At 40.9% G+C, this 288,358-nt stretch overlaps 3 protein-coding genes, 1 long non-coding RNA gene and 2 pseudogenes across 5 annotated transcripts; 1 reads left to right on the top strand and 5 right to left on the bottom strand.

Moving 5' to 3' along the window:
• The first annotated feature begins 127,092 nt into the window (after window positions 1–127,092).
• LOC145656201 (ubiquitin carboxyl-terminal hydrolase 29-like) lies at window positions 127,093–132,416 on the top strand. Its single transcript, XM_081709566.1, has 10 exons — window positions 127,093–127,327; window positions 127,509–127,791; window positions 127,883–127,922; window positions 128,144–128,314; window positions 128,562–128,693; window positions 128,816–128,942; window positions 129,101–129,237; window positions 129,664–129,757; window positions 129,886–129,965; window positions 130,084–132,416. Exons 4-10 carry the CDS (start codon window positions 128,160–128,162, stop codon window positions 130,211–130,213), a joined length of 855 nt encoding a protein of 284 aa, XP_081565692.1. The 5' UTR covers window positions 127,093–127,327; window positions 127,509–127,791; window positions 127,883–127,922; window positions 128,144–128,159; the 3' UTR covers window positions 130,214–132,416.
• Window positions 132,417–133,768: 1,352 nt separating this feature from the next.
• LOC145656200 (homeodomain-interacting protein kinase 1-like) lies at window positions 133,769–139,373 on the bottom strand (annotated as a pseudogene).
• A 735-nt stretch (window positions 139,374–140,108) lies between these two features.
• On the bottom strand, window positions 140,109–145,266 carry LOC145656202 (uncharacterized). Of its 2 annotated transcripts, XR_014121880.1 has the most exons (4): window positions 145,209–145,266; window positions 141,640–141,778; window positions 141,150–141,427; window positions 140,109–140,468 (listed from the first exon to the last, which is right to left on the bottom strand). It is a non-coding gene; the product is annotated as an uncharacterized LOC145656202 (long non-coding RNA). The 2 variants fall into 2 exon arrangements; XR_014121879.1 differs by having other exon boundaries at window positions 140,109–141,427.
• A 26,296-nt stretch (window positions 145,267–171,562) lies between these two features.
• LOC145656199 (homeodomain-interacting protein kinase 1-like) lies at window positions 171,563–280,046 on the bottom strand. The gene is made up of 9 exons (XM_081709565.1): window positions 280,006–280,046; window positions 177,347–177,698; window positions 176,413–176,780; window positions 175,736–175,859; window positions 175,334–175,438; window positions 175,131–175,217; window positions 174,648–174,829; window positions 174,349–174,428; window positions 171,563–171,768 (listed from the first exon to the last, which is right to left on the bottom strand). The coding sequence occupies exons 1-9, from the start codon at window positions 280,044–280,046 to the stop codon at window positions 171,563–171,565; spliced, it is 1,545 nt and encodes a 514-aa protein (XP_081565691.1).
• A 60-nt stretch (window positions 280,047–280,106) lies between these two features.
• On the bottom strand, window positions 280,107–281,777 carry LOC145656198 (polymeric immunoglobulin receptor-like). Its single transcript, XM_081709564.1, has 3 exons — window positions 281,471–281,777; window positions 281,053–281,361; window positions 280,107–280,519 (listed from the first exon to the last, which is right to left on the bottom strand). The coding sequence occupies exons 1-3, from the start codon at window positions 281,775–281,777 to the stop codon at window positions 280,107–280,109; spliced, it is 1,029 nt and encodes a 342-aa protein (XP_081565690.1).
• Window positions 281,778–287,574: 5,797 nt separating this feature from the next.
• LOC145656197 (protein NDRG1-like) overlaps window positions 287,575–288,358 on the bottom strand; it is a 4,843-nt pseudogene continuing 4,059 nt past the window's right edge.

Below are 288,358 nucleotides of genomic sequence, written 5' to 3'. Positions count from 1 at the left end.
TTCATTACTAATTTAAAAATCAATCACTTTATACTTCTAAAGCTTTCACAGACACATTTAGACTTTTCAGCACTCTCAATGTCCAATGCTAAATGCTACAAACCACTCATACCCCAACAGAAGAAATAGCCCAAATATAGCCACACATATTCCTCCAACCTCTACATACTTCTAAGCTATATATAACGTTTAAAGCCATTAAAAGCAAAGTTATGAACATTTAAAATACACCTTGATAACACAGTTTATAGCTCTTCAAGAATGTTTAGTTGTCATGGCAACTATTCCTTTCTCGACTCTGTTTTGTTTTGGGTTTTTTTTTGGCATACCTTTCTTTTTCAGTCATGAATTCCCTTTTTTGTTAAAATCTCCTCACCTTTTCTACAGCGCTTTCTCTCTCTCTAATTTCACAGGTAATTGTCTCTTTCCTCCAAGGGTCTGCATCTCACCTGGACCTTTTCCTCTTTGCTACTTCAGCTCCTGTCGTAGCTGAACATCAATAGTTTAATAGTTATTAGGAAATATTACTTAAAACAAAACAACAAGAAAACAGCAAAGAAGGTATATGCAAGTATATGTTCACTGTATTGTGCAACTGTCATGTCAGCAGGTGGACAATTTTAGCTAAAGTTAGCATTTCAAACATATATTTTGATATTCTAAAATAATGTTTATTAACTCAATATTTCATCACAATGGGGTGGACATTTTTAGCTTTAACTCATCTGAGTATGGAGACAAAGTGAGAAATTCAAATGAACTGACATACTATAGGAGCATGCAGTTTATGCCTTTAGTCGAATGAAGATAGACCTTTTTTAAAGTTGTGAGGTCACTGATGTCAAAGGTCGCATTTTTACCAAGATGGTTATCCAAAGATGAGAGAGTGGACAGCAATTCTTGGACATGTTTAAATAACTTGATTTTTAATTTTATTTATTTATTTATTTTTAATCAAAATTGCAAAATGAATAATCAAAATACCTAAAATATTAATGAACGTATTTACAACCTTACGGTAATATTTAAAAGTTTAAAAGGTTAAAACATGTTTAAAAGGTTAAAACATCCAAAATACCCATTTCCTCATCAAAGACAATGTAATAAGGTTAACATTCCTATATATTCGTAAAATGTGTTCATTCAGAGTAAAACTTTAATCAGTTAATTAAAAACATTAATTGTTTCACAATCTTTGTATCAGCACATTTAAACGAGTATGCTGTATTGACCCTTAGGTAACAGAACGAAGTGTGAAGTCCACTTATAAAATAAATTACGCATTCGTCATTAGATCAGAGTAGGTGAGGGACAGAGAGCCATGTGTGAAAACGAACAATCATCTCACAAAACACTACTTATGACTAACAAGTAAACACTTGCAAAATAAAAGTAGCCGTTTATGTTAAATATAAGATTTCACAAAACTATTAATTAAAAAAATATTAATTAAAAAATATTAATTACAAAAATATGAATTAAAAAACGTAAATCGATATTTTTGCGATTGATCTCCCTCCCAAGTTACACCGTTTACTTGTCTTAGAACTGAAACACGAGTATCACTGTTACGTTTTAATGAAACCGTTATTTTGAAAATTACAAAACTGCATGTCAATGTTAACCGTGTGGGGTCATACGTGAGTGTATGTTACAGCTGAATTATTAGGTTACCTAACTAAGCTACAGATATTTTTATATTTATTGGCTGCTTGTACAGATTTGTTAGCTCGCTGATAATATACTTTTGTATATAAAATTGTTCTGCGCAAACCACAGCACCATTGCTAAGTTAGCACTTAGCCTTAGCTAACGTTACTTTTAAAGTTAAATTGAGTTTCTTGTCTTGTTCATGGCTTTGTAGCCGAATCTCCCGTTTAGACATGATGTCTGCCCGCAGGCTTAGACTTCTAGTGTTTTCTGTTCAAAAGTGTTTATCTCGACTCGCCGACAAATGCAGAGGTTATTGCTCAGTGTCTCTATCTAGCACTCCTACTAATGAGACTGATGAGACGAGAGTGAGCACATTTAAGACCAAGCTGTCGTCATTAAGAGTTCTTCAGGCAAAAGTTCAACTGAGACGCAACAGGAACATGAGGAATCGTATCTTCCTGAAGAAAGTGGTCTGGCGCAGCTACGGAAAGGTATGTAACTGCATTTGTTGCCATGATAGTTCAGGCTTTAGGATTTTAATTCCCATGTGGCAGTATGCCGGTAGTCGTTGCCAATTTTATTTTGGTGTTTACATCTTGCAGTGTATTTCGAAACATACGGCTGTCAGATGAACGTCAACGACACTGAAATTGCGTGGTCCATTCTTCAGAAGGGTGGATATGTTCGGACCCACGAACTATCAGAGGTAAGTGTCAATGCCTTGATCTTTGACCCTTGATAAACACAGCGCTTCCTTTATTTGAAAGCTTTCATTCTCATCTTTACTAATTTTTTTTTTTTATACAGGCAGATATGGTGCTTCTTGTCACATGCTCCATAAGGTAGGAAAAGCCTATTTCTGTTTGTATTTTACACAGTGAATCTATACGTTGCCAATCTTGTGCAACTTGACAGCAGTCCTTGACTTCAGTGACATTTTTTGCTTGGATGTAATGCTATTTTCTGTTGGAAAAAATAAAAATCATTGTGACAGGGAAAAGGCAGAGCAGACCATCTGCAACAGACTCAAACATCCAGCAGTTCTGAAAAAGAAGCATCTAAAGAGCAGCACTCCATTAAAGATAGGAGTCCTGGGTAACTTCTCACTTCACCATAGTTCTTCATTCACGTTCAAATGTATCTCTCAGTCTGAAATGTTCGTGTGTGCACATGTATGTTTGTGTGTGGGTTCACGCGCCCGTATACGCATATGTGTGCTTGCTCTCTTGTAGGTTGCATGGCAGAGAGACTGAAGACTGAGTTGCTGGAGAAGGAGAGGGTGGTGGATGTTGTAGCAGGGCCAGATGCCTACAGAGATCTTCTCCGACTCCTTGCACTGGCCCATGGGGGTCAGAGGACCAGCAATGTCCTGCTCTCCCTGGAAGAGGCATATGCTGATGTCATGCCCATTCACCATTCAGGACACAGTGCCTTTGTGTGAGTGCCATAATAATATCTGGCTGATTTATAAGGGAGGAGTTCCTACTAAACACTAACTTTTAAATTAACTTTGCACTGTGTGATTTTGTAAAGATGGTACAGTTCAATTTTTAAGTTAACATGTATAGACAGTTTTTGGTGTTTTCATATTCAACTCTAATACACTGAATTTAATCTGAACAGCAACTGTTAGATTAAAATACAGAAATGTCAGCTATAATTTAAGGGCATTTGCTACCATATTGCATGAAACATGGGACTTGCATCCACAATAAAGCCAAAAACAGCAAATGCTCATAGTTCAGTTGTTTATTATTATCATTTTACTGAACACTTGTCAATCTGCATTTTTTGGTTAAATATTTATACATGACTGACCCTCCTACACTTATGAAGGGATATAAAACTTCAAACACCGTGGTGGCTCATCTTCAGCTCCTTCATGCTTTTAGATGTAGCACTTCAAACAATGGTTTGATATCAGGGGTGTCGATACTTTTAAAGTCCTTTCACGCTGTTGACAGTACAGACCTTGTGTACTGCAAGCCTTGTTGGTGGCACCTTGTCTTACAGTGGGATTATCCAGTATATTTTGTCCCTCTTTGACTGCTGTAGGTCTATCACGCGGGGCTGTGACAACATGTTCAGCTACTGCATTGTGCCGTTTACCTGGGGGAGGGAAAGGAGCAGACCTGTGTCCTCCATACTTGAAGAAGTGCGCATGCTGTCTGACAAGGTCTCTTCCCTTCAGCGACTATGTGTGCAGTCTGGCTTTACTAGTTTCTGTGTGTGAAACTTGGCCAGATGTGAACACTAAGTATATGAAATGATCATGGCCATAGGGGGTGAAGGAAGTGACCCTGCTGGGTCAAAACGTGAACAGCTACAGAGACGTGTCTGGGGACGGGGCCAGCAACTCGGAGCTTGGTTCGCACCTCAGCCGTGGTTTCAGCACCGTGTTCCCGTGATGAGCAAGGAGGCCTACGATTCGCTGACCTGCTACACCACGTCTCCCTCATAAACCCTGACAAGGATTCGCTTCACCTGGCCACATCCTAAAGACTTTCCTGATGAGGTAGAAACCCCAGAGTCATGGATGTGAGCATGTGGTTTTTGGTTGGGATACCCATGACTAGTGTGGGGAAGGTACTTTTAAAATGTATTTCATTGCAGGTGACAAAATACAGAACACAGAATACATGCTGTTAAATGTAATTTAAATGTAATTAAAGTGAGTTATATCTGAAATAGTCTTGGACAATGTTGACGTATTCCAAAGTTTTTAAAGTATGTTCCTCGTTTGAGTAATGTAATGGAATATGTTACCAATTACATTTAGGGGCATGTACATGTACACTGCCTACAGTGCCAGATTAAACCCTGTGGAGGCCCCTAGGCAGTCATAATCTTGGGGCCTCCCTTGCAAATGATCTCCTAATATGTTTGTTTTTTTTTAATTCCTTGTTGCATGGCCCCTAAAAGGTGTGGGGCCTACAGGTCACTGCCTGCTCTGGTAATCTATTGGTAATCCGGCCCTGACTGTTTATGGCTTGTGTGGTGTAGTGGATGTTCAAAGAGTTTAAGTATTTAGTTGAACAGTTTCTTATAGTCTGAATTCATGTGCAGATATTGCTCATAGGCCATTTTAAGCAGCAGATTGGATAATAATTTAGGATTCGCAAATTTGGATGTGAGCAGTAGAATAGATCATTAATAGATTATCAGATTGAAAAAGCCTTATGCTTATCAGATATGTGAAATAAGGTTTGACTGCCATAGTCAATTTGTGCTGTTTTCGTTTGACCTGTGCTGGGGTGGGTGAGTATGTTTCCTGAAGGTGTTATAGCTAATCCAAGAGCGGAGGAACATCTGTAAGCAGATCCACTTGCCAGCTCAGAGCGGCAGCAGCAGAGTCTTACAGACCATGAGGCGTGGGTGAGAAACGCTCCTAGAACGACAGCACTCACCACAAGCACAGTAGAGATTAGCCTGCTTATCTCAAATCTCTTGATGTCTCATGTGTTAAAACTTAGTTCTCACTTTAAGTCATCATGCTCTGGGATGTTTTCATAGGTATACTAGGGAAGCCTACCTTGAGTTTGTGGAAAACATTCGAAAGATAATACCAGGTGTCCTATCATTACCAAACATTCAATATGTAATTATAAAATTATTGTAGCTATAATAGGTCTTGTGTGAATATATATCTATGTATAATTTCTTTTTACAGGGGTCAGTCTGAGCAGTGACTTCATCACAGGCTTCTGTGGGGAAACCGAGGAGGACCACCAGCAGTCGGTCTCTTTGATCAGGGAAGTGGGCTATAATGTAGCCTTCCTGTTTGCCTACAGCATGAGGAAGGTGAGATCCTATTTTGTCATTGTGTTTAACACTATCAAAAAACAGACATTCTCCCTGGTTCATGTGATGGTTCTATCAAGAAATTCACCATTGTCTATTATCATTTGGAGAATTGAAAGGGTCTTGTGGCTGCCAGTTGGGCTTGACCTTCTGACATGAACATGTGTGTACCACACCCACAGAAAACTCAGGCATATCACCGTCTCAGGGACGATATCCCAGCTGAGGTGAAGAAGCTGTCGCCTGGAGGAGCTTATCTTTACATTCCGAGAAGATGCGGCTAAGGTCAACACCAGTTTCATCGACAGCAAACAGCTTGTCCTAGTGGAGGGAGTGAGTACTGCAGTGGGTTGAAGCCATGCTGTGTTACAACTGTGTTTGGAGCACTTCTGCTGTTAATAATTTGGGATTGCTGCATCTGTGTGTCTTGGTCATCATGTTTTGCATATCGATTTAACTAGATTTCTGCAAGAAAATAAATAGTTGCAGTAAATTCTCCTCCCTTATCTTATTTAGACCTGCTGGATCAACATCATGAGGTCTGTCTGACAACGATGATGAACAATGGCATTGTCTATCAGCTCAGCCCTAGCACCTTTTGGCATTTCATTTTGGTTTTGGCTTTGTTCTTTTCTGGAGGGCAAATAGAGTTTATGTGTTTATGTATTTAGGGCATTGTTTGGTCTATTTTAGTCTATTTGAGTTGTATGGTCACTTTCCCGTTTGTGGCGTTAGTTTGCGATTGCCGCATGGGTTTCTGTGGCCCTTTCATTTGAAACCCTTCCCTGGTTAGGCATAGCATTGTGTCTGTTTTGGATGCTTTGAGCTTTTTGTTATTTTTGAAGTGTTGAGAGCAGTTCACATCTTTGGTACCGGGAAATCCCAATGACTGGTTTCCCTGTGCTTGTGGTCTTTAGTGTATTACCTGCCATCAATAACTGTTTGAAGATTGGGGTCTTAGTTAATTTTGATTCTTGTTAGTGTCCTTCTTTTGAGGACATGCCTGGCGAATGCACAGAAAACTACCACAAGGTGTTTGCCACTTGTGTGTTAATATGCGCTACCAGTCATGCTGAGATTGGATCTACCGATATACACACTGATAACAGAATTTTATGACCATCTACATAACAGTGGGAATAACCACCCTTGGTTTGGATAACACTAGTGAGACGTCTGCTACAGTGCTTAGTCAAGCCTTTTATATTGTACAAATGTTATCTGCTGTTTTTGCTTGACTGAGTCTGTTTTCTGCAGGAAAGTAAGAAGTCATCTCAAGATCTTTGTGGTCGGAATGATGGGAATGTGAAGGTTATTTTTCCAAGAAAGGATTTGCTTTCTTATCCCACGGATACCAACCCTGTCACTGTTAAAGCTGGAGACTATGTACTGGTGAAGGTGAGCTCTTACTTCAGTTTGCTACTCCTACATGTATATCTGTCTGTGTTGAGACTAAAACAGGAGCATGTTTTTACACACACACACACACACACAGAGATATATATGAGCTGTATGTGTGGAATATTTATTCTGGTAAGCCTGGTCTGTGATATGTAATATACATGGCTGTGAAATATACTGTACAGTTATGGCTACATTTCCATGATTATTGGTGACTACTCTCTCCTTTAGAGATTACCTCAGCCAGCTCTCAGAGTCTGCAAGGCCACGCCTTCAGCCACGCCTCCCTGAGTGATGGACACCCCAGACGCCTATTGATGCACAGGCAGCTGCATATTAGCCTGTAGGTTCCACCTTCTTAGTATCAGGACTGGGTGGGAGTGTGTGTCACAGACCTATAGGTCTTCCCAGCTCCAGCTCTTGGAAGCCAGTATGCTCAGTGAGGAGTGTTCACTGCCTCAGTCACCCTGTCTCCTCATTATCAAGCTCCTTATGAGGTGATTCAGGCATGGTGAGGCAGAAAACCCCTGAAAATATGCAGGGAAGTTTCCTCAGAACTTGAGCTCAGTGTTCCTGAAGTGCAGTTTGAAATGAAATAAGGCTTTTCATTTTTTCATTCATTCATTTATTCAGAATCATGTCTGACTCATGTATGACTCAGTGTTAAAGGAAAGTTTTAACACAGATTTTGTCTGGGTACACACTTTGCAAACTTCAAACTGCATGATTAGCAGACAGTATTGTAGCTATTCAAGTTTATGATCAATAATGTAAGGTAAGTGTGTGTTAACTCTGGGTGGGTCAGGGTGTATTCTCCCCTAAACATACTTCTGACATAATGATTTGTTTAAACACTACAATTCTCTATATCCTAATAATTACTGCCACATTTTAATAACCTGCAATACACTGTAAATACAGCATTTGTAAGCTTTAAATTTACAAACATGAACAATCATACTATATCAAATACATGATACTCATACCTGTGACATAGTGTTTTGAACAGACATTTGCTGCCACACCTGCTATTTTAGCAGGCTAAATAATCTGCCTTCTGAAATGCTAATATGCTTAATTTCATGCAAGTGCTAGTGTTCCTATTTGCTTGCTGATGTGCATGGAAGCGCCATATTATTATTATTATTATTATTATTACTATTATTATTATTATTATTATTGAGTCACACTGCTATCAAGTTAGCTGGTTGCTCTTAGCTAGTAGTGTGAACAGGACAGGGGACTTGGGGAAGACCCAAAGGGTGAGGTTTGTGTGTGTACATTCACAAGTACTGGTGCACAGCCACTGACATACATAAACACTGCTATCTGGATCTGGAATTTTTAACATTAATGTACAGACTATTCTTTCTCCTTAAAAAATTCATTATGGTAATAATTATGGCAGTGTATGTTCCCCTGCAAACAAATGCTAGGCTGCAGGCTGCACGATGCTGCAATCAACCAGCTGATGGCAAATCCAGACAGTGTTGTTATTGTGGCAAGAGACTTATTGTAAATGCATTGCCATTAATTGAGAGTCATTTTAAAAGATATTTACTCTCCCACTGCGCATACTCCCGTTTTCATAAATTGGCAAATATACATGTTGCTGCTTGTCACACAAACTTTTGTTGTACACAAGTAATAATGAGAAAAGGACTCATCATATGTTTTATGATATAGCTAAAGCTATGCATTTATCGAGAGGATTTAACACATTACAGAACACATCTAATTAATCCTTTCCATGATTGACCCAAGGGCAGATAGCAATTATTTAAGTAATACTATGTTTTAATTTAATAATAAAAATGACCATATGAACCTTTTTGCTTTATATTTGTTTATATTCAGCTGCCTTTATAATGACAATTATTTATGACAATGACAATTTACAATACATTATCAGTGAGTGGTATAATTAAAGTAAAATCATTGTTAAATAAGTCTCATTCTTGTCTCAGATTCAAACACTACAAAATCTTGGTCTTTGCTTGAATGATTTTTTAATGGTCCTGACTACAACACTATCCTTTGATAAGCTTGGAAGTTGTACACTACTGTGAGAGGAAGTTACATTCAGCTAGGAAAGAACCAACAATCAAATAATATACACAGATTAAGATGGTCATTAAAGATCCCAAACTAAGATTAATGCACTAATTAATAAACTACAACTTGTTTGCAGGAGTTCATCAGTGTTTTATCATTGGCATAGGTAAAGGGGTTTTCAGGCACAAGTTAAAAAAGGCACAAGTTGTCAAAGCATAAGAATAATGACCATAATGATCATAAGAAAGCCTTTCTGAGCCAAAGATCTGAATTAACAGGGAATAACAGGAGCACTTGCAAAACTGTGCCTAAGTGTATCCAGAAAGCACTGTTGGGCTTTTGTAGGAAAAAAAGGTTACACAAAGGTTACACTGATAAAACAGTTTAATCTGAACGAAGAATCAAGACCCAGGAGCTGTAAAAGAATAAGTTAATCTCTGCATTGCTCTCTATATAGGGGGAGTTTTACAACATTGGAGTGCACAAGAAACCCGCTTTTGCCCCGACACCATTTTCACTGCCACCTGATGAAAGCAACATGCTGTATATGGGCATCTCTGCCTTCACTGCCAACTCAGCAGGCTTTGTGTACAAAAATGCAGGAGCACTCACACTCAGAATCACAGATGACATGGTGAGTTTAAACCACTCCTTGCCATCACTGAGGGAAAGGTGTGCATGTGGTTACCTTACAAGACCAGGCTATTTAGTTAGAAGACTGATAACTTTATACTGTTCTCCCAGTGCACATTAATAATCCCTTAATAGTGTAATAAATGAATGGACAAATAAATGATCAACAGTCCCTGAAAATGAAACAAACGTTTATCCTTCCAGATTCCCAGAGCCTCTCCATATCGTCTGAACACCAAGACATTTGAAGCCTTAATTCCGCAGGTATAAGAGATCACTTTCTGTATTCATCACACAAGCATGCAGAAACTGCTGATTTTATATTCTCACATAGGTTTCCTAACACAGTAGACTTTGAATCTTAAAGGAATAATAAGGTTTAAAGAGTAACAAATAATATGATCTCATTAGCAACACAACCATATTTAGATGAAGAATTTCCGAAAAGAACAACATTTCACATGATGATGCTTGGATGAAATGTGTTGAAAACACTGAGTTCTTTTGCTTTTGGTGCTAAAGGCACTTGCAAGTACACCTTACACAGATTGATGGTGGTAGTATAGTTGGCATTCAGTTAAATCAATTAAACTTTGGACAGGGGTAGATTTGTCCTTCATACTGTTATTCAGCACAGGTAATAGCCATTTTGGGACTTTGTATCACTTTTGGGAGGCTGCCGTTTTCTCCTTAAAGTACCCAGGTTGAAGAGTGCTGGGCCCAGGAGTATTATCACCTGCTCCTGCATTTCTGCCGATGAAATAGTGAGACGGATCCACATCCTGCCTGCTTATTGGGGACGTACTGTTCTAGCAGCTCTTCCTCATCTGTCCATGCTCATACCATGGGTTGCTGTACTGTTTCCATGCTTATGTGGTACTCTTTCCGCAGGATGCTATGGAACTTTTGGTGCTCCCTGCTCCTCTCTGGCATTTGTAGCTTGACCTTCCTGGTGATTTTTTTGCAGTCCACGTCACTTTGCCAGGAGCTTCCTTTTGCTGATTAGCAGAAGCAGGAATACCTCCTGTCCTGCCAGGCTTTTGCAGTCATATTAGGCACATTGACTGCTCCGCTCTTACCTGCTTTCTATATCTTATGTTTGGGCTACTTGTGGAAGTGACATGAAAGCAGTGTTATGTTTATGTTAGTGTGGAGTTTGATATCTTGTGGAATTTCCACCACGCTGTTAGTATCATGGCCACCCACAAATTGTTGATCATGAATGTTCTTTAATTGATTTGACTGATAAATGGTAAGTCTGACTTTTAGATCATATAGAACACCACAGACAACTGTTTGGCACATCACTGTTAAACCTCCTGATTGCAACCCGGGGCATCGTGAACTGTACAACATGACCCTCAGACAATGATCTCTGAGTGAATGTGATAAACATAATCATCTTCATATCATCACTTTCTCTACAAGTTCAGTGGAAGAGACGTCAGTGAAAGGGAGTTTTAATACCCTATCCATTTTTAACTTTAATAAAAACACAGACGGAAAAATTCCAGAAAGTGAGACAGAGAAAGGAAACTAGACTTTAAAATGGTGCTGCCCTCTTGACTTACAACTGTAGATTATTGAAATTATTACAAATGTCTGACTTCCAAAAGGGATTGTGTCAGTGTTTCACTACTCAGTATTGCATTTGTTAGACAGTATAAACAAGCAGACTATGGTTAAAAAAAACAGAAATAAAGCAAACACCAATATAATCTTGAACCACCTAGTGCCAGGAAACATTAGATTGCTGGAACAAAATCAGACAACTAGCAGAACAACTTTTTAACCAATGATGCAGATGCACTTTTAGTGGATTTATTTATCTGTATTTCAATCCACTAAAGTTTTTCATTTGATCTAACATTACATTTAAGACCGACGTCCTGTTACGTCTCACAGAAGATTCCACTGATCAAGCTGCTACTTACCCATCCTGGTCCTGGAGTACCTTTGCTCTGTACACTTTAGTGATGTCTTTGCTACCAACAAGCCTATTTTAATCCATCAGATAGTAACCAAACGCTCCTTTGCTGCAGAGCACAGAAATCATTCAAATTTGCAGTCAACAGATACATCTGGGCCAGATTTTGGATCAGTGGACTAGGCTGGAACTGCACATATACTGTATATGCAAAATTCAAAATACGGGGAGTGGTTGGTCTCTTTTGCAATCAAATCTGAATACTATGGAATTCGTTTCACATTTGTTTAATTTGACAGATTTTAAATGGATAATGGACATCACTAGACAAAAAGGAATAAACAACTATATGAAAAGGAACAAAACCAAAAACAAAGGAAGACTTTAACACACTTGCCCAAACAAGCACTAAATCTGACAAAAATAGATCAACCAATGACATAGCTGTGAAGGAACATATTAGCCATTGTTTTCTTGTCATCAACAGTAATTTTAACTGATTGTTAACATACTGTTCAAGTCTTCAACTGATTTGCTCCCAACATACAAATGGGTACAAATATGGTTCATTACCCAGCTGCACAAATTGCTTCTGACATACTGGGCAGCTACAGGGTTCTTCTCGCGTGTGGATTCTGACATACTGGGCAGCTATGGGCTTCTTCAGTTGTGTGGATTGTCTTCTGCTCCTCCATGTGGCCTGTTTCACCAAAGCCCTTCCTGCAGTATTTGCAGCACTATGGCAAGCGGACACCCTTGTGTGAGCGTTTAGGTGCTTCTCAAGAGTCTGGGCAAGTTTGAAACACCTGCCCCAAACATCACTGACATTATTTCTTGTAGGTGATTAGCCACGTGTCTCTCTAGCCACAAGTACTTTTTGATTTATTTGTTTTTTTTAAATAGGTAATTTTATATATAATGGCAACAAATGACATTTTGAGTTTTATGACAAAACGTGCAAACAAGCTGGCCTGAGAGGTGTGTAGCGGGATATGACTCAGTGCGTCTCTGGTGCTGCTTTTGATGAGTACAGTGTCATGAGTGTGTCTGTCCAGCGGTGCAAAGAGGGGATACAGCAAGGCATGGCATGGTGTTTATTCATTCGTTTGCATAGAAAATGACGCCTTTTCACATTGTGGAACTACAAATATGGCGGTCTTTTTTGTGCGGCGTAGTAATGACATATGTTGTGGAATTTTGAACAAACAGCAAGTCAGACGTGATTAAGAGAGTAATTTAATAAGAAAAAGAATAAAATAAATGTTTGGCTCTCCTCAGGTAGGGAGCCCCGAGTATACAAAACCGTGGCTAGTTATACTACTCCTGTGCTGTCTTTAACCAATCATCTTTTCTTAAGCAGCTCTTCTTTCCTTTGTTGCTGTGGCTATAAGCCAATCAGCTCTCAGCTTGGTTTTTTCCACAAACCAACCCAAACTGTCTCCAAACAGTGTGGGTTGTGTGTCAAGTTGACCTTGATGTTAACAGTTCCTGATACATGTTCAACTTAATCAGCAACAGGCGGATACAAATGTGCAAACAGCATTATTAATTTAAGAACAAAAGGATCAGTGTGATTTTATATGAATCACATAATACATAGTTTCGTATCATTTTCCATCACACGTAAAAACAGAGTCTCACCGTATTGTCGGGCAGGAGGATCTGGACTCATTTATTACTTAATATCTTCCCCCATCTAGCGGTCATTAGAGGTTAGTCTTGAATTGATTTCTGTCGTGCAATATTTTAGATATAAATGTTTACATTTTCTATTACAGAACACGGCAAAGTATAGTCAACCAGTTCTAACCTTTTGAGAAAAACTTTAACTTCAAAGTAGGTGAATCTATTTACTTAGATTGAACCAATCGGATCACAGTTTATTTACATAACATCAATGCTTTGAGTGCTTTAGATATAAGGACATCATGGCGATCTTTCTACTCACACCTCAGTCAGTCTATAATTCTGTACTATGTGTTTCTATAGCTTCCAACTTTCACGAGTTTCTTGAATCTGTGGAGAAAAGTGCAGACTCAGGTACTTTCTTATTTGTGAACTTTTATACATTTTATGTAATTTATTTATCATCTATAATGTTTTATTACTTTTCATTTATAGATATAAGGACACAAAAACAGTTCATATACTCAATGAATTGTTACAAGATAATCTTTTCTAGAGAATGTTTACCATTTGTTAAAAGACTGATTTATTTCTAAAAGTTTATGCAGTGTGTTAATTTGTCACATGGAGGCAGAAGGGGTGAATCTGATATACCCCTCTTCCATCATCAACTATTCATCGAGTCCTCCAGTAGAGCTTGTACAACCAAAGAAACGCATACAGCGGTCACCGGCGGTTCTAAGTTACATCTAAAGAGGTCTAGGCCTATACACACTGTTCCACCTGAGGTAATAAAATGTTTTGGGGTAAAGGTATTTTCATGAGGCGATCTGTGATCTAATTATAATAGGCTTTGAAGCTCTCTGCAACAGGTGCAGAGTGGTGCAAGACTGTGTTTGAAAGCATAAAGAGGAATAATGTTTCTGGGGTATCTTAAGGCCTTTTTGGGTCTGTAAGTGCAGAGCAGAGGCTCTGATGCAGGTGGTTTCAAGGCCTCTGTGGAAGTCTACGGCAGATGACTCTGGACTGTTCCCGTGAGAAATAGCTTCCTGAGTATTGAGAAAGATCCCGGCTTTTAAAAGACGTGAAAGCCTCTTCGAGAGTTCTGTGGCTAAGCAAGGTTCATTATCTTACCATAAGAGCAGGGTGATACTGACCTGCAACATCATCTTGCAGGTGTTTGATGGTATGAGTTGAGATCATCTTTGTTAAAAACAAAAAAAACAACAACAAAAAAAAAAAACAGGAAAATCTTCCAATAGGATATACTGGGGTCAAGCTTCAATTTGTACAATGATAGATCTCAATTTGCATATATTGAATAATGTATGGTTGAACACAGTGGTGGAGATTTCAAACACCAGTATGTAGAGAAGGTGTGGCAATCACATAATCAGTTGTGAAAACTGGATAAAAATGTGTGTTCCTTGTGTGATTATTAGACATATTCTGGACTATGCCTCGTTTGTATGTAACGCTGAGCTCAAAATAAATAATGGACCTACTACTCTCTTCAATTAATTCTGCATCTTTATTTTCTGTTTAAAGAGGACTTAATAAAATTACTGGAAAGTGGGGAATATTACTGGAAGGTGGGGAATTCTACTGACTATAATTAATGTAAACCTTGTCGATTCTGGTGTTTGCTGTATAGAGGTAGCGAAAACTTTGCTAAAACAATGAAAAATTTGCATCCTGTGAAGTTTATTGAACAATATAACATTGTTCCTTACCCAGAGCCATAACACATCATTGATGGATATCACACTGATGTGAGGGCAGTATGAGCCAACTCAACTGTATTTCCTGATTGTTTTATTCTGCAGGATGTGATCCAAATATTAAAAAAATCACAGGTTTGTTTAAGAGGACATAGTCGAACGATTTGGGCTTACTGTTATTTTAATACTAGTGGTAACTATTAGTAAATACAACAATCTGACCATCCTCATGCTGCATTGAGGGGTGATGGGGAGATGGTACCAGATGATGTTTAGGTATGTGGTTATGTTCATTTATTTTTGTTCCTTTATATTCACGTATTTTGCAAGTGCGTATGTTATTGAGTTTAAAACCATCCATATATTATGCAATTATAGAAAATACAGAAACTGCATGAGACTTCTCTTGACTTGCTAGAAGTTCAGACTGTAGCAAGCTTAGCATTAGTAAATGGAATAGGTGTCATTTTAAGGATTCATTTAAAGTATTCATGAGGTATTTCTCCTAACATCGATGTATCGACAGTGGCAATACAATAGATAGCATAACAAGAATTATAGGTGTATAATAGTGTAGTTACCCACAATGGTTAAAGTGTTTGAAAAGAGTTGTATAAAAAAATAGTTGGTTGGTTCGTGGCATAAAGTCATGAAACGGTGAAATGAGGTCATAAAAAGAGTGTTTACAGGGGAAAGTGCTTTAACACTGAATTAGACAAACTAATAACATAAAACAAGTGAGTTTAGAGATTCTGTGTCCTTTCATAATGATTTCTGCATATGGCAGGCTGCTGCAAAGGATCCTGGGTAGGCTTCAGCAGACCTCAGTGTAAGATATATTAATAATATTAATCATAATAATACTAGTCAGAGGTTACTTGACTTGTAATCAGAATGTTGCTAGTTCAAGCCCTACCACTGCCAAGTTACCACTGCTGGGTCCCTGAACAGCAATGAATCCTCAATTGTATTATTAATACAATCCAATACACATGCCTAATGCTCAGCTGTCAACTGCAAAAACATTCTGACATTCTGAGCATTCGAACAGTAAGAGGAACAAAAAGAAAGGAGTGACGGACTGTACACGTCTCAATCATTTAGCCTTTTTACATGTTGTTTTAGTTTACTGCAATCAAGGCCTGAAACTGGAGTCTACAGACCAGGCAAAAATATTTAAAATATTTAATGCGTTTTTATTTTTTCAGTTTCAGTGTTTCAATGAGACTCAGGAGACTCCAGCATATGCAGAAGCTCCGAGTTGTCGATCTCCAGGCGCAAACCCGTCCCTGCAAGTTTGGGGTGCATGTTCTGGATCACGGGAAACAGACCATCCATCACCCAACATCTGCTTCTGCTGCTGCGGAGGTTCCAGATCCAGCACGGAGGCAGTGAGAGGTTCCTGGCCCAGAGATTGGTCTGCAGCCGGCCTGATGGTACTCGGCATGTATTGGAAATGCTGTGGTTGTATGCTGTGCGTAGCCCAGGGGGTGCTGGGGTGGAGCTGTGCCAGTTGCCTGCTCGGGTAGCAGGCAGGCCAGTTCTGAGCTTGTGGAATGGCTTCCATGTTGTAGCCGGAGGGCGGGGCAGGCTGGTAGGGGTTGAGCACGAGGTTGGGCAAGGCACTCACGCTGGCCGTGCGCTTCATGTACTTGTTGGAGAGATGGGCCTGCCGCTCCTCCTTGCGCTGCGCCAGAGCCACGTACAGCGGCTTGGTGCCTACAACGCGCCCATTCATCTCCGTCATGGCCGTGGCGGCCTCCTCCGGCGAGGAGAAACACACGAAGCCGAACCCTTTGGAGCGGCCGCCCTCCGTCATCACCTTGGCACTTGTCATGGTCCCGAACGGAGAGAACTCCTTACGTAGACGCGCGTCGTCCAGACCGTCGTCTAGGTTCTTGACGTACAGGTTGTCTCCCTGGTAGTGAGTCATACCGTCCTGCTTCATCTGCTCAAACTTTCGTTTCAGCCCTGTCTGCCTCTCGCCTTTCTTCTGGGCATAACCCACATACACCTTCTTCCCATTCAGCTCCTTCCCATTTATCTCATCCACAGCCCTCTGGGCATCCTCGTGCCTCTCGAAGTTCACAAAGCCAAAGCCCTTGGACTTGCCGCTCTCGTCGGTCATGACGCGAGTGCTCAGCGTTTGGCCGAACTTGCTGAAATCATCATGTCTCCACCCCAAGGGAATGTTAGGTCTCTTCTAGAATATCCTTCATCATCTCTGGAAGGTCAGGCAAGACCTCACAGATGGCGGTGTGTAACCATGTTTGCCCCAAGTCAGTCATTTCTGGAATCATGGATGATTGCTTACTGTACAAATAAAAGGAAAAACTGTCATTACACTGATATCAAGTATGTGTATATATAAAAAAAACCTTTTCATTTTGTGATACGTTTCTTACATAGTATGTGTGAATTTTTAGTATGGTTTCCATCACAGATCATGTTTACCTCGACAATACACTGTGTTTCAGTGGAAGGACTTGGTGCCCATTAACAATGTACAATGGTAAAAATCTACCAAGTTGTTAATGTTAAGACATTCCAGCCTTGAACTGTGTTTTGTCACAAAGTACAGATGGTATTCAAAATGAACGTCAGCGTTATGTATATCCATTACAAAATACACAGATGTATCATTTTGAATTAAAATAATGAGAAGTTCTCCAAACTCCATGTGCTCATCATTTTTTGACACAAGAAAATGTCCTTTTTTATATGATGCACCCTTACACTGCACCTCTGTGGAAACACTAGTACTGTGTTCTGAAAAGCCAAACTCTCTAACTGCATGTTTAATTGCATCACTGTAAAGGTTGGGGTAGAAGGTACAACTGTCTTTGACTTGCAGAAGCTGACAACGTCCAGGTCCAGCTGAAAGACATGACTGAAACATCTTCTGTCTTTTGGATAAATTTAGGCAGATATTTTTTAAAGTTTTTCAAATGCCTGGCACACCTTTTGAAGTAGCTGCGTTTACTTTCAAAACGCATTGTCCACAACCTAATCAAGGGGCCAAATTTAAAAATTAGTGCTGGATAGTGTCGCAAGAAATTATGTTTTGGTCTTAGTGGACTCTCACTGTCACGGAACGCTCGCCTCCCCCGAGTCACGTGGTTTGGCCCGCCACGTGCAGTGGGAGGGTGGTTTTGTTTGTAACCACACCTGCACACACCTGCACCTTGTTCGTCCTGCCTCTCGTCCTGCGGCACCCGGGCCACCGCACGCTACACTCAGGAAATAAACGCAGATTCCAGATATTCTTGGATTATAATGTCAAGATAGGCCACCTGTGACAAAGAAATCGTCTGTGTGCAAATCATATCAACAATATCTTTAAGCTGGAGAGTTATTTTACACACATCATCATCTGGATTTTGCACTTTATCACCAATTAATAAAGGCAGCAACATTAGGAAATTCCAATTCTGGATAGCTTGACCTGAAAGCTTGGACACCCCAGAGTTAACAGAACATAGCTTTGTAAAAGCATCAGATCCTTTGCACTTGAACTGCTTGATGTGCCAGTTCAATAATGAATATGTAAGGCATTTTTTTTTCTTAATGAAATGCTTCAAGTACAGTGCAACGTCATAGAACAACACACACTCAAATATGTCAAGGCCTAAACAAGGTGGGAGACCAGGCTGACAAACATGAAAAGATATCAGAGTATTGAAAACAGTTTACCTTTATGCCTTTGATATCTCGACTGTCCACAGCTTCAATGTCTAGATCACCAACAGCATAATTAGAACTTTCAGGGGTGCCCTGGGGACCACGTACATTTGGATCATCACTCTGAAACTCACTTCGTATGATTTCACAGTACCTGCAAAATTAAAGTAAGTTTTCAGTAAACCCGCCAATGCTGTGTAAACCCAAATTATAACCAGCAATACAACAAAGAGCCCCGTGGATCGTTTCACCACCTACAATAATTCCATTTACATCCAAATCTTTTAAATCCACTAACATCTCTGAGAAAACCTTAGCACTTCCAATTTTCCAATTAAGTCATTTAATTTTCCAATTAAGTCATTTTCTCCACACAGTAAGACAAGGGACGTGATCGATATCGGACCGTACACGAACAGGTAAATTTGCCAAAAAAAGACAGACTGCGACAACGTTGTCTTTTTTCTTAGCAGAGCTGAAGGGATTTACAATTTCAAAAGCATTCTGGTACAGAATTAGCATCAGGCATCATGGATTTTCAATGAAGAACTGGTTGGACTTCACAAGACTGAAGACACAAGACACTGAATTCGTCCATAATTCTGATTCTAATAAACTACTTCATGTTTGTAACACAGGTATGTATTTGAACATCTTTTTGAATACTTGAGCTCTTGAATATGTTGTCCTTAGTGGTCCCGGATGACAGACAGAACAGATCTGAATCCTTAACACAATCACAGATTTTAGCAATAGCATTATCTGTTAGACACATGTCAAAACATGTTTTTTAAAAGTGAATGTAGTTTACCCAAAGTATATTCCTGTCTCTACTTATGCACATTTTACATCTCTTCAACAACAGTCTGTATTGTTGAAGCTGGAAGAAGGTGATGCCCTTCTAACTGTAGGTAGAATAGACATACATTCCCAAGAAAGGTCTCCTTCAAATTCGGTGGCAACTGAATGCTTTCATTTGTTGTTGCATCATTTGAGCTCTGGGAAGCATCCTCAAGTACAAATGAGAGAAATTGTTTTCTTGTACATGTCACATAGGTTATGCTAGCAGTCGAACATTCTTGATGTTTCCTAGACATATGAGCAGTAAATGATGATTTCACGGTGAACGTATTTTTACAACCAGTTACTGGACATGCCACAGGTCGTCCCTCCACTATATGTTCTTTTAAGTCACAAGTTCTTCGCTGTGTGAATTTGACGCTCACAGCGAAATTGCACATTTCAAATCTGTAACAACGGCTCTAGCAGTAACAGAGGGTGCAGGCACACTGTGAACACAATAGAAATGAGCTTTAAAAGCTGCATAAGTACAAAACGTCTGCTTGCAGTCAATGCTAACACATTTGAAAAAACAAGTGGCTTCGTTTCAGTGCAGCACACAACCCTTCAAAGCATCAAGTTCTTTGCTACAAAAACGGCAGGTAATCATTGTTTGGCAAACAAACTAACAAAACAACCCGTTAGGGTTTTAGCCTCCTCGACTGATACTACAAAACTACCGCAGCACAACAGTATGAAAAAAAAACGAACTGAAAAGCTTTAACACGAAACCCACCTTTCGGCGTTATAACTATGACTGAAAAATATACCCTCGATCGAAAGGAGAAGCTAGTATATTTCTGACAACAAACGTTAGCATTATCGTATTTCCAGTCTGAAGAAATTAAATTGCTAGCGTACAAGTGCTGCATGCGGTGAGTCTACCGTATCTTCAAGCGCGAGCAGCTCGGCCGCGCACTCACCGACTTCGCCTAAACGGTCGCTCTCGCGACAATGAACCAGTCCAATAAAAGAACGGAAACAAACTCTACTGCTCCGTAATTTGACCATTCGGAGCTCATATGTTTAAACATTGAAAATACAGACCTTTATTTTTGCAGGAATGCAAATTTACGCTGAAAATCCATTACTGTTAAATTTGAAATGGCCTTAAGGCACTATAAATATGACCAAATGACATTATTTCGTAATGAAAACGCAGAAACTTTTTTTATCATTAGCAAATTATTAACAATTAATATGATGCAAAAATAAAGAACATGCTGTCATCTATCTAAATATTGACAACATATTCCTTGTTCACTGCAGTCACATGCACTTATTTTATTTTATACAGCGAACATAAATAGGAAAGTGTTAACATTTCAGCTTAACCCTCAAATGTTTTTTCAGAGGCTGTAAAAATAGTGCATATAATACATTTTTAGAAACCTATTACTACAGTATTACTACTATCCTACTGATATGCTGTTAAATATAGGTCCGGTTGCAGAGGTCTTTTTTTAGCAGCCGTACTAATACGTGTAGTAAGACAGGTAAGCGTGGTCGGGTCGGTCCGGGGTCGTACACGGGGTGGCGTTCAGGAGGTGACGGAGGGTCAGGCAGGAGACGAGGTCTAGAAAGCAGGCAGGAGTCAATAACCGGGAAACCACACAGGATGAGGAAACGCTCGTACGCCGTATAGGAAAGCAATACTTCGCGACTAGTATGCGATGAGGAGAAGCTTATTAAAGGGGTTGGTAATGAGGGGAATAGGACTCAGGTGTGGGCAATATTTGAGACAGGGATAGGTGCGGTGATCAGGATAGGTATGTGATCAGGACTACATAAAGAATTACTAAACAGTCCAGGGAAGTTATCATCAGGAGCTCCAGCCAGTCTTCCTTTAAGGAATTACTAAACAGTCCAGGGAAGTTATCATCAGGAGCTCCAGCCAGTCTTCCTATCTTCGGCTGGGTTGGACCGGCTGGGCGGGATCTTCCCTCGATGACTTGGGTGGAGGCGGCTGCTCACGATTTGTCGCCCGCAGGTCCGGAAGCGCACCAGCTGATTTGTCCGTTTCAGGGGTGGGCACTGGTGACGTTGCCTCCTTGTCTTTACGAGGCTTAGGCGTAGGCGCTTTAAGTTCTGGGGCTGCGAGACTTCACGGAGGGAGTGTCCTCATAGGACAACGACGCTTCTCTGAAAGCCCCCCCAAGGGAGAATCCCCATGGAGGACCAGCTCCACCTGCCTCTCAAAGGCATTCAGGTCCAGGACACTGCAGTCGCTTACTCACCTAACTGACACACACACATACAAGCAAGGAGACGTTTGGAAGCAGGGGCCGTATCGTGACAGTATGTAAGTAGGATTGCTGAGCTTGTGAAACAATTACATTTACATTTACGGCATTTAGCAGACGCTCTTATCCAGAGCGACTTACAAAAGTGCTTTGTCATTTACTCATAGAATATGTCCAAGTACAGTATAGTAGGTTAGAATTAAACATACCAATGAACAAGAATACTGTAGAATACAGGGATAAATGCTAATACTTAGAAGTGCAAAATACATAAGGTCTGTCTTAAACAATGATAAATGCTATAAACAATAAGTGCTAGAGTTTGTTAAAAAGCATAAATGCCCTACAATAAGTATTAAATTGGTCAGTCAATAAGGGAGCAGTGTCAGTTGTCCTTTAAATATTCTGCAAATAAATGGGTCTTCAGTCTGGGTTTGAAGACTGCAAAGGACTCTGCTGTCCGGACAGCAAGCGGGAGTTCATTCCACAATCTTGGAGCCAGGACAGAAAATAGTCTCGATGCTTGTCGTCCATGAGACCCGAAGCAAGGTATTTCAAGCCGAGCCGTACTTGAGGTTCGAAGTACTCGAGGTACAGATCGGGCTTTGACCATTGACCTCATGTATGAAGGGGCTGGTCCATGAAACCAATTTTAAACATCTTATGTGTAGTATAATGTACTCCATGCATTATTTTGTAGTGAATGCATTGTAGATTAGTGTTGCTGGTCATTTGGGTGCTTACTATATCATACTTTTGGGATACTTGTGGAAGTGACATGAAAGTAGTGTTATGAGGAATATGTTTGCCTTTTTCTATCCAAGGTGTAAAGTTTAATAATTTTTGTTGTTGTTGAAGGTAAAGTCTTGATTGTTCCAAATACGAGAATGAATAGTTCTTTGTTATCTTGTGGAATTTCCACCAGGCTGTTAGAGTTATGGCCTCTGTCAAACAGTTGAAACATGGATGTTTTGAATTGATTTGCTTGATGGTAAGTCTGACTTTTATATCTCTGCATAATGTTTGTTCTATGTCTATCCATATTCTGTCTGATATACTGGGTTTAATCCATTGTATTACATATTGTAGTTTATTTGCAATAATCAACTACAGTTCTGTATCATTGTGAGTTTGATTCTTTGTGATTTATTTTTCCAGTTATGATGGTGTCCAAAGGTTTAAACCAGGTTGCTGGAGCTGGATAGCAATAATTGAAAACAAATCGTTTATCTTAGGCATTATCACTTTAATTGTTGCAATTCTTCCAAAGAGTATAAGGGGCAAATTTGTCCATCAATGAAGTTTGTCACTTATTGTTTTAAAAACTGGAATGATATTAAATTTGAATAACTGACAACTGCAGAGAGAATCTAATACCCAGATATGTAATGTGATTGGCATTCAGAGGGATGGGGAATGTTTTTTAATTGCATCATAAAGTTATGCTGCTGCAATAGTATAATATACAAATATACTAATTGAGATACAATTTTACCAGTTATGTGTGATGCTCTGTGATGGTCATAGAGAACACCACAGACAACTGTGTGGCACATCACTGTTAAACATGCTGATTGCAACCCTGGGCATCATGAACTGTACAATATTAACCTCAGACAACGTTCTCGGAGTGAAATCTATAAACATATTCATCTAACTATCATTACTTTCTCTAACAGCTCATTGGATGAGAGGCCATTAAGTGAAAGGGAGTTTTAATATCCTTTCTATTTTTAAGTTTAAAAAAACACAGACATAAAAATTTCAGAAAGTGAGACAGAGAAAGGAAACCAGACTTTAAAATGATGCTTCGCTCTTGAGTTGCAACAGTAGCGTAACGAGGGGTGGCCCGAGTGCCGCAGGGTGAGGGGCAGGACGCACAGACTCCAACGTCTGGGACGTACATTTATTAACATTTAACACAGAACACTAACGGCACTCACAAGAATCACACGCGATTAATACAAACAAGAAACGGTTAACTGCAAATGCACTGTATATGCAAAATGAAAGATGCAGGGAGTGGTTGGTCTCTTTTTCAATCAAATCTGAACAGAGTGAAATCTTCACATTTGATTAATTTGACAGACTTTAAAGGGATAATAGACAACATATAAAATGGAACAGAACACGATATAAAAAGGAACTAAATGAAAAACAAACGAAAAAATACTTTTTATCACACTTGCCCAGACAAGCACCAAATCAGACCAAAATAGATCAAGCAAAGGCATAACTGGGAAGAAGCATATTAGCCATTTATTACTCTATTGTTAACAACCTAACAACAGTAATCTGATTGTTAACTGATTGTTAACATACTTTTCAAGTCTTTAACCGTTTTGCTCCCAACATCCTATATGAATGGGTACGAATGCGGCTCATTACCCGCCTGCACAAACTGCTTCTGAAATACTGGGCAGCTAAAGGGTTCTTCACCTGTGTGGATTCTCATATGCTGCTTTCTGTGGCCTGTTTCGCCAAAGCCCTTCCTTACAGTACTATGACAAGCAGACACCCCTGTGTGAGGGTTTAGGTGCTCCTCAAGAGCCTGTGCATGTTAGAAACACATGTTGCAAATATCAGTGACGTTATTTCTCATTTTTGTGATTAGCCATGTTTTTCTGTAGCTACAAATACTTTGATTTTGAAAAAAAGTTTTTGGTAATTTAATAAAACAGACATCTTAAGTTTTACGACAAAATGTGCAAATAAGCTGGCCTGAGAGGTGCGTTCGGGAATATGACTCAGTGCGTCTCTGGTGCTGCTTTTGATGAGTGCAGTGTCATGAGAGTGCGGCCATCTAGCAGTACAAAGAGGGGTTACAGCTTCTCCCGGACGTTTCCAATAAATGTCTAGATTTGTGAGTTATAGAAAGACAGCTGGAAGAGAAGTCCTCCCAGCCCAGCACACAGGGCCAAGTGTCAAAGCGCTGGGAGGTGAACTGAACTTTCATCTTAGTCAGGTACTCCTGAACCCTCTTACAGTCATCAGACAGCAGCAGCCACGCATGTTTGGTCATGGGGTCCAATGTGACCTCATCCACAGCACTGCAGATCCAGTTCCACAATGAATTTGGAATGGATTTTGAAGTTCTCCAGGATCGCTGTTTACTGAGGACCCAAAGCTGTGAAACTACATCCTGGTTATGTTTGAGTAGAGACCATGCGATGAAGTCCAGGACAGGCAGCATGGGTTCCAGCTTCTTCTTAAGCTCCAGCTGCCTGAAATTCTGTGCCAACTCTGCCCTCATCATGCCGCACCGCTCTGAGACTGTCTGGAGTTCTTTAGCCCATTCAGTGTTTCTCTGCTTGGTCTCCTTCACTGCCTAGGTCCTCTCTTCACTTCCTCTCTCCTGCTGCCCTTCACGTGGACTGAACAATGTATCAACAGCTTTGAGATGGCTGGCCCACTGAAAAATGTGCTGGCAACAGTGTGGGGGTGTACGGTTCCACCGCAGTCATTACTGCTACTGGATGCAGCTGCAGCGCCCTCGTCAGGCTTACAGACACGCTCCACCTCTTGTTTCCACTGAGCGATAAACTTCACGCACTCCTTGAGACCGTGCAAATTCCTCAGGTCTGGTGCTTGAGGTAATAAAAAGAGAACAGAGGTTTAACATTGAATTAGACATATTAATAACATAATCACAGAATGGTATGTGTCCTTTCAGAATGATTTGTGTACAGGGCAGAGGCCTCTGTAAAGGCCTCTGCAGGCTTCTGCAAAGGATGGTGGATAGGCTCCAGCACACTTACAAGTATGAGATATTATTTCCATCAGGCTCAGGACCATCTCTTTAGGATAAGGTCAAGAGAAATCTCTTGGAATGTGGTGTTAAGAGGTTCCAACTGGTGTGGGTGTTTTATATTACTTTGCATATATTGACAAATGTATGGTTTGGATGCAATGGACGTGAAGACAAACGCAAATATGTAAAGGAATGTGGGGTGAATACATAACCACTACTGAAAAATGTATGAAAATGTGGGTTCTCTGATTTTTAGACATTCTCCAGAGGGTGCCTCAATAATGCGTGTTAATGTTAACCTACAATAAAGTACGTGCACAGTTATGCTCTTTAACCAATTCTGAAGTCTGCATTTTTATTTAATATTTGAATTGAACTTTAAAACTAGCCGACTGGGCACCTAGGAACCACATACTGTTGCTATGTGCAGAGATGTGGGCTTGCAGCCCATTGTTGGGCAGAGTCCATCGCACTGCTCCAATAGACCTGCTCTGACTGCTACTTTCCCACGTCGGCAGTCGAAGTCGTTTCTCCTTCACAATGCTTTTCACCTGGTTGGCCAGTTTCACCGTCTCAGTAGACAAGCTAAAAGAAACTGTTGGCAGCCTCTCGTTGCTCCTGTAATATGACCGTCGCCAGACCAGAGAGTGGAACTGGATGGCAGTGTGGCACTTGCAGCTGCAGTTTGTTTGCTTCAAGATTTAATACGTGTAAGTGACCTTTGCTTCTCGTCCTGTCTTTACTGGTTTGTTAATAAGGTCATTTGAAATTGTGTTGTACATAAAGGAATATTACAGAATTATTCTCTATTTTAAGCTACACTGTGGGGTTTTGTTTTTTTGATCTTTACATTTATATTAATGCAACCCAATACACTTATCTAATGATCAGCTATGACCTGTAAGAACTGACAATCTGAACATTCAAACTTTAAGAGGAATAAAAACAAAAAAATGATCAGCTGTTCATGTCAAAATCTGTAATATGTAATAGAAATAACTGTAATATGTTCAATATAACTGTAATATGTTCAATTACCACCATGTAACATATAACTGTAAATATGTCAATTGCAAGATGGGACTGTACATTCTGTACATACATATATAAATATCCATATATACATTGTACATATAAACATTATATATATATATATATATATTATACATGCACTATTAATATATTTTTGTATATATATAGAATATATTTCTCTATGCACCCCTGTTTTTCTTTTTCCTCAGATTGGACAGAGCACTCAACCATTTCACTGTGAGTTATACTGTGTATGACTATGTATGCGACAAATAAACCAAACTTGAAATGATTTTACCTTTTTCTGTCGTTTTCATTTTAAGCTTAGAATAACCAAGGCCTGGACTTTGTAAGGTGGTTTTGAATCCAGGTCAGCTAGGTGAGGACACCAATAGCTTACTGGGTAAGCAGCCACACTCTAACAATGGTGGGCTCGTGTGCAGAACAGTTAGAGCTTGGATCAAGCAAAACAAGAGGAAAAAAGGAAACACCTCGGTGAGCGTGGAAAAGGGGAGAACAAAGAACGCCACGGAAAGAAATGGCAACCCCGATGCACTGGGGAAAACTCGAACTAAAAGCTCCCAAACAAAACCAGAAAACGGGGAGAAACTTGAATGGCTAAGGGAAGCCTCAGGAGAGAGACAGACTCGAGAGGGGAAAACTGGAGAAGGGAGGGGACGTGTAAAAACACTGACACCCTCGCAGAACAGAAAAGAGGCATAGCACAAGGGCTCACAGACCTCAATACCCAGAGTTACCGGCTAGGAGCTTGGCTCAAAACTTTATCAAAAACCCAGCACTGAATGATTGGGTCACTGGGCTTATATAAGGTCTAGCCCAGCTGTTGGGTGTTGATCCTGATCAGTGGCGTGGTTGACTCGACGCCTCCCTCTGGTCGAGGGGGCCTCGGCCTGGTGCCAACCCTTACAGGCTTGATGTCTACAGACATGGCAAAAATATTTCAATGTTCAATGCATTTCAGTTTCAATGTTTATTTTTTTCAGTTAAAATGTTATTTTTTTTTACTGCTTATTCTTCCATTAGACAGCCAGAAGCGCAGCACTGGTTAAAGTTTTTGAGCGGCTTCCTGCGCGCACTGGTCCTGGAGCACAGCGACTGCCTCATCCACCTTAGGGTGCAGAGACTCAGGAGACTCCAGCATATGCAGTAGCTCCGAGTTGTCCAGTTCCAGGAACAGACCCGTGATCTTCCCTGCAAGGGTGGGCTGCATGTTCTGGATCAGGGGAAACAGACGCTCACCCAGTATCTGCTTCTGCTCCTGTGGAGGTGCAGCAGCCAGCATGGAGGCACTGAGAGGTTCCTGACCCTGCACATGGACCGCAGCCAGCTGCACGGGCACCTGGAGCTCTGCCCCCAGGTGCTGCTGTGGGTTGAGAAACATAAATGTTTTATAATTGATTTGACTGATAAATGGTAAGTTCGACATTTATATCTAAGGGCTGTGTGCCCAGGTGTTGCTGTGGGCTGTGAACGCCTGAGGTGGTTTTGTACTGTGGTACTGCTCTCACCAGCGACGCCTTGTTGGCAGCTTCCGCGCTGGCCATCCCTGTCCCCGGAGCCTCAGATGCCATGGTCTGATAGGCCATCGTGCGTGGGACCTGGCAGGCGGTGGTTGGTCGGATGGCGCTGAAGGCCTGCGGGCAGGATGCGGCTGGACCGATGGCACTCGGCATATCCTGGACTTGCTGTGGGTGGACGCACTGCATGGCCCAGCAAGGGCTGGGGAGGAGTTGTGCCAGCTGGCTGCTTGCGCAGTAGGCAGGCCAGTTCTGAGCTTGTGGAATGGCTTCCATGTTGTAGCCGGAGGGCGGGGCAGGCTGGTAGGGGTTGAGCACGAGGTTGGGCAAGGCACTCACGCTGGCCGTGCGCTTCATGTACTTGTTGGAGAGGTGGGCCTGCCGCTCCTCCTTGCGCTGCGCCAGAGCCACGTACAGCGGCTTGGTGCCTACAACGCGCCCATTCATCTCCGTCATGGCCGTGGCGGCCTCCTCCGGCGAGGAGAAACACACGAAGCCGAACCCTTTGGAGCGGCCGCCCTCCATCATCACCTTGGCACTTGTGATGGTCCCGAACGGAGAGAACTCCTTACGTAGACGCGCGTCGTCCAGACCGTCGTCTAGGTTCTTGACGTACAGGTTGTCTCCCTGGTAGCGAGTCATACCGTCCTGCTTCATCTGCTCAAACTTTCGTTTCAGCCCTGTCTGCCTCTCGCCTTTCTTCTGGGCATAACCCACATACACCTTCTTCCCATTCAGCTCCTTCCCATTTATCTCATCCACAGCCCTCTGGGCATCCTCGTGCCTCTCGTAGTTCACAAAGCCAAAGCCCTTGGACTTGCCGCTCTCGTCGGTCATGACGCGAGTGCTCAGCGTTTGGCCAAACTTGCTGAAGATCTCCTTCAGCTTGTCGTCGTCCATGTCCTCTCCAAAGTTCTTGACGTACACATTGGTGAACTTTTTGGCCCTGGCCCCCATCTCAGCCTCTCGCTCCTTGCGAGACTTGAAGTGGCCAATGAACACTTTGCGGTCATTGAGCAACATGCCATTAAGTCTCTCAATTGCTCTCTCCGCAGCCTCACGGGTCTCAAAGTGCACAAAGCCGTAGCCCTTAGAGCCATTCTCGTCACACACCACCTTGCTGGAAAGGATGTTCCCAAAGGCAGAGAATGTGTCGTAAAGAGCTTCGCTGTCAATAGACTTGTCAAGGTTCTTGATGAAGATGTTGCCAACTCCACTCTTCCTCAGAGAGGGGTCTCTCTGGGACCACATAATTCGCACAGGTCTGCCTTTGATGATGTTAAAGTTCATAGTGTCCAAAGCACGCTCAGCATCTGCCTGCTGCTGAAAGTTCACGTATGCGTATCCAAGTGAGCGGAGGGTCATCGCGTCCCTGCAAATCCGTACGGAGACTATTGCGCCAGCAGGACTGAATTTCTCGTATAGCATGGCCTCGGTAACGTCTGGATGAAGGTCACCCACGTACAACGAAGTCATCGGCGAACTTGGAGCACTTGGATTCATTTTCGTGAGGATCGTCGGTCAACCTTTCTGGAAATCGTAGTCGAAAGTAGTAAATGAATAAAATAAAATCGTAAATGATTTAACCAAATGATCTAACTGCACGAATTATAAAACAGTTTGAAACAGCAATTCAACAGAGCCAGGCAAGTGTCGACCGACCAAAGCGATCAAAGCAACACTTTAGCTTTAGATTCAAATACATGACAACTTGGTTGTTACGTAAGAGTGCTTTTACGTAAATGTTTATTTTTAAATATTATACAAACGCTATTTATTTATTTATGAATTATTCAATTATTTTAACTTATAACGTTAATAGCGTGAATGAGAGGCTTTAACAACGCCTTATATTTCAAAATATTACCTAGTCACAGCATTTTCCAAAAATCGTCCATATGCTGCTCACACTGAATCATTTACCGCATGGCTCAGAATAAATACTTTTAGTTTGATAAACGCAGCAACATTCATTTTCTTTAGCCTAATGCTCGGCAAAAAACATCGCATTAAAGTTAATTAATGGGATGAAATCAGTTTGCCTTGGAGCAGGCCTATGTTCTTTGAGGTTAAAAATCATCGCCTGGATTGTAAACCTTAGTAGAGTTCCACAACGAGGTGCGATTTGTAAAAGGACGTCTTTTTCTCTCCGAGTTAGAAATCTGGAGAAATAAATATATCAATTGATTTCCGCCCATCGGAGGACCTTTAGAACTTTATTATTTATTCATTATTTATTTCTAACTTCTCACTGTGTCCAACTATATCGGGTGTATAAAACGTATGAACAGACATAAATAACGTGGGGGAAACGGGAATAGGGGAGAGAGGAAAAATAAGACGAACAGAGACGAAACAGACAAACGGGAAATGCAGATAGAGTATTTTAAGTATTAGCCACCTGCACCATTACGGGAATGTGTGTGTGTGTGTGTGTGTGTGTGTGTGTGTGTGTGTGTGTGTGTGTGTGTGTGTGTGTGTTCGTGTGTGACTGCTTGTGTGCGTCTGCCTGTGTGTGTGTGTGAGAGAGAGAGAGAGAGGCTATGTGCGAGTGCACTGTATATGTACACGTACTAGATTGGGATATTTATCATTTATGGATTAGCTCTGTAAACTTTTTATCAAAGGAGTCCAGTCTAGGTTATTGGTTCTTATTGATTCATTCTGAGATTTTTTTCCATTGATATGTAGTCTATCAATAGATTTTTCCATTCGGTGACACTAATATTATTTTTTGTTTTCCAATTCATGAGTATGTTTGTATTTGCAATTAATAATGTTATATATATATTATCCTGTTTTTTTTCTATTGTCACATTGGTTGATGACATGTCTCCTAGGAGACATAAAGATGGTGTTGGATGGATAGGGTTATTTAAATCATGGGACATGTGTGTGATTACTTATTGCCAAAATTGCTTGATAGGTGTGCTCTGCCACACGATGTGAATGTAATCGTCAGCTGTCTTTGGAGTAAAGTATGTACAGATTGCTGAGCTTGTGAAACCAATTTTAAACATCCAATGTGTAGTATAATGTAATCTATGTATTATTTTGTACTGAATGCATTGTAGGTTAGTGTTGCTGTCATGTGGTAATTATTATTACACATTTTAATCCAAACTGTGGCGTCGGGAGCTAGTAATAAATCTTCCTCCCATTGTCTCGATGGGAGAGTAATTATGCGATTTGATTTCATTATTAGTTTGTATATCTTATGTGATAGTTTTTTTGGATTAGGAATGTTTATAATACTGATATGGATGCAGGTGAGTTTAATGTCTCTGAACTGATAGTTGCTCTTACCTGCTTTCTATATCTTATGTTTGGGCTACTTGTGGAAGTGACATGAAAGCAGTGTTATGTTTATGTGAGTCTGGAGTTTGATATCTTGTGAAATTTCCACCAGGCTGTTAGTATCATGGCCACCCACAAATTGTTGATCATGAATGTTCTTTAATTGATTTGACTGATAAATGGTAAGTCTGACTTTTAGATCTTTGCATAATGTTTGCTATATGTCTATCCATATTCTGTCTGATATACTAAGTTTTATCCATTTTATACCATATTATAGTTGATTTGCAATAATCAACTACAGTTCTGTAATGTTGTGAGTTTGATTCTATGTGATTTATTTTTCCAGTAGAATCAAGTTATGATGTTGTCCAAAGATTTTAGACAGGTTGGTGGCGCTGGAATAATTGAAAACAAATAATTTCGTTTAGGTAATATTCTCATTTTAATTATTGCAGTTTGTCCAAAGAGCATAAGGGGCAAATTTGTCCATCAATGAAGTTCGTCGCTTATAGTTTTAATAATTGGATGACTATTTATTTTTGAATAACAGACAACTGGGAAGAGAATTTAATACCCAGATATGTAATATGATTGGTATTCAGGGGGATGGGGTTTTTAATTGCATCATAAAGTTATGCTGCTAATATATAGTATAATACACAAATATCCTACTGGAGATACAATTTGACCAGTTATGTGTGATGTTCTGTGATGATCATATAGAACACCACAGACAACTGTTTGGCACATCACTGTTAAACCTCCTGATTGCAACCCGGGGCATCGTGAACTGTACAACATGACCCTCAGACAATGATCTCTGAGTGAAAGCGATAAACATAATCATCTTCATATCATCACTTTCTCTACAAGTTCAGTGGAAGAGATGTCAGTTAAAGGGAGTTTTAATACCCTTTCCATCTTTAAATTTAATAAAAACACAGATGGAAAAATTCCAGAAAGTGAGAGAGAGAAAGGAAACTAGACTTTAAAATGGTGCTGCCCTCTTGATTTACAACTGTAGATTATTGAAATTATTACAAATGTCCGATGCCAAAAGGGATTGTGTCAGTGTTTCACTACTCAGTATTGCATTTGGTAGACAGTATAAACAATTAGACTATGGTTAAAAAAATCACAGAAATAAAGCAAACACCAATATAATCTTGAACCACCTAGTCCCAGGAAACATTAGATTACTGGAACAAAATCAGACAACTAGCAGAACAACTTTTTAACCAATGATGCAGATGCACTTTTAGTGGATTTATTTATCTGTATTTCAATCCACTAAAGTTTTTCACTTGATCTAACATTACATTTAAGACCGAAATCCTGTTACGTCTCACAGAAGATTCCACTGATCAAGCTGCTACTTACCCATCCTGGTCCTGGAGTACCTTTGCTCTGTACACTTTAGTGATGTCTTTGCTACCAACAAGCCTATTTTAATCCATCAGATAGTAACCAAACGCTCCTTTGCTGCAGAGCACAGAAATCATTCAAATTTGCAGTCAACAGATACATCTGGGCCAGATTTTGGATCAATGGACTAGGCTGGAACTGCACATATACTGTATATGCAAAATTCAAAATACGGGGAGTGGTTGGTCTCTTTTGCAATCAAATCTGAATACTATGGAATTTGTTTCACATTTGTTTAATTTGACAGATTTTAAATGGATAATGGACATCACTAGACAAAAAGGAATAAACAACTATATGAAAAGGAACAAAACCAAAAACAAAGGAAGACTTTAACACACTTGCCCAAACAAGCACTAAATCTGACAAAAATAGATCAACCAATGACATAGCTGTGAAGGAACATATTAGCCATTGTTTTCTTGTCATCAACAGTAATTTTAACTGATTGTTAACATACTGTTCAAGTCTTCAACTGATTTGCTCCCAACATACGAATGGGTACAAATATGGTTCATTACCCACCTGCACAATTTGCTTCTGACATACTGGGCAGCTACAGGGTTCTTCTCCCATGTGGATTCTGACATACTGGGCAGCTACGGGCTTCTTCAGTTGTGTGGATTGTCTTCTGCTCCTCCATGTGGCCTGTTTCACCAAAGCCCTTCCTGCAGTATTTGCAGCACTATGGGAAGCGGACACCCTTGTGTGTGCGTTTAGGTGCTTCTCAAGAGTCTGGGCACGTTTGAAACACCTGCCCCAAACATCACTGACATTATTTCTTGTAGGTGATTAGCCACGTGTTTCTCTAGTCACAAGTACTTTTTGATTTATTTGTTTTTTTAAATAGGTAATTTTATATATAATGGCAACAAATGACATTTTAAGTTTTATGACAAAACGTGCAAACAAGCTGGCCTGAGAGGTGTGTAGCGGGATATGACTCAGTGCGTCTCTGGTGCTGCTTTTGATGAGTACAGTGTCATGAGTGTGTCTGTCCAGCGGTGCAAAGAGGGGATACAGCAAGGCATGGCATGGTGTTTATTCATTCGTTTGCATAGAAAATGACGCCTTTTCACATTGTGGAAGTACAAATATGGCGGTCTTTTTTGTGCGGCGTAGTAATGACATATGTTGTGGAATTTTGAACAAACAGCAAGTCAGACGTGATTAAGAGAGTAATTTAATAAGAAAAAGAATAAAATAAATATTTGGCTCTCCTCAGGTAGGGAGCCCCGAGTATACAAAACCGTGGCTAGTTATACTACTCCTGTGCTGTCTTTAACCAATCATCTTTTCTTAAGCAGCTCTTCTTTCCTTTGTTGCTGTGGCTATAAGCCAATCAGCTCTCAGCTTCGTTTTTTCCACAAACCAACCCAAACTGACTCCAAACAGTGTGGGTTGTGTGTCAAGTTGACCTTGATGTTAACAGTTCCTGATACATGTTCAACTTAATCAGCAACAGGCGGATATAAATGTGCAAACGGCATTATTAATTTAAGAACAAAAGGATCAGTGTGATTTTATATGAATCACATAATACATAGTTTCGTATCATTTTCCATCACACGTAAAAACAGTCTCACCGTATTGTCGGGCAGGAGGATCTGGACTCATTTATTACTTGATATCTTCCCCCATCTAGCGGTCATTAGAGGTTAGTCTTGAATTGATTTCTGTCGTGCAATATTTTAGATATAAATGTTTACATTTTCTATTACAGAACACGGCAAAGTATAGTCAACCAGTTCTAACCTTTTGAGAAAAACTTTAACTTCAAAGTAGGTGAATCTATTTACTTAGATTGAACCAATCGGATCACAGTTTATTTACATAGCATCAATGCTTTGAGTGCTTTAGATATAAGGACATCATGGCGATCTTTCTGCTCACACCTCAGTCAGTCTATAATTCTGTACTATGTGTTTCTATAGCTTCCAACTTTCACGAGTTTCTTGAATCTGTGGAGAAAAGTGCAGACTCAGGTACTTTCTTATTTGTGAACTTTTATACATTTTATGTAATTTATTTATCATCTATAATGTTTTATTACTTTTCATTTATAGATATAAGGACACAAAAACAGTTCATATACTCAATGAATTGTTACAAGATAATCTTTTCTAGAGAATGTTTACCATTTGTTAAAAGACTGATTTATTTCTAAAAGTTTATGCAGTGTGTTAATTTGTCACATGGAGGCAGAAGGGGTGAATCTGATATACCCCTCTTCCATCATCAACTATTCATGGAGTCCTTCAGTGGAGCTTGTACAACCAAAGAAACGCATACAGCGGTCACCGGCGGTTCTAAGTTACATCTAAAGAGGTCTAGGCCTATACACACTGTTCCACCTGAGGTAATAAAATGTTTTGGGGTAAAGGTATTTTCATGAGGCGATCTGTGATCTAATTATAATAGGCTTTGAAGCTCTCTGCAACAGGTGCAGAGTGGTGCAAGACTGTGTTTGAAAGCATAAAGAGGAATAATGTTTCTGGGGTATCTTAAGGCCTTTGTGGGTCTGTAAGTGCAGAGCAGAGGCTCTGATGCAGGTGGTTTCAAGGCCTCTGTGGAAGTCTACGGCAGATGACTCTGGACTGTTCCCGTGAGAAATAGCTTCCTAAGTATTGGTAAAGATCCCGGCTTTTAAAAGACGTGAAAGCCTCTTCGAGAGTTCTGTGGCTAAGCAAGGTTCATTATCTTACCATAAGAGCAGGGTGATACTGACCTGCAACATCATCTTGCAGGTGTTTGATGGTATGAGTTGAGATTATCTTTGTTAAAAACAAAAACAACAACAACAAAAAAAAAAAAACCCAGGAAAATCTTCCAATAGGATATACTGGGGTCAAGCTTCAATTTGTACAATGATAGATCTCAATTTGCATATATTGAATAATGTATGGTTGAACACAGTGGTTGAGATTTCAAACACCAGTATGTAGAGAAGGTGTGGCAATCACATAATCAGTTGTGAAAACTGGATAAAAATGTGTGTTCCTTGTGTGATTATTAGACATATTCTGGACTATGCCTCGTTTGTATGTAACGCTGAGCTCAAAATAAATAATGGACCTACTACTCTCTTCAATTAATTCTGCATCTTTATTTTCTGTTTAAAGAGGACTTAATAAAATTACTGGAATGTGGGCAATATCTAGTAACACATTGCCGAGTCTGCTAAACGTAGATCCCAGCCTTTTATATGGCCTCTTCCCTTTAATTCTACTGACTATAATTAATGTAAACCTTGTCGATTCTGGTGTTTGCTGTATAGAGGTAGCGAAAACTTTGCTAAAACAATGAAAAATATGCATCCTGTGAAAAGTTTATTGAACAATATAACATTGTTCCTTACCCAGAGCCATAACACGTCATTGATGGAAATCACACTGATGTGAGGGCGGTATGGGCCAACTCAACTGTATTTCCTGATTGTTTTATTCTGCAGGAGGATGTGGTCCAAATATTTAAAAAATCACAGGTTTGTTTAAGAGGACATAGTCGAACAGTTTGGGCTTACTGTTATTTTAATACTAGTGGTAACTATTAGTAAATACAACAATCTGACCATCCTCATACTGCATTGAGGGGTGATGGGGTGATGGTACCAGATGATGTTTAGGTATGTGGTTATGTTCATTTATTTTTGTTCCTTTATATTCACATATTTTGCAAGTGCGTATGTTATTGAGTTTAAAACCATCCATATATTATGCAATTATAGAAAATACAGAAACTGCATGAGACTTCTCTTGACTTGCTAGAAGTTCAGACTGTAGCAAGCTTAGCATTAGTAAATGGAATAGGTGTCATTTTAAGGATTCATTTAAAGTATTCATGAGGTGTTTCTCCTAACATCGATGTATCGACAGTACCAATAAAATAAATAGCATAACAAGAATTACAGGTGTATAATAGTGTAATTACCCACAATGGTTGAAGTGTTTGAAAAGAGTTGTATAAAAGAATAGTTGGTTGGTTCGTGGCATAAAGTCATGAAACGGTGAAATGAGGTCATAAAAAGAGTGTTTACAGGGGAAAGTGCTTTAACATTGAATTAGACAAACTAATAACATAAAACAAGGGAGTTTAGAGATTCTGTGTCCTTTCGTAATGATTTGTGCATATGGCAGGCTGCTGCAAAGGATCCTGGGTAAGCTTCAGCAGACCTCAGTGTAAGATATATTAATAATATTAATCATAATAATACTATTCAGAGGTTACTTGACTAGTAATCAGAATGTTGCTAGTTCAAGCCCTACCACTGCCAAGTTACCACTGCTGGGTCCCTGAACAGCAATGAATCCTCAATTGTATTATTAATACAATCCAATACACATGCCTAATGCTCAGCTGTCAACTGCAAAAACTGACATTCTGAGCATTCGAACAGTAAGAGGAACAAAAAGAAAGGAGTCACCGACTGTACACGTGTCAATCATTTAGCCTTTTTACATGTTGTTTTAGTTTACTGTAATCAAGGCCTGAAACTGGAGTCTATGGACCAGGCAAAAATATTTCAATATTTAATGCGTTTTTATTTTTTCAGCCAGCATAAGCGGAAGCTCCAAGTTGTCGATCTCCAGGAGCAAACCCGTCCCTGCAAGGTTGGGGTGCATGTTCTGGATCACGGGAAACAGACCATCGATCACCCAACATCTGCTTCTGCTCCTGCGGAGGTTCCAGATCCAGCACGGAGGCAGTGAGAGGTTCCTGGCCCAGAGATTGGTCTGCAGCGGGCCTGATGGTACTCGGCATGTATTGGAAATGCTGTGGCTGAATGCTGTGCGTAGCCCAGCGGGTGCTGGGGTGGAGCTGTGCCAGTTGCCTGCTCGGGTAGCAGGTAGCCCAGTTCTGAGCCTGTGGAATGGCCATCATGAAGTAGCCGGAGGGCGGGGCGGGCTGGTAGGGGTTGAGCACTGGGTTGCGCACGGCACTCACGCTGGCCATGCGCTGCATGTACTGGTGGGTGAGGTGGGCCTGCCGCTCCTCCTTGCGCTGCGCCAGGGCCACGTACAGCGGCTTGGTGCCTACGATGCACCCGTTCATCTCCTTCATTGCCTCGGTGGCCTCCTCCGGCGAGGAGAAACACACAAAGCCGAACCCTTTGGAGCGGCCGCCCTCCGTCATCACCTTGGCACTCGTGATTGTCCCGAATAGAGAGAACTCTTTACGCAGACGCTCGTCGTCCAGACTGTCGTCTAGGTTTTTAACGTACAGGTTCACTCCCTGGTAGCGAGTCGTGCCGTCCTGCTTCATCTGCTCAAACTTGCGTTTGAGCTCTGTCTGCCTCTCGCCTTTCTTCTGGGCACGAGCCACATACAGCTGCTTCCCATTCAACTTCTTCCCGTTCATCTCATCCACAGCCCTTTTGGCATCCTCGTGCCTCTCGAAGCTCACAAAGCCAAAGCCCTTGGACTTGCCGCTCTCGTCTGTCATGACGCGACGGCTCAGCGTTGGGCCGAACTTGCTGAAGATCTCATTTAGCTTGTTGTCGTCCATGTCCTCCCAAGTATGAGATATTATTTCCATCAGGCTCAGGACCATCTCTTTAGGATAAGGTCAAGAGAAATCTCTTGGAATGTGGTGTTAACAGGTTCCAACTGGTGTGGGTGTTTTATATTACTTTGCATATATTGACAAATGTATGGTTTGGATGCAATGGACGTGAAGACAAACGCAAATATGTAAAGGAATGTGGGGTGAATACATAACCACTACTGAAAAATGTATGAAAATGTGGGTTCTCTGATTTTTAGACATTCTCCAGAGGGTGCCTCAATAATGCGTGTTAATGTTAACCTACAATAAAGTACGTGCACAGTTATGCTATTTAACCAATTCTGAAGTCTGCATTTTTATTTAATATTTGAATTGAACTTTAAAACTAGCCGACTGGGCACCTAGGAACCACATACTGTTGCTATGTGCAGAGATGTGGGCTTGCAGCCCATTGTTGGGCAGAGTCCATCGCACTGCTCCAATAGACCTGCTCTGACTGCTACTTTCCCACGTCGGCAGTCGAAGTCGTTTCTCCTTCACAATGCTTTTCACCTGGTTGGCCAGTTTCACCGTCTCAGTAGACAAGCTAAAAGAAACTGTTGGCAGCCTCTCGTTGCTCCTGTAATATGACCGTCGCCAGACCAGAGAGTGGAACTGGATGGCAGTGTGGCACTTGCAGCTGCAGTTTGTTTGCTTCAAGATTTAATATGTGTAAGTGACCTTTGCTTCTCGTCCTGTCTTTACTGGTTTGTTAATAAGGTCATTTGAAATTGTGTTGTACATAAAGGAATATTACAGAATTATTCTCTATTTTAAGCTACACTGTGGGGTTTTGTTTTTTTGATCTTTACATTTATATTAATGCAACCCAATACACTTATCTAATGATCAGCTATGACCTGTAAGAACTGACAATCTGAACATTCAAACTTTAAGAGGAATAAAAACAAAAAAATGATCAGCTGTTCATGTCAAAATCTGTAATATGTAATAGAAATAACTGTAATATGTTCAATATAACTGTAATATGTAACATATAACTGTAAATATGTCAATTGCAAGATGGGACTGTACATTCTGTACATACATATATAAATATCCATATATACATTGTACATATAAACATAATATATATATATATATATATATATATATTGTACATGCACTATTAATATATTTTTGTATATATATAGAATATATTTCTCTATGCACCCCTGTTTTTCTTTTTCCTCAGATTGGACAGAGCACTCAACCATTTCACTGTGAGTTATACTGTGTATGACTATGTATGCGACAAATAAACCAAACTTGAAATGATTTTACCTTTTTCTGTCGTTTTCATTTTAAGCTTAGAATAACCAAGGCCTGGACTTTGTAAGGTGGTTTTGAATCCAGGTCAGCTAGGTGAGGACACCAATAGCTTACTGGGTAAGCAGCCACACTCTAACAATGGTGGGCTCGTGTGCAGAACAGTTAGAGCTTGGATCAAGCAAAACAAGAGGAAAAAACGAAACACCTCGGTGAGCGTGGAAAAGGGGAGAACAAAGAACGCCACGGAAAGAAATGGCAACCCCGATGCACTGGGGAAAACTCGAACTAAAAGCTCCCAAACAAAACCAGAAAACGGGGAGAAACTTGAATGGCTAAGGGAAGCCTCAGGAGAGAGACAGACTCGAGAGGGGAAAACTGGAGAAGGGAGGGGACGTGTAAAAACACTGACACCCTCGCAGAACAGAAAAGAGGCATAGCACAAGGGCTCACAGACCTCAATACCCAGAGTTACCGGCTAGGAGCTTGGCTCAAAACTTTATCAAAAACCCAGCACTGAATGATTGGGTCACTGGGCTTATATAAGGTCTAGCCCAGCTGTTGGGTGTTGATCCTGATCAGTGGCGTGGTTGACTCGACGCCTCCCTCTGGTCGAGGGGGCCTCGGCCTGGTGCCAACCCTTACAGGCTTGATGTCTACAGACATGGCAAAAATATTTCAATGTTCAATGCATTTCAGTTTCAATGTTTATTTTTTTCAGTTAAAATGTTAATTTTTTTTACTGCTTATTCTTCCATTAGACAGCCAGAAGCGCAGCACTGGTTAAAGTTTTTGAGCGGCTTCCTGCGCGCACTGGTCCTGGAGCACAGCGACTGCCTCATCCACCTTAGGGTGCAGAGACTCAGGAGACTCCAGCATATGCAGTAGCTCCGAGTTGTCCAGTTCCAGGAACAGACCCGTGATCTTCCCTGCAAGGGTGGGCTGCATGTTCTGGATCAGGGGAAACAGACGCTCACCCAGTATCTGCTTCTGCTCCTGTGGAGGTGCAGCAGCCAGCATGGAGGCACTGAGAGGTTCCTGACCCTGCACATGGACCGCAGCCAGCTGCACGGGCACCTGGAGCTCTGCCCCCAGGTGCTGCTGTGGGTTGAGAAACATAAATGTTTTATAATTGATTTGACTGATAAATGGTAAGTTCGACATTTATATCTAAGGGCTGTGTGCCCAGGTGTTGCTGTGGGCTGTGAACGCCTGAGGTGGTTTTGTACTGTGGTACTGCTCTCACCAGCGACGCCTTGTTGGCAGCTTCCGCGCTGGCCATCCCTGTCCCCGGAGCCTCAGATGCCATGGTCTGATAGGCCATCGTGCGTGGGACCTGGCAGGCGGTGGTTGGTCGGATGGCGCTGAAGGCCTGCGGGCAGGATGCGGCTGGACCGATGGCACTCGGCATATCCTGGACTTGCTGTGGGTGGACGCACTGCATGGCCCAGCAAGGGCTGGGGAGGAGTTGTGCCAGCTGGCTGCTTGCGCAGTAGGCAGGCCAGTTCTGAGCTTGTGGAATGGCTTCCATGTTGTAGCCGGAGGGCGGGGCAGGCTGGTAGGGGTTGAGCACGAGGTTGGGCAAGGCACTCACGCTGGCCGTGCGCTTCATGTACTTGTTGGAGAGGTGGGCCTGCCGCTCCTCCTTGCGCTGCGCCAGAGCCACGTACAGCGGCTTGGTGCCTACAACGCGCCCATTCATCTCCGTCATGGCCGTGGCGGCCTCCTCCGGCGAGGAGAAACACACGAAGCCGAACCCTTTGGAGCGGCCGCCCTCCATCATCACCTTGGCACTTGTGATGGTCCCGAACGGAGAGAACTCCTTACGTAGACGCGCGTCGTCCAGACCGTCGTCTAGGTTCTTGACGTACAGGTTGTCTCCCTGGTAGCGAGTCATACCGTCCTGCTTCATCTGCTCAAACTTTCGTTTCAGCCCTGTCTGCCTCTCGCCTTTCTTCTGGGCATAACCCACATACACCTTCTTCCCATTCAGCTCCTTCCCATTTATCTCATCCACAGCCCTCTGGGCATCCTCGTGCCTCTCGTAGTTCACAAAGCCAAAGCCCTTGGACTTGCCGCTCTCGTCGGTCATGACGCGAGTGCTCAGCGTTTGGCCAAACTTGCTGAAGATCTCCTTCAGCTTGTCGTCGTCCATGTCCTCTCCAAAGTTCTTGACGTACACATTGGTGAACTTTTTGGCCCTGGCCCCCATCTCAGCCTCTCGCTCCTTGCGAGACTTGAAGTGGCCAATGAACACTTTGCGGTCATTGAGCAACATGCCATTAAGTCTCTCAATTGCTCTCTCCGCAGCCTCACGGGTCTCAAAGTGCACAAAGCCGTAGCCCTTAGAGCCATTCTCGTCACACACCACCTTGCTGGAAAGGATGTTCCCAAAGGCAGAGAATGTGTCGTAAAGAGCTTCGCTGTCAATAGACTTGTCAAGGTTCTTGATGAAGATGTTGCCAACTCCACTCTTCCTCAGAGAGGGGTCTCTCTGGGACCACATAATTCGCACAGGTCTGCCTTTGATGATGTTAAAGTTCATAGTGTCCAAAGCACGCTCAGCATCTGCCTGCTGCTGAAAGTTCACGTATGCGTATCCAAGTGAGCGGAGGGTCATCGCGTCCCTGCAAATCCGTACGGAGACTATTGCGCCAGCAGGACTGAATTTCTCGTATAGCATGGCCTCGGTAACGTCTGGATGAAGGTCACCCACGTACAACGAAGTCATCGGCGAACTTGGAGCACTTGGATTCATTTTCGTGAGGATCGTCGGTCAACCTTTCTGGAAATCGTAGTCGAAAGTAGTAAATGAATAAAATAAAATCGTAAATGATTTAACCAAATGATCTAACTGCACGAATTATAAAACAGTTTGAAACAGCAATTCAACAGAGCCAGGCAAGTGTCGACCGACCAAAGCGATCATAGCAACACTTTAGCTTTAGATTCAAATACATGACAACTTGGTTGTTACGTAAGAGTGCTTTTACGTAAATGTTTATTTTTAAATATTATACAAACGCTATTTATTTATTTATGAATTATTCAATTATTTTAACTTATAACGTTAATAGCGTGAATGAGAGGCTTTAACAACGCCTTATATTTCAAAATATTACCTAGTCACAGCATTTTCCAAAAATCGTCCATATGCTGCTCACACTGAATCATTTACCGCATGGCTCAGAATAAATACTTTTAGTTTGATAAACGCAGCAACATTCATTTTCTTTAGCCTAATGCTCGGCAAAAAACATCGCATTAAAGTTAATTAATGGGATGAAATCAGTTTGCCTTGGAGCAGGCCTATGTTCTTTGAGGTTAAAAATCATCGCCTGGATTGTAAACCTTAGTAGAGTTCCACAACGAGGTGCGATTTGTAAAAGGACGTCTTTTTCTCTCCGAGTTAGAAATCTGGAGAAATAAATATATCAATTGATTTCCGCCCATCGGAGGACCTTTAGAACTTTATTATTTATTCATTATTTATTTCTAACTTCTCACTGTGTCCAACTATATCGGGTGTATAAAACGTATGAACAGACATAAATAACGTGGGGGAAACGGGAATAGGGGAGAGAGGAAAAATAAGACGAACAGAGACGAAACAGACAAACGGGAAATGCAGATAGAGTATTTTAAGTATTTGCCACCTGCACCATTACGGGAATGTGTGTGTGTGTGTGTGTGTGTGTGTGTGTGTGTGTGTGTGTGTGTGTGTGTGTGTGTGTGTGTGTGTGTGTGTGTGTGTGTGTGTGTGTTCGTGTGTGACTGCTTGTGTGCGTCTGCCTGTGTGTGTGTGTGGGAGAGAGAGAGAGAGGCTATGTGCGAGTGCACTGTATATGTACACGTACTAGATTGGGATATTTATCATTTATGGATTAGCTCTGTAAACTTTTTATCAAAGGAGTCCAGTCTAGGTTATTGGTTCTTATTGATTCATTCTGAGATTTTTTTCCATTGATATGTAGTCTATCAATAGATTTTTCCATTCGGTGACACTAATATTATTTTTTGTTTTCCAATTCATGAGTATGTTTGTATTTGCAATTAATAATGTTATATATATATTATCCTGTTTTTTTTCTATTGTCACATTGGTTGATGACATGTCTCCTAGGAGACATAAAGATGGTGTTGGATGGATAGGGTTATTTAAATCATGGGACATGTGTGTGATTACTTATTGCCAAAATTGCTTGATAGGTGTGCTCTGCCACACGATGTGAATGTAATCGTCAGCTGTCTTTGGAGTAAAGTATGTACAGATTGCTGAGCTTGTGAAACCAATTTTAAACATCCAATGTGTAGTATAATGTAATCTATGTATTATTTTGTACTGAATGCATTGTAGGTTAGTGTTGCTGTCATGTGGTAATTATTATTACACATTTTAATCCAAACTGTGGCGTCGGGAGCTAGTAATAAATCTTCCTCCCATTGTCTCGATGGGAGAGTAATTATGCGATTTGATTTCATTATTAGTTTGTATATCTTATGTGATAGTTTTTTTGTATTAGGAATGTTTATAATACTGATATGGATGCAGGTGAGTTTAATGTCTCTGAACTGATAGTTGCTCTTACCTGCTTTCTATATCTTATGTTTGGGCTACTTGTGGAAGTGACATGAAAGCAGTGTTATGTTTATGTGAGTCTGGAGTTTGATATCTTGTGAAATTTCCACCAGGCTGTTAGTATCATGGCCACCCACAAATTGTTGATCATGAATGTTCTTTAATTGATTTGACTGATAAATGGTAAGTCTGACTTTTAGATCTTTGCATAATGTTTGCTATATGTCTATCCATATTCTGTCTGATATACTAAGTTTTATCCATTTTATACCATATTATAGTTGATTTGCAATAATCAACTACAGTTCTGTAATGTTGTGAGTTTGATTCTATGTGATTTATTTTTCCAGTAGAATCAAGTTATGATGTTGTCCAAAGATTTTAGACAGGTTGGTGGCGCTGGAATAATTGAAAACAAATAATTTCGTTTAGGTAATATTCTCATTTTAATTATTGCAGTTTGTCCAAAGAGCATAAGGGGCAAATTTGTCCATCAATGAAGTTCGTCGCTTATTGTTTTAATAATTGGATGACTATTTATTTTTGAATAACAGACAACTGGGAAGAGAATTTAATACCCAGATATGTAATATGATTGGTATTCAGGGGGATGGGGTTTTTAATTGCATCATAAAGTTATGCTGCTAATATATAGTATAATACACAAATATCCTACTGGAGATACAATTTGACCAGTTATGTGTGATGTTCTGTGATGATCATATAGAACACCACAGACAACTGTTTGGCACATCACTGTTAAACCTCCTGATTGCAACCCGGGGCATCGTGAACTGTACAACATGACCCTCAGACAATGATCTCTGAGTGAAAGCGATAAACATAATCATCTTCATATCATCACTTTCTCTACAAGTTCAGTGGAAGAGATGTCAGTTAAAGGGAGTTTTAATACCCTTTCCATCTTTAAATTTAATAAAAACACAGATGGAAAAATTCCAGAAAGTGAGAGAGAGAAAGGAAACTAGACTTTAAAATGGTGCTGCCCTCTTGATTTACAACTGTAGATTATTGAAATTATTACAAATGTCCGATGCCAAAAGGGATTGTGTCAGTGTTTCACTACTCAGTATTGCATTTGGTAGACAGTATAAACAATTAGACTATGGTTAAAAAAATCACAGAAATAAAGCAAACACCAATATAATCTTGAACCACCTAGTCCCAGGAAACATTAGATTACTGGAACAAAATCAGACAACTAGCAGAACAACTTTTTAACCAATGATGCAGATGCACTTTTAGTGGATTTATTTATCTGTATTTCAATCCACTAAAGTTTTTCACTTGATCTAACATTACATTTAAGACCGAAATCCTGTTACGTCTCACAGAAGATTCCACTGATCAAGCTGCTACTTACCCATCCTGGTCCTGGAGTACCTTTGCTCTGTACACTTTAGTGATGTCTTTGCTACCAACAAGCCTATTTTAATCCATCAGATAGTAACCAAACGCTCCTTTGCTGCAGAGCACAGAAATCATTCAAATTTGCAGTCAACAGATACATCTGGGCCAGATTTTGGATCAATGGACTAGGCTGGAACTGCACATATACTGTATATGCAAAATTCAAAATACGGGGAGTGGTTGGTCTCTTTTGCAATCAAATCTGAATACTATGGAATTCGTTTCACATTTGTTTAATTTGACAGATTTTAAATGGATAATGGACATCACTAGACAAAAAGGAATAAACAACTATATGAAAAGGAACAAAACCAAAAACAAAGGAAGACTTTAACACACTTGCCCAAACAAGCACTAAATCTGACAAAAATAGATCAACCAATGACATAGCTGTGAAGGAACATATTAGCCATTGTTTTCTTGTCATCAACAGTAATTTTAACTGATTGTTAACATACTGTTCAAGTCTTCAACTGATTTGCTCCCAACATACGAATGGGTACAAATATGGTTCATTACCCACCTGCACAATTTGCTTCTGACATACTGGGCAGCTACAGGGTTCTTCTCCCATGTGGATTCTGACATACTGGGCAGCTACGGGCTTCTTCAGTTGTGTGGATTGTCTTCTGCTCCTCCATGTGGCCTGTTTCACCAAAGCCCTTCCTGCAGTATTTGCAGCACTATGGGAAGCGGACACCCTTGTGTGTGCGTTTAGGTGCTTCTCAAGAGTCTGGGCACGTTTGAAACACCTGCCCCAAACATCACTGACATTATTTCTTGTAGGTGATTAGCCACGTGTTTCTCTAGTCACAAGTACTTTTTGATTTATTTGTTTTTTTAAATAGGTAATTTTATATATAATGGCAACAAATGACATTTTAAGTTTTATGACAAAACGTGCAAACAAGCTGGCCTGAGAGGTGTGTAGCGGGATATGACTCAGTGCGTCTCTGGTGCTGCTTTTGATGAGTACAGTGTCATGAGTGTGTCTGTCCAGCGGTGCAAAGAGGGGATACAGCAAGGCATGGCATGGTGTTTATTCATTCGTTTGCATAGAAAATGACGCCTTTTCACATTGTGGAAGTACAAATATGGCGGTCTTTTTTGTGCGGCGTAGTAATGACATATGTTGTGGAATTTTGAACAAACAGCAAGTCAGACGTGATTAAGAGAGTAATTTAATAAGAAAAAGAATAAAATAAATGTTTGGCTCTCCTCAGGTAGGGAGCCCCGAGTATACAAAACCGTGGCTAGTTATACTACTCCTGTGCTGTCTTTAACCAATCATCTTTTCTTAAGCAGCTCTTCTTTCCTTTGTTGCTGTGGCTATAAGCCAATCAGCTCTCAGCTTGGTTTTTTCCACAAACCAACCCAAACTGACTCCAAACAGTGTGGGTTGTGTGTCAAGTTGACCTTGATGTTAACAGTTCCTGATACATGTTCAACTTAATCAGCAACAGGCGGATATAAATGTGCAAACGGCATTATTAATTTAAGAACAAAAGGATCAGTGTGATTTTATATGAATCACATAATACATAGTTTCGTATCATTTTCCATCACACGTAAAAACAGAGTCTCACCGTATTGTCGGGCAGGAGGATCTGGACTCATTTATTACTTGATATCTTCCCCCATCTAGCGGTCATTAGAGGTTAGTCTTGAATTGATTTCTGTCGTGCAATATTTTAGATATAAATGTTTACATTTTCTATTACAGAACACGGCAAAGTATAGTCAACCAGTTCTAACCTTTTGAGAAAAACTTTAACTTCAAAGTAGGTGAATCTATTTACTTAGATTGAACCAATCGGATCACAGTTTATTTACATAGCATCAATGCTTTGAGTGCTTTAGATATAAGGACATCATGGCGATCTTTCTGCTCACACCTCAGTCAGTCTATAATTCTGTACTATGTGTTTCTATAACTTCCAACTTTCACGAGTTTCTTGAATCTGTGGAGAAAAGTGCAGACTCAGGTACTTTCTTATTTGTGAACTTTTATACATTTTATGTAATTTATTTATCATCTATAATGTTTTATTACTTTTCATTTATAGATATAAGGACACAAAAACAGTTCATATACTCAATGAATTGTTACAAGATAATCTTTTCTAGAGAATGTTTACCATTTGTTAAAAGACTGATTTATTTCTAAAAGTTTATGCAGTGTGTTAATTTGTCACATGGAGGCAGAAGGGGTGAATCTGATATACCCCTCTTCCATCATCAACTATTCATGGAGTCCTTCAGTGGAGCTTGTACAACCAAAGAAACGCATACAGCGGTCACCGGCGGTTCTAAGTTACATCTAAAGAGGTCTAGGCCTATACACACTGTTCCACCTGAGGTAATAAAATGTTTTGGGGTAAAGGTATTTTCATGAGGCGATCTGTGATCTAATTATAATAGGCTTTGAAGCTCTCTGCAACAGGTGCAGAGTGGTGCAAGACTGTGTTTGAAAGCATAAAGAGGAATAATGTTTCTGGGGTATCTTAAGGCCTTTGTGGGTCTGTAAGTGCAGAGCAGAGGCTCTGATGCAGGTGGTTTCAAGGCCTCTGTGGAAGTCTACGGCAGATGACTCTGGACTGTTCCCGTGAGAAATAGCTTCCTAAGTATTGGTAAAGATCCCGGCTTTTAAAAGACGTGAAAGCCTCTTCGAGAGTTCTGTGGCTAAGCAAGGTTCATTATCTTACCATAAGAGCAGGGTGATACTGACCTGCAACATCATCTTGCAGGTGTTTGATGGTATGAGTTGAGATTATCTTTGTTAAAAACAAAAACAACAACAACAAAAAAAAAAAAACCAGGAAAATCTTCCAATAGGATATACTGGGGTCAAGCTTCAATTTGTACAATGATAGATCTCAATTTGCATATATTGAATAATGTATGGTTGAACACAGTGGTTGAGATTTCAAACACCAGTATGTAGAGAAGGTTTGGCAATCACATAATCAGTTGTGAAAACTGGATAAAAATGTGTGTTCCTTGTGTGATTATTAGACATATTCTGGACTATGCCTCGTTTGTATGTAACGCTGAGCTCAAAATAAATAATGGACCTACTTCTCTCTTCAATTAATTCTTCATCTTTATTTTCTGTTTAAAGAGGACTTAATAAAATTACTGGAATGTGGGCAATATCTAGTAACACAGTGCCGAGTCTGCTAAACGTAGATCCCAGCCTTTTATATGGCCTCTTCCCTTTAATTCTACTGACTATAATTAATGTAAACCTTGTCGATTCTGGTGTTTGCTGTATAGAGGTAGCGAAAACTTTGCTAAAACAATGAAAAATATGCATCCTGTGAAAAGTTTATTGAACAATATAACATTGTTCCTTACCCAGAGCCATAACACGTCATTGATGGAAATCACACTGATGTGAGGGCGGTATGGGCCAACTCAACTGTATTTCCTGATTGTTTTATTCTGCAGGAGGATGTGGTCCAAATATTTAAAAAATCACAGGTTTGTTTAAGAGGACATAGTCGAACAGTTTGGGCTTACTGTTATTTTAATACTAGTGGTAACTATTAGTAAATACAACAATCTGACCATCCTCATACTGCATTGAGGGGTGATGGGGTGATGGTACCAGATGATGTTTAGGTATGTGGTTATGTTAATTTATTTTTGTTCCTTTATATTCACATATTTTGCAAGTGCGTATGTTATTGAGTTTAAAACCATCCATATATTATGCAATTATAGAAAATACAGAAACTGCATGAGACTTCTCTTGACTTGCTAGAAGTTCAGACTGTAGCAAGCTTAGCATTAGTAAATGGAATAGGTGTCATTTTAAGGATTCATTTAAAGTATTCATGAGGTATTTCTCCTAACATCGATGTATCGACAGTACCAATAAAATAAATAGCATAACAAGAATTACAGGTGTATAATAGTGTAATTACCCACAATGGTTGAAGTGTTTGAAAAGAGTTGTATAAAAGAATAGTTGGTTGGTTCGTGGCATAAAGTCATGAAACGGTGAAATGAGGTCATAAAAAGAGTGTTTACAGGGGAAAGTGCTTTAACATTGAATTAGACAAACTAATAACATAAAACAAGGGAGTTTAGAGATTCTGTGTCCTTTCGTAATGATTTGTGCATATGGCAGGCTGCTGCAAAGGATCCTGGGTAAGCTTCAGCAGACCTCAGTGTAAGATATATTAATAATATTAATCATAATAATACTATTCAGAGGTTACTTGACTAGTAATCAGAATGTTGCTAGTTCAAGCCCTACCACTGCCAAGTTACCACTGCTGGGTCCCTGAACAGCAATGAATCCTCAATTGTATTATTAATACAATCCAATACACATGCCTAATGCTCAGCTGTCAACTGCAAAAACTGACATTCTGAGCATTCGAACAGTAAGAGGAACAAAAAGAAAGGAGTCACCGACTGTACACGTGTCAATCATTTAGCCTTTTTACATGTTGTTTTAGTTTACTGTAATCAAGGCCTGAAACTGGAGTCTATGGACCAGGCAAAAATATTTCAATATTTAATGCGTTTTTATTTTTTCAGCCAGCATAAGCGGAAGCTCCAAGTTGTCGATCTCCAGGAGCAAACCCGTCCCTGCAAGGTTGGGGTGCATGTTCTGGATCACGGGAAACAGACCATAGATCACCCAACATCTGCTTCTGCTCCTGCGGAGGTTCCAGATCCAGCACGGAGGCAGTGAGAGGTTCCTGGCCCAGAGATTGGTCTGCAGCGGGCCTGATGGTACTCGGCATGTATTGGAAATGCTGTGGCTGAATGCTGTGCGTAGCCCAGCGGGTGCTGGGGTGGAGCTGTGCCAGTTGCCTGCTCGGGTAGCAGGTAGCCCAATTCTGAGACTGTGGAATGGCCATCATGAAGTAGCCGGAGGGCGGGGCGGGCTGGTAGGGGTTGAGCACTGGGTTGCGCACGGCACTCACGCTGGCCATGCGCTGCATGTACTGGTGGGTGAGGTGGGCCTGCCGCTCCTCCTTGCGCTGCGCCAGGGCCACGTACAGCGGCTTGGTGCCTACGATGCACCCGTTCATCTCCTTCATTGCCTCGGTGGCCTCCTCCGGCGAGGAGAAACACACAAAGCCGAACCCTTTGGAGCGGCCGCCCTCCGTCATCACCTTGGCACTCGTGATTGTCCCGAATAGAGAGAACTCTTTACGCAGACGCTCGTCGTCCAGACTGTCGTCCAGGTTTTTAACGTACAGGTTCACTCCCTGGTAGCGAGTCGTGCCGTCCTGCTTCATCTGCTCAAACTTGCGTTTGAGCTCTGTCTGCCTCTCGCCTTTCTTCTGGGCACGAGCCACATACAGCTGCTTCCCATTCAACTTCTTCCCGTTCATCTCATCCACAGCCCTTTTGGCATCCTCTTGCCTCTCGAAGCTCACAAAGCCAAAGCCCTTGGACTTGCCGCTCTCGTCTGTCATGACGCGAAGGCTCAGCGTTGGGCCGAACTTGCTGAAGATCTCATTTAGCTTGTTGTCGTCCATGTCCTCCCAAGTATGAGATATTATTTCCATCAGGCTCAGGACCATCTCTTTAGGATAAGGTCAAGAGAAATCTCTTGGAATGTGGTGTTAACAGGTTCCAACTGGTGTGGGTGTTTTATATTACTTTGCATATATTGACAAATGTATGGTTTGGATGCAATGGACGTGAAGACAAATGCAAATATGTAAAGGAATGTGGGGAGAATACATAACCACTACTGAAAAATGTATGAAAATGTGGGTTCTCTGATTTTTAGACATTCTCCAGAGGGTGCCTCAATAATGCGTGTTAATGTTAACCTACAATAAAGTACGTGCACAGTTATGCTCTTTAACCAATTCTGAAGTCTGCATTTTTATTTAATATTTGAATTGAACTTTAAAACTAGCCGACTGGGCACCTAGGAACCACATACTGTTGCTATGTGCAGAGATGTGGGCTTGCAGCCCATTGTTGGGCAGAGTCCATCGCACTGCTCCAATAGACCTGCTCTGACTGCTACTTTCCCACGTCGGCAGTCGAAGTCGTTTCTCCTTCACAATGCTTTTCACCTGGTTGGCCAGTTTCACCGTCTCAGTAGACAAGCTAAAAGAAACTGTTGGCAGCCTCTCGTTGCTCCTGTAATATGACCGTCGCCAGACCAGAGAGTGGAACTGGATGGCAGTGTGGCACTTGCAGCTGCAGTTTGTTTGCTTCAAGATTTAATACGTGTAAGTGACCTTTGCTTCTCGTCCTGTCTTTACTGGTTTGTTAATAAGGTCATTTGAAATTGTGTTGTACATAAAGGAATATTACAGAATTATTCTCTATTTTAAGCTACACTGTGGGGTTTTGTTTTTTTGATCTTTACATTTATATTAATGCAACCCAATACACTTATCTAATGATCAGCTATGACCTGTAAGAACTGACAATCTGAACATTCAAACTTTAAGAGGAATAAAAACAAAAAAATGATCAGCTGTTCATGTCAAAATCTGTAATATGTAATAGAAATAACTGTAATATGTTCAATATAACTGTAATATGTAACATATAACTGTAAATATGTCAATTGCAAGATGGGACTGTACATTCTGTACATACATATATAAATATCCATATATACATTGTACATATAAACATTATATATATATATATATATATATATATATATATATATATATATATATATATATATATATATATATTGTACATGCACTATTAATATATTTTTGTATATATATAGAATATATTTCTCTATGCACCCCTGTTTTTCTTTTTCCTCAGATTGGACAGAGCACTCAACCATTTCACTGTGAGTTATACTGTGTATGACTATGTATGCGACAAATAAACCAAACTTGAAATGATTTTACCTTTTTCTGTCGTTTTCATTTTAAGCTTAGAATAACCAAGGCCTGGACTTTGTAAGGTGGTTTTGAATCCAGGTCAGCTAGGTGAGGACACCAATAGCTTACTGGGTAAGCAGCCACACTCTAACAATGGTGGGCTCGTGTGCAGAACAGTTAGAGCTTGGATCAAGCAAAACAAGAGGAAAAAACGAAACACCTCGGTGAGCGTGGAAAAGGGGAGAACAAAGAACGCCACGGAAAGAAATGGCAACCCCGATGCACTGGGGAAAACTCGAACTAAAAGCTCCCAAACAAAACCAGAAAACGGGGAGAAACTTGAATGGCTAAGGGAAGCCTCAGGAGAGAGACAGACTCGAGAGGGGAAAACTGGAGAAGGGAGGGGACGTGTAAAAACACTGACACCCTCGCAGAACAGAAAAGAGGCATAGCACAAGGGCTCACAGACCTCAATACCCAGAGTTACCGGCTAGGAGCTTGGCTCAAAACTTTATCAAAAACCCAGCACTGAATGATTGGGTCACTGGGCTTATATAAGGTCTAGCCCAGCTGTTGGGTGTTGATCCTGATCAGTGGCGTGGTTGACTCGACGCCTCCCTCTGGTCGAGGGGGCCTCGGCCTGGTGCCAACCCTTACAGGCTTGATGTCTACAGACATGGCAAAAATATTTCAATGTTCAATGCATTTCAGTTTCAATGTTTATTTTTTTCAGTTAAAATGTTATTTTTTTTTACTGCTTATTCTTCCATTAGACAGCCAGAAGCGCAGCACTGGTTAAAGTTTTTGAGCGGCTTCCTGCGCGCACTGGTCCTGGAGCACAGCGACTGCCTCATCCACCTTAGGGTGCAGAGACTCAGGAGACTCCAGCATATGCAGTAGCTCCGAGTTGTCCAGTTCCAGGAACAGACCCGTGATCTTCCCTGCAAGGGTGGGCTGCATGTTCTGGATCAGGGGAAACAGACGCTCACCCAGTATCTGCTTCTGCTCCTGTGGAGGTGCAGCAGCCAGCATGGAGGCACTGAGAGGTTCCTGACCCTGCACATGGACCGCAGCCAGCTGCACGGGCACCTGGAGCTCTGCCCCCAGGTGCTGCTGTGGGTTGAGAAACATAAATGTTTTATAATTGATTTGACTGATAAATGGTAAGTTCGACATTTATATCTAAGGGCTGTGTGCCCAGGTGTTGCTGTGGGCTGTGAACGCCTGAGGTGGTTTTGTACTGTGGTACTGCTCTCACCAGCGACGCCTTGTTGGCAGCTTCCGCGCTGGCCATCCCTGTCCCCGGAGCCTCAGATGCCATGGTCTGATAGGCCATCGTGCGTGGGACCTGGCAGGCGGTGGTTGGTCGGATGGCGCTGAAGGCCTGCGGGCAGGATGCGGCTGGACCGATGGCACTCGGCATATCCTGGACTTGCTGTGGGTGGACGCACTGCATGGCCCAGCAAGGGCTGGGGAGGAGTTGTGCCAGCTGGCTGCTTGCGCAGTAGGCAGGCCAGTTCTGAGCTTGTGGAATGGCTTCCATGTTGTAGCCGGAGGGCGGGGCAGGCTGGTAGGGGTTGAGCACGAGGTTGGGCAAGGCACTCACGCTGGCCGTGCGCTTCATGTACTTGTTGGAGAGGTGGGCCTGCCGCTCCTCCTTGCGCTGCGCCAGAGCCACGTACAGCGGCTTGGTGCCTACAACGCGCCCATTCATCTCCGTCATGGCCGTGGCGGCCTCCTCCGGCGAGGAGAAACACACGAAGCCGAACCCTTTGGAGCGGCCGCCCTCCATCATCACCTTGGCACTTGTGATGGTCCCGAACGGAGAGAACTCCTTACGTAGACGCGCGTCGTCCAGACCGTCGTCTAGGTTCTTGACGTACAGGTTGTCTCCCTGGTAGCGAGTTATACCGTCCTGCTTCATCTGCTCAAACTTTCGTTTCAGCCCTGTCTGCCTCTCGCCTTTCTTCTGGGCATAACCCACATACACCTTCTTCCCATTCAGCTCCTTCCCATTTATCTCATCCACAGCCCTCTGGGCATCCTCGTGCCTCTCGAAGTTCACAAAGCCAAAGCCCTTGGACTTGCCGCTCTCGTCGGTCATGACGCGAGTGCTCAGCGTTTGGCCAAACTTGCTGAAGATCTCCTTCAGCTTGTCGTCGTCCATGTCCTCTCCAAAGTTCTTGACGTACACATTGGTGAACTTTTTGGCCCTGGCCCCCATCTCAGCCTCTCGCTCCTTGCGAGACTTGAAGTGGCCAATGAACACTTTGCGGTCATTGAGCAACATGCCATTAAGTCTCTCAATTGCTCTCTCCGCAGCCTCACGGGTCTCAAAGTGCACAAAGCCGTAGCCCTTAGAGCCATTCTCGTCACACACCACCTTGCTGGAAAGGATGTTCCCAAAGGCAGAGAATGTGTCGTAAAGAGCTTCGCTGTCAATAGACTTGTCAAGGTTCTTGATGAAGATGTTGCCAACTCCACTCTTCCTCAGAGAGGGGTCTCTCTGGGACCACATAATTCGCACAGGTCTGCCTTTGATGATGTTAAAGTTCATAGTGTCCAAAGCACGCTCAGCATCTGCCTGCTGCTGAAAGTTCACGTATGCGTATCCAAGTGAGCGGAGGGTCATCGCGTCCCTGCAAATGCGTACGGAGACTATTGCGCCAGCAGGACTGAATTTCTCGTATAGCATGGCCTCGGTAACGTCTGGATGAAGGTCACCCACGTACAACGAAGTCATCGGCGAACTTGGAGCACTTGGATTCATTTTCGTGAGGATCGTCGGTCAACCTTTCTGGAAATCGTAGTCGAAAGTAGTAAATGAATAAAATAAAATCGTAAATGATTTAACCAAATGATCTAACTGCACGAATTATAAAACAGTTTGAAACAGCAATTCAACAGAGCCAGGCAAGTGTCGACCGACCAAAGCGATCAAAGCAACACTTTAGCTTTAGATTCAAATACATGACAACTTGGTTGTTACGTAAGAGTGCTTTTACGTAAATGTTTATTTTTAAATATTATACAAACGCTATTTATTTATTTATGAATTATTCAATTATTTTAACTTATAACGTTAATAGCGTGAATGAGAGGCTTTAACAACGCCTTATATTTCAAAATATTACCTAGTCACAGCATTTTCCAAAAATCGTCCATATGCTGCTCACACTGAATCATTTACCGCATGGCTCAGAATAAATACTTTTAGTTTGATAAACGCAGCAACATTCATTTTCTTTAGCCTAATGCTCGGCAAAAAACATCGCATTAAAGTTAATTAATGGGATGAAATCAGTTTGCCTTGGAGCAGGCCTATGTTCTTTGAGGTTAAAAATCATCGCCTGGATTGTAAACCTTAGTAGAGTTCCACAACGAGGTGCGATTTGTAAAAGGACGTCTTTTTCTCTCCGAGTTAGAAATCTGGAGAAATAAATATATCAATTGATTTCCGCCCATCGGAGGACCTTTAGAACTTTATTATTTATTCATTATTTATTTCTAACTTCTCACTGTGTCCAACTATATCGGGTGTATAAAACGTATGAACAGACATAAATAACGTGGGGGAAACGGGAATAGGGGAGAGAGGAAAAATAAGACGAACAGAGACGAAACAGACAAACGGGAAATGCAGATAGAGTATTTTAAGTATTTGCCACCTGCACCATTACGGGAATGTGTGTGTGTGTGTGTGTGTGTGTGTGTTCGTGTGTGACTGCTTGTGTGCGTCTGCCTGTGTGTGTGTGTGAGAGAGAGAGAGAGAGGCTATGTGCGAGTGCACTGTATATGTACACGTACTAGATTGGGATATTTATCATTTATGGATTAGCTCTGTAAACTTTTTATCAAAGGAGTCCAGTCTAGGTTATTGGTTCTTATTGATTCATTCTGAGATTTTTTTCCATTGATATGTAGTCTATCAATAGATTTTTCCATTCGGTGACACTAATATTATTTTTTGTTTTCCAATTCATGAGTATGTTTGTATTTGCAATTAATAATGTTATATATATATTATCCTGTTTTTTTTCTATTGACACATTGGTTGATGACATGTCTCCTAGGAGACATAAAGATGGTGTTGGATGGATAGGGTTATTTAAATCATGGGACATGTGTGTGATGACCTATTGCCAAAATTACTTGATAGGTGTGCTCTGCCACACGATGTGAATGTAATCGTCAGCTGTGTTTGGAGTAAAGTATGTACAGATTGCTGAGCTTGTGAAACCAATTTTAAACATCCAATGTGTAGTATAATGTAATCTATGTATTATTTTGTACTGAATGCATTGTAGGTTAGTGTTGCTGTCATGTGGTAATTATTATTATACATTTTAATCCAGACTGTGGCGTCGGGGGTTAGTAATAAATCTTCCTCCCATTGTCTCGATGGGAGAGTAATTATGCGATTTGATTTCATTATTATTTTGTATATCTTATGTGATAGTTTTTTTGTATTAGGAATGTTTATAATACTGATATGGATGCAGGTGAGTTTAATGCCTCTGAACTGATAGTTGCTCTTACCTGCTTTCTATATCTTATGTTTGGGCTACTTGTGGAAGTGACATGAAAGCAGTGTTATGTTTATGTTAGTGTGGAGTTTGATATCTTGTGGAATTTCCACCAGGCTGTTAGTATCATGGCCACCCACAAATTGTTGATCATGAATGTTCTTTAATTGATTTGACTGATAAATGGTAAGTCTGACTTTTAGATCTTTGCATAATGTTTGCTCTATGTCTATTCATATTCTGTCTGATATACTAGGTTTTATCCATTTTATTCCATATTGTAGTTGATTTGCAATAATCAACTACAGTTCTGTAATGTTGTGAGTTTGATTCTATGTGATTTATTTTTCCAGTAGAATCAAGTTATGATGTTGTCCAAAGATTTTAGACAGGTTGGTGGCACTGGAATAATTGAAAACAAACAATTTCGTTTAGGTAATATTCTCATTTTAATTATTGCAGTTTGTCCGAAGAGCATAAGGGGCAAATTTGTCCATCAATGAAGTTTGTCGCTTATTGTTTTAATAATTGGATGACTATTTATTTTGAATAACAGACAACTGGGAAGAGAATTTAGTACCCAGATATGTAATATGATTGGTATTCAGGGGGATGGGGAATGTTTTTAATTGCATCATAAAGATATGCTGCTAATATATAGTATAATACACAAATATACTACTCGAGATACAATTTGACCAGTTATGTGTGATGTTCTGTGATGATCATATAGAACACCACAGACAACTGTGGCACATCACTGTCAAACCTCCTGATTGCAACCCGGGGCATCGTGAACTGTACAACATGACCCTCAGACAATGATCTCTGAGTGAAAGCGATAAACATAATCATCTTCATATCATCACTTTCTCTACAAGTTCAGTGGAAGAGATGTCAGTGAAAGGGAGTTTTAATACCCTTTCCATTTTTAACTTTAATAAAAACACAGACGGAAAAATTCCAGAAAGTGATACAGAGAAAGGAAACTAGACTTTAAAATGGTGCTGCCCTCTTGATTTACAAGTGTAGATTATTGAAATTATTACAAATGTCTGACGCCAAAAGGGATTGTGTCAGTGTTTCACTACTCAATATTTGGTAGACAGTATAAACAAGCAGACTATGGTTAAAAAGATCACAGAAATAAAGCAAACACCAATATAATCTTGAACCACCTAGTCCACAGGAAACATTAGATTACTGGAACAAAATCAGACAACTAGCAGAACAACTTTTTACCAATGATGCAGGTGCACTTTTGGTGGATTTATTTATCTGTATTTCAATCCACTAAAGTTTTTCACTTGATCTAACATTACATTTAAGACCGACGCCCTGTTACGTCTCACAGAAGAGTCCATTGATCAAGCTGCTACTTACCCATCCTGGTCCTGGAGTACCTTTGCTCTGTACACTTTAGTGATGTCTTTGCTACCAACAAACCTATTTTAATCCATCAGATAGTAACCAAACGCTTCAAGGACACTTGCATAACCATTTTTATTTTTTCATAATACTTGTCCAGGTTTCCACTATTATGTTCAAACCATACAGTATTCAATATATGCTAATTGATATTTAATAGTTACACCAACAAGTTCTTCGTACTATTATGTTCAACCTGAACTACTTCTATTTTTTTAAAAGACGATCCTATTCTATATCACCGGATGCCCATATTGTTTCTTTTGGTGATCTCCATATTGTTTCTTCCAGTGCTTGGCCGGGATGTCCCATCCTTGAACCAAGGCTCTCCCTTCAACGGAATCCCCTAGAGGCTTTTTCAAAGAGGCCTCCTGAAGATTTATGCTGAAGCCTACACTGGTCTTTCCTGCATGAAACCAGTTTATTCGGGACCATCCATACTTTTCTGCTTACAATATCATTTTATTACCTCAGCATTTTCATTACTAATTTAAAAATCAATCACTTTATACTTCTAAAGCTTTCACAGACACATTTAGACTTTTCAGCACTCTCAATGTCCAATGCTAAATGCTACAAACCACTCATACCCAAACAGAAGAAATAGCCCAAATATAGCCACACATATTCCTCCAACCTCTACATACTTCTAAGCTATATATAACGTTTAAAGCCATTAAAAGCAAAGTTATGAACATTTAAAATACACCTTGATAACACAGTTTATAGCTCTTCAAGAATGTTTAGTTGTCATGGCAACTATTCCTTTCTCGACTGTTTTGTTTTGGGGTTTTTTTGGCATACCTTTCTTTTTCAGTCATGAATTCCCTTTTTTGTTAAAATCTCCTCACCTTTTCTACAGCACTTTCTCTCTCTCTAATTTCACAGGTAATTGTCTCTTTCCTCCAAGGGTCTGCATCTCACCTGGACCTTTTCCTCTTTGCTACTTCAGCTCCTGTCGTAGCTGAACATCAATAGTTTAATAGTTATTAGGAAATATTACTTAAAACAAAACAACAAGAAAACAGCAAAGAAGGTATATGCAAGTATATGTTCACTGTATTGTGCAACTGTCATGTCAGCAGGTGGACAATTTTAGCTAAAGTTAGCATTTCAAACATATATTTTGATATTCTAAAATAATGTTTATTAACTCAATATTTCATCACAATGGGGTGGACATTTTTAGCTTTAACTCATCTGAGTATGGGGACAAAGTGAGAAATTCAAATGAACTGACATACTATAGGAGCATGCAGTTTATGCCTTTAGGCGAATGAAGATAGACCTTTTTTAAAGTTGTGAGGTCACTGATGTCAAAGGTCGCATTTTTACCAAGATGGTTATCCAAAGATGAGAGAGTGGACAGCAATTCTTGGACATGTTTAAATAACTTGATTTTTAATTTTATTTATTTATTTATTTTTAATCAAAATTGCAAAATGAATAATCAAAATACCTAAAATATTAATGAACGTATTTACAACCTTACGGTAATATTTAAAAGTTTAAAAGGTTAAAACATGTTTAAAAGGTTAAAACATCCAAAATACCCATTTCCTCATCAAAGACAATGTAATAAGGTTAACATTCCTATATATTCGTAAAATGTGTTCATTCAGAGTAAAACTTTAATCAGTTAATTAAAAACATTAATTGTTTCACAATCTTTGTATCAGCACATTTAAACGAGTATGTTGTACTGACCCTTAGGTAACAGAACGAAGTGTGAAGTCCACTTATAAAATAAATTACGCATTCGTCATTAGATCAGAGTAGGTGAGGGACAGAGAGCCATGTGTGAAAACGAACAATCATCTCACAAAACACTACTTATGACTAACAAGTAAACACTTGCAAAATAAAAGTAGCCGTTTATGTTAAATATAAGATTTCACAAAACTATTAATTAAAAAAATATTAATTAAAAAATATTAATTACAAAAATATGAATTAAAAAACGTAAATCGATATTTTTGCGATTGATCTCCCTCCCAAGTTACACCGTTTACTTGTCTTAGAACTGAAACACGAGTATCACTGTTACGTTTTAATGAAACCGTTATTTTGAAAATTACAAAACTGCATGTCAATGTTAACCGTGTGGGGTCATACGTGAGTGTATGTTACAGCTGAATTATTAGGTTACCTAACTAAGCTACAGATATTTTTATATTTATTGGCTGCTTGTACAGATTTGTTAGCTCGCTGATAATATACTTTTGTATATAAAATTGTTCTGCGCAAACCACAGCACCATTGCTAAGTTAGCACTTAGCCTTAGCTAACGTTACTTTTAAAGTTAAATTGAGTTTCTTGTCTTGTTCATGGCTTTGTAGCCGAATCTCCCGTTTAGACATGATGTCTGCCCGCAGGCTTAGACTTCTAGTGTTTTCTGTTCAAAAGTGTTTATCTCGACTCGCCGACAAATGCAGAGGTTATTGCTCAGTGTCTCTATCTAGCACTCCTACTAATGAGACTGATGAGACGAGAGTGAGCACATTTAAGACCAAGCTGTCGTCATTAAGAGTTCTTCAGGCAAAAGTTCAACTGAGACGCAACAGGAACATGAGGAATCGTATCTTCCTGAAGAAAGTGGTCTGGCGCAGCTACGGAAAGGTATGTAACTGCATTTGTTGCCATGATAGTTCAGGCTTTAGGATTTTAATTCCCATGTGTCAGTATGCCGGTAGTCGTTGCCAATTTTATTTTGGTGTTTACATCTTGCAGTGTATTTCGAAACATACGGCTGTCAGATGAACGTCAACGACACTGAAATTGCGTGGTCCATTCTTCAGAAGGGTGGATATGTTCGGACCCACGAACTATCAGAGGTAAGTGTCAATGCCTTGACCTTTGACCCTTGATAAACACAGCGCTTCCTTTATTTGAAAGCTTTCATTCTCATCTTTCCTAATTTTTTTTTTTTATACAGGCAGATATGGTGCTTCTTGTCACATGCTCCATAAGGTAGGAAAAGCCTATTTCTGTTTGTATTTTACACAGTGAATCTATACGTTGCCAATCTTGTGCAACTTGACAGCAGTCCTTGACTTCAGTGACATTTTTTGCTTGGATGTAATGCTATTTTCTGTTGGAAAAAATAAAAATCATTGTGACAGGGAAAAGGCAGAGCAGACCATCTGGAACAGACTCAAACATCCAGCAGTTCTGAAAAAGAAGTGTCTAAAGAGCAGCACTCCATTAAAGATAGGAGTCCTGGGTAACTTCTCACTTCACCATAGTTCTTCATTCACGTTCAAATGTATCTCTCAGTCTGAAATGTTCGTATGTGCGCATGTATGTTTGTGTGTGGGTTCACGTGCCCGTATACGCATATGTGTGCTTGCTCTCTTGTAGGTTGCTTGGCAGAGAGACTGAAGACTGAGTTGCTGGAGAAGGAGAGGGTGGTGGATGTTGTAGCAGGGCCAGATGCCTACAGAGATCTTCTCCGACTCCTTGCACTGGCCCATGGGGGTCAGAGGACCAGCAATGTCCTGCTCTCCCTGGAAGAGGCATATGCTGATGTCATGCCCATTCACCATTCAGGACACAGTGCCTTTGTGTGAGTGCCATAATAATATCTGGCTGATTTATAAGGGAGGAGTTCCTACTAAACACTAACTCTTAAATTAACTTTGCACTGTGTGATTTTGTAAAGATGGTAAAGAGTAAAATAACAGTCTCACATGTACAGTTCAATTTTTAAGTTAACATGTATAGACAGTTTTTGGTGTTTTCATATTCAACTCTAATACACTGAATTTAATCTGAACAGCAACTGTTAGATTAAAATACAGAAAAGTCAGCTATAATTTAAAGGCATTTGCTACCATATTGGATGAAACATGGGACTTGCATCCACAATAAAGCCAAAAACAGCAAATGCTCATAGTTCAGTTGTTTATTATTATCATTTTACTGAACACTTGTCAATCTGCATTTTTTGGTTAAATATTTATACATGACTGACCCTCCTACACTTATGAAGGGATATAAAACTTCAAACACCGTGGTGGCTCATCTTCAGCTCCTTCATGCTTTTAGATGTAGCACTTCAAACAATGGTTTGATATCAGGGGGTCGATACTTTTAAAGTCCTTTCACGCTGTTGACAGTACAGACCTTGTGTACTGCAAGCCTTGTTGGTGGCACCTTGTCTTACAGTGGGATTATCCAGTATATTTTGTCCCTCTTTGACTGCTGTAGGTCTATCACGCGGGGCTGTGACAACATGTGCAGCTACTGCATTGTGCCGTTTACCTGGGGGAAGGATAGGAGCAGACCTGTGTCCTCCATACTTGAAGAAGTGCGCATGCTGTCTGACCAGGTTTCTTCCCTTCAGCGACTATGTGTGCAGTCTGGCTTTACTAGTTTCTGTGTGTGAAACTTGGCCAGATGTGAACACTAAGTATATGAAATGATCATGGCCATAGGGGGTGAAGGAAGTGACCCTGCTGGGTCAAAACGTGAACAGCTACAGAGACGTGTCTGGGGACGGGGCCAGCAACTCGGAGCTTGGTTCGCACCTCAGCCGTGGTTTCAGCACCGTGTTCCCGTGATGAGCAAGGAGGCCTACGATTCTCTGACCTGCTACACCACGTCTCCCTCGTAAACCCTGACAAGGATTCGCTTCACCTGGCCACATCCTAAAGACTTTCCTGATGAGGTAGAAACCCCAGAGTCATGGATGTGAGCATGTGGTTTTTGGTTGGGATACCCATGACTAGTGTGGGGAAGGTACTTTTAAAATGTATTTCATTGCAGGTGACAAAATACAGAACACAGAATACATGCTGTTAAATGTAATTTAAATGTAATTAAAGTGAGTTATATTTGAAATAGTCTTGGACAATGTTGACGTATTCCAAAGTTTTTAAAGTATGTTCCTCGTTTGAGTAATGTAATGGAATATGTTACCAATTACATTTAGGGGCATGTACATGTACACTGCCTACAGTGGCAGATTAAACCCTGTGGAGGCCCCTAGGCAGTCATAATCTTGGGGCCTCCCTTGCAAATTATCTCCTAATATGTTTGTTTTTTTTAATTCCTTGTTGCATGGCCCCTAAAAGGTGTGGGGCCTACAGGTCACTGCCTACTCTGGTAATCTATTGGTAATCCGGCCCTGACTGTTTATGGCTTGTGTGGTGTAGTGGATGTTCAAAGAGTTTAAGTATTTAGTTGAACGGTTTCTTATAGTCTGAATTCATGTGCAGATATTGCTCATAGGCCATTTTAAGCAGCAGATTGGATAATAATTTAGGATTCGCAAATTTGGATGTGAGCAGTAGAAGAGATCATTAATAGATTATCAGATTGAAAAAGCCTTATGCTTATCAGATATGTGAAATAAGGTTTGACTGCCATAGTCAATTTGTGCTGTTTTCGTTTGACCTGTGCTGGGGTGGGTGAGTATGTTTCCTGAAGGTGTTATAGCTAATCCAAGAGCGGAGGAACATCTGTAAGCAGATCCACTTGCCAGCTCAGAGCGGCAGCAGCAGAGTCTTACAGACCATGAGGCGTGGGTGAGAAACGCTCCTAGAACGACAGCACTCACCACAAGCACAGTAGAGATTAGCCTGCTTATCTCAAATCTCTTGATGTCTCATGTGTTAAAACTTAGTTCTCACTTTAAGTCATCATGCTCTGGGATGTTTTCATAGGTATACTAGGGAAGCCTACCTTGAGCTTGTGGAAAACATTCGAAAGATAATACCAGGTGTCCTATCATTACCAAACATTCAGTATGTAATTATAAAATTATTGTAGCTATAATAGGTCTTGTGTGAATATATATCTATGTATAATTTCTTTTTACAGGGGTCAGTCTGAGCAGTGACTTCATCACAGGCTTCTGTGGGGAAACCGAGGAGGACCACCAGCAGTCGGTCTCTTTGATCAGGGAAGTGGGCTATAATGTAGCCTTCCTGTTTGCCTACAGCATGAGGAAGGTGAGATCCTATTTTGTCATTGTGTTTAACACTATCAAAAAACAGACATTCTCCCTGGTTCATGTGATGGTTCTATCAAGAAATTCACCATTGTCTATTATCATTTGGAGAATTGAAAGGGTCTTGTGGCTGCCAGTTGGGCTTTACCTTCTGACATGAAGATGTGTGTACCACACCCACAGAAAACTCAGGCATACCACCGTCTCGGGGACGATATCCCAGCTGAGGTGAAGAAGCTGTCGCCTGGAGGAGCTTATCTTTACATTCCGAGAAGATGCGGCTAAGGTCAACACCAGTTTCATCGACAGCAAACAGCTTGTCCTAGTGGAGGGAGTGAGTACTGCAGTGGGTTGAAGCCATGCTGTGTTACAACTGTGTTTGGAGCACTTCTGCTGTTAATAATTTGGGATTGCTGCATCTGTGTGTCTTGGTCATCATGTTTTGCATATCGATTTAACTAGATTTCTGCAAGAAAATAAATAGTTGCAGTAAATTCTCCTCCCTTATCTTATATAGACCTGCTGGATCAACATCATGAGGTCTGTCTGACAACGATGATGAACAATGGCATTGTCTATCAGCTCAGCCCTAGCACCTTTTGGCATTTCATTTTGGTTTTGGCTTTGTTCTTTTCTGGAGGGCAAATAGAGTTTATGTGTTTATGTATTTAGGGCATTGTTTGGTCTATTTTAGTCTATTTGAGTTGTATGGTCACTTTCCCGTTTGTGGTGTTAGTTTGCGATTGCCGCATGGGTTTCTGTGGCCCTTTCATTTGAAACCCTTCCCTGGTTAGGCATAGCATTGTGTATGTTTTGGATGCTTTGAGCTTTTTGTTATTTTTGAAGTGTTGAGAGCAGTTCACATCTTTGGTACCGGGAAATCCCAATGACTGGTTTCCCTGTGCTTGTGGTCTTTAGTGTATTACCTGCCATCAATAACTGTTTGAAGATTGGGGTCTTAGTTAATTTTGATTCTTGTTAGTGTCCTTCTTTTGAGGACATGCCTGGCGAATGCACAGAAAACTACCCCAAGGTGTTTGCCACTTGTGTGTTAATATGCGCTACCAGTCATGCTGAGATTGGATCTACCGATATACACACTGATAACAGAATTTTATGACCATCTACATAACAGTGGGAATAACCACCCTTGGTTTGGATAACACTAGTGAGACGTCTGCTACAGTGCTTAGTCAAGCCTTTTATATTGTACAAATGTTATCTGCTGTTTTTGCTTGACTGAGTCTGTTTTCTGCAGGAAAGTAAGAAGTCATCTCAAGATCTTTGTGGTCGGAATGATGGGAATGTGAAGGTTATTTTTCCAAGAAAGGATTTGCTTTCTTATCCCACGGATACCAACCCTGTCACTGTTAAAGCTGGAGACTATGTACTGGTGAAGGTGAGCTCTTACTTCAGTTTGCTACTCCTACATGTATATCTGTCTGTGTTGAGACTAAAACAGGAGCATGTTTTTACACACACACACACACACACACACACACACACACACAGAGAGATATATATGAGCTGTATGTGTGGAATATTTATTCTGGTAAGCCTGGTCTGTGATATGTAATATACATGGCTGTGAAATATACTGTACAGTTATGGCTACATTTCCATGATTATTGGTGACTACTCTCTCCTTTAGAGATTACCTCAGCCAGCTCTCAGAGTCTGCAAGGCCACGCCTTCAGCCACGCCTCCCTGAGTGATGGACACCCCAGACGCCTATTGATGCACAGGCAGCTGCATATTAGCCTGTAGGTTCCACCTTCTTAGTATCAGGACTGGGTGGGAGTGTGTGTCACAGACCTATAGGTCTTCCCAGCTCCAGCTCTTGGAAGCCAGTATGCTCAGTGAGGAGTGTTCACTGCCTCAGTCACCCTGTCTCCTCATTATCAAGCTCCTTATGAGGTGATTCAGGCATGGTGAGGCAGAAAACCCCTGAAAATATGCAGGGAAGTTTCCTCAGAACTTGAGCTCAGTGTTCCTGAAGTGCAGTTTGAAATGAAATAAGGCTTTTCATTTTTTCATTCATTCATTTATTCAGAATCATGTCTGACTCATGTATGACTCAGTGTTAAAGGAAAGTTTTAACACAGATTTTGTCTGGGTACACACTTTGCAAACTTCAAACTGCATGATTAGCAGACAGTATTGTAGCTATTCAAGTTTATGATCAATAATGTAAGGTAAGTGTGTGTTAACTCTGGGTGGGTCAGGGTGTATTCTCCCCTAAACATACTTCTGACATAATGATTTGTTTAAACACTACAATTCTCTATATCCTAATAATTACTGCCACATTTTAATAACCTGCAATACACTGTAAATACAGCATTTGTAAGCTTTAAATTTACAAACATGAACAATCATACTATATCAAATACATGATACTCATACCTGTGACATAGTGTTTTGAACAGACATTTGCTGCCACACCTGCTATTTTAGCAGGCTAAATAATCTGCCTTCTGAAATGCTAATATGCTTAATTTCATGCAAGTGCTAGTGTTCCTATTTGCTTGCTGATGTGCATGGAAGCGCCATATTATTATTATTATTATTATTACTATTATTATTATTATTATTATTATTGAGTCACACTGCTATCAAGTTAGCTGGTTGCTCTTAGCTAGTAGTGTGAACAGGACAGGGGACTTGGGGAAGACCCAAAGGGTGAGGTTTGTGTGTGTACATTCACAAGTACTGGTGCACAGCCACTGACATACATAAACACTGCTATCTGGATCTGGAATTTTTAACATTAATGTACAGACTATTCTTTCTCCTTAAAAAATTCATTATGGTAATAATTATGGCAGTGTATGTTCCCCTGCAAACAAATGCTAGGCTGCAGGCTGCACGATGCTGCAATCAACCAGCTGATGGCAAATCCAGACAGTGTTGTTATTGTGGCAAGAGACTTATTGTAAATGCATTGCCATTAATTGAGAGTCATTTTAAAAGATATTTACTCTCCCACTGCGCATACTCCCGTTTTCATAAATTGGCAAATATACATGTTGCTGCTTGTCACACAAACTTTTGTTGTACACAAGTAATAATGAGAAAAGGACTCATCATATGTTTTATGATATAGCTAAAGCTATGCATTTATCGAGAGGATTTAACACATTACAGAACACATCTAATTAATCCTTTCCATGATTGACCCAAGGGCAGATAGCAATTATTTAAGTATTACTATGTTTTAATTTAATAATAAAAATGACCATATGAACCTTTTTGCTTTATATTTGTTTATATTCAGCTGCCTTTATAATGACAATTATTTATGACAATGACAATTTACAATACATTATCAGTGAGTGGTATAATTAAAGTAAAATCATTGTTAAATAAGTCTCATTCTTGTCTCAGATTCAAACACTACAAAATCTTGGTCTTTGCGTGAATGATTTTTTAATGGTCCTGACTACAACACTATCCTTTGATAAGCTTGGAAGTTGTACACTACTGTGAGAGGAAGTTACATTCAGCTAGGAAAGAACCAACAATCAAATAATATACACAGATTAAGATGGTCATTAAAGATCCCAAACTAAGATTAATGCACTAATTAATAAACTACAACTTGTTTGCAGGAGTTCATCAGTGTTTTATCATTGGCATAGGTAAAGGGGTTTTCAGGCACAAGTTAAAAAAGGCACAAGTTGTCAAAGCATAAGAATAATGACCATAATGATCATAAGAAAGCCTTTCTGAGCCAAAGATCTGAATTAACAGGGAATAACAGGAGCACTTGCAAAACTGTGCCTAAGTGTATCCAGAAAGCACTGTTGGGCTTTTGTAGGAAAAAAAGGTTACACAAAGGTTACACTGATAAAACAGTTTAATCTGAACGAAGAATCAAGACCCAGGAGCTGTAAAAGAATAAGTTAATCTCTGCATTGCTCTCTATATAGGGGGAGTTTTACAACATTGGAGTGCACAAGAAACCCGCTTTTGCCCCGACACCATTTTCACTGCCACCTGATGAAAGCAACATGCTGTATATGGGCATCTCTGCCTTCACTGCCAACTCAGCAGGCTTTGTGTAGAAAAATGCAGGAGCACTCACACTCAGAATCACAGATGACATGGTGAGTTTAAACCACTCCTTGCCATCACTGAGGGAAAGGTGTGCATGTGGTTACCTTACAAGACCAGGCTGTTTAGTTAGAAGACTGATAAAGAAGACTGATAACTTTATACTGTTCTCCCAGTGCACATTAATAATCCCTTAATAGTGTAATAAATGAATGGACAAATAAATGATCAACAGTCCCTGAAAATGAAACAAACGTTTATCCTTCCAGATTCCCAGAGCCTCTCCATATCGTCTGAACACCAAGACATTTGAAGCCTTAATTCCGCAGGTATAAGAGATCACTTTCTGTATTCATCACACAAGCATGCAGAAACTGCTGATTTTATATTCTCACATAGGTTTCCTAACACAGTAGACTTTGAATCTTAAAGGAATAATAAGGTTTAAAGAGTAACAAATAATATGATCTCATTAGCAACACAACCATATTTAGATGAAGAATTTCCGAAAAGAACAACATTTCACATGATGATGCTTGGATGAAATGTGTTGAAAACACTGAGTTCTTTTGCTTTTGGTGCTAAAGGCACTTGCAAGTACACCTTACACAGATTGATGGTGGTAGTATAGTTGGCATTCAGTTAAATCAATTAAACTTTGGACAGGGGTAGATTTGTCCTTCATACTGTTATTCAGCACAGGTAATAGCCATTTTGGGACTTTGTATCACTTTTGGGAGGCTGCCGTGTTCTCCTTAAAGTACCCAGGTTGAAGAGTGCTGGGCCCAGGAGTATTATCACCTGCTCCTGCATTTCTGCCGATGAAATAGTGAGACGGATCCACATCCTGCCTGCTTATTGGGGACGTACTGTTCTAGCAGCTCTTCCTCATCTGTCCATGCTCATACCATGGGTTGCTGTACTGTTTCCATGCTTATGTGGTACTCTTTCCGCAGGATGCTATGGAACTTTTGGTGCTCCCTGCTCCTCTCTGGCATTTGTAGCTTGACCTTCCTGGTGATTTTTTTGCAGTCCACGTCACTTTGCCAGGAGCTTCCTTTTGCTGATTAGCAGAAGCAGGAATACCTCCTGTCCTGCCAGGCTTTTGCAGTCATATTAGGCACATTGACTGCTCCGCTCTTACCTGCTTTCTATATCTTATGTTTGGGCTACTTGTGGAAGTGACATGAAAGCAGTGTTATGTTTATGTTAGTGTGGAGTTTGATATCTTGTGGAATTTCCACCACGCTGTTAGTATCATGGCCACCCACAAATTGTTGATCATGAATGTTCTTTAATTGATTTGACTGATAAATGGTAAGTCTGACTTTTAGATCATATAGAACACCACAGACAACTGTTTGGCACATCACTGTTAAACCTCCTGATTGCAACCCGGGGCATCGTGAACTGTACAACATGACCCTCAGACTATGATCTCTGAGTGAATGTGATAAACATAATCATCTTCATATCATCACTTTCTCTACAAGTTCAGTGGAAGAGACGTCAGTGAAAGGGAGTTTTAATACCCTATCCATTTTTAACTTTAATAAAAACACAGACGGAAAAATTCCAGAAAGTGAGACAGAGAAAGGAAACTAGACTTTAAAATGGTGCTGCCCTCTTGACTTACAACTGTAGATTATTGAAATTATTACAAATGTCTGACTTCCAAAAGGGATTGTGTCAGTGTTTCACTACTCAGTATTGCATTTGTTAGACAGTATAAACAAGCAGACTATGGTTAAAAAAAACACAGAAATAAAGCAAACACCAATATAATCTTGAACCACCTAGTGCCAGGAAACATTAGATTACTGGAACAAAATCAGACAACTAGCAGAACAACTTTTTAACCAATGATGCAGATGCACTTTTAGTGGATTTATTTATCTGTATTTCAATCCACTAAAGTTTTTCATTTGATCTAACATTACATTTAAGACCGACGTCCTGTTACGTCTCACAGAAGATTCCACTGATCAAGCTGCTACTTACCCATCCTGGTCCTGGAGTACCTTTGCTCTGTACACTTCAGTGATGTCTTTGCTACCAACAAGCCTATTTTAATCCATCAGATAGTAACCAAACGCTCCTTTGCTGCAGAGCACAGAAATCATTCAAATTTGCAGTCAACAGATACATCTGGGCCAGATTTTGGATCAGTGGACTAGGCTGGAACTGCACATATACTGTATATGCAAAATTCAAAATACGGGGAGTGGTTGGTCTCTTTTGCAATCAAATCTGAATACTATGGAATTCGTTTCACATTTGTTTAATTTGACAGATTTTAAATGGATAATGGACATCACTAGACAAAAAGGAATAAACAACTATATGAAAAGGAACAAAACCAAAAACAAAGGAAGACTTTAACACACTTGCCCAAACAAGCACTAAATCTGACAAAAATAGATCAACCAATGACATAGCTGTGAAGGAACATATTAGCCATTGTTTTCTTGTCATCAACAGTAATTTTAACTGATTGTTAACATACTGTTCAAGTCTTCAACTGATTTGCTCCCAACATACGAATGGGTACAAATATGGTTCATTACCCAGCTGCACAAATTGCTTCTGACATACTGGGCAGCTACAGGGTTCTTCTCGCGTGTGGATTCTGACATACTGGGCAGCTATGGGCTTCTTCAGTTGTGTGGATTGTCTTCTGCTCCTCCATGTGGCCTGTTTCACCAAAGCCCTTCCTGCAGTATTTGCAGCACTATGGCAAGCGGACACCCTTGTGTGAGCGTTTAGGTGCTTCTCAAGAGTCTGGGCAAGTTTGAAACACCTGCCCCAAACATCACTGACATTATTTCTTGTAGGTGATTAGCCACGTGTCTCTCTAGCCACAAGTACTTTTTGATTTATTTGTTTTTTTTAAATAGGTAATTTTATATATAATGGCAACAAATGACATTTTGAGTTTTATGACAAAACGTGCAAACAAGCTGGCCTGAGAGGTGTGTAGCGGGATATGACTCAGTGCGTCTCTGGTGCTGCTTTTGATGAGTACAGTGTCATGAGTGTGTCTGTCCAGCGGTGCAAAGAGGGGATACAGCAAGGCATGGCATGGTGTTTATTCATTCGTTTGCATAGAAAATGACGCCTTTTCACATTGTGGAAGTACAAATATGGCGGTCTTTTTTGTGCGGCGTAGTAATGACATATGTTGTGGAATTTTGAACAAACAGCAAGTCAGACGTGATTAAGAGAGTAATTTAATAAGAAAAAGAATAAAATAAATGTTTGGCTCTCCTCAGGTAGGGAGCCCCGAGTATACAAAACCGTGGCTAGTTATACTACTCCTGTGCTGTCTTTAACCAGTCATCTTTTCTTAAGCAGCTCTTCTTTCCTTTGTTGCTGTGGCTATAAGCCAATCAGCTCTCAGCTTGGTTTTTTCCACAAACCAACCCAAACTGACTCCAAACAGTGTGGGTTGTGTGTCAAGTTGACCTTGATGTTAACAGTTCCTGATACATGTTCAACTTAATCAGCAACAGGCGGATACAAATGTGCAAACAGCATTATTAATTTAAGAACAAAAGGATCAGTGTGATTTTATATGAATCAAATAATACATAGTTTCGTATCATTTTCCATCACACGTAAAAACAGAGTCTCACCGTATTGTCGGGCAGGAGGATCTGGACTCATTTATTACTTAATATCTTCCCCCATCTAGCGGTCATTAGAGGTTAGTCTTGAATTGATTTCTGTCGTGCAATATTTTAGATATAAATGTTTACATTTTCTATTACAGAACACGGCAAAGTATAGTCAACCAGTTCTAACCTTTTGAGAAAAACTTTAACTTCAAAGTAGGTGAATCTATTTACTTAGATTGAACCAATCGGATCACAGTTTATTTACATAACATCAATGCTTTGAGTGCTTTAGATATAAGGACATCATGGCGATCTTTCTGCTCACACCTCAGTCAGTCTATAATTCTGTACTATGTGTTTCTATAGCTTCCAACTTTCACGAGTTTCTTGAATCTGTGGAGAAAAGTGCAGACTCAGGTACTTTCTTATTTGTGAACTTTTATACATTTTATGTAATTTATTTATCATCTATAATGTTTTATTACTTTTCATTTATAGATATAAGGACACAAAAACAGTTCATATACTCAATGAATTGTTACAAGATAATCTTTTCTAGAGAATGTTTACCATTTGTTAAAAGACTGATTTATTTCTAAAAGTTTATGCAGTGTGTTAATTTGTCACATGGAGGCAGAAGGGGTGAATCTGATATACCCCTCTTCCATCATCAACTATTCATCGAGTCCTCCAGTAGAGCTTGTACAACCAAAGAAACGCATACAGCGGTCACCGGCGGTTCTAAGTTACATCTAAAGAGGTCTAGGCCTATACACACTGTTCCACCTGAGGTAATAAAATGTTTTGGGGTAAAGGTATTTTCATGAGGCGATCTGTGATCTAATTATAATAGGCTTTGAAGCTCTCTGCAACAGGTGCAGAGTGGTGCAAGACTGTGTTTGAAAGCATAAAGAGGAATAATGTTTCTGGGGTATCTTAAGGCCTTTTTGGGTCTGTAAGTGCAGAGCAGAGGCTCTGATGCAGGTGGTTTCAAGGCCTCTGTGGAAGTCTACGGCAGATGACTCTGGACTGTTCCCGTGAGAAATAGCTTCCTAAGTATTGGGAAAGATCCCGGCTTTTAAAAGACGTGAAAGCCTCTTCGAGAGTTCTGTGGCTAAGCAAGGTTCATTATCTTACCATAAGAGCAGGGTGATACTGACCTGCAACATCATCTTGCAGGTGTTTGATGGTATGAGTTGAGATCATCTTTGTTAAAAACAAAAAAAACAACAACAAAAAAAAAAAACAGGAAAATCTTCCAATAGGATATACTGGGGTCAAGCTTCAATTTGTACAATGATAGATCTCAATTTGCATATATTGAATAATGTATGGTTGAACACAGTGGTGGAGATTTCAAACACCAGTATGTAGAGAAGGTGTGGCAATCACATAATCAGTTGTGAAAACTGGATAAAAATGTGTGTTCCTTGTGTGATTATTAGACATATTCTGGACTATGCCTCGTTTGTATGTAACGCTGAGCTCAAAATAAATAATGGACCTACTACTCTCTTCAATTAATTCTTGAGTCTGCATCTTTATTTTCTGTTTAAAGAGGACTTAATAAAATTACTGGAATGTGGGCAATATCTAGTAACACAGTGCCGAGTCTGCTAAACGTAGATCCCAGCCTTTTATATGGCCTCTTCCCTTTAATTCTACTGACTATAATTAATGTAAACCTTGTCGATTCTGGTGTTTGCTGTATAGAGGTAGCGAAAACTTTGCTAAAACAATGAAAAATATGCATCCTGTGAAAAGTTTATTGAACAATATAACATTGTTCCTTACCCAGAGCCATAACACGTCATTGATGGAAATCACACTGATGTGAGGGCGGTATGGGCCAACTCAACTGTATTTCCTGATTGTTTTATTCTGCAGGAGGATGTGGTCCAAATATTTTAAAAATCACAGGTTTGTTTAAGAGGACATAGTCGAACAGTTTGGGCTTACTGTTATTTTAATACTAGTGGTAACTATTAGTAAATACAACAATCTGACCATCCTCATACTGCATTGAGGGGTGATGGGGTGATGGTACCAGATGATGTTTAGGTATGTGGTTATGTTAATTTATTTTTGTTCCTTTATATTCACATATTTTGCAAGTGCGTATGTTATTGAGTTTAAAACCATCCATATATTAAGCAATTATAGAAAATACAGAAACTGCATGAGACTTCTCTTGACTTGCTAGAAGTTCAGACTGTAGCAAGCTTAGCATTAGTAAATGGAATAGGTGTCATTTTAAGGATTCATTTAAAGTATTCATGAGGTATTTCTCCTAACATCGATGTATCGACAGTACCAATAAAATAAATAGCATAACAAGAATTACAGGTGTATAATAGTGTAGTTACCCACAATGGTTGAAGTGTTTGAAGAGTTGTATAAAAGAATAGTTGGTTGGTTCGTGGCATAAAGTCATGAAACGGTGAAATGAGGTCATAAAAAGAGTGTTTACAGGGGAAAGTGCTTTAACATTGAATTAGACAAACTAATAACATAAAACAAGGGAGTTTAGAGATTCTGTGTCCTTTCGTAATGATTTGTGCATATGGCAGGCTGCTGCAAAGGATCCTGGGTAAGCTTCAGCAGACCTCAGTGTAAGATATATTAATAATATTAATCATAATAATACTATTCAGAGGTTACTTGACTAGTAATCAGAATGTTGCTAGTTCAAGCCCTACCACTGCCAAGTTACCACTGCTGGGTCCCTGAACAGCAATGAATCCTCAATTGTATTATTAATACAATCCAATACACATGCCTAATGCTCAGCTGTCAACTGCAAAAACTGACATTCTGAGCATTCGAACAGTAAGAGGAACAAAAAGAAAGGAGTCACCGACTGTACACGTGTCAATCATTTAGCCTTTTTACATGTTGTTTTAGTTTACTGTAATCAAGGCCTGAAACTGGAGTCTATGGACCAGGCAAAAATATTTAAATTTTTAATGCGTTTTTATTTTTTCAGTTTCAATGTTTCAATGAGACTCAGGAGACTCCAGCATAAGCAGAAGCTCCAAGTTGTCGATCTCCAGGAGCAAACCCGTCCCTGCAAGGTTGGGGTGCATGTTCTGGATCACGGGAAACAGACCATCGATCACCCAACATCTGCTTCTGCTCCTGCGGAGGTTCCAGATCCAGCACGGAGGCAGTGAGAGGTTCCTGGCCCAGAGATTGGTCTGCAGCGGGCCTGATGGTACTCGGCATGTATTGGAAATGCTGTGGCTGAATGCTGTGCGTAGCCCAGCGGGTGCTGGGGTGGAGCTGTGCCAGTTGCCTGCTCGGGTAGCAGGTAGCCCAGTTCTGAGACTGTGGAATGGCCATCATGAAGTAGCCGGAGGGCGGGGCGGGCTGGTAGGGGTTGAGCACTGGGTTGCGCACGGCACTCACGCTGGCCATGCGCTGCATGTACTGGTGGGTGAGGTGGGCCTGCCGCTCCTCCTTGCGCTGCGCCAGGGCCACGTACAGCGGCTTGGTGCCTACGATGCACCCGTTCATCTCCTTCATTGCCTCGGTGGCCTCCTCCGGCGAGGAGAAACACACAAAGCCGAACCCTTTGGAGCGGCCGCCCTCCGTCATCACCTTGGCACTCGTGATTGTCCCGAATAGAGAGAACTCTTTACGCAGACGCTCGTCGTCCAGACTGTCGTCTAGGTTTTTAACGTACAGGTTCACTCCCTGGTAGCGAGTCGTGCCGTCCTGCTTCATCTGCTCAAACTTGCGTTTGAGCTCTGTCTGCCTCTCGCCTTTCTTCTGGGCACGAGCCACATACAGCTGCTTCCCATTCAACTTCTTCCCGTTCATCTCATCCACAGCCCTTTTGGCATCCTCGTGCCTCTCGAAGCTCACAAAGCCAAAGCCCTTGGACTTGCCGCTCTCGTCTGTCATGACGCGACGGCTCAGCGTTGGGCCGAACTTGCTGAAGATCTCATTTAGCTTGTTGTCGTCCATGTCCTCCCAAGTATGAGATATTATTTCCATCAGGCTCAGGACCATCTCTTTAGGATAAGGTCAAGAGAAATCTCTTGGAATGTGGTGTTAACAGGTTCCAACTGGTGTGGGTGTTTTATATTACTTTGCATATATTGACAAATGTATGGTTTGGATGCAATGGACGTGAAGACAAACGCAAATATGTAAAGGAATGTGGGGTGAATACATAACCACTACTGAAAAATGTATGAAAATGTGGGTTCTCTGATTTTTAGACATTCTCCAGAGGGTGCCTCAATAATGCGTGTTAATGTTAACCTACAATAAAGTACGTGCACAGTTATGCTATTTAACCAATTCTGAAGTCTGCATTTTTATTTAATATTTGAATTGAACTTTAAAACTAGCCGACTGGGCACCTAGGAACCACATACTGTTGCTATGTGCAGAGATGTGGGCTTGCAGCCCATTGTTGGGCAGAGTCCATCGCACTGCTCCAATAGACCTGCTCTGACTGCTACTTTCCCACCTCGGCAGTCGAAGTCGTTTCTCCTTCACAATGCTTTTCACCTGGTTGGCCAGTTTCACCGTCTCAGTAGACAAGCTAAAAGAAACTGTTGGCAGCCTCTCGTTGCTCCTGTAATATGACCGTCGCCAGACCAGAGAGTGGAACTGGATGGCAGTGTGGCACTTGCAGCTGCAGTTTGTTTGCTTCAAGATTTAATACGTGTAAGTGACCTTTGCTTCTCGTCCTGTCTTTACTGGTTTGTTAATAAGGTCATTTGAAATTGTGTTGTACATAAAGGAATATTACAGAATTATTCTCTATTTTAAGCTACACTGTGGGGTTTTGTTTTTTTGATCTTTACATTTATATTAATGCAACCCAATACACTTATCTAATGATCAGCTATGACCTGTAAGAACTGACAATCTGAACATTCAAACTTTAAGAGGAATAAAAAGAAAAAAATGATCAGCTGTTCATGTCAAAATCTGTAATATGTAATAGAAATAACTGTAATATGTTCAATATAACTGTAATATGTTCAATTACCACCATGTAACATATAACTGTAAATATGCCAATTGCAAGATGGGACTGTACATTCTGTACATACATATATAAATATCCATATATACATTGTACATATAAACATAATATATATATATATATATATATATATATATATATATTGTACATGCACTATTAATATATTTTTGTATATATATAGAATATATTTCTCTATGCACCCCTGTTTTTCTTTTTCCTCAGATTGGACAGAGCACTCAACCATTTCACTGTGAGTTATACTGTGTATGACTATGTATGCGACAAATAAACCAAACTTGAAATGATTTTACCTTTTTCTGTCGTTTTCATTTTAAGCTTAGAATAACCAAGGCCTGGACTTTGTAAGGTGGTTTTGAATCCAGGTCAGCTAGGTGAGGACACCAATAGCTTACTGGGTAAGCAGCCACACTCTAACAATGGTGGGCTCGTGTGCAGAACAGTTAGAGCTTGGATCAAGCAAAACAAGAGGAAAAAACGAAACACCTCGGTGAGCGTGGAAAAGGGGAGAACAAAGAACGCCACGGAAAGAAATGGCAACCCCGATGCACTGGGGAAAACTCGAACTAAAAGTTCCCAAACAAAACCAGAAAACGGGGAGAAACTTGAATGGCTAAGGGAAGCCTCAGGAGAGAGACAGACTCGAGAGGGGAAAACTGGAGAAGGGAGGGGACGTGTAAAAACACTGACACCCTCGCAGAACAGAAAAGAGGCATAGCACAAGGGCTCACAGACCTCAATACCCCGAGTTACCGGCTAGGAGCTTGGCTCAAAACTTTAACAAAAACCCAGCACTGAATGACTGGGTCACTGGGCTTATATAAGGTCTAGCCCAGCTGTTGGGTGTTGATCCTGATCAGTGGCGTGGTTGACTCGACGCCTCCCTCTGGTCGAGGGGGCCTCGGCCTGGTGCCAACCCTTACAGGCTTGATGTCTACAGACATGGCAAAAATATTTCAATGTTCAATGCATTTCAGTTTCAATGTTTATTTTTTTCAGTTAAAATGTTAATTTTTTTTACTGCTTATTCTTCCATTAGACAGCCAGAAGCGCAGCACTGGTTAAAGTTTTTGAGCGGCTTCCTGCGCGCACTGGTCCTGGAGCACAGCGACTGCCTCATCCACCTTAGGGTGCAGAGACTCAGGAGACTCCAGCATATGCAGTAGCTCCGAGTTGTCCAGTTCCAGGAACAGACCCGTGATCTTCCCTGCAAGGGTGGGCTGCATGTTCTGGATCAGGGGAAACAGACGCTCACCCAGTATCTGCTTCTGCTCCTGTGGAGGTGCAGCAGCCAGCATGGAGGCACTGAGAGGTTCCTGACCCTGCACATGGACCGCAGCCAGCTGCACGGGCACCTGGAGCTCTGCCCCCAGGTGCTGCTGTGGGTTGAGAAACATAAATGTTTTATAATTGATTTGACTGATAAATGGTAAGTTCGACATTTATATCTAAGGGCTGTGTGCCCAGGTGTTGCTGTGGGCTGTGAACGCCTGAGGTGGTTTTGTACTGTGGTACTGCTCTCACCAGCGACGCCTTGTTGGCAGCTTCCGCGCTGGCCATCCCTGTCCCCGGAGCCTCAGATGCCATGGTCTGATAGGCCATCGTGCGTGGGACCTGGCAGGCGGTGGTTGGTCGGATGGCGCTGAAGGCCTGCGGGCAGGATGCGGCTGGACCGATGGCACTCGGCATATCCTGGACTTGCTGTGGGTGGACGCACTGCATGGCCCAGCAAGGGCTGGGGAGGAGTTGTGCCAGCTGGCTGCTTGCGCAGTAGGCAGGCCAGTTCTGAGCTTGTGGAATGGCTTCCATGTTGTAGCCGGAGGGCGGGGCAGGCTGGTAGGGGTTGAGCACGAGGTTGGGCAAGGCACTCACGCTGGCCGTGCGCTTCATGTACTTGTTGGAGAGGTGGGCCTGCCGCTCCTCCTTGCGCTGCGCCAGAGCCACGTACAGCGGTAATAACAATAATAGTAATAATAATAATAGTAATAATAATAATATGGCGCTTCCATGCACATCAGCAAGCAAATAGGAACACTAGCACTTGCATGAAATTAAGCATATTAGCATTTCAGAAGGCAGATTATTTAGCCTGCTAAAATAGCAGGTGTGGCAGCAAATGTCTGTTCAAAACACTATGTCACAGGTATGAGTATCATGTATTTGCTATAGTATGATTGTTCATGTTTGTAAATTTAAAGCTTACAAATGCTGTATTTACAGTGTATTGCAGGTTATTAAAATGTGGCAGTAATTATTAGGATATAGAGAATTGTAGTGTTTAAACAAATCATTATGTCAGAAGTATGTTTAGGGGAGAATACACCCTGACCCACCCAGAGTTAACACACACTTACCTTACATTATTGATCATAAACTTGAATAGCTACAATACTGTCTGCTAATCATGCAGTTTGAAGTTTGCAAAGTGTGTACCCAGACAAAATCTGTGTTAAAACTTTCCTTTAACACTGAGTCATACATGAGTCAGACATGATTCTGAATAAATGAATGAATGAAAAAATGAAAAGCCTTATTTCATTTCAAACTGCACTTCAGGAACACTGAGCTCAAGTTCTGAGGAAACTTCCCTGCATATTTTCAGGGGTTTTCTGCCTCACCATGCCTGAATCACCTCATAAGGAGCTTGATAATGAGGAGACAGGGTGACTGAGGCAGTGAACACTCCTCACTGAGCATACTGGCTTCCAAGAGCTGGAGCTGGGAAGACTTATAGGTCTGTGACACACACTCCCACCCAGTCCTGATACTAAGAAGGTGGAACCTACAGGCTAATATGCAGCTGCCTGTGCATCAATAGGCGTCTGGGGTGTCCATCACTCAGGGAGGCGTGGCTGAAGGCGTGGCCTTGCAGACTCTGAGAGCTGGCTGAGATAATCTGTAAAGGAGAGAGTAGTCACCAATAATCATGGAAATGTAGCCACAACTGTACAGTATATTTCACAGCCATGTATATTACATATCACAGACCAGGCTTACCAGAATAAATATTCCACACATACAGCTCATATATATCTGTGTGTGTGTGTGTGTGTGTGTGTGTGTAAAAACATGCTCCTGTTTTAGTCTCAACACAGAGGGATATACATGTAGGAGTAGCAAACTGAAGTAAGAGCTCACCTTCACCAGTACATAGTCTCCAGCTTTAACAGTGACAGGTACGAATTGATGTGCGTAGACAACTACACAGGGTGGCCGGAAGCGTGGCCAACAAAACGGGAAGACAGTGCTTCAGTGGTAAAGTTCCTGGTGAACCAGTACATTCCTCACCATGGGTTTCAGAGAAAGGTGAGATCAGATAATGGCACTCATTTTACAGCGCGCAGTTTGCAGGAGTTAGAGAAAATGCTGGGTCTGAAACATTCATTTGGGGCAGTGTATCATCCTCAGTCTCAAGGTAAGGTGGAAAGGATGAATCTAAATGTGAAAAACAAAGTGGCCAAAATCTGTGCACAGACAAAATTAAATTGGGTTGATGCCTTACCTTTGGCATTAATGCAAATTAGATGTTCAGTAAATGCAACAACTGGTTTTACCCCTTTTGAATTGCAGACAGGTTGAGGATTCCCAGGACCCCAGGGACCCTTAACAATAAATGAGAAAAGAAAAACATCTCACACACACATCATACTTTAATGAATTGCAAAGTATCGTTTCAGCTTTCTCCACGCAGGAGGGGGACCGGACGGGGAGCAGACAAACCCAGACGATACCCGTTACGGACTGGGGGCTGCTGAGAGTCATCAAGAGAAAATGGAGTGAGCCGAGGTGGACAGGTCCATTCCAGGTGACAGAAAGAACCAGCCACGCCATACGCCTGAAGGGTAAAGGGGAAACGTGGTTTCATCTGAGCCAGTGCGCCGCCGCAGAGTCACCGCAGAGGAGTCTGCAAGAGACAGCGAGGGACCTTGCTGAAACATCACCTAACTCACCTGACCCGGAAGGGGCAGAATAATCCCCGGGAGCAAAAGGGTCAAGGTAGTCCACCCTTAGACCCCGAAGTAAGAAGAACAGAACACCAGTGATGACTTCTGGACAATTGTGTTGTTTGATTATTTGTTGGTGTATTGTGTTGTGTGTTTCCATTTACAGTTTGGTCACGCTTGGGTTAAATAATAGCATGGCAGTAGGAAAGGATTAAAACATTAACAACAAGACGGTGAAGAAGAATGGGGGTAGAGATTGGTGGATGTGTAGCATGTGCAGCCGCAAAACCCAGACTTATAACCACCCCGGCACCCCTATTCCCACAAAAAGACCCCAAGGGTTATGCGTGCATGATTGGCCTGACTAAGGAAAGAAACCCTAAGAATTGTGACACTTTGAGCGTTATTTTCCCCCCCATCAGTAACAGAACCAGGACAGGACTATTTTCACCCGAAAAGGGGGAGGGGAACTACACGTGCTTCGTTAGAAGTTCAAGCACACCTCAAGTACGCTTGGGGCACATCCCGGCGGAATGGTGTAACCGCACGGTCACTGGGAACGAGTCTGTGGGTTCATGGGCACGAGCAGGATTGTATGATTATTGTGGAAGGATGACTTTGGTTGTTAACATGCCAGAGAACTCGGAGGGGACATGCGCCATGGTCAGGTTAGCAGCTCCTTTATTACTGATAGGCAAAAAACTACACAGGGACCCGGTAACTGATGCAGCAAGACAGTAGCGAGAGGCATACCATTTTGATTTAACAAGGAATACCCCCACATACATAGATGCAATAGGAATACCTCGCGGAGTTCCGGACAGATATAAGTTAGCAGACCAGATAGCAGGGGGATTTGAGAATATTCCGATACTTTCTGCATTATTCCCCATTACTCCAAATAAAAATGTGGATCGGATTAACTATGTACATTATAATGTCCTCAGGCTAGCCAACCTGACTAGGGATGCAGTGGAAGGACTTAGAGATCAGCTGGGACCAACCTCACTGACGGCGGTGCAAAATCGTATGGCATTAGACATGTTGTTGGCGGAAAAGGGGGGTGTCTGCGCTATGCTTGAGGATGTGTGTTGTACATTCATTGCTAATAATACCGCTCCGGATGGGTCAGTTAGTAGAGCATTGGATGGTTTGAAGACCCTATCAGAGGAAATGCATGAGAATTCAGGCATAAACAACCAGTTGGAATCCTGGATGGTGAGCCGGTTCGGTCAGTGGAAAGACTTAATTGTGTCATTGATGGTTTCATTAGCCACATTCACGGGAATTGCTGTGACATGCGGGTGCTGCTGTATTCCATGTATTAGGGCGTTAATGGTTAGACTAATCTCAGCTATGATAGAAAGGAAAGATGTGCATGAGGGTACGACGATGATGCCACTGATACAGGGGGAAAGGGACGTAGAGACAGGAGATGCCAGAATAAAGGAGTGTGATTGGTGATCTCTTTGTAGAGATCAGAAGGGGGAATTGTGGAGTTTCAAAAATTAAATGAATGCTAAGCTTACACTAGTAGAGAATAATGTGCAGAATGGAATAGGACTAATGCTTGAATAAATAAAATAATTACTGTATGTCCAGACATAACAGGAAATGCCCTAGACGTGCATATGTGTGATTATGCAAGAAGACGTGTGTACGAGACGGTCAAACAGAGGTGACGGCTGAGATGGAAAAACACAAAAGCAGAAGTGGCACAAGGCGAGAGAAATATAAGTCTGTCTGTTGCAAAGTTATGCTTTAGATCTCACTCGCACTGTGTTGTGAAGTGACATCTCCAGAGCTCTGCATTAATAAAAGGCCACAGGGTAACGCACTGTTTCCTGTCTCTTCTTTCCTGCATCAACGGACACGACACTAACTAATGATATAACAGAATCTGGCCCTTAGATATTTTATTAGCTTTTTATCAGGGCACGCTTAGTAAAACGTCACATCTCTACATCAACTTTTTTAAAAAAATTAACAGGCAATCAAATTATTTTGGCTATACTAAAACCTGTCCTGGAGCAATGCCTAGCTAGCTGGATAGCTAACACTAACATGCAAGACTGGGTTTGTTTTGCAGAAGTAGCAGACGCTAAATAGCTGCCTTGTAAAAGAGGTTTGCATTGGGGACTGTTTGTATTTGATGTATGCACTTTAGGTATTATTGCATAACGCTATTTGTGATGTATTTTTGTTTTTCAATCAGTCACATTCCGAGCCAAACTTCTCTTAGGTATCTTGTATCAGTGGAGAACTACTTTTGAAGGCATTGTTACTAGCTAACTGTTAGCTAGCAAGGTAACAAGGTAACTCTTTTTAAACAACAAAAAGAAAAAACACTTTACTGTGATTAACAACTATGAATTTACTAAGTTGTGATTGTTTCATAGAAGGTCTGATTAGCTAGCCTAGCTAAAGCTATGTTTGATACGTTTTGATACGTCTAACGACACTGGCATTTTTGGACAAGAGTAGCTTTATAGTTGCTTAGCTAATGTCACAGAATTAAAAGTAGAATCAGAAGGAAATGTTGAATATTGTGTCATTGCACCAGCCATGAGGCATTAAAGTGTCTGGACAAGAACATAGCTAGCTAGCTAACTGGCTTAGATCACTACTGCAGCTCTCACACCTCGGTTTATTACATCATAATAGGTAATGTGGAATTTTTAAAGACCATTGTTGCGTCCGATAACCCGTTCAGAAAAGGTGTTCTTCAGCTGAATGAACAGATACTGAAACGAACACTAAAGAGATCATCCAACATTCAAGATATTTCAGTAGACACACTAGTGGAAGAGCTGCTGAGGTTCCTGAGCCATGAATGTCCGGCCTCCAGCATCTACTCTGGACAGGTATGTCACCGCCTTGCACCAGGACGCAGAGATCCATGAGCATGACTGAGATGTAATTATAACTATATACACCTCATTAGTCTGATGCTAATGAGCACACATGCACACCTGCCGTCCAGTTCTTTAACATCCATATCCGTCACCTTGATTTATCTTAGTAAGTTGCTGCTGAAGCTCTGTCTCTCTTTCTCTCTTTCCCCATGCCTCCTTCCCTTCCTGTAGGAGTGTGGATACACCACTGGCGTTGTTGCCTGATGCACCTCCTTTGGAAGAGGACACGGTCCACTGTCAGAACTGGCAGGAGACAGTGGAGCCGCACACACTCGCCTCTCTCGGCTCCCGGGAGATCGAACGGCAGGCTGTCATATATGGTAAAACAGCAAATGTGGTGCACAGCAACTGACTATAAAAGACAACTCCCAGTACACAGTTAACATGTAAAATGAAAAAAATTATTTACTGATCTAACTTAAACTAAATAGCTACTAAATCTTTTGAACATACAGTATTCTATTTATTATGCACATATGATAATTCTATCCTGACTCATGAAAATGTGGAATTCTGAATTGTGTAACGTTTGTAAGAAATTGTAGTGACTTTGCTATATCCTCTTCCTCAGAGCTGTTCACAACGGAAGCATCTCACTTGCGGACTCTCAGGGTTCTCGATCAGGTGTTCTTCCAGAAGATGAGGAACCTTTTGACCGTCGAAGAACTTTCCTGTATCTTCCCCAACCTGCCCCAGGTCTACAGTCTTCATGGTCAGTCTCTCTGTGTGCGAGCGTGTGTGTGTGCGTGCAAATCTGCTCCATTTGTCTTAGTGTGTTTTCAAACCTAAATTTCTGAAGCCTACTTGGTGTCTAAATCATAATCAAGATTAAAGAAGTGTAAAACCCACCCAAACTGAGAATTTAATGACAGAACAATATCAGCTATCGGCACCATGCCATTACTGTGAGCAGGTATGGACTGGAGGCTGTACATGTTGTTTCTGCGGTGGCCTTCATGACACAAGTAGAGTTCTGTTGCCCACTGACACAACTTTCTAACAAACCACATATACACTGGCTCGCTTAAACAGATTCTGTTTTGTGGTGTTGCATTTGTGTTTCAGCGAATCTGTGTGAGTCCATGAAGAGGCTGAGGGACTCTTCTATAGTTCAAGGCATCGGAGACATCATGGTGTCTAGAGTGAGAGCTGGCTAGTGTTACTCCCTTTCTAGTTCACATCATCTTTTGGTGCTGTCTAAAATGAAGGGGTTGTTCTGTGTAGTGTGGGATATACTTGTTGCTTTACTTGATATGTCAGTAGCTCATGTGTTTGTGTGTGTGCATGATAGTTTGAAGACGCTGCAGGAGAGGAGTTCCAGGAGCAGGTGTCTCACCTGTGCAGTCAGCAGAGTCAGGCACTGGAGCTCATTAAAAATAAATGCAAAGACCTGCGTTTCGCGCACCTTATACAGGTAACACTTTTTAGAGGTATAAAGCCTTTGGACAAACCTACAAACACTAGAGCTTCTGCCATATTTGTTAGTGGGCTGGGTTGTGAATTGGTTGACCCATACTTTGAATTGGAGACTATCCAGTCTTTTATATTTGACTTTTATTGCAGCACATAACTTCTAGTGATGCTGTTTTAGGTATAAATTGGTGTTGCAGTCAACAGAATCCACATTTGGACTTAGATGTCCTTGGCTCATTCGTGTGTGTGTGTGTGTGTGTGTGTTAGGAATGTGAAGCCAGCCCTCACTGCCGCCGACTGCAATTAAAGGACCTTCTAGTGTCTGAGATGCAGAGACTCACCAAATACCCCTTGCTGCTGGATAACATCATCAGACACACAGAAGGCATGTATAGAAACACTCACACACAATGTATTGAACCATGAAAACACTTCAGTATACACACACATACCAGTTTACCAAGGAGGCAAGCACACACACCCTTTCTCCTGGATTAACACTAGTATGTGCCCCCACAACAGCTGGTTCTCCAGACCTGCAGACATTGGTGAGGGCACAGGCGTGCTGCCGTGGGATACTACGAGCTGTCAATGAGGTCGTCAGGGAGACGGAGCACCGGCGACTGCTCAGCCGTTATCAGCGCAGGCTAGACTTGTCCCCTCTGGAGAGGCAGGCCAGTCCTGTCGCTGCTCAGTTCAAGGTACGGCCTTACTATGTATCCACCATCTGCCTTCCAAACAGCTTCTCTGGTCTTGGAGCACCTGATCCAGAGTATGAATTATTAACTATATTCTTTTTCTATGTAGAATCTGGACCTGACCACTAAGAAAATGATCCACGAAGGACCGTTGACTTGGAAAGTTAGTAAAGATAAAGCTATAGGTAAGAGATCATCACAGCTGAACAAATCACATTTTTGTTTTTCCTCTTGCAAATGATTACTTGACAGGTCCATTCTCACTCTGTGTGTGTGTGTGTGTGTGTGTGTGTGTGTGTGTGTGTGTGTGTGTGTGTGTGTGTTTCAGACATTCATGCTCTGCTTCTCTCAGACCTGTTGGTGCTACTCCAAAGGGGTTCAGGTGACCGTTTGATCTTGCGATGTCCTGCGCGCTCACTGGGTGGGGTTTGGGGTAGGAACACGGACCTCAAAACCCCCTTTTGCCCCGTTGTTCGCTTGGATTCATCTCTTGTCAGATCTGTGGCTACAGGTATATTTGTAGTTATTCTTACAGCTATGAATAGCCAGAATAGATGAATGGGTCTGGAATAACTATGTCTTTATTTTATTTTTAAAAAATTAAGAAGCCAGTTACAAATTGCATTTGGGTTAGTTTGAATACATTGTTTGACAGCCTGCTCTTCTCTATCAGATAACAAGGCCTTGTATGTGATCAGTACATCAGAGAGACAGATATACGAGCTGGTGGCTGGGACTTCCTCTGAGAAAAACACGTGAGTTTGTTTTTTTGTCTCTCTCTGACCCACCATCTTCTCATCAAGGTCAACCAGTCAGCACTGCTGTGTCTGTTTTGTGATAACATTTATGGTGTCAGGCCATTTATGTTCAGATGATTTTAACAACATTGTGCTGTTGTAGAAATTGGGACCTGATGGCTTTAGCGATGTTTCCACAGATGGAAGAATCTGTTAGAAAAGACCATCTCCTCGGCCTCTGGAGGCATTGAAGCCACCGAGCAAGGATCAACAGCTCCGTAAGTACTCAGGATTTTTAAAGTTTTCTAATGCTGCTGTAATGCTGTTAAGAGAAGGCAGAATTTCAAAGATGCACTTACAATGATTGGACTCCTGACATCTCCTCTAGGTCTGCGGTTCTACGGTTGCATGGTAATCAAGTCGGTCGTCTAGGTAAGCCCATGTTTGTTTTTGTTTGTATACAATGTCATAGGATTTGCTCTCTGTGGTACTTATGGCTGATGCCTTTGGTCCCTAGATGGCTCCCTATCAGAAGAGTCTGGTTCGATAGAGAGAGATTCACAGAGTGATGATGAAAATGTTCTCACACCTACTATCCCAACTGACCAATCAGAAGCCTACATGCATACTGGTGGGCAGGGTTATGTGGGAGGACAAGCTAAAGTGGCTGATGCTGCTTTTCAAGATGGTAAGAATTTGTTACACTCCGTTACACAGTCATTGTTGCACTATGATAGTTAAACAGTATATTTCTGGTGGTGGTGGTGTTTTTATAAATAGAATTTTAGCAGGCTCAGATATTTACCAACTTTTTTGCACCCTTTGTGTTCTGCCAGTCAGGACACTAAGACTGTTGATCCTTGGATCCTTGGATCCTTTAGAGGCTGCCAGTCAGAAGCAGAAAGTGACATCATTGTCCTCACAGCAAGAAGGGCAGGAGATGCCTTGCCAGTCACCAAAAGGCCGTTCACACCTGGAGATGCTGAGGCATGAAACGAGGCCCTGCCAATCACGAGCAAGCATACGGCAGCGCATGATAAAAAATGTGGATGGAATCTTTCAAAGAATGGAGGGACTGATGAAAAACCTGCATCAGCTTAGGGTAAAGTGGATATATTACTCACTCTCTCTCAAACACACACACACACACACACACACACACACACACACACACTATCATTGCAGCTAGCTAGCACTTTCATGTTATGTTTTAAAAGAATGGCTTTGTGCACTTGTGAGATCCTGGTTAACTCCTTGTTTTCATTTTCATAGGAGATTGAAGCAGACCAGTGTAGACTGCTCACAATGGTGAGAAAAAAGTCACCTGTCAGTCAGTTCAGATGACACCATCCATGGGTCTTCCTCCATTATCAGGACACCATCTATTTATCTTGGGTTGAGCGATGGTAAGTGTGTCAAAGAAGCAATTTATAAATACTGGGGCTAAACCTGTTTAATGCTGTAGCACAATTCTTTTTGATTGTACCAAACAAAAAGAACTAATCTGGAATCACTGGGATAATTTGGGGTTGAGTTTAAATGGAGCACACAGTTGAATATTAAAACATTACCGCAGATCTTGGGTCTTGCTATTGCCAGACTGAAAACTGGCCTTCAAACCTGTAGCAATTCCTAATTTCAACTTTAAGAATTTTATGTATGTATTTGAATAATGTTTAGTATTGATTTTGGAGTTGATGTAATTATGTTGCTTATGGTGTACTACCCCTGCAGACTGTGACAATTGTATGGTCATCTTTCCAACCTGTTTAGGTAACGAAGAAGGGCCAACAGAACCAGCTCAGCCCGAGATCCATTCTACAGGATTCTGATTTATTACACGAGACATTGTAAAGAGTTTTACTTACACATTTGAAACATGAACACACACAATAAGGGTGTGGCATTCCTGCCATTTCATACATCCGGTGTAGCTCTTTACTAGAATCCCAGCATGCCTTTCTCCTGGGAGAAACCTGCAAATATTGTATTGTCTGCAACTGAGAAGAGAGAGACAGGACAGACGAACCTTCAGCACATGCACCGAGTTGGAATAAAAAGCATTCAAATGAAAGTCCAGATATGTGAGGTGTTTTTTTTTATCAGGTAAAGCTAAAGTTGGAACAAGGGAACTGAGGTGACAGTTTAAAAAAAAAATTAGTCAGTGAAGATGAAGAAGTGGAACTAAAATGAGACTGAAAATGTATGGCTGAGGAAATGAATCTGCCCACTAAAGGGACCCCCCCCCCCAAGCACTTTGCCCAATACATGTATGTTAATACTCACTCACGCCATCAGTGACAAACTGGCAATCCAACAGGTGCCATTTTGCTCGAGAACCCATAATGTGCCCATGTCAACTTGAGGCAAGATGGTGGTCTTCATCTCTCTTCGCCTTATGGAATGTGTGGATGGGTGACTTAAACAAATTCAGGTTCTTTTGCACTGGGACCCCTGCAAGACACATGGGCTCCAAGAGGGTATTTTGCATTAATATCATCATATGTCTATGTTGTATCCTTTATTTTATAAATTAACACTATGCGAGAGCAAAGAATAAAGAGTGTGGAAGGAGTTTATTTTATTTCTTTAAGCGTTCTACAGAATAGAAAATAAAGGTTTGGCCTCTCTTTGCGCACAATGGATAAGGCAGGGCTTACTGGGATTGCCATTGTGTTGTGGCAAGACATCATCTTCACTGCTCATTACTGTATACTTATTTGTGCAGCCCTGTTCTGGACTGACTCCTGTCAACATTGCAGGGGACATAAAGGAACATATTTGTTGTCTGATATCATGTCATTACCGATGAAGAGGCACATTCTGTGTAGTGTAAATACTGTGAAGCTCGTCCCTCACCTCTTGAAATGGCTCAGTGATGCCAGGGTTGGTTTTTGACACATATGAAAGGATTTATACTTTGATCTGTTAAGATGTTGGTAGAAGTGGCTCCTTTACACTGACTCCAGTTTGGCCTTTGTTGTATAATGGCTAATGTTATGGTTCAAAAAAGAATGAAATCGTCTAAGATCAGTGTTAAGGACTAAGGATTATGGTACTAATGTTTTAATTTAGGATTAGTTAAGAAATCAGTATTTGGTGGAATATCTCAGATTTTGATTGCAGCTTGTTCATGCATCTTGAGGTGTTCTCCACCAGTCTTTCACACTGCTTGTTAAATAAGCTTTGATTACCTAATCAGAATCTCATTAAATACAAAGAGCTGTACATGTGGTGGAATTCAACAGACTGTGGAATTGAAATCATTGCCAAACGCAGAGATACTAATTTGGACTGATCTCTTAATTTTCTTCGAGAGTTATGTTTTTATATATGAGTTTTTATTTTAAACTTTATCATAAAATGTATGGGGTTATGGTCCCATTCTATTCTGTTCAAATGTAGGCCTACTGTTTTTACAATTCCTGTGAGAAGCGTGTGTGTGTGTGTGTGTGTGTGTGTGTGTGTGTGTGTGTGTGTGTGTGTGTGTGAGAGAGAATCCAAGAGCCCCTATTTGAGATTGATGAGTGGCATGTGTTGGGAGTCTGCCCTCGACAAATAGTATCCTTGACTGTATTATCAGTTTTGTAAACAAACCCTGACAAGTGGGTGAGTGAGTAGTGCATGCACATAGACACAGCAGAAAGAGGAGGTCTGTGTTTTTGGCTTCCTAATCAAGTTTGCGTTCCCTTCATATACAGCCAATCAGAGAGAAGGGGACAGACATTTAGAAATAGAAAGTGAGGAAAGTTGTGGTTCTTCATTAAAGGAATTGGATTAAGAGTCACTATTCTTAAGAATGTGTTTAGTACCTACTCAGGCACACACAACAGCTTCTTCAATGACAGTTGCTGCTGTTATTTTAGAGCTGACCACACACACAAAGACCCAGGTAAACATACAAACAGCTCACTGACATATTTTTGCTCTCCCCAGAAATAGGGTTGTGTGGTTAAAGGTCATGTAACCATAGAAACCTAGCCCCCACACTGTTCACTGCTCCTGTACCCCCTTATTCATTCCCTTGGTAAGAGCCAAGCTTGGTAACCCTAGAGATGATGGGAGATGGCTGGGGAATGTGTGTGTGTGTGTGTGTATGTGTGTGTGTGTGTGTGTGTGTGTGTGTGTGTGTGTGTGTGTGTGTGTGTGTGTGTGTGTGTGTGATGAGACCTTGTGGTGAGTGTGAGAATTGTGAAAGCACTGATTCACAAAGTTGTTGAATGATGGGCCTGTTTTTGTAAATTGCTTCCTTAGGTTGAAACACATTTAATACCTTGAAGGTGAAGTAGTGTGTAATGCTATTTTCTGGTTTGTTCATTATTCTTGCACAGTTCAATTAATAGATGAAGACTACAACCTTTGTTTGAATTTTCAGTGTGTATTCAAGATGTTCATTTTCAAAATGTGACTTAATTTTATACTATCACTGTTCCGGGACATTAATGGATTCATTGAAATATATAAAAAGAGATCTTTATAGATCTCTACATATTATGGTGTTGCTCTGATTTTATATGCACTTGTTAATTCTGAATGAGAACAGATTGTAATGAAATTGTGGGCACTTGTAGCTCACCTTTAAGAGCAGATAGAGCTTTGTGCTGACACCACCAGTCTTTGGTTTGATTAACAGGGAGCGTGTTCACTCTGAGATGTGTTGCTCTGGATTATGGTATTTGCTTTAAAGGTATACTTATTTCTCTTCCTCCCTCAGGTTAGTCCTCCTCCTCTTCAGCCTTCAAAATAGATTCTCTCAGGAGTAAGGTTGAACTGCTGCAGCTGCCGCTGGCTCTATCCTCTAAATCTATCTCAGAGCGCAAAACTCAAATGCGCAGAGCAACAGAACGTTCCAGTGGCGGAGCTGGGGTCCACAAACCCCAGGCACTGGCCCCAGACATGGACAACGAGTCACAGTACTCAGGCTACTCCTACAAGTCCTCCCATTCCCGTAGCTCTCGCAAGCACAGGTGCGTATGCCATTTCCCGACATTCTTCCATTTTGCCTAAATGTGGGCGGGCATTGATGTTTTGTCTAGAACATACAAATGTGAATGTACACTACTGCAAACACTGAGGGTACCACCGTATCGTTATTTAACGATTATCCATTTTATGTTGCTTTATGTACCAACTTGGAGTATACTGTGTATATAAATGTTTATATACATCTGTGTGCGCGTGCGTATGTGGTGGTGTTTCAGGGATCGGAGAGACAGGCACCGTTCTAAGAGCAGGGACAGCAGAGGGGACAAATCGGTCACTATCCAGGCTCCTGGAGAGGCCCTGCTGGACACAGAGTCCACACGTGGAGATGATCGAGTCCGTGTTTTCACTTCATACCTCGTCCAGCCTGGAAAACCATTCCACTATAGCTTCAGACCATAAAAAGTCTATAGTGCTTCAAAATATGATTGACTGACTTTTGTTTTTTTTTTTTTACTGAAATGTTGGACTGGGCATCTCATGTCTCCTCATGCAGTGTCAGAGATTTTGCTCTAAAATCTTGCAGTACACATATACGCAACACGCGTATAAAAACAACCGATAAGGAACAGCCTGCCTTTTTGATGTCACATTTTTGTGACAAAAGCACAATATCTTAATGATCTAGCATGATAGTTTCCAGAAAATCTTTATCATGTAGTCTGATATTGAGAACAACCATCGATGTAGCACTGTGCCATGGAGTTTGGTCAAGGTTTCAGATGCATCATCTTGTACAGTTTGAAATGCAAAACAATGTGTAAGACTGCTGGAATTACACAGTGCAAAGGCAGGTTGGGGTGAGTACCAATGTTGTACTGCTGCTTCCTCAGAAATGTCCCACCTGGGCCCAGTAAAGTATTATTTGATCTTCTCACCACCAGCTCTGTATTGCATCAAGTGAGGATGAATTTTGCTGCACTGGTTTGTAGCTAACTGGGTTGACCTGAGAGGGTGAATGAGCAGGGTCAGACTTTCCTATTGAATACAAAGCATTTCTTCCACAGTAGTGGAAGTGTGTTTTTTGAACACACTCAAAATGCTTATTAAGTGTTATATTGGCACATATTTGCCATTCTCTTGTTGTGCCTTGCAAGTGCAAAAGAAGCAGCATGCAAAATGAAACTCTTGGCATTAAATTCATACTCATGTTAGCTGGCATGCTTTTGTTGTAGACTTGATGGCCGATTCATTGTCTTTTTTCCAAGTCAAGCTTCCACACTTTCACACTTGACACTGTAACCTCATCAGCATGGTATGTTTCTCTACCAGTCAAGTTTTCAAAACCAACTGATGGTGAATGACATCTCAAAACTATTCTTGAACGTACTTTTTCAGATTTGAATTCCTTACTGAGAAGTTTGAAAGAACTTAGGAGTCGTTGTTGAGTTACGAAAAAATGTGTCTGGAGTGTGAATGGCCATCATAACTTGCGTTTTTCATCGGAGCCTTGCTCACTAAAGCTGTTATTTTAACTAAGCCTACTCGCTGGTTGAGTTAGCTAAACAGGCAAGCTTGTTAAGGTTTAATTCCCGAAGTTTGGGCCCTGCTGTCGGCTTGTATGTCGACACGTAGCCCCCAGGAGAGAGAGTTTCGCCTGGTTTGGGCTCCTACGTGACAGCAAGGATTGTATTTTGCACTGGAAAACTTAAATCAGATTGTGAGCTAAGAAAAGGGGGAGAGAGACAAGTACTCATGCATGTGAGCACACAGCTTGACAACATGGAAAAAAGACACCCAACATGCAGCAGGAGTGGCTAAAGCCATACAGAAAACAGCGCATCTGGTAATGGGACATCCAATCATGGTACTAACCACACACAGTGTAATAGCATACGTGAACTCACAAGCCTTCACCTTGACAGCACTAAGGCAACAGAGGATCAGCAAAATTTTGGAAGCACCACACATCACGTACACACATGAAGGAATCAACATGGCAGACATGATGGGAGGAGGAGAGCCTCATCAGTGCGAACAGGAAGTCAAAAAGCAGGAGAAGGTGAGACCAGACCTAGAAGGAGAACCAATTCCAGGAGCAGGGAACATGTTCACTGATGGGTGTGGATTTAGAGGACCAGATGGGGATATAAAAGCAGGGTATGCAGTGGTGGCAGAAACACAGGGAGAAGTAGATGAATTTTGGACGGTGAAAGCAGAAAGGCTGAAAGGTTAGCAATCAGCACAGCGAGCTGAGGTAATGGCAGTAGTGGAGGCCTTGAAGTTAGCAAAGGGCAAGGAAGTGAATATTTATACTGACTCTGCTTACACGGTAGGGGCAGCACATGTGGAGCTAAGACAATGGATGAGAGCAGGGTTTAGGACAGCGGGAAACAAACCAATTAAACGTGCATATGTGTGATTATGCAAGAAGACGTGTACGAGACGGTCAAACAGAGGTGACGGCTGAGATGGAAAAACACAAAAGCAGAAGTGGCACAAGGCGAGAGAAATATGTCTGTCTGTTGCAAAGTTATGCTTTAGATCTCACTCGCACTGTGTTGTGAAGTGACATCTCAAGAGCTCTGCATTAATAAAAGGCCACAGGATAACGCACTGTTTCCTGTCTCTTCTTTCCTGCATCAACGGACATGACACTAACTAATGATATAACAGAATCTGGCCCTTAGCTATTTTATTAGCTTTTTATCAGGGCACGCTTAGTAAAATGTCACATCTCTACATCAACTTTTTAAAAAAATTAACAGGCAATCAAATTATTTTGGCTATACTAAAACCTGTCCTGGAGCAATGCCTAGCTAGCTGGATAGCTAACACTAACATGCAAGACTGGGTTTGTTTTGCAGAAGTAGCAGATGCTAAATAGCTGCCTTGTAAAAGAGGTTTGCATTGGGGACTGTTTGTATTTGATGCATGCACTTTAGGTATTATTGCATAACGCTATTTGTGATGTATTTTTGTTTTTCAATCAGTCACATTCGAGCCAAATTTCTCTTAGGTATCTTGTATCAGTGGAGAACTACTTTTGAAGGCATTGTTACTAGCTAACTGTTAGCTAGCAAGGTAACAAGGTAACTCTTTTTAAACAACAAAAAGAAAAAACACTTTACTGTGATTAACAACTATGAATTTACTAAGTTGTGATTGTTTCATAGAAGGTCTGATTAGCTAGCCTAGCTAAAGCTATGTTTGATACGTTTTGATATGTCTAACGACACTGGCATTTTTGGACAAGAGTAGCTTTATAGTTGCTTAGCTAATGTCACAGAATTAAAAGTAGAATCAGAAGGAAATGTTGAATATTGTGTCATTGCACCAGCCAGGAGGCATTAAAGTGTCTGGACAAGAACATAGCTAGCTAGCTAACTGGCTTAGATCACTACTGCAGCTCTCACACCTCGGTTTATTACATCATAATAGGTAATGTGGAATTTTTAAGGACCATTGTTGCGTCTGATAACCCGTTCAGAAAAGGTGTTCTTCAGCTGAATGAACAGATACTGAAACGAACACTAAAGAGATCATCCAACATTCAAGATATTTCAGTAGACACACTAGTGGAAGAGCTGCTGAGGTTCCTGAGCCATGAATGTCCGGCCTCCAGCATCTACTCTGGACAGGTATGTCACCGCCTTGCACCAGGACGCAGAGATCCATGAGCATGACTGAGATGTAATTATAACTATATACACCTCATTAGTCTGATGCTAATGAGCACGCATGCACACCTGCCGTCCAGTTCTTTAACATCCATATCCATCACCTTGATTTATCTTAGTAAGTTGCTGCTGAAGCTCTGTCTCTCTTTCTCTCTTTCCCCATGCCTCCTTCCCTTCCTGTAGGAGTGTGGATACACCACTGGCATTGTTGCCTGATGCACCTCCTTTGGAAGAGGACACGGTCCACTGTCAGAACTGGCAGGAGACAGTGGAGCCGCACACACTCGCCTCTCTCGGCTCCCGGGAGATCGAACGGCAGGCTGTCATATATGGTAAAACAGCAAATGTGGTGCACAGCAACTGACTATAAAAGACAACTCCCAGTACACAGTTAACATGTAAAATGAAAACAATTATTTACTGATCTAACTTAAACTAAATAGCTACTAAATCTTTTGAACATACAGTATTCTATTTATTATGCACATATGATAATTCTATCCTGACTCATGAAAATGTGGAATTCTGAATTGTGTAACGTTTGTAAGAAATTGTAGTGACTTTGCTATATCCTCTTCCTCAGAGCTGTTCACAACGGAAGCATCTCACTTGCGGACTCTCAGGGTTCTCGATCAGGTGTTCTTCCAGAAGATGAGGAACCTTTTGACCGTCGAAGAACTTTCCTGTATCTTCCCCAACCTGCCCCAGGTCTACAGTCTTCATGGTCAGTCTCTCTGTGTGTGAGCGTGTGTGTGTGCGTGTAAATCTGCTCCATTTGTCTTAGTGTGTTTTCAAACCTAAATTTCTGAAGCCTACTTGGTGTCTAAATCATAATCAAGATTAAAGAAGTGTAAAACCCACCCAAACTGAGAATTTAATGACAGAACAATATCAGCTATCGGCACCATGCCATTACTGTGAGCAGGTATGGACTGGAGGCTGTACATGTTGTTTCTGCGGTGGCCTTCATGACACAAGTAGAGTTCTGTTGCCCACTGACACAACTTTCTAACAAACCACATATACACTGGCTCGCTTAAACAGATTCTGTTTTGTGGTGTTGCATTTGTGTTTCAGCGAATCTGTGTGAGTCGATGAAGAGGCTGAGGGACTCTTCTATAGTTCAAGGCATCGGAGACATCATGGTGTCTAGAGTGAGAGCTGGCTAGTGTTACTCCCTTTCTAGTTCACATCATCTTTTGGTGCTGTCTAAAATGAAGGGGTTGTTCTGTGTAGTGTGGGATATACTTGTTGCTTTACTTGATATGTCAGTAGCTCATGTGTTTGTGTGTGTGCGTGATAGTTTGAAGACGCTGCAGGAGAGGAGTTCCAGGAGCAGGTGTCTCACCTGTGCAGTCAGCAGAGTCAGGCACTGGAGCTCATTAAAAATAAATGCAAAGACCCGCGTTTCGCGCACCTTATACAGGTAACACTTTTTAGAGGTATAAAGCCTTTGGACAAACCTACAAACACTAGAGCTTCTGCCATATTTGTTAGTGGGCTGGGTTGTGAATTGGTTGACCCATACTTTGAATTGGAGACTATCCAGTCTTTTATATTTGACTTTTATTGCAGCACATAACTTCTAGTGATGCTGTTTTAGGTATAAATTGGTGTTGCAGTCAACAGAATCCACATTTGGACTTAGATGTCCTTGGCTCATTCGTGTGTGTGTGTGTGTGTGTGTGTTAGGAATGTGAAGCCAGCCCTCACTGCCGCCGACTACAATTAAAGGACCTTCTAGTGTCTGAGATGCAGAGACTCACCAAATACCCCTTGCTGCTGGATAACATCATCAGACACACAGAAGGCATGTATAGAAACACTCACACACAATGTATTGAACCATGAAAACACTTCAGTATACACACACATACCAGTTTACCAAGGAGGCAAGCACACACACCCTTTCTCCTGGATTAACACTAGTATGTGCCCCCACAACAGCTGGTTCTCCAGACCTGCAGACATTGGTGAGGGCACAGGCGTGCTGCCGTGGGATACTACGAGCTGTCAATGAGGTCGTCAGGGAGACGGAGCACCGGCGACTGCTCAGCCGTTATCAGCGCAGGCTAGACTTGTCCCCTCTGGAGAGGCAGGCCAGTCCTGTCGCTGCTCAGTTCAAGGTACGGCCTTACTATGTATCCACCATCTGCCTTCCAAACAGCTTCTCTGGTCTTGGAGCACCTGATCCAGAGTATGAATTATTAACTATATTCTTTTTCTATGTAGAATCTGGACCTGACCACTAAGAAAATGATCCACGAAGGACCGTTGACTTGGAAAGTTAGTAAAGATAAAGCTATAGGTAAGAGATCATCACAGCTGAACAAATCACATTTTTGTTTTTCCTCTTGCAAATGATTACTTGACAGGTCCATTCTCACTCTGTGTGTGTGTGTGTGTGTGTGTGTGTGTGTGTGTGTGTGTGTGTGTGTGTGTGTTTCAGACATTCATGCTCTGCTTCTCTCAGACCTGTTGGTGCTACTCCAAAGGGGTTCAGGTGACCGTTTGATCTTGCGATGTCCTGCGCGCTCACTGGGTGGGGTTTGGGGTAGGAACACGGACCTCAAAACCCCCTTTTGCCCCGTTGTTCGCTTGGATTCATCTCTTGTCAGATCTGTGGCTACAGGTATATTTGTAGTTATTCTTACAGCTATGAATAGCCAGAATAGATGAATGGGTCTGGAATAACTATGTCTTTATTTTATTTTTAAAAAATTAAGAAGCCAGTTACAAATTGCATTTGGGTTAGTTTGAATACATTGTTTGACAACCTGCTCTTCTCTATCAGATAACAAGGCCTTGTATGTGATCAGTACATCAGAGAGACAGATATACGAGCTGGTGGCTGGGACTTCCTCTGAGAAAAACACGTGAGTTTGTTTTTTTGTCCCTTTCTGACCCACCATCTTCTCATCAAGGTCAACCAGTCAGCACTGCTGTGTCTGTTTTGTGATAACATTTATGGTGTCGGGCCATTTATGTTCAGATGATTTTAACAACAAAGTGCTGTTGTAGAAATTGGGACCTGATGGCTTTAGCGATGTTTCCACAGATGGAAGAACCTGTTAGAAAAGACCATCTCCTCGGCCTCTGGAGGCATTGAAGCCACCGAGCAAGGATCAACAGCTCCGTAAGTACTCAGGATTTTTGAAAGTTTTCTAATGCTGCTGTAATGCTGTTAAGAGAAGGCAGAATTTCAAAGATGCACTTACAATGATTGGACTCCTGACATCTCCTCTAGGTCTGCGGTTCTACGGTTGCATGGTAATCATGTCGGTCGTCTAGGTAAGCCCATGTTTGTTTTTGTTTGTATACAATGTCATAGGATTTGCTCTCTTTGGTACTTATGGCTGATGCCTTTGGTCCCTAGATGGCTCCCTAACAGAAGAGTCTGGTTCTATAGAGAGAGATTCACAGAGTGATGATGAAAATGTTCTCACACCTACTATCCCAACTGACCAATCAGAAGCCTACATGCATACTGGTGGGCAGGGTTATGTGGGAGGACAAGCTAAAGTGGCTGATGCTGCTTTTCAAGATGGTAAGAATTTGTTACACTCCGTTACACAGTCATTGTTGCACTATGATAGTTAAACAGTATATTTCTGGTGGTGGTGGTGGTGTTTTTATAAAAAGAATTTTAGCAGGCTCAGATATTTACCAACTTTTTTGCACCCTTTGTGTTCTGCCAGTCAGGACACTAAGACTGTTGATCCTTGGATCCTTGGATCCTTTAGAGGCTGCCAGTCAGAAGCAGAAAGTGACATCATTGTCCTCACAGCAAGAAGGGCAGGAGATGCCTTGCCAGTCACCAAAAGGCCGTTCACACCTGGAGATGCTGAGGCATGAAACGAGGCCCTGCCAATCACGAGCAAGCATACGGCAGCGCATGATAAAAAATGTGGATGGAATCTTTCAAAGAATGGAGGGACTGATGAAAAACCTGCATCAGCTTAGGGTAAAGTGGATATATTACTCACTCTCTCTCAAACACACACACACACACACACTATCATTGCAGCTAGCTAGCACTTTCATGTTATGTTTTAAAAGAATGGCTTTGTGCACTTGTGAGATCCTGGTTAACTCCTTGTTTTCATTTTCATAGGAGATTGAAGCAGACCAGTGTAGACTGCTCACAATGGTGAGAAAAAAGTCACCTGTCAGTCAGTTCAGATGACACCATCCATGGGTCTTCCTCCATTATCAGGACACCATCTATTTATCTTGGGTCGAGCGATGGTAAGTGTGTCAAAGAAGCAATTTATAAATACTGGGGCTAAACCTGTTTAATGCTGTAGCACAATTCTTTTTGATTGTACCAAACAAAAAGAACTAATCTGGAATCACTGGGATAATTTGGGGTTGAGTTTAAATGGAGCACACAGTTGAATATTAAAACATCACCGCAGATCTTGGGTCTTGCTATTGCCAGACTGAAAACTGGCCTTCAAACCTGTAGCAATTCCTAATTTCAACTTTAAGAATTTTATGTATGTATTTGAATAATGTTTAGTATTGATTTTGGAGTTGATGTAATTATGTTGCTTATGGTGTACTACCCCTGCAGACTGTGACAATTGTATGGTCATCTTTCCAACCTGTTTAGGTAATGAAGAAGGGCCAACAGAACCAGCTCAGCCCGAGATCCATTCTACAGGATTCTGATGTATTACACGAGACATTGTAAAGAGTTTTACTTACACATTTGAAACATGAACACACACAATAAGGGTGTGGCATTCCTGCCATTTCATACATCCGGTGTAGCTCTTTACTAGAATCCCAGCATGCCTTTCTCCTGGGAGAAACCTGCAAATATTGTATTGTCTGCAACTGAGAAGAGAGAGACAGGACAGACGAACCTTCAGCACATGCACCGAGTTGGAATAAAAAGCATTCAAATGAAAGTCCAGATATGTGAGGTGTTTTTTTTTATCAGGTAAAGCTAAAGTTGGAACAAGGGAACTGAGGTGACAGTTTAAAAAAAAAATTAGTCAGTGAAGATGAAGAAATGGAACTAAAATGAGACTGAAAATGTATGGCTGAGGAAATGAATCTGCCCACTAAAGGGACCCCCCCCCCAAGCACTTTGCCCAATACATGTATGTTAATACTCACTCACGCCATCAGTGACAAACTGGCAATCCAACAGGTACCATTTTGCTCGAGAACCTATAATGTGCCCATGTCAACTTGAGGCAAGATGGTGGTCTTCATCTCTCTTCGCCTTATGGAATGTGTGGATGGGTGACTTAAACAAATTCAGGTTCTTTTGCACTGGGACCCCTGCAAGACACATGGGCTCCAAGAGGGTATTTTGCATTAATATCATCATATGTCTATGTTGTATCCTTTATTTTATAAATTAACACTATGCGAGAGCAAAGAATAAAGAGTGTGGAAGGAGTTTATTTTATTTCTTTAAGCGTTCTACAGAATAGAAAATAAAGGTTTGGCCTCTCTTTACGCACAATGGATAAGGCAGGGCTTACTGGGATTGCCATTGTGTTGTGGCAAGACATCATCTTCACTGCTCATTACTGTATACTTATTTGTGCAGCCCTGTTCTGGACTGACTCTTGTCAACATTGCAGGGGACAAAAAGGAACATATTTGTTGTCTGATATCATGTCATTACCGATGAAGAGGCACATTCTGTGTAGTGTAAATACTGTGAAGCTCGTCCCTCACCTCTTGAAATGGCTCAGTGATGCCAGGGTTGGTTTTTGACACATATGAAAGGATTTATACTTTGATCTGTTAAGATGTTGGTAAAAGTGGCTCCTTTACACTGACTCCAGTTTGGCCTTTGTTGTATAATGGCTAATGTTATGGTTCAAAAAAGAATGAAATAGTCTAAGATCAGTGTTAAGGACTAAGGATTATGGTACTAATGTTTTAACTTAGGATTAGTTAAGAAATCAGTATTTGGTGGAATATCTCAGATTTTGATTGCAGCTTGTTCATGCATCTTGAGGTGTTCTCCACCAGTCTTTCACACTGCTTGTTAAATAAGCTTTGATTACCTAATCAGAATCTCATTAAATACAAAGAGCTGTACATGTGGTGGAATTCAACAGACTGTGGAATTGAAATCATTGCCAAACGCAGAGATACTAATTTGGACTGATCTCTTAATTTTCTTCGAGAGTTATGTTTTTATATATGAGTTTTTATTTTAAACTTTATCATAAAATGTATGGGGTTATGGTCCCATTCTATTCTGTTCAAATGTAGGCCTACTGTTTTTACAATTCCTGTGAGAAGCGTGTGTGTGTGTGTGTGTGTGTGTGTGTGTGTGTGTGTGTGTGTGTGTGTGTGTGTGTGTGAGAGAATCCAAGAGCCCCTATTTGAGATTGATGAGTGGCATGTGTTGGGAGTCTGCCCTCGACAAATAGTATCCTTGACTGTATTATCAGTTTTGTAAACAATCCCTGACTAGTGGGTGAGTGAGAAGTGCATGCACATAGACACAGCAGAAAGAGGAGGTCTGTGTTTTTGGCTTCCTAATCAAGTTTGCGTTCCCTTCATATACAGCCAATCAGAGAGAAGGGGACAGACATTTAGAAATAGAAAGTGAGGAAAGTTGTGGTTCTTCATTAAAGGAATTGGATTAAGAGTCACTATTCTTAAGAATGTGTTTAGTACCTACTCAGGCCCACACAACAGCTTCTTCAATGACAGTTGCTGCTGTTATTTTAGAGCTGACCACACACACAAAGACCCAGGTAAACATACAAACAGCTCACTGACATATTTTTGCTCTCCCCAGAAATAGGGTTGTGTGGTTAAAGGTCATGTAACCATAGAAACCTAGCCCCCACACTGTTCACTGCTCCTGTACCCCCTTATTCATTCCCTTGGTAAGAGCCAAGCTTGGTAACCCTGGAGATGATGGGAGATGGCTGGGGAATGTGTGTGTGTGTGTGTGTGTGTGTGTGTGTGTGTGTGTGTGTGTGTGTGTGATGAGACCTTGTGGTGAGTGTGAGAATTGTGAAAGCACTGATTCACAAAGTTGTTGAATGATGGGCCTGTTTTTGTAAATTGCTTCCTTAGGGTGAAACACATTTAATACCTTGAAGGTGAAGTAGTGTGTAATGCTATTTTCTGGTTTGTTCATTATTCTTGCACAGTTCAATTAATAGATGAAGACTACAACCTTTGTTTGAATTTTCAGTGTGTATTCAAGATGTTCATTTTCAAAATGTGACTTAATTTTATACTATCACTGTTCCGGGACATTAATGGATTCATTGAAATATATAAAAAGAGATCTTTATAGATCTCTACATATTATGGTGTTGCTCTGATTTTATATGCACTTGTTCATTCTGAATGAGAACAGATTGTAATGAAATTGTGGGCACTTGTAGCTCACCTTTAAGAGCAGATAGAGCTTTGTGCTGACACCACCAGTCTTTGGTTTGATTAACAGGGAGCGTGTTCACTCTGAGATGTGTTGCTCTGGATTATGGTATTTGCTTTAAAGGTATACTTATTTCTCTTCCTCCCTCAGGTTAGTCCTCCTCCTCTTCAGCCTTCAAAATAGATTCTCTCAGGAGTAAGGTTGAACTGCTGCAGCTGCCGCTGGCTCTATCCTCTAAATCTATCTCAGAGCGCAAAACTCAAATGCGCAGAGCAACAGAACGTTCCAGTGGCGGAGCTGGGGTCCACAAACCCCAGGCACTGGCCCCAGACATGGACAACGAGTCACAGTACTCAGGCTACTCCTACAAGTCCTCCCATTCCCGTAGCTCTCGCAAGCACAGGTGCGTATGCCATTTCCCGACATTCTTCCCTTTTGCCTAAATGTGGGTGGGCATTGATGTTTTGTCTAGAACATACAAATGTGAATGTACACTACTGCAAACACTGAGGGTACCACCGTATCGTTATTTAACGATTATCCATTTTATGTTGCTTTATGTACCAACTTGGAGTATACTGTGTATATAAATGTTTATATACATCTGTGTGAGCGTGCGTGTGTGGTGGTGTTTCAGGGATCGGAGAGACAGGCACCGCTCTAAGAGCAGGGACAGCAGAGGGGACAAATCGGTCACTATCCAGGCTCCTGGAGAGGCCCTGCTGGACACAGAGTCCACACGTGGAGATGATCGAGTCTGTGTTTTCACTTCATACCTCGTCCAGCCTGGAAAACCATTCCACTATAGCTTCAGACCATAAAAAGTCTATAGTGCTTCAAAATATGAATGACTGACTTTTTTTTTTTTTTTAACTGAAATGTTGGACTGGGCATCTCATGTCTCCTCATGCAGTGTCAGAGATTTTGCTCTAAAATCTTGCAGTACACATATACGCAACACGCGTATAAAAACAACCGATAAGGAACAGCCTGCCTTTTTGATGTCACATTTTTGTGACAAAAGCACAATATCTTAATGATCTAGCATGATAGTTTCCAGAAAATCTTTATCATGTAGTCCGATATTGAGAACAACCATCGATGTAGCACTGTGCCATGGAGTTTGGTCAAGGTTTCAGATGCATCATCTTGTACAGTTTGAAATGCAAAACAATGTGTAAGACTGCTGGAATTACACAGTGCAAAGGCAGGTTGGGGTGAGTACCAATGTTGTACTGCTGCTTCCTCAGAAATGTCCCACCTGGGCCCAGTAAAGTATTATTTGATCTTCTCACCACCAGCTCTGTATTGCATTAAGTGAGGATGAATTTTGCTGCACTGGTTTGTAGCTAACTGGGTTGACCTGAGAGGGTGAATGAGCAGGGTCAGACTTTCCTATTGAATACAAAGCATTTCTTCCACAGTAGTGTTTTTTGAACACACTCAAAATGCTTATTAAGTGTTATATTGGCACATATTTGCCATTCTCTTGTTGTGCCTTGCAAGTGCAAAAGAAGCAGCATGCAAAATGAAACTCTTGGCATTAAATTCATACTCATGTTAGCTGGCATGCTTTTGTTGTAGACTTGATGGCCGATTCATTGTCTTTTTTCCAAGTCAAGCTTCCACACTTTCACACTTGACACTGTAACCTCATCAGCATGGTATGTTTCTCTACCAGTCAAGTTTTCAAAACCAACTGATGGTGAATGACATCTCAAAACTATTCTTGAACGTACTTTTTCAGATTTGAATTCCTTACTGAGAAGTTTGAAAGAACTTAGGAGTCGTTGTTGAGTTACGAAAAAATGTGTCTGGAGTGTGAATGGCCATCATAACTTGCGTTTTTCATCGGAGCCTTGCTCACTAAAGCTGTTATTTTAACTAAGCCTACTCGCTGGTTGAGTTAGCTAAACAGGCAAGCTTGTTAAGGTTTAATTCCCGAAGTTTGGGCCCTGCTGTCGGCTTGTATGTCGACACGTAGCCCCCAGGAGAGAGAGTTTCGCCTGGTTTGGGCTCCTACGCGACAGCAAGGATTGTATTTTGCACTGGAAAACTTAAATCAGATTGTGAGCTAAGAAAAGGGGGAGAGAGACAAGTACTCATGCATGTGAGCACACAGCTTGACAACATGGAAAAAAGACACCCAACATGCAGCAGGAGTGGCTAAAGCCATACAGAAAACAGCGCATCTGGTAATGGGACATCCAATCATGGTACTAACCACACACAGTGTAATAGCATACGTGAACTCACAAGCCTTCACCTTGACAGTACTAAGGCAACAGAGGATCAGCAAAATTTTGGAAGCACCACACATCACGTACACACATGAAGGAATCAACATGGCAGACATGATGGGAGGAGGAGAGCCTCATCAGTGCGAACAGGAAGTCAAAAAGCAGGAGAAGGTGAGACCAGACCTAGAAGGAGAACCAATTCCAGGAGCAGGGAACATGTTCACTGATGGGTGTGGATTTAGAGGACCAGATGGGGATATAAAAGCAGGGTATGCAGTGGTGGCAGAAACACAGGGAGAAGTAGATGAATTTTGGACGGTGAAAGCAGAAAGGCTGAAAGGTTAGCAATCAGCACAGCGAGCTGAGGTAATGGCAGTAGTGGAGGCCTTGAAGTTAGCAAAGGGCAAGGAAGTGAATATTTATACTGACTATGCTTACACGGTAGGGGCAGCACATGTGGAGCTAAGACAATGGATGAGAGCAGGGTTTAGGACAGCGGGAAACAAACCAATTAAACATGAGCCAGAAATGAGGGAGCTGGCAAAGGCCTTGCAGCTATCATAGAGTGCAGGGGACATGTAGAGTATGTCAACAGTACAATCCCAAACCTACAATTAAGGTGGCACCCGGTAAGTATCCGTTGCCATTAACACCAGGGGAAGAGATAGTAATTGACTACACAGACATGGTGGACTCAGCACAGGGGTACACGTACGAATTGATGTGCGTAGACAACTACACAGGGTGGCCGGAAGCGTGGCCAACAAAACGGGAAGACAGTGCTTCAGTGGTAAAGTTCCTGGTGAACCAGTACATTCCTCACCATGGGTTTCCGAGAAAGGTGAGATCAGATAAGGCACTCATTTTACAGCGCGCAATTTGCAGGAGTTAGAGAAAATGCTGGGTCTGAAACATTCATTTGGGGCAGTGTATCATCCTCAGTCTCAAGGTAAGGTGGAAAGGATGAATCTAAATGTGAAAAACAAAGTGGCCAAAATCTGTGCACAGACAAAATTAAATTGGGTTGACGCCTTACCTTTGGCATTAATGCAAATTAGATGTTCAGTAAATGCAACAACTGGTTTTACCCCTTTTGAATTGCAGACAGGTTGAGGATTTACAGGACCCCAGGGACCCTTAACAATAAATGAGAAAAGAAAAACATCTCACACACACATCATACTTTAATGAATTGCAAAGTATCGTTTCAGCTTTCTCCACGCAGGAGGGGGACCGGACGGGGAGCAGACAAACCCAGACGATACCCGTTACGGACTGGGGGCTGCTGAGAGTCATCAAGAGAAAATGGAGTGAGCCGAGGTGGACAGGTCCATTCCAGGTGACAGAAAGAACCAGCCACGCCATACGCCTGAAGGGTAAAGGGGAAACGTGGTTTCATCTGAGCCAGTGCGCCGCCGCAGAGTCACCGCAGAGGAGTCTGCAAGAGACAGCGAGGGACCTTGCTGAAACATCACCTAACTCACCTGACCCGGAAGGGGCAGAATAATCCCCGGGAGCAAAAGGGTCAAGGTAGTCCACCTTTAGACCCCGAAGTAAGAAGAACAGAACACCAGTGATGACTTCTGGACAATTGTGTTGTTTGATTATTTGTTGGTGTATTGTGTTGTGTGTTTCCATTTACAGTTTGGTCACGCTTGGGTTAAATAATAGCATGGCAGTAGGAAAGGATTAAAACATTAACAACAAGACGGTGAAGAAGAATGGGGGTAGAGATTGGTGGATGTGTAGCATGTGCAGCCGCAAGACCCAGACTTATAACCACCCCGGCACCCCTATTCCCACAAAAAGACCCCAAGGGTTATGCGTGCATGATTGGCCTGACTAAGGAAAGAAACCCTAAGAATTGTGACACTTTGAGCGTGATTTTCCCCCCCCATCAGTAACAGAACCAGGACAGGACTATTTTCACCCGAAAAGGGGGAGGGGAACTACACGTGCTTCGTTAGAAGTTCAAGCACACCTCAAGTACGCTTGGGGCACATCCCGGCGGAATGGTGTAACCGCACGGTCACTGGGAACGAGTCTGTGGGTTCATGGGCACGAGCAGGATTGTATGATTATTGTGGAAGGATGACTTTGGTTGTTAACATGCCAGAGAACTCGGAGGGGACATGCGCCATGGTCAGGTTAGCAGCTCCTTTATTACTGATAGGCAAAAAACTACACAGGGACCCGGTAACTGATGCAGCAAGACAGTAGCGAGAGGCATACCATTTTGATTTAACAAGGAATACCCCCACATACATAGATGCAATAGGAATACCTCGCGGAGTTCCGGACAGATATAAGTTAGCAGACCAGATAGCAGGGGGATCTGAGAATATTCCAATACTTTCTGCATTATTCCCCATTACTCCAAATAAAATTGTGGATCGGATTAACTATGTACATTATAATGTCCTCAGGCTAGCCAACCTGACTAGGGATGCAGTGGAAGGACTTAGAGATCAGCTGGGACCAACCTCACTGATGGCGGTGCAAAATCGTATGGCATTAGACATGTTGTTGGCAGAAAAGGGGGGTGTCTGCGCTATGCTTGAGGATATGTGCTGTACATTCATTCCTAATAATACCGCTCCGGATGGGTCAGTTAGTAGAGCATTGGATGGTTTGAAGACCCTATCAGAGGAAATGCATGAGAATTCAGGCATAAACAACCAGTTGGAATCCTGGATGGTGAGCCGGTTCGGTCAGTGGAAAGATTTAATTGTGTCATTGATGGTTTCATTAGCCACATTCACGGGAATTGCTGTGACATGCGGGTGCTGCTGTATTCCATGTATTAGGGCGTTAATGGTTAGACTAATCTCAGCTATGATAGAAAGGAAAGATGTGCATGAGGGTACCACGATGATGCCACTGATACAGGGGGAAAGGGACGTAGAGACAGGAGATGCCAGAATAAAGGAGTGTGATTGGTGATCTCTTTGTAGAGATCAAAAGGGGGAATTGTGGAGTTTCAGAAATTAAATGAATGCTAAGCTTACACTAGTAGAGAATAATGTGCAGAATGGAATAGGACTAATGCTTGAATAAATAAAATAATTACTGTATGTCCAGACATAACAGGAAATGCCCTAGACGTGCATATTTGTGATTATGCAAGAAGACATATGTACGAGACGGTCAAACAGAGGTGACGGCTGAGATGGAAAAACACAAAAGCAGAAGTGGCACAAGGCGAGAGAAATATAAGTCTGTCTGTTGCAAAGTTATGCTTTAGATCTCACTCGCACTGTGTTGTGAAGTGACATCTCCAGAGCTCTGCATTAATAAAAGGCCATAGGGTAACGCACTGTTTCCTGTCTCTTCTTTCCTGCATCAACGGACACGACTAATGATATAACAGAATCTGGCCCTTAGCTATTTTATTAGCTTTTTATCAGGGCACGCTTAGTAAAACGTCACATCTCTACATCAACTTTTTAAAAAAATTAACAGGCAATCAAATTATTTTGGCTATACTAAAACCTGTCCTGGAGCAATGCCTAGCTAGCTGGATAGCTAACACTAACATGCAAGACTGGGTTTGTTTTGCAGAAGTAGCAGATGCTAAATAGCTGCCTTGTAAAAGAGGTTTGCATTGGGGACTGTTTGTATTTGATGCATGCACTTTAGGTATTATTGCATAACGCTATTTGTGATGTATTTTTGTTTTTCAATCAGTCACATTCCGAGCCAAACTTCTCTTAGGTATCTTGTATCAGTGGAGAACTACTTTTGAAGGCATTGTTACTAGCTAACTGTTAGCTAGCAAGGTAACAAGGTAACTCTTTTTAAACAACAAAAAGAAAAAACACTTTACTGTGATTAACAACTATGAATTTACTAAGCTGTGATTGTTTCATCGAAGGTCTGATTAGCTAGCCTAGCTAAAGCTATGTTTGATACGTTTTGATACGTCTAACGACACTGGCATTTTTGGACAAGAGTAGCTTTATAGTTGCTTAGCTAATGTCACAGAATTAAAAGTAGAATCAGAAGGAAATGTTGAATATTGTGTCATTGCACCAGCCATGAGGCATTAAAGTGTCTGGACAAGAACATAGCTAGCTAGCTAACTGGCTTAGATCACTACTGCAGCTCTCACACCTCGGTTTATTACATCATAATAGGTAATGTGGAATTTTTAAGGACCATTGTTGCGTCTGATAACCCGTTCAGAAAAGGTGTTCTTCAGCTGAATGAACAGATACTGAAACGAACACTAAAGAGATCATCCAACAGTCAAGATATTTCAGTAGACACACTAGTGGAAGAGCTGCTGAGGTTCCTGAGCCATGAATGTCCGGCCTCCAGCATCTACTCTGGACAGGTATGTCACCGCCTTGCACCAGGACGCAGAGATCCATGAGCATGACTGAGATGTAATTATAACTATATACACCTCATTAGTCTGATGCTAATGAGCACGCATGCACACCTGCCGTCCAGTTCTTTAACATCCATATCCATCACCTTGATTTATCTTAGTAAGTTGCTGCTGAAGCTCTGTCTCTCTTTCTCTCTTTCCCCATGCCTCCTTCCCTTCCTGTAGGAGTGTGGATACACCACTGGTGTTGTTGCCTGATGCACCTCCTTTGGAAGAGGACACGGTCCACTGTCAGAACTGGCAGGAGACAGTGGAGCCGCACACACTCGCCTCTCTCGGCTCCCGGGAGATCGAACGGCAGGCTGTCATATATGGTAAAACAGCAAATGTGGTGCACAGCAACTGACTATAAAAGACAACTCCCAGTACACAGTTAACATGTAAAATGAAAACAATTATTTACTGATCTAACTTAAACTAAATAGCTACTAAATCTTTTGAACATACAGTATTCTATTTATTATGCACATATGATAATTCTATCCTGACTCATGAAAATGTGGAATTCTGAATTGTGTAACGTTTGTAAGAAATTGTAGTGACTTTGCTATATCCTCTTCCTCAGAGCTGTTCACAACGGAAGCATCTCACTTGCGGACTCTCAGGGTTCTCGATCAGGTGTTCTTCCAGAAGATGAGGAACCTTTTGACCGTCGAAGACCTTTCCTGTATCTTCCCCAACCTGCCCCAGGTCTACAGTCTTCATGGTCAGTCTCTCTGTGTGTGAGCGTGTGTGTGTGCGTGTAAATCTGCTCCATTTGTCTTAGTGTGTTTTCAAACCTAAATTTCTGAAGCCTACTTGGTGTCTAAATCATAATCAAGATTAAAGAAGTGTAAAACCCACCCAAACTGAGAATTTAATGACAGAACAATATCAGCTATCGGCACCATGCCATTACTGTGAGCAGGTATGGACTGGAGGCTGTACATGTTGTTTCTGCGGTGGCCTTCATGACACAAGTAGAGTTCTGTTGCCCACTGACACAACTTTCTAACAAACCACATATACACTGGCTCGCTTAAACAGATTCTGTTTTGTGGTGTTGCATTTGTGTTTCAGCGAATCTGTGTGAGTCCATGAAGAGGCTGAGGGACTCTTCTATAGTTCAAGGCATCGGAGACATCATGGTGTCTAGAGTGAGAGCTGGCTAGTGTTACTCCCTTTCTAGTTCACATCATCTTTTGGTGCTGTCTAAAATGAAGGGGTTGTTCTGTGTAGTGTGGGATATACTTGTTGCTTTACTTGATATGTCAGTAGCTCATGTGTTTGTGTGTGTGCGTGATAGTTTGAAGACGCTGCAGGAGAGGAGTTCCAGGAGCAGGTGTCTCACCTGTGCAGTCAGCAGAGTCAGGCACTGGAGCTCATTAAAAATAAATGCAAAGACCCGCGTTTCGCGCACCTTATACAGGTAACACTTTTTAGAGGTATAAAGCCTTTGGACAAACCTACAAACACTAGAGCTTCTGCCATATTTGTTAGTGGGCTGGGTTGTGAATTGGTTGACCCATACTTTGAATTGGAGACTATCCAGTCTTTTATATTTGACTTTTATTGCAGCACATAACTTCTAGTGATGCTGTTTTAGGTATAAATTGGTGTTGCAGTCAACAGAATCCACATTTGGACTTAGATGTCCTTGGCTCATTCGTGTGTGTGTGTGTGTTAGGAATGTGAAGCCAGCCCTCACTGCCGCCGACTACAATTAAAGGACCTTCTAGTGTCTGAGATGCAGAGACTCACCAAATACCCCTTGCTGCTGGATAACATCATCAGACACACAGAAGGCATGTATAGAAACACTCACACACAATGTATTGAACCATGAAAACACTTCAGTATACACACACATACCAGTTTACCAAGGAGGCAAGCACACACACCCTTTCTCCTGGATTAACACTAGTATGTGCCCCCACAACAGCTGGTTCTCCAGACCTGCAGACATTGGTGAGGGCACAGGCGTGCTGCCGTGGGATACTACGAGCTGTCAATGAGGTCGTCAGGGAGACGGAGCACCGGCGACTGCTCAGCCGTTATCAGCGCAGGCTAGACTTGTCCCCTCTGGAGAGGCAGGCCAGTCCTGTCGCTGCTCAGTTCAAGGTACGGCCTTACTATGTATCCACCATCTGCCTTCCAAACAGCTTCTCTGGTCTTGGAGCACCTGATCCAGAGTATGAATTATTAACTATATTCTTTTTCTATGTAGAATCTGGACCTGACCACTAAGAAAATGATCCACGAAGGACCGTTGACTTGGAAAGTTAGTAAAGATAAAGCTATAGGTAAGAGATCATCACAGCTGAACAAATCACTGTTCACTCTGGGGAATGCAGCTATTGAGAGCATGGTGCTATGCTGACTTGGAGTTATTTGGTTCCCTGCTACCTCACACATGACATGGTCTGAATAACTGTGTGTGTGTGTGTGTGTGTGTGTGTGTGTGTGTGTGTGTGTGTGTGTGTGTGTGCACCTGCATCTGCCTGTATGCTCATATGTGTGTATGCACATGTTTCAAGGACTTTTAATGTGAATGGATGCTTTCAGTGATCTGTGTGCAAGCTTGCATACATTTTTGTTTTTCCTCTTGCAAATGATTACTTGACAGGTCCATTCTCACTCTGTGTGTGTGTGTGTGTGTGGGTTCCAGACATTCATGCTCTGCTTCTCTCAGACCTGTTGGTGCTACTCCAAAGGGGTCCAGGTGACCGTTTGATCTTGCGATGTCCAGCGCGCTCACTGGGTGGGGTTTGGGGTGGGAACCCGCACCTCAAAACCACCTTTTGCCCCGTTGTTCGCTTGGATTCATCTCTTGTCAGATCTGTGGCTACAGGTATATTTGTAGTTATTCTTACAGCTATGAATAGCCAGAATAGATGAATGGGTCTGGAATAACTATGTCTTTATTTTATTTTAAAAAAATTAAGAAGCCAGTTAGAAATTGCATGTGGGTTACGTTGAATACATTGTTTGACAACCTGCTCTTCTCTATCAGATAACAAGGCCTTGTATGTGATCAGTACATCAGAGAGACAGATATACGAGCTGGTGGCTGGGACTTCCTCTGAGAAAAACACGTGAGTTTGTTTTTTTTCCTCTCTCTGACCCACCATCTTCTCATCAAGGTCAACCAGTCAGCACTGCTGTGTCTGTATTGTGATAACATTTATGGTGTCGGGCCATTTATGGTTTAAATGACAAACCAGGCACCCAGAAGTATAGAAACCAAGCCTTAAGTGAAGTAGATATTGTGCATGAATGGATAACCATTTGAATTTCCCGCAAAATCAGCTCAGAAATATGGCAAGTATTTCTTTGAATACTATGCCCATATGTTCAGATGATTTTAACAACATTGTGCTGTTGTAGAAATTGGGACCTGATGGCTTTAGCGATGTTTCCACAGATGGAAGAACCTGTTAGAAAAGACCATCTCCTCGGCCTCTGGAGGCATTGAAGCCACCGAGCAAGGATCAACAGCTCCGTAAGTACTCAGGATTTTGAAAGTTTTCTAATGCTGCTGTAATGCTGTTAAGAGAAGGCAGAATTTCAAAGATGCACTTACAATGATTGGACTCCTGACATCTCCTCTAGGTCTGCGGTTCTACGGTTGCATGGTAATCAAGTCGGTCGTCTAGGTAAGCCCATGTTTGTTTTTGTTTGTATACAATGTCATAGGATTTGCTCTCTGTGGTACTTATGGCTGATGCCTTTGGTCCCTAGATGGCTCCCTATCAGAAGAGTCTGGTTCGATAGAGAGAGATTCACAGAGTGATGATGAAAATGTTCTCACACCTACTATCCCAACTGACCAATCAGAAGCCTACATGAATACTGGTGGGCAGGGTTATGTGGGAGGACAAGCTAAAGTGGCTGATGCTGCTCTTCAAGATGGTAAGAATTTGTTACACTCCGTTACACAGTCATTGTTGCACTTTGATAGTTAAACAGTATATTTCTGGTGGTGGTGGTGGTGTTTTTATAAAAATAATTTTAGCAGGCTCAGATATTTACCAACTTTTTTGCACCCTTTGTGTTCTGCCAGTCAGGACACTAAGACTGTTGATCCTTGGATCCTTGGATCCTTTAGAGGCTGCCAGTCAGAAGCAGAAAGTGACATCATTGTCCTCACAGCAAGAAGGGCAGGAGATGCCTTGCCAGTCACCAAAAGGCCGTTCAAACCTGGAGATGCTGTGGCATGAAACGAGGCCCTGCCAATCACGAGCAAGTATACGGCAGCGCATGATAAAAAATGTGGATGGAATCTTTCAAAGAATGGAGGGACTGATGAAAAACCTGCATCAGCTTAGGGTAAAGTGGATATATTACTCACTCTCTCTCAAACACACACACACACACACACACACACACACACACACTATCATTGCAGCTAGCTAGCACTTTCATGTTATGTTTTAAAAGAATGGCTTTGTGCACTTGTGAGATCCTGGTTAACTCCTTGTTTTCATTTTCATAGGAGATTGAAGCACTGTAGACTGCTTACAATGGTGAGAAAAAAGTTACCTGTCAGTCAGTTCAGATGACACCATCCATGGGTCTTCCTCCATTATCAGGACACCATCTATTTATCTTGGGTCGAGCGATGGTAAGTGTGTCAAAGAAGCAATTTATAAATACTGGGGCTAAATCTGTTTAATGCTGTACCACAATTCTTTTTGATTGTACCAAAAAAAAAAAAGATCTAGTCTGGAATCACTGGGATAATTTGGGTTGAGTTTAAATGGAGCCCACTGTTATCACTCATAATCCGGTTTCAGTTGTGAACTGTCTTTTGTGATGTTTCTTTAACCCAGTCCCCCACTGCGAGTAAGCCTGAAAGGCTGGGCCAGGCCGGCACTGAAAGCATGCCTAGACTGCTCATGCAGTCCTCCACCAACGAGCTGCTCACATGCCTGGGTGTGTTCTTGTGCCGGCGTTGCTGCCTGCTGAAGGACCTGACTGCTGACGAGCCTGTGCAGTGGCTGCGCATTGTGGACTGCTACGTGACACTGACAGAATGGCAGGAGCAAAGCTTCCTCATTCCAAGCACCGTGGTCTTTCTCTACATGCTGTGCCGTGACATCATTTCAGTTGAGGTGGCCACCAAGGAGGAGTTGCAGGCCGTGCTGCTCACATGCTTGTATGTGTCTTGCTCCTACATGTGTGAGGAGATCAGCTACCCAGCCAAAGCTTTCCTGGTGGAGAAAAACAAAGGGGCCTTCTGGGCCCGATCCCTGGACATTGCTAACCGCATGAGTGGCAAGATGCTGCAGATTAACAATGACCCGCACTATTTTTGGCAGGTCTTCACTGACCTGAAGAACAAGATGGTTCATTAAAGGATTAAACAATAAAATATTTTATTAATTAAACATTTTGTTAAAAAGTTCAAGTTCAAGAGGTTTTATTGTCATTTCAGCTATATACAAGTACACAAAAAAAACAAGACAATGTTCCTCCAGGACCATGGTGCAACATAAAAACAACAGTGCAACAGACAACATGCTACACAAGTGCAAACAGTCCAATATACTGCAAAATGTCATTAAATAAACATTAAATAAACAATAATAAATACAGGACAGGACAAATACAAAATACAAAATGAGTAGACAGTGCAATTTAGTACAGTACACAGTACTGGGCATATGTAAAGCGAGTTGTGCATAGCAATCAGTGATATGCTACCCTGAACATAGCAGTCACCGGTAGCAGCCAGAACAGTTCAGAGTACAGTGCTGGTTTAGTACAGTACTCTAGCAGCAAGTAGGATAATGTGCAAGACTGCAACAGGAGTGCATAGTTTATTTGTGTGATGTTTGACTTCAGCACTAGTCCGATGCAAAACAATGTGTGAGTGTGTGTATAGATATGTATGTATGTACGTATGTATGTGTGTGTGTGTGTGTGTGTGTGTATGTGTGTGTATGTGTGTGTGTGTGTGTGTGTGTGTGTGTGTGTGTGTGTGTGTGTGTGTGTGTGTGACTGTCTATAAGCATGTATAAAAGTGCCCATTTTGGAATCTGAATTGGAATTGGAGTTAGCCAGAGTTCAGGAGTCTAATGGCTTTAGGAACGACACTAGCGTTGATTTTGATTCTAGCCACAGTTCTAGTAATAAGCAGAGTTACAACTCTGCATGCAAAGTCACTGAACGTTTGACTGTTAATTCTGTAGCAAGCATAATTGAAAAAATTACATGTCCTAAATGCATGTGTGGTAAATACATTGACATTAGTATTTTTAATTAATTTCTAACATTCGGAGACATTCAGAGGTGTTTCTATTAGGCCCAGAGTTAGCTAGGTCCCCACTGTCTAATTACTCAATGAACCTCAATGGTCTCCCAATCACATCTTATCTAACGGTTAAAGATCTTGGAGTTATGGATCCCACTCTCTCGTTCAAAGCTCATGTAAATAAATAATGTTTCTAGGACCGCCTTTCTCCATTTTTAAATTGACTTTATTAAGAAAATTCAATTCAATTCAATACAAACACTCCATCACAAAAACCTCACAAACAATATCTACCAGAGGACACAGACTACCTTCACTCTATACATTAATAATTAACAATACAATTTACATCTGTAAATTAGGTATACATCCATTTATATGTCCAAAAGAGTCCAGGGAATTTTTCCTCTCATATCAAACGTCTTCAACCTTTTTAACTCACACACAATCTGTTTAAAAACTATTTCTGCAGGTATTATACATTGCTCAATAATCATCTTACATCGTGTTTTCCAAATCTTCGAATTTGGCACACAAACAATCATCCAACAAAGGTCCTTCACATTCTCAGTCAAATTCTCATTAAACACTCCATACATAATACTTTTCCTGTTACGATCCCATTTAAACCCAATACCTTTCATTTTCTCCCAAATTTCAATAGTCCTTGTGCACTGCAGTAATATATGTTCTATCATTTCATCGGCTATGCAATTTTACATCGTACAGGCAATCTTCCAACAGATATAAGCCATGCAGTATCTCGAACATTTTCCGAGATACTTTTAGACTGCACATCTTTAACACAGGTTTCACATTCTGTCACTGTCAGACCCTTATAATTGACATTCCCCCAAAATCACAGTCTTGTATTGTTTTATCTATCATTTTATTTGGGGACTTATTCCAATCAATATTAAGCTGCCCATATTTAAACAAAAAATCTCCATATAGTAATTTAAAATAAGGAGCATGTTTCCTTGACTTGCCTCTTTTCTTTCCACTGATTTACATCTCCTACCCAAATTTCTTTCCGAAATATAGCTTTCGTTACATTTTTGCAAAAGGCATTTTCTAATTTCTGAGCTAACTCAACTCCCCCTAATCCGCCTTTATTTTTTGACTTGTACATAATTTCCCTTTTTGTCACTTCTGTTATTTCCCCAAATAAAACCAACACACATTTTATTCAGCCTCTTAATACATTTCTCATCCGGAGGGAAAACCATAGCCAAAAACAACAATTTCGAAAAAATAAAGGTCTTAACCTCCTGTATTCTAGTCTTATAGTTTGACACCCTCCATTTTCCCAATTCTAGTTTAATTTCACACTCCTTTTTCTCCCAATTCCGTTCGCTACACCTACCATTTACTACCATCAAACCTAATATTTTTATTTCAGTTTTTATTTCTACATCTATTGGTACAGGTTGCCCATCTCCTATCCATACCCCTTCACTTTTACTTTCATTTAATTTTGCTCCAGCCACAACTTCATACATTTCAAAGTGCCTCTTAACTATATGAAACTCATTTTGATTCTTGACATAAGCCGTCACATCATCTGCGTACGCAGATATTTTCCATCTTTCCATACCTAACATGTGAACACCTTGTAATTGCTGATCATTTTTAATTTTATATAATAGTGGGCTAATAGTGATGACATATAATGCAGCACTCAATGGGCATCCTTGTTTAACCCCTCTATGTATTTCAAAATCTTCAGTTAACACACCATTAACATTAATTTGGACTTTTGATTTACTATACAATAATTTAATCATATTTACAAACCTCTCTGGAAATCCATAATGTTCCAATGTACACCATAAGTAGTCTCTAGAAATATAATCAAAGGCCTTTTTCTGATCCAGTCCTATTATATAAAAATCCCTCTCAGACCCTTCAATAACCAAACTCCTTATTACCCCTAAACTATCCCACATGTATCTTACTCTTATCACACATATCTGTTCCAACTCTATGATATCATTCAATATTTCTGACATCCTATTAACAATTATTTTTGCACAAATTTTGTACTCCAAGTTTAATAGGCTGACCTGTCTCCAATTATCCAACTTACAAGGATCTCCTTTTTTTATATATTAATGATATCACACTATGATAAAATGAATCATGCAATTGCCCCCCATCTAATGCTTCATTAAAAACATCAGCTAGAAGATCAGCAATTTCACTAACGCACACCTTATGAAATTCAGCAGGTAAACCATCGGCTCTAGGATTCTTGCGTGGGTTTCATTCCTCTATTGCTCTGATAACTTATTTTTTCCTAATTCATTCTTCCAACTCCTGCAGCTCCTCCCCTTGAATTCTAAAATAATCACTTGGAATGTAAACCTAGCCGAGGTCCACAACGAGGTGCAATTTGTAAAAGGACTTTTTTATTTCTCTCAGAGATAGAAATCTGGAGAAATAAATATATAAATGTATTACCCCCCATCAGAGGACCTTTAGAGCTTTATTATTAAAAATAAGACAGACAGATGAACAGACAAACGCAAAATGTATATAGAATATTTTTAAGCATTCGCCATCTGCACCATTACAGGAATGATGTGCGTGTGTGTATGTATGTATGTATGTATGTATATATATATATATATATATATATATATATATATATATATATATATATATATATATATATATGTGTGGTTATGTGCGAGTACATGTATGTTGGATTAGAGTGTGATATTTATCGTTTATTGATTCGCTCTGTATGGATTTTATCAAAGGTGTCCAGTCTAGATTATTGGTTCTGTTATTGATTAATTCTGAGAATTATTCTATAGATATATAGTCTATCAATAGATTTTTCTAATGGGTGACACTAACATTATTTTTTGTTTTCCAGTTCATGAGTATGTTTTTTTTTGTTTGCTGTTTTTTTGCAATAATATTTTTATTATATCAATATAATAATGTTATACATAGTATCCTGTCATATTGGTTGATGATATGTCTCCTAGGAGACATAAAGATGGTGTTGGATGGATATGGTTATTTAAAGCATGGTATATGTTGGTGATGACGACTTGCCAAAATTGCTTGATTGTTGTGCTCTGCCATTGTGCGTGAATGTAATCGTCAGCTGTGTTTTGAGTAAAGTATGTACAGATTGCTGAGCTTGTGAAACCAATTTTAAACATCCAATGTGTAGTATAATGTACTCTGTATTATTTTGTACTGAATGCATTGTAGGTTAGTGTTGCTGTCACGTGGTAATTATTATTACACATTTTAATCCAAACTGCAGCGTCGGGGGCTGGTAATAAATCTTCTTCCCATTGTCTCGATGGGAGGGTAACTGTGAGATTTGATTTCACTATTATTTTGTATATCTTAGATAATAGGTTTTTTGTATTAAGAATGTTTGTTTATAAATTCTGATATGGATGTAGGTATCGGAATTGATTTTTGAACACATAGGTTATTTTAGCTGATGGTATTGTAGGAACTGGGTGCTTTCTATTCCGTATTTTGGGGCTAGTTGTGGGCGTGACATGAAAGAAGTCTTATGATAAATATGTTTAAGGTGTGTAATGCCCTTTTCTATCCAAGATGTAAAGTTTAATATTTTTGTTCATGGTAAAGTCTGGATTGTTCCAAATGGGAGAATGACTAGTTTGTGTGAGTGTGGAGTTTGATATCTTGTGGAATTTCCACCAGACTGTTAGTTTCATGGCCACCTTCAAACTGTCGAAACATGGAAATTTTTTAATATGAGTCTGGGCACATTTGAAAAACCTGCCGCAAACATTACTGACATTATATCTTGTTTATGTGATTGACTGTGTTCGTCTAGCCACAAGTACTTTTTGATTTATTTATTTTTTAATTTGGTAATTTTATATATAACAGCAACAACTGACATCTTAAGTTTTATGACAAAATGTGCAAACAAGCTGGCCTGAGAGGTTTGTAGTGGGATATGACTCAGTGCATCTCTGGTGCTGCTTTTGATGAGTACAGTGTCATAAGTGTGTCTGTCCAGCAGTGCAAAGAGGGGATACAGCTTCTTCTCCCAGAGGTTTCCGATAAATATGTAGATATGTTAGTATGTAATAGAAAGACAGCTGCCCAGCCTCATAGTCTAGGTACATGCCCGCATTCCTGGGCAATTGTGTCAGGGGCAGAGGGGTCTCAGGCTTGGTGCAGGTGTACAACTTCGGGGTGTTCCTCCAGAGCACCCAGAAACCCTCACAGTGGCTTTCGCAACTTGCTCAGACTCAAATCTGAATATCGGCGTCCGAAAGGTCTTAGAGAAGAACAAAAAACACAATACATTTGATTAAATCATTCCAGTATAAATATGGTTATCAAACATGCTTTTAAAAATATACTTCCATGGAGATGGTGCCCTACAGGGTGGTGTTGGAACAGTGTGTACAGGCTTAGTGTCATGTTGTGGCCCCGCCCCCTCCTCAAACATATTGGTGTGTTCGTCTGTGTTGCCACACCCTCTCGTGTCGTTCGCCTGTTCTGTTATGTGTAATCGGCTTGGGTGCATATATGTCTCGTGTGTCATAGTACGTGTGTTGGTGTTTGAGATGTGCATAGTGTTTGAGCTTTGTTGTATGTTTTGCATGTTTGCAAAAATAAAAGTGCGTTTCATCGTGCCTCGTCCCCGCATCCTGCTTATCCTTGCAACGTCACAACTAGACCACTTTAGATGTAACTTAGAACCTCCAGTGACCTCTGTATGTGTTTCTTTAGTTGTATGAGCTCCACTGGAGGACTCTGAATAGTTGACAATGGAAGAGGGCTATATCAGATTCACCCCTTCTGCCTCGGTGTGACAAATTAACACACTGCATTAACGTTTAGAAATAAAAAACATATGATAAACACAGTTTAGAAAATATTACCTTGTAACAATTCATTCAGTATATGAACTGTTTTCTGTGTCCTTATGTCTATAAATTAAAAGTAATAAAAAATTTAAATGATAAATAAATTACAATAAATGTATAAATGTTCACAAATAAGAAACTACATTGGTCTGCACTTTTCTCCACAGATTCAAGGAACTCATGAAAGTTGGAAGCTATAGAAACACATAATACAGAATTATAGACTGACTGATGTGTGAGCAGAAAGATCACTGTGATGTTCTCATATCTAAAGCACTCAAAGCATTGATGTTATGTAAATGAACTGTGATCTGATTGGTTTAAGGAAATAGATTCACCTACTTTGAAGTTCAAGTTTTTATCAAAAGGTTAGAACTGGTTGACTATACTTTGTCTGTTCTGCAACAGGAAATTTAAACATTTATATCCAAAGTATTACGCGATAGAAATCAATTTAAGACTACCCGTTATTGACCGCTAGATGGGGGAAGATACGAAGAAATAATTGAGTCCAGACGCTCCTGCCCGACTTTACGGTGAGACTCTGCTTTTACGTCATTAAAACGTTAAAGAAAAAAGGCCGCCATATTTGTAGTTCCACAACGTGAAAAGGCGTCATTTTGTATGCCAAAGAATGAATAAACACCATGCCATGCCTTGAAGACGACGAAATTGCAATCTATTTAGCTAGCCATAAGAATAAGAATAGCTGTTTGATTTACATAATCACAAATATATTGCATGTACATACATCTACATTTCAGCCGATCAAAATGTTTCACGTACTTATAACCGCAACTTTATGTTACAGCGGTCATATCAGAGATTTACCAATATAAAACGCAACAGGTGTCGTGTTCTGTAATAGAACATTTTAACATTCATATCCATATTACACTGCAGAAATCAATTCAAGACTGTAGAGTCGTCGTACCAAATGACCTAAACTCAATATAAGCCGCTGACTTAATTTAATGAACAGTATTAAGATAATGAGTGAGTACAGCGAGTCTTGTCTTACTGATGCCTGTTCTAACTGAACATAGGCAGACTCCTGCATGCTGACTGGTCTAGTCACCAAACACCTGCAGCTATGGCAGCTCGTAGCAGGCAGTTACCCCTGCCATAGCATTAAAAAGATTCAATTTCAGCAAATGTTAGCGCATTTGACAATGGGACAGAGACAGAGCAGGACGAAAATCCACCCTCTGTCGACTGAACATGTGCGGCGGAGGATGAGCAATGACTGGCCCATTAGACCAATCTTGAAGCGTATCGAATTCTGCATAGAAAGTGACCAAAGCTGGAGGTTCTCTGCACGAAGATCAGGCACTAGCAGGCAAACCGAGCATTGCAAAGGCCATATTTGAAATTCCCACAATGCTTTTCTCACCGGGCGTATGTCGGGGCAATAACATTGTCAGTTGGTCCTAGCAGACAATTATCAGAATGACAAGAGTCTTTCATATCAATAAATTCTGACAAAACTTTGAAAGCGATAAGCAGTGGTTAGCTCGAAAGTTATTCATAAACAAGCATGTTGAAAATTACGAAGCAAGAGACTTAGATCAGCTGTTGTCTCTATCGATGGTCTGAGTGAACCATGTCTTCTTAGCATGCAGGTAGGGTCTAACGCCTTCTGTGCTGAGTTGCTGTTTCCAGATTTTAAAAATAGAACTCATTGTTAAACGGCATCTGTAATAGTTAAGGAAAGTGCGTTATAAGTATAAAGTGTTACAGTAAGTGTTTTGGCCCCTGACTGCCATTAGGACAAGCCAAGACAACCGCTCACTACGTTAGCTTATCTACTTGTTAAATCAGCCTGAAATTAAGATACAGCTAAAAGTGTTGATTTTTATACTAACATTTTAACAACTTCAGCCAAAGTATTCAGAATGTAAATGTTTGGTCTAGCAGGTATGGCCCACAACTGATGCAGAGAGTGCATGACATGGCAGAGGGGATTCATGTTGGCAAAATGCCCTCCTACGAATTAGTCCCAAATACTGAAGCAAAAAAGAGGCCGAATTCATCTGATGGAAGTAAGTCTAAAAGGGCTTCTTGATGTTACCCTGGTGACTTGCATTCTTTCCAGATGCTCAACAACCACTAAAAGTAGTGCATTGCTAAAAACTACTACTTGTGCTGGAGGTGTTGAAAATATGGTTTCCTTGTCATTGTCAGTTTGATTTTATAAGGTTCTACGTGGGTATCGATAGGAGCTGAAACTGTGCATGTGTTGCCCCTCTGAGGAGATGAGCCAATGAGGAAGATGCCCGTGTTGAAATTTGGCTCTAGACCACGCTTTGAGCTGGTGCACTTTGTCAGCGGTTGAAGTTGCAGCAGCATTGGCGGAGTGGGACGCAATGGGGAGAAGGAGAGCGAGAAGGATCTCAGGAGTGAGAAGCTGAACAGCAGCAAGCAGCGGGAGGCTGGAGACAAAGCCTCTCCTCTCCCTTCTCTGACACAAACACAGTCACGTGTTATATACTCACATAATCCAAAATCCAGCATCTTTTATTTGCTGTTAGCTGGCGAAGAGTAATCAGTATAGTCAGATTCCTTTAATGTAAACACTTGGGAAAATTCCTGCCATGATACCACTTTGGACACAGGGAAGATTTGATAGTAAATATTCTGGCAGGGACAGGCCATGACGACTAAGGAAAGTTTATAATGAAGGTTAATTACACCATTCCATAAAATATAGATTCAGTTAAAATGATCAAACTTTTAAGTCATTCACTTTTATTTTTATGTAGCTAACCCTTTCTTACCGACTTAGTACAATGACAGGAGTTAATCAGAAACGCTCTCATTGGCATTTCTGCTTGAATTGGCTTGACTTGGAAATGGTTGGCTGGAAAATTCCTGCCATGAGATCACTTTGGACACAGGGAAGATCTAATAGTACATATTATGACAGGGTGAGGTCATGACTGCTTAGAAAAGTTTATAATGAAGGTCATGAAAGGTCAGTTTTGACTAATTGCAAAAAACACCATGTAAACATTAGAATGGGAAAGTCAAGCGGTCTGAGCGAAGCCAACTGCGAACGAGGCATGGAACAGACTAGCCAGGACCAATATTTTGAAAGTGATCAGAAGAGGATGACATCAAGAATCATTCTGATGATCAAGTGGCGCACGGTCAAGCAAATTGCAGCCAGATACAATGCTGTTGCTCCAACTAACATGTCTGAAGGCACACCATGGGTCCTCTGAAATCAGTAGATGTTTGAACAGAAGGGCTTACCTATGTATTGTGACCAAGTGCATCCCTTCATGCAGCTGCTTAAACTATGGCAGAAGGACACTTTCAACAAGACAAGAAACCCTGCCGCAAGGGTTGTATAATCACGGATTTGTTCCAGTATCAAGACAGCAAATTTTCAATGTTTCCCTGGCCTTCACAGTCCCCAGATCTTAATCCTATAGAACATCCCTGGGTAAAGGTATAACAGGCAGTTTAGAACATGTCAGTCCCTCCATGTAATTTGAGAGAAAATATCCTAGGAAGATTGGACCAAAAGGAAAAGCACATTTGGTAAATATGGGAAAAAGAAAAACGAAAAGACAAGATCCCTACCAGAATATTCACGCAGCTTGTGCTATTGTTCACTTGCTGCTGTCGGAAGGGTGTTAAGAGAAGGAACACGACCTCAGAGGATGACTTCTTTAAGGGTAAGTTCTGACCACAGCCACCACTTGGATGAACTGTGTGTGTGTGTGTCTGAGAGAGAGAGATCTACGTAGAAGTGTTCTAAGTATCTATACAACGCTAATAAGACATTTTCTGTTACTTTTTAAACAGATACTAGAAGAAAGTATTTAATGAAGAATTACTTGACTACTGAGGGAACTGAATCAGCCATAGTAAGTAAAGTAGAACCAAGACAAATGATTTAAAGCCAAACTGAGGCAGGGGACAAAAGCCACAAAAAATGGAAAAACGGCTATGGTGAACAGTGATGCTAATTTAATGCTTGTACTTAAGTACACTGAATGTCTCTGAATATAAATTACAAATGCATTTCAACAAATGTTCGAGAAATTAATTAAAAACACTAATGTAAATGTATTTAGAATATATTTAGGACACATACATTTAGCATATGCAATCTTTGTCAGTTACAGGAAAAAAAAATACTGTTGGTGGGTTTTTTGTTTGTTTGTTTTACATTCTCCTTACTATAGAATTAACAGTCGACTGTTCGGTGACTTTGCATGCTGAGTTGTAACACTGATTATTAGTATAATTGTGGCGAGAATCAAAATCAACACTAGCTAAAATGACTGAGCGCATTGGAATTTTTTATTCCAATAGCACAATTTGAATGGGTCTACGGTACCTTAGTGTGTCAGGTCCTGTTATTTCTGTTGAACATTTGATGTTTGGGGGCACATTTTTACATCATTAGGCCTGCAGGCTATGTGATAACGGCTATGCGATAAAAATTGTATTTGTTTCCTTTCCAGTCCAATACAAATTATAAATTACAAATGTATCAAAATGTAATTAAAGTCATATTTCAATTAAATGTATTTAAATACTGTTCAACAATATTTCTACTCATATCTACAGGTGGAACCTAAAGATATGAATTTCAATGAGAGGGATAAATGTATTGAGGACATTTGTTTGCTAAAGTGAGAAAGTCTGCAGTGGAGCAGAGCAATCCTAACGCTTTCAAAAGGTACTCAGAGCTGAAATGCCTGAGAAAGGCAATTTAAGTGGGTGTGCTAAACCTCTATAGGCTGAATAGGCAGAGATAGGTAAATAAAGTGTTCTTGTGACATTAGAAATACAAATTTCAAAAGGGGCATTTTTGGCAGCTTAACTGACATAGTTAAGAATTTTAACATTTAAAAAATATATATTAAAAGGAGAATGTTACTTATTTCACTCTGACTGTAAAACAGTGCATATTGTGTTAAATGGGATTTCCATCCCATGTTTTTAAGGCTGCCTTATGTATAAATAAATATGCAAGAATGCAGAGCATGAATAGGTCGGTCTTCCATTCTGTATCACATACCTACCCTTGATAACACCGTGGTAACTGGAAAAAAAAACAACCCTTTTTACTCAGTTGTCACTACTTCCAATAGACTTCACGCTAATCTCATAGAAGTCCACCCCTTTCCGTGTCCTCCGGAAACAGCACTTCCGTTGTGTTGTGACAGGATTTGTTCCTGAAGTTGTATGCGTTTTCTAAATTTGCACCGCATTTCTAAAGTGTGTTACCACTTTGATGAATATGCTTTGTGTATTTGCAGCACGATGGGTTTTCCAGGACACCGTAATTTATGCATGTTTAATTCCATCTTTTATTCACGTACTAAGCCCAACTCTATAGGCTAATATTTATAAAACCGAGATAACCATAGAAACGTCTTCATCTGTGCTTGATACTTTCACGGAAAAACGGAACTGCTGCTTGTCAAGCTTGTTTCATCAGGTTTTATATCATCGTCATGACGTGTTTGAATTGATCCCAGGCATATGCAGTCCTCATCAAAATCCATTCAAGTCCTAGGCTGTGAGTAAGGTAGCTAGCTATGTTCTCTCTCTGGTCACAGTTGGCAAATAAATTATGCATATAGATTGTGGGGAAAACACTTTAGCACGTGTTCTCCAAAGAAGTGTCTTAATATGAGCTATCTAGCTAGTTCCAATGTCAACTGTAATCATAACACTGGGTTTCTCTCTGTGCTCAGGTGTCTTATTCGCATGCCAGTAACATGTTAGCGATATTGCAGTAGTGTGATTTTTTATGTTGCCCGTGATGAAAGGTGACAGCGAATAAAAATCCAAACATTTTTTTTGTTCAGGTCTTTTTAACGGTCATAACCCACACATATTTATCTAACAAAAAAATCAGGTTCCCTAAACTATCCCACATGTCATACTGAAGAAAAAAAAAATCACTTGTTGCTAAGAGATAGTAGAAGCACAGTAATCCTCTACCTGTAAAAATAACTGAACGTTACAACTCTGGCTTTGAATACATTCTTATGGATTCTATTTACAGTGTGGTTATACAATAAAATAAGTTGTACATTAAAATAATTGTAATTATTTACAGGTGCACACGTTTGCCAGAGCGCAAGACTAATTGCGTTTTAAAGTAACAATGCTTATAGATGTATGTCTAGAGAAATTAGGGCGCAAATGTAACTTTGTAGCCAGTTATCTATGATAAAACGTAACCTGTCATATTTGGAACATTTCTCCTTACCACAGGGCGAGACAGTGAGGATTTTAGGAAAAACATTACGCTACCTGAATTTACCAAACTATACTGCGGAAGTTAAAGAATCTTACGTTTGAAACGCATACACACACACACGTAAATAATATTTATTTTCAAGAGGGTGACAACGTATGAGAACTGAGAACTTGCATCAGTAATGACAAAATAATACATATTCAGAACATCTAAGAGTCAAAACTCCGTTTTAAAACAAAACAATGAGGTGCGCTGTATCGCGAATATCAGTTAAAGGACCTGTAAAAACCATATTTGATATTTTACTTAATTCTCTAATCGAGTAGATCACAGATTCGAACAGGATGGGCTGTGTTTGCTCGTGTATGAAGGTATGTATGTTTTTTCCTACACTTTGGGAACGATTTTAAATACGATAATCTGAAAAGGATTAAGATTTATTGTGCATGTCACGGAACGCTTCCACTGGTCACGTGGTATGGCCCGCCGCGTGCACTGGGAGTTCTTCGTTGACTGTCTCGTGCGTAACCTTGCCTATGTTGTTCAGCACACACCTGCATCGGTTTACTCTTGTCATGTTTGTATGTATTTAAACCCTTGTTAGTGTGTGCCTTATTGTCAGTCGTTGATCATGTTCGTGTTCACGGTCACAGTTTGTGTTATACGTGAGTGCCGGTGTCTGTATCGTATGTTAATAATCGTTAATAAACGTCTCCGTGGAGCGAGTCTGTACGTCCTGTTCCTTGACCAGCGGCACTCGGGCCGTTACAGTGCGTAACTAATTAGCATTTTCCTGTTAAAAAAACTAGCGCAAATGCAGATGATTAAAAAGTTTTGTTTTGTTTTGTTTTTTAAATCAAAATGAGATTCTTGTAAGAATACCGAGATATCGCTAAGTCGCGATAATACTTCATATACAAATCAATACGTTTCTACAATGCTTTTCTACAGAAAAAGAAGAAGGAGAAAACGAATAGAAGTTGGTGGAGACACATAATCTCATCCTCCAAAGTGTCTGACTCCTGCGTGGCATTAGATGGTCACGCCGCGAATGTGACCACCTCCACTTCTTGCCCCTCTTCCTCTGAGGGGTCCCTGATCTTCAGTACTGCTTCTTCCTTTTCACCTGTGGACATATCCCACAATGCCTCTTCTACCCAGTCGTGCCTTCCTGGTCAAGCCTCCTCCTCCTCCTCATATGAGTCGCTCAGGACTACAGCAGTGATTGTTCCTGGTTAGAGCTCAGCAGATTTGATCATGTTGTTCAAATGCATAGTCTGTTTTTGGTTAAGGACATTTACTCCAAGTTTCTGTTCTCTATACAGAGGCTGCAGATAAAGATGTGGACTCCGTGCGCATTGAGAGGTGGGTACATTATCAAAATTAATCTTCGTGGCAGAGAAAAGTGTGGCATGGTGGTTACCCAATGGCACTGCCATTGTAACTTCCTTGGGGCATAAAACGAGAAAAAACATCATTGTATTTTTCATTCTTCACACCTTTATCTGTCTAAGGGTTGTTATGTGAACATTTTGTGCATAACTGGCCACTGTGTATTCATCTCTCCCTTCTTTTCTGTCTCTCAGGTTTCCGGCTGTTCTGATGCAAGCAGACACTCGTGTTCAGCCGCAGAATTTATTGGGACAGCTGCTGCACGTCCTCAGGAGTAAAAGGAGGCGTCAGATTGGTCAGGGTGAGGGCCAAGGCCACACCCCCATCCATTCCGCTGTCGAACACCTCAACATTCGGCAGCTCGGGTAAAGACGAGAATACACACCGCGTTTTACTACACAGCCTATTAAGAGTAGATGATTTTACAGTTTACACAGGTGAAGCTCAGTCTTTTTCTCCTATACAAATACAAACATATTGTAATTAAATGAGCAGTAAGTCATTTAGCAGTTCTTCTTCACATTATGAAACAGCCATTATACTGACATGTAGTGGCCTGGATGTTTCAGAGCTTGTGCACTAAATCTATTTTTAACATGGATGACCTGTTAGGTTTCCCAACATTGGGAACAGCTGCTATATGAACGCCACTCTGCAGTGCCTACTGAGTATCTCCTGCTTCTGGAGACCCATCAGAGCTCAGTCATCCTGCTTGACGGATCCTTCTAGTTGCCAGATGCTCAGGTACCCGTTCAGAACCAGAGGCTTCACATGGGTCTAAATGAACTGTTTAATCATGAGTGCTTAAGGAGGTGCTGTGATGCTCAGAGATATAAACCACTTGGTCTCCCTGTTGCTGTGTGTAGATGTTTTTCAGATCTGCAGCAGGCCCGGCTCACCACTTGCAGCACAAAGCAGAAGGTGCAGCTCCTGGGAGCCCTGCTTGAGTGTGTTTCAGCCCGCTGCCCTGCATTCGAAGAGGACTATGAACAGGTCCAGCTAAATGGCCCCCTCAGCCATTCAGAACACATCAGAACCTCACGCAGTACCCTGCAGGAACTGCACACGGCCACCTTTGTTTTCTCACCGTGCTGCTGTTGAAGTCCAGGAGCAAATCCTCCTCTGATGTTCTCCTGTGCTGTCCTCCACAGGATGCTCATGAGTTCCTGATGCTCTGCTTACTGCAGCTGAAAGAGGAGGGAGAGAGACTCAGGGCCTCTTTCTTCTCTTACATCTGCCCTGTGGCAAACTTTGAGTTTCATATCAAGTCTGTGCTCACATGCACCAGGTAATTAGGTATCACTGTTGCATATCTCCTTTGTGTTAATGGACTGGTCTTAACCAGTCTTAACGTGTTTGTTTAAAGTACATTTTCTCACAGAGAGTAGGCGCTTTCTCCGGACATCTCTGTTTAAAGTATTCATGAAAGTTTCATAACATACATAACTTAAATATGAACATTTAAAATGCTCACAAGTTCAGCTTGTATTCATCACATAGCTTTCAAATCTCAGAGAGTGTGTGAGTTTGGGAAAACAACAGACATGGACTGAGCATTCTAAATGTTTTCTGCTCTGATGCTTCACATTAGATAAGATGTTATCTACTTGTAAAACTGAGCATATTAGCATGTGATAACTCACACTGTATAAGGGATGCAGGAGATTATTTCTGTGCAAATGTTGTAACATTTCTGTTCTCCATTTTGTGAAAGCTGTGGAAAGCAGAGCTGCAGAGTGGATGTTTACAACCACCTCTCTGTAAATCTGAGCCCTGCTACGACTGACAGCCTACACACTTACTTTAAGGTCGGTCACCTCACACACCCTCTTTGGATAAGGCTTCATTACCCTGTTGTAAAGGAGAGAATACAGTTATGACATGCTACCATTTTGATTTTATCACTCTCAATGAAAGGGCCTCTTTCTTTTTTCAGCCAACACTACTGGAGCGTTTTTGTGAGTGTGAAGCAGGCTGCGAGGCAACTGAAGAGGTGGAGTTTTTCACACTGCCACGGTGAGTCTCGTCTGACGTAGATGACCTTAAAGAATGAGTTTTAAACCAGTCCAACACACACACCCTCCTCCACTCACACACACTTCCAGTCCTTAAGTCACTTTTCCTCTTGGAACAGTATTTTCGTCCTCCACCTTAAGCGGTTTGACATGCTGGGCCAAAAGCTCTCAGACGTGATGGACGTCCCGTCCGAGCTGGATCTCTCTGCCCTTCCTGGGGTGGCTTCTCTCAGGCAGCAGTCGAGGTGAGCTCGTACCATCAACCCGTGCCCACATACTTCTCTGTCCACCCATTCCCATTTAGCTACAAAATGCCGACTGAATGGCTTTGTGGTTTGTCCTCAGTGGAGCAGCGGGAACCCAGGACAAACCGCAAGAAATGCAAAATGATAAACTGGGGGAAAACTCCAGTCCCCAGCCAGGTAGAGCTGTGCCATTTTCTTACAGTGGAGTGATAATATGGCTGTGTATTAGTATCTGCCATAATGACTAAGTTCTTTTAACCCATCAGTAGTAAATGAGAGAGGAGAAGGACAGGGAGCTAGAGGACAGCAAGTAAGCCTACCGGTGAGGAGAGAGAGAGACCAAAAAGAAGAGAGATGCAAGCTGAGAGAGACACAGAGACAGAATGAGAGAGAATGAAAGAGGCCTGTTAATACAGAGATGGCGTTCGATCCGTGATGCGTTTTCAGTTAATCGTATGAAAAAAAAGATGTATTTGTTTGTTGCAGGAATGTGCACCCACTGGCACCTACAGACTCCAGGCGGTGGTTTCTCATTTAGGTGACAGCATGGACCATGGTGAGTAATCTGACATTATTTATACACGTGCAGTAGAAACTATTAAATGACTAAGGACCACCGACTACTCCGACAGGCCACTATATCAGTGACACAGCTGAGGGAGAAGGACAGAGCTGGTTGTCATTCAGTGACTTAAAAGTATCAAGAAGCACTGAGCCAGCCATCCTGAAGAGCAGGACAAAAACAGCCTACCTGATTTTCTACGTGCACAGGTAGAATCTCACCTTTCAGACTTAGGAATGTAGGTACCTCAGTCTAGGAGCACTCTAACAGAAACAAGTTTTACAAGCTTATATATGTAGGGAGTAAATTAGCCTTTACTGTGCCCTGGGACTGCAGGTCTCTTGTGCATGACAGGTGAGTGAGGCCTACTCCCAGCACCGGTTGGCAGGTGCTAACCTTCTTTCTCAGTCCTTTCACCCTTCCCTCTCTGCAAAAGAATTTAAAAAATTTTAACACATTAAAATGAGCCATTTTTTATTCTCCACAAAATAGTAAATGCCCCCTCTGGCGTTCTTGTTAAAACACTTTTTCCATATTTTTAACCCATAGATGTATAACATGAATAATACTATACTTGTCAAGTCAACATATTTAGATGAGGTGTCCTAGTGTCAGTTATTGTCTTCTAATCGCTATTGGAGATGTACAAGTCCCCTTTCTTTATCCCCAACATTGTTCATACTAAAAGATTAATTTATTTTCCAAGTAGCACATGGCAGTGATTAAACACCTATTTACATGGACGTCACTTCCATCGCCACATATGAGAACACTACCAGGGTGCTTCACTGACGGAGGAAGAGCTTCAGTCCTTTTTGAGAAATAACCAACTTGTATTTTAATTTGCAGATGTTAGGAGTGAACCAGCATCTGTCTATAGTTCTTTTAATTGTGAGCACACATATTTAAACCCTTGTTTTGTTGTTGTTTGTCAGTGTTTGACCCCATGTATGCTGCTTTGTTGTGTTTTAAGACTGCCTGTTATGTTCTAAGTAGTGTTAATGCTTAATGTTCTTCGTGTTTGGTTTTGTCTTGTTCTGTATGATAATAAACGTCTGTGGCATCTGAACCGCAGCTCATCTTTGCATCCGGCTTCACGTCACAGGAACACCGACCGTTGAAGGTTGCCTCGAGCCAAGGGAAAGAAGAAAAAGGGGAAGAAGCAGTGTAGCTGCTTCTACCCAACCCATGCAGGAGAATCCTCCATACTTGTGGGAACACTCCCTGTCATCACATCAGGGGAGAGTATCTCTGGAGGATTTTGGGGGGGCCCTGGTGGTGGTCCAGGATCAGATGCTGCAGAGTCCTGCCTACCTTCACTGGATTACCGGGACCCGTACGATTACGACTACCAATATCCAGGGACAGACTCTGCAGGGTCCTACTATCCCCCCACGGACTACCAGGAGGATTACAGCAGGAGTGAGGAGTATGTTGACGTCGGCCTCAGGTCAGACACCGAATCCGACCGCTCTGAGGATCCATCAGTGGAGGTGGAGGAGGCCCGCCATGAGGATCCTTCCTGTGGTTTATAGACCGGGTCAGAGGACTCTGAAAGCGACGAGCCTCCGATGTTAGTGCTTAATGTTCTTCGTGTTTGGTTTCATTTTGTTTTGTGTGTTAATAAACATCTGTCCCATGTGAACCACGGCTCGTCTTTGCATCCTGCCTTGTCTCCCACGTCACAGAACAGCAATTCATCTACACTTCTCACAGATAAAACTATCGCTAATGGCGAAGAATAAACATGTTGCAAAAAAGCAGTAAGAGCTAGTATGCAGAAACAGTGGTGTTAGCGCGAAACAGTTTCAAAAACAGGAGTCTCCTTATGAAGGAAGGAGGTTCTTATGAACCTCTGTATTTTGACAGCAAGTATTGACCATGTGCCATTAAAACCATGCCAGGTATGGTATTAATCCACAAAATAGCACATCAAATCTAATTATTTGGCTAGTACAGGGTTATGCAATATTCCCTCAACTCAGCAAAATGCAACAGCTTGAATTACTTAACTGATTAATAATAATAAAAAATCTTTCCGGACTATAAAAACATAGCTGACCCATTCGAAAGATTAAACATCCAGTGAGTGTGTATCCTGGCATGTTAAGGTAAAAGGCGTCTCCGACTGGAATACATTTAAGCGGTTTCGGGCGCCATCTGGTGGCGACTTGGAGTCCTTATCACGCTCTCATTTCTTTTGTATGGCGGGACAAATGTTTTGTTATCCTACCTATCGAGCAGTCCTACCTAGATTTAATGCACTTATGTACATTAGCATTAGTCCAGGCTTCTGGTGTTTATTTTGGATGCATATATTATAATTAGGCTACTGTGGACATTTGTATTTTGTATAGCTACAGCACCTGTACTTCACACACGTGTAGTAATCAGATCTAGAAAGTTGCCAGCCCTATTAAAACATTAGGTTTATAGTATAATAGTTTCATTAAACAGACAAAGCGTTAATCACAATAATTTGCATGATGATTAATCTTGAACCAAAAATCTCGCCGGGAGCTGTAGTTCTCTTTCCAGACACACACCCAATAAAACTGTGCTTGATCATTTCTTATTGATAGCCACTGACTATAGGATCAATAGAATAGTACAACCAAATAACCTTTAATGTTTTGCTTTACTGTAATACAATTTAGAATTGCGATGTTACCCTTTTAAGAAGAACTGAACACATTGTGACAAGAGCAACTGGATGAAGCTTTATTGACATGCTGGTCAAGGACTCACATCCAATATGTTTAAAATACATTAATTGAGGCCAAGTGCAGCATAAAAAAATATTTTAACTTCACACAGAACCAAAACCATCAACATCAAAATATAAATGTATAAAAATATGGGTATTGTTAAAAAAAATGTTAAAAATGGGGCCTCCCACAGAAAGGCATGGCACAGTCAGCGACTTCAATTCAAAGTTTTTTATTCAAAGTAAAAAAAAACAAAAACAAAAAAACACTTGGGCAGGTTGGTGGCGCTCTACACGAACTTGGGCAGACACTTGGGGCTGAGCGGGATGTATGTGGACATGTCGGAGTGCTGCGCCGTCACGCAGCTCATGACGTTCGCCCGCCGCAGCTGGGAGTTGGGGCCAAGGAAGGGAAGGAAGGGTTAAACAACAAGATGAGTGACGGCAAGGAAAGTGTTAGGAAGGATTTCATAATGGCTTTAAAAAGACGAGGCGAGGGCACCTGGTGGGCTGGACTTTGGTGTCATCTTCGTCCTCCGAGTCGCTGGAGATGATGATGACGCTCATAGCTGGGCTGGGCGTGTCAGAGATGATAATGGGCTCCGATGCGTCGCCCATGCCATGCACGGGGGAGGACACAGGTCTGGCACAGGGTCAGAGGAGCACGTCAACACTCTCAACACACACTGCACACTCGAGTGAACACACACAACCTATCACCAAAGTGTGATGGCACAGAGCCATCCAGCACTTGTTACAACAGTTGTACCCACTATGCAGACCCACACACTAGACCAGTAGGTCTCGAGTCCTGTTCTAGGGTTCCCTTGCACTGAATTAGTGTGGAGTTTTAGCGCTAATGCCAACCATTAAAAAGTGCAATAAGAAGCAGGGAGTACCTAGCCCGGCTCTCTGCTTGGCGATCTTTTGACCTCTTGAACCCGCCCTGCTGTGCCGGTTGTCCCACCTGGCTGTGCTGGGCGAGCCAGCTGCTGAAGGTGTCATTGAGGTTGGCAGCTGTGCTGGCCCCGCCCCCCGCCCCACCCCCACTGCCAAACAGGCTCTTGCTGCCATCACACCCTGTGCACTGCCGATTGCAGATCTCCATTTTCTGGAAGCAAGATTTCACACTGCAGCGAGAGAGAGAGAGAGAGAGAGAGAGACATGGGCGGGGGGCAAGTTACAGTACTACCATTTGGATTTGTAAATTAAGATGGTGTTCCTTAATTTTTTTTAAAAACTGTGACATGTAGATTGGAAGGCCTGGAACAACTCACTGGGCACTTTGAGGGAACTGGAGGAGGTGGCTCATGGTGACAAACGGGTGCTTCAGGGCCTTCATCGGCGTGATCCGTTTGTCAGCGTCCAGCGTGAGCATCTTGTTCAGCAGGTCGATGAACTCCCGCCGGTCTGCCTTCTCCGCCGAGACGTCTGCGCCTTCCAGACTGGTCGCATTGACCTGCGTGAGAGACCCAGGGGTGAGTCATATTAAACACCAGCAGAGGGCACCGATCCACCTAAGACGCAGCAAGTTCTGCAGCAAGTTACTATGCATTGCTCTGCCTTTCGTAGATGCCGTTCTCCAGAGCGATTCATGTGCGTTCCTCATTATAACGGCACGAACGCTCGACCTTTGAGCTAGCACCTTGCTCAACCTGCTCTACAACGTGAGCCGTGGAAGCTGTTTCTCACGTTCTTCAAATTCACATCACAACAGTAAAGCAATGCGTACAGTTATGTGCACAAAAGCCAAAATAACCTGCATCATGTCGTCAAGACAGGTGAAAATGTACTTCCGTGTCTCTTTGGACTTGATGCCATGCTCTGCCTCATGCTCTGAAGGCGTCTGGAGAAAGGAAAGAAAAAAAATCAACCATTCAGCTCCACCATAAAGTTACATGACATCATTAAGTTACATCCCTTATGAAACAAACACATGGTATTTGGCATTTAAAGACTGGCAAACCTTGAGTCTCCACAGGGGGCAGCTGGAGTCAGGGCTCCTGTGGAAATAATAGTTGCTCTTGGTCCCTGCGCTCAGCAGGTACTCTGCTGGTAGGCCCTGCGTCTGGGAGATGTAACGGATCTGCAGAGACACCACACGGCAAGAGGATTACGACTTTATTTTGTGTTCATCCTTCCATTTTCAAAATGCATGTATAAAAAAAAAAAGAAAAGAAAAACAGGCCATAGAAACTCTTATTTATATTATTCCTAAAAATAAGCTAGCCAAAGCAGTAGCTAAAAGCTCAAACCATACATTCACTCTCTTCCTTGCTAGCCATTATGGACTCCCTAACAAACTGCATAGTTAGAAGAACGGCCATTTCCATTAGCAACACTACGCCACTCTTTTCACAAACAAGATTTACGTCTTCATCACACAGTGAGAAAAGTGTGAAAAGAAAGTGAAAGAACCGACCCCAAATCAGCGAAATTCTACAGAGCTCCGTGAATCCAAGCCCAAGATGCGTGAAAAAGACTAGGCACAGCTCAAAGGCCCGTGTGCTTACCTGATCATATTCAGAGGCTCCCGGATACAGGGGGGAGCCCAGAAACAGCTCGGCGATGACACAGCCCAGCGACCACATATCCACGGCCTCGCAGAAAGGGAGACCCAGGATGATCTCAGGTGACCTAGACCAAAAACACAGATATCGCCATCATGAAATCAGTCTCGGCTGATTCCCTAGTTTGTGGTGATTCGGCGGCAATTGCTTTAACACAAAGGGTGCTGAATTCATTCATGAAAATGTAAAAGATTTAAATAGTATTTTGTTGATGAGTCCAGGTTTTTTTTTCCCCCCTACACACCACTTTACATTACACACCCACTATTCTAACATGGAACTATATGCAAAAATGCACTGACACTACAATGATGTTCTGTTTTCCATTAAGTAAATACAGAGTATCAATGCAGTTAAACACTGTTACTCAGTAAACAACACTGTTAATTAATGGTATAGCTACAATGCAACAGCAGTTTTGTATAGACATGACCAATACTAATATTACCAAAGCCTGCAACTCGGAGCATCCTAACTAATCTCAGACACTGAAGAGGGTTCATCAGGTATTTTGCTAAATAACAGCACTCACATGAATCACTAAAATTAAATCACTTATAAATCAAATATGAATCAGTCGTGCTCCAGTTAACTGTAATGCTTATCACGATTTTAATGTGTAGCAGGGTCATCGCAACTGCCAAAATGTGCAGCTCTACTCTAAAGCACACTCGAGTGCAACAAGTGCACACTTATTTCTAACACGCCTCAGCACGTGTCTCTCACCGGTAGTATCTGGTCTGCAGGTAGCTGGAGCACACGGCCTCGGAGACGTGGCTAGCCGAGCCGAAGTCGATGACTTTGACCCTGTACGGCTGCCTGACGGGGTCCACCAGCATGATGTTTTCGGGCTTGAGGTCGGTGTGGATCAGGCCCAGGCTCTTCAGCTTCATGAGCGCTTTGGCGACCTGCTGCAGCACGGGCCGGACGCACTTCAACAGAAGCGGGCTGAACATGCTGTCCTTCAGGAAGTCGTAGAGGCTCTGCCCCAGCATCTCGAACACCAGGCACATGTGCTTCTTGTGCTGGAAGCACTCATACGCACGCACGAAGTTGAACTCGTCTGCGTTCTCCCTGCTCAGCCGTCTCAGGATGCTCACCTGAGGAGGAGCAAATGAGGAAAGACAGATTTAATTTTTCTGCACTTTTTTTTTTAATACACATCCAAACAGGTATGGCTTATGCAATTGTAGCTAAGCCTTCTTTTTATAGTAAGCTTCAAGCTGTCGATGTGTTATCTGAACTAGTTCCTACTGATGCTTTGAAAATTAGAACTAGTGTGCTGATACCAAACACAAGTGTTTTTGTGCTACCCTGGCTGTATACAGATTCCACAGTGTGAGTTAGCACATCTGATACCAACAAACAGAATCGGGGCTACAGCTGATTCCATATCAAAAGCTCCAAAAAAGCAGGCAAAACTTTCCCACCTCGATCTGACCCTGTCGAGCAAAGAATGGATGGTTTTTCAGTATCTTGATGGCAACCATTTCATTGGTGTCCTTCTAGGAGCATTTGGCCACCTGGCCAAAACTTCCACAACCAAGGTAGTGCAGAACCTCGTAGCTGTTGGAGGCAGAGCAGAGGATTTCATTCTGCACCAGCTGGTATTCGCAATCACTTATCGATTTGCTGCTATCTGCGGTACAACCGGAGTACGCAATGGACTGGGTGGAAGAGGTGGTTGTTCCGCTCCTGGCCACGCGCTTGGACAATGAAGGGGTGTAGAGATCCTCCAGGATCTGTACGCTGTCGCTGCTGTGTTCCCCTTCTCTCTTCCTCTTCAGGCTGCACCGCTTCTGACGGGCGTCTTCTCCCCGCTGGCTGGACGACGACGCAGCCTTGTCTGAGGCTCCAGAGGGGGAAAAGACCAGGGCAGGTAAGCCATCGGTTGAACTGAACCCTGGATCCGAGGGCCAGGGCGTCCCCGGCCGAATCCGAGGACCAGGACTCCGCAGGTAGTAATTGCTCTCGAATTTTACTTTCTTGGCGATCCCACTGGAGGAATCTGAAGGGGAAGAGAATATTCCTTTAGGGAAAGATGAAAACAGGGCCACTAACCAAAGGAATGCTATGCAGATCTAGTTAGGGGCTATATTCAAAATTAAAACTAAAACAGCAGATTAAAAAACAACAACAACAAAACACGATCTATGATTTAGCTAACGCTAGCTAGCTAACGCTAACGCTAACCGCTAGTTAACTTCATAACTTACCCTCAGTGTTGATTATTTTCCCACCTTTAACCTTACGGAAAGAAGGCTCAAGAAAACCGAACGGATATAATTCATGATCATCCATGTTGTGCTGTGGTTCTTAATTTAAAGAATTGAAATTATTAGCACGCTATATCGACCGGAGTGAGAAGATTTCCACCAAATATCAATTCGCTACTCTACGGACTCTTCGTTCCATGGCAACAAGGTGACATGGACAGGTGTAACGTCATAAAATGGAATTTCAAGTGCACGTATTGAACCTCGCCAGTAGACAAGATAAAAGCTCACATTTATTTTACTCTTTGTCCAGACATAATCAAAACTAGTGTCTGCTTGTCCGCCTGCTGCACCTACGGGCCCAAACTGGCAGACTCATATAAATCACTTGATAGCATCGAATATTAAGTACTACATTTATCAACATAACATTTCTTAGGACTAATACATCTACCTGCTTACCGATTTCAGCCGTCTACATGCATCCGTTCTCCAGAATCCCACGCTAAATATTTCGTGCTTTTCTGGTAAATTTCCACAACAATCGTGCCTGTCATTTTAAATGGCATTTTAAAACATGCTTCCAGTATAAGATAACTTCAGATTTTGTCAAAGAAAATTCAATTACATAAAAAGTGGGGTGGGTGACTATTATTTACTTCATATGTTTCCTGGGCAAGTGGCGTGATTGGCAGGTGTTTCAACAAATGGAGGAGGTTTAGATGAAAACGTAGACCCTTCACTTGTCTTATTTAGTTCTCCTTTTAACCGTTTAAAGGTCCGCGTGCTGTCAATCAGCTTCCCATTTATTATAAGAATGATTTGAACGCCAATACTTTTGGACATCATGGAAAGGAAGAGGCTTATTTGAGCTGAAGTTTATGTGGAGTTGTTTGGGAGCTTCTAGCATGGACTAGCTACAATGTATAAAGTATACTATTTCTTTACAGTATTATGGTATAGATTCTGTGGATTCCATATATACATTCAATGTAAAATGTTGCCCAGTTATGTCAGAAATAGCAAACAAAAACCACAGGCTCCAAGTTACTGAAAGAGAAGTATTAAATGAGGTCCTGGTAGAACATACGTGCAAGTTTGTCAGACATGTTCATGAGGAGTTTAACTGAAGCAAAATCCTCATCACACACCCAAGGAGTCAAAGCCTGCAAAATCCCCAAGTAGCAAGACTGCATCCAGGTAGCACTTGCTGATGGAAAGCAAAAAAATAGTGCTGTATCCTGCTCTGTGCCTCATCCACTGTACCAGTCTCTTAGTATTGGACTTAGTGTGTTTAATCAATCTTTGACTGTGCTGATTACATTTATGTCATTTAGCTGACACTTTTATTCAAAGCGACAATTATGACTGAGTACGATTTGAGCAATTGAGGGTTAAGGGTTTTGCGCGGGGGCCCAACAGTGGCAACGTGGCAGTGAACCAGCAACCTTCCGAGAACAAGTCAAGTACCTTAACTGCTGAACTACCACTGCCTGTGTTTATATATTGTACAATTAAAGATTTTGCAGTTACTTGGATTTTGTCAATATAGCAACATGCCCTCAGTCCAGCAGAACAGGAAATCTGAAACCTCATAAATTACCCGTTTCAATTTTTGTTTTCTATTTTAAACACACACAATCCCAAAAAAGATTTCTCTGTAGTAATACAGTTCACTACTATAGTTATAGAATTAGCTCCAATTAGCCTACAATATCCCTTTAAATTAAGCCAAAATTCAAAGTCTGAGGTGAAGATCCTATAAAGGTTACATAAGAGCTTGATGTTACATGTGTTTTGAACAAATACTGCCACTAAGTTCCAAAGAACTATTTTTTATAGTTATACCTCCCATGGAATTCAAAATACAACAATCAACTTGTTAAACACATTAATCACACATTGCATTTGAGATACATTTAATACAGTTTGTTAGTCTGTTTGTAAAAAACACTATTTTTTTAAAAAAATGAAGGCATTAAAACAAACAATAAGCCCAGAAACTACAATAATCAAGTTCAATAATCGAGCTGATGTTCAATGTCCGAATCCCTCATGTCTCTCCGTGGTAAGGAGGTAAGGATACAGGCTTTCCTCTGGCCGAGCGAGTAGGCCACGGGCCAATGGTAGGGCTGGTCAGGGAGCTGGTGACGAAGGGAGCTGCTTCCTGATCTATCGTGGGATGACATCACAGACTGCTGGACCTGTAGGAGGAGCCAAAACAAAAAAAAGGGCACCAAGATATCGATAGGTATGTCAATATTCCCAGGCCCCAGCTAAACTACTGCCCAACATTGGAAACCTATTATAGCGTGTAATTATTATGAACCTATTATAGCGTCTAGATTCCACTATTACTGCCTCGTAGTAGCAGGGCTCTGCTGTACTATAAATGTGTTTCTGTCTTCTACTAAAAGTCTCTTTTGGCAGTGTAATTTATTTTGGTCAAATGGCTGCATGACCGTTTTCAAAACAAATTTATAGAGGTGTTGGTGAGGTGATCCTTCCTGAGTTCCCCGGCCAGCAGAGCATGAATGACCTGAGTGGGCGAGCAGCTCTGCACCATGGCACCGAGCGCAAGGTCCTTGTCCTCCCTGATGAAGAGGTTGCTTTCGCCCGCCTTGTGCGGCAGCATGCAGGCAACCAACTCCGCCTTGGCGTCCATGGCCCTCCACAGGTCGGTGGACATGTGCGCCAGTGTTGTCATGGAAGCACGCGACACCATGGAGCTCAGATTCTTCAACTGAGACAGTGGACATGGGGCTCAGGTGTTCAGGCACTCCATGGGGATGTGCCTGTTTAAACACGCCGATCGGACTCATCCGATATGTGGCAGATTTACTTGGTGTGTCAGAGAAGGAAAAGCATCAGTTTGTACTACCTACCATGTTTAAGGACAAGATATTCCTCGCTAGAACATTCCAAATTGACTCTTCATCAAGTTAGAACCATTTTGGTCACAAAACAGAGCAATTCCAGCTCGGACAGCAAAATGCGAAGCTCCTTTTTGGGCCATTGTTTATATGATTTGATTAGAGAATCTTTTGTCCCTGAGAGGGCCCCTCTGGACCACAGTCAGGCACACATCGTGGAGCTTGGGAAGCAGGATGTCGGTGTGGTTCTGGGCCAGAGACTGCACCAGAGTCAAGCTCCCCTTCTTCTTCTCCCTAAAACAGCGTTAGAACACGGTGTACATACCTGGTGTTATGATATCGGTAATGCTAAACAGGTTTCATTAATAAAATAAACTTTTAAAAACACAGAAACAAATGTATTCGCTGTCAGGGTGACCCTCACTAATTTTTATATTTATTTTTCCAAAGCATGCCATTTGTGTATTTTTAGGTATGCTCTGTAATTATAGCTCTTTGCCACCTGCCTGAAGTGGGGCCGCTCTTCTCTGACAGCAGCCTGTGGGCCGCGGATCCTTCGCTCTCTCTGGGGCTCATCCAGTGGTGGGAAATGGCTCACAGAGGAAGCATCTGCCTCAGAGTGGGAGCTACTCTGGCTTTTCCTCAGGAGATCAAATCAAAAATCAAAATCAAAAGTTATTTATATAGCGCTTTTTAGAACAGATGTCACAAAGCACCTTTACAAATGTCCAAGTCCAAGCCACCAGTGAGCAAGCCAAGGCTGACAGTGGCAAGAAAAACCCCACTAGAGCATGAGGAAGAAACCTTGAGAGGAACTAAAACTAAACGGTGGGCCCATCCTCCTCTGGCTGACAACAGTCACCACAATAATAACAATTTAAAGAGAAAAATATCATTATAAAATGAAAAAACAAGTAAAGTGTCTTGGTACAAGTAAAGAACCTGCACCTTTCGATCTAAGCAGACATGGTGGTTTATAATGAACTAAGAGTTCTCTAAGGAACTGTGGAGCAAGACCATTCAATGCTTTGTAGGTAATTAGAAGTATTTTATAATCAATATGAAATTTTATTGGGAGCCAATGTAAAGTATCTTAGATAGCCGTGATGGATTCAGATTTTGTCGTTCTAGTGAGCACTCTGCCTGCTGCATTTTGAACTAGCTGGAGCTTGTTTAACCACTTTGTAGTACAGCCTAATAGTAGGGCATTACAATAGTCCAATCTTGAAGTAATAAATGCATGGACTAGCTTTTCTGCATCATGTGAGGAGAGCATGTTTCTAATCTTAGAAATGTTCCTAAAGTGGAGAAAGGCCTTCCTAGAAATATTATTTACATGAGCTTCGAACGAGAGACTGGGATCCATGATACCTCCAAGATCTTTATCTGTTAGGGAAGATGTGACTGTGATTTCACTGAGGTTCATTGAGTAATTAGAGGATCTAGCTGTCTCTGTGTCTAATAGAAGCACCTCTGTTTTGTCAGGATTAAGTGAGAGAAAGTTTCTCAACATCCTTTATGCATTCGGTTCTGATTCAGATATGCGCTTAGCTGCTGAACTACAGCTTTTTCTAGGATCTTGGAAATAAATGGTAGGTTTGAGATCGGTCTGTAGTTTGACAGCTGACATGGGTTGAGGTTAGATTTTTTGAGAAGTGGTCTGATTACTTCAAATTTGAATGATTTAGTAACGTAGCCAATATTTAAGGATTAGTTTATTAAATTTAGTAAAGGTTCAATAACTTCAGGTAGAATTTCTTTAAGAAAGTGTGTGGGCAGTGAATCTAGTAAGCACTGGAGGACTTTGAGCGCGACATCAGATATGCAATTTCTGGCTCTTGGATAGGTGTAAAGGATTCAAAAGTCATTTTTGGCTTGGTTGTTCTTGGTTGTACCTAAGTAGTTGCCCGATGTCATATTAATGCTCTTAACGTTATCTCTAATGTGCTTTATTTTCTCATTGTAGAAATTCATGAACTCCTTACTACTATGGTGGTGATGTAATCTGAGCATTGGTGTCAATCTTATTCTTAGTTAGATGGGCAATTGTACTAAAATGAAATCTAGGATTATTTTTTTCTTTTTCTATTTGGTTTGAGAGATAAGCTGTTCGAGCGGTAATAAGTGCTTTTCTAAACTTGAGAAGGTTCTCCTTCCATGCAAGCCGGAAGACTACAAGCTTAGTGTGGTGCCATTTACATTCAATTTTTTATTTAAAATGTGAAAGTGTTTTGATTTAAATTGCAAATGTGGTCATTATACCAAGGTACCAATTTTTTGTCCCTAATGTTTTTATTCTTAAGTGGGGCAACATCATTAAGTGTGCAGCAGAATACTGATTCTAAGCATTCAGTTATTTGATGAAGTTCTGTGGCGTTTGAGGGCATCCTAGTCACAAATAGTATGTCTGGGAGACTGCCAATGTCATGTTATGGCCCCACCCCCTCCTCAAACGTCTTGGTTTGTGTGTGTTCATCCGTGTTGCCATGTCCTCTCGTGTTGTCCACCTGTTCTGCATTATGTGTAATCGTCTTTAATGTATATACATCTCCTGTGTCGTAGTGTGTTTGTTGATGTTTAAGGTGTACAGAGCATGTGGGTTGTTTTATGTATCATTCGTGTGTGTAATAAACGTCTGGTTAATCGTGCCTCTTCCCCGCATCCTGTTTACCTCGAGACGTTACAGAAACACCAACCGAAGAAGGATGCCTGGGAAGGGTAGGAAGAAGGGGAGGAAGGGGAGTAGACACACTTCCCCAGCTCGTGCATGCAATTCCCCCGTGTTCTTGGCTACCCTGCTGACTCCCACAATACGGGAGTGTGGTCCTGGGACGGAAGTGGAGGAGTCACAAGGGACTACGTCCGACTACCGTGACTGGTATAATGATTTCCAGTCCTCGGAGTTGTGTGCAGCAGAATACTGATTCTAAGCATTCAGTTATTTGACCAAGTTCTGTAGGGTGTGAGGGCATCCTAGTCGCAAATTATATGTCTGGTAGTTTGCCAATAAAACCAGGTGCAGTGGCTGATGTGATTGTGCGTACATAGTTCAAATGAAATTAAGGAATGGTCTGAGATGGAGTAGTATAACTACATCTACACCATAGCTCAGTACTAAGTCAGGCGTATGTCCACCAGAGTGTATGGGTTCTGTTATACATTGGGTAAAACGAACTGATTCTAATATAGAACTAAAGGCCCATCAGAGGGTCTTGGCCACTATCAAAGTGAATATTGTTGAAATCACCAACAAAAATGTAAAGGAAATCTGCAAATTCCTTAATAAATTCTGAGTAGCGTCCTGGTGGCCTGTAGATGCCTGGAAGAGGCTGGGTGGGCTTTTTATCGCTGGCTACATGATTTATGCTAGTAAAAATAATTTCAAAGGCTTTCTGGTTTATGCTTAATGTGTCAATAGAAATAACTGCAATGTCACCTCCACGGCTAGTTAGACGAGGGTGGTGTACATAGCTGTAGCCAGAAGGACACGCTGCATTTAAAGCTATGTACTCGTTTGGCTTGATCCAGGTTTCTGTTAGGAAAAGTACATTACATCTATGATCTGTTAGTATTTCAGTTATCATGAGCATTTTAGACGCTGATGATCTAACATTTAGCAAACCCAGCTTTAGATAAAAGGAGTTTTCTGTGAATCAGTTACTTTAATACTAATTATGTTATTAAGAGCATACTACAGCATCGGACATCGCCTTCGCTAATTGACACACCTCTTCAATATTATTTTTAGTAATCTCTGACTGACGAAGGCGTATATCGTTAGCTCCTACGTGAATAACTATCTTAGAAAACCCATGCTTGCCTAAAACCTTAACACTACCTGCAACATCTGGCGCCCTGGCACCTGCTATACAGCCAACTGTTGCTGCTGGTCTCCCTAAAGGCCTGCTAATTTCACGTGTCGCAAAATAAAGTCCCCTATAACCAGAGCACTTCTAGCGCTTGAGTCTTCTCCGTCAGACTAGCAATTCAACTACACTTCTCACAGATAAAACTATCGCTAACGACGAAGAATAAACATGTTGCAAAAAGCTAAATGTTAACGTTACTTACGTTTCTGGTAGTTCCTTAGATGTAGTTTGTGATGATAAAGTAGTTCGATGGAAGTTGCCACCATACCTGGTATGGTATTAATCCACAAAATAGCACATCAAATCGAATTATTTGGCTAGTACAGGGTTATGCAATATTCCCTCAACTCAGCAAAATGCAACAGCTTGAATTACTTAACTGATTAATAATAATAAAAAATCTTTCCTGACTATAAAAATATAGCTTACCCATTCGAAAGATTAAACATCCAGTGAGTGTGTATCCTGGCATGTTAAGGTAAAAGGCATCTCCGACTGGAATACATTTAAGCGGTTTCGGGCGCCATCTGGTGGCGACTTGGAGTCCTTATCACGCTCTCATTTCTTTTATATGGCGGGACAAGTGTTTTGTTATCCTACCTATCGAGCAGTCCTACATAGATTTAATGCACTTATGTACATTAGCATTAGTCCAGGCTTCTGGTGTTTATTTTGGATGTATATATTATAATTAGGCTACTGTGGACATTTTCTATTTTGTAAAGCTACAGCACCTGTACTTCACACACGTGTAGTAATCAGATCTAGAAAGTTGCCAGCCCTGTTAAAATATTAGGTTTATAGTATAATAGTTTCATTAAACAGACAAAGCGTTAATCACAATCATTTGCATGATGATTAATCTTGAACCAAAAATCTCACCGGGAGCTGTAGTTCTCTTTCCAGACACACACCCAATAAAACTGTGCTTGATCATTTCTTGTTGATAGCCACTGACTATAGGATCAATAGAATAGTACAACCAAATAATCTTTAATGTTTTGCTTTACTGTAATACAATTTAGAATTGCGATGTTACCCTTTTAAGAAGAACTGAACACACTGTGATAAGAGCAACTGGATGTAGCTTTATTGACATGCTGGTCAAGGACTCACATCTAATATGTTTAAAATACATCAATTGAGGCCAAATGCAGCATAAAAACTTTTTTAATTTATACAGAACCAAAACAATCAACATTAAAATATATAAAATATATAATGTATAAAAATATGGGTATTGTTAAAAAAAAACAAAAAAGAACTAACCCTAACCCTAACTGTACGCTAACCAAACCCTAATCCTAACCCTAAACCAGTAGCACAGATGTGTGTCCCAATTTGTCTGGGACAGCAAGAGATAGATAGATAGATAGATAGATAGATAGATAGATAGATAGATAGATAGATAGATAGATAGATAGATAGATAGATAGATAGATAGATAGATAGATAGATAGATAGATAGATAGATAGATAGATAGATAGATAGATAGATAGATAGATAGATAGATAGATAGATAGAGCTACTTGAAAAGAAATGTGAGCTATGTCCTATTTTCCTTTCTTTACTGCAACACTATCATGGGACCCAATGTTAATGCCTTTCTTTTGTTCCACTTTCCCACTGTTCACTTTACTATGTTGTGAGATGCTATGAAAGGAAAAATAAAACATGCCACAACTACTGTACGCATAATAAAGCACAAATAGAACATGAAAGTCCAAGCTATTGTGATCTTTGGCGTCCCAAGAGCTCGTCTGCGACTGCCTCTTGCCGTAGTTGTGACAAGTCACCACAAGAGGTCTCTGTTAAAGCAAACACAAAAGACAGGTCTTCTGTGACCTACGGCATTAATTCTGCTTACTCCAGATACAAAAACAAGTATACAATTTTGCAAAAGGTGCAGTCTTGTATGTGAGATTTGTTTATAGATCTGGGAAATGTCAAAGTATATGTATCCATACCCTGCCTGTTCAGACACAGAACAAATGTGTAAATATAATAGATAAATGCATTTATTATAATAATTTTAACAGAATTCAATACATATATTTTGCATAATTGATGAGAGAAACATTATCAAATAAAACCAAGACAAACAGCTGGAAAAGAATCGCGAAGATCCCTTTTTTAAGTGCACACTGTTCAAGTTCAAGTTTGGTTTATTCGTCACATACATAGTCATACACAGTATAACTGTTTGCACAGACAGCAGTGCGAGCCACTGCTAACCAGACTGGATCTGCTTCTCCAGAAAGTTGGTTATTTCAGTGATCAGTAACATATAATTTTCTAATTTAAGGCATATGTTTTGAACAGTTTGCATACTTTTAGGGCACGCACACTGGCTTTGAAAATTACGTGAACTGGCTTTGATGTGGTATGAATGAACAAACAGAAATAAAATGGATCATTAACAATGCATTGGTCAAGGAATGTGCAGTCATGCAACCCGCAGTCCCTCGCTCGCCCTTGGCCAAAACTAGTCGAGGAATAGCAAAGCCATTCCTGATACGGTAGGCTTGGAAAAAACTCCAGTTGTTTCTGCACAGTCCAAGTTCACTACGTCTCAGCGCCACCGAACCAGAGACAGTAAATCCCCTGGCACTGCAGGTACACGGGCATCTCGTCGTTCACGGAAAAAGCAGGATGTGGTTACTTTACAAGTTTTATCACACTAGGTTCTTGTCCGTTATCACACTTTGGGCCCTTAACACTTTTCAGTGCATTCCACATCTGAGAGTGGTGTTGGGGAGGGGTGGATTGTAATTTACAGCTTTTATCTGAAAACCATTTCTTTTTTTCACACCTACACTTCTTTCTTAAAGCCGTGTTTTACGGTACTTCACTCCTTTAGTTCACAGTCGTAATTGTAAGCGATACATCTAAAAACTTTTGTCAAGACCTCTGAACGAACATGGACATGGCTCATCCGTTTTGAACAGGTAAGCAATTCAGTAATGCTTAACTAATTCATGCTATACTTTATATTAGTATAAGTTACTAAAAAGGCTAAAGTGTATCTAGTTATTTATTTAGCTAATGGTTGAAATAATTTATCATGCACTGTATGATTTAACTCGGTAGGGCTTAGCGTCATAATTAATTTTTAGGTCTAGATAAAACATACATCTTAACAAACGATCATTACATATTATGTACATTATGTACGTATCTATTCTTTTTGCGAGCTAGGAAAGGATATTATCTTTATTCTGATTATTTTTGATCAATATCAAATATGACCATTGTGTTTTAGAGTACGTTAAACATTTTGATTGACTGAAACTCGATGGCTATTCTTATTCTCATGGCTAGCTATACAGAAAAACTTTAACTTCGAAGTAGGTAATTCTATTTACTTAAATGAATCATTAAATGATGTAACATCTATTTGTTCTGGTAAAGAAGATACCATCATGATGATCTTTTTATGCTCACGGTTTATAATTCTATTTTATGTATCTCCATAGGTTCACACGATCACGAGTTCCTTGTTCCTGATAACATTGTATGGTGTTATACATGTTGGCAACCTCTGTATGATGAGCTGATGAACAAAATAAACCCGAGTTACAATTTTTTTCAGTTTTAAAGGCCACTAAAGTCTTTTGCAGCTCCTCTTCATAAAAGATCCCATCTATATTTTCCCCATCAAAATCCCGTAATTTGTATACAGGAGGGTCTCTCCTTAGACATTCAGAAACGGTAAAATATTCATCCATAAAGTGATTCATCCTGCTCGTACCCTTTCTCAAAATGTCTTTTTAATCGTGACATTCTGATGGTATCACCGAGTCTAAACTTCAATCTTAGTTTTTCCACCTTTTTCGGTTGAAACAACCCATACAAGGTTTTAAACACTGTGAAGGAATTTCCTTCGTTCACTTCAACGGGTTTCATTTGAATGCTTCTGTGAAAGCTGTTGTTATAAGCATGAACCAATTCTTGTACCACATCGATGTATTTTCTCGTATTGATGGCTGTGAAGTATCTCCACATTCTGGTTTTCAACATCCTGTTGAACCGTTCACACACTGATGCTTTTTGTCCCGTCCCAGTAGCAAATTGATTGACGTTGTTTTTTTCATTAATGTTTTGAAACTTTTATTAAAAAATTCTTTCCCTTCATCAGTCTGAAGTTTTTTAGGAACTCTGCCTTCTTTTAGAATTGAAACAAAGGCTTTGGTAACCTCAGCACCTGTCTTGTTTTTCATCATGCATACCCAAGCATACTTGGAAAGTATATCTATACACGTTAGCATAAATTTCATGTTCCCGTTATGTTGGTCATGTCCAACAAATCGGCCTGGCATTGTTCATCTGTGTTTTTTTACAATGACTCTGTTTCTTTTAAATTTCACAGAGATTGGTTTATGTAGCATGTATGCATCCTGAGCTGCTAACCAGTTTTTGATTTCCTTATCATCAATCCGTTTACCGATTTCATCCACCACGGAACTTTGCAGACTCTTGACCCCTCCATAGGATCCTGGGTTTGAAGGAGTGTAGTAAATATTTTTCAGCAGATGTTCAGTCATGGCGAAATGATTGAAATACAATGAAAAGAGTGCTAGATTGGATTATGGTTTTATTAGCATCTTTTCAGCAAAAGAGGTTATGTTTACGTTACATTCAATTAAAAATGAAAGCATGCAATCAAAGGTTTTATATACATCAACCTTTTCATCGTTACTTAGTTTCAAAACACATACATCTATTACATATGTGAATATAGATATATAATGTATGCCCGTTTTTACATTCATCGGGTTTTCAAACATATGTGAAATAACATGACATATATATATATATATATATATATACATATACATATGTGTAAAGGATAACATGTATTATTGGCTTCCGATACTAGAGAACTCCACTGACTAGACTCACATACTACACACATCAGCTTTTCCAAATTATATGCGGATTTGATATTATCAGTTTACGGTTCTGACTCTATTTTCAAGGGTTTTACAGAACAGCGTGATCAACTTCGTCCTCAGCACTCTTTTTTTTTTCTCGGTTAAAGGACCAGCGCTGGTGTCCATGCAGATTCCCATTTGGCTCAAGTACCAGGGTTCAGGCTTGTGTGCAGCTTCTAGTAGTATTCGACATTGTCGTATACCTGCTCCCCGCACGCTATCGTTTTCATTGTTCAGGTTTTCATGCAGCTTCCAATAGTCCATGACGTCGTCTTGTACCTGCTCCCCGCACACGCTATTGTTTTTTACTATGAACTCTTTGAGAGTGGATTTGATATTCTGTTCTTCCTGCAGGTCGGTTACCACTACCTCAGTGATTGCCTGAATCTTGCTAGAGGATGGAGGTATCTGAATGCCACACAGCTTCAAAGCTCTGGCTAGAGTATGTATGAACCACGGCTTGAACAGTTTATTGTATCAGCTTAGGTGCGTTGAGGCTGAAATAGGATTCATCCGGATCGTACAGGCATGTGTGCTGACGCTGACTAGGATGGTCAATAGCACAGCCGTGACAGTTTTCTCTCATATCTTCATCAATAATTATATACATCAGATTCCTGATCACAGCTCGAACGACGACTGCTAGCACCGGTGGGTTGATGCACCCATCGGTTTCATTGTTATTCATGTTTTCACTAAAGCTTGTTTCAGCGGGTCCGCTCTCACTGTCATTCACACCTGCAAGAGCCACTTTATTGTCATGAGTTCATTGTTGGAGTATAAAATATCGGACCTGTTTCTAGACTCATTGTTTCAAGCTGTAATATTTCGGCGGGTCCATGCCCCCCCTATGCATATTAGATGGGCGGGAGTGTGTGAGGTGGGTGTAGGAAATGTTTCTCTTTGTCTGTTGTTCGTAGGCAGTTGGCTAGGCAGAAGGAATCGTGGGTCTGACCAGGTGGGACCACAGACAAGTTCAAGTTCAAGTTCGGTTTATTCGTCACATACATAGTCATACACAGTATAACACGCAGTGAAATGGTGGAGAGTGCTCTGTCCAAACTGAGGAAGAGAACCAGGGGTGCATAGAGAAAAAAATATATATACAGATAAATATATATATTCTATGTATGTACAAAAATATATTAACAATGTATGTACAATATATGCATATTATGATTATATACACAATGTACAATGACAGCACAAGGGACCTTGCATCAATAGATTAAAAATTGCTTCACCAGAGCACTAAAGAATCAAGTTCATTTACGTTCATTTGCGTTTTTATTACATTTTGCTGTTACTTCAACCCAACCCTGCTGGAAGCAGCTTTTGTGCATTGCCAATGGGGGGAGCCTTCCAATGTCATCCATGGTTGAGCACTTGTTCACCAACCTCTGACATTCAGAACTCTAAGGATTGGAGACACCATTCTTTTACTTTGGGAGGAGAAATTTTGAATGAATGCAATTTTAAATATAATCAGTAAATTAGTCAGCCTGTGATATTGCTGTTTCTGTCCTTTTCTATCCACCTGTTTCCTGTAGGATGACTAAAGAAAGTTTTGTTCCTAGAGCTTCCTAAGTTCAACACTGTTTAGTCAATACACAATTCAATTCAATAGAAATAAAGATCCAGACTTTGAAATAATTGAAGAGAACTGCTGGTCCTGTCTTTATTCTGAGCTCAATGTTACAAATGAGGCATTGACAGGAGAATGTCTAATAGTCTCAGGTGGGCACATCTTTTATACATTTTCTTCAAGGACCCTTACATAACCATTTTTATTTTTTCATAATACTTGTCCAGGTTCCAATATTGTTCTCCAAACCATACATTATTCGGTGTTTGCAAATTGATATTCAATACTTACACCAACCGGTTCTTGGTACCATTATGTTCTACCTGAACTACTTTTTTTTTTTTTTTAAAGGCGATCCTATTCTATATCACCGGATGCCCATATTGGTTCTTCCGGTGATGTCCATATTGTTTCTACCAGTGTATTTCTCCGCTTAAGATATCTTTATTACCTCATTTCCCCTCTTTCATGACTTTTGTCATGAACCCATTATAGTCAGCGTTTTTGTTTGCAATCTATCGATGATATATTTTTTTATTGATAGTGTTTTAATAGTTTGTTTATATACTTAATATAACTCAATTGGTTAATTGACTATCCCCAACCTTTCATTCCTTCTTACCTATACGTTGTGTCCAAGGTGGCTATCTCTGCCAGCAGAGACCCTATCTAATCATCATCAGGCATGGGGCAGGATAGTTGAGTTGTTCCTTCTACTAAGATATTACACTTCATAATTTTACTAATACTGTGAGTAACTGTAACCTATTGATATGAACTACTGTATGTGAGCTCACTAATACATTCCTAACCATCTAGGAAGTCAGGAAGGTTCTCTTGCTGTGCTGATTCGGTACACTGGATGATTAGACATAATGTATAAAGCAAAGTAAAAGAAAACAACAAAAGTAACTGGGAAATGCGAGATAAGTAGGAACAAAAAACAAAATTGGATAAAATAAAATAAAAACATAAACTGCCATCAAGTAGGAGCTGAATTTATATCCTTACCCAGCAAGACAAGACAGTATTACCATCGCTCTAATTTAGAACGAAATCTACTGCATCACCATGAATGGTCATGCTAAACATTTTATCCAGCCTCTACCTTAAACAAAAATGACCTAATGTCAATCAAATAGAAGAAGACTAAAACAAAGAAAGTCATCATGTAGTCAAACAGTAAAGAAATGATAACAAAACAAAAAACAAGAAAAAATAAATAAAACCATAAAAGCGAAAAAGCCATCATGTAGCCTCCATGCTCCTCCTCATTTCCCCGAATATCAAATACACAAATTTAAAGACATAATTTATGCTGAGGCCTAGAGAGGTCTTTCCTCTATGAAACCAGTTTATTCCGGACCATCCACACTTTTCTGATACAATATCATTTTATTACCTCAAGAGGGCCCCCAGTACAAATGTAGAAATGTGTCTACATATTTGATCTTTTTATTAACCACTGCTCCTCTAACACACATAGACACATATTTCTTATTGTTTAATTTCTTTCTACTGGACAAATTTGTAACTTGCTATGTTTTTCTCAGAACGACGACTGGTTTCCAAAGTTCTGTCCAGGCAACGAGCAGCTTTTACCTTCTCCTTACCATCATTACTTGGTCTTAACCATCAATATTTGCTCCTTTTCTCACTCACATCCATATCACCCACTCTCCCTGACCTGTCAACATCCTCATACTTTCTGAATGAACCAGAGTGAACAGGAAATAAAAAGTATAGAACGAAATCTAAAAACATTAACGTTGTCTGAATATGACCGAGACCATTGATGAACACTGCATGAATGTGTGACTATTTAACTTTCCAGGAAACTTAGACATGATAAGCTAAAGTCAGTAGTAATGGTTGATTGATTTCGCATTTACAAACTGACCCATTCTCACCAAAAATGTCTGTTTCCACTTAACACAATTACTGACACTTTTAAGTAAAATATTTATTTCTACAACTACAGTTTCAGCGCGAAAGGCCGTATTGACGTTAAGGTTGCCTTTTCCTGCAAATCAAGCGTTAGATAGTCAGTAATAGTGAGTGTTATAATAAAAAGTGAATCATTAGCAGATGAGAACACTGATGCATCCTAACACAGCTGGTGAGTGGAATATTTAAATGTATTACCTCGATAAAAAGGGGGGGGGGGGGCTAATTTGAGCATATCTGAATATCTGGGGGGGATGTGTCTCTCACAATATGGATTGTGACTACAGTCTTGCCTAACATTCATTTTTGCAGACTTGCCCCTCAATTAAACGATACACAAAATCAGCTAGCTAGCAAGATATAGAGTTAACCTAGCTAGCTAATTCTGGTTCATACTGGGTCATTTGACATACAGCTGGTCATAACGACATAGCTACAAGTTTATCCTTCGGTCATACAGTTTGATGCATTAATGACATTTACCATCTCCAGTTAACATTTTACTTCACGTTTTGGCATTTTTACCACAGGTTTTTACCATAGCGTTTGTGTACTCAAAGTTTCGTTGAATAATTAGCTAGCTGGCTAGCCTAGCTAACGCTAGGCCAAAGGCAGTGATCTAACAGAAAGAAACAAAGCAGAACAAAAATGGATTTTCACATGAATCATTGAAAAATAATTAATCATATTGGTGACCCTTGTTAATAAAAGGGGACAGAATAGCCTCGCCATTACTGGAATTTTCTATGTTTACATTGTGTTTTAGTGCCATTTCTGACGATTTTGTATCATGGCAAGTTTTAGCCACCTACCGTTAGCTAACTGAAGGCTAATCGGTTAATGTAGTTATAACAGGAGGAAAGCAGCATAGGCTACGGTGAAATTTAGGTTACCTTCACATTACGATATATTAATTAGTTAACGTTAGTTTAGTTTGTTTAAGATAAATAAATAATACGATTAGTTTAATTTTAAGTAATTAACATGTCACTGGCCAAATGAACACAGAAGTATTAAGAAGACGTGGGCGAAGTAATGTTATAGCTTTATTACTGGCTTGGCCCACAATGTGAGGAGGGTCGAACTGCTGGCGTGTGGTTCAGTTTAACATCAATATTAACGAAAAGGTAACCAGTATTCTGGTTATTCGATGTATCCTGTTTTGTCGAAATGTCATTTTACTTTTTATGTTATGGTTAAGCACAACATCGAAAAGAACTACGCGGGTCCACCAGAAACCTGACCTGATGGTGATTGATGTACCTGTGTGTTAACGCGTGGTTGCACCGCTCCGTAGGTAATAGAAATCGACCGAAAACTGGCGCTTTATGTGGACATAATTTAAGCCCTGCCCTTGAGAGAAAGCAAGATATTTATAACTTGGCTATAGAGCAAAACATCCGTAACCCAGTCCCGTAAGTAGCATATTTTAATCACGATAAAACGAGACAGTCGTGTGTATATTTATGGCATTTGGCGGAGGCTATTATCGAGAACGACTTACAAAAGTACTGTTGTCGTTTACTCATAGAATGAAAACATTCTAGCCAGTATAGTAGGTTAGATACCAATGAACTAGAATACAGTATATTAGCATACAGTAGAATACAGTATATTAATGTGATGCCTAGAAGTGCAAAATACATATAATCTCTCTCAGACAACAATCGGTGCAATAAACAATAAGCACTAGAGCTTCCTTTAGTCAGCATCAGTGCAAAAAACAATACCCTATAATAAGTACTAGAGTTTCAGTTAGTCAGCATAGGAGCATGGAAAGTGTTCATTTAAATATTCCACAAATAGATGGGTCTTCAGTCTGCGTTTGAAGATTGCAAGGGACTCTGCTGTCCAGAGAGCAAGCGGACATTTGTTCCACCATCTAGGATACAGGACAGAGAATAGTCTCCATGCTTCTCTTCCATGAGACTTGAAGCATGGTGTTTCAAGGCGAGCTGTACTTGAGGTTCGAAGTACTCGAGGTACAGATCAGGCTTTTACCATTGACATCATGTATTGAGGGACTGGTCCATTTTTGGCTTTGTAGGTTAACATTAAGTTTGTAAATCTGATGCAGGCAGCTACTGGAAGCCAGTGAAGGGAGCGCAGCAATGGAGTAATGTGTGAACCTTTGAAGACTGAAGACCAGTCATGCTGCTGCATTCTGGACAAGTTGTAGAGGTCTGATGGCTCTTAGAGCAAGACCACCTAAATGCTGTCACCTAAATGAGAAACCACAGCCAGGAGTCTGTAGGTGGGTGCACATTCCTGCAACCAACAACTACATGTGTTTTTTTCATACGATTAACTGAAAATGCATCATGGATCGTTGAAACCCCATCTCTGTATTAACAGGCCTCTTTCATTCTCTCTCATTCTGTCTCTGTGTCTCTCTCAGCCTGTATCTCTCTTCTTTTTGGTCTCTCTCTCTCCTCACCGGTGGGCTTACGTGCTGTCTTCTAGCTCCCTGTCCTTCTCCTCTCTCATTTACTACTGATGGATTAAAAGAACTTAGTCATTATGGCAGATACTTATACACAGCCATATTATCACTCCACTGAAAGAAAATGGCACAACTCTACCTGGCTGGGGACTGGAGTTTTCCCCCAGTTTATCATTTTGCTTTTCTTGGGGTTTTTCCTGGGTTCCCGCTGCTCCACTGAGGACAAACCACAAAGCCATTCAGTCAGCATTTTGTAGCTAAATGGGAATGGGTGGACAGAGAAGTATGTGGGCACGGGTTAATGGTACGAGCTCACCTCGACTGCTGTCTGAGAGAAGCCACCCCAGGAAGGGCAGAGAGATCCAGCTCGGACGGGACGTCCATCACGTCTGAGAGCTTTTGGCCCAGCATGTCAAACCGCTTAATATGGAGGATGAGAATACTGTTCCAAGAGGAAAAGTGACTTAAGGACTGGAAGTGTGTGTGAGTGGAGGAGGGTGTGTGTGTTGGACTGGTTTAAAACTCATTCTTTAAGGTCATCTACGTCAGACGAGACTCACTGTGGCAGTGTGAAAAACTCCACCTCTTCAGTTGCCTTGCAGCCTACTTCACACACAAAAACGCTCAAGTAGTGTTGGCTGAAAAAAGAAAGAGACCCTTTCATTGAGAGTGATAAAATCAAAATGGCAGCATGTCATAACTGTATTCTCTCCTTTACAACACAGTAATGAAGCGTTATCCAAAGAGGGTGTGTGACGTGACAGACCTTAAAGTAAGTGTGTAGACTGTCGGTCATAGTAGGGCTCAGATTAACAGAGAGGTAGTTGTAGACATCCACTCTGCAGCTCTGCTGTCCACAGCTTTCACAAAATGGAGAACAGAAATATTAAAACATTTGCACAGAAATAACTTGCTGCATCCCTTATACAGTGTGTGAGTTATCACATGCTAATATGCTTGTGTATGTTTTACTAGTAGATAACAGCTTATCTAATGTGGAGCATCAAAACAGTAAACATGTACACTAATGCAAAGCCAGCAGAGCACGTAGAATGCTCAGTCCATGTCAGTTATGTTTTCCCAAACTCACACACTCTGGGATTTGAAAGTTATGTGATGAATAGAAGCTGAACTGGTGAGCATTTTAAATGTTCACATTTAAGTTATGTATGTTATGAAACTTTCATGAACACTTTAAACAGATGTCCGGAGAAAGCGCCTGCTCTCGGTGAGAAAATGTACACTTTAAACAAACACGTTAAGACTGGTTAAGACCAGTCCATTAACACAAATGAGATATGGAACAGTGATACATAATTACCTGGTGCATGTGAGCACAGACTTGATATGAAACTCAAAAGTTTTCCGCAGGGCAGATGTAAGAGAAGAAAGAGGCCCCGAGCCTCTCTTCCTCCTCTTTCAGCTGCAGTAACTCAGGAACTCATGGGCATCCTTTGGAGGACAGCACAGGAGAACATCAGAGGAGGCTTTGCTCCTGGACTTCAACAGCAGTGAAAAAACAAAGGTGCCCGTGTTCAGTTCCTGCAGGGTACTGCGTGAGGTTCTGAGGTGTTCTGAATGGCTGAAGGGGCCGTTTAACTGGACATGATCATAATCTTCTTCAAATGCAGGGCAGCGGGCTGAAACACACTCAAGCAGGGCTCCCAGGAGCTGAACCTTCTGCTTTGTGCTCCGACTGGTGAGGCGGGCCTGCTGCAGATCTGCAAAACATCTACACCCAGCAACAGGGAGACCAAGTGGTTTATATCTCTGAGCTTCACAGCACCTCCTTAAGCACTCATGATTAAACTGTTCATTTAGACCCATGTGAAGCCTCTGGTTCTGAACGGACATGTGTGCTGGTGTGTGTAGACATGCCTGGAAGAGCAGGATGTTCAAATATATGGCACAGAAATCCAACCGGAGGGCTCTCGATTGGAAGAATGTGGTTGGACCAAATCCATATAAGAGTCTGAAAGTGTGTGAGTAAAGCGCACTTTTGCGGCAATTAAAGTGTGTAAGGCTCACTCTAGCAATGATGAAAGTGTGTAAAGTGCACTCTAGTGACGATGGTGCGCTTTAGCAGGCCCGTCCAGAGCGCTCTGTATTTGTCCATGACGTCTGCAGTGTGGATCAGCGCTCAAGGAACAGCTCACATCACACCTAACCTCAGCAGAAAACACCAGACTCCACATGCTGATTGCCTTGCGAAAGCACAGACTGCCTGCATGATCCCAGCAATGTTCCTCTTTAGGACTTTGGGAGCAAGTCCCTCCTACCACACAGTAAGTCCAGTGCTCCCAAATTATATAATCATTTCTGCATTAACCTTTGAGTTTTAATTGGGTTTTTCAGCAAAACATATTTACTGAGCTTTTGCTGAAATTTAGGATATTCTATTAGTCATATAATGCTAATGTTCTTCTTGCTGTCCTGGTTGCCATGCTGGTTGCTGTTCTTCTTGCTGTCCTGGGTGCCATGCTGGTTGCCATGCTGGTTGCTCTTCTTGTTGCCATGCTGTTGGCCGTTCTTGTTGCCATGCTGGTTGCTTTTCTTGTTGCCATGCTTGACGCTGTTCTTGTTGCTGTGCTGGTCGATGTGCTGGTTGCCATTCCTGTTGCCGTGCTGGTTGCCATTGTTGTTGCTGTCCTGGTTGGAGTGCTGGTTGCCGTGCTGGTTGTGGTTCTGCAGAACTGAGTCTTTGCTCCTCCATTTCCTGTACCTTGTAGGTATGCTCAGAGATTGCCCTGTATGCACTCTCAACATCATTTGGTCTTTGCAGCCTTACAGCTACTTCCAATTCATTCCTCATGATTGGTGTTGTGTATTTTGAATACGCTATGTCTGCTTTTTCCCTGGCAATTTTCTTCATTTCCTGCAACAAAATGCTGTTGGTTGTCTCAGAGAGGAGTGTATCGTAGTGCTGCTTGTAGCTGTTCCATTCACAATTGCATTTAAAGCAAACCTAAAGGCAAAATGAGTCGTGAGTAACACCACAGCTGCTTAAGAGGTACCATAGAAACAATCCACCAGCCATGAGGATCAAGCCATACGTCTACATTTTCTCTTTCATGAGCATCATTTCTTTCTCTGTTTATAAACAGTATAATTACAGGAGGTAAAAGCAGATACAGTACTCCATTTACATGTACACCAGGTTTGCAGGAGCAATGAAATTCCATTTCAAAGATGCTCTGGAGGATGTAGAAACTATGAAGATGAGAAAAGCGTTGGCAGCCGTTGAGAGGAGGCTGAATAGTTTCTGTGGTACATGAGGTTACTTCACTCAATTCACTCAGTTCAACTTCAGATGAAGAAAAATTGTGAGAATAAGTTGATGTCCAGCTGCCCAAAAGCCCTGCATCCCGTCTTTAACTTGTGTGATCGGTTTAGAGGTGTCAGCAGTCCAAACAGAGTCTGATTCCAAAGGCGAATCCCTCGGAATGCTTCAATTATGGAATGTATCATGAGGAGGACATTGGGTATCCACAGGTTCCTCTTGGAAATATTTCCAACCACATTAGCAAGTTTCAGTATAAGTAACATATGTTAGAGACTTATTGTTAATTTCATATTGATGTGTAAAATTTCTTTTTGTTTTCAGTACCTATGAAAGATTTTGTCTGTTTTCTTGCTTTTTTTTTACCAAGTTTATTTTTTTGTATGTCATGTTGTTATTAATTCCATTCTTTTCTAGGCTTATTTACATTTCCATTCACGATATTTAGCAGATTTTTTTTATCCAGAGTGACTTACAAAAGTGCTTTATCATTTACTCAAGGAATGAATACATCCTAGCCAGTGCAGTAAGTTAGAGTCCAAGATACCATTGAACTAGAATACTGTTGAAATACAGGGATCAGTGCTGATGCCTAGAAGTGCAAAATACTCTATAACAGATATCGATAAGTTCGGAAAACAATACTCTAGAATAAGTACCAGAGGTTCAGTTACTCAACATAGGTGTAGGATCAGTGCTCATTTAAATATTCCACAAATAGATGGGTCTTCAGTCTGCATTTGAAGACCACAAGGGACTCTGCTGTCCAGACAGTAAGCAGACATTTGTTCCACCATCTAGGATCCAAGATAGAGAATACTCTCGATACTTGTCTTCCATGAGACTTGAAGCATGGTGTTTCAAGCCAAGCCATACTTGAGGTTCGACGTACTCAAGGTACAGATCGGGCTTTTACCATTGACATCAAATATTGAGGGACATTTTTGGCTTTGTAGGCAAACATTCAGGTTTTAATCTGATGTGTGCAGCTATTGGAAGCCAATAAAGGGAAACCAGTCGAGACCAGTCTTGCTGATGTGTTTTGGACAAATTGTAGAGGTCTGATGTCTCGGAGGAAGACCAGCAAGTAGCGAGTTGCATTAGTCTAGCCTTGAGATTACAAGAGACTGCACAAGCACCTGGGTAGCTTCCTGTGAGAGAACGGGCCGAATCCTTCGTATGTTACAAAGGAGAAATCTGCAAGACCGTGTTAGATTAGAGAAGAATGTCAAAGGCTGCTGAAAGGACTAGAAGAATCAAAACACATGACAGTTTGGCAGCTTTAGCAGCAAGTTTTTCCGTCACATGCTATGAGGGCCATTTCTGTAGAATGTGCCGGTTTGTAGCCAGACCGATTGATCACTTTATGCAAGTGCATGTACAACCAATGTTTCAGGAACTGCTTAAATATTAGGTTTCATACCTCAAATGTTAATCAAAATGAAGATTTTGAGGAAAATAAGTTTAATATGTAACTTTTCTCTGAAATATACCACCACTTTACTGGATAATATTGTTACTGACTTGTTCACAAACAGTAAATGTCATTCTTTGCAGTACAAATCTTTGTAAACTTTGCAGAGAATTAATTTATTATGATTATTCTTTATGTCTTTGGTTTGGACTTTTTGGGGGCAAATATTGTTCGAAACTGGATGTTTGACAAATCACATTATTTTTTGTTACACACAAAAGGGTCTCTATACGAAAAAAAAGTTGAAAGTCATATAAGGCTTCTTTTGAAGAAAGATGTACCCATCTATCAGTACCCATCTATCAGCTACTTACTCGGCTGCTGCTAAAAATAGGGATTTCAAATATTTTTTGAACTATTGACTTATTTTCCCAATAACCAAAATGTCAGTGCAGCATTCTAGAAATGTCACAATTGTCACAATGTCACAATGATTATTCTTTATGTCTTTGGTTTGGCCTTTTTTGGGGCAAATATTGTTTGAAACTGGATGTTTGACAAATCACATTATTTTTTGTTACACACAAAAGGGTCTCTATACGAAAAAAAAGTTGAAAGTCATATAAGGGTTCTTTTGAAGAAAGATGTACCCATCTACCAGTACCCATCTATCAGCTACTTACTCGGCTGCTGCTAAAAATAGGGATTTCAAATATTTTTTGAACTATTGACTTATTTTCCCAATAACCAAAATGTCAGTGCAGCATTCTAGAAATGTCACAATGCATATGACATCACAACAGCTTTGACGTCACTACAAGTATATAAAGGTGAGCGCAAGCATTTATATGTCATTTCACTTGACAGATTTCAGCAGTTATAAAGTTGGAAGACAATAGAGTGAATTAAACCTAATCGTAGGTCAACTTTCCAGAACAAGGTACGGTTGAATAAGTCAATTTTGTAATTACAGAAGGCTATTTTCCATCTAATTGTATGTGTATGTATCTGTCTGTCTGTCTAAATGTCCGCTTAGCTACTATAGCTAGAGCTTTTCTAATTTTATGATGAACGGTCTGTCTGCTGTAGTTTTATATAGTTATGGAATGCATTGACGTTCCACCTGTTTTCTCACACAAGGCTTTATGTCAAGCATAAGCGACTGCTTTTTATGCTATTTAGATTTTGCTGTTTTAAAGGTACAAGACAAGTAATATAAGTGATTAAACCAAATTTCATCACCATACCCGCCCTTTCTCGTCTGCCCACAATTGGTGACGTATTTCGATGTGGTACGTCCACGCTGCAGGTGCGTATAACGTTCCTAAGTGCGGACAGTTTGAGACGAACAGCTCTACTTAGCAGAGAAGAGTCGATCCACAGTAACGCCCCTCTCTCTGCGTCTACCTCTGTTCACTCACTAGAGAGAATCTGCTTAATATAAACAATTTAATTTGATAATTTTGACCATTAACACTTTGTGCGCTGTGTGAGCAAAAACAATGTATGTATTCTGTGCTTTCTAACTTTCACAGCAGTTGTCGGTTATGTGTTGATTCTGTCAGATGCCCTCACGGTTATAAAATCATTTTAGCGGTGCCGAGCCACAGGTTGAATATTTGGAAGTGACTGTTGGTTAACACGTAAGCTAGTGTTAATGGGTGCGTTTCAGTCGCTGTCATACTCGTCCCGTTGTCTGAAACGGAAAAAAAATATATGTAATAGAATTATCAAAAAAAAAAGGACTTATTACTTGAAGCAGTGAAGCGAAAACGGGTTTTATGTTATGAGCAAATCTTTTGGCCCTTAACTCAAAAGAGAGTTCCATTTGAGAGTTCCAAAGTCTAGAGTTTAACAGTACCTTGTTAATGGCTATAAATGAACAGTTTAAATGCGTAAAAAGAGCAGCTGACCTGTTGCTTGCCATATGGGCTAGTTAGCTCACCTTCATATGTACCGCTAACCTGACTGGTTACTTATCTTAGTTTGCCTTCTCCAACAGTCACCATTACGTGGGGTCAGATATTTGTTAGCTAATAAGTTACTTCCATATACCCACCAACACATTCTACAGGTCGACACATTCCTGCTGCCCCTTTTGTGTATGTGTCATGACTGTTTACTTAATGATGTTTAAGTTGTTTGTGACCTAATTATTAACCACTAATAAAATCAGTTTAAACCATTCATAAACTTTTTGTATTCAATGCAGTAAGATTTAGCCTTTGGAACTAATGGTTTAGGGATATGCATACCCAGCTGCTTGCCTGTTGAAATTTGCCTGTAAAGGTGTGCTGCCATTCTGATTGCTTTCTTGCCTGTTTTCTGTCCTCCATGAGTGTTGGTCTGCATACTGACAGTCTTTCTGAACTGACTGCCATTCACATGTATAACTGTCTGCCTTCTGATCCTCAAGCCTGCCTGCTTACATGTTAGATTGCTGTCTGTCCACCAAACTGTAAAAATGATTTATGCTTTTGACTTCATATCGCCTTTTCAGAACAAAGTATTCCAGGAGAGTCCTAAGAAAACTTGGACCAGGACAAATGGAGAAACAGAAGCGTCTTTTTGGCAGGAAGATGTAAGGCCTTTGCACTACAATGTTAAAAAATCTTAGAATAACAATATTAATTTAAAATGATTCTTATTTATATAGCATATTCCTTATAGAACCCAAAATCTCAAGGTGCTTTACACTGCAATGAACGAACAGTATTCAGTAATAAAACATTGATCAAATAAAACAGTTAAAAGTCACAAAATATAAATGTAGAAAATGAAATTAATTGAAACAGAATTTAAATTAAACCAGCTAAACAAGCTGAACAATTAGATCAAGCTAAACAAGCCACTCTTTAATCTGTATTAAACACCAATAGAGCTTGCACTCTAAATACTTTCTGGACTATTCCAAAGTATCGGAACGATGAAACATGAAACAGATGAAACATGTTTCATCAGCCTTGTTATTTTAAAAGATTAGGAAGTAATGTTAAAGGAATTAGTCTTATTTTCCTTATAATGTGCTAAAGTAGAATAAAATAATTTTGATTGTATTGTGCAATTAACAAAATACAACATGGACCTGAGCTCTATGAGTGATTCATCCATTAAATAGAGAATAAGAATAACAATCTATAAACTTAGACAAAAGCTCTCTCAAAATAATTTGATCATGGATTTTAGTTCAGGCTGTTGATGTTTGAAGAATAACAAACGAACAACATTTCCTTATATATTTTTGTTGTTTCCATAGTAAAATTCCTTCACCTCCAAAAGTGGCACGGGCTTCTTCAGTATTTAAAAAGGTGAGTTTAAAATGGCCAAATTTGTTTTTCATCAGAAAATCGAATTGTTGCTAATAAGTGAGATGTCAGCACAGTTGTTATGTTATCCTGATATTTAATTTCTTTTTATTCAACCTCTTCTATGGTTCTCAAAACAAGAGCAAGTCAAAAAGCACAAGACAAGACGAGAATAAACCTGTGAGGAATGACAGCAAAATGCTCCTTGATAGAGCCAAAAAAATCATCCCAGACTTGGAGAAGCTCGATATTGCACCAATCTTGACCCATTTTGTGATGGATCTGACTAATGAGTATGCCATTTTTAAACCTTTTCTTCTTCTTCTTCTTCTTCTTCTTCTTCTTCTTCTTCTTCTTCTTCTTCTTCTTCTTCTTCAATTTATCATTTTTATTTTTGGTATACTTTTGAATGTATGAGATTTTTAGAATAAATATTAATTGTAGTTCTAAAGAATGCTTTTATTCACATTCTTTTAGGCAGTGGACATCTATCCGGAAAGCAATCCCTAGTCCAGTAAGTCATACTACATTGCTTACACATCATCATATTTTAAATGGGATTCATATTAATTCTAAACCAAACAACCAAAACCATTTTGGAGCAATTTTCAATGTTCGCCTTTCTATGTTATCTCTCCTTTCTTTCACAGGAGACAAAGGTCATGATCTCTCATATGGGTTCATTCATTGCCGACATTGTCAGTGAAGTAACTGTGATGGGTCTTCTTTCATCTCTGGAAGAAATGTTAGATGTTGATCTAAGATCAGTGTTGCTTGCAAATTCCAAGAAGGAAACTGCAGATTTGCTGAATGCTTTCCGTACCAGATCTTGTGAGATAAATCATTCAGCTTCAGTCCACGTGAAGGAGGGGACAGCTCATATAGACTCTCTAAGCAGAGATGTTAGGACTGCAGTTATTGATACGCATCGCAGTTGCCTGGATGACCATGAGAGAGACCAAATTGTGATGAAATTCCACTCGACTATGGAAGATACAAATTCAGAAGCAATGAGTGAGCTTCTGATAGGAGATACTGAGAGTTTGACATCGTTATCCTCAGATGTCCATGACGATGGTACATCTAGACCTATAAGTACCATTCCTATAGCTGGCTCTCCGGTTTCGGATATGCTTCAGCGCTTTGATGATGAGATGGAGGAATTTGCTGAACTGTCGCAAGACATCAATCCCCGCATAAAAGGAAGGACACATTTTTTGTCCCGTCATTTAATAAATCCTGACCTTGAAGGGGTCTCATCTTGTGAGCTCTGTGGTATGGTCATGCCAATCTACCTAGAGCAGGATGACTTGAAATCATCACAGGCATCATCAGAGCTATGCACAGATAGTAGGAACACCTCCTCCGACGTCATGGCAAGCCAAGTTATGGAGTTGGTTGTCCCACCCTCTGTGAAGAAGGCTCAAGAGTCCCCCAGTGTACACAATGACTGGTCTTCCCTGTTCAGCATCGATATACATAGCTCTCCATCACTACAGTCTGAGATGTCTGCTAGGTCACCATGTACTGAGCCTTCTCTGGACAATCAGAGCAAAACCATGAAAGCCCAGAAGGGGAGATTGCATTTCCTATTCCCCTTCAGTAAGGTCTCAAAGAACTTAAAGGTAAAACATTTGACTTATTTCTTATTTAGATTTTGTTACATTATTAATTTTTAAAGTAGTGCATATTTGAATTTCATTTCACACTGAATGTGTATATATCACTTTGCATAAATGACATAATTTGTTCTAAATTATATTCTGTTGCATTATTACTGGTTTGTATCTGTACTTTTAGTTATAAATTTACTTATGCTCTGATATTTTTCTACTAAATCATTGTTTTGTTTTTGTTAGAAACTCAAAAAGAAAAGCAAGGAGCACCCTAACACTGTAGCTGCTGCTGCAACTACAGGTAAGAACATATTGCTAGAAACACATATGACAATTTAGTTGTTAGACAGAATATCACAGTTATATCCATTTTTTAAAAATCAATAACTTTTTTGTCTTATGATAGGTAGTGAAGATGTTTCCCCCATCTCGTCACGTTTCACGAGGATGTTATCGTTCTTTACAAGGCAACGCTCAAATCATCAATAAAGCCTGAAACATCAATTTGCTGAAAATGTGCAAAAATGGCTGGTTTTTGATTACATTTACATTTACATTTACAGCATTTAGCAGATGCTCTTATCCAGAGCGTCTTACAAAAGTGCTTTGTCCTTTACTCATAGAATATATCCTAGTACAGTACAGTAGGTTAGAGTCCAACATACCAGTGAACTAGAATACTGTAGAATACAGGGATCAATGCTGATACCTAGAAGTACAAAACACATAAGGTCTATCTTAAACAATGATAAGTGCAATAAACAATAAGTGATAGAGATGTAATGTGGCCATAATTATCATATTTTTACATTTGATATTGTTTTGCAATACAGCAGAAGTTCAAATTTGGTTATGCTGCTGTGTTGGTTACAGATCATCACAGACTGGTCCCAAACAACAAACAACAAATTAGGGCATAGTTCACAACATAATCTACAAATAGTTTTAACGAAAATAAAGCATCTGCAAGTCCTAAAATGTGTTTTATATTTCTGTTGAAACATGAATCATATTAATTGCCAGCCCTTTTAAAGTTTCAGATATTTTTTTTTACTACAATAATCAACTTCAATAATCCATCTGATGTTCAATGCAGGAATCCCTCCTGTCTGTCGCTGTTCCTCTTCCTCTCACAGGTAAGGGTACCAGTTGACTTTCCTCCGGCCGAGCGAGTAGGCTGCGGGCCGGTGGTGAAGAACGGAGCCGCTTCCTGACCTATCGTAGGATGACATCACAGACTGCTGGAACTGTGGCAGGAGCCAAGGCAAAAAAAAAATGGCAACAAGATATCGATAGGCATGTCAATATTCCCAGCACCCAGGTGAACTACTGCCTACCATGGGACTGTTGGAAACCTATTAAGATAGTATTGAGATTTTTATTTTTATTTTTTTACAAATCTATAAACTAAAAACAACATTATCTACTGACATACAACAATGTACAAAACAAGACACAACATATAAGAATTTGAATTTTAAAACATGTAATACATATCGATCTTCTTTCAGCCCTACAAAAGACTTTTTGATGAATCAGAAAAGAAGATCGACGGCCGTGGCCCGACGACGGAGGTGGTCGTAGCAGTGGTGTTGGTTCGGGCGGGCTGAGGACTCACACAGTGGCATGCCCTTGAGGTAATAAGGAGTGTTTACAGGCAAAAGAGACCGAACAATGCATTAGACATATTAATAACATAAAACATAAGGGAGTATAAAGATTCTGTGTCCTTTCAGATTGATTTGCGTACAGGGCAGAGGCATCTGCAGGCTTAAGCAAAGGATCCTAGGTAGGCTTTGGTGGACCTCAGGGTAAGATATATGACCTCTCCACCAGGCTCAAGACCATATAGAAAAACAATCTTCTTTAGGATAAGGTCAAGAGAAGCCTTCTCTTGGAATGTGTTGGAACATATTGATTAATGTATGGTTTGTATCTAATAGTGCCGAATGCAAATAACAATATGTAAAAGTAGATTTGGTGAATACATTGTAACATTGGTAGTGGGATGGACAATTCTTTGTGCAAGAATGATGTTATTGGTTCATTTTTCTGCGGTTGCATTTAATATCACTATCCTTATGTATTTATATATCGCTTTTTACTGCAGATGTTGTCACAAAGCAGTTTTACAAATGTCCAAGTCCAAGCCCCCAGTGAGCAAGTCAAGGGCGACAGTGGCGAGGAAGAACTCCCTAGAGCATGAGGAAGAAACCTTGAGAGCAACCAAGACCCAAAGGGGAAGCCCATCCTCCTTTGCCTGGCAACGCTCACCACAATAATATCAATTTTAAGAGAGAAATAAATAAAAAATGAAAAAATAAGCAGTTAATGTCCAGTCCAATTTGCTAGAGGCCCTAGTCTTGACGCGATGGTGTGCATGTGTCCAAAGCCCATCCCACAAGAGAGCATCCATTAAGGGCAAGGGAGAAGCAGTTGGCTAGGGTGGAGCTGTGGTGGCCTACAGCAGGGCACATCAGGGGGTGGTGGGAAGAGCCATGGCAGCTGAGACGGGTTGAGGCTCAGTAACATCATGACATCAGGAGTAGGTGTACCTCGGCAGAAAGAGAGACTAGATTATTAGGCATGTCCAGGTACAAGGGTGTGTAAATTAGGGAACTATAATGTGCAAAGATGGGCTCCGGCAGATCTAGCTATGGCAGCACAGCTAAAAGGAAAGAGCCAGAAGGAAACACAGGCACGAGGGCACCCTGGAACATCAGCACTCCGCCGCTCTCAGTCAACACACTCGAGTGACAGAAGAGAGGTGAAGTGACAGCATCATAACATCCCAGTTTATCATAACTCTCAAAACCCATGGACCCCCAAGATGGGAAGTAGTTAATAAAATACCTGACTGTACAGATACTAAAAAGAAATCTAGGATTATTTTTGTTATTTTCTATTGGGCTCAAGAGATAAGCTGTTCGAGCAGTAATAAGTGTTTTTCTATAGGTGAGTAGGCTCTCCTTCCATGCAAGCTGGAAGACTACGAGCTTAGTGCGGTGCCATTTATGTTCTATTCTTTGAGTGTTTTGTTTTAAATTGCGAATGAGATCATTATACCAAGGTACTACATTTTTGTAGCTAATTTTTTTATTCTTAAATGGAGCAACATCATTAGGTGCACAGCAGAATACTGATTCTAAGCATTCAGTAATTTGATCAAGTTCCTTTGGGTTTGAGGGAATCCTAGGCGCAAATTTTTAGTCTGGGAGATTCCCAATAAATCCAGGTGCAGTGGACGATGTGATCGTGTGTCTGGTATGATAGCGAGGCGAGGTTACGATAGTGTGGCTCATGCATAGTTTAAATGAAATTAGGGAATGGCCTGCGATGGCACCTGACTGGGGTAGTATAACTACCTTCTCCATGTCTACACCGTATGGCAGTACTAAGTCAAGCGTATGTTTACATTTACATTTACAGCATTTAGCAGTACACTGTTATCCATAGCGACTTACAAAAGTGCTTTGTCATTTACTCATAGAATATATCCTAGTACAGTACAGTAGGTTAGAGTCCAACATACCAGTGAACTAGAATACTGTAGAATACTGGGATCAATGCTGATACCTAGAAGTACAAAACACATAAGGTCTATCTTAAACAATGATAAGTGCAATAAACAATAAGTGATAGAGTTTGTTAATCAACATCATTGTAATAAACAATACCCTACAATAAGTACTAATTTAGTCAGTCAATATGAGAGCAGGGTAAGTATGTCCACCAGAGTGTGTGGGTTCTCTTTGTACATTGAAACCAATTGATTCTAATATAGAACTAAAGGCCAAGTTCAGAGGGTGTTGGGCACTATCAAAGTGAATATTGAAATCACCAACAATAATGGCACTTTCTACTAGAGCAGATCCCTCTCAGTATCTACAGCTAGACAAAACGCACCTGCCACCTTGTGGTCAGTTGAAGTATTTGCTAGTGATTCTAGACAGGTTTTCCAAGTGGACTGAGGCGTTTCCTTGTTCTAAGGAAGATGCCCGCGCTGTGGTTAAAATCCTAGCCAAGGACATAATACCGAGGTACGGTGCGCCTCGGGTAATAGATTCAGATCAGGGACCCTGTTTCATTTCTATGGTAACTCAGAAACTATGCACCTACCTAACTATTGACTGGAAGTTTCACATCCCTTACCATCCTCAGTCATCTGGCATTGTTGACAAAATGAATTATACATTGAAACAAAGGCCATGATGGAAAACAGGAAAGAAATGGATAGATCTTGTCCTTCCTAGGTCTTCCTAAGTTCAAGACTGTTAACTCAATACACACTTTAAAACACTCAATACACAATTTAAATTTTTAATAATACTTGTTCAGGTTCCACTATTGTTCTCCAAACCATACATTATTCAATGTATGCATATTAATATTCAATATTTACACCAACCGGTTCTTGGTACCATTATGTTCAACCTGAGCTACTTGCATTTTATTTAAAAGGCGATCCTCTTCCATATCACCGGATGCCCATACTGCTTTTATTACCTCAATCTACTGCCAGCAGTGTTGTGTGAGATCAGAATGATGCCCAGTGCCACCACCAAATTGTCACTATTTGAGGTCGTTTTTGGTAGACCATTTACCACCCCATGGGTCAGAGGTAACCCAGGTGTTTCTCAGTCAGGTGACACAGCCATAGCTGATGACTGACAGACAAATCCTCTAAGACTTGGCTTGCGTTGCTTTGGTGTTACAGGAAAGGTTTGAAGCCCTTGTTTTTGTCTGTCTGGCATTCAGATTTCCTGAGCAGCCATGTTGTGATTCCTAATTAGGAACATGTTCCAGCCTACTCCATGCAAGCTGGAGCACTGGATCCACTTTTTAAATGTGCCTTTTTAAGGTGACGGCTTATAAAAGTCATCTCTGATTATTTTTGTTGTTGTTAGCTTTTTAATCTGTCAAGTCTGTAATTTTCCAGATTTATATCCATTAAAAAAACAGATGCTCTAAAGGGAGGGGGTGGACTCCTTCAGTGGTACAGCAGAAGTTGATAACTTCAAAATCATTTACAGCAGCTTCAACCTTGCCTGAGTGATTTAAGTAATTAGTGAAACTGGCACAGCACCACCAACCGTTTATTAAAGAAAACGTGTATGACACATGATTATCTTAATTCTTTTAATTAAAACAGTCCCTTGCAAGGCATATTATTCAATTATGTTCAAAGAGGTACATAGAGCATGCTGGCAAAACTGAACCGTTGAAGATACTACAGGAAATAAGAAATTTCCATAATGTGAATGAAACATTTATTTAAATGTATTGAATATTGCACATCTCAGAGCCTCCAGAGGTGGAAAAGACCAGGCCAGGTGAGCCATAGGTTGAATTGGAGCCCGAATCCAAGGGCCAGGGCGTCCCCGCCAGACGCATGACGCTCGAATTTGATCTTCTTGAAGCAATTAACTAGAGTTAATTGAAAGCGGAAGAGGATGCCTGGAGCTGCGATGCCATACCTTTAGGGAAAGATGAAAAAAGGAACACGAATCAAACAAATGAGACTGTTTGTTTTTCGAGGCTGAATGGGATGTGCCATAATAACCTTCAATTACTATATTGGTGTCCAAGCTGAAATTCAACTTGATTACAATAGCCGCAAGCCATGCAGATCTAGTTATGGGCTTTATTCAAAATTAAAACTAAAACAGAAGTAGATTTTAAAAAACACAACCACAATTCTGTGATTTATCTAACGCCAGCTAGTTAACTTCATAACTTACTCTCTGTTGATTTTCCCACCCTTAATCTTGCAGAAAGAAGGCTCAAGAAAACCAAGCGGATGTAAATCACAATCTTCCATGTTGTTTTGCCTCCACATCACCCTGAAAGTGCTTTATTTAAATAATTTAGCTCTGCTCAATTTCAACTTGATTACAATAGCCGCAAGCCATGCAGATCTAGTTATGGGCTTTATTCAAAATTAAAGCTAAAATAGAAGTAGATTTTAAAAAACACTACCACTATAGTAATTAACCTGCAAAATGTGTTCTTAATCTGTTGATTGCAACTGTCAAACATTTTTAAAAATGTGTTGAATATTACCCAAGTCACAGCCTACAGAGGTGGAAAAGCCCAGGCCAGGTGAACCATAGAACAAGTTGAACCCTGAATCCGAGGGCCAGGGCGACCCCGCCCGAACCCGAGGGCCAGGGCTCCCGCCAGACGCGTGATTCTCAAATTTGACCTTCTTGGAGAGGGAGATCCCACTGGAAGAAACTGAAGGGGAAGAGAATATACCTTTAGAGAAAGATGAAAACTGACCACTAACCAAACGAATGAGAGAGATTGTTCTTTGAGGCTGAATGTGATGTGTCATAATAACCATCAATTACTATAAAGGTGTCCAAGCTGAAATTCAACTTAATTACAATAGCTAGCCAGCAGCCAAGATAAAAGGTCACATGTCACAATTTTAAGCTTCCCTTTATACGAAAGAACTGCAGTATTTTAAATTTGCCACATCGTTGGCAGACAGGTACCTAGCCATAGTAGCTAATTATCCTAGCTAGTTCACACTTCATTCTCCCCCAAATGATCCCATTATCGACAGGTATCCGTGCTTAGACATGAAGACAGTTCAGCGACCGAGGACTGACATGCAGCTGTCACAGCTCTTTTAGAGCAATCCGACGGTTAGCGAGCCAATGCTAGATAATAACGTTAATCGCAGCTACAGTAAATAGTTGGCAGTTAATCTGCTAGTTAACTAACGTGCTCCATCGCCATGAAAATTAGAATCTGTTGCCGCAAGAGATGTGCATAAGTAATGTGTGAACTAGCTAAGTTAACCATCTCAAATAGACAGCTTGTCTGTTAGCTAACCTAGCTAGAGAGCCCAATGTTACCTGAGTCGTTGAATTCAAGTCCGACTTGACACTTTAGCCTTTCCCATTAGGCCTCATCGTCTTTTTAAACAAAATTAACATACTATTCATAAAATCCATATAGAGCAAGTTTTATGGATGATCTGCTCAGTGAAGCTGCATTATTTCTGTTATAATACGGACACGGCAGCATTTTCACGGCATGTTTTCTTAATCTGTTTATTGCAACTGTCAACACATACGAATGATTAATAATTAATGTAAACTGTTATGCAGCGAATTAAAGATACTATATTTTCCTGTTTCCCTAGAAATAATCCAAACTGCAGTGTCTGCTTATTTATGCTGAAGCACACTTAAGTGGGTATATTTTTTGTGGATTCCACATATACATTAAAAGGAAAATGTTGCCCAATCATGTCAGAAATAGCAAAACAAAAAAACACAGGCTCCGAGTTACTGAAAGAGAAGTACGCGATGAGGTCCTGGTAGAGCATAGGCACAGGTTGGTCATACGTGTTTATGAGGAGTTTAATTTAAGCAAAATCCTCATCACACACCCAAGAAGTCAAAGCCTGCAAAATCCCCAAGCAGCAAGACTGCATCAAGTTAGCACTGGCTGAAGCAAAAATAGTGCTGTGTCCTGCTGTGTGGCTCATCCACTCTACCAGTCTCTTAGTATTGGGCTTAGTGTGCTTAATTCATCTTGATGTCCTAACTGACATTCAAAAAGAAATGGATGTGAGAAGACAGTGTAGGAGTTCAAATTTGAATTGGCTTGAAATGTAGGCTGAAGTGCTCTTCTGCAGCTGAGCAGCTCATTTTCTGCTGAGCATCTTCACAGCCCTTACAAGGAGAGCATGAAAATGATGGAGGGGACAAGAAAAATCAGAATAATGCTTTAAGGACTGGACACATTTACAGCTTCTCACACTAAACAAAGTACTCCAAGGTAAAAAGTTCATCAAAGTAAAACATGTTTCATCCATCTTTCTGTGAACTGATATTTTAATGACTGACAGACAAATCCTCCAAGACTTGGCTTGGGATGCTTTGGTGTACAGGAGAGGTTTGAACCCCTTTCATTAAAGAAAACGTGTATGACTCAGGTGCTAGGGTATTATCAGAATGTAATTTATTCCAAATGTAAACACATGATTCTCTTAATTAGAGATTCCCTTATAAGGCATATTATTCAATAATGTTCATAGAGGTACAAAAAACAAAACAAAACAACAAAACCCTACTGAGTCTGGAAAAGAACATCTTTATCAATAAAAAGTATCAAATGACCTGAACACAGTTGTACCACCATTACAAACTCCTTGCTTGAGTCTGCATGTATACATGTATGATAGTAACATATCAGCCAATGAATGATGGACTCGAGTTTGTACTCGAGGAAAGAAAGAAATTTTCATAATGTCATAAAGAATCAAGTGTTTGGAAAACGTCTAGGAAAAGAAAGAAACATTTATTTAAATGTGCTGAATATTGCACAAGTCGCAACCCTTGAAAAACCAAGAAGAGTTCTCGGTCTGCTTAAGTACTGTGTACTGCAAAAACACAAGTAGAATTGAATTTTCCACAAATACACATACAAGAACCATAGAAGAAAGCATAGTGTTGGTCTTATAGAACGAGAGACACAAAAACCTCAGCTACAATGATCAACAATTACACAATGAAGTTTGGATTCAACGGAATTTCGTTTTGAACTACGGTAGAGGGGCCTCTTTATCGGCTACTCGAATACTAGGCAACAACCTGATTCACCATTTGTGGATCACATTTGAGCAGTAACATGATTTGGTAGAACACTTGCATTTGAAACCATTTTTGTCTTCTTTTATAGGTGGAATCGGAGGCCAGTTTGGTGATGTTTTAAATCTACTTGAAGAATAACAAACAAACAAAAAGCCAACCCTAATGTAACATTTAAAAGAAGCACCAAAGTGGGCATCAGATTTACCATCAAACAGGGTCTTGCTGCTGTCGAAGCCTGTGCACTGCCGCTTGCAGATCTCCATGTTCTGCAAGCAAGATTTCACACTGCAGCGAGAGACACACACACACACACACACACACACACACACACACACACACACACACACACACACACACACACACACACACACACAGGTGGGGGGGGGGGGGTTACAGTACTAGCAGAGAAACTCTGATGCTATTTGGATTTCTAAATTAACACGGTGTTCCTTAAAATGTTTTTGAAACACTGACATGTAGATTGGAAGGCCTGGAGCAACTCACTGTGCACTCTGAGGGAAGTGGAGGAGGTGGGTCATGGTCAGAAACAGGTGGTTCACGGTCTTCACTGGCGTGATCCTTTTGTGAGCGTCTAGCGTGAGCATCTTCTTTAGTAGGTCGATGAACTCCCGCCGGTCGGCCTTCTCCGCCAAGACGTCGGTGCCTTTCAGACTGGTCATATTGACCTGCGAGAGAGACCCATGGGTGAGTCATATTATTCACCAGCAGAGGGCGGCAATGCACCCAATACGAACGAAGTTCTGCAGCAAATTTCTACGCACTGCTCTGCCCTTCGCAGATGCCGTTCTCCAGAGCGACTTACATGCGCTACTCATTATGACAGCAGAAACGCTCGACCTTTCAGCTAGCACCTTGTTCTACCTGCTCTATAATGTGAGCTGCGGGAGCCCTTTGTCACGTTCTTCAATTTCACATCGCAACACTAAAAGAAATGCGTATAGTTACGCGCACAAAAGCCCAAATAACCTGCATCATGTCGTCAAGGCAGTTTAAAATGTACTTCCGAGTCTCTTTGGACTTGATGCCACGCTCCGCCTCATGCTCCGAAGGTGTCTGGAGAAAGGAAAGAAAAAACAAACCATTCAGCTCCACCATTAAGTTACATGAAGTCATTAAGTTACGTCCCTTATAAAAAACACATGGCATTTGGCATTTGAAGACAGGCAAACCTTGAGTCTCCACAGGGGGTAGCAGTAGAAATAGTAGTGCGTCTTGGTCGCTGCGCTCAACATGCACTCTGCTGGTAGGCCCTGCGTCTCGGAGATGTAACGGATCTGCAGAGACACCATACGGCAAAAGGATTATGACTTTATTTTGAGTTAATCCTTTCATTTTCAAAGTGCATGTCTAAAAAAACAGGCCATAGAAACTCATTTATATTAATCCTAAAAATGAGCGGGCCGACAAAGCAGCTAAAAGGTCAAACTACACACACACACACACACACACACACACACACACACACACACACACACACACACACATATCACTACAGCCACAAAACCACTACAGGTCTGCACCACTGATGCTGTACGGGCGTTAAGGCACAGCTCAAAGGACCATGTGCTTACCTGATCATATTCGGAGGCTCCGGGATACAGGGGCCAGCCCAGGAACAGCTCAGCAATGACACAGCCCAGGGACCACATATCGATGGCCTCACAGAATGGGAGACCCAGGATGAGCTCAGGCGATCTGGACCAAAAACACAGAGATCGCCATCATGAAATCAGCCTCGGCTGATAATTCCGTGGGGGGGTGTTTGTGTTCCTAGACATTACACACCCACTATTCTAGTGTAACATGGAACCAACACTACAATGCACCAACACTACAATAATGTTCTGTTTTGCATTAAGTAAATACAGAGTACCAATGCAGTTAAACACCCGTTACTCAGTATATTACACTGTTAATTAACAGTGTAGCTACAATGTAATAGCGGTTTTGTACAGACTCGCTAAATACTGATATTACCAAAGCCTGCAGTTCAGCGCATCCTAACTAATCTCAGACACCGAAGACGGTTCATTAGGTGTTTTTGCTAAATAACAGCACTCACATGACCCAATAAAAATAAACCACTTATAAATCAATCGTGCTCCAGTTAACTGTAATGCTCATCATAGGCTTTTAATGTGTAGCAGGGTTATTACAACTGTCCACAACATGCAGCTCTACTCTAAAGCACACTCGAGTGCAACAAGTGCACACTTATTTCTAACACGCCTCAGCACGTGTCCCTCACCGGTAGTATCTGGACTGCAGGTAGCTGGGGGCCTTGGAGAAGTGGCTAGCTGAGCCGAAGTCGATGACCTTGACGCGGTACGGCTGCCTGATGGGGTCCACCAGCATGATGTTGTCGGGCTTGAGGTCGGTGTGGATCAAGCCCAGGCTCTTCAGTTTCATGAGCGCTTTGGCGACCTGCTGCAGCACGGGCCGGATGCATTTCAGCAGCAGTGGGCTGAACTTGCTGCGCTTGAGGAAGTCGTAGAGGCTCTGCCCCAGCATCTCGAACACCAGGCATATGTGCTTCTTGTGCTGGAAGCACTCGTACGCGCGCACGAAGTTGAACTCGTCGGCGTTCTCCCTGCTCAGCCGGCTCAGGATGCTCACCTGAGGAGGAGCAAAGGAGGGAAGACGGAATACGCGTTAAGCCGAAGCTACGTGGTCACAGCTTCAAAGTTTGATACTGCTGACAAATAGCCTACTTATTTTCAATAGCATCAAGCACTTTGTGTACTTCCCTTCAACCATTTACTTCTACAGGATTTGGGAGATGCAATTATGGAAGTGGTCCCTTGGAAATGAACCCATGAACTTGCTTTTGGTACTCAAACAATGCAGATTAATGCTCTTTCATAACAATAACATTTTTAATGCACATCCAAACAGGTATGGCTTACACAACTGAAGCTAAATCTTCTTTTTAGAGTAAGCTTCAAGCTGTCCGTGTGTTATCCGAACTAGTTCCTACTGAACTAGTGAAAATTAGAACTAGTGTGCCAAACAAGTATTTCTGTGCTACCCTGGCTGTATACAAATTCCACAGTGTGCGTTAGCACATCTGACACCAACAGAACATATGTTGTAAAAACTGAAACAAACAATAACAGAATCAGGGCTACAGCTGATTCTAGGCCATATCAATAGCTCATTTAAAGCAGGCACAACTTTCCCACCTCGTTCTGGCCCTGTCGAGCATAGGACGGATGACTTTTCAGGATCTTGATTGCGACTACTTCACTGGTGCCCCGCTTCCAGCACTTGGCGACCTGGCCAAAGGTTCCACGGCCCAGGGACTCCAAAACCTCGTAGCTGTTGGAGACGGAGCGGAGGATCTCGTTCTGCACCAGTTGGTACTCGCAATCGCTGCCCCTGGCCACACGCTTGGACAACCCAGGGGAGGAGAGCTCCTCCAGGATCTGTACACTGTTGCTGCTGTGTGCCTCCTCTCTCTTCCTCTTGAGGCTGCCCCGCTTCTGATAGCCGTCAGCACGCCGCGAGGTCAATGCCTCGTCTCCGCCCTGCCAGCTGGAAGAGGAGGAAGACGACGACGAAGCCTCGTCCGAGGCTCCAGAGGGGGAAAAGACCATGGCAGGTAAGCCATCGATTGAATTGAACCCCGGATCCGAGGGCCAGGGTGTCCCCGCCCGAATCCGAGGGCCAGGGCTCCCGCCCCGCGCAGGATTCTCAAATTTAACCTTCTTGGAGTGGGAGATCCCACTGAAGGAATCTGAAGGGCAAGAGAATATACCATTATGGAAAGATGAAAACAGGACTACTAACCAAATGAACAAGAGAGATTGTTTGTTCTTTGAGGCTGAATGTGATGTGCCATAATAACCATCAATTAGCTAAATTAGCTAAATCACAGAGCTTTGATTTTTTTTAAAACATCTACTGCTGTTTTAGTTTTAATTTTGAATATTTCTGTCTGAAGCAGAGCAGAGCCCTGATCGATGCCATTGTTTTTTGGGCAGGCTTTAGCAAGTGATTGCTTTCTCTTTACACGCTTCTCAGAAAAGACAAGTTCTTTGTCTTGCGTTACTCAAAGGTGGTTCTGTGTGCTAAAACAACATCTTGACCTTTCAGCGATGCTGCCACACTGAAAAACAGAAGGCCAAGAAAAAAACAGCTTCTATTCTTAGACTCTCTGGCACTCTAAGTGCTTGCTGATACCTTGCTGACTGCAGTATTTCCTACACCTTTCCAACTGAGAGGCTCCTGAACTTGCAGCACCTCTGTCAATTAATCAATTGCATAACAAGAGTTCATCCGCTCTATAATTGAGGGAGATACCCCCTCTAATCATTAATGCTCATCATTACAAAGACCATTAGTGTAAGCTGATGAAAAATGTTTCAATGTATTTAAAAGGTAAAGAACAGAGTAGCAATGTAAAGATACCATTTATAATGCATTACATTTTAGTCTTTGACACAATCTCTTGCCCTGAAACAGTGTTTAGGGCGATTACAATGCTGTTTCAATATGTTTAAAAGGTAAAGAACAGAGTAGCAATGTAAAGATTCCATTTATAATGCATTACATTTTAGTCTAAAACACAAACTCTTGCCTTGAAACAGTGTTTAGGGCGATTGCAATGCTGTTTCAATGTGTTTAAAAGGTAAAGAACAAAGTAGCAATGTAAAGATACCATTTATAATGCATTACATTTTAGTCTAAAACAAAATCTCTTACCCTGAAACAGTGTTGTTGGGCGATTACAATGCTGTTTCAATGTGTTTAAAAGGTAAAGAACAGAGTAGCAATGTAAAGATACCATTTATAATGCATTACATTTTAGTCTTTAACACAATCTCTTGCCCTGAAACAGTGTTTAGGGCGATTACAATGCTGTTTCAATATGTTTAAAAGGTAAAGAACAGAGTAGCAATGTAAAGATACCATTTATAATGCTTTACATTTTAGTCTAAAACACAATCTCTTGCCGTAAAACAGTGTTTAGGGCGATTAAAATGCTGTTTCAATGTTTAAAAGGTAAAGAACAGAGTAGCAATGTAAAGATTCCATTTATAATGCATTACATTTTAGTCTAAAACACAATCTCTTGCCGTAAAACAGTGTTTAGGGCGATTAAAATGCTGTTTCAATGTTTAAAAGGTAAAGAACAGAGTAGCAATGTAAAGATTCCATTTATAATGCATTACATTTTAGTCTAAAACACAATCTCTTGCCCTGAAACAGTGTTTAGCGCGATTACAATGCTTTGAAACGCTGTTTCAATGTGTTTAAAGGTAAAGAAGAGAGTTGCAATGTAAAGATTCTACTTATCATGAATTACATTTTAGTCTAAAACACAATCTGGGTTTGTGTGTATATAAATGATGTAATCTTACTGTTGTGGAACAAATTACTTCCATTTCCATTTTTTAAGGCAAAAATATTAAATGTTGGAATTTATCATTACATATTCATATGAATATGACTTTAATTTGTATACATATTTGTTGACATTAGCTATTTTGATCAGTCATTTTTGTGTCTGGTTGTTCTAGCTCATATTTAGCACGTTGTCCTTGACCATGTCCCTCTGTCCACAGGGTGGTGGTGTTGGACCGTGTTACAGACACGCTGCTGTTTTCCTGCAAGGTGCTAGTGGTCGGATTTGTAGGTGAGAAATATAGAGTGAAGTCATGTGTATATTACCCATACTACACTTCATCACATTCTGACCATGATGGCACATGGCAACACACTTTAATAGGTAACTCTGAGGGTTTTTCTACATTCCCTGTAAGGTCTGCTGGCTTTCTTCTTCTTCTCTGGGAGAATCAGGCTGCCATCTGACAATTTCCAGCTTCAGCTGCTGCATTATTACTGGTTGCCCGTTATTGTACGTATTGTAACCTCAGAAAAGCTCAAGTGGTGACAATTGCTTCTGTGTGAGAACAAAACATCAGCATATTCAGTACACTGAAGAAATGGTTCTTTCTTTTTTAGATTCCAAAATGCTTATTGACAGTGATTGTAAAGTCACTTTGTTTGTAAATAACCATGATTTACACATTTATTCTGGACAGCAGTTCCTCTCATAATACTGAAGGCCCAGCATGTATATCTACTACTGCTGTTTTTTTAGACGGTGATTGTGGGAGCTTATTTCATCGCGCAGGGCTTATTTAGTGTACAGCATGTGTGTGGACACCCTTTTCCTATGCTTCTGTAAGCTACACACACACACACACACACACACACACACACACACACACACACACACACACACACTCTCTCTCTCTCTCTCTCTCTCTCTCTCTCTTCATTCCAGCAGTTCATAATGACATTGGGCACACACAGTCGAAAGCTTGTATGGTCTCGTCCCTTTACTTCAGGGAGAATAGAATTATAAAAAACATTATTAGCTCACATTTCACTCTCAAGCTACTACACATATGCCAATCATGAGGACTATATTGGTTTTATTTCCACTATGATGTTTCTGTCTCCTCTAGTGGAGGATCTGGAGCGTAACGACGGCACCGTGCAGAGACCATACCTCCGATTTACTCCTCCACATCAGCTGACTTTAAAAAACCATTTAAAGCTCTACACATCATGGATCACAGAATGTCTGTTATTAACGCTATACAAGAACTATACTAAGGCCATAGATCTAGACTAAGACTATAAAGTTATTTCACTTAGCTAAATAACTTTAATACATAATTTAAATCATGCAATGTGTAATAATATTTCTTGTTTTTGTTCAGGAGATGTGCAGACATTATCTGCTGTATTATTTTTGTGGCTGCCATTGTCACCTATATTCTTATTCGCTCCCTGGGTAAGAAACATTTCCAACTACACTTTCATGGGGGAAAAAAAATCATTATTATTGTGGGCTCAAGCGGAAGGTCTTTTACCCATGTATGGCTTGTGAGATATCCTTCTAACGGAGGTTCTAACACAGCGTGGCTGCTTGGAGACTCTCGTCATGTCGTGTTGCCCCAGAACTCCACTGGGATGTTTTGTGGAGCTGGAGTCAATGTGTAAGTCCCTCACATACTGGATAAGTATTTATATCTTCACAGGAATACCAAAACAGCACACCCAGTATGTAAGGAACACCGTCAGTATTCTTTCGAATGGACTTTAGTGAGTCGGACTAGGGTTACAATGGAGCTGTGCAGGTGCAAATCATGTGGAAACATGAAACATCAACAAGACAAGATGGGTTAGACTTTAGCTTTAAGATTTTCATGATTGGCACTGCACAGCAACAAGTGGAACCAATCAAATCACTTGTGTTTAATGATTGTCTCTAAACCAAGGGGTCCAAACTCAGGTCTAGGAGTGTCACAACACTGCAGAGTTTATTGGTTACCCCAGTCAAATTCACCCTCGAAGAAAGAACACTTAGCTGGGTAGTGGTGTGACTCTCCAGCACTGAATCCTGATACACATACTCAAAAAATTGAATAAAAATTGTTTATTTAATTGGCTAATATTCATGTGTCAAGCTGCATTTGTTTCCTGCATCCTCTCGTGTTTCAGTGACAAACCAAACGTCCTCTACTTTGACCTTCTGAAGTGTGCCAGAGCAACGACAGAAATGGACGCCATTCTAGAGGGTCTCCAGTGTCCAACCACTCAAGTGAGATTTCCACACAAATGTCCTGTTGACATTGTACAGAAACCAAACACGTATGTCAGTAGCCTTTTAGAAATATGCACATGAGACTCATTTATTACAAAACAGTTTAGCATGTAGTATGTGAATGCCAGTTTGTAAGTCTGGGGGCTTGGGTCTCCTTTTGCTGCTTGGTTTGGGAGCCTTTTGCTCTATCATGCAATGAACAATGTGTAAATAGTGTAGATAGAAATATAAAAAGCAACACTGTGTTTAGCTACTCAAATAAGATCTCCTTCACTCTGTGTGTTTGTGCGTTGGTTTGCAGGTCTGTGTTAAAAAATGCCCTTCAGAGTTCTGGAAGTTGCCCCCAGAGGCGTATGCCCCAAATGCCCTGCCTAAAGACTTCTTTCAGCAGCAGTATTGTGACCCTAGACTTGACCTCGCCCAAACCACATTGGTAAAACCTCACACTGCAAATAAGCAATGTAACCAGCTTCATCTCTGAGAAATAAACCCTCACCTCACTCTTGACAGAACAGAATTTGTCGTATCAAAAGTCTTTGCAATATGCAACTCTTTGTACATGTAATTCATGCATTGGCTTAGCCACTCACGCATACATAGCATTTGTGCATACATAGCATTCTGCATGTTAATGAGATTTTCACATGCATTTCCACTACAGAGTGTCCAAGACATCCTCAATCAAGAGCTTTGTCCATATTTCTACACGCCAAGTAAACCAGGTAAAGACAGCAGGATTACACAACTACCTGTTAATTTGTCCATTCTGTTTTGTAACAGTTTGACTATGCTATGTACCAAAACATAACCAAACCACCAGGAAAGTACTTATACCTGCAGTGATAAGTCAGCAGGTTTAATTGTTAGTCATATTATTTTCTGTCTCTCCCTCCACCCAGAACTAGGGAGATGTCTGCCTAGCTTTGACTGGCAGGACGTTCCTCCAGACTTCTCTCTCCCTGGATTCGCTTCCGTTAATGAAACAGTCGAGCACATAAAGGGATATATGGAGTAATCCTTCACACACACTCACACACACATTTCACTCTCAAGCTACTACACATATGCCAATCATCAGGACTATATTGTTTTTATTTCCACTGTGATGTTTCTGTCTCCTCTAGTGGAGGGTCTGGAGCGTAATGACGGCACCGTGCAGAGACCATACCACATGCCCAGGTCTCTGTGGCAAATCCTCCACAAGAGAGACAGCTTTCTCCCTTAATGAATAAACCATCCAGCATATATTTGAGTCTTTTTTCTGTTGTTGTAACTGTAAAACTGTTCTCAACAGCATTTCGACCACTGTTTTGTTCAAAAGAGATCTGACGGGGCGGCCTCTGGACTGATCCAGTTTTGACCGAACGGCAGACACACACTGGATGTTCTGGCAAACATTTACATATCTGGCTGGACCTTAACCATGTTGCTCTGTTTATTTGATACGCCTACTCTTTTCATATACCGCACTGCTTATTGTGTAGGAGTAGGCTTGCTCCTAAATGTGGAGTATATGAGAGGCTTAAGGGGAAGTTGATATATTTAATTGAGTTTTAGTTCTTTGCCAACCTCTCTCATTATGTGTGAAAGATCACATTTCATGGGATGCTACAAAATATATAGTTTTTAATTCCTGAGTGTAATAATGTCAAGATTGGCCACCCTCCTGGACTCCCTCTTTCCGTGGTTTCACGTCTTGCGCTGCAGGCCGCTCCCCCCTGCAGCGTTGGTCAAGACGGGTAGACGCTTACCTGGGATCTCGTCGTTATCAAAATAAACGTGAGCCTGCTTCTTCCGGGAACGACGAGATGCCCGTGTACAGGCAGCCACGACCAAGGCACACAGCAGGGTTTAAATACATGAACTAGAAACGAGGGACAGGTGTACGCAATCAGTGTGAGGACAAAATGAAACCGTGGAACGGAACAAAACACAAGACATGGAAAACACGGAACATGGAAGGGACTGATCGTGACAATCAGCATAGATTATTTAACACAAAGATTCAGAACTGCTGGTGCTGTGTATTTAATCATCTAATATAGACACCAGTACCTCCACTAAAGCCTGCCATAATGATATCAACATCAAATGCAAAAAAAGTAATTTTGTTTCCAATAGTAAAACCAAAAAAGAAAGCCAAACAAATAAAACGTGATGATGGACATGCGCCTCTTTAAAGGATTTTCTCAATAAATATATGTAGAATTTATGACTATAACAGAAAACAGCAAAGAGAAAAATGCAAGAATGCATATGGCGAAGGACGTATGGCAAGTATGGCAAATTCCTCCTAAATGTCTATATGGTTCCATCAATGCAATATTTGAAGCTCTATGAAATAAACAAACCAAATTGTTATCAGAACACTCCACTATATTCATGAAAAACACTTTCTCATGTACTCATGGTATAACTCATTTTTACTGTAGGAATTTGGAATAATAGGATGGCAAAATCCTGTTCATGCCTATTCTGTTCCATATATGCAATAGTTGAAGCACTATAAAATACACAATTCATATTGTTATCAAATCCTTCCAATATATTCTTGAAATACACTTTCTTGTGTATCCATACTATTACGTTCCAATGTTTTTACTTTAATTTGGAGTAAAAGGATGGCAAAATCCTCATAAACATGTATTCGTTCCACTATATAATCAGTTTTTGAAACTCTAGAAAACAAACTAGTCAAATTGTTATCAGATCCCTCCACAATATTCATGAAATCCACTTTCTCATGTACCCATGGTATGACTTTCAAGTGTTTTACTGTAGGAAGCTTGAGTAATAGGATGGCAAAATCCTCTTAAACATCTGTTCAGTTCAACATATATCACTACTCGAAGATCTATAAAATACACAATTCAAATTGTTATAAAATCACTCCACTACGTACTTGAAATAAACTTCCTCCTGTACCCATGATATGACTTTCAGTCATTTTTACTGCAGGAATTTGGAATAATGGAGTAGCAAAATTCTGTCGAATGTCTATTCAGTTCCATATATGTAATAATTGAAGCTCTATAAATAAATCAAATCAAATTGTTATCAGATCACTCCACTAAATTCTTGATATACACTATCTTATGTACCTGTGGTATGACTTTCAGTCATTTTTACAGTAGGAATTTAGAGTAATAGGATGGCAATATCCTGTGAAATGTCTATTCAGTTCACTATATATCACTACATGAAGCTGAGTGAAATGCACAAATCAAATTGTTATCAAATCACTTCATTAAATTCTTGAAATACAGTTTCTCTTGTACTCATGAATGACTTTCAGTCATTTTTACTGTAGGAATTTGGAGTAATAGGATGGCAAAAGCCTGTTAAATATCTATTTGGTTCACTACATATCACTTTTCCTTGTACCCATAATATAATGTTGAATATATTTACTGTAAAAATTTAAAGTATTGGGATGGCAAACTCATGTAAATTGCCTGTTTGGTTATATACATGCAACTTTAGAAAGTCTTTAAAATAAACAAATCAAATTGTTATCACATATCACTACTATACTCTTGAACTACTATACTATACTACTATTCTCATAGTCAGTGTAGACGTAGTTTAGGTAGGGGACGGGAGACGTTGTCACTTAGCCTCACAGGTTACATCTTGGCGATAAGCCTAAGGTTACATTATTATGTAAAGATTATTTTATTATTTGTGTAGCTTTTTTTGTACGTTAAAAGCACAGTAACCACGGACAGTTTAATCGTATAGGCCTAAATATTCGATACAGGACATGGAAAATTGAGCGCGAGCATCCCATAGCATGGAAAGCAGGTGCTCGTGACCAAGCTGCCTTTGTTGATGAGCTAAGAACGAGAACGTGCTGTGACTTCCAACATCACAATGTGTCAATAACCTGGAATGATGCGTCATAAGAATAGATTATCGAATGCAAGATTATTTTTTACTGAAACATTACACATTGCGGACTCTGTGTGATGGCGCTTATCGAAAGTGCAAGGGAGTGTACTGTAGTCAGCATGCCAGATTATTGCGGTGAGTTTTGTTGTTGTTGTTTTTTCCAGATATAGCCATATGCCAAAGATTTTATGAGAACCCATACGTCAAATACAATGGTTAAAAAAGAAAAAAAATGTACAAAACTAGCTTGTACATTTCATGTTAAAATAATAAATGTTCTTACGTACTTGGTAGGTCTACCTTATATTAAAAACATTTATATAGTGTACGATCTGTAACTGTGTATCAGATCGAAAGCGTATGTGTGCAGAAGGTGTCATAAAAAAAAAAGAAACGTGTTGTAACGGCCCTAGTGTCGCTGGACAAGGAGCAGGACGGACAGACGTGTATTAACACACGATAAAGACACCGGCGCTCATATGCAACATAAACAGTGAACATAAAACACGAATACAGATAACGAACTATGTGAACACGAACATGGGCATTGACCGACTAAGATGCACACTCCCACAGCGGTTTAAACACACAGACGTTACAAGACTAAACCATGTGCAGTTGCGCGTTAATTACACAGGCGTGGTTACAAACAAGACTATGAACTCCCACTGCACGCGGCGGGCCGTACCACATGGCTAGTGTGAAGGGGAGCGTTCCTTGACAACTGTATATAAAATGTGTTAGACAAAATATAGCGTACCGGTCAAAGGTTCAGACACGCGTGACTGAATATATGTTTTTCATAGGTTTAAATTCATTCTAATGTAATGGTATATACTTAGAATTTATAGAATATATATATTCTTCATTTCTATCTTCTCAGGGGAACCTCCTCCGTATGAGCCCATTTTCAGGCGACCAGTTAACAAGAGGCGAGTCCGGCAATCTCTCAGTGCTTCTCCGATTTACTCCTCCACATCAGCTGACTTTAAAAAACCATTTAAAGCTCTACACATCATGGATCACAGAATGTCTGTTATTAACGCTATACAAGAACTATACTAAGGCCATAGATCTAGACTAAGACTATAAAGTTATTTCACTTAGCTAAATAACTTTAATACATAATTTAAATCATGCAATGTGTAATAATATTTCTTGTTTTTGTTCAGGAGATGTGCAGACATTATCTGCTGTATTATTTTTGTGGCTGCCATTGTCACCTATATTCTTATTCGCTCCCTGGGTAAGAAACATTTCCAACTACACTTTCATGGGGGAAAAAAAATCATTATTATTGTGGGCTCAAGCGGAAGGTCTTTTACCCATGTATGGCTTGTGAGATATCCTTCTAACGGAGGTTCTAACACAGCGTGGCTGCTTGGAGACTCTCGTCATGTCGTGTTGCCCCAGAACTCCACTGGGATGTTTTGTGGAGCTGGAGTCAATGTGTAAGTCCCTCACATACTGGATAAGTATTTATATCTTCACAGGAATACCAAAACAGCACACCCAGTATGTAAGGAACACCGTCAGTATTCTTTCGAATGGACTTTAGTGAGTCGGACTAGGGTTACAATGGAGCTGTGCAGGTGCAAATCATGTGGAAACATGAAACATCAACAAGACAAGATGGGTTAGACTTTAGCTTTAAGATTTTCATGATTGGCACTGCACAGCAACAAGTGGAACCAATCAAATCACTTGTGTTTAATGATTGTCTCTAAACCAAGGGGTCCAAACTCAGGTCTAGGAGTGTCACAACACTGCAGAGTTTATTGGTTACCCCAGTCCAATTCACCCTCGAAGAAAGAACACTTAGCTGGGTAGTGGTGTGACTCTCCAGCACTGAATCCTGATACACATACTCAAAAAATTGAATAAAAATTGTTTATTTAATTGGCTAATATTCATGTGTCAAGCTGCATTTGTTTCCTGCATCCTCTCGTGTTTCAGTGACAAACCAAACGTCCTCTACTTTGACCTTCTGAAGTGTGCCAGAGCAACGACAGAAATGGACGCCATTCTAGAGGGTCTCCAGTGTCCAACCACTCAAGTGATTTTTCCACACAAATGTCCTGTTGACATTGTACAGAAACCAAACACGTATGTCAGTAGCCTTTTAGAAATATGCACATGAGACTCATTTATTACAAAACAGTTTAGCATGTAGTATGTGAATGCCAGTTTGTAAGTCTGGGGGCTTGGGTCTCCTTTTGCTGCTTGGTTTGGAAGCCTTTTGCTCTATCATGCAATGAACAATGTGTAAATAGTGTAGATAGAAATATAAAAAGCAACACTGTGTTTAGCTACTCAAATAAGATCTCCTTCACTCTGTGTGTTTGTGCGTTGGTTTGCAGGTCTGTGTTAAAAAATGCCCTTCAGAGTTCTGGAAGTTGCCCCCAGAGGCGTATGCCCCAAATGCCCTGCCTAAAGACTTCTTTCAGCAGCAGTATTGTGACCCTAGACTTGACCTCGCCCAAACCACATTGGTAAAACCTCACACTGCAAATAAGCAATGTAACCAGCTTCATCTCTGAGAAATAAACCCTCACCTCACTCTTGACAGAACAGAATTTGTCGTATCAAAAGTCTTTGCAATATGCAACTCTTTGTACATGTAATTCATGCATTGGCTTAGCCACTCACGCATACATAGCATTTGTGCATACATAGCATTCTGCATGTTAATGAGATTTTCACATGCATTTCCACTACAGAGTGTCCAAGACATCCTCAATCAAGAGCTTTGTCCATATTTCTACACGCCAAGTAAACCAGGTAAAGACAGCAGGATTACACAACTACCTGTTAATTTGTCCATTCTGTTTTGTAACAGTTTGACTATGCTATGTACCAAAACATAACCAAACCACCAGGAAAGTACTTATACCTGCAGTGATAAGTCAGCAGGTTTAATTGTTAGTCATATTATTTTCTGTCTCTCCCTCCACCCAGAACTAGGGAGATGTCTGCCTAGCTTTGACTGGCAGGACGTTCCTCCAGACTTCTCTCTCCCTGGATTCGCTTCCGTTAATGAAACAGTCGAGCACATAAAGGGATATATGGAGTAATCCTTCACACACACTCACACACACATTTCACTCTCAAGCTACTACACATATGCCAATCATCAGGACTATATTGTTTTTATTTCCACTGTGATGTTTCTGTCTCCTCTAGTGGAGGGTCTGGAGCGTAATGACGGCACCGTGCAGAGACCATACCACATGCCCAGGTCTCTGTGGCAAATCCTCCACAAGAGAGACAGCTTTCTCCCTTAATGAATAAACCATCCAGCATATATTTGAGTCTTTTTTCTGTTGTTGTAACTGTAAAACTGTTCTCAACAGCATTTCGACCACTGTTTTGTTCAAAAGAGATCTGACGGGGCGGCCTCTGGACTGATCCAGTTTTGACCGAACGGCAGACACACACTGGATGTTCTGGCAAACATTTACATATCTGGCTGGACCTTAACCATGTTGCTCTGTTTATTTGATACGCCTACTCTTTTCATATACCGCACTGCTTATTGTGTAGGAGTAGGCTTGCTCCTAAATGTGGAGTATATGAGAGGCTTAAGGGGAAGTTGATATATTTAATTGAGTTTTAGTTCTTTGCCAACCTCTCTCATTATGTGTGAAAGATCACATTTCATGGGATGCTACAAAATATATAGTTTTTAATTCCTGAGTGTAATAATGTCAAGATTGGCCACCCTCCTGGACTCCCTCTTTCCGTGGTTTCACGTCTTGCGCTGCAGGCCGCTCCCCCCTGCAGCGTTGGTCAAGACGGGTAGACGCTTACCTGGGATCTCGTCGTTATCAAAATAAACGTGAGCCTGCTTCTTCCGGGAACGACGAGATGCCCGTGTACAGGCAGCCACGACCAAGGCACACAGCAGGGTTTAAATACATGAACTAGAAACGAGGGACAGGTGTACGCAATCAGTGTGAGGACAAAATGAAACCGTGGAACGGAACAAAACACAAGACATGGAAAACACGGAACATGGAAGGGACTGATCGTGACAATCAGCATAGATTATTTAACACAAAGATTCAGAACTGCTGGTGCTGTGTATTTAATCATCTAATATAGACACCAGTACCTCCACTAAAGCCTGCCATAATGATATCAACATCAAATGCAAAAAAAGTAATTTTGTTTCCAATAGTAAAACCAAAAAAAAAAGCCAAACAAATAAAACGTGATGATGGACATGCGCCTCTTTAAAGGATTTTCTCAATAAATATATGTAGAATTTATGACTATAACAGAAAACAGCAAAGAGAAAAATGCAAGAATGCATATGGCGAAGGACGTATGGCAAGTATGGCAAATTCCTCCTAAATGTCTATATGGTTCCATCAATGCAATATTTGAAGCTCTATGAAATAAACAAACCAAATTGTTATCAGAACACTCCACTATATTCATGAAAAACACTTTCTCATGTACTCATGGTATAACTCATTTTTACTGTAGGAATTTGGAATAATAGGATGGCAAAATCCTGTTCATGCCTATTCTGTTCCATATATGCAATAGTTGAAGCACTATAAAATACACAATTCATATTGTTATCAAATCCTTCCAATATATTCTTGAAATACACTTTCTTGTGTATCCATACTATTACGTTCCAATGTTTTTACTTTAATTTGGAGTAAAAGGATGGCAAAATCCTCATAAACATGTATTCGTTCCACTATATAATCAGTTTTTGAAACTCTAGAAAACAAACTAGTCAAATTGTTATCAGATCCCTCCACAATATTCATGAAATCCACTTTCTCATGTACCCATGGTATGACTTTCAAGTGTTTTACTGTAGGAAGCTTGAGTAATAGGATGGCAAAATCCTCTTAAACATCTGTTCAGTTCAACATATATCACTACTCGAAGATCTATAAAATACACAATTCAAATTGTTATAAAATCACTCCACTACGTACTTGAAATAAACTTCCTCCTGTACCCATGATATGACTTTCAGTCATTTTTACTGCAGGAATTTGGAATAATGGAGTAGCAAAATTCTGTCGAATGTCTATTCAGTTCCATATATGTAATAATTGAAGCTCTATAAATAAATCAAATCAAATTGTTATCAGATCACTCCACTAAATTCTTGATATACACTATCTTATGTACCTGTGGTATGACTTTCAGTCATTTTTACAGTAGGAATTTAGAGTAATAGGATGGCAATATCCTGTGAAATGTCTATTCAGTTCACTATATATCACTACATGAAGCTGAGTGAAATGCACAAATCAAATTGTTATCAAATCACTTCATTAAATTCTTGAAATACAGTTTCTCTTGTACTCATGAATGACTTTCAGTCATTTTTACTGTAGGAATTTGGAGTAATAGGATGGCAAAAGCCTGTTAAATATCTATTTGGTTCACTACATATCACTTTTCCTTGTACCCATAATATAATGTTGAATATATTTACTGTAAAAATTTAAAGTATTGGGATGGCAAACTCATGTAAATTGCCTGTTTGGTTATATACATGCAACTTTAGAAAGTCTTTAAAATAAACAAATCAAATTGTTATCACATATCACTACTATACTCTTGAACTACTATACTATACTACTATTCTCATAGTCAGTGTAGACGTAGTTTAGGTAGGGGACGGGAGACGTTGTCACTTAGCCTCACAGGTTACATCTTGGCGATAAGCCTAAGGTTACATTATTATGTAAAGATTATTTTATTATTTGTGTAGCTTTTTTTGTACGTTAAAAGCACAGTAACCACGGACAGTTTAATCGTATAGGCCTAAATATTCGATACAGGACATGGAGAATTGAGCGCGAGCATCCCATAGCATGGAAAGCAGGTGCTCGTGACCAAGCTGCCTTTGTTGATGAGCTAAGAACGAGAACGTGCTGTGACTTCCAACATCACAATGTGTCAATAACCTGGAATGATGCGTCATAAGAATAGATTATCGAATGCAAGATTATTTTTTACTGAAACATTACACATTGCGGACTCTGTGTGATGGCGCTTATCGAAAGTGCAAGGGAGTGTACTGTAGTCAGCATGCCAGATTATTGCGGTGAGTTTTGTTGTTGTTGTTTTTTCCAGATATAGCCATATGCCAAAGATTTTATGAGAACCCATACGTCAAATACAATGGTTAAAAAAGAAAAAAAATGTACAAAACTAGCTTGTACATTTCATGTTAAAATAATAAATGTTCTTACGTACTTGGTAGGTCTACCTTATATTAAAAACATTTATATAGTGTACGATCTGTAACTGTGTATCAGATCGAAAGCGTATGTGTGCAGAAGGTGTCATAAAAAAAAAAGAAAAGTGTTGTAACGGCCCTAGTGTCGCTGGACAAGGAGCAGGACGGACAGACGTGTATTAACACACGATAAAGACACCGGCGCTCATATGCAACATAAACAGTGAACATAAAACACGAATACAGATAACGAACTATGTGAACACGAACATGGGCATTGACCGACTAAGATGCACACTCCCACAGCGGTTTAAACACACAGACGTTACAAGACTAAACCATGTGCAGTTGCGCGTTAATTACACAGGCGTGGTTACAAACAAGACTATGAACTCCCACTGCACGCGGCGGGCCGTACCACATGGCTAGTGTGAAGGGGAGCGTTCCATGACAACTGTATATAAAATGTGTTAGACAAAATATAGCGTACCGGTCAAAGGTTCAGACACGCGTGACTGAATATATGTTTTTCAAAGGTTTAAATTCATTCTAATGTAATGGTATATACTTAGAATTTATAGAATATATATATTCTTCAATTCTATCTTCTCAGGGGAACCTCCTCCGTATGAGCCCATTTTCAGGCGACCAGTTAACAAGAGGCGAGTCCGGCAATCTCTCAGTGCTTCTCCGATTTACTCCTCCACATCAGCTGACTTTAAAAAACCATTTAAAGCTCTACACATCATGGATCACAGAATGTCTGTTATTAACGCTATACAAGAACTATACTAAGGCCATAGATCTAGACTAAGACTATAAAGTTATTTCACTTAGCTAAATAACTTTAATACATAATTTAAATCATGCAATGTGTAATAATATTTCTTGTTTTTGTTCAGGAGATGTGCAGACATTATCTGCTGTATTATTTTTGTGGCTGCCATTGTCACCTATATTCTTATTCGCTCCCTGGGTAAGAAACATTTCCAACTACACTTTCATGGGGGAAAAAAAATCATTATTATTGTGGGCTCAAGCGGAAGGTCTTTTACCCATGTATGGCTTGTGAGATATCCTTCTAACGGAGGTTCTAACACAGCGTGGCTGCTTGGAGACTCTCGTCATGTCGTGTTGCCCCAGAACTCCACTGGGATGTTTTGTGGAGCTGGAGTCAATGTGTAAGTCCCTCACATACTGGATAAGTATTTATATCTTCACAGGAATACCAAAACAGCACACCCAGTATGTAAGGAACACCGTCAGTATTCTTTCGAATGGACTTTAGTGAGTCGGACTAGGGTTACAATGGAGCTGTGCAGGTGCAAATCATGTGGAAACATGAAACATCAACAAGACAAGATGGGTTAGACTTTAGCTTTAAGATTTTCATGATTGGCACTGCACAGCAACAAGTGGAACCAATCAAATCACTTGTGTTTAATGATTGTCTCTAAACCAAGGGGTCCAAACTCAGGTCTAGGAGTGTCACAACACTGCAGAGTTTATTGGTTACCCCAGTCCAATTCACCCTCGAAGAAAGAACACTTAGCTGGGTAGTGGTGTGACTCTCCAGCACTGAATCCTGATACACATACTCAAAAAATTGAATAAAAATTGTTTATTTAATTGGCTAATATTCATGTGTCAAGCTGCATTTGTTTCCTGCATCCTCTCGTGTTTCAGTGACAAACCAAACGTCCTCTACTTTGACCTTCTGAAGTGTGCCAGAGCAACGACAGAAATGGACGCCATTCTAGAGGGTCTCCAGTGTCCAACCACTCAAGTGAGATTTCCACACAAATGTCCTGTTGACATTGTACAGAAACCAAACACGTATGTCAGTAGCCTTATAGAAATATGCACATGAGACTCATTTATTACAAAACAGTTTAGCATGTAGTATGTGAATGCCAGTTTGTAAGTCTGGGGGCTTGGGTCTCCTTTTGCTGCTTGGTTTGGGAGCCTTTTGCTCTATCATGCAATGAACAATGTGTAAATAGTGTAGATAGAAATATAAAAAGCAACACTGTGTTTAGCTACTCAAATAAGATCTCCTTCACTCTGTGTGTTTGTGCGTTGGTTTGCAGGTCTGTGTTAAAAAATGCCCTTCAGAGTTCTGGAAGTTGCCCCCAGAGGCGTATGCCCCAAATGCCCTGCCTAAAGACTTCTTTCAGCAGCAGTATTGTGACCCTAGACTTGACCTCGCCCAAACCACATTGGTAAAACCTCACACTGCAAATAAGCAATGTAACCAGCTTCATCTCTGAGAAATAAACCCTCACCTCACTCTTGACAGAACAGAATTTGTCGTATCAAAAGTCTTTGCAATATGCAACTCTTTGTACATGTAATTCATGCATTGGCTTAGCCACTCACGCATACATAGCATTTGTGCATACATAGCATTCTGCATGTTAATGAGATTTTCACATGCATTTCCACTACAGAGTGTCCAAGACATCCTCAATCAAGAGCTTTGTCCATATTTCTACACGCCAAGTAAACCAGGTAAAGACAGCAGGATTACACAACTACCTGTTAATTTGTCCATTCTGTTTTGTAACAGTTTGACTATGCTATGTACCAAAACATAACCAAACCACCAGGAAAGTACTTATACCTGCAGTGATAAGTCAGCAGGTTTAATTGTTAGTCATATTATTTTCTGTCTCTCCCTCCACCCAGAACTAGGGAGATGTCTGCCTAGCTTTGACTGGCAGGACGTTCCTCCAGACTTCTCTCTCCCTGGATTCGCTTCCGTTAATGAAACAGTCGAGCACATAAAGGGATATATGGAGTAATCCTTCACACACACTCACACACACATTTCACTCTCAAGCTACTACACATATGCCAATCATCAGGACTATATTGTTTTTATTTCCACTGTGATGTTTCTGTCTCCTCTAGTGGAGGGTCTGGAGCGTAATGACGGCACCGTGCAGAGACCATACCACATGCCCAGGTCTCTGTGGCAAATCCTCCACAAGAGAGACAGCTTTCTCCCTTAATGAATAAACCATCCAGCATATATTTGAGTCTTTTTTCTGTTGTTGTAACTGTAAAACTGTTCTCAACAGCATTTCGACCACTGTTTTGTTCAAAAGAGATCTGACGGGGCGGCCTCTGGACTGATCCAGTTTTGACCGAACGGCAGACACACACTGGATGTTCTGGCAAACATTTACATATCTGGCTGGACCTTAACCATGTTGCTCTGTTTATTTGATACGCCTACTCTTTTCATATACCGCACTGCTTATTGTGTAGGAGTAGGCTTGCTCCTAAATGTGGAGTATATGAGAGGCTTAAGGGGAAGTTGATATATTTAATTGAGTTTTAGTTCTTTGCCAACCTCTCTCATTATGTGTGAAAGATCACATTTCATGGGATGCTACAAAATATATAGTTTTTAATTCCTGAGTGTAATAATGTCAAGATTGGCCACCCTCCTGGACTCCCTCTTTCCGTGGTTTCACGTCTTGCGCTGCAGGCCGCTCCCCCCTGCAGCGTTGGTCAAGACGGGTAGACGCTTACCTGGGATCTCGTCGTTATCAAAATAAACGTGAGCCTGCTTCTTCCGGGAACGACGAGATGCCCGTGTACAGGCAGCCACGACCAAGGCACACAGCAGGGTTTAAATACATGAACTAGAAACGAGGGACAGGTGTACGCAATCAGTGTGAGGACAAAATGAAACCGTGGAACGGAACAAAACACAAGACATGGAAAACACGGAACATGGAAGGGACTGATCGTGACAATCAGCATAGATTATTTAACACAAAGATTCAGAACTGCTGGTGCTGTGTATTTAATCATCTAATATAGACACCAGTACCTCCACTAAAGCCTGCCATAATGATATCAACATCAAATGCAAAAAAAGTAATTTTGTTTCCAATAGTAAAACCAAAAAAAAAAGCCAAACAAATAAAACGTGATGATGGACATGCGCCTCTTTAAAGGATTTTCTCAATAAATATATGTAGAATTTATGACTATAACAGAAAACAGCAAAGAGAAAAATGCAAGAATGCATATGGCGAAGGACGTATGGCAAGTATGGCAAATTCCTCCTAAATGTCTATATGGTTCCATCAATGCAATATTTGAAGCTCTATGAAATAAACAAACCAAATTGTTATCAGAACACTCCACTATATTCATGAAAAACACTTTCTCATGTACTCATGGTATAACTCATTTTTACTGTAGGAATTTGGAATAATAGGATGGCAAAATCCTGTTCATGCCTATTCTGTTCCATATATGCAATAGTTGAAGCACTATAAAATACACAATTCATATTGTTATCAAATCCTTCCAATATATTCTTGAAATACACTTTCTTGTGTATCCATACTATTACGTTCCAATGTTTTTACTTTAATTTGGAGTAAAAGGATGGCAAAATCCTCATAAACATGTATTCGTTCCACTATATAATCAGTTTTTGAAACTCTAGAAAACAAACTAGTCAAATTGTTATCAGATCCCTCCACAATATTCATGAAATCCACTTTCTCATGTACCCATGGTATGACTTTCAAGTGTTTTACTGTAGGAAGCTTGAGTAATAGGATGGCAAAATCCTCTTAAACATCTGTTCAGTTCAACATATATCACTACTCGAAGATCTATAAAATACACAATTCAAATTGTTATAAAATCACTCCACTACGTACTTGAAATAAACTTCCTCCTGTACCCATGATATGACTTTCAGTCATTTTTACTGCAGGAATTTGGAATAATGGAGTAGCAAAATTCTGTCGAATGTCTATTCAGTTCCATATATGTAATAATTGAAGCTCTATAAATAAATCAAATCAAATTGTTATCAGATCACTCCACTAAATTCTTGATATACACTATCTTATGTACCTGTGGTATGACTTTCAGTCATTTTTACAGTAGGAATTTAGAGTAATAGGATGGCAATATCCTGTGAAATGTCTATTCAGTTCACTATATATCACTACATGAAGCTGAGTGAAATGCACAAATCAAATTGTTATCAAATCACTTCATTAAATTCTTGAAATACAGTTTCTCTTGTACTCATGAATGACTTTCAGTCATTTTTACTGTAGGAATTTGGAGTAATAGGATGGCAAAAGCCTGTTAAATATCTATTTGGTTCACTACATATCACTTTTCCTTGTACCCATAATATAATGTTGAATATATTTACTGTAAAAATTTAAAGTATTGGGATGGCAAACTCATGTAAATTGCCTGTTTGGTTATATACATGCAACTTTAGAAAGTCTTTAAAATAAACAAATCAAATTGTTATCACATATCACTACTATACTCTTGAACTACTATACTATACTACTATTCTCATAGTCAGTGTAGACGTAGTTTAGGTAGGGGACGGGAGACGTTGTCACTTAGCCTCACAGGTTACATCTTGGCGATAAGCCTAAGGTTACATTATTATGTAAAGATTATTTTATTATTTGTGTAGCTTTTTTTGTACGTTAAAAGCACAGTAACCACGGACAGTTTAATCGTATAGGCCTAAATATTCGATACAGGACATGGAAAATTGAGCGCGAGCATCCCATAGCATGGAAAGCAGGTGCTCGTGACCAAGCTGCCTTTGTTGATGAGCTAAGAACGAGAACGTGCTGTGACTTCCAACATCACAATGTGTCAATAACCTGGAATGATGCGTCATAAGAATAGATTATCGAATGCAAGATTATTTTTTACTGAAACATTACACATTGCGGACTCTGTGTGATGGCGCTTATCGAAAGTGCAAGGGAGTGTACTGTAGTCAGCATGCCAGATTATTGCGGTGAGTTTTGTTGTTGTTGTTTTTTCCAGATATAGCCATATGCCAAAGATTTTATGAGAACCCATACGTCAAATACAATGGTTAAAAAAGAAAAAAAATGTACAAAACTAGCTTGTACATTTCATGTTAAAATAATAAATGTTCTTACGTACTTGGTAGGTCTACCTTATATTAAAAACATTTATATAGTGTACGATCTGTAACTGTGTATCAGATCGAAAGCGTATGTGTGCAGAAGGTGTCATAAAAAAAAAAGAAAAGTGTTGTAACGGCCCTAGTGTCGCTGGACAAGGAGCAGGACGGACAGACGTGTATTAACACACGATAAAGACACCGGCGCTCATATGCAACATAAACAGTGAACATAAAACACGAATACAGATAACGAACTATGTGAACACGAACATGGGCATTGACCGACTAAGATGCACACTCCCACAGCGGTTTAAACACACAGACGTTACAAGACTAAACCATGTGCAGTTGCGCGTTAATTACACAGGCGTGGTTACAAACAAGACTATGAACTCCCACTGCACGCGGCGGGCCGTACCACATGGCTAGTGTGAAGGGGAGCGTTCCATGACAACTGTATATAAAATGTGTTAGACAAAATATAGCGTACCGGTCAAAGGTTCAGACACGCGTGACTGAATATATGTTTTTCAAAGGTTTAAATTCATTCTAATGTAATGGTATATACTTAGAATTTATAGAATATATATATTCTTCAATTCTATCTTCTCAGGGGAACCTCCTCCGTATGAGCCCATTTTCAGGCGACCAGTTAACAAGAGGCGAGTCCGGCAATCTCTCAGTGCTTCTCCGATTTACTCCTCCACATCAGCTGACTTTAAAAAACCATTTAAAGCTCTACACATCATGGATCACAGAATGTCTGTTATTAACGCTATACAAGAACTATACTAAGGCCATAGATCTAGACTAAGACTATAAAGTTATTTCACTTAGCTAAATAACTTTAATACATAATTTAAATCATGCAATGTGTAATAATATTTCTTGTTTTTGTTCAGGAGATGTGCAGACATTATCTGCTGTATTATTTTTGTGGCTGCCATTGTCACCTATATTCTTATTCGCTCCCTGGGTAAGAAACATTTCCAACTACACTTTCATGGGGGAAAAAAAATCATTATTATTGTGGGCTCAAGCGGAAGGTCTTTTACCCATGTATGGCTTGTGAGATATCCTTCTAACGGAGGTTCTAACACAGCGTGGCTGCTTGGAGACTCTCGTCATGTCGTGTTGCCCCAGAACTCCACTGGGATGTTTTGTGGAGCTGGAGTCAATGTGTAAGTCCCTCACATACTGGATAAGTATTTATATCTTCACAGGAATACCAAAACAGCACACCCAGTATGTAAGGAACACCGTCAGTATTCTTTCGAATGGACTTTAGTGAGTCGGACTAGGGTTACAATGGAGCTGTGCAGGTGCAAATCATGTGGAAACATGAAACATCAACAAGACAAGATGGGTTAGACTTTAGCTTTAAGATTTTCATGATTGGCACTGCACAGCAACAAGTGGAACCAATCAAATCACTTGTGTTTAATGATTGTCTCTAAACCAAGGGGTCCAAACTCAGGTCTAGGAGTGTCACAACACTGCAGAGTTTATTGGTTACCCCAGTCCAATTCACCCTCGAAGAAAGAACACTTAGCTGGGTAGTGGTGTGACTCTCCAGCACTGAATCCTGATACACATACTCAAAAAATTGAATAAAAATTGTTTATTTAATTGGCTAATATTCATGTGTCAAGCTGCATTTGTTTCCTGCATCCTCTCGTGTTTCAGTGACAAACCAAACGTCCTCTACTTTGACCTTCTGAAGTGTGCCAGAGCAACGACAGAAATGGACGCCATTCTAGAGGGTCTCCAGTGTCCAACCACTCAAGTGAGATTTCCACACAAATGTCCTGTTGACATTGTACAGAAACCAAACACGTATGTCAGTAGCCTTTTAGAAATATGCACATGAGACTCATTTATTACAAAACAGTTTAGCATGTAGTATGTGAATGCCAGTTTGTAAGTCTGGGGGCTTGGGTCTCCTTTTGCTGCTTGGTTTGGGAGCCTTTTGCTCTATCATGCAATGAACAATGTGTAAATAGTGTAGATAGAAATATAAAAAGCAACACTGTGTTTAGCTACTCAAATAAGATCTCCTTCACTCTGTGTGTTTGTGCGTTGGTTTGCAGGTCTGTGTTAAAAAATGCCCTTCAGAGTTCTGGAAGTTGCCCCCAGAGGCGTATGCCCCAAATGCCCTGCCTAAAGACTTCTTTCAGCAGCAGTATTGTGACCCTAGACTTGACCTCGCCCAAACCACATTGGTAAAACCTCACACTGCAAATAAGCAATGTAACCAGCTTCATCTCTGAGAAATAAACCCTCACCTCACTCTTGACAGAACAGAATTTGTCGTATCAAAAGTCTTTGCAATATGCAACTCTTTGTACATGTAATTCATGCATTGGCTTAGCCACTCACGCATACATAGCATTTGTGCATACATAGCATTCTGCATGTTAATGAGATTTTCACATGCATTTCCACTACAGAGTGTCCAAGACATCCTCAATCAAGAGCTTTGTCCATATTTCTACACGCCAAGTAAACCAGGTAAAGACAGCAGGATTACACAACTACCTGTTAATTTGTCCATTCTGTTTTGTAACAGTTTGACTATGCTATGTACCAAAACATAACCAAACCACCAGGAAAGTACTTATACCTGCAGTGATAAGTCAGCAGGTTTAATTGTTAGTCATATTATTTTCTGTCTCTCCCTCCACCCAGAACTAGGGAGATGTCTGCCTAGCTTTGACTGGCAGGACGTTCCTCCAGACTTCTCTCTCCCTGGATTCGCTTCCGTTAATGAAACAGTCGAGCACATAAAGGGATATATGGAGTAATCCTTCACACACACTCACACACACATTTCACTCTCAAGCTACTACACATATGCCAATCATCAGGACTATATTGTTTTTATTTCCACTGTGATGTTTCTGTCTCCTCTAGTGGAGGGTCTGGAGCGTAATGACGGCACCGTGCAGAGACCATACCACATGCCCAGGTCTCTGTGGCAAATCCTCCACAAGAGAGACAGCTTTCTCCCTTAATGAATAAACCATCCAGCATATATTTGAGTCTTTTTTCTGTTGTTGTAACTGTAAAACTGTTCTCAACAGCATTTCGACCACTGTTTTGTTCAAAAGAGATCTGACGGGGCGGCCTCTGGACTGATCCAGTTTTGACCGAACGGCAGACACACACTGGATGTTCTGGCAAACATTTACATATCTGGCTGGACCTTAACCATGTTGCTCTGTTTATTTGATACGCCTACTCTTTTCATATACCGCACTGCTTATTGTGTAGGAGTAGGCTTGCTCCTAAATGTGGAGTATATGAGAGGCTTAAGGGGAAGTTGATATATTTAATTGAGTTTTAGTTCTTTGCCAACCTCTCTCATTATGTGTGAAAGATCACATTTCATGGGATGCTACAAAATATATAGTTTTTAATTCCTGAGTGTAATAATGTCAAGATTGGCCACCCTCCTGGACTCCCTCTTTCCGTGGTTTCACGTCTTGAGCTGCAGGCCGCTCCCCCCTGCAGCGTTGGTCAAGACGGGTAGACGCTTACCTGGGATCTCGTCGTTATCAAAATAAACGTGAGCCTGCTTCTTCCGGGAACGACGAGATGCCCGTGTACAGGCAGCCACGACCAAGGCACACAGCAGGGTTTAAATACATGAACTAGAAACGAGGGACAGGTGTACGCAATCAGTGTGAGGACAAAATGAAACCGTGGAACGGAACAAAACACAAGACATGGAAAACACGGAACATGGAAGGGACTGATCGTGACAATCAGCATAGATTATTTAACACAAAGATTCAGAACTGCTGGTGCTGTGTATTTAATCATCTAATATAGACACCAGTACCTCCACTAAAGCCTGCCATAATGATATCAACATCAAATGCAAAAAAAGTAATTTTGTTTTCAATAGTAAAACCAAAAAAAAAAGCCAAACAAATAAAACGTGATGATGGACATGCGCCTCTTTAAAGGATTTTCTCAATAAATATATGTAGAATTTATGACTATAACAGAAAACAGCAAAGAGAAAAATGCAAGAATGCATATGGCGAAGGACGTATGGCAAGTATGGCAAATTCCTCCTAAATGTCTATATGGTTCCATCAATGCAATATTTGAAGCTCTATGAAATAAACAAACCAAATTGTTATCAGAACACTCCACTATATTCATGAAAAACACTTTCTCATGTACTCATGGTATAACTCATTTTTACTGTAGGAATTTGGAATAATAGGATGGCAAAATCCTGTTCATGCCTATTCTGTTCCATATATGCAATAGTTGAAGCACTATAAAATACACAATTCATATTGTTATCAAATCCTTCCAATATATTCTTGAAATACACTTTCTTGTGTATCCATACTATTACGTTCCAATGTTTTTACTTTAATTTGGAGTAAAAGGATGGCAAAATCCTCATAAACATGTATTCGTTCCACTATATAATCAGTTTTTGAAACTCTAGAAAACAAACTAGTCAAATTGTTATCAGATCCCTCCACAATATTCATGAAATCCACTTTCTCATGTACCCATGGTATGACTTTCAAGTGTTTTACTGTAGGAAGCTTGAGTAATAGGATGGCAAAATCCTCTTAAACATCTGTTCAGTTCAACATATATCACTACTCGAAGATCTATAAAATACACAATTCAAATTGTTATAAAATCACTCCACTACGTACTTGAAATAAACTTCCTCCTGTACCCATGATATGACTTTCAGTCATTTTTACTGCAGGAATTTGGAATAATGGAGTAGCAAAATTCTGTCGAATGTCTATTCAGTTCCATATATGTAATAATTGAAGCTCTATAAATAAATCAAATCAAATTGTTATCAGATCACTCCACTAAATTCTTGATATACACTATCTTATGTACCTGTGGTATGACTTTCAGTCATTTTTACAGTAGGAATTTAGAGTAATAGGATGGCAATATCCTGTGAAATGTCTATTCAGTTCACTATATATCACTACATGAAGCTGAGTGAAATGCACAAATCAAATTGTTATCAAATCACTTCATTAAATTCTTGAAATACAGTTTCTCTTGTACTCATGAATGACTTTCAGTCATTTTTACTGTAGGAATTTGGAGTAATAGGATGGCAAAAGCCTGTTAAATATCTATTTGGTTCACTACATATCACTTTTCCTTGTACCCATAATATAATGTTGAATATATTTACTGTAAAAATTTAAAGTATTGGGATGGCAAACTCATGTAAATTGCCTGTTTGGTTATATACATGCAACTTTAGAAAGTCTTTAAAATAAACAAATCAAATTGTTATCACATATCACTACTATACTCTTGAACTACTATACTATACTACTATTCTCATAGTCAGTGTAGACGTAGTTTAGGTAGGGGACGGGAGACGTTGTCACTTAGCCTCACAGGTTACATCTTGGCGATAAGCCTAAGGTTACATTATTATGTAAAGATTATTTTATTATTTGTGTAGCTTTTTTTGTACGTTAAAAGCACAGTAACCACGGACAGTTTAATCGTATAGGCCTAAATATTCGATACAGGACATGGAGAATTGAGCGCGAGCATCCCATAGCATGGAAAGCAGGTGCTCGTGACCAAGCTGCCTTTGTTGATGAGCTAAGAACGAGAACGTGCTGTGACTTCCAACATCACAATGTGTCAATAACCTGGAATGATGCGTCATAAGAATAGATTATCGAATGCAAGATTATTTTTTACTGAAACATTACACATTGCGGACTCTGTGTGATGGCGCTTATCGAAAGTGCAAGGGAGTGTACTGTAGTCAGCATGCCAGATTATTGCGGTGAGTTTTGTTGTTGTTGTTTTTTCCAGATATAGCCATATGCCAAAGATTTTATGAGAACCCATACGTCAAATACAATGGTTAAAAAAGAAAAAAAATGTACAAAACTAGCTTGTACATTTCATGTTAAAATAATAAATGTTCTTACGTACTTGGTAGGTCTACCTTATATTAAAAACATTTATATAGTGTACGATCTGTAACTGTGTATCAGATCGAAAGCGTATGTGTGCAGAAGGTGTCATAAAAAAAAAAGAAAAGTGTTGTAACGGCCCTAGTGTCGCTGGACAAGGAGCAGGACGGACAGACGTGTATTAACACACGATAAAGACACCGGCGCTCATATGCAACATAAACAGTGAACATAAAACACGAATACAGATAACGAACTATGTGAACACGAACATGGGCATTGACCGACTAAGATGCACACTCCCACAGCGGTTTAAACACACAGACGTTACAAGACTAAACCATGTGCAGTTGCGCGTTAATTACACAGGCGTGGTTACAAACAAGACTATGAACTCCCACTGCACGCGGCGGGCCGTACCACATGGCTAGTGTGAAGGGGAGCGTTCCATGACAACTGTATATAAAATGTGTTAGACAAAATATAGCGTACCGGTCAAAGGTTCAGACACGCGTGACTGAATATATGTTTTTCAAAGGTTTAAATTCATTCTAATGTAATGGTATATACTTAGAATTTATAGAATATATATATTCTTCAATTCTATCTTCTCAGGGGAACCTCCTCCGTATGAGCCCATTTTCAGGCGACCAGTTAACAAGAGGCGAGTCCGGCAATCTCTCAGTGCTTCTCCGATTTACTCCTCCACATCAGCTGACTTTAAAAAACCATTTAAAGCTCTACACATCATGGATCACAGAATGTCTGTTATTAACGCTATACAAGAACTATACTAAGGCCATAGATCTAGACTAAGACTATAAAGTTATTTCACTTAGCTAAATAACTTTAATACATAATTTAAATCATGCAATGTGTAATAATATTTCTTGTTTTTGTTCAGGAGATGTGCAGACATTATCTGCTGTATTATTTTTGTGGCTGCCATTGTCACCTATATTCTTATTCGCTCCCTGGGTAAGAAACATTTCCAACTACACTTTCATGGGGGAAAAAAAATCATTATTATTGTGGGCTCAAGCGGAAGGTCTTTTACCCATGTATGGCTTGTGAGATATCCTTCTAACGGAGGTTCTAACACAGCGTGGCTGCTTGGAGACTCTCGTCATGTCGTGTTGCCCCAGAACTCCACTGGGATGTTTTGTGGAGCTGGAGTCAATGTGTAAGTCCCTCACATACTGGATAAGTATTTATATCTTCACAGGAATACCAAAACAGCACACCCAGTATGTAAGGAACACCGTCAGTATTCTTTCGAATGGACTTTAGTGAGTCGGACTAGGGTTACAATGGAGCTGTGCAGGTGCAAATCATGTGGAAACATGAAACATCAACAAGACAAGATGGGTTAGACTTTAGCTTTAAGATTTTCATGATTGGCACTGCACAGCAACAAGTGGAACCAATCAAATCACTTGTGTTTAATGATTGTCTCTAAACCAAGGGGTCCAAACTCAGGTCTAGGAGTGTCACAACACTGCAGAGTTTATTGGTTACCCCAGTCCAATTCACCCTCGAAGAAAGAACACTTAGCTGGGTAGTGGTGTGACTCTCCAGCACTGAATCCTGATACACATACTCAAAAAATTGAATAAAAATTGTTTATTTAATTGGCTAATATTCATGTGTCAAGCTGCATTTGTTTCCTGCATCCTCTCGTGTTTCAGTGACAAACCAAACGTCCTCTACTTTGACCTTCTGAAGTGTGCCAGAGCAACGACAGAAATGGACGCCATTCTAGAGGGTCTCCAGTGTCCAACCACTCAAGTGAGATTTCCACACAAATGTCCTGTTGACATTGTACAGAAACCAAACACGTATGTCAGTAGCCTTATAGAAATATGCACATGAGACTCATTTATTACAAAACAGTTTAGCATGTAGTATGTGAATGCCAGTTTGTAAGTCTGGGGGCTTGGGTCTCCTTTTGCTGCTTGGTTTGGGAGCCTTTTGCTCTATCATGCAATGAACAATGTGTAAATAGTGTAGATAGAAATATAAAAAGCAACACTGTGTTTAGCTACTCAAATAAGATCTCCTTCACTCTGTGTGTTTGTGCGTTGGTTTGCAGGTCTGTGTTAAAAAATGCCCTTCAGAGTTCTGGAAGTTGCCCCCAGAGGCGTATGCCCCAAATGCCCTGCCTAAAGACTTCTTTCAGCAGCAGTATTGTGACCCTAGACTTGACCTCGCCCAAACCACATTGGTAAAACCTCACACTGCAAATAAGCAATGTAACCAGCTTCATCTCTGAGAAATAAACCCTCACCTCACTCTTGACAGAACAGAATTTGTCGTATCAAAAGTCTTTGCAATATGCAACTCTTTGTACATGTAATTCATGCATTGGCTTAGCCACTCACGCATACATAGCATTTGTGCATACATAGCATTCTGCATGTTAATGAGATTTTCACATGCATTTCCACTACAGAGTGTCCAAGACATCCTCAATCAAGAGCTTTGTCCATATTTCTACACGCCAAGTAAACCAGGTAAAGACAGCAGGATTACACAACTACCTGTTAATTTGTCCATTCTGTTTTGTAACAGTTTGACTATGCTATGTACCAAAACATAACCAAACCACCAGGAAAGTACTTATACCTGCAGTGATAAGTCAGCAGGTTTAATTGTTAGTCATATTATTTTCTGTCTCTCCCTCCACCCAGAACTAGGGAGATGTCTGCCTAGCTTTGACTGGCAGGACGTTCCTCCAGACTTCTCTCTCCCTGGATTCGCTTCCGTTAATGAAACAGTCGAGCACATAAAGGGATATATGGAGTAATCCTTCACACACACTCACACACACATTTCACTCTCAAGCTACTACACATATGCCAATCATCAGGACTATATTGTTTTTATTTCCACTGTGATGTTTCTGTCTCCTCTAGTGGAGGGTCTGGAGCGTAATGACGGCACCGTGCAGAGACCATACCACATGCCCAGGTCTCTGTGGCAAATCCTCCACAAGAGAGACAGCTTTCTCCCTTAATGAATAAACCATCCAGCATATATTTGAGTCTTTTTTCTGTTGTTGTAACTGTAAAACTGTTCTCAACAGCATTTCGACCACTGTTTTGTTCAAAAGAGATCTGACGGGGCGGCCTCTGGACTGATCCAGTTTTGACCGAACGGCAGACACACACTGGATGTTCTGGCAAACATTTACATATCTGGCTGGACCTTAACCATGTTGCTCTGTTTATTTGATACGCCTACTCTTTTCATATACCGCACTGCTTATTGTGTAGGAGTAGGCTTGCTCCTAAATGTGGAGTATATGAGAGGCTTAAGGGGAAGTTGATATATTTAATTGAGTTTTAGTTCTTTGCCAACCTCTCTCATTATGTGTGAAAGATCACATTTCATGGGATGCTACAAAATATATAGTTTTTAATTCCTGAGTGTAATAATGTCAAGATTGGCCACCCTCCTGGACTCCCTCTTTCCGTGGTTTCACGTCTTGCGCTGCAGGCCGCTCCCCCCTGCAGCGTTGGTCAAGACGGGTAGACGCTTACCTGGGATCTCGTCGTTATCAAAATAAACGTGAGCCTGCTTCTTCCGGGAACGACGAGATGCCCGTGTACAGGCAGCCACGACCAAGGCACACAGCAGGGTTTAAATACATGAACTAGAAACGAGGGACAGGTGTACGCAATCAGTGTGAGGACAAAATGAAACCGTGGAACGGAACAAAACACAAGACATGGAAAACACGGAACATGGAAGGGACTGATCGTGACAATCAGCATAGATTATTTAACACAAAGATTCAGAACTGCTGGTGCTGTGTATTTAATCATCTAATATAGACACCAGTACCTCCACTAAAGCCTGCCATAATGATATCAACATCAAATGCAAAAAAAGTAATTTTGTTTCCAATAGTAAAACCAAAAAAAAAAAGCCAAACAAATAAAACGTGATGATGGACATGCGCCTCTTTAAAGGATTTTCTCAATAAATATATGTAGAATTTATGACTATAACAGAAAACAGCAAAGAGAAAAATGCAAGAATGCATATGGCGAAGGACCTATGGCAAGTATGGCTAATTCCTCCTAAATGTCTATTTGGTTCCATCAATGCAATATTTGAAGCTCTATGAAATAAACAAACCAAATTGTTATCAGAACACTCCACTATATTCATGAAAAACACTTTCTCATGTACTCTTGTTTTCTGTATGGCTTTAGCCACTCCTGCTGCATGTTGGGTGTCTTTTTTCCATGTTGTCTAGCTGTGTGCTCACATGCATGAGTACTTGTCTCTCTCCCCCTTTCTTAGCTCACAATCTGATTCCAGTTTTCGAGTGCAAAATACAATCCTTGCTGTCACGTAGGAACCCAAACCAGGCGAAACTCTCTCTCTTGGGGGCTACGTGTTGACATACAAGCTGACAGCAGGGCCCAAACTTCGGGAATTAAACCTTAACAAGCTTGCCTCTCTAGGTAACTCAATTAGCGAGTAGGCTTAGTTAAAATAACAGCTTTAGTGAGCAAGGCTCCGATGAATAACGCAAGTTATGATGGCCATTCACACTCCAGACACATTTTTTCGTAACTCAACAATGACTCCTAAGTTCTTTAAAACTTCTCAGTAAGGAATTCAAATCTGAAAAAGGACGTTCAAGAATAGTTTTGAGATGTCATTCACCTGGTTCTGAAAACTTGACTTGTAGAGTAACATACCATGCTGATGAGGTTACAGTGTCAAGCGTGAATGTGTGGAAGCTTGACTTGGAAAAAAGACAATGAATTGGCCATCAAGTCTACAACAAAAGCATGCCAGCTAACATTGGTACTCACCCCAACCTGCCTTTGCACTGTGCAATTCCAGCAGTCTTAAACATTGTTTTGCATTTCAAACTGTACAAGACGATGCATCTGAAACCTTGACCAAACTCCATGGCACAGTGCTCCATCGATAGTTGTTCTCAATATTGGACTACAGATTTTCTGGAAACTATCATGCTAGATCATTAAGATATTGTGCTTTTGTCACAACAAATGTGAAATCAAAAAGGCATTCTATCTGCTGCCACAACTGCACAAAATATTTTTGTGTCCCACATACTTCATGCTCATTTCGCTATACCGCTGTTATTTGTAGTTGGCATGTGAGCTATGGCAGGCTGTTTCCTATTGGTTGTTTTTATACGCGTGTTGCGTATATGTGTACTGCGAGATTTTAGAGCAAAATTTCTGACACTGCATGAGGAGACATGAGATGCTCAGTCCAACATTTCAGTAAAAAAAAAAAAAAAAAAAAGTCAATCATTCATATTTTGAAGCACTATAGACTTTTTATGGTCTGAAGCTATAGTGGAATGGTTTTCCAGGCTGGACGAGGTATGAAGTGAAAACACGGACTCGATCATCTCCACGTGTGGACTCTGTGTCCAGCAGGGCCTCTCCAGGAGCCTGGATAGTGACCGATTTGTCCCCTCTGCTGTCCCTGCTCTTAGAGCGGTGCCTGTCTCTCCGATCCCTGAAACACCACCACACACGCACGCGCACACAGATGTATATAAACATTTATATACACAGTATACTCCAAGTTGGTACATAAAGCAACATAAAATGGATAATCGTTAAATAACGATACGGTGGTACCCTCAGTGTTTGCAGTAGTGTACATTCACATTTGTATGTTCTAGACAAAACATCAATGCCCGCCCACATTTAGGCAAAAGGGAAGAATGTCGGGAAATGGCATACGCACCTGTGCTTGCGAGAGCTACGGGAATGGGAGGACTTGTAGGAGTAGCCTGAGTACTGTGACTCGTTGTCCATGTCTGGGGCCAGTGCCTGGGGTTTGTGGACCTCAGCTCCGCCCCTGGAACGTTCTGTTGCTCTGCGCAGTTGAGTTTTGCGCTCTGAGATAGATTTAGAGGATAGAGCCAGCGGCAGCTGCAGCAGTTCAACCTTACTCCTGAGAGAATCTATTTTGAAGGCTGAAGAGGAGGAGGACTAACCTGAGGGAGGAAGAGAAATAAGTATACCTTTAAAGCAAATACCATAATCCAGAGCAACACATCTCAGAGTGAACACGCTCCCTGTTAATCAAACCAAAGACTGGTGGTGTCAGCACAAAGCTCTATCTGCTCTTAAAGGTGAGCTACAAGTGCCCACAATTTCATTACAATCTGTTCTCATTCAGAATGAACAAGTGCATATAAAATCAGAGCAACACCATAATATGTAGAGATCTATAAAGATCTCTTTTTATATATTTCAATGAATCCATTAATGTCCTGGAACAGTGATAGTATAAAATTAAGTCACATTTTGAAAATGAACATCTTGAATACACACTGAAAATTCAAACAAAGGTTGTAGTCTTCATCTATTAATTGAACTGTGCAAGAATAATGAACAAACCAGAAAATAGCATTACACACTACTTCACCTTCAAGGTATTAAATGTGTTTCACCCTAAGGAAGCAATTTACAAAAACAGGCCCATCATTCAACAACTTTGTGAATCAGTGCTTTCACAATTCTCACACTCACCACAAGGTCTCATCACACACACACACACACACACACACACACACACACACACACACACACATTCCCCAGCCATCTCCCATCATCTCCAGGGTTACCAAGCTTGGCTCTTACCAAGGCAATGAATAAGGGGGTACAGGAGCAGTGAACAGTGTGGGGGCTACGTTTCTATGGTTACATGACCTTTAACCACACAACCCTATTTCTGGGGAGAGCAAAAATATGTCAGTGAGCTGTTTGTATGTTTACCTGGGTCTGTGTGTGTGTGGTCAGCTCTAAAATAACAGCAGCAACTGTCATTGAAGGAGCTGTTGTGTGTGCCTGAGTAGGTACTAAACACATTCTTAAGAATAGTGACTCTTAATCCAATTCCTTTAATGAAGAACCACAACTTTCCTCACTTTCTATTTCTAAATGTCTGTCCCTTTCTCTCTGATTGGCTGTATATGAAGGGAACGCAAACTTGATTAGGAAGCCAAAAACACAGACCTCCTCTTTCTGCTGTGTCTATGTGCATGCATTTCTCACTCACCCACTTGTCAGGGATTGTTTACAAAACTGATAATACAGTCAAGGATACTATTTGTCGAGGGCAGACTCCCAACACATGCCACTCATCAATCTCAAATAGGGGCTCTTGGATTCTCTCTCACACACACACACACACACACACACACACACACACACACACACACACACACACACACACACGCTTCTCACAGGAATTGTAAAAACAGTAGGCCTACATTTGAACAGAATAGAATGGGACCATAACCCCATACATTTTATGATAAAGTTTAAAATAAAAACTCATATATAAAAACATAACTCTCGAAGAAAATTAAGAGATCAGTCCAAATTAGTATCTCTGCGTTTGGCAATGATTTCAATTCCACAGTCTGTTGAATTCCACCACATGTACAGCTCTTTGTATTTAATGAGATTCTGATTAGGTAATCAAAGCTTATTTAACAAGCAATGTGAAAGACTGGTGGAGAACACCTCAAGATGCATGAACAAGCTGCAATCAAAATCTGAGATATTCCACCAAATACTGATTTCTTCACTAATCCTAAATTAAAACATTAGTACCATAATCCTTAGTCCTTAACACTGATCTTAGACTATTTCATTCTTTTTTGAACCATAACATTAGCCATTATACAACAAAGGCCAAACTGGAGTCAGTGTAAAGGAGCCACTTCTACCAACATCTTAACAGATCAAAGTATAAATCCTTTCATATGTCAAAAACCAACCCTGGCATCACTGAGCCATTTCAAGAGGTGAGGGACGAGCTTCACAGTATTTACACTACACAGAATGTGCCTCTTCATCGATAATGACATGATATCAGACAACAAATATGTTCCTTTTTGTCCCCTGCAATGTTGACAGGAGTCAGTCCAGAACAGGGCTGCACAAATAAGTATACAGTAATGAGCAGTGAAGATGATGTCTTGCCACAACACAATGGCAATCCCAGTAAGCCCTGCCTTATCCATTGTGCGTAAAGAGAGGCCAAACCTTTATTTTCTATTCTGTAGAACGCTTAAAGAAATAAAATAAACTCCTTCCACACTCTTTATTCTTTGCTCTCGCATAGTGTTAATTTATAAAATAAAGGATACAACATAGACATATGATGATATTAATGCAAAATACCCTCTTGGAGCCCATGTGTCTTGCAGGGGTCCCAGTGCAAAAGAACCTGAATTTGTTTAAGTCACCCATCCACACATTCCATAAGGCGAAGAGAGATGAAGACCACCATCTTGCCTCAAGTTGACATGGGCACATTATGGGTTCTCGAGCAAAATGGCACCTGTTGGATTGCCAGTTTGTCACTGATGGCGTGAGTGAGTATTAACATACATGTATTGGGCAAAGTGCTTGGGGGGGGGGGTCCCTTTAGTGGGCAGATTCATTTCCTCAGCCATACATTTTCAGTCTCATTTTAGTTCCATTTCTTCATCTTCACTGACTAATTTTTTTTTTAAACTGTCACCTCAGTTCCCTTGTTCCAACTTTAGCTTTACCTGATAAAAAAAAACACCTCACATATCTGGACTTTCATTTGAATGCTTTTTATTCCAACTCGGTGCATGTGCTGAAGGTTCGTCTGTCCTGTCTCTCTCTTCTCAGTTGCAGACAATACAATATTTGCAGGTTTCTCCCAGGAGAAAGGCATGCTGGGATTCTAGTAAAGAGCTACACCGGATGTATGAAATGGCAGGAATGCCACACCCTTATTGTGTGTGTTCATGTTTCAAATGTGTAAGTAAAACTCTTTACAATGTCTCGTGTAATAAATCAGAATCCTGTAGAATGGATCTCGGGCTGAGCTGGTTCTGTTGGCCCTTCTTTGTTACCTAAACAGGTTGGAAAGATGACCATACAATTGTCACAGTCTGCAGGGGTAGTACACCATAAGCAACATAATTACATCAACTCCAAAATCAATACTAAACATTATTCAAATACATACATAAAATTCTTAAAGTTGAAATTAGGAATTGCTACAGGTTTGAAGGCCAGTTTTCAGTCTGGCAATAGCAAAACCCAAGCTCTGCGGTGATGTTTTAATATTCAACTGTGTGCTCCATTTAAACTCAACCCCAAATTATCCCAGTGATTCCAGATTAGTTCTTTTTGTTTGGTACAATCAAAAAGAATTATGCTACAGCATTAAACAGGTTTAGCCCCAGTATTTATAAATTGCTTCTTTGACACACTTACCATCGCTGGACCCAAGATAAATAGATGGTGTCCTGATAATGGAGGAAGACCCATGGATGGTGTCATCTGAACTGACTGACAGGTGACTTTTTTCTCACCATTGTGAGCAGTCTACACTGGTCTGCTTCAATCTCCTATGAAAATGAAAACAAGGAGTTAACCAGGATCTCACAAGTGCACAAAGCCATTCTTTTAAAACATAACATGAAAGTGCTAGCTAGCTGCAATGATAGTGTGTGTGTTTGTGTGTGTGTGTGTGTGTGTGTGTGTGTGTGTTTGAGAGAGAGTGAGTAATATATCCACTTTACCCTAAGCTGATGCAGGTTTTTCATCAGTCCCTCCATTCTTTGGAAGATTCCATCCACATTTTTTATCATGCGCTGCCGTATGCTTGCTCGTGATTGGCAGGGCCTCGTTTCATGCCTCAGCATCTCCAGGTGTGAACGGCCTTTTGGTGACTTGCAAGGCATCTCCTGCCCTTCTTGCTGTGAGGACAATGATGTCACTTTCTGCTTCTGACTGGCAGCCTCTAAAGGATCCAAGGATCCAAGGATCAACAGTCTTAGTGTCCTGACTGGCAGAACACAAAGGGTGCAAAAAAGTTGGTAAATATCTGAGCCTGCTAAAATTCTATTTATAAAAACACCACCACCACCAGAAATATACTGTTTAACGATCATAGTGCAACAATGACTGTGTAACGGAGTGTAACAAATTCTTACCATCTTGAAAAGCAGCATCAGCCACTTTAGCTTGTCCTCCCACATAACCCTGCCCACCAGTATGCATGTAGGCTTCTGATTGGTCAATTGGGATAGTAGGTGTGAGAACATTTTCATCATCACTCTGTGAATCTCTCTCTATAGAACCAGACTCTTCTGTTAGGGAGCCATCTAGGGACCAAAGGCATCAGCCATAAGTACCACAGAGAGCAAATCCTATGACATTGTATACAAACAAAAACAAACATGGGCTTACCTAGACGACCGACATGATTACCATGCAACCGTAGAACCGCAGACCTAGAGGAGATGTCAGGAGTCCAATCATTGTAAGTGCATCTTTGAAATTCTGCCTTCTCTTAACAGCATTACAGCAGCATTAGAAAACTTTCAAAATCCTGAGTACTTACGGAGCTGTTGATCCTTGCTCGGTGGCTTCAATGCCTCCAGAGGCCGAGGAGATGGTCTTTTCTAACAGGTTCTTCCATCTGTGGAAACATCGCTAAAGCCATCAGGTCCCAATTTCTACAACAGCACAATGTTGTTAAAATCATCTGAACATATGGGCATAGTATTCAAAGAAATACTTGCCATATTTCTGAGCTGATTTTGCGGAAAATTCAAATGGTTATCCATTCATGCACAATATCTACTTCACTTAAGGCTTGGTTTCTATACTTCTGGGTGCCTGGTTTGTCATTTAAACCATAAATGGCCCGACACCATAAATGTAATCACAATACAGACACAGCAGTGCTGACTGGTTGACCTTGATGACAAGATGGTGGGTCAGAGAGAGGAAAAAAAACAAACTCACGTGTTTTTCTCAGAGGAAGTCCCAGCCACCAGCTCGTATATCTGTCTCTCTGATGTACTGATCACATACAAGGCCTTGTTATCTGATAGAGAAGAGCAGGTTGTCAAACAATGTATTCAAAGTAACCCACATGCAATTTCTAACTGGCTTCTTAATTTTTTAAAAATAAAATAAAGACATAGTTATTCCAGACCCATTCATCTATTCTGGCTATTCATAGCTGTAAGAATAACTACAAATATACCTGTAGCCACAGATCTGACAAGAGATGAATCCAAGCGAACAACGGGGCAAAAGGTGGTTTTGAGGTGCGTGTTCCCACCCCAAACCCCACCCAGTGAGCGCGCTGGACATCGCAAGATCAAACGGTCACCTGGACCCCTTTGGAGTAGCACCAACAGGTCTGAGAGAAGCAGAGCATGAATGTCTGGAACACACACACACACACAGAGTGAGAATGGACCTGTCAAGTAATCATTTGCAAGAGGAAAAACAAAAATGTATGCAAGCTTGTACACAGATCACTGAAAGCATCCATTCACATTAAAAGTCCTTGAAACATGTGCATACACACGTATGAGCATACAGGCAGATGCAGGTGCACACACACACACACACACACACAGTTATTCAGACCATGTCATGTGTGAGGTAGCAGGGAACCAAATAACTCCAAGTCAGCATAGCACCATGCTCTCAATAGCTGCATTCCCCAGAGTGAACAGTGATTTGTTCAGCTGTGATGATCTCTTACCTATAGCTTTATCTTTACTAACTTTCCAAGTCAACGGTCCTTCGTGGATCATTTTCTTAGTGGTCAGGTCCAGATTCTACATAGAAAAAGAATATAGTTAATAATTCATACTCTGGATCAGGTGCTCCAAGACCAGAGAAGCTGTTTGGAAGGCAGATGGTGGATACATAGTAAGGCCGTACCTTGAACTGAGCAGCGACAGGACTGGCCTGCCTCTCCAGAGGGGACAAGTCTAGCCTGCGCTGATAACGGCTGAGCAGTCGCCGGTGCTCCGTCTCCCTGACGACCTCATTGACAGCTCGTAGTATCCCACGGCAGCACGCCTGTGCCCTCACCAATGTCTGCAGGTCTGGAGAACCAGCTGTTGTGGGGGCACATACTAGTGTTAATCCAGGAGAAAGGGTGTGTGTGCTTGCCTCCTTGGTAAACTGGTATGTGTGTGTATACTGAAGTGTTTTCATGGTTCAATACATTGTGTGTGAGTGTTTCTATACATGCCTTCTGTGTGTCTGATGATGTTATCCAGCAGCAAGGGGTATTTGGTGAGTCTCTGCATCTCAGACACTAGAAGGTCCTTTAATTGTAGTCGGCGGCAGTGAGGGCTGGCTTCACATTCCTAACACACACACACACACACACACGAATGAGCCAAGGACATCTAAGTCCAAATGTGGATTCTGTTGACTGCAACACCAATTTATACCTAAAACAGCATCACTAGAAGTTATGTGCTGCAATAAAAGTCAAATATAAAAGACTGGATAGTCTCCAATTCAAAGTATGGGTCAACCAATTCACAACCCAGCCCACTAACAAATATGGCAGAAGCTCTAGTGTTTGTAGGTTTGTCCAAAGGCTTTATACCTCTAAAAAGTGTTACCTGTATAAGGTGCGCGAAACGCGGGTCTTTGCATTTATTTTTAATGAGCTCCAGTGCCTGACTCTGCTGACTGCACAGGTGAGACACCTGCTCCTGGAACTCCTCTCCTGCAGCGTCTTCAAACTATCACGCACACACACAAACACATGAGCTACTGACATATCAAGTAAAGCAACAAGTATATCCCACACTACACAGAACAACCCCTTCATTTTAGACAGCACCAAAAGATGATGTGAACTAGAAAGGGAGTAACACTAGCCAGCTCTCACTCTAGACACCATGATGTCTCCGATGCCTTGAACTATAGAAGAGTCCCTCAGCCTCTTCATGGACTCACACAGATTCGCTGAAACACAAATGCAACACCACAAAACAGAATCTGTTTAAGCGAGCCAGTGTATATGTGGTTTGTTAGAAAGTTGTGTCAGTGGGCAACAGAACTCTACTTGTGTCATGAAGGCCACCGCAGAAACAACATGTACAGCCTCCAGTCCATACCTGCTCACAGTAATGGCATGGTGCCGATAGCTGATATTGTTCTGTCATTAAATTCTCAGTTTGGGTGGGTTTTACACTTCTTTAATCTTGATTATGATTTAGACACCAAGTAGGCTTCAGAAATTTAGGTTTGAAAACACACTAAGACAAATGGAGCGGATTTGCACGCACACACACACGCTCGCACACAGAGAGACTGACCATGAAGACTGTAGACCTGGGGCAGGTTGGGGAAGATACAGGAAAGTTCTTCGACGGTCAAAAGGTTCCTCATCTTCTGGAAGAACACCTGATCGAGAACCCTGAGAGTCCGCAAGTGAGATGCTTCCGTTGTGAACAGCTCTGAGGAAGAGGATATAGCAAAGTCACTACAATTTCTTACAAACGTTACACAATTCAGAATTCCACATTTTCATGAGTCAGGATAGAATTATCATATGTGCATAATAAATAGAATACTGTATGTTCAAAAGATTTAGTAGCTATTTAGTTTAAGTTAGATCAGTAAATAATTGTTTTCATTTTACATGTTAACTGTGTACTGGGAGTTGTCTTTTATAGTCAGTTGCTGTGCACCACATTTGCTGTTTTACCATATATGACAGCCTGCCGTTCGATCTCCCGGGAGCCGAGAGAGGCGAGTGTGTGCGGCTCCACTGTCTCCTGCCAGTTCTGACAGTGGACCGTGTCCTCTTCCAAAGGAGGTGCATCAGGCAACAACGCCAGTGGTGTATCCACACTCCTACAGGAAGGGAAGGAGGCATGGGGAAAGAGAGAAAGAGAGACAGAGCTTCAGCAGCAACTTACTAAGATAAATCAAGGTGATGGATATGGATGTTAAAGAACTGGACGGCAGGTGTGCATGTGTGCTCATTAGCATCAGACTAATGAGGTGTATATAGTTATAATTACATCTCAGTCATGCTCACGGATCTCTGCGTCCTGGTGCAAGGCGGTGACATACCTGTCCAGAGTAGATGCTGGAGGCCGGACATTCATGGCTCAGGAACCTCAGCAGCTCTTCCACTAGTGTGTCTACTGAAATATCTTGAATGTTGGATGATCTTTTTAGTGTTCGTTTCAGTATCTGTTCATTCAGCTGAAGAACACCTTTTCTGAACGGGTTATCAGACGCAACAATGGTCCTTAAAAATTCCACATTACCTATTATGATGTAATAAACCGAGGTGTGAGAGCTGCAGTAGTGATCTAAGCCAGTTAGCTAGCTAGCTATGTTCTTGTCCAGACACTTTAATGCCTCATGGCTGGTGCAATGACACAATATTCAACATTTCCCTCTGATTCTACTTTTAATTATGTGACATTAGCTAAGCAACTATAAAGCTACTCTTGTCCAAAAATGCTAGTGTCGTTAGACATATCAAAACGTATCAAACATAGCTTTAGCTAGGCTAGCTAATCAGACCTTCTATGAAACAATCACAACTTAGTAAATTCATAGTTGTTAATCACATTAAAGTGTTTTTTCTTTTTGTTGTTTAAAAAGAGTTACCTTGTTACCTTGCTAGCTAACAGTTAGCTAGTAACAATGCCTTCAAAAGTAGTTCTCCACTGATACAAGATACCTAAGAGAAGTTTGGCTCGGAATGTGACTGATTGAAAAACAAAAATACATCACAAATAGCGTTATGCAATAATACCTAAAGTGCATGCATCAAATACAAACAGTCCCCAATGCAAACCTCTTTTACAAGGCAGCTATTTAGCATCTGCTACTTCTGCAAAACAAACCCAGTCTTGCATGTTAGTGTTAGCTATCCAGCTAGCTAGGCATTGCTCCAGGACAGGTTTTAGTATAGCCAAAATAATTTGATTGCCTGTTAATTTTTTTAAAAAGTTGATGTAGAGATGTGACATTTTACTAAGCGTGCCCTGATAAAAAGCTAATAAAATAGCTAAGGGCCAGATTCTGTTATATCATTAGTTAGTGTCATGTCCGTTGATGCAGGAAAGAAGAGACAGGAAACAGTGTGTTACCCTGTGGCCTTTTATTAATGCAGAGCTCTGGAGATATCACTTCACAACACAGTGCGAGTGAGATCTAAAGCATAACTTTGCAACAGACAGACATATTTCTCTCGCCTTGTGCCACTTCTGCTTTTGTGTTTTTCCATCTCAGCCGTCACCTCTGTTTGACCGTCTCGTACACATGTCTTCTTGCATAATCACACATATGCACGTCTAGGGCATTTCCTGTTATGTCTGGACATACAGTAATTATTTTATTTATTCAAGCATTAGTCCTATTCCATTCTGCACATTATTCTCTACTAGTGTAAGCTTAGCATTCATTTAATTTCTGAAACTCCACAATTCCCCCTTTTGATCTCTACAAAGAGATCACCAATCACACTCCTTTATTCTGGCATCTCCTGTCTCTACGTCCCTTTCCCCCTGTATCAGTGGCATCATCGTGGTACCCTCATGCACATCTTTCCTTTCTATCATAGCTGAGATTAGTCTAACCATTAACGCCCTAATACATGGAATACAGCAGCACCCGCATGTCACAGCAATTCCTGTGAATGTGGCTAATGAAACCATCAATGACACAATTAAGTCTTTCCACTGACCGAACCGGCTCACCATCCAGGATTCCAACTGGTTGTTTATGCCTGAATTCTCATGCATTTCCTCTGATAGGGTCTTCAAACCATCCAATGCTCTACTAACCGACCCATCCGGAGCGGTATTATTAGCAATGAATGTACAACACACATCCTCAAGCATAGCGCAGACACCCCCCTTTTCCGCCAACAACATGTCTAATGCCATACGATTTTGCACCGCCATCAGTGAGGTTGGTCCCAGCTGATCTCTAAGTCCTTCCACTGCATCCCTAGTCAGGTTGGCTAGCCTGAGGACATTATAATGTACATAGTTAATCCGATCCACATTTTTATTTGGAGTAATGGGGAATAATGCAGAAAGTATCGGAATATTCTCAAATCCCCCTGCTATCTGGTCTGCTAACTTATATCTGTCCGGAACTCAAGCGTGACCAAACTGTAAATGGAAACACACAACACAATACACCAACAAATAATCAAACAACACAATTGTCCAGAAGTCATCACTGGTGTTCTGTTCTTCTTACTTCGGGGTCTAAGGGTGGACTACCTTGACCCTTTTGCTCCCGGGGATTATTCTGCCCCTTCTGGGTCAGGTGAGTTAGGTGATGTTTCAGCAAGGTCCCTCGCTGTCTCTTGCAGACTCCTCTGCGGTGACTCTGCGGCGGCGCACTGGCTCAGATGAAACCACGTTTCCCCTTTACCCTTCAGGCGTACGGCGTGGCTGGTTCTTTCTGTCACCTGGAATGGACCTGTCCACCTCGGCTCACTCCATTTTCTCTTGATGACTCTCAGCAGCCCCCAGTCCGTAACGGGTATCGTCTGGGTTTGTCTGCTCCCCGTCCGGTCCCCCTCCTGCGTGGAGAAAGCTGAAACGATACTTTGCAATTCATTAAAGTATGATGTGTGTGTGAGATGTTTTTCTTTTCTCATTTATTGTTAAGGGTCCCTGGGGTCCTGGAAATCCTCAACCTGTCTGCAATTCAAAAGGGGTAAAACCACTGAACATCTAATTTGCATTAATGCCAAAGGTAAGGCATCAACCCAATTTAATTTTGTCTGTGCACAGATTTTGGCCACTTTGTTTTTCGCATTTAGATTCATCCTTTCCACCTTACCTTGAGACTGAGGATGATACACTGCCCCAAATGAATGTTTCAGACCCAGCATTTTCTCTAACTCCTGCAAATTGCGCGCTGTAAAATGAGTGCCATTATCTGATCTCACCTTTCTCTGAAACCCATGGTGAGGAATGTACTGGTTCACCAGGAACTTTACCACTGAAGCACTGTCTTCCCGTTTTGTTGGCCACGCTTCCGGCCACCCTGTGTAGTTGTCTACGCACATCAATTCGTACCTGTCACTGTTAAAGCTGGAGACTATGTACTGGTGAAGGTGAGCTCTTACTTCAGTTTGCTACTCCTACATGTATATCTGTCTGTGTTGAGACTAAAACAGGAGCATGTTTTTACACACACACACACACACACACACACACACACACACACACACACACACACACACACACACACACACACACACACAGATATATATGAGCTGTATGTGTGGAATATTTATTCTGGTAAGCCTGTCTGTGATATGTAATATACATGGCTGTGAAATATACTGTACAGTTGTGGCTACATTTCCATGATTATTGGTGACTACTCTCTCCTTTAGAGATTACCTCAGCCAGCTCTCAGAGTCTGCAAGGCCACGCCTTCAGCCACGCCTCCCTGAGTGATGGACACCCCAGACGCCTATTGATGCACAAGCAGCTGCATATTAGCCTGTAGGTTCCACCTTCTTAGTATCAGGACTGGGTGGGAGTGTGTGTCACAGACCTATAGGTCTTCCCAGCTCCAGCTCTTGGAAGCCAGTATGCTCAGTGAGGAGTGGTCACTGCCTCAGTCACCCTGTCTCCTCATTATCAAGCTCATTATGAGGTGATTCAGGCATGGTGAGGCAGAAAACCCCTGAAAATATGCAGGGAAGTTTCCTCAGAACTTGAGCTCAGTGTTCCTGAAGTGCAGTTTGAAATGAAATAAGGCTTTTCATTTTTTCATTCATTCATTTATTCAGAATCATGTCTGACTCATGTATGACTCGGTGTTAAAGGAAAGTTTTAACACAGATTTTGTCTGGGTACACACTTTGCAAACTTCAAACTGCATGATTAGCAGACAGTATTGTAGCTATTCAAGTTTATGATCAATAATGTAAGGTAAGTGTGTGTCAACTCTGGGTGGGTCAGGGTGTGTTCTCCCCTAAACATACTTCTGACATAATCATTTGTTTAAACACTACAATTCTCTATATCCTAATAATTACTGCCACATTTTAATAACCTGTAATACACTGTAAATACAGCATTTGTAAGCTTTAAATTTACAAACATGAACAATCATACTATAGCAAATACATGATACTCATACCTGTGACATAGTGTTTTGAACAGACATTTGCTGCCACACCTGCTATTTTAGCAGGCTAAATAATCTGCCTTCTGAAATGCTAATATGCTTAATTTCATGCAAGTGCTAGTGTTCCTATTTGCTTGCTGATGTGCATGGAAGCACCATATTATTATTATTATTACTATTATTATTATTACTATTATTGTTATTACTATTATTATTATTATTATTATTATTACTATTATTTTTATTATTTTTATTATTATTGAGTCAAACTGCTATCAAGTTAGCTGGTTGCTCTTAACTAGTAGTGTGAACAGGACAGGGGACTTGGGGAAGACCCAAAGGGTGAGGTTTGTGTGTGTACATTCACAAGTACTGGTGCACAGCCACTGACATACATAAACACTGCTATCTGGATCTGGAATTTTTAACATTAATGTACAGACTATTCTTTCTCCTTAAAAAATTCATTATGGTAATAATTATGGCAGTATATGTTCCCCTGCAAACAAATGCTAGGCTGCAGGCTGCACGATGCTGCAATCAACCAGCTGATGGCAAATCCAGACAGTGTTGTTATTGTGGCAAGAGACTTATTGTAAATGCATTGCATTAATTGAGAGTCATTTTAAAAGATATTTACTCTCCCACTGCGCATACTCCCGTTTTCATAAATTGGTAAATATACATGTTGCTGCTTGTCACACAAACTTTTGTTGTACACAAGTAATAATGAGAAAAGGACTCATCATATGTTTTATGATATAGCTAAAGCTATGCATTTATCAAGAGGATTTAACACATTACAGAACACATCTAGTTAATCCTTTCCATGATTGACCCAAGGGCAGATAGCAATTATTTAAGTGTTACTATGTTTTAATTTAATAATAAAAATGACCATATGAACCTTTTTGCTTTATATTTGTTTATATTCAGCTGCCTTTATAATGACAATTATTTATGACAATTTATGACAATGACAATTTACAATACATTATCAGTGAGTGGTATAATTAAAGTAAAATCATTGTTAAATAAGTCTCATTCTTGTCTCAGATTCAAACACTACAAAATCTTGGTCTTTGCTTGAATGATTTTTTAATGGTCCTGACTACAACACTATCCTTTGATAAGCTTGGAAGTTGTACACTACTGTGAGAGGAAGTTACATTCAGCTAGGAAAGAACCAACAATCAAATAATATACACAGATTAAGATGGCCATTAAAGATCCCAAACTAAGATTAATGCACTAATTAATAAACTACAACTTGTTTGCAGGAGTTCATCAGTGTTTTATCATTGGCATAGGTAAAGGGGTTTTCAGGCACAAGTTAAAAAAGGCACAAGTTGTCAAAGCATAAGAATAATGACCATAATGATCATAAGAAAGCCTTTCTGAGCCAAAGATCTGAATTAACAGGGAATAACAGGGGCACTTGCAAAACTGTGCCTAAGTGTATCCAGAAAGCACTGTTGGGCTTTTGTAGGAAAAAAAGGTTACACAAAGGTTACACTGATAAAACAGTTTAATCTGAACGAAGAATCAAGACCCAGGAGCTGTAAAAGAATAAGTTAATCTCTGCATTGCTCTCTATATAGGGGGAGTTTTACAACATTGGAGTGCACAAGAAACCCGCTTTTGCCCCGACACCATTTTCACTGCCACCTGATGAAAGCAACATGCTGTATATGGGCATCTCTGCCTTCACTGCCAACTCAGCAGGCTTTGTGTAGAAAAATGCAGGAGCACTCACACTCAGAATCACAGACGACATGGTGAGTTTAAACCACTCCTTGCCATCACTGAGGGAAAGGTGTGGATGTGGTTACCTTACAAGACCAGGCTATTTAGTTAGAAGACTGATGAAGAAGACTGATAACTTTATACTGTTCTCCCAGTGCACATTAATAATCCCTTAATAGTGTAATAAATGAATGGACAAATAAATGATCAACAGTCCCTGAAAATGAAACAAACGTTTATCCTTCCAGATTCCCAGAGCCTCTCCATATCGTCTGAACACCAAGACATTTGAAGCCTTAATTCCGCAGGTATAAGAGATCACTTTCTGTATTCATCACACAAGCATGCAGAAACTGCTGATTTTATATTCTCACATAGGTTTCCTAACACAGTAGACTTTGAATCTTAAATGAATAATAAGGTTTAAAGAGTAACAAATAATATGATCTCATTAGCAACACAACCATATTTAGATGAAGAATTTCCGAAAAGAACAACATTTCACATGATGATGCTTGGATGAAATGTGTTGAAAACACTGAGTTCTTTTGCTTTTGGTGCTAAAGGCACTTGCAAGTACACCTTACACAGATTGATGGTGGTAGTATAGTTGGCATTCAGTTAAATCAATTAAACTTTGGACAGGGGTAGATTTGTCCTTCATACTGTTATTCAGCACAGGTAATAGCCATTTTGGGACTTTGTATCACTTTTGGGAGGCTGCCGTGTTCTCCTTAAAGTACCCAGGTTGAAGAGTGCTGGGCCCAGGAGTATTATCACCTGCTCCTGCATTTCTGCCGATGAAATAGTGAGACGGATCCACATCCTGCCTGCTTATTGGGGACGTACTGTTCTAGCAGCTCTTCCTCATCTGTCCATGCTCATACCATGGGTTGCTGTACTGTTTCCATGCTTATGTGGTACTCTTTCCGCAGGATGCTATGGAACTTTTGGTGCTCCCTGCTCCTCTCTGGCATTTGTAGCTTGACCTTCCTGGTGATTTTTTTGCAGTCCACGTCACTTTGCCAGGAGCTTCCTTTTGCTGATTAGCAGAAGCAGGAATACCTCCTGTCCTGCCAGGCTTTTGCAGTCATATTAGGCACATTGACTGCTCCGCTCTTACCTGCTTTCTATATCTTATGTTTGGGCTACTTGTGGAAGTGACATGAAAGCAGTGTTATGTTTATGTTAGTGTGGAGTTTGATATCTTGTGGAATTTCCACCACGCTGTTAGTATCATGGCCACCCACAAATTGTTGATCATGAATGTTCTTTAATTGATTTGACTGATAAATGGTAAGTCTGACTTTTAGATCATATAGAACACCACAGACAACTGTTTGGCACATCACTGTTAAACCTCCTGATTGCAACCCGGGGCATCGTGAACTGTACAACATGACCCTCAGACAATGATCTCTGAGTGAAAGTGATAAACATAATCATCTTCATATCATCACTTTCTCTTCAAGTTCAGTGGAAGAGAGGTCAGTGAAAGGGAGTTTTAATACCCTTTCCATTTTTAACTTTAATAAAAACACAGATGGAAAAATTCCAGAAAGTGAGACAGAGAAAGGAAACTAGACTTTAAAATGGTGCTGCCCTCTTGACTTACAACTGTAGATTATTGAAATTATTACAAATGTCCGACGCCAAAAGGGATTGTGTCAGTGTTTCACTACTCAGTATTGCATTTGGTAGACAGTATAAACAATTAGACTATGGTTAAAAAAATCACACAAATAAAGCAAACACCAATATAATCTTGAACCACCTAGTCCCAGGAAACATTAGATTACTGGAACAAAATCAGACAACTAGCAGAACAACTTTTTAACCAATGATGCAGATGCACTTTTAGTGGATTTATTTATCTGTATTTCAATCCACTAAAGTTTTTCACTTGATCTAACATTACATTTAAGACCGAAATCCTGTTACGTCTCACAGAAGATTCCACTGATCAAGCTGCTACTTACCCATCCTGGTCCTGGAGTACCTTTGCTCTGTACACTTTAGTGATGTCTTTGCTACCAACAAGCCTATTTTAATCCATCAGATAGTAACCAAACGCTCCTTTGCTGCAGAGCACAGAAATCATTCAAATTTGCAGTCAACAGATACATCTGGGCCAGATTTTGGATCAATGGACTAGGCTGGAACTGCACATATACTGTATATGCAAAATTCAAAATACGGGGAGTGGTTGGTCTCTTTTGCAATCAAATCTGAATACTATGGAATTCGTTTCACATTTGTTTAATTTGACAGATTTTAAATGGATAATGGACATCACTAGACAAAAAGGAATAAACAACTATATGAAAAGGAACAAAACCAAAAACAAAGGAAGACTTTAACACACTTGCCCAAACAAGCACTAAATCTGACAAAAATAGATCAACCAATGACATAGCTGTGAAGGAACATATTAGCCATTGTTTTCTTGTCATCAACAGTAATTTTAACTGATTGTTAACATACTGTTCAAGTCTTCAACTGATTTGCTCCCAACATACGAATGGGTACAAATATGGTTCATTACCCACCTGCACAAATTGCTTCTGACATACTGGGCAGCTACAGGGTTCTTCTCCCATGTGGATTCTGACATACTGGGCAGCTACGGGCTTCTTCAGTTGTGTGGATTGTCTTCTGCTCCTCCATGTGGCCTGTTTCACCAAAGCCCTTCCTGCAGTATTTGCAGCACTATGGGAAGCGGACACCCTTGTGTGTGCGTTTAGGTGCTTCTCAAGAGTCTGGGCACGTTTGAAACACCTGCCCCAAACATCACTGACATTATTTCTTGTAGGTGATTAGCCACGTGTTTCTCTAGTCACAAGTACTTTTTGATTTATTTGTTTTTTTAAATAGGTAATTTTATATATAATGGCAACAAATGACATTTTAAGTTTTATGACAAAACGTGCAAACAAGCTGGCCTGAGAGGTGTGTAGCGGGATATGACTCAGTGCGTCTCTGGTGCTGCTTTTGATGAGTACAGTGTCATGAGTGTGTCTGTCCAGCGGTGCAAAGAGGGGATACAGCAAGGCATGGCATGGTGTTTATTCATTCGTTTGCATAGAAATTGACGCCTTTTCACATTGTGGAACTACAAATATGGCGGTCTTTTTTGTGCGGCGTAGTAATGACATATGTTGTGGAATTTTGAACAAACAGCAAGTCAGACGTGATTAAGAGAGTAATTTAATAAGAAAAAGAATAAAATAAATGTTTGGCTCTCCTCAGGTAGGGAGCCCCGAGTATACAAAACCGTGGCTAGTTATACTACTCCTGTGCTGTCTTTAACCAATCATCTTTTCTTAAGCAGCTCTTCTTTCCTTTGTTGCTGTGGCTATAAGCTCTCAGCTTGTTTTTTTCCACAAACCAACCCAAACTGACTCCAAACAGTGTGGGTTGTGTGTCAAGTTGACCTTGATGTTAACAGTTCCTGATACATGTTCAACTTAATCAGCAACAGGCGGATATAAATGTGCAAACAGCATTATTAATTTAAGAACAAAAGGATCAGTGTGATTTTATATGAATCACATAATACATAGTTTCGTATCATTTTCCATCACACGTAAAAACAGAGTCTCACCGTATTGTCGGGCAGGAGGATCTGGACTCATTTATTACTTAATATCTTCCCCCATCTAGCGGTCATTAGAGGTTAGTCTTGAATTGATTTCTGTCGTGCAATATTTTAGATATAAATGTTTACATTTTCTATTACAGAACACGGCAAAGTATAGTCAACCAGTTCTAACCTTTTGAGAAAAACTTTAACTTCAAAGTAGGTGAATCTATTTACTTAGATTGAACCAATCGGATCACAGTTTATTTACATAGCATCAATGCTTTGAGTGCTTTAGATATAAGGACATCATGGCGATCTTTCTGCTCACACCTCAGTCAGTCTATAATTCTGTACTATGTGTTTCTATAGCTTCCAACTTTCACGAGTTTCTTGAATCTGTGGAGAAAAGTGCAGACTCAGGTACTTTCTTATTTGTGAACTTTTATACATTTTATGTAATTTATTTATCATCTATAATGTTTTATTACTTTTCATTTATAGATATAAGGACACAAAAACAGTTCATATACTCAATGAATTGTTACAAGATAATCTTTTCTAGAGAATGTTTACCATTTGTTAAAAGACTGATTTATTTCTAAAAGTTTATGCAGTGGGTTAATTTGCCACATGGAGGCAGAAGGGTTGAATCTGATATAACCCTCTTCCATCATCAACTATTCATCGAGTCCTCCAGTGGAGCTTGTACAACCAAAGAAACGCATACAGCGGTCACCGGCGGTTCTAAGTTACATCTAAAGAGGTCTAGGCCTATACACACTGTTCCACCTGAGGTAATAAAATGTTTTGGGGTAAAGGAATTTTCATGAGGCGATCTGTGATCTAATTATAATAGGCTTTGAAGCTCTCTGCAACAGGTGCAGAGTGGTGCAAGACTGTGTTTGAAAGCATAAAGAGGAATAATGTTTCTGGGGTATCTTAAGGCCTTTGTGGGTCTGTAAGTGCAGAGCAGAGGCTCTGATGCAGGTGGTTTCAAGGCCTCTGTGGAAGTCTACGGCAGATGACTCTGGACTGTTCCCGTGAGAAATAGCTTCCTAAGTATTGGGAAAGATCCCGGCTTTTAAAAGACGTGAAAGCCTCTTCGAGAGTTCTGTGGCTAAGCAAGGTTCATTATCTTACCATAAGAGCAGGGTGATACTGACCTGCAACATCATCTTGCAGGTGTTTGATGGTATGAGTTGAGATCATCTTTGTTAAAAACAAAAAAAACAACAAAAAAAAAAAAACCCAGGAAAATCTTCCAATAGGATATACTGGGGTCAAGCTTCAATTTGTACAATGATAGATCTCAATTTGCATATATTGAATAATGTATGGTTGAACACAGTGGTGGAGATTTCAAACACCAGTATGTAGAGAAGGTGTGGCAATCACATAATCAGTTGTGAAAACTGGATAAAAATGTGTGTTCCTTGTGTGATTATTAGACATATTCTGGACTATGCCTCGTTTGTATGTAACGCTGAGCTCAAAATAAATAATGGACCTACTACTCTCTTCAATTAATTCTGCATCTTTATTTTCTGTTTAAAGAGGACTTAATAAAATTACTGAAATGTGGGCAATATCTAGTAACACAGTGCCGAGTCTGCTAAATGTAGATCCCAGCGTTTTATATGGCCTCTTCCCTTTAATTCTACTGACTATAATTAATGTAAACCTTGTCGATTCTGGTGTTTGCTGTATAGAGGTAGCGAAAACTTTGCTAAAACAATGAAAAATATGCATCCTGTGAAAAGTTTATTGAACAATATAACATTGTTCCTTACCCAGAGCCATAACACGTCATTGATGGAAATCACACTGATGTGAGGGCGGTATGGGCCAACTCAACTGTATTTCCTGATTGTTTTATTCTGCAGGAGGATGTGGTCCAAATATTTAAAAAATCACAGGTTTGTTTAAGAGGACATAGTCGAACAGTTTGGGCTTACTGTTATTTTAATACTAGTGGTAACTATTAGTAAATACAATAATCTGACCATCCTCATACTGCATTGAGGGGTGATGGGGTGATGGTACCAGATGATGTTTAGGTATGTGGTTATGTTCATTTATTTTTGTTCCTTTATATTCACATATTTTGCAAGTGCGTATGTTATTGAGTTTAAAACCATCCATATATTATGCAATTATAGAAAATACAGAAACTGCATGAGACTTCTCTTGACTTGCTAGAAGTTCAGACTGTAGCAAGCTTAGCATTAGTAAATGGAATAGGTGTCATTTTAAGGATTCATTTAAAGTATTCATGAGGTATTTCTCCTAACATCGATGTATCGACAGTACCAATAAAATAAATAGCATAACAAGAATTACAGGTGTATAATAGTGTAGTTACCCACAATGGTTGAAGTGTTTGAAAAGAGTTGTATAAAAGAATAGTTGGTTGGTTCGTGGCATAAAGTCATGAAACGGTGAAATGAGGTCATAAAAAGAGTGTTTACAGGGGAAAGTGCTTTAACATTGAATTAGACAAACTAATAACATAAAACAAGGGAGTTTAGAGATTCTGTGTCCTTTCGTAATGATTTGTGCATATGGCAGGCTGCTGCAAAGGATCCTGGGTAAGCTTCAGCAGACCTCAGTGTAAGATATATTAATAATATTAATCATAATAATACTATTCAGAGGTTACTTGACTAGTAATCAGAATGTTGCTAGTTCAAGCCCTACCACTGCCAAGTTACCACTGCTGGGTCCCTGAACAGCAATGAATCCTCAATTGTATTATTAATACAATCCAATACACATGCCTAATGCTCAGCTGTCAACTGCAAAAACTGACATTCTGAGCATTCGAACAGTAAGAGGAACAAAAAGAAAGGAGTCACCGACTGTACACGTGTCAATCATTTAGCCTTTTTACATGTTGTTTTAGTTTACTGTAATCAAGGCCTGAAACTGGAGTCTATGGACCAGGCAAAAATATTTCAATATTTAATGCGTTTTTATTTTTTCAGTTTCAATGTTTCAATGAGACTCAGAAGACTCCAGCATAAGCAGAAGCTCCAAGTTGTCGATCTCCAGGAGCAAACCCGTCCCTGCAAGGTTGGGGTGCATGTTCTGGATCACGGGAAACAGACCATCGATCACCCAACATCTGCTTCTGCTCCTGCGGAGGTTCCAGATCCAGCACGGAGGCAGTGAGAGGTTCCTGGCCCAGAGATTGGTCTGCAGCGGGCCTGATGGTACTCGGCATGTATTGGAAATGCTGTGGCTGAATGCTGTGCGTAGCCCAGCGGGTGCTGGGGTGGAGCTGTGCCAGTTGCCTGCTCGGGTAGCAGGTAGCCCAGTTCTGAGCCTGTGGAATGGCCATCATGAAGTAGCCGGAGGGCGGGGCGGGCTGGTAGGGGTTGAGCACTGGGTTGCGCACGGCACTCACGCTGGCCATGCGCTGCATGTACTGGTGGGTGAGGTGGGCCTGCCGCTCCTGCTTGCGCTGCGCCAGGGCCACGTACAGCGGCTTGGTGCCTACGATGCACCCGTTCATCTCCTTCATTGCCTCGGTGGCCTCCTCCGGCGAGGAGAAACACACAACGCCGAACCCTTTGGAGCGGCCGCCCTCCGTCATCACCTTGGCACTCGTGATTGTCCCGAATAGAGAGAACTCTTTACGCAGACGCTCGTCGTCCAGACTGCCGTCTAGGTTTTTAACGTACAGGTTCACTCCCTGGTAGCGAGTCGTGCCGTCCTGCTTCATCTGCTCAACCTTGCGTTTGAGCTCTGTCTGCCTCTCGCCTTTCTTCTGGGCACGAGCCACATACAGCTGCTTCCCATTCAACTTCTTCCCGTTCATCTCATCCACAGCCCTTTTGGCATCCTCGTGCCTCTCGAAGCTCACAAAGCCAAAGCCCTTGGACTTGCCGCTCTCGTCTGTCATGACGCGACGGCTCAGCGTTGGGCCGAACTTGCTGATGATCTCATTTAGCTTGTTGTCGTCCATGTCCTCCCAAGTATGAGATATTATTTCCATCATGCTCAGGACCATCTCTTTAGGATAAGGTCAAGAGAAATCTCTTGGAATGTGGTGTTAACAGGTTCCAACTGGTGTGGGTGTTTTATATTACTTTGCATATATTGACAAATGTATGGTTTGGATGCAATGGACGTGAAGACAAACGCAAATATGTAAAGGAATGTGGGGTGAATACATAACCACTACTGAAAAATGTATGAAAATGTGGGTTCTCTGATTTTTAGACATTCTCCAGAGGGTGCCTCAATAATGCGTGTTAATGTTAACCTACAATAAAGTACGTGCACAGTTATGCTCTTTAACCAATTCTGAAGTCTGCATTTTTATTTAATATTTGAATTGAACTTTAAAACTAGCCGACTGGGCACCTAGGAACCACATACTGTTGCTATGTGCAGAGATGTGGGCTTGCAGCCCATTGTTGGGCAGAGTCCATCGCACTGCTCCAATAGACCTGCTCTGACTGCTACTTTCCCACGTCGGCAGTCGAAGTCGTTTCTCCTTCACAATGCTTTTCACCTGGTTGGCCACTTTCACCGTCTCAGTAGACAAGCTAAAAGAAACTGTTGGCAGCCTCTCGTTGCTCCTGTAATATGACCGTCGCCAGACCAGAGAGTGGAACTGGATGGCAGTGTGGCACTTGCAGCTGCAGTTTGTTTGCTTCAAGATTTAATACGTGTAAGTGACCTTTGCTTCTCGTCCTGTCTTTACTGGTTTGTTAATAAGGTCATTTGAAATTGTGTTGTACATAAAGGAATATTACAGAATTATTCTCTATTTTAAGCTACACTGTGGGGTTTTGTTTTTTTGATCTTTACATTTATATTAATGCAACCCAATACACTTATCTAATGATCAGCTATGACCTGTAAGAACTGACAATCTGAACATTCAAACTTTAAGAGGAATAAAAACAAAAAAATGATCAGCTGTTCATGTCAAAATCTGTAATATGTAATAGAAATAACTGTAATATGTTCAATATAACTGTAATATGTTCAATTACCACCATGTAACATATAACTGTAAATATGTCAATTGCAAGATGGGACTGTACATTCTGTACATACATATATAAATATCCATATATACATTGTACATATAAACATAATATATATATATATATATATATATATATATATATATATATATATATATATATTGTACATGCACTATTAATATATTTTTGTATATATATAGAATATATTTCTCTATGCACCCCTGTTTTTCTTTTTCCTCAGATTGGACAGAGCACTCAACCATTTCACTGTGAGTTATACTGTGTATGACTATGTATGCGACAAATAAACCAAACTTGAAATGATTTTACCTTTTTCTGTCGTTTTCATTTTAAGCTTAGAATAACCAAGGCCTGGACTTTGTAAGGTGGTTTTGAATCCAGGTCAGCTAGGTGAGGACACCAATAGCTTACTGGGTAAGCAGCCACACTCTAACAATGGTGGGCTCGTGTGCAGAACAGTTAGAGCTTGGATCAAGCAAAACAAGAGGAAAAAACGAAACACCTCGGTGAGCGTGGAAAAGGGGAGAACAAAGAACGCCACGGAAAGAAATGGCAACCCCGATGCACTGGGGAAAACTCGAACTAAAAGTTCCCAAACAAAACCAGAAAACGGGGAGAAACTTGAATGGCTAAGGGAAGCCTCAGGAGAGAGACAGACTCGAGAGGGGAAAACTGGAGAAGGGAGGGGACGTGTAAAAACACTGACACCCTCGCAGAACAGAAAAGAGGCAGAGCACAAGGGCTCACAGACCTCAATACCCAGAGTTACCGGCTAGGAGCTTGGCTCAAAACTTTATCAAAAACCCAGCACTGAATGACTGGGTCACTGGGCTTATATAAGGTCTAGCCCAGCTGTTGGGTGTTGATCCTGATCAGTGGCGTGGTTGACTCGACGCCTCCCTCTGGTCGAGGGGGCCTCGGCCTGGTGCCAACCCTTACAGGCTTGATGTCTACAGACATGGCAAAAATATTTCAATGTTCAATGCATTTCAGTTTCAATGCTTATTTTTTTCAGTTAAAATGTTAATTTTTTTTACTGCTTATTCTTCCATTAGACAGCCAGAAGCGCAGCACTGGTTAAAGTTTTTGAGCGGCTTCCTGCGCGCACCGGTCCTGGAGCACAGCGACTGCCTCATCCACCTTAGGGTGCAGAGACTCAGGAGACTCCAGCATATGCAGTAGCTCCGAGTTGTCCAGTTCCAGGAACATACCCGTGATCTTCCCTGCAAGGGTGGGCTGCATGTTCTGGATCAGGGGAAACAGACGCTCACCCAGTATCTGCTTCTGCTCCTGTGGAGGTGCAGCAGCCAGCATGGAGGCACTGAGAGGTTCCTGACCCTGCACATGGACCGCAGCCAGCTGCACGGGCACCTGGAGCTCTGCCCCCAGGTGCTGCTGTGGGTTGAGAAACATAAATGTTTTATAATTGATTTGACTGATAAATGGTAAGTTCGACATTTATATCTAAGGGCTGTGTGCCCAGGTGTTGCTGTGGGCTGTGAACGCCTGAGGTGGTTTTGTACTGTGGTACTGCTCTCACCAGCGACGCCTTGTTGGCAGCTTCCGCGCTGGCCATCCCTGTCCCCGGAGCCTCAGATGCCATGGTCTGATAGGCCATCGTGCGTGGGACCTGGCAGGCGGTGGTTGGTCGGATGGCGCTGAAGGCCTGCGGGCAGGATGCGGCTGGACCGATGGCACTCGGCATATCCTGGACTTGCTGTGGGTGGACGCACTGCATGGCCCAGCAAGGGCTGGGGAGGAGTTGTGCCAGCTGGCTGCTTGCGCAGTAGGCAGGCCAGTTCTGAGCTTGTGGAATGGCTTCCATGTTGTAGCCGGAGGGCGGGGCAGGCTGGTAGGGGTTGAGCACGAGGTTGGGCAAGGCACTCACGCTGGCCGTGTGCTTCATGTACTTGTTGGAGAGGTGGGCCTGCCGCTCCTCCTTGCGCTGCGCCAGAGCCACGTACAGCGGCTTGGTGCCTACAACGCGCCCATTCATCTCCGTCATGGCCGTGGCGGCCTCCTCCGGCGAGGAGAAACACACGAAGCCGAACCCTTTGGAGCGGCCGCCCTCCATCATCACCTTGGCACTTGTGATGGTCCCGAACGGAGAGAACTCCTTACGTAGACGCGCGTCGTCCAGACCGTCGTCTAGGTTCTTGACGTACAGGTTGTCTCCCTGGTAGTGAGTCATACCGTCCTGCTTCATCTGCTCAAACTTTCGTTTCAGCCCTGTCTGCCTCTCGCCTTTCTTCTGGGCATAACCCACATACACCTTCTTCCCATTCAGCTCCTTCCCATTTATCTCATCCACAGCCCTCTGGGCATCCTCGTGCCTCTCGAAGTTCACAAAGCCAAAGCCCTTGGACTTGCTGCTCTCGTCGGTCATGACGCGAGTGCTCAGCGTTTGGCCAAACTTGCTGAAGATCTCCTTCAGCTTGTCGTCGTCCATGTCCTCTCCAAAGTTCTTGACGTACACATTGGTGAACTTTTTGGCCCTGGCCCCCATCTCAGCCTCTCGCTCCTTGCGAGACTTGAAGTGGCCAATGAACACTTTGCGGTCATTGAGCAACATGCCATTAAGTCTCTCAATTGCTCTCTATGCAGCCTCACGGGTCTCAAAGTGCACAAAGCCGTAGCCCTTAGAGCCATTCTCGTCACACACCACCTTGCTGGAAAGGATGTTCCCAAAGGCAGAGAATGTGTCGTAAAGAGCTTTGCTGTCAATAGACTTGTCAAGGTTCTTGATGAAGATGTTGCCAACTCCACTCTTCCTCAGAGAGGGGTCTCTCTGGGACCACATAATTCGCACAGGTCTGCCTTTGATGATGTTAAAGTTCATAGTGTCCAAAGCACGCTCAGCATCTGCCTGCTGCTGAAAGTTCACGTATGCGTATCCAAGTGAGCGGAGGGTCATCGCGTCCCTGCAAATCCGTACGGAGACTATTGGGCCAGCAGGACTGAATTTCTCGTATAGCATTTCCTCGGTAATATCTGAAGGTCTCCGACGTACAACGAGGCCATCGGATAACTTGGAGCACATGGATTCATCTTCGTGAGCCAAATGATCTAACTACATGAATTATAAAACAGTTTTTCAAAATGAACCAGCATTCAACAGTGCCAAAATGTTTAATGGAAGAATTTAGCTTCATAATGGAGATCAACCACAACTTGCTTTTTATGTAACAGTGGACGTTCTTTTAAAAAACAATTAACCGAACGCGTTAATAGCGTGAATGCGAGGCTTGGGTCTGTTTTAGTCTATTAACTATACTAGGCTTTAACAACGCCTAACATTTCAATATATTAGCTAGTTAAAGCATTTTTCGAAAATCGTCCATATGCTGGTCACACTGGATCATTAAATAAATACTAATAGTTTGATAAACGCAGCAACCTTCATTTTCATTAGCCTAATGCTAGGCAACATAAATCGCATTAACGTTAGTTATTGAATGTATCAAAAGTAAACATTTAGAAGGCCTAAAAAATCTAATATGTAAATCATAACTAAATATTTTATTTAAATATTGAAAATTTATAAATTTGTTTTTGCTTTACCCCCCCGCCCCCGACCATCGGAGGACTTTTATATATATATAAACCTATCGGAGGAACTTTATATATATATATATATATATATTATAGCTAGATAATAAAAGGCCACCACATTAACTTTTCAAATGCAAGCCTTCTTTTACAGTAAAAAAAAAAGATTCAAATATTTTTCTAATTATGCATACTATCCCTTCTATCAGAACAAATTAGAGCTGCATCTAAAGATAATTTTCATTTTTTCATTTTTTCTGTTGATTTTTAATGCAAATTAAATAATTACTGGCTATTTCACACAGGCCTAGTAGTATGTGTTAAGTGCTAAGATACCTCTTTACTCTGTGCACTTCACTGTTTCCTTCCCTTTATAGGCTTATAGACTACCACACCGCTGTGGAACTCACAATAACTAACGCGCCTTTTATCGGTGCGACTTCCTCTTTAAATTTTACACAATCAATATTCTTATGTGTTTCCCTACTTTGGCACAGGTGTCTGTTCTTGAATGGTGAGTATTGTGTGAGTAATGGTGAGTATTTTGAATTGTGTGTTTTTGCTCTGCATTTTGTTCATCAGGATGTGCAGTTCTTAAACATGCCGTTGAATATTTGCATACAAACATGTCTAGCATGCATATAACTGGCAGTTCATAACGGACTAGACAATGACATTGTATTGTTGTTTTAGCTTTATGCTCTTTAAAATTAGAATATAGATGAAACGGTAAATACGAGATCAAGTCTAGAATGTCAGTCTTAATTGGAGTGTATATAGAACTCACGCTATACTGGGTAAGCCATACAGTCATCAGTCCATTTGTTTAAAATGTTCTTTGATGTGAAGCTCATATTATTTTTCCCCCACTTACGCAGAACTTGACTGTGAAAATGTCTGTTGGAAGAATACAACAGGCGAACTCTCAGTTGTACTTCACATCACTGACACTGTGTAGACTTTAACTAATGTACAGTTGTGTAGATTTACAGTTGTGTACAATTAGAGCAAGTGACCTAAGCAACATGTATTGCATACTCAGTTTGCCTTAACCAACCTATCACTTCATCATGGTCAGAATATTTGCTATAGATATTTGCTATAGATACATGTAATGCTTCAGCAGTGCTACTAGTTCTAATACACTCAAACTAGTGCACCAGAGTGGGTGATGGTAATGGTACTGTTAGAAGCAAACCTACATGACTGGGGTTTGGGCTTCCACACACTGTCCCTTTCTCCCAGTTCACCGAGCGGAAACGACTTGTTCTCAGCCTGGTTGGCTGGGTTAAGAACACAAGCAAGCGGACAGTCGTGGGGCGGGTCCAGGGGCCGTGACATCTTGTCAATGAGAAGTGGCTACTGTATGCTGTGCACCAGGATGCCTTTCCATTGAGGATGTCTTTTGTGATACCTACAGAGTGCATAAGACTAGGTGAGAGGATTCCCTTAGCAGCTGAATACATTTGGTTATTTTCTGGTACCTTGTCCCCCCCGTCTCTCTTTGTGTTTGTACGGCAGGATACGGCAGAGCCTACGCAACAGGACACCTTTCCAGTGAGGACATCTCTCGTGACAGCTGCGGAGTACACGATTGTAGACAAGTGAGAGGATTCTGTTGGCAGCTGAATACATTTGGGGTTTTTTTCTGGTACCTCGTCTCTGTCTCTCTCTGTGTTCGCATGGCAGGGACCGCCACATGCTACGCACCAGGATTGCTTTCCAGTGAGAGCTTCTCTTGTGACCCCTAAGAAGTGTGCAGTTGACGACAAGGTGAGAGGATTCCCTTAGTTGCTGGACCTACTTAATTCTTCCTTTCATTCCTTGCCTAATATTCCATGAATTCAACTTTATTTTAATGGATGTGTTCATAATGTATGGTTCAGGTTATGCAGATACTTTGAGAGTTGCTTGAATTAGTCAACCTACTGAATTCCCCACAAACAACAATATGAATAATTAATTGACATTTATAACTTTTAACAAAGTAGCAGCTACTTGTGAGTTATATGAGATTGTACTTCATTAGCTCTATTTGTATCACATTATTCACGTTACAATTGTAATAGTAATAGTAAACGTTCAATCGTAATAGGGCAAATTGATTTGACACAGGTCCTTGGCTATAAGTACCTAAGGTCCTGCTTTGAAAATAATATAGTACAACACTGGATGATTTTACTACACTTTTATTCATATATTCAATGTATTTACATTATTTTAGAGAATACTATATTAAAGAAGTAAGTTATATAGCTCCAATATCATCATGTAGTTTCATATTAATTACAGTCCATAACTGTCTGTGGTTATATTTCAACTGGCCTTTTTACAGTAACAGCAAAGCTATATAGTGGGCTTCATGGGCTTCCCCACATCTGTGTTTTTAAACCTTTTTGGCAGTACTTTGTGTGACTAATATCCTGCCTTTTTATCCCTCACTCATGTCTTGCTCAGGTGTCAATATGTCAAACAACTAAATTAGTGTTCTATTATTTTCTTAGTTTGTACAAGAAGTATAAATATGTAGCTACCTAACATTTATAATGTGTATTGTTCTTATTTTGTGAACAAAACCAGGTTAAAACATTTAAATGTAAAAACAGGTTTGACACTGCTTTGGATCTAGTGAAAAACCTAGAAGCTGTCAACACCATCATCTGAGCAGGCTCCATTTAACACAAAGAGAGACAGAGGCGATGTACCAGACAAAAACCAAATGTATGCAAATCCTAAGGGAATCCTTTTACCTTGTCTTCAATTATGCACTCCATAGCTGTCGTGAGAGACAGCCCCACAAGAAAGGCGGCCTGGTGCATGGCATGCAGTGGTGCCTATCATACGAACACAGAGAGAGACAGAGACGAGGTAGCAGACAACAACCAAAGGTATTCAACTGCTGTCAGGTCTTTCTCAGTAAACTGCAGAGAATGAAGTACAGGGCAAGGACTTGAACATGCACATGTCCTTGCCTGAATACAGACACTTTGCCTGAAAGACAATTGCCTCACAGGTTTGTTCCGAAATGACTTCCCTTATGCATTAGCTAATAGCCGGCACACGTGCACAAGTGTTAATGTTCAACTTTCATTCAAGTGTAAATGGATTCTGTGACTTGAACAAGTCTACTCTAATAGAGAAACTGCTCACCGCACTACAATAAGTGCACAAGGTGTAATGAACTTGCTATGAGAATGATCTCAGTAATGAACTCAAAAAGAATAGGCTCAGAAGTGTTGATTTTTTAAAGTAGGAAGGATTTTGAGTTTTCATCCTTGCCAGGAGAACTAGCTAGCCTAACCTGGGATAACAGCCAATGCACAGAATCACAGCTGGGGGAAACAGATGTGACATGTCAGTTTAATTGGCAAGGCTCAAGGCAACAGGGTCCTGTCCCTTGACTTAGGTTGATCTAGAGGTATTTCAAGAAACTTCTCAAGCACATGTTAGTGGCAAAGTAACAATATTTTCACTTGAACAGGGACCTCAGATTAAAAGTCTGATGCTCTACTAACTGAGCGATTCAGGATAGAAGCAAAGCTTCTTAGCTACTTCAGGAAGGATTCAGGACACAAAAAATAAGTCTCAAGCTTTGATATGGTATCTGTGTGCCAGTCTTCTCAAGCGACACAAAGGCCCACATGGTTTGGTTTGTTCATCCTCCCCAATCCAGGGCATCGTAACTGACATGACATGTTAAGAGCTTTCTAACAGTGAACTCTTTCAGTGAACTATCGAATGGGGAATGATGAAACATCTGTCAGCTAACTCCTTTGGCAGTGTAGTGTTAAAGCATGTAGTATATAAAGTTTGCATATTATGAATGCTCTTCTTCTCCTCTTAAAACTCTGTAGCTCTGATGGCAAAGGAGAGGCAGAGGCACTTTGCCCGAGCCCATGCTAATGGGCAGCTTCCAAGGCAGATGAATCCAGTCTACCTCCAGCCTGCGGGTGGGTTCTTCATCCAAGAGTGTCTATTTTCATAGATTGCAGAATGTATTCGAAACAATGTACATCCGTTTCTGTCATTTAAGTTCAACTTTAATATTTTGTCTTCCTTATAATGTAAATTTGCTCTTTTCATTCATTTTTAACATTTCATTGTTTCATTTGTTTACTGTTTAAATCAACCATATTTGACTTGATTTAATTGTTTTGTGTCGTCTCCCGCGCCCCCCACGAGACAGTAATGTGTGTGGACTCCTATGGGCCGGCACCCTTCCCTTGCGGAATCGCTGTGGCACCCTCGCATGTGGTCGGCCATGTTAGTGGTGCTGTAGAGGCACCGCCCATAAAGATCTTCCAGCATCCCACAGGTGTGCTCCTTACCAATTTGCTATGTATGATAAAAAGGGGAAAAAAGAAAAAGCTAATTAAATGGATGTTTTTAAGGCCTGGTGGAGGTACACAGCCATCAGCCTTCTCCACATGTGCTGACTGCCAATCCATCCATACGTAAGATACTCTAGATTTTTAGTACTCTTTGTAGCTGGGAAAATCATAAACAAGTCATTATCATCCCTGGTGTACAGTAATTGAAGCAAGCAGTCTTCAGTTTCATGCCATATGTGTCCAGAGCAGGTGCAAGCCACTGGCACTCTACGCCAATGCCCTTCTGTATGCGGAATGCCGGTCTCCATACCAGCGAGTCTCCTCAGCTGCCTGGCAACATTGGAGCATATTATACCAACCAGGAGCTCTACTGGCAGCAGGTCTACTGGGAGTGGTACATGCAGACCTACTATTCTCACCTGTCCAGCATGGAGCAATGGCATATGGCCTGCCACCAGAACCACATGCAGAACATGGCCAAGCAAAAGAGGACGACTCCACCACCGCAGCTGCGGAAGAGAAAGAGGAAGGCCTTCTCTGGAGATGAGGGATCATTCTCTCACTCCAGCTCAGAGTCGGAGGCATATGCTGATGAGGGCCAACCTCCAAGCAAAAGGCCACGCGAGAACCTTTTCGGTGAGGAGCCACTGGTGTGTGATGCAGTGGTAACTAAAGAGGGAGAAGCGTTCTTCTCCGACCAAATCCTAGGCCTGCTGGAGGGGATTCCTGGCATTCTGGATCTGGCTGCAGAGATGGGCTTCTCGGTCTGAAGTGCTGTGGACCCTGGACTGTAATTTTGTATATATTTTCCCCTGTTTTGTAATTGTTTTGTAAATTGTAAATCTCTGTTTTGTAAATTATTTTTTTTGGTGTTGGAAGTTGTATTAAAGTTTATTTTTAATGTAATTGTTTTTCAGATCTTATTTATTTAGGAACGAGTCATAGTTCATTAAATATACTTTGTTTATTACCTTATTTAAAATATACACGCAACCCAATGACCTTGTTTGCAAAGTCTACACATATATTGTCCCCTAGTTTTACATCGGGTTTTACTCTTTCTGCTTTTTATCTTCAGAAAAAACCGAACCACATGTCCTGTACTATGCAATTTTTGAATGTACTCCTTGCATAATTTGTACATTAAGAACTAATTCTTATTTGCAAGTAAATGGCATAAATATAAATGTAAGTACCAGAAGACCCTTGCAGAAAATGGGGAAAGGAAGAAAAAAAAGCTTACAGTAATGGGCCATCGAATCCAAAATGTTTGACACCATTTTCAACAAATAGCATTCAGGCAGACGAAAATCTCGACAGCTCATTTGCCATGAATGGTCACTACAGAGACGGGGCGGGCCACGCGGAACACATTAACGAGCCCTGTTGCGCGCGTGCTGTTTACCTGTTGCTATTGCAGAGTGCACTTCAGTTGCTCGGTTTTTGGGCAGTTTACTTCGTGATTTTGTTTTTGCTTTTGATAAAACGTTTTAGTGGATATCTTTATCACAACCATGGAAAGGAAACGACTTACACTGGCTGAAGTTGATGAGAACTTCGTTTAGATTTAGTGATGAGGAAAGTGAGAGTGATGACGCTTCCATGGCTGCAAGCATGGACTCAGAGGACGAAGTCGCGTTTGTCCATGGAATCGACGCCGTGCTCGATATGCCGTAAGTATTATCATTCACTTTTGCGAGATTGTTGGGTTGGCTTGAGAGAATGCATACTATATATTTACCCCAACATAATCTTTTAGCCTATTGGCACTGAATCTAATATCGTTTAGCAAGTAGTTATGGTGCGTAGCATAATATTGTAGCCTGTTACGCCAATATGATTTAGCCAGTGTACTAAAGTTGTAAGTAATATGCAATAAATAGTAATGTAAGTGTAACTACTACATATAATAATTTAGCCTTATTTCTCATGACAATTTGATGTTTGTGTTTATTTTCATGGTACATATTGTACTCATTTGGCTATGTTATGCTGTCTTTGTCTTGCAGTGAAGCAGATCAATCCTAGCCTACCCCATATGGAATGTTTCACACCTTTTGTGACCCACTCCCAGGGAACAATCAACTTCTACCATCCCACAATCTATGGACACCCATGAGGGTGCCTGCTGGAAGACTGGCTAGTCACAAAGGCAGCAGAAGCACGAGCCAACCCCAAGCAAAGAAAGGAGTGTCCATACCGTCACCTCCGACACCCGGCAACACCTTCCACACCTTAGCTGGGCAACAACCTCATGCCAGAGCAAGGAAGACAAGATCAGCTCCAGGGGAAAGAGCACAGCGTCACCACCAGCTACTGCACAGGAGGACAGATGGCGCGACACCTGGGAGGAAGATGAGCAGCCTGCACCATTGAATTTTTATCCCAGGAGTTCACATGGATTTTCAGACAGTCTACAGCCCTTCTAACATCTTCCAGCTGTTCTTCAGTCAAGAGGTGATCCAAACCCTATGCAACAATACCAACTGATTTGCAGATTGGAGAAAAGGGGATAACATGAAGAGGACATGGATGGATGAAATGCTGATGAAATGCTTCTTCATCTCAGCATAAAGATCTATCTTGAACTGGCGAAGCCTTCGGCTATTGGGGACCTGTGGAGGAAGGATCACTTGCGTAGCCACGTGTTTCCTTCTTCTGTGGCTGAGGAGCGGTATGAAGCCATCAGTGCATACCACTGACGTGCGACATAAAGCCTCACATGGGAGGAGGACATGTTTGCACTGCAAGATGAGAACAATGTTCCATGTGCAGATTTTGCAGTGTTCCACTCTGCATAGATGCATGATCAGAAGTGCGCTTAGGGACATTACATATTGGCACAGATTTGTAAATACTTTGAGGTTGTTGTTTTTTTATAGGTTTGCTGTGTTCTATTTTTGCCTCCTAAAATCCAACCCCTCGTCCACATTGTAGGAGGTGCTAACAGCACATTGCATGCATAGTGTTTGCAATTGTGCTGGCTAACGGGCGCACTGCTGTGGACGTGTTTAAAGCATTTATGAACTGTTTCCTCTATAAGACTTTGAAGTCCAGTGTAGTGCTGGAAAGGTTTTGTGTACGTTTTTACATTTTGGATGTATTATTTGCATTTTGTTTTACAAGACCCTGGTGAATCAGGAAATGTATTGAATGACTGATTTTGCATCCCCAGCATCCACATCCACGTTGGATAACCCCAAAATAAATGGCATTTTTGTTAGCTTTTTTTCCCCCAATTTTTTCCCTGTATGTTTCTACGCCGATTCCCTTCTGTATGCGGAATGCCGGTCTCCATACCAGCGAGTCCCCTCGGCTGCCTGGCAACATCGGAGCTTACTATACAAACCAGGAGCTCTACTGGCAGCAGGTCTACTGGGAGTGGTACATGCAGACCTACTACTCTCACCTGTCCAGCCTGGAGCAATGGCATATGGCCTGCCACCAGAACCACCTGCAGAATATGGCCAAGGAACAGCCGACGACTCCACCACCGCAGCTGCGGAAGAGAAAGAGGAAGGCCTTCTCTGGAGATGAGGGATCATTCTCTCACTCCAGCTCAGAGTCGGAGGCACATGCTGATGAGGGCCAACCTCCCAGCAAAAGGCCACGCAAGAACCTTTTCCGTGAGGAGCCACTGGTGTGTGATGCAGTGGTTACTAAAGAAGGAGAAGTGTTCTTCTCCGACCAAATCCTAGGCCTGCTGGAGGGGATTCCTCGCATTCTGGATCTGGTGGCAGAGATGGGCTTCTCGGTCTGAAGTGCTGTGGAACCTGGACTGTAATATGTAGATAAGATTATTATGAGATTATTTATAATCAAACGACTACACTATACAACCACTTCTTCCTTTTATTTACATATTATACAGATATTTATATTTTATTTACAGGGCAGCTCCTCTTTGGTTTGGCTCAGAAGCTTCTTTTCGATGTCCTCTTTCTCCAGGTACTCCTGCAGTTTAGGCATCTCCTCCGCCAACTGCCTGAGGGCAGAAGAGACGTGGTGTGAAGCGTAGCCTGCTGTTAAAAGCTACAGATATAGTACATCTGTGAGGCTAACAGAGGCTAACAACCCCTGAACAGACTTTCTACTCCCAAAGAGCGCAGAGATATTAAGCCGCAAAGACGTCCGGCGCGCGACTTTTGTCCGCCACCTGCCACGTTTAAAAACTCCGGGTCCGATCCGCATGCCGCTTGAAGGCAATTACAGGGGAGATGCAGTCCTTTCCAACGAGCCCTGAATATACTTTCTACTCCCAAGGAGCCCAGAGATATTTACCAATAAAGTGCTACGCTCCAGACGGATGAGCGAGAAGCGCATGCGCAATTGCAACGAATTGGAGGAGGAAGTTTAAACAAATGCACTGACTTTGAATACTCACATCTAGGCCGGGCCAGGTCCAAATGGCCTGCAACTCGGTGCGCATCACCTCCATGACTGTCCCTAACGAACGCCACCTGCCACGCATTCGTCCCATCCCTGGCGGCTTTAAAAAATCGTAGCGTGAAAACGGTGGGTCCGATCCGCGTGTCGCTCGAAGTCGATTACAGGGGAGATGCAGCCCTTTCCAAAGAGCCCTGAACAGACTTTCTACTCCGACGTCCATCGCTAGCACCGGCTGAAAGCTGAGTTCCAGAGCTTTTCAACGAGCCCGCGTGCGTCTCTCTTCTCCAAAGTAGCAGAGAGATATGAATGGATAAAAGGGGAAAAGAATAAAATGCGCACCGGTTTCAAATTTGCAGGCTACCTGCGCTGAAGGCGTGGAAAACGAGCACGTGACCGAAAGGCTTCCGTACCCGATGTGTCCAGCTCTCGTGCCCAGTTGGTAGCTCGAAGACCGTGCATATTCGATGCCGCACGGCCCCTGGGGCTCATGTTTTCAAGGGTCGAAGTGCGCACGTGCTGACGACCGGCAACCTAGCTCCGTGCCTGGGCACAATTCGGGCACTTTGACCCCCTTCAAGTGAATGGATAGATGGGAAAAAACATACTTCCAGGCCCACCGTGTCACATCAACCATGCAGGGCAAAGTGGCTTCGTCCCTGGGCACACTTTCTTGTGATTTGAGCCTTTAAATAATACAGGATCCAGACTTCCAATGCTCTCTAAATCACATGCCCAGCAAAGTAGCCTTAAACCTGGACACACAATGGAGACCATTTGACCTGTTAAATCATACTACAACCAGACTTCCAGGCCCACCAGGTCACACAGTCATGCCCAGCAAAGGAGCTCTGGGCCTGGGCACACCATCACATTTGACCGTTTAAATAATACTACAACCAGACTTCCAGGCACAAGAGGTCACACAGTCATGCCCAGCAAAGTAGCTCTGGGCCTGAGCACACTTCACGCAGTTTGACCCTTTAAATAATACTACAACCAGACTTCCAGGCCCAAGAGGTCACACAGTCATGCCCAGCAAAGTAGCTCTGGGCCTAGGCACACTTCACGCAGTTTGACCGTTTAAATAAAACTAGAAACAGACTTCCTGGCCCAAGAGGTCACACAGTCATGCCCAGCAAAGTAGTGCTGGGCCAGGGCACACTTCACGCAGTTTGACCGTTTAAATAAAACTAGAAACAGACTTCCTGGCCCAAGAGGTCACACAGTCATGCCCAGCAAAATAGTGCTGGGCCAGGGCACACTTCATGCATTTTGTGCCTTTAAATAATACTATAACCAGACTTCCAAACCCAAGAGGTCACAGAGTCATGCCCAGCAAAGTCACTATGGGCCTGGGCAGACCATGCAGTTTGACCCTTTAACCAAAACTAGAAACACACCTCCAAGCCCAGGGGGTCACAGAATCATACCCAGTAAAGTAGCTAGCTAGCTATGTAGCCACCGGAAGCACGGTTAACAGTGCAGCCGGTAGCTAGCTAGCTAGCTAGCAGCTCAGTAACCGTACAAATTCGCTTGCTGCTGAAAACTGTCAAGTTGTATTTATAGCTTTCGTTTTAGTTCTCTCAGCTTACTTATTTGTTGTTGTTTTTTTTGTTTTGTTTTTTAGGGAAGTTCAATAATTTCTTAGAAATCTTGGAACATTTTGCCAGTTGACTTCTAGGAAAGCCTTTCTGCCCACAGACAATAAACACAAGCCAGAATTCCTCAAACATGAATGAATCTACTAATTTACAACACGGTTTAGTAACATTTCAGGCACATGAGTGGAGGAACTAGCAAATTCTAAATGATGAAATCGAAGCTGATAAAAATCCATGAAAATTTAAACTGGTCATGAAAAAATGCTTGTGAATTGAAAATATAAGTGATAGTTATCTGGAAAAGAAAGGATTAAAACAGTCTTGATTTGATACATTTTAAAAAATCAAATATCAAGTTTTATCATTCATGACGAAGGGAGTTTCTATGAGGGTGTAAACAACAAATGCATGTAAACTAAAAACTACAGTGGTATATAATTAAATAATTTGAGTAACTTTGTGTCACGTCATTTAACGTTTAACTCAAGCCATTTTTGTTACCGGACTCTTATCACTTAATATTAGTAACTGTTTTAGTTGCCTTGTTTATCCAATAACATTCATTAATTAATCAATCGTTTAACCCAAGCAATTTTCGTTACTTCTACCTCTCGAGGCAAAAATGTCAATCAGAACGTTGCGCCCGCAAACGTCAAATAAACGATAAATAAGGCAAGTAATAAAAATGGATAAAGTTGAAAGATAAGTTGATTAAACTTGAGTCAAATAAAACTACTTATCAGTCAAAACGTCAATTCATATGCATTTTATTGACTCTACATTTAATTTACGTGCATTTTAATCAACCATATTTTTGGTGTATAGACCTGAGTTTTGTCGTTGAAGAGAATAAAAGAATCCGTCGTGTAAACTTACGCCATCTGCAGGCTGAGATGGTGTTGGGGTGACCCGGATGTGACATTTGCCAAGCTGATGACATAACACGATATTAATTGTGAGATTTCCTTACCATCTTTGCTCTTCGCAGAAGGGCACAGTGCGGTTTACAGGGCACAGTTTGACCCTTTAAATAATACTACAACCAGACTTCCAGGCACAAGAGGTCACACAGTCATACCCAGCAAGGTTGCTTTAAACGTGGGCACACTTCAGACCGTTTCACTCTTTAAATCGTTCAAAGCACCACATTTCAAGGCCCAAGAGGTCACAGAATCATGCCCAGCAAAGTAGCTCTGGGCCTGGGCACACTTCATGCAGTTTGACCCTTTAAATAATACTACAACCAGACTTCCAGGCACAAGAGTTCACACAGTCATGCCCAGCAAAGTAGCTCTGGGCCTGGGCACACTTCATGCAGTTTGACCCTTTAAATAATACTACAACCAGACTTCCAGGCACAAGAGGTCACACAGTCATGCCCAGCAAAGTAGCTCTGGGCCTGGGCACACTTCATGCAGTTTGACCCTTTAAATAATACTACAACCAGACTTCCAGGCACAAGAGGTCACACAGTCATGCCCAGCAAAGTAGCACTGGGCCTGGCACACTTCATGCAGTTTGACCCTTTAAATAATACTACAACCAGACTTCCAGGCACAAGAGGTCACACAGTCATGCCCAGCAAGGTTGCTTTAAACGTGGGCACACTTCAGACCGTTTCACTCTTTAAATCGTTCAAAGCACCACATTTCAAGGCCCGAGAGGTCACGCAGTCATGCCCAGCAAAGTAGCTCTGGGCCTGGGCACACTTCATGCAGTTTGACCCTTTAAATAATACTACAACCAGACTTCCAGGCACAAGAGGTCACACAGTCATGCCCAGCAAGGTTGCTTTAAACGTGGGCACACTTCAGACCGTTTCACTCTTTAAATCATTCCAAGCACCACATTTCAAGGCCCAAGAGGTCACAGAATCATGCCCACCAAAAGCAGCTCTGGGCCTGGGCACACTTCACGCAGTTTGACCCTTTAAATAATACTACAACCAGACACATACAGGTGCACACATATACACATTCTGTTTAATTTCTTTACATCTGCAGACTAGAGTAAGCTGAGGGTATAGTGTTAAAGCAGGTACTACATACACAGTATATAGTATATATACAGAGGATATAGTGTTAAACCAGGTACTACATACAGAGTATATAGTTTTACCAAAAGATCGTGCTGATCTTTGCTCTCCTGGTTCCTCATCTCCAGCGCCACTTTCAGACTCATGTCCTCCTCTATGGGCTGGTATAACACACACACACACAAACACACACACACACACACACACACACAGAGAGACAAACAGAAAGACACACAGACATATGAAATTAGCAAGCCATATAGTGTAGAAATAGATTGATGTTATTCAGGGACCTCATTTATAAAACTTTGTGGATTCCAAAGTGAAAGTGTGTGTATTCTGCACAAATAACAGGAAATGGCATATACCCCCCAAAAAAATTAGATTTCTAAAGCCTCGAGTATGAATTATTGGGAGATAGAGGCGACAATGCAGCGCTAGTGACAAAAAAGGAATTTTAACCACAGGTATGAATGGCAGCACCAGCAACCGCAGGAGTGAGTGGCATTATATTTACATTTACCCTCCACATCCTTTGTGTCTGTGTATTCGTCCTCGATGCGTCCAGCACACCATCTCCAGAAACGCCTAATTTTTTCTCTGTCCTCTTCAGTGTCTTTCCACAGACTGATTTGTAAAGGTGTTCATGGGATTCCCCTCACATGTGACATCAGGCCACAGGACATATGGGGTTCTAAAGTTCCAAGAGTGTAGATGAGTTGTTTTTCTTTGAATTTCCTAATTTCATTGCTGCCATAGCAACAACTGGCAATGCAAACAGACGTGTCATTAATGCAGTGACTCTACCTCAACCTGGATTGATCAACCATGTACGGCTCACGGGAGACTGTGATACGTATAACATCCCAAAGTGTACTTCATTCTGAGCAAAATCTAACTAGCCTCATTACTGCCGAACTATGAGGGGCCATTTAGGGAGAAATCAGGGAAACACTACTTGTACATACATATGAAACATTTTCACATAAATAGCCTACTACTTACATTTGTGTATAATAATTTAAACTTGCATATACACGCACTTGCCCACTCAATCTCTGGTGCGTAAACAAAGAGTTGCACTATGCTTATGTTGGTATGGGGGTGTCTGTGTGTATATAACAATTTTCAGTGCGCCCGGAAGTCATTTCATTGTAATTTCAAGGCAGATATTTAACATGTGTACAGTGCGTATAATAGACAGAGGAAGACTGTTCAACTATTAATATTAGGACGGTTATTGACATTTGTGTAATGAGTAGTGCTTCTCTTAATGACAAATGTAACCGTTTTCCCATATAGAATTGTGTGCTTTATATTGTTTGGAGGAACTTTTTCTTCTCATTTAGAAACATGTGGACTAAGTGCTCAGATTGTCTTATTATTTCTTATGCTGAGTCTCACCTTTTTTGGCAGATTTCACCACGTTATTACGAACGTGGATACGTTATCTTATAATTATAAGCAGTGTGAGATGTGAAGCTAAGCGAAGCACATGTGCAGAATTTCTAACAATAGCCTGTTTTGTATAGCCTGGCTAACTGACCAATCAGTGAAATTAAATGTGGTTGCTGAGCCTGTTGCAGCTGGGTCAATTTAATTTGATTTCATTGTGTTTAATTTTAAACTCAGCTGCGTGCCATGAGACACAAGTTAATCTGAGCATTTTTTGTTCTAACGCCGACTTAACCTAGCCCTGTTTTAGTTTTTTTTTGTATTATTGATCAGGAAAAAACGATAAAATAGAGAATTTGTGGATAAAATTATTATGAGATTATTTATAATCAAACGACTACACTATACAACCACTTCTTCCTTTTATTTACATATTATACAGACATTTACAGATATTTATATTTTATTTACCCGCGTGCGTCTCTCTTCTCCAAGGTAGCGGAGAGGTATGAAAGGATAAAAGGGGAAAAGAATAAAATGCGCGTCGGTTTTAAATTCGCAGGCTACCTGCGCCGAAGGCGTGGAAAACGAGCACGTGACGGAAAGGCTTCCGTACCCGATGGGTTCAGCTCTCGTGGCCAGTCGGTAGCTCGAAGGCCGTGCACATTCGATGCCGCGCGGCCCCTGGGGCTCACGTTTTCAAGGGTCGAAGTGCGCACGTGCTGATGACCGGCGACCTAGCTCCGTGCCTGGGCACAATTCGGGCACTTTGACCCCCTTCAAGTGAATGGATAGATGGGGGGGGGGGGGGAACCATACTTCCAGGCCCACTGTGTCACATCGACCACGCAGGGCAAAGTGGCTTCGTCCCTGGGCACACTTTCTTGTGATTTGAGCCTTTAAATAATACAGGATCCAGACTTCCAACGCTCTCTAAATCACATGCCCAGCAAAGTAGCCTTAAACCTGGACCCACAATGGAGACCATTTGACCCTTTAAATCATACTACAACCAGACTTCCAGGCCCACCAGGTCACATAGTCATGCCCAGCAAAGGAGCTCTGGGCCTGGGCAGACCATGCAGTTTGATCCTTTAACCAAAACTAGAAACAGACCTCCAAGCCCAGGAGGTCACAGAATCATACCCAGTAAAGTAGCTAGCTAGCTTTCAGCTCAGTAACCCTAGCTAGCTAGCTATCAGCTCAGGAAACCATACAATCAAATGTCTACGAAGCATTTAAACCGCAAGCATTTAAACCAGTAGATACAGCTAGTTACCGGCTGCACGGTTAACAGTGCAAAGCCATTACCAAGCTACCTAGCTAGCTAGCTAGCTACCGGAAGCACTTTTAACAGTCAGTAGCTAGCTAGCTGGCAGCTCAGTAACCGTACAAATTCGCCTGCTGCTGAAAACTGTCAAGTTGTATTTATAGCTTTCGTTTTAGTTCTCTCAGCTTACTTATTTGTTTTGTGTGTGTTTTTTTTTAGGGAAGTTCAATAATTTCTTAGAAATCTTGGAACATTTTGCCAAATGGCATCTAGGAAAGCCTTTCTGCCCACAGACAATAAACACAAGCCAGAATTCCTCAAACAGGAATGAATCTAATTTACAACACGGTTTAGTAACATTTCAGGCACATGAGTGGAGGAACTAGCAAATTCTAAATGATGAAATCGAAGCTGATAAAAATCCATGAAAATTTAAACTGGTCATGAAAAAATGCTTGTGAATGTGAAATATGAAACATTTTCACATAAATAGCCTACTACTTACATTTGTGTATAATAATTTAAACTTGCATATACACGCACTTACTTACACTGTAGCTTAACTCACTGAAAAGCAACACTGTTCTGTCCTGAGTTTAGAAACTTCCATTTTTTGTGGTTACTTGTAATTAAGAAGCACACGATGTCAGTAGCAGTGAGTCGATTGATGTGTATAGCTATTGGAGAGCGAAAGAACAAGGAGTTATAGTTCATTGTATCTGTGCGAGTTCAGTTGTCTGCATGCCATTTGAAAGTGTTGCAAGTATGTATGTCTTATTTTATTGTTATTTGTAATCACAGATTATTTTGTGGATAACAATTCTCTGTGAAATTTGGTGCATTGTGTATTTCGGTACGAGTTGTGCCGGGTGTGTTGCTGATTGTCTTGATGGGTTTAATTTCACCTTTCCTCATGACGTCAGTAAACCTGTGGACAAGAACTGATCTTTTTCAGTTTTGCTGTCAGCAGAACGTTTCTCTGCCTGTCAACTTGTGTATCGTACACGTACAGATAACAGAACTTCTACAGCCAAGGCAAGAACAGAAGCATTGCTGAAGCAGAAACGCTAGAAGCTTACTTGCAAGTTAAGCTTAAATTCTGTTTCCTTGAAAACCACACAACGTACTGAACAGTATGTGATAGAGCATGCAATAGCACAAGCGACAGAACTCCATTTAAGAAAGGATGGTGTTTCAGCAAAACCAGAAACAACCTCTAGCAACAGGTTTCCACCCTCAGCTTTCAAACCTAAAGCCAATTTCAAATCAACACTACTTCCCATTTTAACTCACAGCACCCTTTTCTTGGTGAAGATGGATAAGTCCATGAACCACATGGAGTTAGGTTTGAGAACAACTATGCCCTGCCAATGCAATATTTCATGCCCCAAAATGGCATCCTACTCCCTCATTCAATCCTATGTTTTCAAACACCCATGATAGCAACACAGACGTGAATGACTTTGAGATATCTTACTCATTGTTAGCTTGTGGCTACAGGTTTACTTCAATTTAATGACAAACCTCAGAACTACAGAGCCTGGAAAGATTCCTTTCAGACTGCTACCAGCGGTTTAAAAGTGGTTTAACTCTACCGCCAAATGAGGAGATGGATTGTCTTCTCAAGTGGTTAGGCAAAGAGTCAGCAGACCATGTTGAACAGATAAGAGCAATACACATCAATCATCCAGAAGCAGGACTGGCTATGATATGGAACAGACTGAAACAATCTTATGGCTCAGCAGAAGCAATAGAAGATGCTATGTTCGATTGCACTGATGCCTTTTTTCTAAATTAACAAAGTTGAGTGATCTGCTACTGGAACTACAGTCAGCCAAGGCTGAAGGTGACTTGCCTGACCTCTCTTTTCTCAACACCACAAGAGGTGTAAACCTCAATGTACAGAAGCTTGTGTTTAAGAGGACCAAAGAGAATAATAAGATGGCTCTTTCAATCCAGGATGCATCCTTCATGAAAATAATGAACGAAGGACTACAGAAAAATTCAAATAATAGTTGGACCGTTACCCTTTGAATGTCCATGGCAACGGCTCCCGAACCACAGGCCTCAAGCACTTGAAGCATCTCATGTCTCTCGGGCACACTGTGACTTAGATCATCAGACCACTGTTACGGCCTTGACTAGGCAGCAAAGCTGTAAAAGAGTGATGAGAAAACCAGACAACAAAAGTGAATGTAGAAAGAAGGGAAACACAAGGAAAGACCATGGTAGTTTAAATGTTGCTGGTGTATTATAACACACACACACACACACGCACGCACACGCACGCACACGCACGCGCACACACGCGCACATCACGCGCACATCACGCGCACACACACACACACACACACACACACACACACCTCTGGGAAAAAAAATAAGACCACTACAAAATTATCAGTTTCTCTAATTTTACAATTGATGGGTATATGTTTGACCAGGCTGAGCAGATGTGTTTTATTCTATAAACTACTAGCAACATTTCTGCCAAAATCCAGATAAAAATATTGTGTTTTAGAGCATGTTTTTTATGAAAATGACTAATGATCAAAATAACAAAACACTTACAGAAATTTCAGACCACAAATGTGATCTGAGTATGCGTCACTAAGAACAGCTGGTATATAAAAAACGTAAAGACTTTTTAAGTTGCTTTTCAGTTCATTTAAATCATTAGTCAAGCTAATCAAACCCAACCAAGAGAGAATCCAACACTACCTGCACTCAGATGAGCTACAGGTCTCTCCAGGTTTGTCCTCAATTAAACCTCTATTAAAAGTGTTAACTGTAGTGTATTTTAAGTGTGACAGTGTAACCACTGTCTTTGGTGAAACGGGGAAGACTGTAGTCTTCCTTTATTGTGCAGACACCTGCATAGTCCTTTTTGTGAGACTGTATTACTTCACAAAATACTGCCGCAATCATCATCATCACCGCCTCTGTGAGTGAGTGTGTGTTGGTGAGAGAATGTGTTGCCACCTCCATGCCATAGTTGCTTTGTGGGTTTAGCACCATGGGGATGTCTCTCCACATGTTGGTCATGGGGTCACAGGCCTCTACACTCTGCAAGTGATCAGCACTATCAAACCCACCCACCTACAAATGCAGAAAAGAGGAGAAAGATTCATCTGGAAGTGTTACTTTGGGGATGAAGTTACATCCATTACTTCACATCTGGGAACTGCAGATCCTGTTATGGTTGGTAAATTCTGCAGTCTTGACAATAGCAGACATTTTGCATATCCTTCACTGGTAAAAACTGTAGCGTGTGTGATTGAGGTCCGTTACTGTGCATTATACAAACATACGCTAAGCGTGTGTGTGTGTGTGTGTGTGTGTACAATTGTGGCCAAAGGTTTTGAGATTGACAAATTTTGGGTTTTACAAGTTTTTAGATCCTTTTGTCAGATGTTTATATGGCATAGTGAAGTAATTTCATAATATTTTTTTACTTTTTATTGACAAATACATCCAGTTTAAGCAGACTTAATATTTACAATGTTGACCCTTCTGCAATTCACCTTGGCATGCTGGATATCATCTTCTGGGCAAAGTCTTAACTGATGGCAACCCAATCTTGCCTAATCAGTGCTTGGAGTTGATCAGTTTTTTCTTTTTCTACCATCTTTTGAGGAGAGACCACAGGTTCTCAATGGGATTGAGATCTGGGGAGTTTCCTGACCATGGAGCAAAAATATCAATGTTTTGTTCACCGAGCCACTTGGTTATCATCATTTTGGCCTTGTGACATGGTGCTCCGTCATGCTGGAAAAAGCATCCCACTAGCAAGTCTGGGTTTGACATCCTAAGACGGCGGCTTCGTAGCTAGCAAGCTATAGCGCCAACTAGCTACTGAAACTGTATTTGCATACAATTATGTCGCTATTAACAAGAAAGCGAAGATTAATTAGCTACTTTGTTTCATTCTTTGGAAAGGTGCCATTTATAGTGATATAGATGGCTACTTATGTGGTGTTGCTTAAACGTACAGGTTTGATGGTATAGATTGACGTTTGCTAGCTAATATAGAGCTAACTAGCGAGCTAATAGAAATAGCTAGCTAGCAGCAAACGTTCGCCATTAGCGATCACAAAACCAGGTACAACTAGGAAACTCATTGCGCTCCATTGGTTGCCCGAACAGTTACATTTCTAACAGTGATTTGACATCGTTACTTACTTAATACTTTTGTTGTTTTTATTAATTTAACTGGTGTAGAGTTTCTGTCAGCCGCGACCCTCATGTTTCTCCAGTGGTGGTGTTCATCTCTGCCCATCTGAATTATTGCATTTAACTACTTGTTGTTTCACGTTGACATTTTTTTTTTATCGGGGACACTGCGTGTATATAAGCAGATATGATTTCTTTTCCGCCGTCTGTTTCCATCTTCTTGTTGTCCATGATTTTTCTTCAAGAGTAGACATCTTCCAGTTAGCTACTCTCTCTCCAGATACCGTTTTAGACAGATAAACGTCGGCTGGCCCTAAATGATGGCTTTGGCTCAACGTCCACGATAAAGCTGTGGAAAAACAACCAGTTTAAGACAAGACATGCGGTGCGTAAAGATACCACAGAGCACCACGAAAGAGCTTAAACGTACCGCTTGTCTAAACAGACTTTTGGGGGATATGAATAAGCATAAAACGGACAAGTAAGACACATGAAAATGACCATTGCCAGAGTGAAGGACAACTGATATTCAAGTAAATTATATTTAAAGGTATTTCAACGCGGACATCACTCCCGTGTGGTGATCTGTGTTAACTCTGAGTGAGCATGTTAATAGAGTTATGGTCACTGCACAATATTTTATTTTTTAACCTATCTTCCCTCCTTTTTTAAACAAAGTAAAAGCCAATATGAAAAATATAAATATGTTTTATATATATATATATATATATATATATATATATATATATAGTGTGTGTGTGTGTGTGTGTGTGTGTGTGTGTGTGTATAGGCTCATAAAAAGAATAACGAGTAAATTATACTGGATGTGGAAGCATGTTCTGCTTCTCCTGCAGCAGAATGCAGCACTAATTGCCAGGAAAGACCTGCATGCCGCCAAATCCAGGTCTCTACACCTCTGCACTTTTTCACTCACACATCAGCATGTGGGATGAGCAGGACTAAGACCTTTGAGGGATTTAACCTTTAAGAGATAATCTGTTCAGAACATCCTAAAAAAAATTAGGAAAGTTCTTAAGGGCTATGGTAGTGTTATTCAAATGAGTTCATGAAAGTTTGTAAGGGTTACATTAGGGTTGATCGAAAGAGATCATTCCAAATGACCTCTTTAAGGTTTCATATAATAATTGCTTTTAGCCTCATAGATGTACTATATCTGTAGCCTTTAAGAGCAGGCTAAACTTCACACCACGTCTCTTCTGCCCTCAGGCGGTTGGCAGATGAGATGCCTAAACTGCAGGAGTACCTGGAGAAAGAGGACATTGAAAAGAAGCTTCTGAGCCAAACAATGAGGAGCTGCTCTGTACGTAAAATATAAATATCTGTAAATATCTGTATAATATGTAAATAAAAGGAAGATGTGGTTGTATAGTGTAGTCGTTTGATTATAAATAATCTCATAATAATCTTATCTACAAATTCTGCAGGAGTACCTGGAGAAAGAGGACATCAAAAAGAAGCTTCTGAGCTGAACCAATGAGGAGCTGCTCTGTAAATAAAATATCTGTATAATATGTAAATAAAAGGAAGATGTGGTTGTATAATGTAGTCGTTTGATTATAAATAATCTCATAATAATCTTATCCACAAATTCTTACACATTTACATAGTAACATTCACTCATATACTCAAATTCCATATCATACTTAGAAAACGTCCACCTCATCTATTTTAAAGTTTTTTCCTGATCAATAATACAAAAAGAAAATAGAAAAAAGTGAACAGCACCCTCTAGCGATGCACCTCAATTATTTCAAGATAACTAAAACATGGCTATGTTAAATCGGCGTTAGCTTGCAGCTAGAACAAAAAAAAAAATGCTCAGATTAACTTGTGTCTCATGGCACGCAGCTGAGTTTAAAATTAAACACAATTAAATCAAATTAAATTGACCCAGCTGCAACAAGCTCAGCAGCCACATTTAATTTCACTGATTGGTCAGTTAGCCAGGCTATACAAAACAGGCTATTGTTAGAAATTCTGCACATGTGATTCGCTTAGCTTCACATCTCACACTGCTTATAATGATAAGATAACGTATCCACGTTCGTAATAACGTGGTGAAATCTGCCAAAAATGCTGAGACTGAGCATAATAAATAATAAGACAATCTGAGCACTTAGTGAACATATTTCTAAATGAGAAGAAAAAGTTCTTCCAAACAATAGAAAGCACACAATTCTATATGGGAAAACAGTTACATTTGTCATTAAGAGAAGCACTACTTATTACACAAATGTCAATAACTGTCGTAATATTAATAGTTCAACAGTCTTCCTCTGTCTATTATACGCACTGTACACATGTTAAATATTTGCCTTGAAGTTACAATGAAATGACTTCCAGGCGCCCAGAAAATTGTTATATACAAACAGACACCCCATACCAACATAAGCATAGTGCAACTCTGTTTACGCACCAGGGATTGAGTGGGCAAGTGCGTGTATATGCAAGTTTAAATTATTATACACAAATGTAAGTAGTAGGTTATTTATGTGAAAATGTTTCATATGTATGTACAAGTCGTGTTTCCCTGATTTGTCCCTAAATGGCCCCTCATAGTTCAGCAGTAATGAGGCTAGTTAGATTTTGCTCAGAATGAAGTACACTTTGGGATGTTATATGTATCACAGTCTCCGGTGAGCCGTACATGGTTAATCAATCCAGGTTGAGGTAGAGTCACTGCATTAATGACACATCTGTTTGCATTGCCAGTTGTTGCTATGGCAGCAATGAAATTAGGAAATTCAAAGAAAAACAACTCATCTACACTCTTGGAACTTTAGAACCCCATATGTCCTGTGGCCTGATGTCACATGTGAGGGGAATCCCATGAACACCTTTACAAATCAGTCTGTGGAAAGACACTGAAGAGGACAGAGAAAAAATGAGACGTTTCTGGAGATGGTGTACTGGACGCATCGAGGACGAATATACAGACACAAAGGATGTGGAGGGTAAATGTAAATATAATGCCACTCACACCTGCGGTTGCTGGTGCTGCCACTCATAACTGCGGTTAAAATTCCTTTTTTGTCTTTAGCGTTGCATTGTCGCCTCTATCTCCCAATAATTCATACTCGAGTCTTTAGAAATCAAATTTTTGGGGGAATATATGCCATTTCCTGTTATTTGTGCAGAATACACACACTTTCACTTTGGAATCCACAAAGTTTTATAAATGAGGTCTCTGAATAACATCAATCTATTTCTACCCTATATCGCTTTCTAATTTCATATGTCTGTCTTTCTTTCTGTTTGTCTCTGTGTGTGTGTGTGTGTGTGTGTGGTTCTGTGTCAGTAGTGTGGCCTGTGGCCCGATTGGAGTGTTTGCGGTGTGAGAAGGAGGAGTTGGAGAACAGTTTGTTGGAGCAGCTGAAGGAGCTGAGGTTGCAGAAGCAGAAGGAGCTCCAGGTTCTTCAGGAGATGCTGAAACACGAGCAGCAGGAGGAGACAGAGCTCCTGCAGAAACAGCAGGAGGAGGAGGAGCATAACAGGTCCATCAAGAGTAAGTACTATGGAAATGCAATAATACTAACATAACTAATAATGAATGTTAGCCTTTAGGCTCCAATAAAAGTGATACTAATATATGTATAGTACTATATATAGTATATTTTATATATCCAGTAGTAATTATGTAGTATATAAAATCTGTGTTCTATATATATCCAGCAGTAATGATACTTGCTCTGGCAGATATGAAAATGGCCTGTGAACAGGAGAAGAAATCTCTGGAGGAAGAACTTGAGAAGCTCAGACTGTCACTGCAGGTAGAGATCCCTTATAGTGTCAGTACACATACACCAGTACCTCCATCTTTCACTTATAGCGGCAGTACACATTCAGTACACATTCCCACCTTTCCATTGTACTGGCTGTAGTGATGATTCGTGTGTGCCTGTGTGTGTGCGCGTGTGTGTGCGTGTGTGTATGCGTGTGTTTGTGTGCGCGTGTGTGTGCGCACGTGTGTGTGCGCGCGCGTGTGTGTGGGTGTGTGCGTGCGTACGCGTGTGCTTATGCATATGTGTGTGTTATACCAGCCTATAGAGGAGGACAAGAGCCTGAAAGTGGCGCTGGAGATGAAGAACCAGGAGATCAAAGATCAGCATGATCATCTGGTAAAATTATATACTCTGTATATATACTATATACTTTGTATGTAGTACCTGGTTTAACACTATACCCTCTGTGTATATATACTATATACTGTTTATGTAGTACCTGGTTTAACACTATACCCTCAGCTTACTCTACTCTGCAGATGTGAAGAAATTAAACAGAATGTGTATCTGTGTATATTTGTGCACCTGTATGTGCGCATCTGTGTGTGTGTGTGTGTGTGTGTGTGTGTGTGTGTGTGTGTGTGGAGTAGCATGTTCTGGTTCTCCTGCAGCAGAATGCAGCATTAATTGCAAGGAAAGACCTGCATGTCGCCAAGTCCAGGTCTCTACACCTCTGCACTGTTTCACTCACACATCAGCATGTGGTATGAGCAGGACTATGACCTTTAAGGGAGACTTCTTTAAACCTTTAAGGGATTAACCCTGTACTTGTTTTCTTCATATGGCTGGGTTTGTCACCTTTCATTACAAGAATCTGTAGCACTCAATCTGGTAAAACTATGCACTCTCTATGTATATTATATACTCTGTACGTGTCAAGTTGAAATCAGCTCATAATCAAACTCATAAACGTATATATCAACTTATGCTAGTGTATCTACAGATGTGAAGAAATTAAATAGTATCTGTATGTCTGTTTGTGTGCCCGAGTGTGTGCGTGTTCATGTGTGTGTGCGTTGTCATCAGGCCCAGAAGAATATACTGTTGGAGAAGCGTGTTCAGGTCCTCTAGTAACAGAATAGCACCAGACTGCAAGGATAGGCCTGCATCTCGCCAAGTCCAGGTCTCTACACCTATGCACTGTTTCACTCACACATCAGCATGTGGGATGAGCAGGATTAAGACCTTTAAGGGATTTAACCTTTAAGAGATAATCTGTTTCACTGCCCAGGCACTGCACAGCCCCCCACATTGTCTCTTTGGGCTGATCCTCTTATACTTCTCATACTTTTGATCATAAGGGTGTTAATGGCTTGTGTTTGTCTAGTCTCCACCCCAGACCTGGTTGCCATGGGAGACCCTACCAGGAGCTAACATTCCTGAGAACGTAACCCTGGAAATCATTAGACCTCCCAAGCACTTCCTTCCTGATAATTCCCCAATCTAGGGAGGAAATTAGACTTAATATCTTAGTCATACTACACTGACCATGTAGCTTCCAATACAATTAAAGGCATATTTTGTGAGAACCAGGAACTGATGAGTATGTAGCCTAAACAATGGATTAAATTCACTTTCATTAACAGTAAAGTTGCAGAAAACACTTAGTGCTAGAAGGAAATGCATAGTTAGGGGTAAATATACAAACTCTAGCACTTATTGTTTATATCACTTATCGTTGTTTAAGATAGACCTTATGTATTTTGCACTTCTAGGTATCAGCATTTATCCCTGTATTCCACAGTATTCTAGTTCATTGGTATGTTTAATTCTAACCTACTATACTGAACTTGGATATATTCTATGAGTAAATGACAAAGCACTTTTGTAAGTCGTTCTGGATGAGCGCGTCTGCTAAATGCTGTAAATGTAAATATACTTGTAATCCTGCTGAGTTTGTTTGTTTTTTTTCTGTGTACTTAGGGACAAGATTAGGACATCTAGAAAGTTAGACTAGATATTAATTGCTTTTTTTTCCTCTTAAAATTGTCATTATTGTGGTGACCATTGTTGGCCAGAGAAGCATGGGCCCCCCTTTGAGTCTTGGTTCCTCTCAAGGTTTCTTCCTCATGTTCTAGGGAGTTTTTCCTTGCCACTGTTGCGCTTGTCTTGCTCACTGGAGGCTTGGACTTGGACATTTGTAAAGCTGCTTTGTGACAACTGTTGTAAAAAGCGCTATACAAATAAATTTTGATTTTGATTTGATTGACTTAGTTGAAGTGATATAGAAGTTGATAGGAAAGAGGATAAGATATTGCACCACTAAACTATTTTCTGTAAAGAGAACCATGTTTACATGTGGAGTGACACAGAAGTAAGTGGCATATTTACTGATAGCATATGAGAATACTTCAGTGTAGTAGCCCAGTGATAACCAGTCAGAAGAGAATCTGCCACACTGAAGTGTCGTTAGAAGAACTTCAGGTAAAGCCAACATGTTAGAACTAAAAAAATGAAATACATGTGTTTTGAAAGCCAGTTTGCTCTGAGCAAAGCAGTAAGGGTACAACCTGTACTGTCTTGCCTAACATGTCTCTACCACAAAAAAAAAACAAAAAAACCCAGATTAATTATTAGAAAATTATTGTAATTATGGGCACAGGAAAATTCAAAAGGCTAAAACCTTGGCATTCACACACCCCTGTTGACCCTGACTATCCTGACCCAGAGAAGTCACCACTGCACTGGTACACTCATGTCCATGTCCAGAATTAAGCTTCCAGCAAGACAGTAAAGGGGAGTTTACACAGAAAAAAAGTAATATTGTCTGAAATTAAGTGCGACAATAGATAGCAGTGGTGGGTGTTATAACATAAAATGTCTCACCAACAGCAGCTGACACAACTAGTGTGTGCAATATTTTAATTTATTACCTCGCTATATGGGGGGCATTTTGAGCATATCTGAATATCTGGGGGTAATGTGTCTCTCACAATATAGACTGTGCCTATAGTCTAACATTAGTTTCTTTGCTATAATACGCTCGCCGTCATAGCAGCTAATTAGCGTGCAGACTCGCCCCCATTAAACGAGCCACAGAAACCAGCTAGCTAGCAAGCTAAAGAGTAAACCTAGCTAGCTAGTTCTGCTTCATACTGGCTCATTTGACATACGAGTTTATCTTTTGCTCATAATGCATTAATGACATTTACCATCTCCAGTTAACAATTTACTTCAGGTTTTGGTCTTTTTACACAGGTTTTTACCATAGCGTTTGTGTACTCAGTTTCGTCAAATAGTTAGCTAGCTAACCTAGTGCCTGTGTGTGTGATAGGTAGGACAATTCTTGATTTCTTCGATATCAAAGGTAGACCTAAAATTCTTCTTTATGTCTTTCTGTGTGCATGTATGTTTGTATGTATCTATCGCTCTATAGGTATGTATTGTTATGTATGTATCTGTTTATCCATCTACAGGTATGTATCAGTAACGTACCGATGGATAGACAGTGAGGGAAGCACATTGTAGGTATGTGACCTACAACCTTCACTTGTCTGTCTTTAAGTGGGTTTCCCCTAAGGCTGGATTTGAAGGCCCTGTTTTGGGTCTACACTGAACACCATCAGTCCATCCAACAGTCCATCATCTTAGCCATTCATCTCCCCACCTCTGCCCTGAAGTCATTCCCCTCAGTCCTAGCTTAGCTAGGTCCTCCCTCCTTGTTTGATCAATCTCCCTCTCTTTTTCTGTCTAGCTCTTTGTTTTTTCACATTGCACAAGAAACGTTTGTGCGCAATTAGACACGCACGCACGCACAAACACACGCACACACACTCGTGCTCACGCACACACTCGCGCGCACACACACACATGCACATGTGTACACACACACACATATGCTGTACTGACTCTGTAGTCTAACTCAGAGCATTTTAAATTTAAAAAATTCCATTGAGATTAAGCTGCAAAACCACATCTTTAATTTGAGAAATCAACATCAATAATGGATGAACTATACAGTAATAACTGCTCAGTTTGTTCTGAATCCTCTTATTTAACGGGACCATGAGTAACTGGCCCCATGGCTGCTTGTTTCTCAGCCAGCTGTTTGTCATTACGTTATTAGATCCTGCACTAGAGACCTAGCAAAGGTCTAGAACAAACCCATTTAATACACAAAAAGGTCTGGAGTAAACGCCTTCACATCACTTAGAGTGTGGCCTCCTTACAGACTGTCTCGTAGGTGTAGTGATGGATGGAGAGAGAGTACCATCTCCCTCTCATTGACTGTAAACCTGGAATATATTTATGATGGCCAGTAACCTGAATTTCCAACACCCTAGACAATGCAGACTCAGTACGGTATGCTGCCTTCTCTATTCAATTGCCGTTAAGGGTTCTTATTGATGGGTTGGGATTATAGAATTATGGTGTATTAACAGATTATTGCTTCTGTGTGCTTTGGATGACATGCCCAAATCCACCTGAATATGTCAAAGCCAATCCAGGTGGTGTTTATATGAGTAAGGTTTATATGAGTAATCTTCGTCACTGCCCACTGGTTCTCTGGCAGCTCCAAGCGCAGACATGACGAGCGTGAAGAAGTGGGCGCCTTCGCCTCTCTGGGTCCTACACCTGTCCGCCAGGCTCTTCTCACACCCACGCGCTTCCAGTCAGTGGGGGCGGCCTCCCACGACCCCCGCCCACAGCACTTCTCGCGGACGTGCAATGCTGTGCACTTCCTGTGTCAAATGTATGGGTTCGGCGTGCCACTCTACAACGTGCGCTATCATACCAACACCAATGGCTTACTCTGTGTCAACTACAGCGTGCTGGTACCAGGGTTATCCGAATCGTTCTGCGGTGCTGCCGAAGTTCTCCCCTGCCCCAACAACAACAACATGGAGGAGGAGGCCCACCACACCGCTGCCGAACAGGTCCTCAAGGCCATGGGTCATGCCTAGAGTTACTGCTGTTACTTTTCAATTTGAATAAGCTTGGTTCATTTTGTTGTTTGAATTCTCATATTTACCGATGTTTTATGTTTTATGTTATGTTTTTTCTTAAGTTGTATAATGTTTTAATCATGCAGTAAGAGTTTCCAGTTTGTAAATGCTTTTTGTAGTTTTTGCATGTAGATGAGTTCACAATTTTGACTGTGTTGCACATTAAAAAAGAAAGTTGTTGGATACATTTCTCCCTCTTTTCCCACAGATATTAAAAATGTTCTCATTGACTGGGGGGGGGTTACACCTGTTAAAGCGTAATACAGGTGTCCTAATGTGAGCTCGGGCAGGACAGAAACCTCCCATGGAGCAGAACAGCAAAAACTCGTTTAATTTTCATTTTCAGTAGGTATACAGACCGTGAAAGTGAGGCTTCTGGCTTTTTGGGTTTTAAGCAGGAAGTGTCAGAAAAGTTACCACAGGGATAACTGACTTGTGGCGGCCAAGCGTTCATAGTGACGTCGCTTTTTGATCCTTCGATGTCGGCTCTTCCCATCATTGTGAAGCAGAATTCACCAAGCGTTGGATTGTTCACTCACTAACAGGGAACGTGAGGTGGGTTTAGACCGTCATGAGACAGGTTAGTTTGACCCTACTGATGATGTGGTGTTGCAACAGTAATCCTGCTCAGTATGAGAGGAACCGCAGGTTCAGACATTTGGTGCCTGTGGGATTATGACTGAACGCTTCCAAATCAGAATCCTCCCGGACCCCAGTGAGCAAAGACACGTGTGAACGGACCAGGGATTCAGCTGCAAAGCATGTTTGTGGAGAACCTGGTGCTAATTGACCTTAAATGACCTGATTCTGGGCCAGGTTCTTGTGAGTGGCAGAGCAGCTACGTTGCTGCGATCCATTGAAAATTAGCCCTTGATCCAATCTAAGAGGTTTAGCCCAAGGAGGGGGGCTTAAGTGTGGTCCCTAAAGGGTCGGCTGGTGCGCTGCAATCCTGGAGGTCTGGAGCTCCGGAATGTAGAGTGGGATATGGTGAGGAGTGTGTCCAGGTGAGTATGTGCTGTGCTGGGTATGAGTGATGGAGTGTAGCGCCCTGGAGGTATGGATGTTCCATAAGGGGAAATGATGCGGAGTGTGCCCAGGTGAGGATGCACTTAGTCAAAGCTTTCTCTCTCCTCCTGCCGTATACTCCCCAACTCGTTGCAGGGCCGACGTAGAGCATGTGGCCGCGCGTTTGCTTGCAGCGTCCAGTATTAGTATATCCTATACACACAAACCCCATTCAACCGCCCAGCACGGCTGTCAGAGGGGGTGTGTGACTCGATCTACAACAGGTGGTAGTAACACTGAAAGAACTTTTTTAAAGCCAGAATTTACCGAATTTATTTTTCACATTACATTCTATATTACATAAAGTCATTTACTTCAGATCTCAAGGCAGAGTTGTAATGGCAAATAGTAAATTGTTAATACAGATTTTTTTTTTGTATTATTAATAGGTTAATAATATTAGTTTATTCGATCAAGTAGGCTAACGCTGGGTATTGTTAAAACCATCAACTACAATGTGTTTATTTACTTACCTTTATTTACATTCTGAGTGTAAAATCTCATATTTACGTAAACATTCACATAAAAGATTCACAATCTTTTCATCATGACTGGGCATACAGAGAAACCGCTTTCCCAACGCCTCAGTCCGGTGGGATTCCAGAGTTTAGAGCATGGACCCCTTCAGTGCACTGGTAGCCTTTACCAGAGCTGAGCTCAAGACCTGCACCACTGGGTTGAGCTCCGGTCCTGGTGACCAGAACAATTTAATCAAATGTGTTGTGTTTTTTGTTCCTCTCCAAGATGTTTCAGATGCCGATATTCAGATTTGAGTCTGAGCAAGTTGAGAAACCCACTATGAGGGTTTCTGGGTGCTCTGGAGGAGCATTCAGAAGTACTTGTGACTAGAGAAACACAGCCAATCACATAAACAAGAAATAATGTCAGTAATGTTTGCGGCAGGTGTTTCAAATGTGCCCAGACTCATATTCAAAAATATCCATGTTTCAACAGTTTGAAGGTGGCCATGACACTAACAGTCTGGTGGAAATTCCACAAGATATCAAACTCCACACTCACACAAACTAGTCATTCTCCCATTTGGAACAATCCAGACTTTACCATGAACAAAAATATTAAACTTTACCTCTTGGATAGAAAAAGGCATTACACACCTTAAACATATTTATCATAAGACTTCTTTCATGTCACGCCCACAACTAGCCCCAAAATATGGTATAGAAAGCCCCTAGTTCTTACAATACCATCAGCTAAGATCACCTATGTGTTCAAAAATCAATTCCGATACCTACATCCATATCAGATTTTATAAACAAACATTCTTAATACAAAAAACCTATTATCTAAGATATACAAAACAATAGTGAAATCAAATCTCACAGTTACTCTCCCATCGAGACAATGGGAGGAAGATTTATTACTAGCCCCCGATACCACAGTTTGGATTAAAATGTGTAATAATAATTACCACATGACAGCAACACTAACCTACAATGCATTCAGTACAAAATAATACAGAGTACATTATACTACACATTGGATGTTTAAAATTGGTTTCACAAGCTCAGCAATCTGTACATATTTTACTCAAAACACAGCTGACGATTACATTCACGCCACGTGGCAGAGCACACCTATCAAGCAATTTTGGCAAGTCATCATCACCAACATATCCCATGCTTTAAATAACCATAGCCATCCAACACCATCTTTATTTCTCCTATGAGACATATCATCAACCGATATGACAGGATACTATGTATAACATTATTATATTGATATAATAAAAATATTATTGCAAAAAAACAACAAACAAAAAAAACATACTCATGAACTGGAAAACAAAAAATAATATTAGTGTCACCCAATAGAAAAATCTATTGATAGACTATATATCAATAGAATAATTCTATTAATTATTAATCAATAACAGAACCAATCATCTAGACTGGAGACCATTGATAAAATCCATACAGAGCCAATCCATAAATGATAAATATCACACTCTAATACGCGTACATATACAATCCAACATACATGTACTCGCACGTAACCATATATATATATATATATATATATATATATATATATATATATATATATATATATATATATACATACATACATACATACATACATACATACATAAACACACACACACACACACATCATTCCTATAATGGTGGAGATGGCGAATACTTAAAAATATTCTATATACATTTTGCATTTTTCTGTTCATCTGTCTGTCTTTTTTTAATAATAAAGCTCTAAAGGTCCTCTAGGCTAGGTTTACATTCCAGGTGATTATTTTAGAATTCAAGGGGAGGAGCTGCAGGAGTTGGAAGAATGAATTAGGAAAAAATAAGTTATCAGAGCAATAGAGGAATGAAACCCACGCAAGAATCCTAGAGCCGATGGTTTACCTGCTGAATTTCATAAGGTGTGCGTTAGTGAAATTGCTGATCTTCTAGCTGATGTTTTTAATGAAGCATTAGATGGGGGGCAATTGCATGATTCATTTTATCATAGTGTGATATCATTAATATATAAAAAAAGGAGATCCTTGTAAGTTGGATAATTGGAGACAGGTCAGCCTATTAAACTTGGAGTACAAAATTTGTGCAAAAATAATTGTTAATAGGATGTCAGAAATATTGAATGATATCATAGAGTTGGAACAGATATGTGTGATAAGAGTAAGATACATGTGGGATAGTTTAGGGGTAATAAGGAGTTTGGTTATTGAAGGGTCTGAGAGGGATTTTTATATAATAGGACTGGATCAGAAAAAGGCCTTTGATTATATTTCTAGAGACTACTTATGGTGTAGATTGGAACATTATGGATTTCCAGAGAGGTTTGTAAATATGATTAAATTATTGTATAGTAAATCAAAAGTCCAAATTAATGTTAATGGTGTGTTAACTGAAGATTTTGAAATACATAGAGGGGTTAAACAAGGATGCCCATTGAGTGCTGCATTATATGTCATCGCTATTAGCCCACTATTATATAAAATTAAAAATGATCAGCAATTACAAGGTGTTCACATGTTAGGTATGGAAAGATGGAAAATATCTGCGTACGCAGATGATGTGACGCCTTATGTCAAGAATCAAAATGAGTTTCATATAGTTAAGAGGCACTTTGAAATGTATGAAGTTGTGGCTGGAGCAAAATTAAATGAAAGTAAAAGTGAAGGGGTATGGATAGGAGATGGGCAACCTGTACCAATAGATGTAGAAATAAAAACTGAAATAAAAATATTAGGCTTGATGGTAGTAAATGGTAGATGTAGCGAACGGAATTGGGAGAAAAAGGAGTGTGAAATTAAACTAGAATTGGGAAAATGGAGGGTGTCAAACTATAAAACTAGAATACAGGAGGTTAAGACCTTTATTTTTTCGAAATTGTTGTTTTTGGCTATGGTTTTCCCTCCGGATGAGAAATGTATTAAGAGGCTGAATAAAATGTGTGTTCGTTTTATTTGGGGAAATAACAGAAGTGACAAAAAGGGAAATTATGTACAAGTCAAAAAATAAAGGCGGATTAGGGGGAGTTGAGTTAGCTCAGAAATTAGAAAATGCCTTTTGCAAAAATGTAACGAAAGCTATATTTCGGAAAGCAATTTGGGTAGGAGATGTAAATCAGTGGAAAGAAAAGAGGCAAGTCAAGGAAACATGCTCCTTATTTTAAATTACTATATGGAGATTTTTTGTTTAAATATAGGCAGCTTAATATTGATTGGAATAAGTCCCCAAATAAAATGATAGATAAAACAATACAAGACTGTGATTTTGGGGGAATGTCAATTATAAGGGTCTGACAGTGACAGAATGTGAAACCTGTGTTAAAGATGTGCAGTCTAAAAGTATCTCGGAAAATGTTCGAGATACTACATGGCTTATATCTGTTGGAAGATTGCCTGTACGATGTAAAATTGCATAGCCGATGAAATGATAGAACATATATTACTGCAGTGCACAAGGACTATTGAAATTTGGGAGAAAATGAAAGGTATTGGGTTTAAATGGGATCGTAACAGGAAAAGTATTATGTATGGATTGTTTAATGAGAATTTGACTGAGAATGTGAAGGACCTTTGTTGGATGATTGTTTGTGTGCCAAATTCGAAGATTTGGAAAACACGATGTAAGATGATTATTGAGCAATGTATAATACCTGCAGAAATAGTTTTTAAACAGATTGTGTGTGAGTTAAAAAGGTTGAAGATGTTTGATATGAGAGGAAAAATTCCCTGGACTCTTTTGGACATATAAATGGATGTATACCTAATTTACAGATGTAAATTGTATTGTTAATTATTAATGTATAGAGTGAAGGTAGTCTGTGTCCTCTGGTAGATATTGTTTGTGAGGTTTTTGTGATGGAGTGTTTGTATTGAATTGAATTGAATTTTCTTAATAAAGTCAATTTAAAAATGGAGAAAGGCGGTCCTAGAAACATTATTTATTTACATGAGCTTTGAACGAGAGAGTGGGATCCATAACTCCAAGAGCTTTAACTGTTAGAGAAGATGTGATTGGGAAACCATTGAGGTTCATTGAGTAATTAGACAGTGGGGACCTAGCTAACTCTGGGCCTAATAGAAACACCTCTGAATGTCTCCGAATGTTAGAAATTAATTAAAAATACTAATGTCAATGTATTTACCACACATGCATTTAGGACATGTAATTTTTTCAATTATGCTTGCTACAGAATTAACAGTCAAACGTTCAGTGACTTTGCATGCAGAGTTGTAACTCTGCTTATTACTAGAACTGTGGCTAGAATCAAAATCAACGCTAGTGTCGTTCCTAAAGCCATTAGACTCCTGAACTCTGGCTAACTCCAATTCCAATTCAGATTCCAAAATGGGCACTTTTATACATGCATATAGACAGTCACACACACACACACACACACACACACACACACACACACACACACACACACACACACACACACACACACACATACATACGTACATACATACATATCTATACACACACTCACACATTGTTTTGCATCGGACTAGTGCTGAAGTCAAACATCACACAAATAAACTATGCACTCCTGTTGCAGTCTTGCACATTATCCTACTTGCTGCTAGAGTACTGTACTAAACCAGCACTGTACTCTGAACTGTTCTGGCTGCTACCGGTGACTGCTATGTTCAGGGTAGCATATCACTGATTGCTATGCACAACTCACTTAACATATGCCCAGTACTGTGTACTGTACTAAATTGCACTGTCTACTCATTTTGTATTTTGTATTTGTCCTGTCCTGTATTTATTATTGTTTATTTAATGTTTATTTAATGACATTTTGCAGTATATTGGACTGTTTGCACTTGTGTAGCATGTTGTCTGTTGCGCTGTTGTTTTTATGTTGCACCATGGTCCTGGAGGAACATTGTCTTGTTTTTTTTGTGTACTTGTATATAGCTGAAATGACAATAAAACCTCTTGAACTTGAACTTTTTAACAAAATGTTTAATTAATAAAATATTTTATTGTTTAATCCTTTAATGAACCATCTTGTTCTTCAGGTCAGTGAAGACCTGCCAAAAATACTGCGGGTCATTGTTAATCTGCAGCATCTTGCCACTCATGCGGTTAGCAATGTCCAGGGATCGGGCCCAGAAGGCCCCTTTGTTTTCCTCCACCAGGAAAGCTTTGGCTGGGTAGCTGATCTCCTCACACATGTAGGAGCAAGACACATACAAGCATGTGAGCAGCACGGCCTGCAACTCCTCCTTGGTGGCCACCTCAGCTGAAATGATGTCACGGCACAGCATGTAGAGAAAGACCACGGTGCTTGGAATGAGGAAGCTTTGCTCCTGCCATTCTGTCAGTGTCACGTAGCAGTCCACAATGCGCAGCCACTGCACAGGCTCGTCAGCAGTCAGGTCCTTCAGCAGGCAGCAACGCCGGCACAAGAACACACCCAGGCATGTGAGCAGCTCGTTGGTGGAGGACAGCATGAGCAGTCTAGGCATGCTTTCAGTGCTGGCCTGGCCCAGCCTTTCAGGCTTACTCGCAGTGGGGGACTGGGTTAAAGAAACATCACAAAAGACAGTTCACAACTGAAACCGGATTATGAGTGATAACAGTGGGCTCCATTTAAACTCAACCCAAATTATCCCAGTGATTCCAGACTAGATCTTTTTTTTTGGTACAATCAAAAAGAATTGTGGTACAGCATTAAACAGATTTAGCCCCAGTATTTATAAATTGCTTCTTTGACACACTTACCATCGCTCGACCCAAGATAAATAGATGGTGTCCTGATAATGGAGGAAGACCCATGGATGGTGTCATCTGAACTGACTGACAGGTAACTTTTTTCTCACCATTGTAAGCAGTCTACAGTGCTTCAATCTCCTATGAAAATGAAAACAAGGAGTTAACCAGGATCTCACAAGTGCACAAAGCCATTCTTTTAAAACATAACATGAAAGTGCTAGCTAGCTGCAATGATAGTGTGTGTGTGTGTGTGTGTGTGTGTGTGTGTGTGTGTTTGAGAGAGAGTGAGTAATATATCCACTTTACCCTAAGCTGATGCAGGTTTTTCATCAGTCCCTCCATTCTTTGAAAGATTCCATCCACATTTTTTATCATGCGCTGCCGTATGATTGCTCGTGATTGGCAGGGCCTCGTTTCATGCCTCAGCATCTCCAGGTGTGAACGGCCTTTTGGTGACTGGCAAGGCATCTCCTGCCCTTCTTGCTGTGAGGACAATGATGTCACTTTCTGCTTCTGACTGGCAGCCTCTAAAGGATCCAAGGATCCAAGGATCAACAGTCTTAGTGTCCTGACTGGCAGAACACAAAGGGTGCAAAAAAGTTGGTAAATATCTGAGCCTGCTAAAATTCTATTTACAAAAACACCACCACCACCAGAAATATACTGTTTAACTATCATAGTGCAACAATGACTGTGTAATGGAGTGTAACAAATTCTTACCATCTTGAAAAGCAGCATCAGCCACTTTAGCTTGTCCTCCCACATAACCCTGCCCACCAGTATGCATGTAGGCTTCTGATTGGTCAGTTGGGATAGTAGGTGTGAGTACATTTTCATCTTCACTCTGTGAATCTCTCTCTATAGAACCAGACTCTTCTGTTAGGGAGCCATCTAGGGACCAAAGGCATCAGCCATAAGTACCAAAGAGAGCAAATCCTATGACATTGTATACAAACAAAAACAAACATGGGCTTACCTAGACGACCGACATGATTACCATGCAACCGTAGAACCGCAGACCTAGAGGAGATGTCAGGAGTCCAATCATTGTAAGTGCATCTTTGAAATTCTGCCTTCTCTTAACAGCATTACAGCAGCATTAGAAAACTTTAAAAATCCTGAGTACTTACGGAGCTGTTGATCCTTGCTCGGTGGCTTCAATGCCTCCAGAGGCCGAGGAGATGGTCTTTTCTAACAGGTTCTTCCATCTGTGGAAACATCGCTAAAGCCATCAGGTCCCAATTTCTACAACAGCACAATGTTGTTAAAATCATCTGAACATAAATGGCCTGACACCATAAATGTTATCACAAAACAGACACAGCAGTGCTGACTGGTTGACCTTGATGAGAAGATGGTGGGTCAGAGAGAGACAAAAAAACAAACTCACGTGTTTTTCTCAGAGGAAGTCCCAGCCACCAGCTCGTATATCTGTCTCTCTGATGTACTGATCACATACAAGGCCTTGTTATCTGATAGAGAAGAGCAGGCTGTCAAACAATGTATTCAAACTAACCCAAATGCAATTTGTAACTGGCTTCTTAATTTTTTAAAAATAAAATAAAGACTTAGTTATTCCAGACCCATTCATCTATTCTGGCTATTCATAGCTGTAAGAATAACTACAAATATACCTGTAGCCACAGATCTGACAAGAGATGAATCCAAGCGAACAACGGGGCAAAAGGGGGTTTTGAGGTCCGTGTTCCTACCCCAAACCCCACCCAGTGAGCGCGCAGGACATCGCAAGATCAAACGGTCACCTGAACCCCTTTGGAGTAGCACCAACAGGTCTGAGAGAAGCAGAGCATGAATGTCTGAAACACACACACACACACACACACACACACACACACAGAGTGAGAATGGACCTGTCAAGTAATCATTTGCAAGAGGAAAAACAAAAATGTGATTTGTTCAGCTGTGATGATCTCTTACCTATAGCTTTATCTTTACTAACTTTCCAAGTCAACGGTCCTTCGTGGATCATTTTCTTAGTGGTCAGGTCCAGATTCTACATAGAAAAAGAATATAGTTAATAATTCATACTCTGGATCAGGTGCTCCAAGACCAGAGAAGCTGTTTGGAAGGCAGATGGTGGATACATAGTAAGGCCGTACCTTGAACTGAGCAGCGACAGGACTGGCCTGCCTCTCCAGAGGGGACAAGTCTAGCCTGCGCTGATAACGGCTGAGCAGTCGCCGGTGCTCCGTCTCCCTGACGACCTCATTGACAGCTCGTAGTATCCCACGGCAGCACGCCTGTGCCCTCACCAATGTCTGCAGGTCTGGAGAACCAGCTGTTGTGGGGGCACATACTAGTGTTAATCCAGGAGAAAGGGTGTGTGTGCTTGCCTCCTTGGTAAACTGGTATGTGTGTGTATACTGAAGTGTTTTCATGGTTCAATACATTGTGTGTGAGTGTTTCTATACATGCCTTCTGTGTGTCTGATGATGTTATCCAGCAGCAAGGGGTATTTGGTGAGTCTTTGCATCTCAGACACTAGAAGGTCCTTTAATTGTAGTCGGCGGCAGTGAGGGCTGGCTTCACATTCCTAACACACACACACACACGAATGAGCCAAGGACATCTAAGTCCAAATGTGGATTCTGTTGACTGCAACACCAATTTATACCTAAAACAGCATCACTAGAAGTTATGTGCTGCAATAAAAGTCAAATATAAAAGACTGGATAGTCTCCAATTCAAAGTATGGGTCAACCAATTCACAACCCAGCCCACTAACAAATATGGCAGAAGCTCTAGTGTTTGTAGGTTTGTCCAAAGGCTTTATACCTCTAAAAAGTGTTACCTGTATAAGGTGCGCGAAACGCGGGTCTTTGCATTTATTTTTAATGAGCTCCAGTGCCTGACTCTGCTGACTGCACAGGTGAGACACCTGCTCCTGGAACTCCTCTCCTGCAGCGTCTTCAAACTATCACGCACACACACAAACACATGAGCTACTGACATATCAAGTAAAGCAACAAGTATATCCCACACTACACAGAACAACCCCTTCATTTTAGACAGCACCAAAAGATGATGTGAACTAGAAAGGGAGTAACACTAGCCAGCTCTCACTCTAGACACCATGATGTCTCCGATGCCTTGAACTATAGAAGAGTCCCTCAGCCTCTTCATGGACTCACACAGATTCGCTGAAACACAAATGCAACACCACAAAACAGAATCTGTTTAAGCGAGCCAGTGTATATGTGGTTTGTTAGAAAGTTGTGTCAGTGGGCAACAGAACTCTACTTGTGTCATGAAGGCCACCGCAGAAACAACATGTACAGCCTCCAGTCCATACCTGCTCACAGTAATGGCATGGTGCCGATAGCTGATATTGTTCTGTCATTAAATTCTCAGTTTGGGTGGGTTTTACACTTCTTTAATCTTGATTATGATTTAGACACCAAGTAGGCTTCAGAAATTTAGGTTTGAAAACACATTAAGACAAATGGAGCGGATTTGCACGCACACACACACGCTCGCACACAGAGAGACTGACCATGAAGACTGTAGACCTGGGGCAGGTTGGGGAAGATACAGGAAAGTTCTTCGACGGTCAAAAGGTTCCTCATCTTCTGGAAGAACACCTGATCGAGAACCCTGAGAGTCCGCAAGTGAGATGCTTCCGTTGTGAACAGCTCTGAGGAAGAGGATATAGCAAAGTCACTACAATTTCTTACAAACGTTACACAATTCAGAATTCCACATTTTCATGAGTCAGGATAGAATTATCATATGTGCATAATAAATAGAATACTGTATGTTCAAAAGATTTAGTAGCTATTTAGTTTAAGTTAGATCAGTAAATAATTTTTTTCATTTTACATGTTAACTGTGTACTGGGAGTTGTCTTTTATAGTCAGTTGCTGTGCACCACATTTGCTGTTTTACCATATATGACAGCCTGCCGTTCGATCTCCCGGGAGCCGAGAGAGGCGAGTGTGTGCGGCTCCACTGTCTCCTGCCAGTTCTGACAGTGGACCGTGTCCTCTTCCAAAGGAGGTGCATCAGGCAACAACGCCATTGGTGTATCCACACTCCTACAGGAAGGGAAGGAGGCATGGGGAAAGAGAGAAAGAGAGACAGAGCTTCAGCAGCAACTTACTAAGATAAATCAAGGTGACGGATATGGATGTTAAAGAACTGGACGGCAGGTGTGCATGTGTGCTCATTAGCATCAGACTAATGAGGTGTATATAGTTATAATTACATCTCAGTCATGCTCATGGATCTCTGCGTCCTGGTGCAAGGCGGTGACATACCTGTCCAGAGTAGATGCTGGAGGCCGGACATTCATGGCTCAGGAACCTCAGCAGCTCTTCCACTAGTGTGTCTACTGAAATATCTTTAATGTTGGATGATCTCTTTAGTGTTCGTTTCAGTATCTGTTCAGTCAGCTGAAGAACACCTTTTCTGAACGGGTTATCAGACGCAACAATGGTCCTTAAAAATTCCACATTACCTATTATGATGTAATAAACCGAGGTGTGAGAGCTGCAGTAGTGATCTAAGCCAGTTAGCTAGCTAGCTATGTTCTTGTCCAGACACTTTAATGCCTCATGGCTGGTGCAATGACACAATATTCAACATTTCCCTCTGATTCTACTTTTAATTATGTGACATTAGCTAAGCAACTATAAAGCTACTCTTGTCCAAAAATGCCAGTGTCGTTAGACGTATCAAAACGTATTAAACATAGCTTTAGCTAGGCTAGCTAATCAGACCTTCTATGAAACAATCACAACTTAGTAAATTCATAGTTGTTAATCACAGTAAAGTGTTTTTTCTTTTTGTTGTTTAAAAAGAGTTACCTTGTTACCTTGCTAGCTAACAGTTAGCTAGTAACAATGCCTTCAAAAGTAGTTCTCCACTGATACAAGATACCTAAGAGAAGTTTGGCTCGGAATGTGACTGATTGAAAAACAAAAATACATCACAAATAGCGTTATGCAATAATACCTAAAGTGCATGCATCAAATACAAACAGTCCCCAATGCAAACCTCTTTTACAAGGCAGCTATTTAGCATCTGCTACTTCTGCAAAACAAACCCAGTCTTGCATGTTAGTGTTAGCTATCCAGCTAGCTAGGCATTGCTCCAGGACAGGTTTTAGTATAGCCAAAATAATTTGATTGCCTGTTAATTTTTATAAAAAGTTGATGTAGAGATGTGACATTTTACTAAGCGTGCCCTGATAAAAAGCTAATAAAATAGCTAAGGGCCAGATTCTGTTATTTCATTAGTTAGTGTCGTGTCCGTTGATGCAGGAAAGAAGAGACAGGAAACAGTGCGTTACCCTGTGGCCTTTTATTAATGCAGAGCTCTGGAGATGTCACTTCACAACACAGTGCGAGTGAGATCTAAAGCATAACTTTGCAACAGACAGACTTATATTTCTCTCGCCTTGTGCCACTTCTGCTTTTGTGTTTTTCCATCTCAGCCGTCACCTCTGTTTGACCGTCTCGTACACATGTCTTCTTGCATAATCACACATATGCACGTCTAGGGCATTTCCTGTTATGTCTGGACATACAGTAATTATTTTATTTATTCAAGCATTAGTCCTATTCCATTCTGCACATTATTCTCTACTAGTGTAAGCTTAGCATTCATTTAATTTCTGAAACTCCACAATTCCCCCTTTTGATCTCTACAAAGAGATCACCAATCACACTCCTTTATTCTGGCATCTCCTGTCTCTACGTCCCTTTCCCCCTGTATCAGTGGCATCATCGTGGTACCCTCATGCACATCTTTCCTTTCTATCATAGCTGAGATTAGTCTAACCATTAACGCCCTAATACATGGAATACAGCAGCACCCGCATGTCACAGCAATTCCCGTGAATGTGGCTAATGAAACCATCAATGACACAATTAAGTCTTTCCACTGACCGAACCGGCTCACCATCCAGGATTCCAACTGGTTGTTTATGCCTGAATTCTCATGCATTTCCTCTGATAGGGTCTTCAAACCATCCAATGCTCTACTAACTGACCCTTCCGGAGCGGTATTATTAGGAATGAATGTACAACACATATCCTCAAGCATAGCGCAGACACCCCCCTTTTCCGCCAACAACATGTCTAATGCCATACGATTTTGCACCGCCATCAGTGAGGTTGGTCCCAGCTGATCTCTAAGTCCTTCCACTGCATCCCTAGTCAGGTTGGCTAGCCTGAGGACATTATAATGTACATAGTTAATCCGATCCACATTTTTATTTGGAGTAATGGGGAATAATGCAGAAAGTATCGGAATATTCTCAAATCCCCCTGCTATCTGGTCTGCTAACTTATATCTGTCCGGAACTCCGCGAGGTATTCCTATTGCATCTATGTATGTGGGGGTATTCCTTGTTAAATCAAAATGGTATGCCTCTCGCTACTGTCTTGCTGCATCAGTTACCGGGTCCCTGTGTAGTTTTTTGCCTATCAGTAATAAAGGAGCTGCTAACCTGACCATGGCGCATGTCCCCTCCGAGTTCTCTGGCATGTTAACAACCAAAGTCATCCTTCCACAATAATCATACAATCCTGCTCGTGCCCATGAACCCACAGACTCGTTCCCAGTGACCGTGCGGTTACACCATTCCGCCGGGATGTGCCCCAAGCGTACTTGAGGTGTGCTTGAACTTCTAACGAAGCACGTGTAGTTCCCCTCCCCCTTTTCGGGTGAAAATAGTCCTATCCTGGTTCTGTTACTGATGGGGGGGAAAATAACGCTCAAAGTGTCACAATTCTTAGGGTTTCTTTCCTTAGTCAGGCCAATCATGCACGCATAACCCTTGGGGTCTTTTTGTGGGAATAGGGGTGCCGGGGTGGTTATAGGTCTGGGTCTTGCGGCTGCACATGCTACACATCCACCAATCTCTACCCCCATTCTTCTTCACCGTCTTGTTGTTAATGTTTTAATCCTTTCCTACTGCCATGCTATTATTTAACCCAAGCGTGACCAAACTGTAAATTGAAACATACAACACAATACACCAACAAATAATCAAACAACACAATTGTCCAGAAGTCATCACTGGTTTTCTGTTCTTCTTACTTCGGGGTCTAAGGGTGGACTACCTTGACCCTTTTGCTCCTGGGGATTATTCTGCCCCTTCCAGGTCAGGTGAGTTAGGTGATGTTTCAGCAAGGTCCCTCGCTGTCTCTTGCAGACTCCTCTGCGGTGACTCTGCGGCGGCGCACTGGCTCAGATGAAACCACGTTTCCCCTGTACCGTTCTGGCGTACGGCGTGGCTGGTTCTTTCTGTCACCTGGAATGGACCTGTCCACCTCGGCTCACTCCATTTTCTCTTGATGACTCTCAGCAGCCCCCAGTCCGTAACGGGTATCGTCTGGGTTTGTCTGCTCCCCGTCCGGTCCCCCTCCTGCGTGGAGAAAGCTGAAACGATACTTTGCAATTCATTAAAGTATGATGTGTGTGTGAGATGTTTTTCTTTTCTCATTTATTGCCAAAGGTAAGGCATCAACCCAATTTAATTTTGTCTGTGCACAGATTTTGGCCACTTTGTTTTTCGCATTTAGATTCATCCTTTCCACCTTACCTTGAGACTGAGGATGATACACTGCCCCAAATGAATGTTTCAGACCCAGCATTTTCTCTAACTCCTGCAAATTGCGCGCTGTAAAATGAGTGCCATTATCTGATCTCACCTTTCTCTGAAACCCATGGTGAGGAATGTACTGGTTCACCAGGAACTTTACCACTGAAGCACTGTCTTCCCGTTTTGTTGGCCACGCTTCCGGCCACCCTGTGTAGTTGTCTACGCACATCAATTCGTACGTGTACCCCTGTGCTGAGTCCACCATGTCTGTGTAGTCAATTACTATCTCTTCCCCTGGTGTTAATGACAACGGATACTTACCGGGTGCCACCTTAATTGTAGGTTTGGGATTGTACTGTTGACATACTCTACATGTCCCCTGCACTCTATGATAGCTACTCTTTCTGGTCCCTGCAAGGCCTTTGCCAGCTCCCTCATTTCTGCCTCATGTTTAATTGGTTTGTTTCCCGCTGTCCTAAACCCTGCTCTCATCCATTGTCTTAGCTCCACATGTGCTGCCCCTACCGTGTAAGCAGAGTCAGTATAAATATTCACTTCCTTACCCTTTGCTAACTTCAAGGCCTCCACTACTGCCATTACCTCAGCTCGCTGTGCTGATTGCTAACCTTTCAGCCTTTCTGCTTTCACCGTCCAAAATTCATCTACTTTTCCCTGTGTTTCTGCCAGCCACTGCATACCCTGCTTTTATATCCCCATCTGGTCCTCTAAATCCACACCCATCAGTGAACATGTTCCCTGCTCCTGGAATTGGTTCTCCTTCTAGGTCTGGTCTCACCTTCTCCTGCTTTTTGACTTCCTGTTCTCACTGATGAGGCTCTCCTCCTCCCATCATGTCTGCCATGTTGATTCCTTCATGTGTGTATGTGATGTGTGGTGCTTCCAAAATTTTGCTGATCCTCTGTTGCCTTAGCGCTGTCAAGGTGAAGGCTTGTGAGTTCACGTATGCTATTACACTGTGTGTGGTTAGTACCGTGATTGGATGTCCCATTACCAGATGCGTTGTTTTCTGTATGGCTTTAGCCACTCCTGCTGCATGTTGGGTGTCTTTTTTCCATGTTGTCAAGCTGTGTGCTCACATGCATGAGTACTTGTCTCTCTCCCCCTTTTCTTAGCTCACAATCTGATTTAAGTTTTCCAGTGCAAAATACAATCCTTGCTGTCGCGTAGGAGCCCAAACCAGACGAAACTCTCTCTCCTGGGGGCTACGTGTCGACATACAAGCCGACAGCAGGGCCCAAACTTCGGGAATTAAACTTTAACAAGCTTGCCTGTCTAGCTAACTCAACCAGCGAGTAGGCTTAGTTAAAATAACAGCTTTAGTGAGCAAGGCTCCGATGAAAAATGCAAGTTATGATGGCCATTCACACTCCAGACACATTTTTTCGTAACTCAACAACGACTCCTAAGTTCTTTCAAACTTCTCAGTAAGGAATTCAAATCTGAAAAAGTACGTTCAAGAATAGTTTTGAGATGTCATTCACCATCAGGTGTTGGAGCAGACCCTGGTGACCCTGCCAGACCCCGGCAGAGCAGACCTCGGTGCCGCTGCCTTTTTACCTCCCCGAGACTTAGGCATAGGTCCTCGCCCTAGGGGGAGGAATGTCCTCCTCTGGTGATGATGCCATCTCTCCACCAGTCACCCAGGGCTGCTTGCTGACTCCAGAGCGCCTAGATTCCCCTGAGGTACCTCCTCCACCTCCATCGACGGGTCCTCCTCATGATCCGACCCCAAGTCTGACTCTAGGGTGACGTTACGGCACTCCCCTCGCTCGCCATACTCCGCATATCCCTCTGTAAGGTCCATGTAGGACTCTGCGGATTCCACCTCCAAGTACCTGTCCTCATAAATAGGTAGGTCTCCGTAGTACCCAGCAGGTCCCTGCTCTGTTGTGATCCCATGGAGCGAAGACAGGATGAGTGATGGCCTCACCCTGGTACAGGAAAAGTCCGCGGTGTCCGACTCCGAGGACTGGAAATAGTTATACCAGTCATTATGGTCAGACGTAATCCCGTGTGACTCCTCCACCTCTGCCCCCAGACCACGCTCTTCTGCAGCAGGAGTCAGGAGGGTACCCAAGAGCACGGAGGGATTGCAGGCACTATTTGGGGAAGTGCGTCTTTTCCCCTTCTTCCCCTTCTTCTTGCCCTTCCCAGGCATCCTTCTTTGGTTGGTGTTTCTGTGATGATTCGAGGCTAACAGTATGTGGAGTAGGGGCACGTTCAAACACACATTTTTATTTAACACAGACGACACATCTAACACCGCACACCTCACTAAACACCGTTCAAACACCAACAACACGTACTACAACACAAGAGACATATATACACACACACGAGGATTACACATAATACAGAACAGGTGGACGACACGAAAGGGCGCGGCGACATGGACGAACACACACACGTACACACCAAGACGTTTGAGGAGGGGCGGGGCTGCAACGTGACATAACCAAATCTAATAAGGCACCCTATGCATAGTTTTTTTTCTTTCTTTAATCACTGTTGTCATCTTTTAAAGGTTAAACAACATTAATAATTTTTACACCATTTAATTGATTAGATACAAAACAATATACCTGCAAGTGCATCAGTGACGTCAAAGTGAACAGGAACTTCTAGACCTCCAGTGGAGCACCTGTACCAGCCAGCATCAGTCTTCTTCAGTCCAGTCATCAACACCGTGAAGGTGCCTTTCCCATCATCACTGATCTGCACTGCTGAATTCTGGGATGTGTTGGTCCTCCCCACTGTGTAGCAGGTCCAGTCTATAGATCTGCACCACTTCTTCGCCTCTTTCTTATATGCAGCGCTGTAGAGACACTGGACACTGACGCTGCTCCCCTCCTCTCCACTCACTCTGCTCTTGGTCACAGACACAGCAGGAGCTGGAAACAAAGAAAGGCACTTTTGTATGAATATGTATGGATGAAATATATGCAATATGAGAAATGTCACTAAACTGAATATTCAATATTCATAAAGAATTTGTAATACCTGATTTCACAGTGATATATAGCTGTGTTTTGACATCTGGTTGAAACATTCCTGAAATCTCCACTGCACACCAATATGCTCCAGTGTTTCTCTCCTGTAGATCCCTCACAGTGACAGTAAAGAGACTCTGAGCTGGGTTATCAGTTACTGTCACTTTCTTGTTTGTATTGTTGGCATATGCCATAATCGTGCAGTAATTGAATGCTGTTACACGCTCACAGCACCAGTATTTCTTATGTTGTTTATATTTCAGATGTTGACAGATGCTCCACTCTGAAGACTTAACTGCTTCTGTGACCAATTCCATTTCTCAGTGCCTGCATATACAACCCAGCACCACTGTTACTGGAACACAAGAATTCTTGTTTCTGCTAAGGAATTAAAAAATGTTACATATGAAAAAAAAAACAAAAAAAACTAACAATGTATATATTGTAGTATTGCATAGAAAATAACTTACATCAAATGATGAAAACGAAAATGAAATGCCAATTCATGTTGAATAAAGTGAGAAGCTTATTTGAGAAGCCTCCTCACATCTCTTTAGTCTTGTTGCCACTGTGGTTGAAGCAATCCAAACAGTTCCTGTTTGCTAAGTTTAAAGTCATGCTGTCACAGTGCGCTGGGCGCCCAGCAAGAGGGACAGGCCCACTGTAGTGGTTTGACACACTAATCAGTCCCATTAAATCATCTCAAATATTGAAATCACAATCTTTCATTTTTAACAAAGAAAGTAACATTGATGATTTGATCCCTGAAAGATTTAAATTACAGTCATTTGTTTGAGGATATTGGCAACAAGCACAATCTGAATGATATCAAGACAGACAACTTGGTGAGAATAAATGATACATTTATTAACGCAACTACTCTAAATCACAAACAATAGCATAAACAATCTGTATATTTACAGAAAAACAAGCTAAAATATAGCGAGCATGTGTTTATGTGTGTGAGTATGTAAAAGGAGAGGAGAGCGAATGCTTTCATGCAGGTCGGTACACGCTCGCGAGAGCGAGAAGGAGGCGGACATGCTATTGTGCCAGCAATAAAATGGTGCAGAATTTAAACAGCAATGTGACTGTATGTTAATGAGCTCAGCTGGCTTGTTCTCACGTGATGTTAGAACAAAGGGTAATGGCAGGTTTACTAACTGAACAATAAGGTCAATGTGTCTGTGCCTATTGAAGTGACATGATGATACCTATGTTTGCTAGTAAAAAGCAAGACATAGAGAGATTGTATGCAAAGAGGAAAAAGAACTTCCAGTCTGTACAAATATTACTTAAGATTATCCAAACAAAATGGTATGTACACCAAGCCCAAATACTTTCAAGAAAGTACTAGGATCTTGATTAAACTTTACTGTTTAATTCAAGCAGTGGCAGCTGTTACTTGAGTTACTTGAGTTATAATCAGAAGGTTGCTGGATCAAGCTCCACTGTTGGGCATCGGAGCAAGGCCCTCAATTGCTCAAGTTGTACTCAGTTGCTTTGGATAAAAGCGTCAGCTAAATGTAACCTATATACTTTTGCCCAGATATGCCCGACTATAAACTATGCCCAGATGTAAAAGTCTCACATGTTGATGATTTTTGATGATTATCTCAGTTAGTCATCCTCACTCAGTTTGTCTACAATTAGGAGGGAATTTCCACCCCTGGTTTCTTGTTGATAAAATGTGACGTCGTCAAGGTATGCTGGGAATATGAGTTCCATCCGCAGTTTAACAAGAGGGAACTGACCGCATTTGCAAGCTTGCTTGAAGAAATTTGGTGAACCTGTTGCTGTGGTAATGTTGATCAGATTTCTGTCTGTAAGCGTGTGTGTATGTGTTTCCTTTCTCTAGGTGTATCTCAGAATCCAGATCCGGTGCCAGGTTTCCTCACCTTTTCTGAACTTGACTCTGCTCTGTTCCTCCCCAGGTCTACCTGCCTGCTGGCCACTCCTGGCCACTCCTATATAAAGGCCCCTCCCGAAGGCAGAAGAGGAGGGAGGCAGTGAGGCTGTTGGAGGCAGTGAGGCAGCGGCGGCAGCGGGGGTGGCGGCAGTGGCAGCTAGTTCAGCAGTCGGTTTTGGCTTGTTTGTAATTGTATCATTTGTGTGTATGACCTTCTTTTCCCTGCTTGGACCTCAATTTTCTTTCGCTGGTGTGCGTCTTATTTATTGTTTTGGCCTGGGTCACTTCAGAAGAAATTGCACCAGTGTGTTTATTTGTAACTTCTGTATTATACAACAATACACTAAAAAGAGTCTACCATTTGTGCTTATGTTTCTTTCTGTTACTCTTTAACAGTTGCATGTTCCATTCCTTTAGCCGTTTATCATTCTTTTTCCTTGGTACGGTGCCATAGCCTAGACGGGGTGGTAACAAGACGTTAGTCTAGATTCCACCATCTCTTGGATCAATTAAATGGAGAAATATGATTCTCAGCTGTTTGCTGTTAACTGTCCACATGGTACTTAGTGAAGAAAGTATCTGAGAGAGAGATGACAAAGCCCCTCTTTTAGGTCTAACCTTGATGGAGGAAAAACCAGAGAGAGTGTAAAGGTCTGTTGATCAGGGTATTTAAGACACCTGAATTCCACCTGCTTTTAGGCACACCCTCTTTCTTCCATTTGATGCAAGTTTGCTCAATGCGGTGATGATGGTGCTGCTATCTGCTGGATTGGCATGGTACCTAAATTTCCCCCCCTTGGTCTTCAGGCTGGGGCTGATGTCATAGTCCTGAAGAGCACAAACGGCTATCCATGCAGTCCAGGTTTACTGTAATATTCACTTGCAGGTGATCAATTCCACAAGTCAACTTGTCCATCCGGTTCATAGTGTAATCCTTGAGATGTCCTGACATCATGATTACATATGTGCAGCTCTTTGGTAGTAACCAAGGCTGATTAACCAAACTACCTAAAGCAATGTAAGTGTACTAATGTAAGTCTTAGATTTTCACTTGATTTTAAAATGATGATACAAAGAAAACAAACTGGGTATCACAAATCATTGACAGGATTAAACGGCCTTTTGTTAGAAAGGAGGAAGTACATCAGGCCTGAGAAAAGAAGACATTAGCAAGTGTTAGCATTAGCTTGTGTAGCTGGAGTAAACCCATCATCAGTGTTTAAGATGCTAGATTAAAGGAATGACATTATGTGAAGTAATGTCCCTCCAGAAAGTTGTCCCTTGTGAGATGTAGGAAGATGTGCAATTACAAGGGTTGGTTGAGCCCAGTAAATTTTACTAGGTATGGTGGTTTCGAATACAATTGTCAAACATGGTGTCTCAATCTAAGTCTACCCTGTGATAGACAAGCATTTAAAATTGTACCAAATTACAATTTCTAATGTGGCTATTTGAGGATCTGGATTTCTTATATGCTACTGAAGATTATAAATAGGGTTATTCAATCTATACCAAATTTGCACCATGGAGGAAGCAGAATTGCTTACCTACATTCTATACACATTTGAGATATCTTATATGGATATGGCAAAAAACAGTTTTAATAGTTTTGCAAGAGAGTGCTGGAATGCCTTGCAGGATTCCACCAATATCCTGCCCCTGCTGTGCAGCTAACAAAGATGATAAAGGGTAGAAACCGAAAGGTATGAGAAGGGATGAAAAGTAGTAATGAAGTTTGGAAAGTAATGTCGTTCCTAAATACCCAGTCAGTTACTTTTAAAGTTAAACATTCAAACATAACATGAACAGTCAGCCTTCAGAATTAGTTAAAGAGAAGAGCTGGTCCCATCCTTTATTGCCGGTTAACCTTAACAAGCATTATTGAGGCACCCTTCGTGAAGGTCTAACTGTCAAACATAGAACCGATATTTTTATACACTTTTCAGAAGTGATTATGTATTCACCCCACCTTCCTTTACATATTAGTGTTTGCATTCACCACCATTACATCTGAACCACACAGTAGTCAATATATGCAAACTGTTATTCAATACCCACACCAGTTGGAAGCCATTACCACTACATTCCAAGAGAAGATTTGTATTAGCCTTGTCCTAAAGAAGATTGTTTTTCTATATGGTCCTGAGCCTGGTGGAGAGTTCATATATCTTACCCTGAGGTCCACCAAAAGCCTACGCAGGATCCTTTACTGAAGCCTGAAGCCCTGTATACAAGTCATTCTGAAAGGACACAGAATCTCTAAACTCCCTTATGTTTTATGTTATTAATCTGTCCAATGCACTGTTAGGCCTCTTTTCCCTGTAAACACGCATGTTATTACCTCAGTAATAACAGGGACCACCTCTTGTAAAGAATTTATTGCATTTGAAAGTATGGAAATGTGGTCAAAGGTGATGCTAGAAACATCTCCCTTTAAAGGTTAGAAAAGGATATGGAAAGGTGGCTACATGCTTAAAAGCTAAAATGTTACATGTAACTAAACTGTGAGAGATGCCTTTATAAAGAACAGTGTGTGAATCTACAGGGGATGCAGTGGCTGATGTGATCGTGCGTCTGCTATGATAGCGAGGCGAGGTTATTATATTGTGGCTTGTATGTAGTTCAAATGAAATTAAGGAATGGTCTGAGATGGCATCCGACTGGGGTAGTCTGACTATGTTCTCCGTGTCCACCGTATGTCAATAGTAAGTCAAGCGCATGTCCATCAGAGTGTGTGGGTTCTCTTATACATTGGATGAAACCAATTGATTCTGATATACAGCTAAAGGCCAATCTCAAAGGGTCTTGGGCATTATCAAGGTGAATATTGAAATCACAAAAAATAATGGCTCTTTCTACAAAAGTGACTAGATTAGAAAGGAAATCTGAAAATTCCTTAATAAATTCTGAGTAGGGCCGTGGTGGCCTATAGATACCAAATAGTGAAACAGGCTGGGTGGGCTTCATATCGCTGGCTACATCATTCATTTTAGAAAAAAAAACAAAATTTCCCCTTTTTTCCTCAATTATCCTGTTATCTTCAATTCCCTGCTCTAGAGCGATTACTCACGTAATACTAGTCAGAGTTTTAGGGTGCCCCAAAAGGGTGCATTAGGTGCATTAAAGTTACTAATAAAGACATCAGAATATTCCCTGTCTTTCAAGTAGAAAATAAATCAGAATACCACAGAAATGTATTTGCTATTAAGTAACCTAGAGCCTTAAAGATTATTTTGGACTTCAGTGGACGTAAGAACAATAGCAGGTAAATAAACTTTATTTATTTATTTATTCCTTAATATGGCATTCTCTAAAATGATGTAAATACATTGAAAATATGCAGTACAAGTGCAGTAAAATAATTCAATGTTGTACTTCTTCTTCTTCAAAGCAGAGCATTGGGTACTTAATGCCATTGAACTGTGTCAAATCAATGTGCCCTATTACCATTGAATTTTTACTATTACTATTACAACAGTAATGTAAACAATGTGATACAAATAGTTAATGAAGTACAAATTCATGAAATTCACATGCTGCTCGTATGTTAAAAGTTATAAATGTAAATGACAATTAATTATTCATACTGTTGTTGGTGGGGAATTCAGTAGATTGACTGATTTAAACAACTCCCAAAGTATTTGCATAACCTGAAACACACATTATGAAGACTTCCATTAAAATTAAGTTGAATTTATTTCAAGATTAGACTAGGAATAGAAAGAAGTACAATGTAAGAAAGAATTAAATAGGTCCTCTGAAAAAGCTGAAATTGTCAGTCATGTAAAGCTTTTACAAGATGAAGCATAATGTCACAGAATGTTAGCCTCCCCTGAGTCATGTGGTTTGGCCTGCCACGTTCAGTGGGAGGGCTGTGTTTGTAACCACACCTGCACCTTGTTCGTCTCAATGTATATAAACCCGTGTTAAAGTGTACAGGGTGTTGGTCATTGTCGGTGTAATGTCTGAATGTAACGTGTTTATGTTAGATGTATTCTTGTGTATCATGTTTGTTTAACTTCATTTGTTTCAGGTCCATGTTTATTGTTTCTAATACGTGAGTGCCGCTGTCATTTATGTTAATAAATGTTCGTCCCAGTCGGTGGAGTCTGTGCGTCCTGCCCCTCGCCCTACGACACTCGGGCCGCCACAAGTAATCACAGTACATTATTTCTTTATTATATTAAACTTTTGTACTGGTGTTAAAGCAGTCCAAATATTATACATTGATTCATATACTAAGTACTAAAAGTGTTATACATTGATTGATGTACTATACATCAACTTTTTTATGGCTACTAAATAAAGGTACAACACTGAGCCTGATAAGTATAAACATTTTAAACAGCTTTTTATCGTTTAGGTTTTTTTTTTTCCTTTTGTGCAAGTCTAAATTAGTCCACTGGGACAATGACACACAAACACTAACACCAACACATCAATGGTCCCTCAATTTAGAGTATTTTTTATTTGAAATGGAGCCGAACTGAGCATGACAACACTGGGATGGAGCAGCGGGTAGGAGAGCCTCATCTTCAGCGTTGCTTGGAGGTGCTCTCCATGGAAGTGATGGCCCAGGGGTGGAAGAATGCCATTCTGGTGGAGAAGGCGGGGTGCCAATGAGACAGGTGTGTCATGCCTGCAGAAGACACTGTCAGAGGCAGATAAGCAGAAGGACAAGGTGAAGTAACATAGCTCAAGGTCCCTACTTAACTGCACCATTTAGAAAACATGCATAACTTAAAGATAGTTGTGAAAGCCTGAAGGTCTACAACAGGCAGTATTGAACTTTTCTAAACTGGATTTATGGGTTTTACATTGCGCAAAGGCTGAACGATTTTTAATTTCGACCTTTTGACAGTGTGTTTACAGTATTTACTTACTGTAGCCCAGTCCTTGAATGAAGTATTTCAAGGCTTCTGCCAGCTTGCCAGGCTATACGGTAAGAACAGGACACAATAGATTACACAGTGCATCACTCAGTTTGAA

The sequence above is a fragment of the Electrophorus electricus genome, unplaced genomic scaffold (genome assembly GCF_041902795.1).
Source record: "Electrophorus electricus isolate QZ-2024a unplaced genomic scaffold, ASM4190279v1 Scaffold58, whole genome shotgun sequence".
NCBI lineage: Eukaryota > Metazoa > Chordata > Actinopteri > Gymnotiformes > Gymnotidae > Electrophorus > Electrophorus electricus.
This window is presented reverse-complemented; position numbering and strand designations above follow the sequence as displayed.

What these genes read in the sequence shown, in the direction of transcription:
- LOC145656201 (XM_081709566.1), top strand. Translation starts at nt 128,160, where the DNA reads ATGCAAGCAGACACTCGTGTTCAGCCGCAGAATTTATTGGGACAGCTG. An exon ending in TCTAGTTGCCAGATGCTCAG is followed by an intron (nt 128,694 to 128,815) that starts GTACCCGTTCAG and finishes TGCTGTGTGTAG; the next exon opens with ATGTTTTTCAGATCTGCAGC. An exon ending in GCCTACACACTTACTTTAAG is followed by an intron (nt 129,758 to 129,885) that starts GTCGGTCACCTC and finishes TTCTTTTTTCAG; the next exon opens with CCAACACTACTGGAGCGTTT.
- LOC145656199 (XM_081709565.1), bottom strand. Translation starts at nt 280,046, where the DNA reads ATGCCTAAGTCTCGGGGAGGTAAAAAGGCAGCGGCACCGAG. An exon ending in ACCCCCTGTGGAGACTCAAG is followed by an intron (nt 175,218 to 175,333) that starts GTTTGCCTGTCT and finishes TCCTTTCTCCAG; the next exon opens with ACACCTTCGGAGCATGAGGC. An exon ending in CACTTCCCTCAGAGTGCACA is followed by an intron (nt 174,429 to 174,647) that starts GTGAGTTGCTCC and finishes CTCTCGCTGCAG; the next exon opens with TGTGAAATCTTGCTTGCAGA.
- LOC145656198 (XM_081709564.1), bottom strand. Translation starts at nt 281,777, where the DNA reads ATGGAATTGGTCACAGAAGCAGTTAAGTCTTCAGAGTGGAGCATCTGT. An exon ending in ATATATCACTGTGAAATCAG is followed by an intron (nt 281,362 to 281,470) that starts GTATTACAAATT and finishes CTTTGTTTCCAG; the next exon opens with CTCCTGCTGTGTCTGTGACC. An exon ending in CGTCACTGATGCACTTGCAG is followed by an intron (nt 280,520 to 281,052) that starts GTATATTGTTTT and finishes CTCCTGCTGCAG; the next exon opens with AAGAGCGTGGTCTGGGGGCA.